At 42.0% G+C, this 288,358-nt stretch overlaps 3 protein-coding genes and 1 pseudogene across 6 annotated transcripts; 3 read left to right on the plus strand and 1 right to left on the minus strand.

The window, feature by feature from the left end:
- Window positions 1-15,712: 15,712 nt before the first annotated feature.
- Window positions 15,713-16,843, minus strand: LOC126061708 (tetratricopeptide repeat protein 12-like; annotated as a pseudogene).
- A 45,168-nt stretch (window positions 16,844-62,011) lies between these two features.
- CAMSAP2 (calmodulin regulated spectrin associated protein family member 2) lies at window positions 62,012-216,683 on the plus strand. 2 transcript variants are annotated; one of them, XM_049858407.1, is made up of 17 exons: window positions 62,012-63,067; window positions 106,385-106,644; window positions 163,329-163,490; window positions 164,932-165,015; window positions 184,126-184,267; window positions 184,708-184,847; window positions 192,045-192,138; window positions 195,548-195,641; window positions 196,611-196,690; window positions 196,978-197,047; window positions 197,384-199,586; window positions 207,055-207,191; window positions 207,674-207,894; window positions 209,133-209,232; window positions 211,203-211,318; window positions 212,929-213,047; window positions 213,704-216,683. In XM_049858407.1, the coding sequence occupies exons 1-17, from the start codon at window positions 62,929-62,931 to the stop codon at window positions 214,007-214,009; spliced, it is 4,467 nt and encodes a 1,488-aa protein (XP_049714364.1). In that variant the 5' UTR covers window positions 62,012-62,928; the 3' UTR covers window positions 214,010-216,683. The 2 variants fall into 2 exon arrangements, with proteins under 2 accessions (XP_049714364.1, XP_049714365.1); XM_049858408.1 differs by having other exon boundaries at window positions 62,013-63,067; window positions 209,160-209,232.
- A 12,001-nt stretch (window positions 216,684-228,684) lies between these two features.
- Window positions 228,685-229,903, plus strand: GPR25 (G protein-coupled receptor 25). The gene has a single exon (XM_049858463.1). It carries the CDS (start codon window positions 228,782-228,784, stop codon window positions 229,901-229,903), a length of 1,122 nt encoding a protein of 373 aa, XP_049714420.1. The 5' UTR covers window positions 228,685-228,781.
- Window positions 229,904-263,655: 33,752 nt separating this feature from the next.
- INAVA (innate immunity activator) lies at window positions 263,656-285,086 on the plus strand. Of its 3 annotated transcripts, XM_049857970.1 has the most exons (10): window positions 263,656-263,899; window positions 270,165-270,313; window positions 271,288-271,412; window positions 272,472-272,588; window positions 273,320-273,542; window positions 279,069-279,122; window positions 279,937-280,147; window positions 280,413-280,586; window positions 281,805-282,477; window positions 284,082-285,086. In XM_049857970.1, exons 1-10 carry the CDS (start codon window positions 263,697-263,699, stop codon window positions 284,172-284,174), a joined length of 2,022 nt encoding a protein of 673 aa, XP_049713927.1. In that variant the 5' UTR covers window positions 263,656-263,696; the 3' UTR covers window positions 284,175-285,086. The 3 variants fall into 3 exon arrangements, with proteins under 3 accessions (XP_049713927.1, XP_049713926.1, XP_049713928.1); XM_049857969.1 differs by lacking the exon at window positions 284,082-285,086 and having other exon boundaries at window positions 281,805-283,168; XM_049857971.1 differs by lacking the exons at window positions 263,656-263,899; window positions 284,082-285,086 and adding an exon at window positions 267,234-267,378 and having other exon boundaries at window positions 281,805-283,168.
- The last annotated feature ends 3,272 nt before the right edge of the window (window positions 285,087-288,358 follow it).

Genomic DNA, 288,358 nt, shown 5'->3' on the forward strand with positions numbered 1-288,358 from the left:
TATACACACACACCCTCAAACACACACACAAATGGATACAACTAAAAGTGGAAATCTGAGCAAAACTGGTGGATAGTACAGACAATAATTCTGGTCGTGATACGGTTCTATAATTTTTCGCAATGTTACCATTGGGGAAATAGAGTAACATGTACACAGGATCTCTCTGTATTATTTCTTACAACTACATGTTAATCTGTCATTATCTCAATTAAAAATTCAATTAAGAATAATAGATAACTTCTGAATTTTTTCAGTATTTCAAAGGGTACTAAAAATGAGAGTAATAAATGACATTTGCTATTGAAGATATGTAGCTTTTCTATTTTTTAAGCCACAGGGCCTATATGAAGAAAAGTAAAAGTCATCTTGAAGGACTTAAAAAAGATCTAAACAAATGGAAAGATTTACCAGGTGCTTGGACAGGAAGACATTATAAAAATGACAAATCTCTCAAAATTAAGATAAAAATTCATTGTAACTGCAATTAGAATTCTAACCATTTGCAGGGGGAGGAATGGGAGCCCTGGGGATGCAGTGGTTAGGAGTATCCACCAGCTGTTCCTCGGAAGCCCTACAGAGCACTTCCACTCTGTCCTATAGGGTCACTATGAATTGGAGTTGACTTGACAGCAACTTTTTTTGGTGGGGGGGATGGTTGGGTGGTAAAGGGATGTTGGACGAAAATATCTTAAAGGTTATATTGAAAAATAACGCCCAAGAATATAAAAAGCATATTAAAAAGAAGAAGAGTGATGGGAAACTTGCCTTACGAGATATCAGAATGCAATCACAAGGCCACTGCACTCAAAACTCCATGGCATTGGTCTGGGACCAGACAACTGGGTCAGTGGAACACATCGGTGTCCAGAAATAGACCCCAGGGCGTGTGTAAGGATATGACAAAAGTGGTGTTTCCATTCAGAGGAAAAGAATTGTTTGTTAGCATGTGGTGCTGGCATGACTGGTTATCAATTCGAAAGAAAATACAAGTCAGCTTTCATGTCATATCATGTAAATCATAAAACAATAAAAATCTTACAGGAATAGCTGGGTGACAACATATTAACTTAGAGTGAGAGAGGCCTTCTCAACTAAGGTGGGAAACGCAGATGATAATTTTTTTAAAAGACATATTTGGCAATTTAAAAATTTTAAAGTTTCAAATGGCAAACTATATCAAATACGAATTCAACAAACAAATGATGGAGTGGAAAAACATTCACAATGTTTATGACAGGAAAAGGGTAATGTCTATTATATACAAAGAACTCTAACAAATTCATAAGGAAAAAAACAAAAACAGTATGAGCAGAGGATGTGCCATTCACAGAAGATCAAATCCAAACGGCCATGAAACATATGTGAAGATGCTCAGACTCACTCGTGGTCAGGCGATGCAAATTAAAAGGATAATCAAATAGCCTTTATATTCACTGGACTGTAAAAAGTTAGAAGGCATGATAACACCTATTTTTGGCTCGGATTGTAGGGAAAGAATTATTCTTATACATTTCTGGTGAAACTATAAAGTATTTTGGAAAGCAATCTGCCAATTATCTGTTAAAATAAAACTACACATATGTTTTCAACTCAGCAATCCTTCTGGGAATCTATTTCCTAGAAATAAAAGTCTATCAGGATATATGTCTGATGATGTTCATGGCAGCATTGCTCATAGTGGAAAAGACTGGAAACAAAGTGGATGTCCACTGAGAGGGGACTGGGTGAATACATTACATTGCATCCATACTGTGAAATCTTATGCAGTCATGAAGAAGAAGGCATTCATATTCTGCCAGGCCACATAGAGGGATTCCCATGAGGTATTATCGCAGGCAGAAGTGAGGACTGTGAGGCTTCAGCTTGCTTACTTTAGGCACAACATCAGGAAAGACCAATCACTACAAAAGGATATCATGTTGGTAAAGTAGAGGGTCAGCGAAAAAGAGAAAAACCCTCAGTGAGATGGATTGACACAATACCCACAACAACGGTCTCAAACACACCAACGATCATGAAGATGGCGCAGCACCAGGCAATGTTTCCTTCTGTTATTTAAAAGGTCAGGAGTCAGAGCCAACTGGACAGCAACTGAAGACAACGATTATTGCATGAGAAAACTAAAATACAAGAGCAGCGTATATAATTCAATCTCATTTGTGTAAAGCAAACAATAATTTTTAAAGCTAAATATGACTACGAGTCTGGAAAAAAATACAGAGACAATATGTATCACATCGTTAACATAGGTTCCCTGGAGGGAAAAAGGGCGGGGGCAGAAGTGGAGGAAAATACAGGAAGAGGGAAGGAGAGGATGCTAATAAAGAAATAAATAATAAAAACGGGAAGACCAAACAAAATGAACTAAGCATATACGGAATGAACTTTGCCATGTAAAATAATGTGTGTGTGTGTGAGGGGGTATAAAGAAATAGGAAAAATATCACTATAGATCTGTATCTACTAACTTGCAGCCATGTCTGTGATGAGCTGTTATATGACAATGTCAGTCCAGACACATGGATGGACTGAGGGCACTTATAAGAAAAGCGGGACACAGACATTATTGAATCTTGGGAAAACCTAGAACTGTACGGCATATGATTGTATTTTGCAATAACAGACAAACGAATCCTGGCATATCTGAATATATACATTTGTATGTGTATTAACAAAATATCAGGAGCCCTGGTGGCATAATGGTTAAATGCTATGCCTGCTAACCAAAAGGTTGGCAGTTCGAATCCACTAGCCTCTTTTTGGAAACCCTGTGGGGCAGTTCTCCCCTGTCCTATAGGGTCACTATGGGCTGAAACCGACTCAACTGCAATGGGTTTAACAAAATATTAATATTGGTTCCCTCAGGGAAACAACAGTGAAGTGATGGTATTCGGGCGGAAATGGGAGGAGAGGAGATAATTAGTGTTGTCTTCACATATGTTCATATTATTTACCTTATTATTAGAAACAGAGGCTGCTAGTGTAATGTTTAAAAAACAGAATAAAGAATTAAAAAAAAAGTAAACCCAAGTTTTTCCACATGCTACCTCACACCACAATCTGCCTGGTGAGCACACAACAAAAAAGGAATATGTTAAATGTCCATTTTGGAGACAGTACACAGGCATTATTGGCTTAAAATGGATTTAGGAACATAATGTAGAGGAGAAATTAAATACCCAAATTTAGGTGCATAAATATTTATTTAGGCTCATTTTGAAAGGACATTAGATAGCAACTGTTAAAAAATAATAATCTCTAATGCAAAGCTGGAGAGAGGTAGACTGACTCAATGTTGCTAGAAATATGAAGCTACCCATGGCACAAAGAGACAAAATTGCAATCATTCGGGCTTTGTGAACACTAGCTATAGTTTCGTTCAGGCTGCCACAGTCCAAGGCGATGAGCCAAAGTCATCATTTAAGATGGTTTTCAGAGGCACCAGAGCCCAAGGCAAATTGCAAAGCAGAAAATTCGCCTTTAATTGTGTTCCCTTTCTTTATGTCTTCCCTTTTCTCAGATTCCTATTGCCCGTGTTAGAGGATATGGAATGGGATTTTCTTGTCTCAAAATTTCAGCTAAAGCCTCAAAGCTGTAGACAATGGGTAACAAATACCCTATATTCTAAAAAGATGTATTAGACACATTCATGCAGGACTTATTTAGAGGTGACCAAACTGACCCTTCAATAATCAGTACCATCATCTGTTTCCAATCTTTATTAGATAGGACAAGAATCATCAATGAGATTCTTGAAAGCGAAGAATTCACGTAAGCATGCTTCCCCTCCTACCTCAAACCACAAGAAGGGGTCGGTCCCAGTGAGCCATTTATAGAGAGAGGCATTATCTATAAGAGGGGAGACTGGTATCTCATTTTCTGCCTGGAAGCGGGTGTCTTGCTACCACAATGGAACACTACAGCACTTTTGGAAGAAAGTTTCCGTGGAGAATTCTCCCCTGGGGAATTCATAGGGTGGGGAGCCTGGCTAGAGTTGCCCGTGAAGGCAGGACAAGGACAAAAGAGAGCAGGAGGTGCAGTCTGCCCTTTCATCCATTTCCAGAGTCAGGATATGTAATGCTTCCTGTGGACCAAGTGGACATTAAGGAGAGTAGCTGGGAAAGAGCTGCCTAGAAAGGATGGAGCTGAGAAAGGCCAGGAAACAGTGCTGTGTTAGTCTGTCCAGTGGGAGTTCCAGAGATCTCACTAATTTGCTCTGTGAAAGAGTCAACATTTGGACACCTGCAGTGTATTAAATAAACATCACCAGATGTAAGAAACAGCCATTGCCTCTTTACCTCTAATCCCTCCTCCACCATCGCCCCCAACTCTAAGGAACCAGTGGTGGGAAGGAGGTAGAGCAAGAACAGATTGAACCCCTCACCCACAGCTCGTTCCCAAATTATGGGTCTGGCCTGAGCTGAGGATAAGAGAGAAGCTCTAAACTAGAAGATGGAATGGAATGTTTACCTAGACTTAGTAAAAAGCCCCAAAATAACCCTGAAAACTATGGATACTGCTCAAAAAGTAACTTAATGGATGGAGAAGAAAAATCCTATTTAGAGTGTGTTTGAAGGAAGTGGTGGTAAATAAGTTTCCTAATCGCACTCAACCAAGTTCAGCCCATTCAACAAGGACGTTATACCCATAAAAGCCAATCTCCTGAGCTGACATTCAAGTCCTCTGTCACCTGGCCCTTACATACCCTTCAAGATTATTTCCTAATTACTTATTCCCTTCATTTCAACCAAACATTCCATGTGACTTTCCACACTCATGACATTTTCTACCCTTTGTTGGAATGTCTTCCCTGCCTCCCTTCTGCTTGTCTAAGTGCCAGTACTCTTTCAAGTCTTTACCTTGGAGCCCATCTCCTCCATCAAGCCTAATTAACCAGCCCAGGTTCTTTGGGATCACTTAGTCCTCTAAATTCCATATTCTGATCTGCAATGAAATAAAATATTATGTCCCCATGAGTACCCTCAGACCACACAATCCAATTTTTATTTGAAAAGTATGATCATCATACACATGACCTTGCTACTTTATGTTGTCATTTGCTTTCATGTTTATACCCAACATCTCATTATAAGCTCATCAACAGTGGTTATATATAGTTATATATAAAATATATGTATTACAAACCCTGTTGCCACTGAGTCAATTCCAACTCATAGTGACCCTGTAGGACAGAGTTTAACTGCTCCTAGGGTTTCCAAGGCTATAATCTTTACAGAAACAGACTGCTGCATCTTTCTCCCTGAAATAACTGGTTGAACCACCAACCTTTCAGTTATCAGCCAAGCGCTTAACCACTGTGCCACCAGGGCTCTTATAAAAATTATTTTAATTTTTTTAATATATATGTAGTATTTATATATTTAATAGCTATAATGTTTGTTTGTTTGTTTCTTGTCTCATTGTATCCCTAGACTTAGCATGGAGTAGATTCTAGGTAATTGTGTGTTGGTGGTGATTATATTGCTGACAATTCAGTGCTTGCCCATCCCCTTTTCCACAGTCCCTTCCCACATCTGGGGGCCCTCTCCAAAGTACTTATTGCCTTTAAGTTATCTTTTGGCTTGCCCAACTCTGAAATATCCCAATGTCAACCAGAAAACAAGGATCAGTCATTTCACAACCACTTCCAGAAGACTAGAATGACTAGACTGTATTTCCAGTAAAAAGATTTCCAAACTGAATATATCAAGAATTTGAACACAGAGAGAGAGCTGGGCAATGAGGACCAAGGCAGCAGGGCAACCCACGGGAGGCAGGGCCAGGGAACGTGTCTCTGGGAACTGGGAATCGAGTGCATGGGTTCACTTCCTGTTTTGCCAATCATCAGTGGCCAGGTTTCTAAAAAGGGTCTGGACCACTTTCTTTACTTTTGAAATGGGAACAACAATATCTTTTCCTCTGCATAATCGGTAAGCATATTAGCAGAATCAATTGTGATGATGTGAACTGTGTAGTTCTGTAAATCTGATTATATATCATTAGCCCTTTGCAAGATCATTTCTGCAGAGATACAGAAATAACTGATCTAAAAGGATACTGACTTCTCAAATAACAACTTTCTCTTATACTCTTGTCAATTGAGAAATCAAGATTTTAGCCCTCTAGGAGTAAAACAGCTGAGCTATGAATCAATTATGATTCATTTCAAAGATTTAAACAGTCTAAAGAAAAGTAAGTCTTAATTCAAAGACTCCTCAGATGTTGAGTATTGCAAATTATGTCCCAATTGAAATATCCCAGTGCAAACCAGAAAACAAGGATCCGTCATCTCACAACCACTTCCAGACGACTAGAACGACTAGACCGTATTTCTGTTTTCTGACTGTTGATTAGTCACAAAGAGTTCACGGTGCCCTTTTTTAGCACAAAGCAGTTTAAGTACAAGATCTACATTTGTTCCTGAAAGAAGCAAATACTCATATTTTATCTGAGAAACCACCACTATGTGGAGAAAGGTGAAAGACGATGTGATTATCTGGCGAGTTTTCACTGCTGTGTTAATCATCTGGATGATTCGATAAAACAAGCCCAGAAAATGCATTGTCTACATTAGCTGTTATCCTGAATCTTCTTATTCCACAGATAAGTCAACCAACTCTTCGTTTTCCCCTTGGTCATTTGGAGCAATATATCTAACATCTGATCTCTCCTCCCTGGGAGTAGAGAATTTTGACCTCAGTTGGGGTCTTGGGGAGACAGTCAGGCATTAAGAGTGGGCAGAATTGTGTAGAGCTCAGGTGAGGAGCAATGTGGGCAAGTCAGTGGCTCAATGACAGTGTCTTGGGAAGCGAGGACAGAGGTCAAGGGAAGATTAACGGCACAAACATTGGCTCCAAACCAGTGTGTCAGGAGGGAGGGAGCTGGTTATGATTACAGAGCCTGGAGTGGCACCTGAGGCAGTGGCAGGCAGAAAGGCATTTTGCCCAGTGCCCACGGCCGAGCATCGTCAGGTGCAGTGAGTCAGACTGGGCACCCCAGGTCCATGAGCAGCAAGGCCAGCTATCACTTCACACATTACCTTCCCAAGCATAACTAAGATTGTCTAGTGAGCTCTAAAGCACCACAGAGATGTCACCTAATAGAATCTGCTCATTCATTCATTTAACAAATGTTGAGTGTCTTATGTGTCAGGGCCTGTTCTATGGTATTGGGATACAACAGTAAACAAAATAGGTGGAGCTTAGATTCTAGTGGAGAAAAACTGTAACCAGCCCAAACCAGCTGCTGTCAAGTTAATTCTGACTCATGGGGACCCTATAAGTGTGCTCCATAGCTTTTTCGATGACCGATTTTTCAGAAATAGATCACTAGGTCTTTCTTCCCAGGTACCATTCTTTTGAGCTCATTAATCATTTGCACCCCCCATCAGGGACATCAATAGGTAAACTTTATAGCATTTAAGAAGGTGTTAAGTACTATAGGAAAAATAAATAAAGCAGGTAGAGATCACCGAGTGTGCCAAGGGTAGGAGAAACTTTCGATTTTAAGTAATGTACCCATTGAAAGAAGACATTTGAACAAAGATTTGAGGAAGGTGAAGGGGTTAGCCGTGTGGATATCTGAGAGAACAGCCAGTGCAAAGCCCCCAAATCAGGGACAGGCCTGGTATGTTGAGGGGACAGCAGGAAGGACAGTTTGGTTGGAGGTGAGTGAGTGAAAAGGAGAGAGTTGGGAGATAAAGTCAGAGAGAGAAAGTGGGGAGAAGGCTTGTGGGTCATACAGGGCCTTAGAGGCCTTCAGAAAGCTTTGGCTTTTGATGTGCACGAAATACATAGTTGTTAGGGATAAGGAGGGATGTGATCGGATTTAAGTATTCAAAGCATTCCTTTGGAAGATCTATTAAGAAGAGACTACAAGAGAGCAAGTGTGAAGCGGAGACCAGTTAGGAGGCTGCTGTAGTAATCTGAGGGAGAGAGACATTCCTAGTACAAAAAAAAACTCCTTGTCATCAAGTCGATTCTGACTCATAGCGCCCCTATAGGACAGAGTAGAACTGCCCCATAGAGCTTCCAAGGAGCACCTGGTGGATTCAAACTGTTGACCTTTCGGTTAGCAGCTGTAGCACTTAACCACTACACCACCAGGGTTTCCTTCTTAGCACAAGTGATGACTAAAGTTTGATCTACTGTCCCTCAGTGAGCAATATATGTGGATAATGTACCTATATTGATTCTTCCTTTTGGTTTGTTTATGTAACGATTACTACATTCAGTGGGAGCTAATATACAAAAAGTCCAAAGAACACAATTGCTTTTCACATGCTTTTGATATATCAGAAGCCCTAATGAGATAACTCATTCTGGATTTTCTTTCACAACGCCACTTCATTTCTTTCAGTTATGGTGATATGTCAATTTTATGAATAAATATAATTTATTGTTTATTTCTTTGTAAATTATTTTATGTAAGTAAATAAATCAGAAAAAAATTTTGTCGTAGCAAATGTTTTGATCTGGGATTTAAAAAAACACAATGGAAAAAAAAAAGATTTATTTTTAAATGTAGCCCCTTTAAGTGAATCCACATCCCCTTCCATGGACGGTTGTACGCTTGTGTTGCGTCCCTGCTCCTGGATCCCATGAAACTATATGATACGGTAGAAGTGCACAGGATGTGGAGTTAGGAGTCCCAGCTTGTCTCGAACTACGTGATCTTGGGCAAGTCACGTCGTCTTATGCCTCAGGCACTCAGCGATATTCACTGACTTGGGCCCTGGTGATGTGCCAGGCTATGGATTCAATGGTGAATTGATGGGGCTTATTATAGAGTTGAATGAGACTCTAAACATACAACAAAATATCCAGATGAATTAAACTCATATTTCTAAATATCTCATCTGTATTTTTTTGTTTGTTTGTTTACATGCTTTTGTTGGGGACTTCCTATTTCTTTCTACTGGCATATTTGCTGACTCATAAGATGTGTTTTTCTCTGAGGTACTACATTCCAAAATTATTCTGAATCCAAAGTACCCGTGTTATGGACAGAGAGTCTGGAGAGAGGTGGTCTTGTGCCTCTTCCTACTTTTATTCCGGCTCTCGTTGTTGCTAGGTCTGCCGTGGCCAGCTGATTGCAGGACCCATCTCATGGCAAGTGGACGGCACAGTCAGGGAAGCTGGGCTCAGTCTTCACATGCAGAAAGAAGACCACTAGAGGCGCTATCGGGTGGTGTGGATGTGGGATGATCTGGACTGGAATTTCAGTCTGCTCTTTTTTTTTTTTTTTTTTTTCTGAGATGTCTGGGCTGGCATGAACAAGACATGCGTCATCTAAGGTGTGCAGCTGTGGACGGCAGGGTGAGGATGGTTTATCCTTTGAAGATAGCGATGACTCAGTTTCTAGCCCAGCAAATGCCAGTGATGAAGAGAATCCTCTGGATATTAGCAGTGACAAAGGGTTTTTAATCCATTGGAGCTAATGATTTTCTTGGTTAGGAGGATGAAAGATTAAAATCTTTTATTAATTCTTAGATGTTTTGTGGTGTATTTTACTATTACAATATGCACCAAAATATCAGTTTCCCTTAAAGCTCATTCAATGTTTCCCCTTTTGCTTGCTATATTCTAATAATCAGTGAACTATTTGCTACATGAATGAACATCACAACATAGGAATCTTCAAGTGCATCATGTTCTTATATGCTTTGTGATCATTTTTACTAAGATATTCGTTAGTCTGCGTGTACTAAAGTCTGTTAATTAGGTGTCTTTGGTTTCAAGCACCAGAAACAGACTTAGGATAATCTCAATAAAAATGAGTTTACTGGAAGATTATCAGGAGTGCACAGAATCAACGAGAAGGCTTAAGACCTAGCTTTGTAACCAGTCAGCTGCAAAGATAGTTACTGAAGGCTAGGAAGAACTCAGAAGAGTGGGCTCACAGCAGGAACTGCCTGGTCTCTTCGTAGTAACTGGAATGGCATGGACTCTGGCTGCTTTCAGCCTTTTAGTGCCTCTTAACAAGATTCACATTTGCTGTTGCGTAGTGCCTGGGGTCTTAAAAGCTTGCAAGTGGCTGCCCAAGGCACGAAAATTGGTTTCTATTCACCTGGAGCAACAGAGAAAGGAGAGTCAGGAATAGGAGAAGGAAAAGGAATGCATGGCTAATTGCCTCCACAAACAACTGCCTCCTTTGCAATGAGACCAGAAGAACTGGGTGGTGCCCCGCTGCCATTAGTAAACATTTTGATCAAAGAACCTATAGAAGAATCCTCATTAAAAAGGGGGCGGGAGGGATAAGAAACAGAATTTCAAATTCTCATGGAATTCAAATTTTCTGGAGCCATTGAGGGTGGAAGAACCCCTAAAGCTACTGCCCTGAAATAATCTTTAACCCTGACACCTTAAACCAAAAATAACCCCTGAAGTCTTTAAACCAAACAATGTTGTTGTTGGGTGCTGTCAAGTCAGTTCCAACTCGTAGCGGACCCCAGGACAGAGTACAACTGCCCCCGTACGGTTTTCAAGGAGCGGCTGGTGGATCTAAGTTTAGATTAATTAGCAAAGAATGTCTGCCTTGAGCATTGCACTTTTTTAAAGAACTGTCTATGTGGGATCAAACTGACAACAGCAACTCGAAAGATTAGATAGGAAGCTTAGGAGGCAGTGAGTTTATGTTAATGGGGGAGGAACAATTTGGAAAAGGAGAGTGAGAATGGTCGCACAGCTTGAAGAATGGAATCAGTGTCACTAAATGGTACCTGTAGAAACTGCTGAACTGGTGTATGTTCTGCTGTGTATATTTTCAACAATAACAACAAAAATAAAATAAATTAGTAAAAAAACCCAAAACAGACAAGACCCTTAGTAGGCACATTGGCAGGCAGCAAATTCACCTTATGCAATAAGTTTTCTTTTAGAACTACACCAAAAAAATATTTACATTCGTATGGGGCAAGGTGATGATGACTATGATAGTCTGGGTCCTCTGAGAAACAGACACCAAGATAGGTATCATGCAAGCACCGTTTTAAGAGAAAGGCATGTTTTCTTCATTCACCTTTGCTCCAGATGGAATAGGACCAATAGATGTAACTTAGATGGCTGCTCGTGAGCTTTTAAGGCCCCAGACACTGCTCAGCAAAGTAGGATGTAGAACATTTTCTTTATGAAATGAGCATTTCCTCATGTGTCTATTATGCCAATTGACCTAGATGTCCCCTGAGACTATGGTCTGAAGCCCTCAGCTTCAGCAATTCAGTCCCTCAAGGTGTTTGGATGTGTCTGGGAAACTTCTGTGACTTTGCCTTGATCAAATTGTGCTAACTTCCCTATATTGTGTGTTGTCTTTCCTTCACCTAAGTTGACACTTATCAACTATCTTGTTAGTGATTTCCCCTTCCCAACACTTCTTAACCTCATAGCCATCAAAGCATGTTTTTTTGTGTGTAAACCTTTTCTTGAGTTTTATATACAATATTTGTCCTTGTGTGACTGACTTATTTCACTCAGCATAATGCCCTATAGATTCATCCATGTTGTGAGATGATTTGCAGATTCATTATCGCTCTTTATTATTACGTAGTATTCCATTGTGTGTATGTATCATAATTTGTTTATCCATTCATCTGTTGACGGGCACTTAGCTTGTTTCCATCTTTTTGCTCTTGTGAACAATGCTGCAATGAACATGGATGTGCATATGTCTATTCATGTGACAACTCTTACTTCTGTAAGATATATTCCTGGGAGTGGAATTGCTGGATCATGTGGTATTTCTATTTCTAGCTTTATAGGGAGATATCTTATTGTTTTCCATAGTGGATGTACTATTTTATATTCCTCTCAGCAGTCCATAAGAGTTCCAATCTCTCCGCAACCTCTTCAACACATATTATTTTGTTTTCTTTTTTTTTTAAATTAGCACCTGTATTGTTGGAGTGAGATGGTATCTTACTGTAGTTTTGATTTGCATTTCTCTAAAGGCTGATGATTTTGAGCATTTCCTCACGTGTCTATTAGCCACCTGAAAGTCTTCTTTGGTGAAGTGTCTGTTCATATACTTTGCCCATTTTTTAATTAGATTGTCTTTTTGTTGTTGAGATGTTGAAATATTTTGTAGATTTTAGAAATTAGACCCTTGTTGGGTATGTCGTAACCAATTTTTTTTTTCCCAGTCTGTAGGTTCTCTTTTTACTTTTTTGGTGAAGTCTTTTGATGAACATTGTGTTTAATTTTTAGGAGCTCCCATTTATCTAGTTTTTTTTTTCCTGGAGTTTGTTATGGTTTGTATTCTATTTATCTCATGTATTAGGGCCCCTAGCATTGTCTCCATTTTTTCTTCTGTGATCTTTATTGTTTTAAATTTTATATTTAGGTCTTAGATCCATTTTGAGTTAGTTTTTGTGTATGGTGTGAGGTATGGATCCTGTTGTATCTTTTTACAGATGGACATCCAGTTACTCCAGAAGTATTTGTTAAAGATACTATCTTTTCCCCATTTAACAAACTTTAACCCTTTGTCAAATATCAGCTTCTCATAGATAGGTGGATTTATGCCTGGGTTCTCAGCTCTGTTCCATTGGTTTATGTGTGTTGTACCGGTTGGGCTTTCCTTTTGATTATGAATAATTATTGAAATTCTACGGCACAGATGTTGTAAAACCTCTATTTGCTAGGGAATTTATGTTTTGTCATCTTCCATATACCAATATTCAACCTTACTAACATATTTCTTTTTAACTATCTGTTTTTATACTTATTTAGAGCTTAGTCAACTATTACCGTATGTGTAAAACTCAAAATTTTAGACTGAATTCTAATATCCTGTGTGTTGTATTTATGTAAATAAAATAATGTTTTGTAAAAATCTCTTTAAAATCACTTATAATACATATATAATGACAAGTAATTCCCCTCTCCCCGCAATTTTTCCTTTGTAAAATTGAAGCATGTCTTACACGTCAGCAAATACAGTGTTTGGGAAGGAAACCCTGCCAGATCTATCAAACTTACATTTAACCTTTTATGAATCTATAGTGATAAGCCAACTAAAAATTAACAGGCCTCTTTCAAGAAGTTTGGTGATTAAAAATAAGAACTCTAAATTTTTAAAATAAATGTGGAGGGAATAAACTATATTCTTGGGGCTTGAGTATAGTTGCTAAATTTCACTATGTGAAATGAAGGAGTGGGTCTTCTAATAAATTCATAGGCTTATGTAGTAATTGTTAGAGGTGTAGAAATATGACACTATGGGGGTGGCAGGCAGCTATTTATGTCCCATTTATTTATGATTTTTGACATTTAAGCCCCATTTCTGAAACACCCAAGCAGCACCATGTGATATTAGCATATTATTAGAATATATTTATATATTCTCCTAATAATATCTCTGATGAAGCCACCTTTGTCCCCTGAAGTCAGTGTCTTCCTGTCTCTTCCTTCCTACTCTCTGTTTATTGCTGATTGGAAAAGGGGTTGATACTTGTGTTGTGCAGCCAATTAGTTTTTCTCTTTTAGAAAGTTGGAATTATGACTGCTTGTCAGTCTCTGTCAGGCATTTATAATGAGAAGTGATTTAAAGTCAAGGCTAGGAGGGAATGTTTGGCCATCAAAATACTACAGCAAAAATTGGTCTGCAGAGAGAAGGAAAAATATGAAGATGCCACACAGAGAAAAGTTGACCCAAGAGGCCCTATTGCCCCAGAGAGTGAAGTAGAATTTTAGTTTATTAATTTATTTTTCTAATGTTTCATGGTACCCCATTCTGAGGGTTTTGTGATATACTTACATGCTTATAATAAACCTCCTTTATATTTTTCAGGATAGCATGAAAAGGTCTCTATTACTCAAAACTAAAACAGATGTAATTAAGAAAACCTGTCATGCCATTGTTTCTATGTATTCAGAAGTCAATTTCATCCAAGAATCATCTGCAAAGATGTGTATTATATATATGATATTTGTAGTTTTTATTGTTAGTGTAGATGTCAAGTTCTCTCGAGATTTTTAGTAGGCAAAGGTATATCTAAGTACAAATATTTTCAATTAACTATCAGAAAATTATTATAATTCCAAGCATCTTATTAAAAACATACAAAATACTTTCTATAAAATATTTAAAGCAATATGCTGTTGATTTGTGTATCAAGTATTCCCTCCTCTGAATATTAAATAACAGTAGTAATTTCAAACTTAGAACTTTGAGAATTTAGGTAAAACAATTACAATTGATATTTAATTTTTAGGAATAAATTAAAATTTGCATTAAGGCAATTCTTCTGCTCTACCTTGCTCTATATTATAGATATTATGCAAAACGAAAACCTCCTTTTGGCTAGCACTAGAGTAATAATGGATAGATTAATACTTCATGTAGTAATTGACTTATTGCATTTTCAAATTTCCAAAGCAAATTTATTAGATTTTTGAGTAAATACTTTATGATGTTATAAATTTAAATACATATAAAAATAATTTTAAATTGTTTACTCATATCTATTTATATTGAAGGAATTTTTGGGTTTTGTTTGCCCATTTGAAAGTGAACTATGCTTCCTGTCTGCAGTGCAATGGATGGCTTTTATATGGCCTTTCCCGCCGTGGTCTTGTAACTTCCACCAGATGATTGGGTGGGACTGTGCAACTGAGGTGCTTGTGGCCCATCAAAGGGATTGGACAGCTTGTTAATAATGCGAATAAGGTGCGTGGCACCTTATGGGAGTGGGACCATGCAAATAAAGTGGATGGAACCCTAACTAGGGGATTGGTCAGTTTTGCCATCCTGCTAGACTTAAAATGAACCACTCCAGAAGCAGAAAGGGGGGACCTTATTACCACCAAGAAAGAAATGCTAGGAGTGGAGTGCGTCTTTTCGACCCAAAATCCCTGTGCCAAGAACCTCCTAAACCCAGAAGACAGACAGAAAGAGCTGTAACACCTGAGATGGCACAAGGCGGCAAGAAGCGGCAGTGGAGAAGCACAGCAGCAGAACCAGGAGACTGGCATGGGATGGTGCAGCGGGCTTCCTGGGCCACAGAGCAAGGGTAACATCAGGTGTACCGATTCATAGAGTGAGAGAGCTGAGCGTCCTCAAGCAGGAGGCTTCCTGGTGGAGTGAGGTGTCCCCAGGCACTTATTGGTAGAGCTAAAGTGCATTGTAACATTTGCCTGGGCAGGGCAGAGGCCAGGCAGAGGGACTGAGGGCCAGAGAGAGGCCTGCCTGCAGGCACAGCTGAGAAGAAGCGGTCCCAATGGCAAAACTGTATCCTGAGTAGCTCTTTTTTTTTCCCGACATGATTTACTTATTGATACTCCACCTTGTTCCAGAAGGGGTTTAAGGACATGTAAAACAAGATAGTGTTACCTCAAACAGGAATGAAAGAGGAAAAATAAAGACAGGAACAGGGTACTCCCAGGACTGAGGCTAAAAGGGCAGAAGCAAATGACATATTTTGAGTGAGGGCTCCAAATCTGGCTATGGAAGTACTGCCATGCATAGTGTCCACAGTCTCCATGAGATGGAAACAAGCCAGCTGCTCAGAGGAAGTGAAACTGTTCATGTACTAAGTTCAGACAGGAGTTTGGCCTGTGAAGAAGTGTTCCTTTCCAAGGCTCTTTCTTTTATTGACCTTCAATAAACTGTGATGGCACCTCACACATCAGAGGTGTGAGAAGGGCAATAGGAAAGTCTTAACTTGTTGGGTGGTGGTCTGAGATAACCCAAGCAAGATCCCGCCAGCAGGGCCTTAATGGGTCAGGTCAGGGTGGCTGAAGATCAGGCTCCATAAGTTCTCAGTCTGGGCGATCTGCATCAGCAGGACCAGGTTCTGCTGCTGGATGGTCATGACTCTGGAGTCCAAGAGGGAGGGGAGCAGCTCACCCATGCATGTCAGGGCATGTCACCAGCAGGTGCTGGTTTTCCTCGTTTCCACTGCACACTGCTTGCCAGAGCCAGAGAACAGGCACGCAGACTGTTTCTTCAACTGCATCGTTTTCTGCTGTGGAAAAGCACCTTCTTATGACCTCATTGTCACTGATGATACTGGATCCAATGTGTGTTCCGAATAAGGTTCGTTCTGTGCACTCCGTCATCATTTCTGTAAGGATCTCAATCCCCCCTGCGTAGAACAAGGGGATCTGATCAGGTTTGGAAAGTGTCTTCAGGAGATTCTTGGTCATCACGGCTGTGTTCTTTCTCTAATTCAGCAATTCATGGGCTTCCTTCTCTTGAAGTTCTGCTTTCTCCTGAAGATCTACTTGATTTAGACAATCTTTTACCTGTATCTGCAGCCTGGGGTCTATTTCTAAGATCTTCTGATAACGTTCTCTGGATGCACTGTAGTTCCTGAGGGCCAGGTTAGCTTTTCCCATGTAGAAGTATGCTTTTGTGCATTTTTCACCATACTTTAGAGCCCAGTCACAGTCCACTAGTGCCGTTGGTAGTCCCCAAGTTTTATATAGGCCTGGGCTCCGTTGGTATACAGCACTTTCACGCCCTTCAGCTTCTTCAAGCCCTCACTGAGCACAGGACAGCTAGTTCATAATCACCTCTGGCGAATGCTTCATTCCCCTTTTCCTTTAGTGCATCTGGCTTGTTCCTTTGCATCCTTCTCTAAAGATACCAAGAAGGCCTCTGAGTTTATCTCATCTGCATTCTTCATAGAAGCTTGTGGAGGACTGATCATGGTCTTGTTCAAGGTGGTCCTGCATTCGTCCTCCTCTTGGTCTTTCTCTGTAAGCAGTAGTCTTTCTTCTGTCTCCTGGACAGCTTTCTGTCGCACAACTGGGTCATCAGAATTCATCCCCTGAATTAAGTTGGTGATTTCATCCACTTTTTAGAGAAATTTCTGCAAGTCTTTCTCTTAATCTTCAGCCATTGTGGACCAGAATCCCTGACGCACCTGAGGTTGGGCAGGAAATGGCGGCTCCTGAGTCGTTCTTGATCCTGAATTGCAACCTGTTACTTCGCTAATAAACCCCATAACTGTGAGTATGGTCTGTGAGTTGTGTGGGGCCACTGCAACAAATTACTGAACCCAGCAGAGAAGTAAAGAGTGCCATGGGAGGGACAGCTGGCGTCAGAATTGGTAAAAAGATTGGAGAGAGGGGGTATGTCTGACCTCCGCCTCATAGGAATCAGCCTTGGGCTGTTCACACTGATAATGAGTCTCTATCTCTCTTCTGAATTTAGAGGAGGTCAGACACCCCTACTACACCATTTTTACAAAGTCCGAATCAACATTTTAATAAAAATTATTATAAGACTTTATAAAGGTTTAACCAGTTCTTAGTTATTAAAAGTATTACTGCTCAAGCAGGTAAAGTGAGGACTGGAAGATGTAATTTCCTTATGTTGACAAAGGTATAACAGGAATAGGGGTTTGATATGGCCATACATAAAAAATAGGGATCATTTGAACATATCCCACGTGATATTTTTGGTAGGTACCATCTAGTCGATTTTGACTCATAGTGACCCCATGTGACAGAGTAAAACTGTCCCCACAAGGTTTTTCTAGACTGTAATCATTATATTTATAGGAACAGATGACCAGTCTTTTTCCTACCAAGTCTTTCTCCCACAGAGCTGCTGGGTGGGTTTGAACCACCAACCTCTCAGCTAGCTGCTAAGCTCTTAACCCTTGCACCGTCAGGGCTCTTAATTCCAGATAACAGTGGTGTAAATGAAAGGGACCAATCAGTTTAAATAGTCTTTCTGATGTTTCAGCTTATTAGAACATAAAATGGTGACTCTAGTACACCTTTTTTCTTTTTCTTTTTTATTGTGCTTTAAGTGAAAGTTTACAGTGCAAGTCAGTTTCTCATACAAAAATTTATGTATACATTCTTATGTGACCGTAGTTGCTCTCTCTATAATGTGATAGCACACGCCTCCTTCCCACTCTCTATTTCCCATGTCCATTCAACCAGCTCCTCTCCTTGCTGCCTTCTCATCTCACCTCTGGACGGGAGCTGCCCATTTAGTCTCATGTTTTATCTACTTCTGCTAAGAAGCACACTCTTTGCAAATATCATTTTATGTCTTATAGTCCAGTCTAATCTTTGTCTGAAGAGTTGGCTTCAGGAATGGTTAGTTCTGGGCTAGCAGAGAGTCCAAGGGCCATGTCTTCTGGGGTCCCTGCAGTCTCAGTCAGACCATTAATTCTGGCCTTTTAACTAGAATTTGAGTTCTGCACCCTACTTTTCTCCTGCTCCATCAGGGACTCTCTGCTGTGATCCCTGCCAGGGCAGTCATTGGTGGTAGCCAGGCACCATCTAGTTCTTCCGGTCTCAGGCTGATGGAGTCTCCAGTTTATGTGGCCCTTTCTGTGTCTTGGGCTCATATCTTCCTTATGTCTTTGCTGTTCTTCATTGTCCTTTGCTGCAGGTGGGTTGGGACCAATTGATGCATCTTAGATGGCCACTTTCTAGCTTTTAAGACCCCAGACTCCACTCACCAAAGTGGGATGCAGAATGTTTTCTTAATAAACTTTGTTATGTCAATTAACCTAGATGTCCCCTGAAACCATGGTCCCCTGACCTCCGGCCCTGCTACTCTGTCCCTCGAAATGTTTGGTTGTAGTCAGGAAACTTTTAGCTTTTGGTTTAGTCCAGATATGCTGACTTCTCCTGTATTGTGTGTTGTCATTCCCTTCACCTAAGATAATTCCTGTCTACTATCTAGTGATTACCCCTCTTCCTCCCTCACTATCCTCAGAGCCATCAAAGAACGTTTACTTCTGTGTTTAAACCTTTTCTTGAATTCTTACACTAGTGGTCTCATACAATATTTGACCTTTTGAGATTGACTTATTTCACTCAGCATAATGCCTTCCGGATTCATCCATGTTATGAGATGTTTCACAGATACCATAATTTGTTTACCCATTCATCCATCGATGGGCATCTAGGTTTTTGCTATTGTAAACAGTGCTGCAAAGAACATGAGTCTGCATATATCTTTTCGTATGAGGGCTGTTATTTTTTCTAGGATATATCCCAAGGGGTAGGATTGCTGATTCCTGTGGTACTTCTATTTCTAGCTTCATAAGAACCAAAAAACTGAATCTGTTGCCATCGAGTAGATTCTGACTCATAGCGACCCTATAGGACAGAGTAGAACTGCACTCTAGGGTTTCCAAGGAGCGCCTGGTGGATTCGAACTGCCGACCTTTTGGTTAGCAGCCGTAGCTCTTAACCACTATGCCACCAGGGTTTCCTCTAGCTTTGTAAGGAAGCATCAAATCGATTTCCAAAGCGGTTCTACCGTTTTACATTCCCATCAGCAGTGAATAAGTGTTTCAGTCTCTCAATAATCTCTCCAACATTTATTATTTTGTGTTTTTTGGATTGCTGCTAGCCTCGTTGGGTGAGATGGTATCTCATTGTAGTTTTGATTTGCATTTCTCTAATGGCTAATGATCGTGAGCATTTCCTCATGTGTCTGTTACCTGCCTGAATGTCTTCTTCAGTGAAGTGCCTGTTAATATCCTTTGCCCGTTTTTTTAATTGGCTTATTTGCCTTTTTGTTGTTGAGGTTTTGTAGTATCTTGTTGATTTTAGAGATTACATGCTGATCAGATTTGTCGTAGCCAAATTTTTTTTCCCAGTCCATAGGTTGTCTTTTTACTCTTTTAAAACGAACTCTTCGCATGAGCATAAGTGTTTGATTTTTAGGAGCTCCCAGTTATCTAGTTTCTCTTCTGGTGTTTGCATATTGTTAGCAATGTTCTGCATACTGTTTATGCCATGTATTAGGGCTCTTAGCATTGTCCCTATTTTTTCTTCCGTGATCTTTATCATTTTAGATTTTATATTTAGGTTTTTCAACCATTTTGAGCTAGTTTTTGTGCATGGTGTGAGCTATGGGTCTTGTTTCATTTTTTTGTGCATGGATATCCAATTATGCCAGCACCATTTGTTAAACAGAGTGTCTTTTCCCCAGTTAACGGACTTTGGGCCTTTGTCAAATATCAACTGCTCATAAGTGGATGAATTTATGTCTGGATTCTCAGTTTTGTTCCGTTGGTCTGTGTATCTGTTGTTGTACCAGTACCAGGCTGTCCTGACTACTATGTCGGTATGATAGGTTCTAAATTCACGTAGTGTGAGGCCTCCCACTTTGTTTTTCTTCTGCAGTAATGCTTTATTTATCCAGGGCCTCGTCCCTTTCCATATGAAGTTGGTGATTTGTTTCCCCATCTCATTAAAAAATGCCATTGGAATTTGGATTGGGATTGCATTATATCTACCGATCGCTTTGGGTAGAATAGAAATTTTCACAATGTTGAGTCTTCCTATTCATGAGCAATGTATGTTTTTCCACTTATGTAGGTTTCTTGCAGTCTTCTAGTTTTCTTTGTATAGGTCTTTTACGTCTCTGGTTAGATTTTCTGTTCTTTCATTTAGTTCTGCTCTAATTTTTACTATTTGCTTTCTTCTGGCACCTGAGGGCTTCTTTTATTGCTCTCTTTCTATTTGTTCAAGCTGTTGGGTTAATGCTTTGATTTGGCCCTTTACTCTTTTTGTATGTGTGCATTTATCACTATAAATTGACCTCTGAGTACTGCTTTTGCTGTGTCCCAAAGGTTCTGGTAGGATGTGTTTTCATTCTCATTTGATTCTATGAGTTTCTTTATTCCATCCTTAATTTCTTCTATAACCCAGTCGTTTTTGAGCAAGGTGTTGTTCAGTTTCCATGCGTTTGATTTATTTTCCTTGCATTGTAATATTTTGATGTTTTGGATTTTGTTAAGGCTTGCTTTATGGCCTAATATGTGGTCTATTCTGGAGAATATTCCACGTGCTTTGGAAAAGGAAGTATACTTGGCTTCTGTTGGGTGGAGTGTTCTGTATATGTCTATGAGGTCAGGTTGGTTGATTGTGGCATTTAGATCTTCAGGCATTTACTGAGCTTCTTTCTGGATGTTCTGTCCTTCACCGAAAGTGGTGTGTTGAAGTCTCCCACTATTATTGTGGAACTGCCCATCTCTCTTTTCAATGCTGTTAAAGAGTTTGTTTCACGTATTTTGGAGCTCTGTCATTGGGTATGTAAATATTTATTATGGTTATGTCCTCCTGTGTATTGATCTTTTAATCATTATTTTAGTGTCCTTCCTTATCCTTTGTGGTAGATTTTACTTTAAAGTCTATTTTGTCAGAGATTAATATTGCCATTTCATTGTTCTTTGCTTGATATATTTTTTTCCATCCTTGAATTTCAGTTTGTAGGCAGCATATAGACAAATCATGACTTTTTAATCCATTCTGCCACTCTCTGTCTCTTTATTTAGTCCATTTACATTCAGTGTAATTATGGATAGGTATGGGTTTAGTGCTGTCATTTTGATGTCTTTTTTTGTGTGTTGTTGACAGTTTCTTCATTCCACTTAATTTTATGGGCTTAGTCATTTTGGTTAGTCATTTTTCTTTAAGTATTTTCTTTTCCTCTTTTTCATTGTCGTTGGTTTTGTATTTGCTGGGTTTTTTTTTTTTTTTTTCTTGTTTTTTATTTGGATGTGTAGGATTGGTTACCTTAATATTTACCCCTGTTTTTCTAAGTTTAAACCAATCTTTTATTTCTTTAATCACCTTGACTTCCTCTCCATATGAAAGATCTATACTACATTTTTCAGCCCCCCTTTTCTGTTTTAATGTTGTCATCTTTTACATAATGACATCTCTGTTTCCCTGTTTTGAGCATTTTAGCTTTATTTTTGTGATTTCCCTATCTGGGTTGATATCTGATTGCTCTGTCCTGTATTCTAGTCTTGGGTTGTTATCTGATGTTATTGATCCTCTAACGGGAGGACTCCCTTTAGTGTTTCTTGTAATTTTAGTTTGGCTTTTGCAAAGTCCCTAAACTCCTGTGTTTTTGGAAACACCCTAATTTTGCCATCATATTTGAGAGACAGTTTTGCTGAACATATAATTCTTGGCTGGCAATTTTTTTCCTTCAAGGCCTTATGTATGTCATCCCATTACCTTCTTGCCTGCATGGTTTCTGCTGATTGGTTCAAGCTTAATCTTATTGACTATGCTTTGTAGGTGAGTTTTCATTTATCCCTATCTGCTCTTAAAATTCTCTCTTTATCTTTGGTTTTGTCAAGTTTGATTATAATATGTCTTGGTGACTTTCTTTTGGGATCTACCTTGTGTGGGGTTTGGTGAGCATCTTGGATAGATATATTCCCATCTTTCATGGTATCAGGGAAGTTTTCTGCCAAAAATCTTCAACAATTCTCTCTGAGTTTTTTGTTATCCCCCCATTCTGGTACTCCAGTCACTCATAGGTTATTCCTCTTGATAGAGTCCCACATAATTCTTAGAGTTTCTTCATTGTTTAAAATTCTTTTATCTGATTGTTCCTCAGATATGTTGCTGTTAAGTGCTTTATCTTCAATCTCACTAATCCTGACTTCCATTCCCTCAGTTCTGCTCCTATGACTTTCTATTGAGTTGTCTAATTCTGAAATTTTATTGTTCATCTTCTGGATTTCTGTTTGCTGTCTCTCTATGGATTCTTGCAGCCTGTTAAATTTGTCATTATGCTCTTCTCTAATCTTCTTAAGTTCCTCTATTGCTTTGTCTGTGTGCTCCTTGGCTTGTTCTGCATTTTGCCTGATCTCCTTCCTGATATCTTTAAGAGTTCTGTATATTAATCTTTTGTATTCTACCTCTAGTAATTCCAGGAAGTTCTTTTCATCTGGAAGATTTCTTAAATCTTTGTTTTGGGAGCTTGCTGAAACTATCATGGTCTGCCTTTTTATGTGAATTGATATTGACTGTTGCCTCCAAGCGATCAATAAGTTAAACTGTGTCCTAGGACACAGTAAACAAACAAAATAAATACAATAACTTATTGATCGCTTGTTTTGTTATGTTTTGATATGCAAATAGGCTGCTCGTGTGAGCTAGTTTGATTATTGGCCTCTTTGAAGCTCTAACGCCCTGTCACCAGGTGGCTAGAGCTGTTACTAGGTATGTGAGCCCAGGAATCTGTTTACTTTTCTTGTATGGATTCAGCTCAGGTGTCCAGGTAGTTGGTCAGCAAGTGTGTCGTGTAGGCTCTCACCTACAGTCCTAGATGGGCACAGGTAATTGGTATAGGCACAGGTATCTGGCTGCAGTAGGGGGTTACACACTGAGCAAGCAGGTGGCTGACTGCTGCCCCTGAGTGTCTGGGATGAAAGCATGTCCCTGTCCCTTAGGGTGTATAGGTGGGTGGGTTTTGCAGCCAGACAATGGGCACCCGTTACTATTTGCTTTAGAGACTGGGAGGCACTACCTATTCTTGGATCCCTGTCGAGGGTGGCTAGGTGGTATAGGTGGAGCCACCAATCCTCAGGCTCCTGACGTGGGTAGGTGAGGATCCTGCTTAATAGGCAGAAAAAAAAGAAAAAAAAGCAGAGTGGTGTCAAATGTCTCAAACATGCCGCTCCATCATATAGGTGATACAGTTGAAGTTAGGCTCCAGGTATATACCCTGTTGTACTGTGCTAATGAGGGCCTACATTGTTGAAATGGCGCTACACAGGTCTATGCGGGTGTGAAACGCATTCAAAGTCCATGGAACCCTTATGCCTGTGCCTAGGCAAAGGAGCTGTTTTTGCCCTGAGTTCCCGGCTTAGGGGAGTCAGCAGATTATTTTTTCATGTTTGTTAATGTGTTCCCTCTCCAAGGCCAAGAAAATGGCTCCGGACGTGTGATGGGTCCTACTTCCAGCCCAGGGTATGTGGCAGTCTCTGAAGCCGGCCCAGGTCCCCATGCAGAGCAGGGAGGGGGCAGATAAATGGGAGAGAGGTTTTTCCCAAAGGGGTGTTTTTTGATTCATATGGTAGGTTAGATGCATGTACTTATCTTTTGCTGGTTGAGCACCATTTTTCACTGGTTCTGGAGGTGTGAGTAGACTCTTTGCTTCTCGGTCTCTTCTGATACGGAAAACATGTCCCCAAAGCCACTGTTTGCCTCACCGCACTGGTGCCAGCCAATCTGGCCTGTACGGTGCCGGTTCCCAATGGGTCAGGTCTGGCAAGTCCTCGCTGCTTCTGAACCATCTCTCCTTCCCCTCCTTGCTAGTTCTGATTCCTCAACTTTGCCTTTGATGTTCCGGGCTCCTAGATTGTCATATATAATCGATTCACTTGTTTTTTCTGGTCTTCATTGTAGGAGGGACCACAGGAATTGTCTGACTACTACACCCTCTCACACCTTCTTTTTGTAAACAAACTTTCTATAAATATAACATGCCTACAAAAAAGCATACAAGTAAAGTGGACAGCTCAATGAATTTTCACAAAGTGAACTGTGGTGAGCTGTGAGCCTGTACCTCTGAGAGCTCTAACAACAAGAAGCATAATTGACCAAGGGCCTCAGTTCCTGTTCGCTAAAATCCATTGCCATGTTCTGACTGAGGCCATGCTTTCTTTGGGCTACTTCCAGTCAATGACTGAGTGTAGGCCTATTCCTAGGAGACACAGGACTCCCCTGGTGGCCAACTTTCACTCCAGGACTCCCCAAGCCATTACAATATCAGTTGCCACGGAGTTGGTTTTGGAGCCCTGGCGGCACAAGGATGGCAGTTTGGATCCACCACCCCCTCCTTGGAAACTCTATGGGGCAGTTCTAACCTGTCCTATAGGTTCACTATGAGTCAGAATCGACTAGATGGCAACAGGTTTGCTTGTTTTAGGTGGAGTTGATTTGGACTCATTGAGCTCCAAAAGGACAGAGTAGAACTGCCCCATAATGTTTCCTTGGCTGTAATCTTTACGAAAAAAAAGCCCTAATGACACAGTGGTTAAAGGTCAGTTGGAACCCACCAGCTGCTCTGTTGGAGGAAAAAGTGGCAGTCTGATTCCTTAAAGATTATAGCCTTGGAAGCCCTGTGAGGCAGTTCTACTCTGTCCTATAAGGGTGCTATGATTCCATATCAACTAGACAGCAATGTGTTTGGATTTTGGCTTTTTAATTTTTATGGGACCAGATAGCCACATCTCACTCCCTCACAGTGACTGCCAACCTTTCAGTTAGCAGCCGAGTGTTTAACCGCTGCACCATGAGTGTTCCTTGGACTCCGGAACAGCCTTGCCGCATCTTCCTTAGCAATCTTCAGAGTAATCTAGGATGTTTCTTCCCAACTTATCTTCCCTCTCTTCTTTCTGGGTTAGACCTGTATCTCAGTCTGATGACTCTCCCAGTCTTCCCAGCTCCCTCCCACTTTTTCTCACTAGTGGCTTCTCTGATAAAATCCCTGCACATTTAGTCTGACTTGGTGTCTACTTCTTAGAGGACTTGGACTAGCACATGTACCCAGCAATGTAACCAACCCCAGATCAAGAAACAGATTATCAGTACTCTGAAAGACTTCCTTGGGCCTCCTCCTAGGCATTACCCCACCACCACCTCTCCACTAAGAGTAAGCACTATATTGACTTTTAACACTATGGATTAGTTTTGTCTGTTTTAGAACTTTATATAAATGGACTATATAGACTACACAATTTTGTACCCACCTTCTTTAATTCAACGTTATGTTTGTGAGATTCATCCATGCTGTTATGCATAGCAAAAATCCATTCATTTTCTTTGATCTAAAGCAGGGGGAAAACTACGGCCAAAGCCAGTCTACTGCTTGTTTTTATAAATTAAGTTTTACTGGAACATAGCCATGCCCATTATTTACATATTGTTCTGTGGCTGCTTTTCAGTATACCAGCAAAGTTTAGTAGTTGTGACAGAGACCATTTGGCCCATAAAGCCTAGAGTATTTACTACCTGGCCCTTTATAAAAAATGTTTGCCAAAACTCCCTCTCTGGTATTCCGTTGTACGAACAGTTATCCATTCTATTATTGATGGACATTTGAGTTGTTTTTGGTTTTTACAAATAGCGTTACTATGAAGATGCTAGTATATACCTTTTAGAAAACTTCTGTACATGTTCCTGATGAATATATACAAAGGAGTAAAACTGCTGAATCATAGGGTATGTGTATATTCAGTCTTAGTAACTACGAACAAATAATTTTCCACAGTTATTACATCAATTTACATTACCACCAACAGTGTGTGAGATTTCTAGTTGCTCCACATTCTACCCAAACTTTATATTATCTATCTTTTTCATTTTAATCACTCTGGTTAAGTGTGGAACAATCACATTGTAGCTTTAAATTGCATTTCTAATCACTAATGACATTGTACAAATTTACATATGTCAACTGTCCATCTGAATATTCTCTTTAGTTCATTTATCTATTGGGTTATCTACCTCTTTCTTATAGATTTATAGCAGTTCTTCACTCATTCCTAGATAGAAGTCCCTTGTCAGGGAAATGTCTTCTCCTACTCTGTGGCCTGCCTCTTCATTTTCTTAATGGTGTCTTTTGACAACAGAAGTTTATTCTTAATTTTAATGTACTTTAACTTGTTATTTTAGTCCTTTATTGTTGGCACATTTTGTGTTCTGTTTAAGAAATCATTGCGCGTCCCAAGATTATGAACTTTTATTGTTTTACTCTTCACATTTACAGCTACGATCCATCTGGAATTGATTTTTGTATGTGACACAAAGAGGAAGTAAAAATTTATACTTTTCCAAATAAATAATCAATTGATCCAGCTCTTCAGGATCACCTTTGTTGAAATCAAGTGACGATATATGTTTGGATCTGTTTTTGAACTCTATTCTGTTCCATTGGTCCATTTGTTTTTTTGTGTCAGTACTACACGGTGTGAATTACCATAGCTTTATAAATCTAGATATTCCATGGTGTGAGCGTGGCATCATTGTTCTTACTCTTTAAGATTGCCTTAATTTGTCCTGGCCCTGTGCGTTTCTAAGATAAATATTGGAATCAATTCATCTATCCTCCTACCCAAAGAAACCTGGAGTTTTGATTGGGTTTGCATTGAATTTACAGATTAATAGATTAATTATAGATAAATGACATTTTTGCAATTTTGAGAATTACAACCCATGAACTTGGTATGTATCAGTTAGCTTATTCTGCGTAACAAACCACCCCAAATATTAGTGGTTTATAACAGTTTAACTATTTAGCTCAAGACTCTGTGGGGGTAGTTGGATGGCTCTTCTGGTCTTGGCCAGCTCAGCTGAACTCTGCTGGACTAACTCACATACCTGTGACACTTGGTCTGGCAGTTAGATAATCAAGGATGGCTTCACACGCATATCTGGCAGTTGGCAGGGTATTAGTTGGGGTGACAGAAAAGAGTGAGACACATGTTTTTCATCAGCCAACAGGCTAGATCAGACCTGTTCACTTACTGGGGCTGTAGGGTTCTCAAGAACAGTAAATTTCTACTTGTATTAAGTTCACTATTGTCTAACTGGACAAAGCAAGTCACAGGGCAAGCCCAGTGTCAGTGTGGGATAGCATTCCAAGGGCATGGAATCTGAGATGTATAAACCAACTGGAGGCTGATACTTCAGCCATCTACCACATGGTATATCTTTCCATCTATGTATGTCTTCTTTAGCATCTCTCATTCATGCTTTTAGTTTTTTAGTAGAGGTCTTATGTATCTTTTGCTAAATTTATTCCTAGGCATTTGATGTTGATGCAAAAGGTATTTCTGAATTTCATTTTCTAATTGTTTGTTGCTGTTATAAAGGAATACAACTAAGATAAATATGCATTTGATTTTTAATTCACTTTTAAATTCTAATAGCTTAACTGTAGATTCGTCTACACTTTCTACATACAAAATAATGTCATCTGCAAACGATGACAGATTTATTTCTTCCTTTCCAATCTTTATACCTTTTTTTTCTTACCTCATTGTATTGGCCAGAACCAACATTAAAATATTGAATAGAAGTAATGATAATGAACATCCTTGTCTGATTTCTGATCTCAGGAGGAAAGCCTTTAACATTTCACCACCATCTGCTGTTGCTTTTTTAATAAAATTCTCTTGATCAAAGGAGTTTTCTTTTAGTCCTAGTTTTCTAACAGCTTCATCTAAATGAATGTTGAATTTTTCTGATAAAGTGTGGTGAATTACACTGATTTCCAGATGTTAAACCAACATTTTATTCCTAGAGCAAACTTCATCGGGTCATGATGTGTTATTTTTTATGTATATTTGTGGATTCAGTTTGCTAAGATTTTTGTTAAGGATTAATGCATCTTTGTTCTTGAAAGAGATTAGCCTAAACTTTTCTTTTGTGGTAATATCCTTGTCAAGTTATTGTATCAAACTTTTGCTGGCCTCATAAAATGAACTAGGATGTGTCTCAATTTCTAATCTGGAGAGTTTGTGTAAAATGGTGTTTTTTTTTCCTTTACATGTTTGGAAGAATTTACTCCATAAACCATCTGGCTTGACTATTTCTTTGTTGAAATTTTTATTATCATTATTATTAAAATTTAAACTTATTTAATAGATATCAAGCTATTCATATTTTCTCCTTGTGTAAGTTTTGTTTAGTTGTGTTTTTCTAGAAATTAAACTGAATTTTCAAATATATTGGCATAAAGATGTTTATCATATCTTCTCTGAATCTTTTTTATGTTTATAGGACCTGTAATGTAATTTTCTTTCTCATTCCTCTTATGGGTAATCTGTGCCTTTTCTCTTTTTTCGTGCTTGGTATAGCCATGAGTTTATCCATTTTATCAGTGTTTTTGAAGAACCAGGTTTGACTTAATTGTTTTTCTCTATTGCGCTTTGGTTTTCTATTTTATTAAATTCTCGTCTTCTTTTTATTATTTCCTAACTGCAGCTTTGTTTGGATTTAATTTGTTGTTCTCTAATTGAAATGAATACTGAAATAATTGATTTGCAGTCTTCTCTCCTAAAATAGAAATTGCAGGTTATTAACTTGCTTTGGCAAAGCTTTATCTACATCCCAAGTTTTGAGATATTATCATTTAGTTCAAAATATTTTCTAAATTTTCATTTGATTTCTTATTTGTCTCATGAATTACTTTAAAATGTACTGTTTGATTTCCAACACCTGATTATCTAGTTATCTCTCTGTCACTGATTTTTAGCTCAATCCCATTGTAATCAGAGAACACACTGTTTAGACTGAACAAACTTGTTGAAACTTGCTCTATGGCTGTGGTGCAATGGATTGCTTTTGTGTGGCCTTTCTCGCTGTGGTCCTGTAAGTCCCACCCAAGTGATTGCTAGTGGGACTGTGAAAATAAGGTAACTGTAGCCCACCAAGTTCAGTTTTGCCATCCTGCTAGGCTTAAAAGAAAGCCAATTCAAGAGCAGGAGAGGCTCTCACCACCACCAATGAAGAGCCAAGAACAGAGTGTGTCCTTTGGATCCCCGTGCTGAGAAGGTCCTGTAACCAGGAGACTGAGAGAGAGAGAGCTATAACACTGAAGATGGTGAGAAGTGCTGGCAGAGAAATGGCGGCAGGAGAGATAAGCGGGAGAAGGAGTGGTGGGATTCCTGACCCACAGAGCAAGAAAGCTGTGTGCCTTGGGGCAGGAGGCTTGCTGGCGGAGTAGGGTGCCTCCAGGTACTTTGTGGTGCTAGGTTTGCCTACCCATGGAGCTAGAGCTGACTGCCTTCAGGCCAAGGCTTACTGGCAGAGTGGGGGTGCCTCAGTGCACTTACCAGCAGAGCTAAAAGAGCTTTGTAACACTTGACTGAGTAGGGCAGAAGCCAAGGGGCCAGAGAGAGGTATGCCTATAGGCAAGGCTGAGAAGAGGCTGTCCTGATGGAAGAACTGTATCCTGAGCATTCCTGAACCTGAAATATAACCTGTTACTTCCCTAATAAAGCACCTAATCATGAGTATTGTCTATGAGTTCTGTGTGGCCACTGCAGTGAATGATCAAACCCAGCAGAGAAGTGGAGACTGCTGTGGGAGGGACAGATGATGTCAGAATTGGTAAAGCTGGTGGAGACAGGAGGCATGTCTGACATCTGCCTCGTAGGGATTAGCCTGGTGTTGTCGATCTTGATTCTCCTTCACCGTTGTGAAGTTAGAGGATGTCAGACGCCACCACCACACCATTTTTACAATGGCCTAGCACATAGTCAACTTTGGTGTGTGTGTATGTATTCCATGTACTTTTGGAAAGAAATTATACACACCCACACCTCACTTATTGACATGGTTAGGTTCCAAAGAACAGGGCGTTATGAAAGAATCAGGATCATGTGAAAATGGAGAATGACTGATGACCGCATCGGATTACAAAATGGAAGATAAGCACATCATTACATAACTGCCAAATTTTGTCATTACATAACTGCCAAACCACTAGGAATCATGGCCCAGACAAGCTGACACATAACTTTAACCATCACAGCCAGTGTTGCTCTCGCCTTGCACCTTGGTATTTGTTACGCCCAGACGTATGTTGTTAATGTGCAAAATAGTACATTTTTCGCTATTGTTGTAAATGCGAAATGTCAGATAACAAAATAGTCGGTAAGTGAGGAGTGGGTGTATTGTCATTGTTGCTTATATTCTCTATACATTAGGAAGTCAAGTTTGTTGATCAGATATTTTTAGGTATTTTATATCCTGACTGATTTTTTTTTTTTTAATCTGCTTGGTCTATGAATTATCGAATGAAATGTCTTAAAAACTAGATACAAAAGATAAGTTTTGGAACAAAAGATAAGTTTTGAGATACTTGGAGAAAAGGCATTTTACAGTTCAGAGTGAGGGACCTCACTCATCATTCTCCTCTAGTAATGTGAGCTGAAGCTCATGGTCTGTGTGCCCAAAGCAGAATACAGACAGAGGAGAGAAGGGCTTTGACTTTGAGCTGAAGCCGAGGCTGCAATTTACTAAACACGTGAGGAGACTTGAATTCTGAGGGAGTAGTGGCACATTCTAGAAAACTAGAAGGAGGGGAAGACATCAGGAAAGGGAAGAGATAAATACAGAGGGGCTGTAGAAAGAAGGGAAAGGAGGGAGTCTCTAACCAGGGACACCTTGACCATCTTAAAAAGTAAAGCTCTGTGCTCTTGCTTACTGAAAGAGGCTGCAGGAAATAGGTCAGGAGCACAATGCCTGTTTTCCTACTCTCTGATCCTGTATGGTGTGGATTTATCGTTAGTGGCTTTGAATAAAGAACTGTTTAGAGAACCAGGGTCCAGTATTTATTTCAGGAAGCAGTTTTCCAAAACAGTATCTGGAACAAGGGAGGGCAATATCTTCTTTTATACTCAGTTACCAGCAGCAAAGATGTATTTACCATGAAGCTAATAAGCTTCAGCTTCAGGGGCACTCACTTGTATGAATGCTTTTATGGCATTGAAGAGGCAATGTATGCATCTGGTCAAAAGTTTTTATAAAATTTGACAATATGACTAAGTAAGTCATTTTTGTATTCTTTTTCAAAGAAGTCCCTGTCCTTACCCCCATAAAATTGTGTAAGCTTCAAAAAAAAAAAAAAAAAAAAAGCTTCAAGCTGCTTAAAATCTGAACCACACCCTCTCCCCAGCTGATTTTAAAAACATCTTCATCATGAACTATGGAACTGTGAGGAAATAACAACTTAGCTAGAAAAACAAAAAAATCAATCCCTAAAAATAGTCCTTTTTTGAGAAAAAGGCTTGCAGATGCATTTCGTTATGACAAAAACAGAACTAAAAATAAAAACAAACAAAAAACCCCTGCTTATCATATGAGGTTCACTGATACCGGTTAATGGCTCCACTATCGAACCGTCTAATCCTTAAAGGAAGCCCTGGTGGCACAGTGGTTAAGAGTTTGCCTGGTAACCAAAAGGTCAGCAGTTTGAATCCACCCGTCTCTCTTGGAAACCCTGTGTGGGCAGTTCTACTCTGTCCTAAAGGGTCACTGTGAGTTGGAATCGACTTGACAGCAACAGTTTCTTTTTTTTTTTTTAAATCCTTAAAGGCACTCTTCCTCACCACATCTCCATCCAATTGTTGATAAGTCTTATCGCTTCTACCCTAGAAATTTCCTCCCTCTTCTCCATCTCTAATACCTGACAACCAAACCAAAAAACCAAACCCACTGCCGTCGAGTCAATTCCGACTCATAGCGACCCTATAGGTCAGAGTAGAACTGCCCCATAGAGTTTCCAAGGAGCGCCTGGTGGATTTGAACTGCCAACCTTTTGGTTAGCAGCTGTAGCTCCTAACCACTATGCCACCTGGGTCTCCTACCTGACAACAGTCAAAGTTAATATAAGCGCTCATTATTATTCCCTGTACCCCCACTACGTTTACCTCAAAATGCATCTTTCTCCTTTCAGAATCAATACCCTTTGTCATAGATTGAATTATGTCCCCCCCAAAATGTGAGTATCAGTTTGGCTGGGCCACGATTCCTGGTATTGTGTGATTGTCCACCATTTTGTCATCTGATGTGATTTTCCTATTTGTTTTAAATCCTGCCTCATGATGTTAATGAGCGGGGATGGGCAGCAGTTCTGTTAATGAGGGAGGACTCAATCTACAAGACTGGGTTGTGTTTTGAGGCAATCTCTTTTGAGATATAAAAGACAGAAGTGAGCAGAGAGACAGGGGGACCTCGTACTACCAAGAAAGCAGTGCTGGGAGGAGAGCACGTCCTTTGGACTGGGGGTTCCTGCGTGGAGGAGCTCCTAGTCCAGGCAAAGATTGATGAGAAGGCCAAAAGAGAGAGAAAGACTTCCCCTGGAGCTGACACCCTGAATTTGCACTTTTAGCCTGCTTTACTGTGAAGAAATAAACTTCTCTTTGTTAAAGCCATCCACTTGTGGTATTTCTGTTATAGCAGCACTATATGACTAAGACACCCTCATACTCCATTCTCTAATATGATCTCTATCTCTAATAAGATATTTTCAGAAGAAATGTCTGATTATATTACTCCCTAGCTTAAATATGTTCAGTTGGCTCCTATTACCCCCAGGTAAGCCTCATTGGCCATTCTTTCAAAGTGAGCTGTGCTTCAGTTCAAACTGGAGTTTTATAAGTCTGGTGCATGTAGAGGACATGAGATGATTTTAATTAGTTGTCACATGGATAAGGAGCTGTGGCAGTGTAGTGGCTAAGCACCTAGCAGCTACCAAAAGGTCAGCGGTTCAAACCCACCAGCCGCTCCATGGGAGAAAGATGTGGCAGTTTGCTTCCGTAAAGATTTATGGCCTTGGAAACTCTATGGGGGCAATTCTACTCTGCCCTACAGGGTTGCTATAAGTTGGAATCGACTGAACAGCAGTAGGTTAAGTTTTTTTTTTTTTTTTTTTGGCCCCAGAGATGAATTATTTCATTTTAACAATCATTTTAATTTGTGTTAGGAAAAAATAAAACGCAATAAAACCATGATTTCATGGATGTCATTGCTTCCAATGAGGTTGAAGTGGGCAGCACCATGGTAACCTGCCTCTAAGAGACCTCATAAATTACAAAGCATGGTGCTCAGGCACCAAGTGTTAAAGCTTTACACTTTCATAGACAGAGAGGCACTTACTACTCCCCACACAAGATATGCACAACAGCTTAGGATAATTACATAATGAGGCTGCTCAATTTGTCATTAACATGAAGAGGTGATTTCTGAGAACTGTTACTACCTAATAATGAAAGACAGGAGTCCTCAGATCTGAGTATTACAAGGAGTCCCAAGAAGGTTAAATAAAAACTCACATACATACACAGTAGTGCAACTATAGCACATCATAGACAAAGAAAACATATTCCAAGCAATCAAAGGAAAAAAAGAAATTACACACAAGGATAACAATTAGACCAAGAGGAAACTTCTCAAAAGCAACAATAAAAACTACAATGCAATGGAATATTTTCAAACTGCTGCAAATAACAGTCAACCTAAAATTCTATGTCCAGTTAACTCTCATTTGAGAGGGTGTAATATTCTTTTTTCAGACAAAAATAAAGAGAATATATCAATCCCTGAACCTCACAGAAAAGCTATTACTAAGGGATGCCCTTCAGGTCAACGAAGACCTAAGATGCAAGCAAGAATTGTGAGCAAAGACATTGGTAAACAAGTGGATATGTCTAAACAAACGTTGATTTATGACAACAGCAAAAGTAAGTATGATAACTAATTTGGGAGAATAAAACAATGTGGAGGTGAAAACCTGGACAGCAATAACATATTAGATGGAAGAAAGCAATCACAGTTGGTGGATTCTAAGGCGCCTGTGCTCGAGAGGCTCATGGAGATACGGATTACCCTCAGAGTTCATCAAGTAAAGGATGTTTATTGAAATTTTAATGATAACCACCAAAGTAAAAGAAGTGGAATGCATATCTCAAAACAGAGGACGGACAACAGGAAGTAATGTAAACTCAGCCAATTCAAAATAAAATATAAAAGGGGAAAAAACAGAGTAAATAGGAAGTGCAAAATAATATGCTAGAAATAAATCTAGCTCTAATTGTAAAAGCAATCAACTTTCCAGTTAAAAGACAGAGATTGTCAGATGAGATTTAAAAAATCCAGCTTGATGCTGTTTATAAGTGTTGGCAAGGGGCCATAGACACACATACCACCAGCTACCCATGATGTAAAATTACTGTTTATTGAGGAAACTTAGAGGCAGAGAACAACACAGGGCACATGATCTTCCCACCTTTACCCACCCACATAACCCACAGAGAACTGTGTTCAGGTGGGACATCACAGGTGGGACTCCCTCTTTATCATTCTGCATATTTCTAGGGAAGTTGGAAGGAGAAACAATGAGCATACAGTCAACCACATAACAATGGGAGCTTCTTGACTGAGGAAATGGATTTATTAGAAAGGAGGAGTTGGCACTGATTTAGGAAATAATACTGGAGTCATTATTCCCCGTCCTTGAGCATAGAGAAGGTGACTCAGCTGGAGCTGGGCTCACAAGGGCTCACAAGGACTCACAAGGACTCCTCAACTGGGCCCTGAGATAAAGACAATAGATAGAATAATCCTGGAAATATCTTCTAGGGAACCTTTCACAGAAGCCAGAACACAGAAGACCTTCCGCTCTTATCTTTTTCTATTAACATTCAGTGAATAGAAATTTGTTGGATCAATGAAGACCCTCCTGACTGTGGGCTACTGAACCCTGCACCAGTGATCAGTTTCTAGCCAATCTGCAAAAAAGTGGAGCTTTCAATGGTTTTGCCGATTTGTAATGTTAATATATACTGATGACACTGTAATATTTCCTTGGACTTGGGCAGACATGGCTGTGGCAGCATTCTTGTCCGTTTTCCCATTCTTGCTTATTCTGTAATACTTCCTTGGACTCAGCAGACATCAGCTCTGGCAACTGCTCGTCGGCTTCTCAACTTTTGTCTTTTCGAATATATGCCAAATAAAACTTTCTTTTCTCTTTGCTAAACTTTGTGATGTTTTTACCCTACAACAGCACAAATAGGATGCTGGTATCAGCCTGTACTTCCATGGAGCTAATTTGGACCTACTAAGCTAGCTTCTTGTTAGGCTACCAAATGTGAGGAGGGAGTGAGTCTCTAGGCCAACCAACCTGTCTCATCAATAAGCAAGAAACTTAAAATATAAGGACAGAAAAAGGTTGAAAACATAAGGATGGAAAGGATGGAAAAGATATACTGGGTAAATTCTAACCAAAAGAAGACTTCACCATTAACAGGAAAAAAAAAAAAAAAAAAAACCCACACAAACAAACAATCAAATCAACAAAAAATATCATTAGGGATAAGGAAGGCAACATCCTAACAATAAAAAGATACAATTTTCTAGAAAGCTACAACAATTCTAAATTTGTATGTACCCAATAACATAGCCTCAGAATACACAAGGCCAAGATTGTCCAAATTACGAGGAGAAATTGACAAATTATAGGGGGAGACTTTAATACTCTTAGTAATTGATACATAGACCAAAATTAAAAGACACAGAAGTTTAAAAAACACAATTAACAAGCTAAATCTAATGTACATACACAGAACCTTGAAACCAGTAATTAGAGAAATTACACTCTTTCTCAAGCACACATGGAATATTTACAAAATATACCACATAGGAAGCCACAATAAAAATCACAGTCAGTATTACAGGATCAACATGCCATACATATGATGCTTTCTCAACACAATGCAATGAAGTTAGACATCATTAACAAAAGGATAACTGCAAAACTCTATACATCTGGAAATTTAAAATACACCTCTACAAATATGACAAAATTTTAACAGTTGTTAACTGTGGAGGTTCGCTGGTTATGTTTCTAAATTTTCATAATAAAAACACACTTTAAAATAATTCTTGGGTTAAAAAGAAGTGGTAAGTAAATTAGACAATTTTTAAAACTGAAAAATATTGAACATATATAAAAACTTGTATAAAGATGTTCATTCTCCCAATTAACCTCTGAACTCATTGCAATTCCAACCAAAATCTCTACAGGGTTTTGACAAGTGATTCCAACATTTATTCAAAGAGGCACTTCTGAAGAGAAAGAATAAGGTAAACGAATTTGCTCTATCATATACCAAAAAACCAAACCGAACCCAGTGCCATCGAGTCAATTCTGACTCCTAGCGACCCTACAGGACAAGGTAGAACTGCCCCATGGAGTTTCTAAGGAGCGCCTGGCGGATTTGAACTGCCGAACCTTTGGTTAGCAGCCGTAGCACCTAACCACTCTGCCACCAGGGTTTCCAGCTCTATCATATAAGCAAGCTTATTATAAAACTATGATAATTAAGATTGTGATGTTGGTGCAGGGATAGGAAAATGGATAATATCACCGAAGAAAGTGCTGCAGTATAGGGCCATTCACACAGGGAGACTTTCCACAACATTACCGACCAGCAGGGGAAGGAATGAGCTCTTCATTAATTGGTGCTAGAAAAATGGATTATCCATATGGAAAAAAAAAATTAGATACGTATCTCACCATTGGAAATCCTGGTGGTATAGTGGTTAAGTGCTAAGGCTGTTAACCAAAACATTGGCAGTTCGAATCCACCAGACACTCCCTGGAAACTCTATGGGGCAGTTCTACTCTGTCCTATAGGGTCGTTATAAGTCAGGATTGAGTCGATGGCAGTGGGTATGGGTTATCTCACCATCACAAAGGAAAAGTCTGTGTAGTATAAAAACAACTCAAAAGCAAAATGGCCAAAAGATATTAATAGGAAAGTTACAGAAAAAGAGACCCAATTAACACGGGGGAAAAGAAAGTCAAGTCACTAGTAATTAGAGAAATGCAAATTACAACCACAATGAGCTACCATTTCAGATCATTGTCAGATTGGAAAAAAATGTAAAAGCCTGAATGATGTCAAGCGCTGGTGTAGTTGTACAACGGGAGAAACACATATGCTGCTGAGGGAGCTTCAACTGGAACAACCACTACTGAGAGCAATTTAGAAATACGTAGTTGAAGACGTACATCTTCATATCCCTCAGCAAGGCTCACATACGTGCCTAAGAAAATACGTACAAGAAAGTTTTTTCTAGCATTGTAGTAGTGAATAATTAGAAACCACCTAAGTATTCACCAACAGGAAAACCGGGAAATAAATTGTGGTATAGTCACATAAAAGAACGCTACACAACAGTCAAAGTGAATGAGCTTGAGCTAAGTGTATCGACATGGTTAAATTTCAAAAACATAGCATTCAATTGCAAGATGGTATGTTATGATTTATACAAAACTTAAAAACACACGTATATTATATGTAATCATAATACAAAAAATGCACAGGAAAAAAAACACCAAATGCAGGAGAGTGAGCACATGTGGAGCAGAGTGGGGGAAGAGTGGGGAAGAGTACAAAGAAAGTTTTTGTTACATTTGTAACATTTTATTTAAAAGACGTTGAGGCAAATACAGCAAAGTACTCAGATTTGACAAAGATCAGTGGTTAGTACTTATGGTATTATTTTCTGTAAGCTTGAAATATTTCAAAATATAAAAATTTAAAATACAGTAAAACCAACCCTGTCTGATTTCTACCTTCAAATTGTTACATCATTCAGTAGTTGCCTCGTTGGAAATATTTTTGTAACATCTTGAACTTGAGTAAGGACATATTGATTTAACAGCAGCATTTTCTACTTATAACACAAATGAAAGAATCATTTAAAATCTAGCGATGTTTTCTGAAATCACTTCACTAGGGTAAAGGAGTGAAGACGGAGCAGTATTTAATGAAAACAGAGGAATAAAGGAGGAAAAGGCTAAACGAGCAGGAGAAAGTGGAGGAACATAGGAATAGAGCAACAGGAGCCAGAGGAAAAGGAAAGTCATTTAAAGGTATATATGCACAAGACCAACAATAAAAGGAGTAAACTGAAAAACAGTAAGAGTGAATAATTCTTTACGTAAATGTAGAAAGTATTTTAAAAGGCAAATTTAAATGCCAAATGTGATTTAATTGAACTTAGGCCACAGAATTTCAAGGTTACTAATGCCTTCTTTCTTTAAAAACGAAAGGTGATCCAACGGAATCTGGAAATTATGGAACATATCATTAATATCACATGCAAATAAAATTATACTGAAGATAATTCAAAAATGGTTACAGCAGTACATCGACAGGGAACTGCCAGAAATTCAAGCCTGATTCAGAAGAGGATATGGAACGAGGGGTATCACTGTTGATGTCAGAGGGCTCTTGGCTGAAACAGAATACCAGAAATGCAAAGGCATTCAATTGAGTGGATTATAACAAGGTATGAATAACATTTCGAAGGTTGGAAATTCCAGAACACTTAATTGTGCTCATATAGAACCTGTTGTTGTTGTTGTTAGGTGCTGTCGAGTCGCTTCCAACTCATAGTGGCCCTATGAACAACAGACTGAAACGCTGCCTGGTCCTGAGCCATCCTTACAAACGTTGTTATGCTTGAGCTCATTGTCGCAGCCACTGTGTCAATCCACCTCGTCGAGGATCTTCCTCTTTTCTGCTGACCCTGTACTCTGCCAAGCATGATGTCCTTCTCCAGGGACTGATCCCTCCTGACAACATGTCCAAAGTATGTAAGACTCAGTCTCCCCATCCTTGCTTCTAAGGAGCATTCTGGTTGTACTTCTTCCAAGACAGATTTGTTGGTTCTTTTGGCAGTCCATGGTATAGTCAATATTCTTTGCCAACACCATGTTCAAAGGTGTCAATTCTTCTTTGGTCTTTCTTATTCATTGTCCAGCTTCCGCATGCATATGATGCAATTGAAAATACCATGGCTTGGGCCAGGGGCACCTTAGTCTTCAAGGTGACGTCTTTGCTCTTCAACACTTTAAAGAGGTCCTTTGCAGTAGATTTACCTAATGCAATGCGTCTTTTGATTTCTTGACTGCTGCTTCCATAGAACCTGTACATACATCAAGAGGCAGTCTTTGAACAGAACAAGGGGATACTATGTGGCTTAAAATCAGAAAAAGTGTGTGTCAGGGCTGGATTCTTTCACCATATCTATTCTATCTGTATGCTGAGCAAATAATCCGAGAAGCTGGACTATATGAAGAAGAACAAAGCAACAGGGTTGGAGGAAGACTAGGTGATGACCTGTGACATGCAGATGACAAAACCTTGCTTGCTGAAAGTGAGGAGGACTTGAAGCACTTACTAATGAAGATCAAAGACTACAGCCGACAGTACGGATTATACCTTAACATAATGAAACAAAAATCCTCACAACTGGACTAATAAGCAAAAACAAGACTGAAGCTGTCAAGGAATTAATTTTACTTGGATCCACAATCAAAACCCATGGAAGCAGCAATCAAGAAATCAAATGCCATATTGCATGAGGCAAATCTGCTCCAAATGGCCTCTTTATAGAGTTAAAAAGCAAAGATGTCACTTTTAGGACTAAGATACACCTGACCCAAACAAGCCATGGTATTTTCAATCTCCTCATATGCATGTGAAAGCTGGACAGTGAATAAGGAAGGCCAAAGAAGAATTGATGCCTTTAAATTATGATGTTGGCGAAGAACATGAATATGTCATGGACTGTCAGAAGGTGCCTGGGTGGCGTAGTGGTTAAGAGCTTGGCTGCTAACCAAAAGGTTGGGGGATCAAATCTACCAGCCACTCCTCGGAAACCCTATGGGGCAGTTTTACTCTGTCCTGTAGGGTCTCTACGAGGCAGAACCAACTCCATGGCACCTAACAACAACAGCAGAAGAATGAACAAATTTGCCTTGGAAGATGTACAGCCATGAATGCTCCTTAGAAATAAGAATAGTGAGACTTGGTCTCATGTACATTGGACATGTTATTAGGAGGGACCAGTCCCTGAAAGACATCACGCTTGGTAAAGTAGAGGATCACGGAAAAAGAGGAAGGCCCTCAAGGAGATGGATTGTCACACTGGCTACAACAATAGGTTTAAACATAGCAAGGACTGTGAGGATGACACAGGCAGTGTTTTGTTCTGTTGTACATGGGGTCACTATGAGCTGGAACCAACTCCACGGCACCTAGCAACAACAATGCCTTCTTCAAGAAGCCCTGATGGCACAGGGGTTACACGTTCTGCTGCTAACCAAAAAGCCAAGGGTTCAAATCTACCCGTCGCTCCATGGGAGAAAGATGTGGCAGTCTTCGCCCATTAAGATTTCAACCTAGGAATCCCTCTGGGGCAGCCCTACTGTGTCTTATAGTATTGCTATGAGTCAGAATCAACTTGAGGGCAACGGGTATGTATATTTCTCTGATTTCAGAATGGTGAAACTGAGTTCCAAGGAGTTAAGTGACTCATCTCGTGGCTTAGTGCAGAGCTGGAAGTAGAACTCATAACTCCTTGGGGGCACCTTGATGCAGTGATTCTTTCACTTCACTGTACTGCCTAACACCATGTGGGTCTCCATCCCCATGATGGTGGCAGGGTGGGAATGGGGAATGAGAGGGAAGCACAAGGGACTCACTCAGGGCAACAAAACTCCAAAAAATGGTGACCACAGAGTGATATAAACAGAGTTAACCTTTTATGACTGTGTAGTCTTCTTGTGTGTTTTTAAACATTTAAAAAGGCTCTTGGGATATGCTTCTTCTGTTTAGATATTTGGATAGGGACAAATGATGTGGGGAATTAAAAATGGAGACTTGAGAATAAAAAATGTTGAGAACTGCTGAACATTTTCTGTAACACATTCCTAGAAGTCCAACAGAGAAAGTATCAAAGAGAAATCTTTTCTAATTAGGTCCTAAAATAAGATGGCAACCACAAAGGAGGAGCTGGCCTATACATAGTTCCATTCTGATTACTATAATAATTTTTTTTTTAAGTGAATTATATCAAATTTAAACAGTAAATCTGGTTTCTAATGGTTACTTGATTTTTCTAGTTAGGGGGTGGTTATGTGCTTTAAGACAAAATATTAAAGAAAACAAACAAAAATTGGCTATGTAATATGTCAAATGTTTTAGTTTTGTTAAACTGTAAAAGCACATGATTACCTAATGAAATATATGTGCCAAAATAATAAAAAAAAAAAATTTTGTTTTTTTTAAAAAAAAATAATATCTGGTCTAAAAGAAGTCCAACCCATAGGAAGATGCCAGGTACATTTTTATATTTTTCTTTCCATGACTTTGAGTTTTCCTGATAAACTTCACTAACAGCACCAGCAAGCTGATGTTTAGCTGGGGACAGACTCTGGCATTAAGTGGTTGACCAGACTCATGAATGTTTCTTTGTTGGGCAGAGGAGTTGTGCGGCAGTAAAGGCACCGTCCTGTCCAACACTTGCCACTTAAGCCTCCATTTGCTGAGATTTATAACTTGGCTGGAACACATTATTCATCACAGAACTTTGTGTCAAAGGATTATTTTTTGTGCAAATCCTGAAAAACACACTCAGAAAAACAAACAACACATTTTATAGACAGCCTGAATTTCTCCTTTCATAAGCTGTGCTCTCACGTTTTATTTTTAAAAAGTCTTGGGAAAGGACGTAATTAGGAAAGTAGATGTTTCAATAAGACCTTTGATTAAAAACCAATCACACTCTTGGCAAACATTTGTTACGTAACGTAGCTGAGTTCCATTTGGAATGGAGAAAGAACTAAGATATTTACATGGGAAAAAAGAGTGTGGTAATTTGTTTTCTTTTAGAGGGTTTTCCCGAAGCAAAGGTACCTGGGACCCTGCTGAATCAGTTTTAAAACACCTTGAAAAAAATCACCTAACATTGTTCTAATTAACTATAATAATTAATATATTAAAAAAAATACATTATACAACAACAAAAAAATGTTTTTAAGTTCCATGAAACTTTAACCATTGAAGTATGGTAGAACTCAGGGATGGACAAGGCCTCTGAGGTCATTGTTATGCTGGGCAAGACTGTCCCCTTCGTTGTTTTCTTCAGCATTTTCTCCAGTCCACTTGGAATGTCTAAAGCAACACAATATAGTCCTTTGAATTACAATTGTTTTTCATAGCATTTCGTCAACTGGAGCAATGCTGAGTGGAACTGATGTTATTTTTTTTTTAATTGGATGCAAGTTCTAATCTTCATTAGAAGATTTAAAACTAAGGTAGTGATACTCCTTTTTAATATCGGTGTTCTGCTTGGAAGGAGTCCCGGTGGTGCAGGGGTTGCTAACCGAAAGGTTAGTGGTTGGAACCCACGAGCTGCTCCTTGGAGAAAGATGGGGCAGTCTGCTTCCCTAAAGATTTACAGCTTTGGAAACCCTATGGTACAGTTCAATTCTGTCCTATAGGGTCACTATAAATTGGAATCAACTCGATGGCAATGGGTTTTTTTTTTTTTTTTTAATTCTGTTTGGGGGTAGGTGTTACACCTATACACAATTTATAATCTAGCATTATTTCAAACTTTCACTGTAATTATTATGCTTCAGAAGACACAGCCCTGCGTAGTTATGCTATAATAAGTTCCTACTATAACACATAATAGAGCCCTGGTGTTGCAGTGGTTAGGAGCTATGGCAGCTAATCAAAAGTTTGGCAGTTTGAATTCACCAGCCATTCCTTGGAAACCCTATGGGACAGTTCTAATCTGTCCTGTAAGTTGCTAGGAGTTGGAATCGACTTAATGGCAATAGGTTTATAACACATAATATTCTGAGGTTTTATTGTTTCATCACATATAATTATTCCATAAACAGATATAGTATGCATTTAGATATTCGAGTACAAGTGTCTAACACACTTTATCGAGGGGAAGAAGTTACCTCAAGACACATGTTATCACTGATGGACCCCACAGGCTATCTGCCAAGAGATCTATTTTAAAAAGTAGAAGACAATTCAAATGCTTTCTTTGTGAGTGAAAGGAATAAATAAACAAATCGATAATCTAATTATTATATAAACTATAAACACACCCTGTCTTTTGTAAATATTATGCATGTCCAAAGTTGAATGAACAATTGTGTAAAGAATTTCACCACATCAAATGCAAACTTCCTGAAACGCTGTTCATCCCATCTTTGTCAGCAAATTTTTTTCTTGGCAAAAGACATTTAGGGCTTTGTAGATCCATTCTTTTCCGTCTATTCATCAATAAAAACCAGGTATCTAATTTGACTATTTAAGATCATGATTTTAGACAGTGTGGTTAATTTTAAATATTCTCAAAAGTTTGACTATAAAATCTCTGTTTCTCAGTCAAGGATTTGAAATCCTGTGGTGCCCACCACAATGGGCACAAAATTATAAAATAGGCTGCTGAAGGATTGGGATGAAGAGTAGGATAGCTACCAGATATACCTGTGCACAGTGAAAGTGAATTTTGGGGAGTGGTGTTTAATCATGGGAGTCCCTGGGTGTTACAAATGGTTTATGCTCTCAGGCGCTAACTGAAAGGCTGGAGGTTAGAGTCTACCCAGAGGCACCTCAGAAGGAAGGCCTGGTGATTTACTTCCAATAAATCAGCCACTGAAAACCCTGAGTGCACTTCTACTCGACACACAAGGGGTCACCGTGAGTCAGAATTGACTAGGGAGCAACTGGTAATTTAATCATAGAAGCTGTTTTCTTTTTACCAGAAATCCAGAATGGTTTATATAACCTATTCCATCCTGTCTAACTTGGAAGAGAAAATCAGAGGGAGAGAATGAGGAAGTTCACGAGGGATAAGAACAGGAAGGCAGAGGGTGAGTTTAGAAGGAGTGAGTGTGGTGAGGAGGATAGAGGAGCAACATAGGCAAGAGCATTTATCGTCATCTCACTGATAGAGAGCAAACGGCTACCCAGGTGACATCTCCAGGAAGGCTCTTCTGACCCCCTTCCTGCTCCAACTCACTGTCACATCTCCTTAATTAGTTATCTATTGATGCAACACAAGTTAACCCAAAACTATCTCATAGTTTCTAAAGGTCAGGAATCGAGCAGCAGATTAGCTAGATAGTTGTGGCTCAGCCTCTCACCAGGCCACGGGTAGGGCTGCAGCCTTCCGAGGCTTAGATGGAGGACTTACTTCCAAGATGACTCATTCACATGGCTTTTGGCAGGTGGCCTCAGTTGTTCACTAAGTGGGCCTCTCCATAGGCTGCTTGGGTGTCCTCACAACATGGTAGCAGGATTCCTCAGGAACAAGCGATCCAAGAAAGAGAGGGAGCAGGAAGCCACAGTGCCTTAATGACCCAGTCTCCAGGAACTAGTTTATAGACACTGTCCTTTATGCTTTTGTCCTATTCTTTAGAATTTAGTCCCTTATTCCAGCCTACGCTCAAGGGGTAGGGAATCAGGCCTCATATTTTTAAAAAGAATTTCAAAGAATTTATGGACATATTTTAAACCACCATGCCACTTACCCTCCCTGGGCTGGCAAAGGAATCCTGCTCTCTCTTCTCCTGTGTGGTATTAATAGTATATTTCATTTATAACATCAACTTTTTTTTTTTTACTCTAGTTCATAATGAAAATTACTGGTAGAAATAATACACACAAAATGAAAAAATTAAGTAGAAGCTGTAATAGATAAAAAGTTGCTGGGATAATCACATCTTTTTAAAACGTGACTCAGGAAAATTGAACTTGGTAAGGATAATGACAAAAAAAAGAAAATTTACAATAGCAGAAATTTCTGCTATTAGAATTTGTTATGGACTAAAAAATTTTACAAAGAAACAAAACTTTGTTACAAATTTACATAGAAAAGAATTAATCTCAATTTAAAAAACTCAATAACCTGTACATAGATCAAGAGGCAGTTGTTCGAACAGAACAAGGAGATACTGCATAGTTTAAAGTCAGGAAAGGTTTCCATCAGGGTTGTATCCTTTCATCATATCTATTCAATCTGTATGCTGAGCAAATAACCCAAGAAGCTGGACTATATGAAGAAGAATGGGCCATCAGGATTGGAGGAAGACTCATTGACAACCTGCGTTATGCAGATGACACAACTTTGCTTGCTGAAAGTGAAGAGGACTTGAAGCTCTTACTGATGAAGATCAAAGACCACAGCCTTCGGTATGGATTGTACCTCAACATAAAGAAAACAAAAATCCTCAGGACTGGACCAATATGCAACATCATGATAAACAGGGAAAAAGCCGAAGTTGTCAAGGATTTCATTTTACTTGGATCCACAATCAACGGCCATGGAAACAGAAGTGGAGAAATCAAAAGATGCATTGCATTGGGCAAATCTGCTGCAAAAGACCTCTTTAAAGTATTGAAAAGCAAAGATGTCACCTTGAAAACTAAGGTGCACCTGACCCAAGCCATGGTGTTTTCAATCACCTGCTATGCATGTGAAACCTGGAGGATGAATAAAGAAGACCGAAAAAGAACTGACACCTTTGAAGTGTGGTGTTGGAGAAGAATACTGAATATACCATGGACTGCCAAAAAGAATAAAAAATCTGTCTTGGAAAAGTACAACCAGAATGCTCCTTAGAAGCAAAGATGATGAGACATTGTCTGATATACCTTGGACATGTTGTCAGGAGGCATCAGTCCTTGGAGAAGGACATCATGCTTGGTAAAGCATAGCGGCACAATGGTTAAGCGCTAGGCTGCTAAACAAAAGGTCAGCGGTTCAAACCAACCAGTGGCTCTGTGGGAGAAAGGGCCTGATGATCTGCTCCTGTGAAGATCTGCAGCCGAGGAAACTCTGTGGGGCAGTTCTGCTCTGTCCTGTAGGGTCACTGTGAGTCAGAATTGCCTGGAAGCCACATAAAACATGCAAAGATGTACGCTCAAAAGTTTTCCTCACGGTATTATTTATAACAGCAAAAATATAGAAATAACAAAAATATTCTGTAATAAGGAGGTTGGTTAAAAGTTTTTTACGTAATGCACCCACACAATGTTATACATTAAACTGGTTTTTTAGATAAATATTTGCGATATTGTCACACGGAAGAAGCAAGTTACGAACGAAGGTACAGTAGGGTGCCATGTAGTACTAAATGAACGGGAGGCCACACAACGGATGTCTCTGTGTGGTGGGATTTAAGTGTTTATTTCTTTCACTTGATTTTCTGTATTTTCTAAATTAAGTAAATGAGAAAAAAAAATAATTTTTAAGGATAAAAAGTACATTCAACTCTAATTAGAAGAATGTGTCTTAATTCTTTTTAGTCTATGACTTAAAAAATGACTTACCACAATCATGGAGGTACAGGAACATTATGCAATTTCTGGAAAAAATCATAATATTCTTCAGCGTATCTGGAACATTGCAGCTTCCTGGGAGGAAGTTATGGGAAAATGCATGAAGGGGATGTGGGAAAAATTGCTGAGTTGGGTGAACATGCTCCAAGCATCTGATCAGGATAATATGATGGAAGAGATGGGTGGAAAGATGATCCATAACGGCAAGAGCGCTCAGTATAGAACTTCATATCGTGGATGTGGAAGAGCTCATGGATCCGGAAGAAGGGGAGCTGACAGATCAGGACTTCATGGATTTTGAAGAGGAAGGAAACGCTGAAGAAGAAAGAAATAATGAGGAAGATGAAGGAGAGAGGTTGTCCAAAAATTTCCCAGTGAAAGAGTAGCTTTTTTCTAAATTAAATTAGGGGCTTTAGCTGCTTGAAAACATGGACCCAAATGCCGATCGACTTGTAATAGTTGATAGAAAGATAGGGCAAGCAGTGAGATGTTACTACAAAATAAGTGAAAAAAAAAAGAAAAAGACCACACACCCAACTCTCAGTAATTTTCTGACTAGAAACACCATCCTCATTCCCAGGGATACTCCAAATGATCTAGAACCTTTCACAGGTGGAGTTATGCTGCAACTGAGAACGTCATCCAACTCTTCTTCAACATCGGAGTAAATTCTTATGCTTTGTGTGTGTGTGTGTGTGTGTGTGTGTGTTTTAATGTATGAAAGTATGTCTGTAAGGAACAACTCAGAAAAAGAGGGTGAGAATGGGTGCACAACTGGAAAAATGTAATCAATGTCACTAAATGGTACATGTAGAAACTGTTGAATTGGTGTATGTTTGGCTATGTAAGTGGGCCCTGGTGATGCAGTGGTTAAACCGCTCAGCTGCTAACCTAATGATCAGTGGTTTGAACACGCCAGCTGCTCTGCGAGAGAAAGATGTGGCAGTCTGCTTCTGTAAAGATTTACACCTTTGAAACCCTAAGGGGCAGTTCTACTCTGTCCTATAGGGTCACTATGAGTCGGAATCAACTCAGTGGCAGTGGGTTTGGCTTTAGAGTTTTTGCTGTGTATATTCTCAGCGACAACAAAAAAATAAATGCTAAAAGGCAATAATAATGGAAGCTAAAAAAAAAAATACATGAGGTACCCTACTTATGTCATAACTGACTTATGACAGAGTCATTGGAACAGAAATTGGGGACTACCTGTATTCATATAGGGTTCCCCAAGTAATTTATGGAGCCCTGGTGGTGCAGTAGTTAACAGTGTTAAAGGTTGGCAGTTCGAATCACCAGCTGCTCCTTGGAAACCCTATGGGACAGTTCCACTCTGTCCTATAGGGTCGCTATGAGTTGAGGGAAAATTTTTTTTCTTAAGTTATTTACACTTTTTGCTCTTTTGCCTGGTGAAAAAATAACATACAGTTGTTTTGTTGTTGTTATTGTTTGTTTTATAGAGCTGTCCAAGGTCTGGATACAGGCCGTACCGATAACCTGACCCCTCTGCCACACATACCTCTGAGCCCATCTCCCACCCCACCCTCTAAAAACTTAACCAGACTAGCTAACTGACCCATGGAAGGTAAACAATAAAATTTATTTCACGTGCAATTAAAAAAGAGGTAAAAAAAATGTTCAGGTATTAGACCTGCCCGATCCATGTCAATATTAAGATGGCCATACAAGATTTGGTGGGGAAATAATGGACTACACTATTTGAACACATCCATGTGGTTTGTGGTATTTCCAGTTAGACTCCCTAATTTGTTATTAGGGACAGATGGTTGTTATTATTCTAACTGCATTCACTAATTTAATATAACAAAAATGAGCGAAAGTACAATGAGAAATAGATTTAAGCAGATTTTACATGCATTAGTAAAAGCACTAGAGTATTTCTGTCATTTTTAGAGAAACTGCTTTTATTCTGGAATTGTGGACTATCTCAGCATATTTTTAACCCATTAGCCCTTTCGCTTTTCTTTCCTTTAGAATTTCAGCTTCCATTCTGAATAACCTACAACTAAAGAGTTTCTCACCCGGCAAAAATAACATTCTCAGTTATCTAAGTTCCATAAAGAATATCACTTTGGCCACCTCAAGCTTTGGCCTTTTCAAGTTCTCAACATCAAGCTGTAATTTTTTTCTTCTAGTTTATCCAGTACCTTTAAGTTAACAACATAAGAAACTAAACAGGAAGTGACATTTCTCGGATCTAGAAAATTAGGGGGAAGACGGGAAACGGATGAGAATGCTAAATCTGGAGGAGGAAGCCACCATATTTTGTTTCTGATCACCAAAATCATATATGCAAAATCCTCCTGGTATCCTGACTAAAAAGATCAAACATCAGAAAGAAGTGGGTTGTTTTTCCAGCTGTCTGTAGGTCCTAACAAAAGGAGCAACACGATCATTTCCTATGACCCACTGATAGTGAAAAATCTGTACAAAAAGTAGTCACAAAAGTTTAATCACAGCTCCTAACTAGTGCTTTAAAAGGTTTGATTTATATTTACAGAGACTAAAGAAGAAAAATTTAGTGCATATGCCATGACTTTTTCAAATACCCACATATTCGAAAATACCAACATATCTGAAACCACGATAACTGTTTCCATAGCAAATATGATACACAAAAACAACAGATTTTCACTTTGTTTTTCTGAACACTATCAGGAGCCAGTTTTGTTTAAGAAGCTAATCAGTACTAAGCCGCTTAGTTAATTAAAAACAGTGGCTTCCCAGACTTTGTGATTTTGCAGCTAAATTTGCCAAATGAATGGATAACTAAATAAATAATCTCGGAATAAGAAATAGTCCTTTAGAAGAAAATTTTAATTTTATGAAGAACTCACTACACTTTTTGTAAGATAAATTCTGATAAAACATAATAGAGTGCTATTTAGGCACCATTAGGAGCCACTCTCGACGGCACTGGGTTTTTTAGTACAGTATTACAGAAAAACTTCCTATTTTTAATTCCCATGTGGGCTAATTAAGTTATATCAACCTGTTTCATAGTTCCAGAATGTGTGTAAATGTGTATATTTTGTTACCTGTTAATTCACTGATTCAAATATTTCTTGTGGCGTGTTATGTGAAAGTATTTGCTTTAGGCACTGCTGGAGATTATGAAATGGAATAAGAGTGTCTCTTCTCTTAAGGAGCACAGAAAGAATTATAATTGAAGACAAAACGTATCATACCAAAAACCCACAGCCACTGAGTTGATTCCAACTCATAGTGACCCTTAGGACAGAGAAGAACGGCCCCATAGGATTCCAAGGAGCAGCTAGTAGAGCCGAACTGCTGACCATTAGTAGCCGAGCTCTTAACCACTGTGCCACCAGAGCTTCAAACATACCATAAAAACCAAAAAACTAAACCCAGTGCCGTTGAGTCGATTCCGACTCATAGCGACCGTATAGGACAGAGCAGAACTGCCCCATAGAGTTTCCAAGGAGTGCCCGGCAGATTCGAACTGCCAACCTCTTGCTTAGCAGCTGTAGCACTTAACCACTATGCCACCAGGGTTTCCAAACATACCATACTACAAGAGGGCACAAATGGATCAGGGAAGCCTCGTGGAAGAGGTGGCGTTTATATTGAGATAAGGATTTTCATAGCTCGTGGTAGGCTCGTTGTGGGCATTATGTTACTGTCGTTAGCTGCTGTCAAGTTGGCTCTGACCCATGGCGACCCGTTATACAACAAAACAAATCATTGTCCAGTCCTGTGCCATTTTCACAATCTTTGGTCTGCTTGAGTCCACTGTTGTGGGCACTGTGTATTTGAGTGCCTTCCAACCTACAGGGCTCATCTTTCAGCACTATATCAGATAATATTCTGTTGTGATCCGTAAGGTTTTCATTGGATAATTTTCAGAAGTAGATCTCCAGGCCTTTGTTCCTAGTCTGTCTTAGTCTGGAAACTCCACTAAAACCTGTCCATCATGAGTAACCCTGCTGGAATTTGAAATACTGGTGGTATAGCTTCCTGCATCATAGGAACAAGCAAGCTATTATAGCAACATGCAAGTGTGACAAACTGACAGGCGGGTGGTGGGAGGGCATTATAGAGGGAGGTTAATAAAGTGAGCCAAGTCAATAAGCCCTGGAAAGAATTAAACATGTTCAAGGTTCTGAGAGTAGTTTGGTTTGATAGGTACAGAAAAGAACTAGGGAAATGTGAATGTAAAGATAGGCTAGTATTGGTAGAGGGTCTTCAAAGTCAGGGCAAATGTTTAGACTATATTTGGTAAGCAATGCATAGCCACAGAGCAGGTGAGAGGGGATGGAAAGATTCCTGAACTTGAAATCAGGAGCCGTGAGTTTGACCGTCAGCTCTGCTCTTCCCCAAGAAACCTGAAGGAATTCCTTTAATCTCTCTAGGCCTCCATTTTCCATCTATAAAATGAGGCTAATATATCTACATCACATGATATTTTATGATTAAGTTAAATGAGATGGAGTATATGAAAGGCCTAGTAAAATATGACACATAGTCTCCAGTTACTAGAGTTTGCTGACTGTGGATATTTGCTGAATCATCAAAATCCAGGTTTAAGAAGATTAGCCTGTTAACCCGTGAGTTCAAAAAGCAAAACTGAGTAGGTAGCGAATGAGGGGAGATGAGGAGTCTGTGGGAAACGGAGAAGAGTGACGGGGACCAAGAGAGATCTGGACTGATGAGATGCAGCAGGATGAGGGGGCTCACGCAAAGAATGGCGTCATTATCAGTATCTGGGAGGCTGGGGCTAGAAGCCACGTGAGAGGGAAGCCTCACGAGTCTGTGTTATGCTGACTTTGAGGTCCTAGGACTATATCTGGCTGGAAATATCCAGAAGACTTTGGAAGTTACTCAGGACAGGAGTTAGGAGCTGAGATATAGAGCAGGGAATTACCTGTATAGTGATGAGAACTGAAGCCATAAGGAGATCATTGTGATGCCAAGGCAGGGAGTGTAGAGGAAGGAGAGAACAAAGGACTGAGTCCTGAGCAGCGACTCTACTAGGTGGAAGAGAAAACAAAGGAGAGTTGGAAGAGCAGCAGAGAAGTGATTTGAAAAGTGAGAGAGAACAGGTGTCTACAAAAGAGTCACTGAACCTGAGAGAGAAGAGCATTTTATTTTTTATTTATTTTGAGAAGACCATTTTAAGAACACAGAGGCTAAAGGAACAAGAACACAAGAGTCATTAGGAGCTCATTAATGACTTTCGTGAGAGCAGGAATCACATTGCTGGGGGGAGAAAAGTGGTTCCTTTGAGAAACTTCTTAATTTATATTTTGAATAAGATGCATATGAATCAAATGGCAAAAGCCCTCAAAGCACATAAAGAGGAAAATAGGTCTCTCGCCTACTCTTCCAGTTTGTTGTGTATTCTCCCAGGAATATCCACGGATATTCTGTGAATATATATATTTTTAAATACCGTAGTAAAACATATTGCTCTGTACCTTTCTTTTTACTTAACCATATAATGCCTTGGAGATCCTTCCATATGATACACGGTGGAGATAATTTATAATTTATTTGGTCAATCTTCTACTGATGGACATTTGGGTTGTTACCATTAAGAAGGTGATAAAAAGAGCAGAATCTTCCTGGCAACCTTTTAGAACTTGTTCACTTATGTGGTGGGACTACTGTATTTACCAATAAACAGCTGCCTGCATCCCCCTCTCTCGAGAGTCCTTCCTTTCTTGATTTGGTCCCTGCCTTCACTGGACTTGCTCTGTAACCTTCCCTAGCCATTTAGCACATTCCATCATAAAGCTTCTGGAAATAAAAAAGTTACTCCTGCTCTAAAAATCTAAATCCTGAATGCTAGGCAGCTGACTGGTTTAACCTTCAGTTATTATCTGGCGAAGTGTATAGACGTCATCCTACCATTGTAGACTGCTGACATTGGAGGTACAGCAGCAGTTGGAAACCTGAGAGTAGCGAAGTGACATGTGCTCCCCTAAATCACGTGGTGGAAATAAAGAACAGTAACAGAAGTCAGGGTCCTCGCTCCCAGACCAGTGCACTTTCTGTTATCTCCCAACACTGCTGTGTGCCGTCAAGTCGATCCCAACTCACAGCAATCCTATACGACAGAGTAGAACTGCCCCAAAGTTTCCTAGGTTGTAATCTTTACAGAAGCAGATTGCCAGGTCTTCTCCTGCAGAGTAGCCGGTGGGTTTGAACCGCCAACTTTTTGGTTAGCAGCTGAGTGCTCAACCGCTATGCAACCAGGGCTCCTTACCTGCCTTCAGTGGTGTCAAAAATGATGGGATTTTTGCCTGTTATTGGAGGCTCAGGGAGGTCGGTTTGAATAGGGAAGAAATAAAGGAAAAATGCTTTAGGGATGTGGGAAAATACAGTGTCATGCCTGGGAACTAGAGGTCCAGGTTTTTATTTTTGGTTCAGGCACTAACTCAGGTGCAACTCTGGGAAGTTGACTGGCCTCCTGTGTTCCAGTTTCTCCAGCTGCACACTTGGCATCACACCACACAGGACTCACTGGAATTGTTGGGAAGGTTGATGAGCTAATCCTTGTAAAACTCTCTTAGCTATTTAGATGAAAGCCATGACTGTCTAGAAATGAGAGTGTCAGATATACGGCCCAGACTCTCCTATCCCACATTGGTTTATTAGAAGCTGCTGTTCTTCAGCCAACTAAACATCTTAATGTCATCAGTTAGCTAAGCATTCTTGTCTTTTTCTTGGTCATTCTTAACCTGGTTGATCCAAAGTTTACTTATTCTAATTCCTTGAGTTTCAAAATAATGTAAGGTCTTCACCACTTAAGTCCTCTGTGCCTTAGTTTCTCCACTGTCAAATGAGGATAATTATAGGGCTATGGTGAGGATTAAACACGTTAATATCTGAAGAATAAGGCCTGGCTCATAGAAAATGGTCTATAAGTGTTAGCTGCTATTAATGCAAATAGTTACCACTGGATGATAGTATATGTATATGTGCTTCATATTTAAAAAAAAAAAAAAATGAGATCTTACCGTATTGCTCAATGGGTTAATGTTTCTTTGCTTCTGCAGAGACATGCTGAATAGTTCTAGAGGTGCAGGAACAAGGTTTCTAGCCTAAGGAAACGGACAGGACAATGAAGGAGAGCTGAGTTGTTTAGGCCCTAGGTGCTCCATGTTTTCTTACTAAAAACTTAGTTCCTCATGTCTTGCTCAACATTACATCCTCAATTTATCAATCAATATTTGTTGATGAATAAATGAATGAATCTATTCAAAAACAGAGCAATGGAGAATGGGCATAAGGAAGGAAGTCTGGCTGGCATTTTGGATCTTCCAGGAGAAGTGCTTTTAAAGCAGAGAGGAGGGCTGTGTACGTGGGAGTAAGTGTAACTGTTGCCGAATGGACTGAGACCCCAGGCCTGGAGGTAAAAAATAGGGCGATAGCTATGAAGCTGGCCAAGCAGGCCCAAAAAATCACTGGTTGTTTTTGATTTTCGTATTTGTTTTGTTTCAAAGGGAGTCAGACATCTTAAGGAGGCAGGGCAGAGCATTTCTTTCTGACAGAGGTATTTTGCAGTTATTCAATTTTTAAAAGGATCATTTTGAAGGTGTCACAAAGAACACCCTATTAGAGTGGCTGTCTCCCTGAAAATGAACCCTTCTTTGTACTCAGGGTGTTTCTCTGTTAATAATAGCCTCCTACTATGACCTTAAGTTGTCCCACAGCCTCCCTAAAAGTAAAAGCTCCTCATTGTGTAGGCATGTTCCCCCCCCCCCATTCTAAACACACTCCTCCCCAACTGGGGCATAGTAATGCCATCTCTACTAAATGCATTACCAGTGACTCAAGGGACAGGTCAGAGCAACCGTCTTTCTTGCTTCCTTCTCCTCCTCGTTATGTTTATTTAGATTGAAATCATTTTCAATGAAATTCAACAAGCATTTACCCAGCTTTTTTTTTTTTTTTTTTTACTGAGAGCAAAGCGCTGTGCTGGGTCACATGCAACATAACCAAGCATGGTTTCTGCTCTACTCACTCGTTATATCTCTTTTATATCTCAAAAAAACATAGACTCAGGATACATCCTATATTAATCTGCCTCATTAACATAACAAAGACAACCCATTGCCAAGTAGGGTTATAACCATAGGCATAGAGGTCAGAAATTACAACACATATTTTGTTGTTGTTGTTCTTGTTAGGTGCTGTTGAGTCGGTTCCAACTCATAGCGACCCTATGCACAACAGAACAAAATACTGCCTGGTCCTGTGCCACCCTTAAAATCATTGTTGTGCTTGAGCCCATTGTTGCTGCCACTGTGTCAATCCACCTCATTGAGGGTCTTCTGCTTTTCCGCTGACCCTGTACTTTGCCAAGCATGATATCATTCTCCAGAGACTGATCCCTCCTGACAACATGTCCAAAGCATGTAAGATGCAGTCTCGCCATCCCTGCTTCTAAGGAGCATTCTGGTGGTACCTTTCCTAAGACAGATTTGTTCGTTCTTCTGGCAGTCCATGGTATATTCTTTGCCAACACCACAATTCAAAGGCGTCAATTCTTCTTCGGTCTTTCTTATTCACTGTCCAGCTTTCACATGCATATGATGCAATTGAAAATACCATGGCTTGGATCAGGTGCACCTTAGTCTTCAAGGTGACATCTTTGCTCTTCAACACTTTAAAGAGGTCCTTTGCAGCAGATTTACCCAATGCAATGCATCTTTCGATTTCCTGACTGCTGCTTCCATGGCTGTTGATTGTGGATCCAAGTAAAATGAAATCCTTGACAACTTCAATCTTTGCTCTTTTATCACGATGTTGCTCATTGGTCCAGTTGTGGGGATTTTTGTTTTCTTTATGTTGAGGTGCAATCCATACTGAAGGCTGTGGTCTTTGATCTTCATTAGCAAGTGCTTCAAGTCCTTTTCACTTTCAGCAAGCAAGTTTGTGTCATCTGTATAACGCGGGTTGTTAATGAGTCTTCCTCCAATCCTGATGCCCAGTTCTTCTTCATGTAGTCCAGCTTCTCGGATTATTTGTTCAGCATACAGATTAAATAGGTATGGTGAAAGAATACAACCCTGACACTGACTTTAAACCAATCAGTAGCCCCTTCTTCTGTCTGAACAACTGCCTCTTGATCTATGTAAAGGCTCCTTATGAGCACAATTAAGTGTTCTGGAATTCCCATTCTTCGCAGTGTTATCCATAGTTTGTTATGATCCACACAGTCGAATGCCTTTGCATAGCCAATAAAACACAGGTAAACATCCTTCTGGTATTCTCTGCTTTCAGCCAGGATCCATCTGACATCAGCAGTGATATCCCTGGTTCCATGTCCTCTTCTGAAACCAGCCTGAATTTCTGGCGGTTCCCTGTTGATATACTGCGGCAGCCATTTTTTAATGATCTTCAGCAAAATTTTGCTTGCATGTGATGTTAATGATATTGTTCGATCATTTCCACATTTGGTCGGATCACCTTTCTTGCGAATAGGCAAAAATATGGATCTTTTCCAGTCAGTTGGCCAGGAAGCTGTCTTCCATGTTTCTTGGTATAGACGAGTGAGCACATCCAACACTGCATCCGTTTGTTGAAACAGCCCAATTGATATTCTGTCAATTCCTGGAACCTTGTTTTTCGTCAATGCCTTCACAGCAGCTTGGACTTCTTCCTTCAGTACCATCGGTACATATTTTGGGGGGGACATAATTCAATCCCTAACATTCCACCCTTTGGCCTCCCAAACTTGATGTCCCTGCCATATGCAAAACACATTCACCCCAAATGTCTTAAATCAACTCCAAGTCCAAAGTCTCATTTTCTGAATCAAATATGGGTGAGACTTTAGGCATATTTCATCCTGGGGCAAAATTCCTCTTCATCTGTGAACCTGTGAAATCTAGAATACAAGTTATCTGTTTCCAAAATACCACGGTGGAACAGGCATGAAGTAGACATTTCCATTACAAAAGGGGGAAACTGGAGGGAAAGAAGGGATAACAGGCACTAAGCAAGTTCAAAACCCAGCAGGACAATTATATTAGTTCTTAAGTCTTGAAAATAATCCTCTGGTCTCTCAGACCATCTGGGCAATGGCCGTGCCCTCTAGACTCTGGGTATTGGCTATGCCCTTTAGATTCTGGGTGGAGGCCCCTTGGCCCTGGGCTTCAGCTCTGCCTTCCAGGCCATCTGGGATGGCAATTCTGCTCCCTTGGCTTTAGGCGGCCCTATTTCCAAGTCCATCTGAATGGCGACCCCACTCCTTAGGCCCCAGCAGGACCTATTCATCTGCCCGTTGGGTGTGGTATCTCTGCCACCTCAGCTCTGGGCGGTAGAACTATCCCCCTGGCACACCTTAATGGCAGCCCCACACTCCAGAGCCAAGCTGATGAAGATCCAACTCTTTGAAACCTAGGAGGCTGTGACCCCACCCTTTGAGATCCAGGAGACTGAGGTCCCACCCTTTGAAACCAAGAAGGCCCTCCTTCCCGTGCTCCTTCCAACAGTTCTGCTGATCTCCAAGCTGCTCCAGAAATGGTCCTTTTCTTTTCTTGAAGGGCAAGAGACGTAGCTCCTCTGGACTGTTTCCTGCCTGTAGAATTCCAAGATGCAGACAGTGTTCTTTCCTTTCATTCTTTCTCTGTCCACTTCAGTCTAAGCTGCTGGGTTTTCTGCTGTGGTAGTTGGTTAGATCCATCAGTCACAGGCTGAGTCTCTTTAACAAAAGATTGTGTAGCCATGTCCTTGGTGAACATTCAAGGACATGTGTTCTCATTTTGTGCAACAGAATTTCCCAATCTTTAAGTTCTGTTTTCATTTTGTACAGTTCATTTTTAAGTCTATCTCTTTCCTCTCACATTTTACTACAAGTGGCAAGGAGAAATCATGTGGCCCCTTTCAGATCTTGCTTAGAAATCTCATCAGCCAGATATCCAAGTTCATCACTTAGAAGTTCTACTTTCCACCCACATTTGAACATAATTCAGACAAGTTCTTTGCCACTGCATAAAAAGCATTGTCCTTCTTCCATTGTCCAGTTACACGTTCTTCATTTTCTTTTAAAGCCTCACCAGAAGCACATCTAATGTCCACCTTTCTAGCAACATTCTATTGCTGTCACCAATTTATATGGTCCAAGAGAATGGACACTTTCTCTGTAGCTCTCCTTACTTCATTCTGAGCTCTCACCAGAATTGCCTTTGACGTCCATAATTCTACAAACAGTCTCTTCAAGGCAATCTAGGCTTTTACTATTAGGCGCCTTAAAACTCTTCCAACCTCTACCCATTACCCAATTCCAAAAGCACTTCCACATTGTAAGTATTTGTTAGAGTAGCACCCTCACTTCTTGGTGACAAATTCTTAGTTATCTAGTGCTTCTATAATAGAAATATGACAAATTGGTCATTTTAACAAACAGAAATCTATTTTCTTACAGTTTAGGAGGCCAAAAGTCCAAATTCAGGGTGCTGGCTCTAAGGGAAGGCTTTCTCTGATGGCTCTGGAAGAAAGTACTTATCTCTTCTGAGCTTCTGCTCCTGGGCAATCTTCATGTGACCTGGCATTTCTTTCCCACCATCTCTGCTCTGCTTACTTGTTTAATCTTTTATATCTCAGAAGAGGTTGACTCCAGATACACCCTACACTAATCTTGCCTCACTAACATAACAATGACAACCTATTCCAAACGGGATCATAGCCATGAGTATAGAGGTTAGGGAAACCCTGGTGGTGTAGTGGTTAAGTGCTACAGCTGCTAACCAAAGGGTTGGAAGTTCGAATCTGCCAGGCACTCCTTGGAAACTCTATGGGGCAGTTCTACTCTAAAATACAGGGTCGCTATGAGTCAGAGTCGACTTGATGGCACTGGGTATAGAGGTTAGTATTTACAACACAAATTTTGGGGGCTATAATTCAATCTATAACATCTTATTTACATGCAAGTCGGCCTCCATAATCTGGCAAGGGAGCAAGCACAGGGAAAGGTGCCTGAGGAGTGGGGCTAGAAGACTTGTGCCTGCATTTGCAGCCAAGCTCAAATATGAACCAATCATGAAAACTTGGCTATACCATTTAATCTCTATGACCCTGAATCTTGCATCTAGAATTAGAAAATAATAATGCCTATTTCACAGAATGGGCGTAAGAATTAAAGCAGTAATCATATAAACATACTTTGTGTACCCATATGGTAATTTTTTATCCTCCAATTGGTCCAGGCCCCAGGGTAGTACAAAATGCTAACATGCTTGGCTGCTAACCAAAAGGTTGGAGGTTTGAGTCCACTCAGAGATACCCTGGAAGAAAGGCCTGGTGATCAACTTCTGAAAATGCAGCCATTTGGAGAACAGTTCTATTCTGACACACATGGGGTCGCCATGAGTTGGAACTGACTCGACGGCAACTGGTTTGGGTGTTTTTATATGGTCTAGCAAAGGGTCTTACCCATGAGAAATACTCTATAAATATTCATCAGACTATTGAAAAGTCACATCATTTTTAAATATATAAACGTACATTTTAAAAAATTTTTTTACAGTAAAACCTAAGAAATACGAAACATGTGTAAGGCAGAAACCTGTCAGAGGAGGAAAACTCAAATATTTTCCACTAAAACGATCAACAGAAAAGTGGTAAGACTGTACCCCGTCAGAGGTAGAAAAGTTACAAGACCCAGAAAAACAAGGCAGAACTGCTGAGTTCTGGCTTTCACAGGTTGCGCTATAATTTATTTTATTTTGTTGGTGTTGTTGAGAATATACATAGCAGGACATACACCAATTCAGCCATTTCTACACGGGCAATTCAGTGACAGTGATTACACTCTTTACGTTGTGTAACCATTTTCACCCCCCCTTTTCCTAATTGCTCCTCCCCCATTAACATAAACTCATTATCCCCTAAATTTCCTATCTAATCTTTCAAGTTGTTGCTGTCAATTTGATCCTATACAGAGAGTTCTTAAAACAGCACAATGCTCAAGGCAGACATTCTTTACTAATTTAGCTAAGCTACTGTTTGCTTTTAAGAGGACTTCAAGGGATATTTTTGTTTTAAGGTTTAAATATTACCTCAGGGCAAAATTTCAGAGTTTCACCTAGACTCCACGGCTCCAGAAAATCTGGATTCTGTAGGGATTTGAAACACTGTTCTTTATTTTCTCCCTTTAGATCAGGATTCTTCTATACAATCTTTGATCAAGATGTTCAGTGATGTTAGCTAAAAAATTGGTTCACAAAATAAAGATTATCAGCTGAGCATACTATGCTCCTCTGAAAGATGATCTATATGTGACCGAACAGTCAACAATTACTTTAAAACAAAGATGGTGATATAAAGCGGCAGGGAAATTAGATCAATGCAAACAGAACAACCAGAACGGAAATAAGGAGAATGTTCAGGTATTGTAAAGAATGTAACCTATGTCACTGAACAGTTTGTGTAGAAATTGTTTAATGTGAACCTAAACTGTTGTGTAAACCTTCATCTAAAACATTATTAAAAGCAGTTCTGTAATGGTAGCTGGGCACCATTCAGTTTTTCTGGTTTCATGACAAAGGAGGTAGTTGTTCCTAGAGGCAATTACCACACATTCCATTTCCTCCTCCTCTTCCTCATTCTTCCTCTGTTGCTTCAGGTGAATAGCGACTAACTGTTCTATGGTACAGTATTCTCTTTATTCTCCTTTTCTTTTCGTATTCCACATAGTTAACAAGGCTTATCTGTAAATCTTACTAGGTTCAAGGAGGAGTGTGTGTATGATTAAACATGATCAAAGGGGCTTGCTCGCTGGGGGACTGCCCTTTTAGATAGTAGTGTCCAAAGGCCCTCCCCTTATGCTTCGTAGGCTTGCTTCTATCTTGCGGGTAGGTAAGAATAGGGAGGCTCTAGTAGTTTTGATGGTGCAATGGTTAAAGTGGTAGGCCACTAACCGAAAGGTCGGCGGTTTGAACCCACCCTGTTGCTCCATGGGAGAAAAGACCCGACAATCTGCTCCTAAAAAGATTCAGCCTATGAAATCCTATGGAGCAGCTCTACTCTGTCCTACAGGGTTGCTTTTAGTGGGACTCGACAGCACATAACAACAAGTAGTTCAAACCACAAGATTTGGAGTGAAATGGTCTGGGTTTACATAAGCTCTGCCACTTACTAGCTGTGTGGTACTGGGAAATTTTTAAATTTTTCTGATTCTTAGTTTTCCCATCTATAAAATGAGGATCATACAGGATTTTACAATGATTAAAACTAGATAATGTATTAAATATGGAGCCCCGGTAGCACAGTAGTTAAGAGCTCGGCTGCTAACCAAAAGGTCAGCAGTTCGAATCCACCAGTTGCTTCTTGGAAACCCTCTGGGGCAGTTCTACTCTGTCCTATAGGGTCGCTGAGTTGGACCCCACGGCAACGGGTTTGATTTTGGTTTGAATGTATTAAAATTAGACGGCGTATGGCTTAAATGAGTCAAATAAGCACAGTGTCAACTACAATACTTTCATCTTCAGTCCCCAAACATTAATTGAGCAACTACTATGGGATGACCACTATAGGTGCTGGAGATAGACTCTGTCATTAGTGAGAAAGACAGACAAATAACTGATGATTGCCATACAGCTTGACAAGTGCTACGACAGAAATAAGAACAGGGTACTCTGGGAGTAGTAGGAGAGGCACCTATTTGACAAGTGTCCCACAGAAGCTGTCAGGGGAGCCTCCTGGAGTAAGGGACTACTGTGAAGAGGCTTGAAGCTCAGTAGAAGCCAGGTCGGCAGAGATCTGAGAAAGCTTGTCTCCTTTGCAAAATGAAGGACGGTTCTGACAAAAACGAAGTTACAAAGGTTTGTAGAGGCCAGATTATGGAGGGTGTCATCTGCTTTGTGAGAGAATTTATGCTTTACTCTGAGGGAACGGGGAGGCATAGATGGACGTGCCTCCTCCCCGAGAAAGTTCAAGTGGAGAGCATCCAGTTAAGTACGAAGCTTGGCACAACTGAATTAATACCAGTTTGGAGCCACACACTCAATGCCACAGCCCCATGTGTGATTTAAATCACTTCCCTTCTCTGTAATCTCGCGGTCACCAAGAGCTAACATCTACCCTTCAGACTTACTGCAAGGACTAGTGGGATTATGTACGTCAGGTTCGCAATAAAGTGTGTGCCAAATAAAAAAAAAAAAAATTTTTTTTTTTTTAAATAAACAGCATTCTATTTTTTTTTTATTCTAATAAATATGAATTCTCTTTGCTTAACCACTGTGTAACTACAACATAAAAGCTGCCGCCAGGCCTCTCTCTGCTGCCTTCCCTCCCTTTCCTCTCTCAGCAGCGTGAGCAGCAGCAGCCCAACCCCACGGACGTGGAGGGTGTCCACTCAAGCCATGACTGCCAAGCGACGATTACAGGGCAGTCGCGCCTCGCGCTGGCCGAGGCTGGGAGGGCGGGGGGATGAGGCTGCGCATGCTCAGTGAGTCGGGCCGCCGGGCTGGGATCACCCGGCGGGAGGGAAGCGGGGCGGGGGCGAGAGGCGGCGGCGGGCCGGGGCCGCGCGAACGCGCATGCTCAGTCTCCGCGGCTGCTCCCTCCATCCAGTGCCGCAGCCGGAAAACCGCAGCGGCGGCGGCGGCGGCGGCGGCCGAGAGGGAGCGACCTAACCCGGCGGCTCAGGGGAAAAAACACAAGGGCACAGCTGATAAGACGGGAACTGAGAGTGTGGGACTGACGGCCTCTCGCAGGCCCCCGCCTTCGCCGTCCGCAGGGAGGGAGACCCGGGAGCAGGCGGAGACGGCGACGGGAGGGGGCCTCGGAGGAGGGCACGGGCCGCCGGCGGCCGCGGAGCCGCAGTGATTTTGACGTTTCCTGCGGCCTCGTCTCCGGCTGCCCAGGCCGGGCCGCGCGCCCTACCCCGCCGTCCTGCTCCGCCCGCTGGGCCCCGGGGGTCTCCCTGCTCCGCCCGCTGGGTCCCCGGGGGTCTCCCTGCTCCGCCCGCTGGGCCCCGGGGGTCTCGCTGCGCCGCCGGGGGGAAGGAGGAGGCGGGGGCTGCAGGCGCAGCGATGGCGGGGACATTTTCCACAACGTGATTGTTGAAAACTCCGGGCCCTTCCAGCCCCCACCCTCCCCCAGCTCGTGTGACTAAACGGAGACAAAGGGGAGGCGGCCTCGCTCACACGCGCGCTCGCGGGGCGGGTGGCTCGGAGGGGCGCCGGCGCGGGGCGGACGCTCGCAGGGACGCGCCGACGGACGGGCGGACGGACGGGAGCGCGGACGCGGCGCCGCCACATTCCGATGTCCCGCGGCGGGCGGCAGGCTCCCCGAGCCGACAGCTGAGCCGCGCCGCCGTCGCCGCCCGGGCGGGCCTCGCCCCGGCCCGATGGTTTGATCCGGCCTCTCGTGCCCCCGTATCTGCTGTCCCCTCCCGAGGCCGCGGCGGCGAGGCCCCAGCATGTGAAGGGAGAGCCCGGACCTCCGAGGAGCCGCCGGGAAAGATGGGGGAGGCTGCAGACCCCAGGGAGGGGCGGAGGACCTTCATTGTTCCAGCCATCAAGCCGTTCGACCACTACGACTTCGCCAGGGCCAAGATCGCCTGCAATTTGGCCTGGTTGGTGGCCAAAGCCTTCGGGACAGGTCAGTGGTGTCTTCCCTTGTCCCCTCCTTTTTAGGATGTACTCATGCCGGGTTTTGTTTCCCGTCAGCGAGATCTCCATGCGCGGCTCGTCCAGGCTCAGGGATGTGATGGGTGACCCCGGGAAGAGGAAAAAGGAAGGAGAAATAAAGAAAGCAGGCCTGGTCTTAAACGAAGGGCCCTTGAATGGTCAGGTGGAATTTGGCCCGACTTCTTTTACTGGAGAGCAGAAGTGTTTTTTCCTTCTGTCAGCAGTGTTGTCATATTTTTACATAGACTGGTTTTAATTTGTGGTGTTTTTCTCATTACGCTGCATTTATTACTCCCTCAGTCACAATTATGATCACATCACCGAGAAATCTTGAGTTGATTTCTTTATTGTTGGGAGACACTGGATTGTATATAGTAAAAAAAAAAAAAAAGTATCATATTGATTTTGACATTTGTGGTGATGGCTGCTCTCTTCAGGCTCCGTGGGATGTAAGGTGGCCTGTGTCGAAGTGCAGTATTAATTTTGGTTGTCGTTCTTTCAGCCTGTATCATTCCTGCAATACCTACACATAACTGGTCTATTGAACCAGTTATTTAAACCAGTACTTAGCTTGCTGACTGTAGATGGTTTTCATTTGATATTATCAGTAATACATATTCCTTTTTCCAAACAACAATATTTTGACTTCATAAATTCAGAGGAAAAACTCCCTACTTTGGATTTCTTTTTTAAAAAGAAGAGTTTTTCGAGGGCATGTGCTGTTGACACAGAAATTGTATAGTACAGTAGCAATTAAACACTCCTAGTCTTTGCAAAATAACAGGAAAAAGGCCTGGTGTTGTAATTCCTTAGCTTTTGTTTTTGGAGCCCATGTTGTGGAATGCTAAATAATTGGTCAGCTACTTTTCATTTGAAGATCCTCCTCCTGTTTGGTAACTTTTAAGAGTAATTTGCAAGGTTTCTCTTCCCTAGTAAATGAGTTTTGGGTGCTTGAAATATTTGTTGGGAAGCTTCTTAGTATTTACGTACTTTTCTCACATGTTAAATACAGGTTTTTTTTTTTTTTGGAGGATGGTGTTTTAGGACTATGAAAATATGTGGGTAAATGGTTTATGCAGCTGAGCATTTTCAGGGCTTGCACATTTTATTTAATAGCAGACGAATCTTAATGTTTGAAAAATTATTTGAATTAGTTTTGGGCAAAACTTGACATTGATGTGATATCATATTTATGACAGCTTTAGTTTTATTTGAGTTCTCATGCCTGATATTGAAGTAGGAAGATGCTACCGGTTTTACAACTGGCATTAGGAATAAATATATAGCTCTCTCTTTGAAATAATTTTAATTTTAAAGACTTGCTTCTAGCCAAATGTCTAGGCCAACACATAGGACAAAGCACAAAGTGTTACTGTTTTTTGAATTTCTGGTACTGCTGATAATAAGCAGTGAAAATAACAGATAAATTTTGGTTTTAACTTAAGTAGCTGTTGAAGCTAATACCCATTTAGAGAGGAAATGAAGGCTATTTAAGGCTATTCAGAAAAGATGGAAATTTATGTAGTGACCTCTGCACAAAAGTAGTGTGTACAGAATGGAAGGTAGGGGGAATAACAAAAATATTTCCTTTTTTCTGAAACAGGGAAGATTCTTTTAGTACAGATGTCCAAATGTTGCCCTAAATTCTTCACAAAGACTACTAACCAGCAAATGTCCTACTTTCTGGCTATGTGTCAGGCAAGTTACTCAGTTCTGGACCACTTGATGAATACACACTGAAGACACTTGAATAGGAAAGGAAGTGAAAGAAATCTAGTATTGATGGAATCTGTGGTGGGCCAGGCATTGTACTGTATGCTTTGCATGAAGTTGTATGTTTGGAACTCACTAGGATCCTTCGATGCAGATTTTGTGTTTCCTGTTTAAAACAAACAAACAAACAAAAACCGGGAAGCCAATGCACAGAGAGGTTAAGTAGTTTTCCTGCTATCACACTGTTAGTAAGTGGCAGAGATGAGTTTTGATTTGGGTTCTTTCTGATTTCAGAGGGTAAGGTATTGGTTGAGGTGGACATGCCGTTATACACCTAACACTTAATGAGTAACTATTTATACCTAAAAAAAAAAAATTTTTTTTTTTTTTTAATAGATAAATACTGTTCTCATCTTGCAGATGAGGGAGCAGGCTCAAAGAGCCAAATTTATCTAAGATTAAACATCTGGCAAGTGCGGGTTTCTGTATGGCAGCTCAGGTTTTTCTGACTCCGACGATTTTGCTTTTCACACTACACTTACTCTGCAAAGTAATTCTTTTTTCCTGAAAGTATGAAAAATATGCAAATAGTACATGTTAAAGTCTTATGTTGATTTTGCTTTTATTTTTCTTTGCGGAGTGGGAAGATCTTAACTTACTTTCATGTGGTTTAGATGATTATTGTTGATACTTAGTGAACATTTGCCTCAGCAGCAGTTGGAATGGATAAAAAGCCCATGTTCAAAGTGGAATGAAAAACAGGTTAGTTTAGAAGACCTTAAGAGAGAGACCTGGAGCCCTAGTGGCACAGTGCTTCAGTGTTCAGCTGCTAACCAAAAGGTCCGCAGTTTGAATCCACCTTGGAAACCCTGTGGGGCAGTTCTTCTCTGTCCTGTGGGGTCACTATGAGTCGGAATTGACTTGACAGCAATGGGTTTGTTTTGTTTTGTTTTGGTTAAGAGAGAGGCTTAGTAGTAGGGAATTAATACATTATTAAGAATGTTTTATTTTTTTTTTTATCATCAGTCCTTCGAATATACATTTATATGGAGTGAATAGAGAAAAATGGTGTGATTCTCATTTCTTTTGATAGAAATATTCATTATTTGCTGTAGATAATGTTAAGTAGCAAAGGTTAATAGACAGTGTATTTCAAAGGTATTACCTGGTAGTTTTCAGCTCGTCATTCAGAAAATTAGCCAATCTTTAGGGTATGGTTTGGAGCCCTGGTGGTACAGTGGTTAAGAGCTCGGCTGCTAACCGAAAGATCAGCAGTTCTAATCCACCAGACTTGGAAACCCTATGGGGCAGTTTCACTCTGTCCTGTGGATTGCAATGAGTCAGAATCGACTCGACGGCAACAGGCTTTAGGGTATGGTTTACTAAAATCACTTCTTTGACAATGACACCTAGGGTCTTCAGGTACTGACTTAGTCTTTTTCCATTAGAAACTTTCTAATGTTGGACATGTTAAAAAGTAGTATGTCAATTTTAGAACCATATGTTTGAAAAGTCATTTAAGGGTAGCTAGAAATTAACTGTGGCCATAAAATGAAGTAATAAAACTGTAAAAAATTAAATAAACCACCAGTACTGTAATAACTAAAAAGCAGATGGAGTATTTATTTAAATTGGAGTCTTACGTCAGGATTTTTGAACTCTTTTCTTCTCTTTTTTAATTTTTCTGGCTTATTTGCCATTTTTAGTTTTTTTTTTTTTTTTAAGTTGTGCTTTAGGTGAAAGTTTATGGCTCAAGTTAATTTCTCATACAAAAATTTATAAACATATTGTAATCCCTGTAATGTGACAACACACTCCCCCTTTCCACTCCAGGTTTCCTTTGTCCATTCAACCAGCTCCTGTTCCTTTCTGCCTTCTCATCCCGTCTCCAGATAAGAGCTGCCCACTTAGTCTCGTGTATCTACTTGAAGAAGCACACTCTTCACAAGTATTTTATATTTGATAGTCTAGTCTTATCTTTGTCTGAGGAGTGGACTTTGGGAATGGGTTTAGTTCTGGGTTAACAGAGCTTCTGGGGGCCGTGGTTCAAGGGTTCCTCCAGTGTCAGACCATTAAGTCTGGTCTTTTTATGTGAATTTGAATTCTGCACCCCACTTTTCTCCTGTTCTGTCAGGGATTCTCTGTTGTGTTCCCTGTCAGGGTGGTCATTAGTGTAGCTGAGCACCATCTAGTTTTCCTGGTCTCAGGCTGATGGAGTCTCTGGTTTATATGGCCCTTTTGTCTCTTGGGCTAATATTTTCCTAGTGTCTTTGGTGTTCTTCATTCTCCTTTGCTCCAAGTGGGTTGGGGCCAATTGATGCATCTTTAATGGCTGCTCACAAGCTTTTAAGACCCCACACACACCACTCACCAAAGTGGGATGCAGAACATTTTCTTAGTAACCTTTGTTACACCAGTTCACCTAGATGTCCCCTGAAACCATGGTCCCCAGACCCCAGCCCCTGCTACTCTGTCCCTCAGAGTGTTTGGTTGTGTTCAGGAAACTTCTCAGCTTTTGCTGAATTATTTTCTTCTCTTTACACTAAAAGTTTTCCAAATCTCTCCAAGTAGCCCAAATTTTAATATTTTACTTTGTGGAAGAATGCCAATATAGTTTTAAATGGAGAATAAATTTATATAGATGAATTTGAAACAGTAAAGAGATACCTTAGTTATTGTAAGTAAATACTTAAAAGAGGAAGAAGTTAAACTATTTGTGCTGTCTCTACTACTGTATTTGAACAGCTTAGCCCATTTAGGCAATAATATTACTGTGTTTTCAACCTTATCAATTATCATTGCTCTTCTCATGCCATTTAGTTTAGCAGTATAAAGTTGTTTGCTATTATAAATACACTTTGTTACATTTTTGTGTCCATCTGTTGTCTATCTTGTTGTCAAAATCCTGCATAAAATTTTACTCTTATGTATATATGAAGATTGCGAGAGCCGTGAGTAGGGTTATGGTTGAAAGAGACTAGTAGCGGAGAAACCAGTTTAGGAAGCAATTTCAAGAGTCCAGGCAAAATGTGATGAAGGCTTGAAGCAGGGTAGAAATAATAATAAAGCTGCTAATATTTATTGAGCAATTACTGTCAGTTGTACATATTATCTCATTTTAATCCTCATGACAGCCTTATGAGGTGGAACTATTATTCTAGTTTTACGCATTTGGAAAGTGAGGCCCAGAGGTACAGGGAGTTGTCCAAAGTCACTTACTCGTGCAGCTAGGATTGGAACCTGGGGAACCTGACTTCACCCTATTTTCTTAACCACTATACTATATGGGGAGCCTTGGTGGCACAGTGGCCAAGAGCTCAGGCTGCTTATCAAAAGGTTGGCAGTTCAAATCCACCAGCTGCTCCTTAGAAACCCAATGGGGCAGTTTTCTGTCCTGTAGGGTCACTATGAGTTGCAATCGACTCGGGGCAACTAGCTTGGTTTTTTCTTTTTATGCTATATGTGTCTTAGTCATTTTGTACTGCTCTAACAGAAATACCACAAGTGGATGGATTTAATAAAGAGAAGTTTATTCTCTCACAGTCCAGTAGGCTAAAAGTCTGAATTCAGGGTGCAGGCTCCAGGGAAAGGCTTTCCCTGTTGGCTCTGGAGGAAGGTCCTTGTCATCAGTCTTCTCTTGGTCTGGGACCATCTCAGTGCAGGAACCTCAGGTTCAAAGGACGTGCTCTGCTCTGGGCACTACTTTCTTAGTGGTATGAGGTCCCACTGTCTTTCTGCTTGCTTCTCTCTTTTATATCTCAGAAGAGATTGGCTTAAGACACTATCTAATATTGCAGATCTCATCAATAATAACTGCCGCTAATCTATCTCATTACATCATAGTAATAGGATTTATAACACATAGGGAAATCACATCAGATGACGAAATGGTAGACAGTCATACAATACTGGGAATCATGACCTAACCAAGTTGACAGATTAAAAATTTTTTTTTCTGTTTATTTATTGTTATTTTTTAATTAATTTTTATTGTGCTTTTTTTTTTTTAAGTGAAAGTTTACAAATCATGTCAGTCTCTCATACAAAAATTTACATATACCTTGCTATACACTCCTAATTGCTCTCCTGCTAATGAGATAGCACAGTTCTTCCCTCCACTCTCTCCTTGTGTCCATTTGGGTAGCTTCTGCACCCTTCTGCCCTCTCATCTCCCCTCCAAACAGGAGATGCCAACATAGTCTCATGTGTCTACTTGATCTAAGAAGCTCGTTCTTCGCCAGTATCATTTTCCATCCCATATTCCAATCTAATCCCTGTCTGAAGAGTTGGCTTTGGGAATGGTTCCCAAATTGACAGATATATTTGAGAGACACAGTTCAATCCATGACAATATGGGTAGAAGTCAAAAGAATAGAAAAGAGGCAAAGGATAGAAAAATGTTGTAGTGGTAGAGTCCCCAGTATTTTGAAATAACTGAATTTGGGGTACTTTTTTTTTTTATGAGTGGTTTGGAAACCCTGGTGGTGTAGTGGTTAACTGCTACGGCTGCTAACCAAAGGGTCAGCAGTTTGAATCCGCCAGGCGCTCCTTGGAAACTCTATGGGGGAGTTCTACTCTGTCCTGTAGGGTCGCTGTGAGTCGGAATCAACTGCATGACACTGGGTTTTTGGTTTTGGATATGAGGGGTTTAGATGAAAAGGGAATGTATAAGAGGATGAGGTTACCTGGAGTTTTAAGGAAGATGAGGTTACCTGAGCTTTTGAGAGTTGATGACTGGGAGGATGTATCACGATCCTGTTGACAGAGATAGAGAAAGAAGTGAGTTGGAAGGGGAAGGCACCTTTGTTTTTGGAAACCTTGAACGTGATGTGTAGGCTACATATCTTGTCTGAGAAATTCAATGAAATAGGTAGCTAGAAAATCAGACCTAGAATATGAGAGAGAGGTTGAGGCTAGAAAGAACAATTTGGGAGTCTTCTGTGTATAGTGGCGTAGTTGTAAATAAAAGCAGATGAAATTGTAGAGGAAGAGAAGAAATCTAAGAAAGAATCTTGGGCAGCGAACACTTAAAATGGGGGTCCAGAGATGTAGAATGCTGAGGAAAAGGAGGAAGAACTAGAGTAATTGGAGAATTAGGAGGAAAATACAAGGTCACTGAAGCCCTGGGAAGAGGAAATTTCAAAAAGGGTGCTCTAATTAGCAGTGTCAAGTGCTTCAGGTTTAAACTGTATCTTTCTTTTAAGGGAGCCTTGGTGGCACAGTGGTTAGGAGCTCGGCTGCTAACAAAAAAGTTGGCAGTTTGAGTCCACCAGGCACTCCCTGGAAACCCTGTGGGGCAGTTCTACTCTGTCCCATAGGGTCGCCATGAGTTGAAATTGACTGGACGGCAATGGGTTTGGTTTGTTTGTTTGTTTCCTTCTAAGAGTTTGTGCTCTAGTAGGGGAGATATGGTAAATGTATAACCACAGTGGAGTTCAAGAAATACATAAGAGAGGGGCGGGGCCAAGATGGCAGACTAGGTATACACTACCTCGGATCCCTCTTGAAACAAAGACTCGGAAAAACAAGTGAATCGATCACAATCATAACAATCTACGAACCCTGAACAACAAACACAGATTTAAAGAGTTGACCTGAATGACAGAGACGGAGAGCAAACAAATACGGGGAAGCAGCGACTGTTTTCGGAGCCTGGAGCCAGCGTCCCAGTCAGGTAACTTTGGTGCCGGGCTTAGGACTGGGCCCAGGAGAGCTGAACACAAAATCTTGTGATGGCGCAAACAAGGGGCGCAGCCCTACACCTCTGAACTGACCCTGGGAGGGGGCCCAGCCAGTCCGCGCGGGTGGCGTGGCGACACGGCTGGTGGGAGAAGTCCCCGGGAGGCAGTGACTGGTTTTGGAGCTGGGAGTGCAGCGTCCCAGCCAGGGAACCTTGGCGCCAGGCTTTGGACTGGGCGCAGGGGAGCTGAACACGGCATCTACTCACGGCACAAACACGGGGCACAGCCCTACTACCCTAAACTAACCCCGGGAGGGGGCCCAGCCGGTCTGCAGGGGCGGCGCGGCGATGCGGCTGGCAGGACGAGAACTCCTTGGGAGGCAGTGACTGGCTTTGGAGCCGGGAGTGCAGCGTCCCAGCAGGGGAACCTTGACGCTGGGCTTTGGATTGGCAGCGGAGGATCTGACCGCGGCTTTAGCGGGCCAGACCCTCGGGGGCAATTTCCACACAGCCAGCACACATAGGCAACAGATAAAATAGTCATCCCAAGCAAGATAAGCAATTTTGGCTATATTCCTGGGTGCTACTCTCCTGTTTTTCTGAACCCCCCTTCCCCTTCCCAGGTGGCTTCATTAACATTGGAATTTCCTGAGCCAGAGGGAGAACGGCTCCGGGTCCGCGGCGGCTTTGCTTTTTCCTTTTTTTTTGGTCTTTCCCTAACCCATTCTTCCGGCCTGAGAGAAGCAACCACAAAGAACCCAGAGACCAAAAATCCTTCCCTAACTGGACTAAAAACACAGAACCAGCTCCAGCCAAGCATATATGATCCAAATCTGGGGCTTTCATCCTTACAGGGAACAAGGTGGCGGTTATAATCCAAAGGCAGTTCTGATAGGGATCTGACTGCATTTTTTTTAAGCGGATTTACTGGAAAAACAAGTTTCCCAGGTCTGATATCTCTGCTTATTCAACAGAGCCCTAACTGACCCACAACAGGGAACTGAGGGCTGAAGCTCCCCCCAGACCACCTAGCCTCTTGCCTTAGGGGTCTAAGGAGGGTGACACCTACCAATCAGTAGAGGTACTTGCATTGGGGGCCTAAGGTACAGCTGCAGTGCCCTCCCACCAAGGTGCTATAGGAATAGAGACACACCTACCTCACTGACACTTGGGGGAAGCCTGTCAGCATCCTGCCCCCCATGGAGTGTGAACCCCAGCTGCTAATAGAATCTGGTGCACACAACTGTCACCACTACTTCTCGAGGTGGATAGGTGTTAGGGTGCAGCACACACTTGATGCCCCAAAATCAGATTCTACTCAAGAATAGTGAATAGACTCAGGCATATATATCTGGCAATAGCCCAAACCAGCTGGTAATAGGTCATAAGTAAGTCAAGGGCTACAACAAACAAAACAGCACAACCTAGTAGCCCATTCACGTATATTGAAAGAAAACAAAACAAGATAAGACTCAGTGAGCAATTATAGAATAAACCACTACTATATCTTAGTGATGGCTCGGAGACAGCAGTCGATATCAAACCACATAAAGAAGCAGACCATGACAGCTTCTACAGCCCCCCAAACAAAAGAATCAAAATCTTTCCCAAATGAAGATACAATCCTGGAATTATCAGATACAGAATATAAAAAACTAATTTACGGAATGCTTCAAGACATCAGGGATGACCTCAGAAATGAAATAAGGCAAACTGCAGAAAAAGCCAAGGAACACACTGATAAAACAGTTGAAGAACTCAAAAAGATTATTCAAGAACATAGTGGAAAAATTAATAAGTTGCAAGAATCCATAGAGAAACAGCATGCAGAAATCCAAAAGATTAACAATAAAATTACAGAATTAGACAATGCAATAGGAAGTCAGAGGAGCAGACTCGAGCAATTAGAATGCAGCCTGGGAAATCTGGAGGACCAGGGAATTAACATCAACATAAAAAAATAAGATAAAAGAATTAAAAAAAAATGAAGAAACCCTAAGAATCATGTGGGACTCTATCAAGAAGGATAACTTGTGTGTGATTGGAGTCCCAGAACAGGGAGGGAGGACAGAAAACACAGAGAAAATAGTTGAACATCTCCTGACAGAAAACTTCCCTGACGTCATGAAAGACGAAAGGATATCTATCCAAGATGCTCATCGAGCCCCATTTAAGATTGATCCAAAAAGAAAAACACCAAGACATATTATCATCAAACTTGCCAAAACCAAAGATAAAGAGAAAATTTTAAAAGCAGCCAGGGAGAAAAGAAAGGTCTCGTTCAAGGGAGAATCAATAAGAATAAATTCAGACTACTCAGCAGAAACCATGCAGGCAAGAAGGCAATGGGATGACATATACAGAGCACTGAAGGAGAAAAACTGCCAGCCAAGGATCATATATCCAGCAAAACTCTCTCTGAAATATGAAGGCGAAATTAAGATATTTACAGATAAACACAAGGTTAGAGAATTTGCAAAAACCAAACCAAAGCTACAAGAAATACTAAAGGAAATTGTTTGGTCAGAAAACCAATAATATCAGATACCAGCACAACACAAAGTCACAAAACAGAACATCCTGATATCAACTCAAATAGGGAAATCACAAAAACAAATTAAGTTTAATTAAAAAAAAAAAAAAGCTCATAACAGGGAATCATTGAAGTCAATACGTAAAAGATCACAATAATAAAAAAGAGGGACTAAATACAGGTGGCATAGAACGGCCATATGGAGAGTGATACAAGGCGATATAGGACAATACAAGTTAGGTTTTTACTTAGAAAAATAGGGGTAAATATTAAGGTAACCACAAAGGGGTATAACAACTCCATAACTAAAAATAAAAGCCAAGAAAAACGTAACGACTCAACAAACATGAAGTCAAATACTATGAAAATGAGGATCTCACAATTTACAAAGAAAAACATCCCAGCAAAAAAAAGTAAGTGGAAAAATGAAATTGTCAACACACATAAAAAGGCATCAAAATGACAACACTAAACACTTATTTATCTATAATTACGCTGAATGTAAATGGACTAAATGCACCAATAAAGAGACAGAGAGTCTCGGACTGGATAAAGAAACACGATCCATCTATATGCTGCCTACAAGAGACACACCTTAGACTTAGAGACACAAACAAACTAAAACTCAAAGGATGGAAAAAAATATATCAAGCAAACAATAAGCAAAAAAGAAGAGGAATAGCAATATTAATTTCTGACAAAATAGACTTTAAACTTAAATCCACCACAAAGGATAAAGAAGGACACTACATAATGATAAAAGGGACAATTGATTAGGAAGACATAACCATATTAAATATTTATGCACCCAATGGCAGGGCTGCAATATACATAAATCAAATTTTAAGAGAATTAAAAAGTGAGATAGACACCTCCACAATTATACTAGGAGACTTCAGCACACCACTTTCGGAGAAGGACAGGACATCCAGTAAGAAGCTCAATAGAGACACGGAAGACCTAATTACAACAATCAACCAACTTGACCTCATTGACTTATACAGAACTCTCCACCCAACTGCTGCAAAGTATACTTTTTTTCCTAGCGCACATGGAACATTCTCTAGAATAGACCACGTATTAGGTCATAAAACAAACCTTTGCAGAGTCCAAAACATCGAAATATTACAAAGCATCTTCTCAGACCACAAGGTAATAAAACTAGAAATCAATAACAGAAAAACTAGGGAAAAGAAATCAAATACTTGGAAAATGAACAATACCCTCCTGAAAAAAGAGTGGGTTATAGACGACATCAAGGAGGGAATAAGGAAATTCATAGAATGCAACGAGAATGAAAATACTTCCTATCAAAACCTCTGGGACACAGCAAAAGCAGTGCTCAGAGGCCAATTTAGATTGATAAATGCACACATACAAAAAGAAGAAAGAGCCAAAATCAGAGAACTGTCCCTACAACTTGAACAAATAGAAAGTGAGCAACAAAAGAATCCATCAGGCACCAGAAGAAAATAATAAAAATTAGAGCTGAACTAAATGAGTTAGAGAACAGAAAAACAATTGAAAGAATTAACAAAGCCAAAAGCTGGTTCTTTGAAAAAATTAACGAAATTGATAAACCATTGGCCAGACTGACTAAAGAAAAACAGGAAAGGAAGCAAATAACCTGAATAAGAAACAAGGAGGGCCACATTACAACAGACCCAACTGAAATTAAAAGAATCATATCAGGTTATTATGAAAAATTGTACTCTAACAAATTTGCAAACCTAGAAGAAATGGATGAATTTCTGGAAAAAACACTACCTACCTAAACTCACACATTCAGAAGTAGAACAACTAAATAGACCCATAACAAAAAAAGAGATTGAAACGGCAATCAAAAAACTCCCAACAAAAAAAGCCCTGGCCCGGACGGCTTCACTGCACAGTTCTACCAAACTTTCAGAGAAGAGTTAACACCACTACTGCTAAAGGTACTTCAAAGCATAGAAAATGACGGAATACTACCCAACTCATTCTATGAAGCCACCATCTCCCTGATACCAAAACCAGGTAAAGACATCATCACAAAAAAAGAAAATTATAGACCTATATCCCTCATGAACATAAATGCAAAAATCCTCAACAAAATTCTAGCCAATAGAATTCAACAACATATCAAAAGAATAATTCACCGTGACCAAGTGGGATTTATACCAGGTATGCAAGGCTGGTTTAATATTAGAAAAACCATTAATGTAATCCATCACATAAATAAAACAAAAGACAAAAACCACACGATCTTATCAATTGATGCAGAAAAGGCATTTGACAAAGTCCAACACCCATTTATGATAAAAACTCTCAGCAAAATAGGAATTGAAGGAAAATTCCTCAACATAATAAAGGGCACCTATGCAAAGCCAACAGCCGACATCACTCTAAATGGAGAGAGCCTGAAAGCATTTCCCTTGAGATCGGGAACCAGACAAGGATGCCCTTTATCACTGCTCTTATTCAACATTGTGCTAGAAGTCCTAGCCAGAGCAATTAGGCTAGACAAAGAAATAAAGGGCATCCGGATTGGCAAAGAGGAAGTAAAATTATCTCTATTTGCAGATGACATGATCTTATACACAGAAAACCCTAAGGAATCCTCCAGAAAACTACTGAAACTAATAGAAGAGTTTGGCAGAGTCTCAGGTTATAAGATAAACATACAAAAATCACTTGGATTCCTCTACATCAACAAAAAGAACATCGAAGAGGAAATCACCAAATCAATACCATTCACAGTAGCCCCCAAGAAGATAAAATACTTAAGAATAAATCTTAACAAGGATGTAAAAGACCTATACAAAGAAAACTACAAAGCTCTACTACAAGAAATTAAAAAGGACATACTTAAGTGGAAAAAGATACATTGCTCATGGATAGGAAGACTTAACATAGTAAAAATGTCTATTCTACCAAAAGCCATCTGTACATACAATGCACTTCCGATCCAAATTCCAATGTCATTTTTTAAGGTGATAGAGAAACAAATCACGAACTTCACATGGAAGGGAAAGAAGCCTCGGATAAGCAAAGCATTACTGAAAAAGAAGAAGAAAGTGGGAGGCCTCACTCTACCTGATTTCAGAAGCTATTATACAGCCACAGTAGTCAAAACAGCCTGGTACTGGTACAACAACAGACACATAGACCAGTGGAACAGAATTGAGAACCCAGATATAAATCCATCCATCTATGAGCTGATATTTGATAAAGGCCCAGTGCCAGTTAATTGGGGAAAAGATAGTCTTTTTAACAAATGGTGCTGGCATACGTGGATATCCATTTGCAAAAAAATGAAACAGGACCCATACCTCACACCATGCACAAAAACTAACTCCAAGTGGATCAAAGACCTAAACATAAAGACTAAAACGATAAAGATCATGGAAGAAAAAATAGGGTCAACCTTAGGAGCCCTAATACAAGGCATAAACAGAATACAAAACATTATGAAAAATGACGAAGAGAAACCAGGTAACTGGGAGCTCCTAAAAATCAAACACCTATGCTCATCTAAAGACTTCACCAAAAGAGTAAAAAGACCATCTACAGACTGGGAAAGAATTTTCAGCTCTGACATCTCCGACCAGCGCCTGATCTCTAAAATCTATATGATTCTGTCAAAACTCAACCACAAAAAGACAAACAACCCAATCAAGAAGTGGGCAAAGGATATGAACACACACTTCACTAAAGAAGATATTCAGGCAGCTAACAGATAACATGAGAAAATGCTCTCGATCATTATCCATTAGAGAAATGCAAATTAAAACTACGATGAGATTCCATCTCACTCCAACAAGGCTGGCATTAATCCAAAACACACAAAATAATAAATGTTGGAGAGGCTGCAGAGAGATTGGAACTCTTATACACTGATGGTGGGAATGTCAAATGGTACAACCACTTTGGAAATGTATCTGGCGTTATCTTAAACAGTTAGAAATAGAACTACCATACAACCCAGAAATCCCACTCCTCGGCATATACCCTAGAGAAATAAGAGCCTTCACACAAGCAGATATATGCACACCCATGTTCACTGCAGCTCTGTTTACAATAGGAAAAAGCTGGAGGCAACCAAGGTGTCCATCAACGGATGAATGGGTAAATAAATTGTGGTATATTCACACAATGGAATACTACACATCGATAAAGAACAGTGATGAATCTGTGAAACATTTCATAACATGGAGGAACCTGGAAGGCATTATGCTGCGCGAAATTAGAGGCAAAAGGACAAATACTGTATAAGACCACTATTATAAGATCTTGAGAAATAGTATAAACTGAGACGAACACATACTTTTGTGGTTACGAGGTGGGGAGGGAGGGAGGGTGGGAGAGGGTTTTTTACTGATTAGTTAGTAGATAACTACTTTAGGTGAAGGGAAGGACAATACTCAATACACAGAAGGTCAGCTCAAATGGACTGGACCAAAAGCAAAGAAGTTTCCGGGATAAACTGAATGCTTCAAAGGTCAGTGAAGCAAGGGTGGGGGTTTGGGGACTATGGCTTAAGGGGACTTCTAAGTCAATTGGCAAAATACTACTATTATGAAAACATTCTGCATCCTACTTTGAAATGTGGCGTCTGGGGTCTTAAATGCTAACAAGCGGCCATCTAAGATGCATCAATTGGTCTCAACCCACCTGGAGCAAAGGAGAATGAAGAACACCAAGGTCACACGACAACTATGAGCCCAAGAGACAGAAAGGGCCACATGAACCAGAGACTTACATCATCCTGAGACCAAAAGAACTAGATGGTGTCCGGCCACAACTGATGACTGCCCTGACAGGGAGCACAACAGAGAACCCCGGAGGGAGCAGGAGATCAGTGGGAGGCAGACCCCAAATTCTCATAAAAAGACCAGACTTAATGGTCTGACTGAGACTAGAGGAATCCTGGCGGTCATGGTCCCCAAACCTTCTGTTGGCCCAGGACAGGAACCACTCCCGAGGACAACTCATCAGACATGGAAGGGACTGGACAGTGGGTTGGAGAGAGATGTTAATGAAGAGTGAGCTACTTGTAGCAGGTGGACACTTGAGACTGTGTTGGCATCTCCTGTCTGGAGGGGAGATGGGAGGGTAGAGAGGGTTAGAAACTGGCAAAATTGTTACGAAAGGAGAGACCGGAAGGGCTGACTCATTAGGGGGAGAGTAAGTGGGAGTATGGAGTGAGGTGTATATAAGCTTATATGTGACAGACTGACTTGATTTGTAAACGTTCACTTAAAGCTCAATAAAAATTATTTAAAAAAAGAAAAAGAAATACATAAGAGCCATATAGCTCACTTCTCATTCCCCCCTTTTTTCACATAGATGTTAGAGGTCTTGATGATAGGTTCTTGAAAGTTTATTTTTTGACACTTAACCTGATATGCAGAGGGAAACCAGGCAAGAAGAGATCACTTTCAGCCACAGCGAAGGAAGGCTTCTGTAATAGAGGTGGTATTTAAGCTAAACCCTGAAGTGAGTCAGGTTGAATGGAAAGTAGGCATTGTAGGTAGAGGCAGTGGTGTGTGTGCAGGAATGGAATTGTGAAATCTAGGTAGTGTTGGTCAAACAACAGAGACCAGTTTCGAGGAGGTTTATGTAATGAGGTAGTGGGAGAGTGAGCTGGAATGGTAAATTGGGGCACAATTGTGTGAAGGACCAAGGTAGGGAGTTTGGCATTTACTTAGTCGATAAATAAATTATCTTAAGCACATTGGATTAAAAAAGAAAACCTACTATTATTAGTTTATTAACACCTACTTTGTGCTGAGTACTATTCTGAGCATTTTATATACATTATTTCTTTCGATTCTGAGAACAACCCTATTAAGTAAAAAAAAAAAAAATTTTTTTTTTTGGTAGATATTGTTTTATTTTCTCTTATAAGACTCTAAAGCAGGGTTTCTCAACCGCAGAAACTATTGGACAGAAATTCTTCGTTGTTGGGGGCTGTCTTGTGCGTTGTAGGATTGCAGCAGGATCCCTGGCCTCTATCTACTAGATGCTGACTAGATTTCCTTCCCTCCAGTTGTGACAAAAATATCTCCCAACCCATAAAACCCATTGCCGTTGAGTTGGTTCCAACTCATAGCGATCTTATAGGACAGAGTAGAACTGCCGCATACGGTTTCCAAGGACTGGCTGGTGGATTTGAACTGCTGACCTTTTGGTTAGCGGCCAAGCTCTTGACTACTGTGCCACCAGTGCTCCAGAAATGTCCCCGTGGGGGCATAATCACCCCTGGTTGAGAACTACTGTTATAAAGATGGTAAGATACATTGTTGATCTAGAAAGGTTTTTTGTATATTGAAAAAAATCCTGATTTCACAATATATTCAAATAGTCTAAGATTTCAGGAACTATGACAGTATACCCTTTTATAAATGAGGAAACAGGTTTAGAATGGTTAGATAACTTGCCCTCGATCATTTAGCTGTTAAGTAGCGGAACCAAAATTAGAGTCCAGCCTTTGTGATACTAACATCTATACTTTAACCTTTATGTTATACTCTTCTGTAGTTCATTCCATTTTATAGTACAGTACTAAAAATGAAGGCATAAAACATAAAAACTTTTCAAATGTAGATCTTACTCTATTTCAAAATCGCAAAGTATGTGTAATTTTTCTTTGACAAGCCTATTTATATTTGATTAGTACAGAAATAAGAAATACACGTAGCATTGATCTGTAATTTCAGGTCCCCCCACCCGCAGTGGATCTACTTTTCTGTGTATACTAGTTTATGGACCCTTTCTATTGGTAAATTACAAATAATTATATTTAAATGAATTAGTATGCATTTATTATTAGTGACAAGTTCGGAGCTTTAACTGTGATAATAATAGTTTTCATTTATCACATTTAACACTTTTTCTCCACCCTAAGCCTTGCATAGTTTTTCCTTTTCTTTTTAAATATTGATGCTTCATCAAGAAAACATCATTTTTAAAAAAAGATCTGTACAGTAGTATTTTTCCAGTTCTTCTTCCACCATTTATTCCCTTCTTTTCTGGGGGTTTTCTTAAAGGGCTCAGTTTCCCTACTTGCTGAATCGTCATGGTAATAAATATTTGTGCATCATTTTGAGTTCTTTGGAAGAAAAAATGTATAAATACAAAGTGTTAAAATGTATCAGCCTCATATTTAGGCTAACTTCAAATATCCTGTTTCCCACTGTAGAATGGAATTGTATTTCTTACACTTATTTTAAATAATTTTTGATAATTAAAAAAATTTTTTTTTTACTGTGCTTTAAGTGAAAGTTTACAAATCAAGTCAGTCTTTCACACAAAAACTTATATACACTTTGCTACATACTCCCAGTTGCTCTTCCCCTAATGGGACAGCCCACTCCCTCCCTCCGCCCTCTATTTTCGTATCCATTTCACCATCTTCTAACCCCCTCTACCCTCTCATCTCCCCTCCAGGGAAGAGATGCCAACATAGTCTCAAGTGACCACCTGATCTGAGAAGCTCACTCCTCACCATCATCTGTCTCCAACCCATTGTCCAGTCCAATCCATGTCTGAAGAGTTGGCTTTGGGAATGGTTCCTGTCCTGGGCCAACAGAAGGTCTGGGGGCAATGACCACGGGGGTCCTTCTAGCCTCAGTCAGACCATTAAGTCTGGTCTTTTTATGAGAATTTAGAGTCTGCATCCCACTGCTCCCCTGCTCCTTCAGGGGTTCTCTGTTGTGTTTTTTGTCAGGGCAGTCATCGGCTGTAGCCGGGCACCATTTAGCTCCTCTGGTCTCAGGCTGATGTAGTCTCTGGTTTATGTGGCCTTTTCTGTGTCATGGGCTTGTAATTACCTGGTGTCCATGGTGTTCTTCATTCTCCTTTGATTGAGGTGAGTTGAGACCATCTGATGTATCTTAGATGGCCGCTTGCTAACGTTTAAGACCCCAGATGCCTCTCTCCAAGGTGGGATGCAGAATGTTTTCTTAATAGATTTTATTATGCCAGTTGACTTAGATGTCCCCTGAAACCACAGTCGCCAAACCCCTGCCCCTGCTATGCTGGCCTTCGAAGCATCCAGTTTATTCCGGAAACTTCCTTGCTTTTGGTTTAGTCCAGTTGTGCTGACCTTGCCTATATTGTTTGTTGTCATTCCTGTCACCTAAAGTAGTTCTTATTACTGTCTAATTAGTGAATCCCCCTCTCCCACTTTCCTTCCTTCCCCCCTCTCGTAACCATCAAAGAATATTTTCTTCTGTGTTGAAACTGTTTCTTGAGTTCTTATAATAGTGGTCTTATACAATATTTGTCCTTTTGCAACTGACTGATTTCACTCAGCATAATGCCTTCCGGATTCCTCCGTGTTATGAAATGTTTCACAGATTCGTCACTGTTCTTTATTGATGCGTAGTATTCCATTGTGTGAATATACCATAATTTATTTATCCATTCATCTGTTGATGGGCACCTTGGTTGCTTCCATCTTTTTGCTATTGTAAACAGTGCTGCAGTGAACATGGGTGTGCATATATCTGTTTGTGTAAAGGCTCTTATTTCTCTAGGATATATTCCAAGGAGTGGGATTGCTGGATCATATGGTAGTTCTATTTTGAGCTTTTTAAGGAAGTGCCAAATCGGTTTCCGGTTGTACCGTTTTACATTCCCACCAGCAGTATGTAAATGTTCAAATCTCTCCACAGCCTCTCCAACATTTATTGTTTTGTGTTGTTTGGATTAATGCCAGCCTCGTTGGAGTGAGATGGAATCTCATTGTAGTTTTGATTTGCATTTCTCTAATGGCTCATGATTGTGAAGCATTTCCTCATAATATCTCTTAGCTACCTGAATGTCTTCTTTAGTAAAGTGTCCATATCTTTTGCCCATTTTTTAATTGGGTTATTTGTCTTTTTGCAGTTGGAGTTCTTGCAGTATCATGTAGATTTTAGAGATCAGGCGCTGATCAGAAATGTCATAGCTAAAAACTTTTTCCCAGTCTGTAGGTAATCCTTTTACTCTTTTGGTGAAGTCTTTGGATGAGCATAGGTGTGTGATTTTCAGGAGCTCCCAGTTATCTAGTTTTTCTTCTGCATTGTTAGTAATGTTTTGTATACTGTCTATGCCATGTATTAGGGCTCCTAACATTGTCCCTATTTTTTTCTTCCATGATCTTTATTATTTTAGATTTTATATTTAGGTCTTTGATCCATTTTGAGCTTGTTTTTGTGCATGGAGTGAGGCATGGGTCTCGTTTCATTTTTTTTGCAGATGGATATCCAGTTATGTCAGCACCATTTGTTAAAAAGACTGTCTTTTCCTTGTGTAGGTGTTTTGGGGCCTTTGTCAAATATCAACTGCGGATATCACATGTGGATGGGTTTATGTCTGGATTCTCAATTCTGTTCCATTGGTCTATGTATCTGTTGTTGTACCAGTACCAGGCTGTTTTGACTACTGTGTTGGTATAATAGGTTCTAAAATCAGGCAAAGTAAGGCCTCCTGCTTTGTTCTTTTTCAGTAATGCTTTACTTATCTGGGGCCTCTTTCCCTTCCATATGAAGTTGGTGATTTGTTTCTCCATTTTATTAAAGAATGTCATTGGAATTTGGATCAGAATTGCATTAAACGTATAGATCGCTTTTGGTAGAATAGACGTTTTTAAAATGTTAAGTCTTCCTGTCCATGAGCAAGGTATGTTTTTCCACTTATGTTTTAGGTCTCTTTTGGTTTCTTGGCAGAAGTGTATTGTAGTTTTCTTTGTATAAGTCTTTTACATCTCTGGTAAGATTTGTTCGTAAGTATTTTATCTTCTTGGGGGCTACTGTAAATGATATTGATTTGGTGATTTCCTCTTCAATGTTCTTTTTGTTGGTGTAGAGGAATCCAACTGATTTTTGTATGTTTATCTTGTATCCTGATACTCTGCTGAACTCTTCTATTAGTTTCAGTAGTTTTCTGGAGGATTCATTGGGGTTTTCTGTGTATAAGATCATGTCATCTGCAAATAGAGATAATTTTACTTCTTCCTTGCCAATCCGGATGCCCTTTATTTCTTTGCTAGCCTAATTGCTCTGGCTAGGACCTCCAGCACAATGTTGAATAAGAGTGGTGATAAAGGGCATCCTTGTCTGGTTCCCGATCTCAAGGGGAATGCTTTCAGCCTCTCTCCATAGGATGATGTTGGCTGTTGGCCAAGCGTATAAACGCCCTTCATTATGTTGAGGAATTTTCCGTCTATTCCTATTTTGCTGAGAGTTTTTATCATCAATGGGTGTTGAACTTTGTCAAATGCCTTTTCTGCATCAATTGATAAAATCATGTGATTCTCGTCTTTTGTTTTATTTATGTGATGGATTACATTAATTGTTTTTCTGATGTTGAACCATCCCTGCATACCTGGTAGGAATCCCACTTGGTCATGGTGAATTATTTTTTTGATATGTTGTTGAATTCTATTGGCTAGAATTTTGTTGAGGATTTTTGCATCTAAGTTCATGAGGGATAAAAACCCATAACCCATTGCTGTTGAGTCAGTTCCAACTCATAGCAAGGGTATAGGTCTGTAATTTTCTTTTTTTGTCGTGTCTTTACCTAGTTGTGGTATCAGGGATACGCTGGCTTCATAGAATGAGTTTTAGGGAGCATTCTATCATTTTCTGTGCTCTGAAATACCTTTAGTAGTAGTGTTGTTAGCTCTTCTCTGAAAGTTTGGTAGTACTCTGCAGTGAAGCCGTCCGGGCCAGGGCCTTTTTTTGTTGGGAGTTTTTTGATTACATTTTCAATCTCTTCTTTTGTTATGGGTCTATTTAGTTGTTCTACCTCTGTTTGTGTTAGTTTAGGTAGGTAGTATGTTTCTAGGAAATCATCCATTTCTTCTAGGTTTTCAAATTTGTTAGAGTACAGTTTTTCATAGTAATCTGGTATGATTCTTGTAATTTCAGTTGGGTCTGTTGTAATATCACCCATCTCATTTCTTATTTGGGTTATTTGTTTCCTGTCCTCTTTTTCTTTTGTCAGTTTGGCCAATGGTTTATCAATTTTGTTGATTTTTTTCAAAGAACCAGCTTTTGGTCTTGTTAATTCTTTCAGTTGTTTTTCTGTTTTCTATTTGATTTAATTCCGCTCTATTTTTTATTATTTGTTTTCTTCTGGTGCCGTGTGTTTCTTTTGTTGCTTTCTTTCTATTTGTTCAAGTTGTAGGGATAATTCTTTGATTTTGGCCCTTTCCTCTTTTTGGATATGTGCATTTATTGATATAAATTGACCTCTGAGCACTGCTTTCTCTGTGTCCCAACGTTTCTGATAGAAAGTGTTTTCATTCTCATTGGCTTCTATGAATTTCTTCATTCCATCCTTAATGTCTTCTATAATCCAGTCTTTTTTGAGCAGGGTATTGTTCAGTTTCCAAGTGTTTGATTTCTTTTCCCTGCTTTTTCTGTTACTGATTTCCACTTTTATGGCCTTATGGTCAGAGAAGATGCTTTGTAATATTTCAGTGTTTTGGATTCTGCTAAGGATTGCTTTATGACATAATATGTGGTCTATTCTAGAGACTGTTCCATGTGCACTAGAAAAGAAAGTATACTTGGTTGCTGTTGGGTGGAGTGTTCTGTATATGTCCACGAGGTCAAGTTGGTTGATTGTGGCATTTAGATCTTCCATGTCTTTATTGAGCTTCTTTCTGGATGTCATGTCTTTCACCGAAGGTGGTGTGTTGAAGTCTTCTACTATAATTGTGAAGCTGTCTATCTCACTTTTCAATGCTGATAGAGTTTGTTTTATGTATCTTGCAGCCCTGTCATTGGGTGCATGAGTATTTAATATGGTTATATCTTCTTGGTATATTGTCCCTTTAATCATTCTATAGTGTCCTTCCTTATCTTTTGTGGTGGATTTAACTTTAAAGTCCATTTTGTCAGAAATTAATATCGCCACTCCTGCTCTTTTTTTATTTTTTTTGCTTGATACATATTTTTTACATCCTTTGAGTTTTAATTTGTTTGTGTCTCTAAATACAGGGTGTCTCTTGTAGGCAGCATATAGATGGATCATGTTTTTTAATCCATTCTGCTACTCTCTGTCTCTTTATTGGTGCATTTAGTCCATTTGCATTCAGCGTAATAATGGATAAGTATGTGCTGTCATTTTGATGTCTTCTTTTGTGTGCTGTTGACCGTTTCTTTTTCCTACTTAATTTTATGTGTTGAGTAGATTATATATTGTTCTTTGCTCATGTTCATTGTTGATCCTTGTTTCTGTTGAGTCTCTATTTTTTTCTTGTATTTTATTTTGATGAGTAAGTCAGTTTGTCTCCTTTGTGGTTACCTTATTATTTACCCCTATTTTTCTAACTTTAAAGCTAACTTGTATTTCTTTGTATCACCAGATCTTCCTGTCCATATTGAAGATCTACGATTAGATTTCTTAGTCCCTCTTTATTGTTTTAATATTGTCTTCTTTTATGCAATAACATTGGTTTTACCCTGTTTTGAGCTTTTTTTTTTAAATCTTGCTTTTTATTTTTTTGATTTCTCTGTCTGGGTTGACTTCTGATTTCTCAGCCCAGTGTTCTAGTCTTGGGCAGACATTATTAATTTTCTAACCAAAGAACTCCCTTTAGTGTTTCTTATAGTTTTGGTTTGGTTTTTATGAATTCCCTAAACTTCTGTTTATCTGGAAATGTCCTAATTTCACCTTCATATTTAAGAGGCAGTTTTGCTGGATATATGATTTTTGGCTGGCCAATTTTTTCCTTCAATTTTTTAATTAAGACATCCCATTGCCTTCTTGCGTGCAGGGTTGCTTCCCAGTAGTCAGAGCTTATTGTCTCTTCTTTGTAGGTGACTTTTCATTTATCCCTAGCAGCTCTTAAAATTGTCTCTTTATCTTTGGTTTTGGCAAGTTTGATCTTAATATGTCTAGGTGACTTTCTTTTAACATCTACCTTATGTGGAATTTGATGAGCATCTTGGATAGATATCATGTTGCACGAAATCGGGGAAGTTTTCTGCCAAAACAAATCTTCAACAATTCTCTCTGTATTTTCTGTTATCCCTCCCTGTTCTGGTACTGCAATCACTTGTAGGTTATCTGTCTTGCTAGAATCCCACATGATTCTTAATGTTTCTTCATTTTTTTAAATTCTTTTACCTGATTTTTCTTCAAATATATTAGTGCCAAGTGATTTATCTTCAAATTGAGAAATTCTGGCTTCTGCTTGTTCAGTTCTGTTCCTCTGACTTCTGTAATTTTATTGTTAATCTTCTGAATTTCTGATTGCTGTCTGTGGATTTTTCCAGCTTATTAAATTTTTCATTATGTTGCTGAATAATCTAATTTCTTCAATTGCTATACCTCTGTGTTCCTTTGCTTATTCTGGGTATTGCCTCATTTCCTTCCTGATGTCTTGAAGGTTTCTGTATATTAATCTTTTGTATTCCGGCTCTGGTAATTCCAGGAGTGCACATTCATTTAGAAGATCTCTGGATTGTTTGTTTTGAGAGCCTGTTGAGGTGATCGTGGTCTGTTTCTTTATGTGACTTGATATTGACTGCTGTCTCTGAGACATCTATGAGTTATTGTATTAGTTTGTGCTTGCTTACTGTGTCATAGCTTCTTGCTTTGTTTTGTTTTGATATGCCCAAATGGGTTGTTTGAGTGAGCTAGCTTGATTATTTTCACCTTTGGACCTCTGACGTCCTGTCTTCAGATGGCTAGAGTTGTTATCAGGTATATCAGCCTAAGAGCCCATTCAGTTTTTTTGTATGAATTCAACTCAGGTGTCCAGGTAGCTGATCATCAAGTGTGTGGTACAGGCTCTGTCCTACAGTCTTAGAGGGGCAGGGGTGATTGGTGTATGTACTGGTGTCTGATTGCAGTAGAGGGTCACACTCTGAACAAGGCAGGGGGCTGAGAACCATCCCCCAAGTGTATCTGAGGAAAGTGCACCCCTGTTCCCTAGAGTGTGCGCTTGGGTGGTTTCTGCAGATGGACCATGGACACGCAATATTTTTGGTTGTAAGGACTGGGAGGTACCAGTTATCCTTGGACCTCCGTTGTGGGCGGCTGGGTCACCTGCGTGGAGCTACCAGTCCTTAGGTCCCTGATGTGGGTAGGTGAGGACCTTGTTTAATAGGCAAAGCAACGTCAATCATCAAATACCCGCCTCTCCACCACACAGCTGAAATGGTTGGAGTCTGCCAACAAGGGCCTATTCTCCTAAAATAGGCCCTCACAGGTCCATATAGAAGGGAAAGGTGCTCAAAGTCTTCACCATTTATGTCTGGACAGGAACCGCTTCTGTCCTGAGCGCCCCTGGTTAGTGGAGCTGGCAAATTGTCTTTTCTTCCAAATGCAAATTTTTTCGTTCTGCAAGGCTGGGAGGTTGGCTCTGGGAACTCAACAGTGCCTATCTTAGGCCCAGGGAATTCAGCTGCTGAAGCCAGCTTGTGGGGGGGGGGTGTGGTGCGGTAAAATATACGCAAGTACTTAGCTTTTGCTGAGAGCACAGTGCTTCTCTCGTTCTGGAGGTGTGAGTACGCTGTGTGGCTGGCTGCTTTTCCCTGAGGAAACTGTGGCCGAACGCTAGTACCAGCCCGCTGCCGCTCCAGGAGTGGTGCTTGAGGGCTCCCCATGATTCAGGTCCAGTAACTCCTCTCCACTTCTGAACCGTCTCTTCCTCTCCCTGCCCCTCTGATCGTTTTCTAAGGTTGCCTTTGATGCTCAGGGCTCCTAGCTTGTCATAAATATACTCGTTTCACTTGTTTTTTCAGGTCTTTGTTGTAAAGAGGGCTTGCTGGAAGCATCTGTGTATTCTGCCATCTTTACTCCGCCTCTTGATAATTCTTTTTATTAAAAATGTTTTTCAGTACCAACCATGAAAGATACAACAGAGGCTAGGATACAGCAGTGGAGACCAAAATCCTCTCTAACCCTCATAGTTGGAGTCAGTCTGTGGTATTATGCCTGAAGGAGCCCTCGTGGTGCAGTGGTTAAGCACTTGGTTGCCAACCAGAAAGTTGGTGGTTTGAACCCACTGGCCACACTATGGGAGAAAGATGTGGCAGTCTGCTTCCATGAGGATAATAGCCTTGGGGCAGTTCTCTGTGCTGTAGGGTGGCTATGAGTCGGGATTCACTCAGTGGCAACTGGTTAATGTTCTTGGAGTACTCTGGATCTTACTTTATTGAAATAAAGAAATGGAAAGTTAAGTGAAATAAGTGTTTGTCTCCTCACTCCGTATTTCACGTCCATGAGTTCCTAGGGATGTCTGTGTCCTTCAAAAGTTATTTGAAAGCTAATATATTCCTCCGGTTTTCAGCCCCATTTCCCACACCACTTTCTGTCTTTCAAATGGGAATGGCATGCAGATTTTAAGCACTTTAGGCTGATGGAATAAAAAAAAAAATAAAGGGCATTTGAAATGTTTGAAACTTTTTAAAAGATTTGTCTTCAGCAAAGGAAAGTATCAAAGTCCATGGTTTTTTTTTTTTTTTTAATGGCATTCTCCTACTCCTCAGATTCTTTTTTTTAACTGTCTTCTCCTTATCTTTTGATGGCGTTTGAATGAAGAGGTTGCTGACCTAGTAAATTTGTTTTCTAATTTATTTGTTGTGTGAAATTTTATATTGTAACAGATTTTGAAACAGCAAAAATATTGTGTTTTTAAAACTGTCGCTACTTTTTTTTTTTTTACATAGATGTTCGTGGTCTTGATTATAGGTTTTGAAAATGTATTTTTTGACACTTAATAGACAGGCACAAACTTCAGAACTCAAAAGGTAAGAAAGGGTCGATCTAGTGAAAAATCTCCTTCCCACCTGGACCACCAGCTACTCAGTTTCTGTTTTAAGCAAGGTAACATCATCAGAAGTCTGTTTTTCAAATGTCTTGGAAACAGGGTAGAAAATATATTGGAAGGGGGCTAAGAATTATGAAGGGCAAAACTAACTGGGAAGTTATGGTCCGGGTGAACTTGAATTTGGATGGAAGCAGTGGATGTGAAGAGAAGTGGATGAATAAAAGATCAGACCTGATTGATAGGCTGCCTGGAAGGAAAGGTGAGGTTGTGGGAAGTGTAAAGATTGATTCTGTTTAATGAGAAAGGGAACAGTGGAAGAGGGCTGGGTTGTATGTATGTGAGAGAGACAGTGGGAGAGAACAGTGTTAAGTTTGAGGAACATCTAAAATGGTGATATGTGCATTATGCTGTTGAAAATTAAAGTGTGGAGTTTAGAAGATCGGAGGGATGAGAGATACAGGTGGTAATTAAAATTAAGAGAATGGATGACTGCCAGTCCCTTTGAGAGAAAGAACGGAGAGATTAGAGGGTCCAAGACATCCTAGAAAAATGCTCACATTTAAGATTTGCTAGAGAAAGGATGCAGTACAGCCAGGATACTCCTTAGAAGCAAGAATGGTAAGACTTTGTCTCACTTACTTTGGACATGTTATCAGAAGGGATCAATTGGTCCGTGAAGAAGGACCTCATTCTTGGTAAAGTAGAGGGTCAGTGAAAAAGAGGAAGACCCTCAACGAGATGGATTGACACAGTGGCTGTAACAATGGGCTCAAGCATAGCAACGATTGTTAAGATGGGGCAGGATGAGATAGTGTTTCGTTCTGTTATACATGGGGTCGCTATGAGTCAGAACCGACTCGACAGCACCTAATAGCACCAACAGAGAAAGGAAAGTCAGCAAAGAAGCCAGAAATAAGAGTAGGCAAAGAGGAAGAAAGAAAACCAGGGGAGTGTGAAGTCTCAGAATCCTGGGGAAGAGAACATTGAGGATGAGGGTGTGTAAGGTGCAGCTGAGAAAGGTTAAGCAAGAGATGATCTCAAAAGGGTTAGTTGGCTTTAGCAACAAGAAAGTCATCAGTGACTTCCTGAGAATATTTTGAGGGGAAGGTGGAGGCAAAACCATGATTGGAGTAGATTAAAAGTGAGTAGGGGATTGTATCGGTTTGGATATCTTTGCTTGTAGTAACAAAAAAATCCGACTCCAATTGGCTAACAGTAAAGAGTACTTATTGGCTTATATAACTGAAAATGTCCTGAGGGATTGGACCTGGTTTATTCAGGGGTCTACCTCCATTTCTCTGTGATTCCCTTAGCCATGCCCTTCTTCATCTGTGGGTTCCATTCTCTGGTAGCAAATGGCTATAGTAGTTCCAGGCCTCACTCACATGCATGTACCATTCAGAGCTCTTCCCTCATCATTGAATGGAAGCTCTGCACTCTTCTCTTTGCTTTTTCTTTCTCTTTAAACAAACAAACAAAGCCATTTGATTATGGAAGATCTCAAACTTACAGTTACAATATACCCTCATGTATTCATCATCCAACCTCTGTAATCATCGATTTATGGCCGATCTTGTTTCATCTGTAAATCCCTCTCACTCTGGATTATTTGAAGCAAATCCCAGACATCATGTCATTCCATCTGTAACTATATCTGTATGTATATCCATAAGTCAAGGACTCCCATTTGAGCATAACCACGGGGCTGCCTTAATCAGCACAGCACTGTCATCACACACTGTTCCATATCATCTGTATTAACATTTTTCTGATTATTTGTTAGAGAAACCAGAGTTATTTGTTCTGTAGAGTTTTCCATTGTCTGGATTCTTATGATATTGTTTAACAGGTTTCTCTTTGTCCCCTGTATTTTTTATAAAGTAGTTAGATCTAGAGGATCTGATTCAGTTTTGATGTGTGTGTATGTATTTTTGTGTGTGTGTGTGTACTTTATAGGTGATGTGTACTTCAACCAGAAGCACTTAATGTCAGGTTTTCTCTCTATCATTATTTCTTCATTCATTAGCTGGAATACTTCTTTAAAAAAGAAATTTCCCTTTATTAAATATTTGGTTACCCTGAGTATTGTGTGGGAAATTACCTTGATGCGAGGATACCCACCAAATGCACTACCGGGGTCACAGAACAGAAAGGCTCACAGACCAAATTAAAATGTTTGAATCACAGGGCTTGTTAAATCAGTTTACAGTGAGAGGCAAGGGGAAGGAGATGGGCCAAGTTAACACACTTAGGAAGAAGGACGACACTCCCTGAATCCTGCGGACTCAGTGTTCATATGCTCATCTCTTTCTTTCTGCCACGTTTTCCTTCTCTGCTGGTGGTGTAGTTACAAGGACCAGAGTTGAGGTTTGAACAAGGGAGCCCAGGTGACACACAGGGCACTGAAACACAGTTGTTCTATCAGAAATAGGGATATAGGGACAAACATGCCTGCCACAGCTGTAGCTTGCCAGTAACCTGCGAAACAGCCATTGGTTTCATTTGTGTTCCTTGGACAGAGGACACATGAACCAAAATGGGTGTCAGCAGTGGGTGGCCAAATTAAAGACTCATGAATATTAAGTTTTCATGTATATTTAGTGCTCATTGCCTCTTACTTGTTTAGTATCATGCGTATTTAGTGTATCATGAATATTTAGTGTATTTTTCAATTGGGGGAAAATTGAACCGAACAGAATGGATCAGTGGCCCAGAGAATCCGAAAGACTGTGGAGTAGGGGGAGGGAGCATTATGGACACAGCAGCCAGAATGTGCAATGGCTATGTAGTAGAAGGGACTATGGTTTCCAGGAAATGAATATGAAGTCGGGGGGAGAGGCAGGTCCATAATGCAACATAAAGTTGGAGATGAGCAGGGACAAGATCATGCCTTTCTTGTAGGCCAGAGGAAAGATTTAGGGCTTTAAACCTTAGAGATGTAAAAAGTCACCAAAAACTCTCTAGGGTTTGGTGGTGGTGATGATGGTGGCAGTATATGTGACATGATTAAATTTGCATATGGGAAAGAAACAAATTCTGGCTACAGTAGAGAATGGTTTGGAGTGGGAATAAGTGTGAATGTGGGAAGATCAAATTAGGAGTAAATGCAGTAGTTCAAATGAAAAGTGCTAATAACTTGGACCAAGGAAATATGAGCTGAGATTGTATGAAAGAGACGGATTTGGGCAGGATTCGATGATGGATTTTATTTGGTAGTTGGGGGAGAAGAAGGAATTAACAGTGGCTCCTGGGTTTTTGGTTTGTGCAGCTAGATGGATGGTGGTCTAGTTCATTGGTAAAGGGAACACCAAAAGAAGAATAAAGTTTGGGGGAAAAGATTGGTTTTGGGCATTTTGAGGTTTTGTAACTTTTTAAAAAATATATAACTTCAAACGAACGAGAATAATACAAAGAACTCCTGAATACCCTCTACCCAGCTTCACCAATTGTTAACATTTTGTCCCATTTGTTTTATCATTCTCTCCCTCCCTCCCATACAATACATATATGCGTAGTATACGTATACATATATATTGCTTTTTCTTAACTATTTAAGAATATGCTAGAGACGTTGTATCCCTTTACCCTTAAATACTTCAGTGGGTAACCTCAGTAAAATTATAAAAACCGGGAAATTTAACCTCAATATATTCAATTTGCCAATTGTCTTAATGTCCATTTTCACTGTTTTTTCCCATTCCAGGATCATACATTGCGTTTAGTTGTCGTATCTCTTAGTCTTCTTTAGTCTGGAATAGTTCTTCAGTCTGTCATTATTTTTGCATGACACTGGCACTTTTGAAGACCAAGCACCCTGAGCACTCTTCTGAGCTGGGGATCAGGCTCCTTCTGCAAGCTGTCGCTACAGCACACCTCTGAAGTGCTGGGCCCGTATTCAGCAGGATGTCCCCCTCCACCTTTGGTCTGAATGACTGGGATGATGATGAGGTCCTGGCGTGGGTCCTGACAGTGTCCCAACAGGAGTACCTGGACGATATGGAGAAAAGCAAAATGTACAGAGACCTGCCCCCAGACAAGAGTCCCAGGGACCGGAGACCATCTCTCAACCCGCTACTACTCCTGCTCTCTGGTGCTGCCCCATCTTCTTTGGCTTTTCTTTCCCCTTGTCCCCTTTATTTCTTTCCTTCTTCCCCTCCCTCCCTTTCACGTCCCCTCTGGCTGACCCAGCCCTGCAGCCTCTCTCATCACTGTCACTACCACCACCACCTGACTCTTCAGCAGCTGGTGTTCCTTGTTACCCCACACGTAACACCATCCTTGCGTTTCACAGGGGCTTTTTTTCTGGCTAGGTGTTCAAGAGGCACCAGAAACAAACCAGTTGGCAGCCAGGCAGCCCCAGAAGAGAGACATTCAGATAGAGGAAAGTCTCCTTACCTGTCTTTCCTCCCAAGATCAGAACAATTTGATGTCTCCCCATATATGATACCAGGGAGGTGGATGGAGGGGAGAAGTGGGAAACCCTCTTCCTTGTACCCCCCAAAATGCCTGCACCTTCAGTGTTGATTTTTTTCTTAATTAAAATATACCTTTATAAAAACAGTAGGTTAGTTATAGAATATCTCCCAATTTGAGTTTTTCCAGTGTTTCTTCATGATTAAATTCAAGTTATGCAGGTCTGGCAGGGAGACTAAAGAAGAGAGATTGTATCCTCAGTACATTGTATCAGGAGACATGTAATGCTTGTGCCAGTATTGGTGATGTTAACTATGATCATTTGGTTAAGGTGGTATCTGCCAGTTATCTCCACTATAATGTTACTATTTTTCTATTTTTAGTTAATAACTAATTTATGAGGAGATAATTTGAAATATCCTGTTGATGAGACTTTTACTCACTGTTTTAGCATCTAATGATGATTCTTGCCGGAATTGATTATACTGTTATTGATTATTGAGTTTATAATGTTATTAATTACTATTTTTGGTTATTGTTATTACTACTATTGATTATTACTATCATTTTTCCCAGTTTATTTGTTGGCATTCTACTGCAAGGAAGAGCTTTCCTTTCTTATTTATTTATTTATATCTGAATAGACTCATTGAGGCTTGTTTTATTCAGTGGGTTGTAGTCTGTTATCATCATTGTTTATTTCGATGCTCAGATTGTCTCAGATTTGTTCAATGGGAGCCCCTTCCAGCTGAATCCTGTGTCATTAGGATTTCTTAACTTTCTAGGACAAACAAGATGTTCTGAGCTCATCTTGTACTTTCCCTGCACATGCTCTGGAAATAGCCGTTTCTTCAAGGAGCCCTTGTTCCTTTTAGTGGGAGAGGTATTAGAAATCAAGACCTAGGTGCTAGGCTTGTTGCTACTGGGCTGTTATTTAGCAAACAGAGCTAGGAAACACACACATATACATACACAACATATGTACATCTATCTGTCTATATACATGTATAGAGAGACAAGAATACAACTGTATCTTAAAACAAGACAAAACAAAACTGTTTTCATACTGATAATTGGCAATTCCAATCCAAAACCACAGGCTTAATTCTTGTCTTTCCCCTTTCCGTGTTTGTAACTCCCCTTGACACTGAGAAGCCTGGCTCCCATTTTGCGCTTGAGGTTTCTTTGGGACATGCAAGTGAAGAGTTGAATAGGCTGGTGGCTTACGAGGATCTGGAGCTCAGAAGAGGTGCTTTGGTCTCACAGGGCAGTTGGGGGGGGGTGGTGGAGGTGGTAGTTTAAGCTCAGGAATGCCGTACAGCACATCGTTTGGTAATGAAGTGGAGGGAAGGAGGGAACCTTCTATGAAGGCAAGGATTTATGTTTAGGTGTACTTTACCTTCTTAGTAAATATTTGAGTGCATGTTATGTTCCAGGCTCTGTTCTAGGTACTAGTGATGCAAGACCAAGAAGTATCCTGCTCTCGTCAAAGTTACATTCTAGTGGGAGGAGGCAGAAATAAATAAGCATGAATACTGTGGGGTAGTAACCCTGGGTTCCCTATTACCAGCTTTACTGTTTCCTCCTACTTTCCAGTCCCCACCCTAGGGCTGGTGTACCCCTTTAGTCCTGTTTTGTTCCACCGGCCTGTTCAGTCTTTGCCTGAAGGATGAACCTCAGGAGCGACCTCATTACTGAACTGAAAGGATGTCCAGGAGCCGTACTCTCCGGGTTTCTCCAGTCTCTGTCAGGCCAGCAAGTCTGGCCTTTCTCTTTGAGTTGGAATTTTGTTCTACATTTTTCTCCAGCTCTGTACCGGACCCTCTATTGTGATCCCTGTCAGAGCAGTCAGTGGTGGTAGCCAGGCACCATGTAGTTGTAGTGGACGCAATCTGGTGGAGGTCATGGAAGATGTGGCCCATTAGATCTTTGGACTAATCTTTCCCTTGTGTCTTTAGTTTTCTTCATTCTTCCTTGCTCCCGAAGGGGTGAGACCAGTGGAGTATCCTAGATGGCCACTCACAGGCAAAGCCTATACTTTTTCAAAGCCCCAATTTTTCCCACTATACGTGCTGCCTCCTAATTAAGTGAATGTAGGTTATCTGAAATAAGATTTGGTTTTGATAAGAAATACCATTGCAGAGCAAAGACTGGCCTAGGAGAAAATTTTGGAGGTTTTTTAAGGTGGTACATGGAGTAAATTATGGTTACCAGAGCAGAATCACTAAGTTAATTGAGGGGGAAGTTAAAATCTGGGTGTTCCTTCAGGACAGAGCTAATGACTAGAATTTTTTAAAAAACAACATTTCCATTCATTTCTCCTTGTTAGGTGCTGTCACATCAGTTCCGATGCATACTGACCTTATGTATAACAAAACATAACAAGACAAAACACTGCCCAGTCTTGTGCCACTGTCGCAGTTTTGGCTGTGTTTGAGCCCATTGTTGCAGCCACTGTGTCAGTCTATCTTGTTAAGGGTCTTCCTCTTTTCCACTCGCCCCTACCAAGTATAGTGTCCTTTTCTGGGGATTGGTCCCTCCTGATAACATGTCTTCGTTATCTAGTGCTGCTGTAACAGAAATACCAGAAGTGGATGGCTTTAACAAAGAGAAATTTATTCTCTCACAGTCTAGGAGGCTAAAAGTCCAAATTCAGGGCGTCAGCTCCAGGGAAAGTCTTTCTCTTTTTGTTCACTCTGAAGGAAGGTCCTTGTCATCAGTCTTCCCTTGGTCTAGGAACTTCTTCACGCAGGGACCCCAGGTTCAAAGGATGTGCGGTCCTGGCTCTACTTCTTGGTGGTATGAGGTCCCCTTGTCTCTCTGCTTGCTTCTGTCTTTTATATTTCAAAAGAGATTGGCTTAGGACACACTCTAATCTTCTCGATTGAATCCTGCCTCATTAATGTAACTACCACTTATCCTGTTTCATTAAACATCATAGAGAGAGGATTTACAACACATAGGAAAATCACATCAGGTGAAAGAATGGTGGACAGTCATGTAATAGTGGGAATCATTGGTACAAATATTTTAGGGGGACACAGTTCAGTCCATGACATTCTACCCTTTGGCCCCCAAAAATTCATGTCCTTGCCACATGTAAAATATATTCATCCCATCATATCATAGCAAAAGTCTTAATTGAACTCCAAGTCCAAAAATCTAGAAATTACTCTTTATCTGTGAAATCTAGAATACAAGTTATCTGCTTCCAGAGAACAATGGTGGGACAGGCACAAGCCAGACATTTCCATTACAAATGGGAGAAATTGGAGGGAAAGAAGGGATAACAGGCACCAAGCAAGTCAACAGAACACATTACATTAGCCCTCAGGGCTTGAAAATAACCTCTTTTCTCTGAGACCATTTAGACAATGGCCCTGCCCTTCAAAGTCTAGGTGTTCGCTACACTCTGTATGGAATTCCCTAAGTCCTGGGTGACAGCTCCACCCTCCAGGCCCACTGGAACAGCACCTCTGCTCCTTTAAATTTGGGTGGCCCATTTCTCCTACACCATCTGAGTGGCAACTCCACCCGTAGAAACTCCAGAGGCCATGGCTACAACCTTTGAAATTGAGGCAGCTCTGCTTCCTAGTTCCTTGGCCTCTTGGCCCCTTGAGCCACCTGTGGCTGCTCAGCTCTGGCAAGCATTCCAAAGCTCTGTATCTCCACCAGTAAGTGTCTGAAGGCACCGCACTCTGCCAGTAAACTTCAGCTGGGAGGTACTCAGCTCTCTTACTCTGTGGGTTGGCAAACTCCAATAAGTGCCTGGAGGCACCCCACTCAACCAGAAAGCCTCCTGTGCAAAGGTACTCAGCTCTCTTGCTCTGTGGGTTAGCCCTAGCACTATCTCATGCTGGTTCTGCTGCTGCCAGTTCTCTGCTGCTGCTGTTTCTCTTCTCACTTCCTTCTGAGTCCTTTCCAGAATTATCTGATGTCCATAATTCCACCAGTAGTCTCTTCAAGGCAACTGCTTCCACATTTGGTATTGTTAGAGCAGCACCCCACTCCTGGTACCAAATTCTGTCTTAGTTATAGTGCACTTGTTATAGTGCTGCTATAACAGAAATATCACCAGTGAATGGCTTTAACAAAGAGAAGTTTATTCTCTTACAACCTAGGAGTCGAAAGTCCAAAATCAGGGCATCAGGTCCAGGGGAAGGCTTTCTCTCTCTGTATCAGCTCTGGAGGAAGGTCTTTGTCACCAGTTTTCTCTTGCTCCAGGAGCTTCCCTGTGCAGGGACCCCAGATCCGAAGGAAATGCACTCCTGGCTCTACTTGGTGGGATGAGGTCCCCTTGTCTCTCTGCTCGCTTCTCTCATTTATATCTCAAAAGAAATTGGCTTAAGACACATCTAATCTTGTATATTGAGTCCAGCCTCATTAACAACTACCGCTATTCCCATCTCATTAACATCACAGAGATAGGATTTACAACACATAGGAAAATCACATCAGATCACAAAATGGCAGACAATCACGTAATAGTGGGAATCATGGTCTAGCCAAATTGATACACATATTTTTGGGCAACACAGTTCAATCCATGAAAATGTCCAAAGTAAGCAAGATGAAGTCTTGCCATCCTCACTTCTAAGGAGCATTCTGTCCGTACTTTGTCCCAGACAGATTTGTTCGTTCTTCTAATAGTCCGTGATATATTCAGTATTGTTCGCCAACATGAAATTCAAACGCATCAATTTTTCTTTGGTATTCCTTATTAATAGTCCAGCTTTTGCATGCATATGAAAAACTTGTACCTGTTGCCATCAAGTTGATTCCGACTCATAGCAACCCTATAGGACAGAGTAGAACTGCCCCATAGAGTTTCCAAGAAGCACCTGGTGGATTTGAACTGCTGACCTCTTGCAGCTGTAGCTCTTAACCACTATGCCACCAGAGTGTCCATGCATATGAGGTGATTGAAAATACCATGGCTTGGGTCAGGTGCACCTTAATCATCAAAGTGACATCTTTGCTTTTTAACATGTTCAGAAGGTCTTTTGGAGCACATTTGATTTCTTGACTGCTGCTTCCACAGGCATTGATTGTGAATCCAAGTAAATTGAAATCCTTGACAACTTTGGTGTTTTCTCTAGTTTTGACAACGCTGCTTATTGGTCCAGCTGTGAGGATTTTTCTTTTCTTTATGTTGAGGTGTAATCCGTACTGAAGGCTGTAGTCTTTGATCTTCATCAGTAAGTGCTTCAAGTTCTCTTCACTTTCAGCAAGCAGGGTTATGTCATCTGCATATTGCAGATTGTTAACGAGTCTTTGTGGTACAGTGAATTACTTAATATGGCCCTTCTAGCCATGTCTGTGTGACTCCCACACAATGATTGGTTGGGACTATGCAAATAAGGTCTATGGAACCTGTGATGGTTAAGATTATGTGTCAGCTTGGCTGGGCCATGATTTTCAGTGATTTGGCAGTTATATGATGATGTAACTTGGCAGTTATGTAATGATGTAGTCCTCTTCCTTTTTGTGATCTGATGTAATTATCATCCATTTTGTGATGTGTTGTGGATCCTAGCTTCTGTGCCTGTGATAATGGTCCCCTTTGGGAGTGAGTTGTCCATTATGTTAATGAGGCAGGGTTAGGGTGGGATGTATTTCTAGAGTGTGTGACTCAACTCACCACCTTTATCACCTTTATTAAAGTCACACCTTTACTTGAGTCACACCTTTTATCTTACAAGAGATTAGAGAGAAGTAAGCGGGGGCAGGGGGAGGAAACACTCTACCACCGAGAAGAACAGCTAGGAGTGGAGCATGTCCTTTGGACCTGGGATCCCTGAGCTGAGAATCCCCTTGACCCAGGAGACAAGAGAGCTGTAACACTGGAGATGGCCAGAGATGGCGAGAAGCAGTGGCAGAGAAATGGCAGCAGAACCAGAGCGGTAGGAGTTGGCATGATGGGTTCTCCGGCCCACGGAGTGGGAAAGTTGAGTGCTGTTGGGCAGGAAGCTTGCTGGCGGAGTGGGATACCCGGGGCACTTAGCAGAGCTAAAGAGATTTTTAACACTCGCCCAAGCAGGGCAGAGACCAGGTTGAGGGACTGAAGGACTGAGGGGCTGAGGGGCAGAGGGCTAGAGGGAGAGCCTGCATGTGGGCATGGCTGAGAAGAGACTGTCCTGATCAAAGAACTGTATCATGAGTCGTTTCTGATTCTGAATTGTAACCTGCTACTTCCTTAATAAACCCCATAATCGTGAGTATTGTTTGTGAGTTCTCTGTGGCCATTGCAGCGAATTACTAAACACGGCAGAGAAATAGAGAGTGCTGTGGGAGAGGTGGTTGGTGTCAGGATTGGTAAAAAGGTTGGAGAGGGGAGATACATCTGACCTCCGTCTCGTAGGAATCAGCCTTGGGCTGTTGATGTTGATACTGATTCTCTCTCTCCCTCGTGAACTTAGACTAGGAGGTCTCACGCAGCCGCCACGTCACTTTTACGGTGTCTTCCTCCAGTCCTCGTGTTGTTCTTCATGTCCAGCTTCTCGAATTATTTGCTCAGCATACAGATTGAATATTGTTGTTGTTAGGTCCGGTCAAGTCGGTTCTGACTCATAGCAACCCTGTTTACAGCAGAACAAAGCACTGCCCAGTCCTGTGCCATCCTCAACAATCATTGCTATGTTTGAGCCCACTGTTGCAGCCACTGTGTCAGTCCATTTCATTGAGGGTCTTCATCTTTTCACTGTCTCTCTAATTTACCGATCATGATGCCCTTCTCCAGGGACTGGTCCCTCCTGACAACATGTCCAGAGTATGTGAGACAAAGTCTTGCCGTCCTTGCTTCTAAGGAGAATTCTGGCTGTACTTCTTCCAAGACAGATTTATTCCTTTTTCTGGCAGTCCATGATGTATTCAGTATTCTTCGCCAGCACTGTAATTCAAAGGCATCAATTCTTCTTCAGTCTTCCTTATTCATTGTCGAGCTTTTGCATGCGTATGAAACAATTATGGAAATACCTTATCTTGGGTCAGATGCACCTTAGTCCTCAGAGTGACATCTTTGTTTTTTAACACTTTAAAGAGGCCTTCTGCAGGAGATTTGCCCAATGCAATGCCTCTTTTGATTTCTCGACTGCTGCTTCCACGGGCATTGATTGTGGATCCAAATAAAATGAAATTGTTGACAACTTCAGTCTTTTCTCCATTTATCATGATGTTGCTTATTGGTCCAGTCGTGACGATTTTTGTTTTCTTTATGTTGAGGTTTGATCCATACTGATGGCTCTAGTCTTTGATCTTCATTAATAAGTGTTTCAAGCCCTCTTTACTTTTCAGCTACTAAGGTTATGTCACCTGCATATCACAGGTTGTTGACGAGTCTTCCTTCAATCCTGATGCCTCTTTCTTCTTCATATGGTCCATCTTTTCGGATTATTTGCTCAGCCTACAGATTGAATAAGTATGGTAAAAGGATACAACCCTGACACACATCTTTCCTCATTTTAAACCGCGCAGTATCCCCTTGTTGTGTTTGAATAACTGTCTCTTCTCCTGTATATAGGTTCCTCGCGAACAGTCAAGTGTTCTGGAATTCCCATTCTTTGCAATGTTATCCATAATTTGTTATCATCCATACAGTTGAATGCCTTTGCATAGTCAATAAAACACAAGTAAACATCTTCCTGCTTTTCTCTGCTTTTAGCCAAGACCCACCTGACATCACCAACGATATCCCTTGTTCCATGTCCTCTTCTGAGTCTGGCTTGATTTTTTGGCAGTTCCCTATCGATGTACTGCTGTAACTGTTTTTTAATTATCTTCAGTGAAATTTTACAGATTAAATAAATATGATGAAGGGGTACAACCTGACACATACCTTTTCCAGTTTTACACCACACGATATTGTTTGCCATATACCAGACACTGAATTAGGCCCTGGAAAATCATATCATAATGACTAAGACAGACATGGTCCTTTCCCTCTTACAATGTAGAGGGTCCCTATTCAGTAAACCCTTGTCCGCAATGGGTTTTTAAGAGAAAACTTTGTCGTTTTTTTCCCCTAACTCTCCATTCCACCCTGTTCGTTGCCACTGTTGACCACTAATCTTCTTTTATTTCATGTGGATGGATTTGCCTATTCTAGATACTTCTCATAAGTGGACATAATTTCATATTAGTGGGATCATACAATATTTGGCCTTTTGTGTCTGACTTATTTCACTGAGAGTAATGTTTTCCAGGTTTATCCACATGGTGGCACACATGAGAACTTCATTTGTCTTTATGGCTGAATAATCCTCCATGTATGTGTATTGCCATGGATATATTCATGGATTGATCTGTTGATGGGCACCTTGACTGTTTGCACCATTTAGCTATTGTGAGTAATGCTACAGGGAACGTTGGTCTACGTGTATCTGTTTGTGTTCCCGCTTCAACTTTTGGGTATATACCTAGGAGTAGAATTGCTGGATCGTGGTTTAACTTTTTTAGGAATTGCCAAAATGTTGTCCACAGTGGCTGCACCACTTTACATTCCCACCAACAATGCGGCAAATATTCTACTCAACCAGCATTTGTTATTTTTCGTTTTTTTGGTAATAGCCATGTTGTTATCTGTAATGTACTGTCTCACGGTGCTTTTAATTGGTACTTCCCTAATGACTAAAAAAACTGCCATTTTGACAGGCAGTTTTCTTTTATTACTGGTAACTGAATTTTTGTTGTTGTCATTGACCGTTTTTATATCTTTCGGCTAATTTTGAGTTCAAAGTCTGTGGCTTATTTTCAATTGGAATTCTGTATTAGCAATTCTATATTAGTAATTGAGAAAATTTTTTTTTAGATTTGGAAAATCAGACAGTGTTTCTATGATTCAGTATGGTAATAGTTCTAATGTGCATTCCCCTTGTGTTCTCCACTTCATTGTTTTAAAGAGGTCTGTATCTCTTGGTGGAATATGAATATACAACTGGCAGCTAACCCAGCTTTACAGAAAATTGCTTTGAGCAATACTGTGTTTACTCTGTCTACCTGTACCTCAAGAATTTCAGGTGAATGTTAATTTCAAGACTTAGATCTAGTCAGGATTAACATGATTAAAGTAGGTTCTGCTTAAGTCCTGGTGCACAGGAAAAACTTGTCTCTTATCCTTTGCAGAACCTACTTTAATCATGTTAGGAGTGGCATTTCACTCACCTGTTCCGTAATATGCCCTGGAGATTAAGGAGACAGTGAAGCCTTTTAACCTTAATTCTGCCTGCTTATTTTCTAATATGTTGTTTCAGTTCATTTGTCTTAAAATACGATACAGCTTCCAAAGGTGTTTTAAAATGATAGTCTTGTACTATTGGCAAAATGGTGAACATTTTTGAAGTCCCCTCTTAAGCATATTTAGTTCTCGAAGACTTGTTTTTGTTTTTAGTGACCAATTTTATAATATTTAACATACGGTTTTGCATTCTTTTGGGGATGGAGAAATCTGCTTGTATTCTTTTTTTTTATTGTACTGTAGATGAAGGTTTACAGAGCAAATTAATTTCTCATTAAACAGTTAATACACATATTGTCTTGTGACGTTGGTTGCCTACTCTATGACATGTCAACACTCTCCCCTTCTTGACCTTGGGTTCCCCATTACCAGCTTTCCTGCCTTCTCATCCTTGCCCCAGGGCTGGTGTGCCCGTTTAGTCTTATTTTGTTTTATGGGCTTGTCCAATCTCTGGCTGAAAGCTGAACCTCAGGAGTGGCTTCAGTACTCAGAAGGGTGTCTGGGGGCCATATCCTTGGAATTTTTCCAGTTTCTGTCAAACTTGTAAGTCTGGCCTTTTTTTGTGAGTTAGAATTTTATTCTACATTTTTCTCCAGCTCTGTCCAGGACCCTCTGTTGTGATCCCTGTCAGAGCAGTGAGTGGCTTTAGCTGGGCACCATCTAGTTGTGCTGGACTCAGTCTGGTAGAGGCTGTGGTAGTTGTGGGCCGTTAGTCCTTTGGACTAATTTTTCTCTTATGTCTTTGGTGTTCTTCATTCTCCGTTGCTCCTGAAGAGGTGAGACCAGTGGAGTAACTTAGATGGCTGCTCACACAAGCTTTTAATACCCTTGACATTACTCACCACAGTCGTATATAGAACATTTTGTTTATAAACTGTATTAGGCCAGTTGAGCTAGATGTCCCCTGAGACTGCTCATCATATTCTTGAAATATTCTTTTGACTTGTTTTAGATCTTTCCGTTTTCTTTGCTTTGGGGTCTTTTTAAAACTTACATTTCTCACAACTTAGATTTGTGGGTACCCTGTAATAAAACGGAAACAGCCCCTCTGCTCCATGTCTTCCACTTTCCACCCTTATGATCTTGGCAGACCATTTTTTGCCTGCTTAGCTGGATGGTTTAGAGCTAGGGCTCTGCCTTTGTCCGTTACGTGCCCTTGGGCAAGATAGCTTTTCTTGAATTTCTTATCGTAAAATGGGGATAAGAGGATTTTAGGATTAAAGGAATGCAGGTTTAGGACAGTATCTGACACATAAAAGTTCCTTAAATATTAGTATATATTTTTATTATTTATCTGTATGTTATCTGATTTGCCAGTTTCACCAAGTTGTTATAAAGATCATGTGTGAGAATGGCTTGTAAAAGCAGTAAATAAATATTAGGTGAAATGTATAGGTGCAATAGAGAAGTTTGTAATCTTGATAATGAACATTTTTCTTTGTGCAGCCAATGCTTAGTTACCAAGTCGCCTATATTAGTAATTTTTTTATTGTATGAAAAATAAAAATCAGTTATGTTTACATGTTATAATGGTTTTCTTAGACTCATGATTTTTCTTTTACAGTTGTACTAAATAGCTTCTATTTAGTTCCCACAATACAAAAATTAGAGTCAGCACTATATTCTGCAGTTTACAAATGAGCTTATGTATCGTGCTGAGGCATGTATATTTTAAGTTTAAGGCTGGCTCGCTACTGGTTAATGCAGTTACGAAGGAAAGAAAGTGCTTTCAATTATTAAATGAGGATAATATTTTTAGGTGTCACCAAAATCCCAAATTGATATATCCACTGACCTCTTTTCAGAGTCCCATATCTCTAGCTATATTTCCACTTGAATATTTTTGCTATTGTTTCAGACACAACATGTTTAAAACAGAGTGTATGATCTTGCTTCCCCTGATTTTCCTTTTTCCATTAATGGTACCACCATTTCTGTAGTAACCCAGGCTTATTCATCTTTGGTTTCCATCTTGACTTCCTCTTTTTGCTTTATTCCTGGGTACTTGTGGATGGAGCCCTGATGACGGAGTGATTAAGAGCTCAGTTGCTACCAAAAGGCTGGCGGTTCAAATCCATCAGCCACTCCTTGGAAACCCTGTGGGGCAGTTCAACTCTGTCCTATGGGGTCTCTGAGTGGAAAGTGACTCGATGGCAACAGTTTTTTGGGGGGGGGGGGAGTAGAGGGGGATGGTTAGCAGTCTTTCATGTCCTTCACTTCCTGTTTTCACTACTGCCTTCTAACTTCATTTTATTTCTATAAAATAATCTTCTGTCTCTAACTTTTGTCACCATCAATATTGAACACCAGGTTAATTGTCCCAAAACATCACTCTTAATGTGTCACTTTCCTGCTTTAAAACTGTCAGCAGCTCCTTGTTAGCTACTATATAAAGGCCTCATGTTTAAAAGGAAACCCTGGTGGCATAGTGGTACCAAAAGGTCACCAGTTTGAATCTACCACGTGCTCCTTAGAAACCCTGTGGGGCAGTTCTACTCTGTCCTATACAGTCATTATGAGTCAGAATTGGCTCGACAGCAACAGGTTGGGATTGGTTTTCATGTTTAAAAGAGATGACTTTTAAGTCCTGTCACCAGCCTCCCATTCCAGCCTTACCTCACACTGCTGTCCTACATGGACCCTTCTGTCCACCCAGATTGTTCAGCATGTGGCCTCTTGAACAAATCTTTTTATTTCCTCTTTCTTGTTTAGAAAGTCTTTTTGTTTCTACCTAAACAGATTCTTCCTATTCTGTTTCTTTAAGATGAAATCATGTCAGCCCATTCACTGTGATGCATCCTCCCCTGAACTCTATGTACTGAATTATTCATTTCTTTCATTTGGCACTTAATCATTTACTGCTTACTGTTATCTCTGATTTCTGAATTGCTTAACTTTATCTGTCTATATGTCTAGTCCTTTTGTAGAATGTTGGCTCCTTGAGGGCAGGAATTATTTCTACTTCCCTGAATTGCAAGAATCATGCCAGTATATAAAATGAACACTCAATAATTATTGTAATAATGTTTGATGGCTATGTTTTTCTAAATAATAAGAGCTTTTTAAAAACTTTAAGGTGAAGATTGCTAAGGAATATGTAAATACTTAATGAATAATCTTTTTCAAAGTGCTAACTTTAATTGGTACTGTGATGTCATCGAGCTTATATTAAAGATGCCTGTTCAGGAAACTGCTAAAATTAGTGATGGGCTGGCTGGCCTTAGGGAACCCTACTTACCAAAAAGAAGACAGGAGAGGGCCTAGCTAAGTCCCAGTCCAGAGTTATCAGGTTCTATGATCACAGCTCCATGTTAACTTCTAATTCAGGTGTCTGTCCTCCTTTTCGGGGGCAAGCCTCATTCTTGTCCTGGCTTTGATGGAAAGCATAGAGCCCAAGTAAGGAGTGAGTACGAAGAGGAAGAGATACAGGGCAGAAAAGGCAAGAAAACGTGTAAAACACTGAAGAGTTTGTTTGTTTTAGTAATCTTGCTGCCATCAGAAGCAAAGGTAGCCTCTAAAGTTGATTTGGGACTAGACATTGGGAGAGCGGGGGTTGGCATTGTTAAGGGAAATGGCTAGCAGAAAAGAAACCTGGAGGGAGAACTTGGTTTCCTCTCCATGCCCCATTTGTAAACTACTCTTTCTGTGTCTCCATTGAGCAAGTATCTCTGAAGAAGAAAGATGGGGCAGTCTGCTTCCGTAAAGATTACAGCCTCGGAAACCCTCTGTGGTAGTCTACTCTGTGCTGTAGGGTCACTGTGAGTTGGAATCGATTCAACAGCACTGGGTATTCCAGATTATCTGCCAGTGTTCATTATGATTCATATAAACCATCTTTTCATTTACAGGATTATTGTTATTTTTAGAAGGAATCTTAAGTTCTACAAAAATAATAATTATTAAATAAATTGTGTTTCTTTTATAAAAATCTTGTAAGAGAATTTTTTTTCCCCTTTATAGAAAATGTACCAGAGGAACTTCGAGAACCATTTTACACAGATCAGTATGACCAGGAACACATCAAACCACCTGTTGTTAATTTGCTTCTATCGGCTGAACTGTACTGTCGAGCTGGGAGTCTTATTCTCAAGAGTGATGCTGCAAAACCCCTTTTGGGCCATGATGCTGTAATCCAGGCTTTAGCACAGAAAGGTCTTTATGTCACTGACCAGGAAAAACTGGTAACTGAACGAGATCTCCACAAGAAACCCATACAGATGGTGAGTCTTTATATCTATCCAAGATTATTCTGTTTGAAGTACATACCTTTGAGGGTAAATTATACTGTAAAACAGAGAGAGATACTTTGAAATTGGATTGTCACCTTAATAAACCTATTATAAAATCTTTAAAACGAAGGAAGAGTTAACAAAACTACTTTGGAATGTTTGTTGCCATCTAATATGTATGAGAAACAGTTACATAACTTCCATCTACTTTAAAGTGTTTTTTATTCAATTTAAAACTCAGTTTTTCCAGCATGGAGGCTAGCTGAAAGAGACGGAAACTGTGTACTTGGCTTTATTCATTAGGAAAGAGATGAGATTTGTGAGTGTTCATTTATATGCTTGGATGACCTCGTGGTAAATTTCTACGTATCAGATATTTTAGCTTATTTAATAACCATTAACTCATTCTTGTGGAAACAGAGAGAGAGAGAGAGAGAGAGAGAAGACTCTAAGCTAGCCTGGGGTAAACTTGCAGGAAGAACTCTCTTGTAGATGGCCTCTGGAGACATAAATCTGAATGTTGAAGTTCACTGTGTGCTGCTTCAGTCCATTGGACTGCTTTAGCTTAAGTTTCGTGAAATACTGGTTATCAACAAGAATGATACCAGAAAGAAGACTTGTTTTATATGTTGATTAAATCATGCTGTCTTATAGACTAGTTGTTTGGTTTGGGAGGGGTATATGTAGAAGGATATATTATGAAATTTAAGAAGGGTGAACAAAAATTAGCTCACCAAGTCTAGTGCTAAATGGCACAGTGGTTAAAAGCTTGGCTGCTAACCAAAAGGTCGGTAGTTCGAATGCACCAGCCGCTCCTTGCAAACCCTGTGGGGCAGTTCTGCTCTGTCCTGTTGGTCGCTATGAGTTGGAACTGCCCTGATGGCACACAACAATAACAACAGCAGTGCTAGGTGAGGAGACAACCTACTTTGCTCCCTGACTGTTTTCTTTCTTTAAAAAACAAACAAGCCCCTATATATCAGGTGATAATAAACCTAATTTAATGCTTTCAAGAAATGGGAATGACTGAGGAATGATTTAATTAATGGAATATAGTTACAGATTTGTAATAGAATTATTCAAGATAACTAGAAATGTTTGTCTTTTACCACATTTTAGATTTTCAGCTTTCACTGGTGAACCTCAAATTCACGTTTGGTTACCTCCTGATTTTTGTATGCCTGCTGTATGTGCATCTCATATACGTGAACGGTTTACCAGCACCAGAGGCGAGCAGAATTCGACTCAGGTCTCCAACCGGTCACATTCTACCCGTCTAGGACCCCTTCACTAGTTGGAAGCTTCTGCTCTGATTACTTCCAACTGCCCTTGTTTCAAGGCCAGGTGGACAGTTACAAAGCACTGTGATGACTTTGTGAATTAGTGTTTGCTTAGCTCTTTCAGGTACAGTTACATACTCATTAGATGACCTAAACAAACAACCAAACCCAGTGCCTGGTGGTGGTAAATAACCTAGCTGTCCTTAAAGTAGGTTATCTATTTAAAAAAAAAAAAAAAAATTTTAGATCCTCTTTAATAAGTGAAACAAGTATAGCATATTTTCTGCAGTTTGTGTGTATAAAGATACAGTATGAAGATACCTCTGGGAATATTAAAAAATAAAGAGTTTGGTAGATTGCTAATTACATCACTCTGAGGTTTCTGTCACACTGTATAGAGAAATTATATTTATGGAATGTAAGTGGTGTGGAATCACCTTGTTCCTCTGGTTGTAACTTCTTTCCCCCTGTGGGCTGTCACACCTTGGGAATACTCCATCATACCTGCTGCGTTGTCTTTCCCCCTATGGGCTGTCACACCTTGGGAATACTCCATCATACCTGCCTCATTGTCTTTCCCCCTGTGGGCTGTCACAGCTTGAGAATACTCCATCATACCTGCCGCGTTGTCTTTCCCCCCGTGGGCTGTCACAGCTTGGGAATACTCCATCATACCTGCCGCATTGTCTTAACCCCTGTGGGCTGTCGCAGCTTGAGAATACTCCATCATACCTGCCGCGTTGTCTTTCCCCCTGTGGGCTGTCACAGCTTGAGAATACTCCATCATACCTGCCGCGTTGTCTTTCCCCCTGTGGGCTGTCACAGCTTGGGAATACTCCATCATACCTGCCGCGTTGTCTTTCCCCCTGTGGGCTGTCACAGCTTGAGAATACTCCATCATACCTGCCGCGTTGTCTTTCCCCTTGTGGGCTGTCACAGCTTGGGAATACTCCATCATACCTGCCGCGTTGTCTTTCCCCCCGTGGGCTGTCACAGCTTGGGAATACTCCATCATACCTGCCGTGTTGTCTTTCCCCCTGTGGGCTGTCACGGCTTGGGAATACTCCATCATACCTGCCGCGTTGTCTTTCCCCCGTGGGCTGTCACAGCTTGGGAATACTCCATCATACCTGCCGCGTTGTCTTTCCCCCCGTGGGCTGTCACAGCTTGGGAATACTCCATCATACCTGCCGCGTTGTCTTTCCCCCTGTGGGCTGTCACAGCTTGGGAATACTCCATCATACCTGCCGCGTTGTCTTCCCCCTGTGGGCTGTCACAGCTTGGGAATAGTCCATCATACCTGCCGCGTTGTCTTTCCCCCTGTGGGTTGTCACAGCTTGGGAATACTCCATCATACCTGCCGCGTTGTCTCTCCCCCTGTGGGCTGTCACAGCTTGGGAATACTCCATCATACCTGCCGCGTTGTCTTAACCCTTTGCAGCAGCGTGTTTACTGACCTGCGTTTTAATTCTGTAGTTTCAGTTTTTGTCACAATTTAAAGTTTTCCAATTGCTGTGAAATTGTGATGGATGATATTGTAATATTATTTTGCTATTTTCCTTCTGTGTGAGAAAATTTCTCAGATTACCAAGTAAAAACTTTGTTCTTTAAGAACCTCTTTTTTTTTTTTTTAAGAGTAATAAATTATGTAGATTATCAGTTTCCTCCTTTGTCTTGCTTTTTGGAAAGTATACTTAAACATAGTATAATTAAAATATTCATTGCACTGATTATTTTACCATTTCCCCTGTCTCTTCCTCTAAATTGTTTTAGTAATTTTGGGGTATTTTATTTCTGTATGCGGCCTCATAGCCTTTTGTGGGGAGAAAGTGTGGTGGTAGCAAAAATACCATCTTAATTAAAAAAAAAATTTTAGTACTCATTGATTTCGATCAAAGTCTCAGACAGTGTAAAATGTCCCAATGAAATATAAGACAATTGTTGTTGGAAAAATGTACACCAAGCTATTAACTTTGGTTTCTCTGGGGGAATGGGATTAAAATGGGGTTGGAGAGATAAACGGAGACATTTGATTTTTTGTTTAATGTATTTCTGCACTTTTAACATTTTCATATAATTATGCTCTTTTTTAAAGAAAAAAATTAAACTCAAATAGAAATGACCACTCTAAAGTAGAGTGCCTTGTGTGTATGCTAAATACTTCTGAGAGTTAAACTGTTAAGAGAATGAGTCCCCTGCTATTAACCTTTGAGCAGACATAGGAAGTTAGAGTAAATACTGAGTTTCCCTAAATGGTTGAATTCATGTATCCCATGAATGGCAATCTGAGGCTTTAAGATGATTTTTCTGGAGTTTGTTTTAATAATCAGTCTTCAAAAAGAAAAGATGTGTGGCAGAGACAGGTTTCACTAAGCAGACCTTATTCTTAATTTTATGGTGGGAATTGTGAGGATTGAGGGAATTTTTTTTTTTTTTTAAATGAGAAGCCTTGTTGGAGAATATGTGCTTTTTATCACAGTGCTTTTAAAGGCAGACTTTAAAGAGTATAGCCTTTAAAATGTTTTGTTCTGTATTCATACCACTGAAAAAGTATTTTCAGACACTATGTTTTAGAGCTAATTATTAATTACAATATTGCATTAAAGTTTATTTCATCATATAAGCATTATCTATAAGATTGCTAGAAGGGATTGTAATTGTGATCTACCTAATGAACACTTGTGTAAACGACAGATGCAAACAGTGTTCCCAGTTACAGTGTTAAAATGCACACAGTGCTGAAAGCTAACATAAATGTATGCTTGAACTAACATTAAATGTATGACCAAGTGGTGACCATGGGAAAAGTTGTGTATGTTAAAATCACACTGGAATGTCTCTCAGTCAAAAGTATGTTCCACCTCAAATCATGTTATCTCTCAAATTCTTTATCAAAATAAATACTGGTATCCAGGATGGAGTGAAAATGGAGGTCCTGAGGCAAATAGAGCCAAATGCTAAAGAAGATGGCTTAAGAGTAGACAGAAAGCTTGGAACTCTCTTTCATAGCAAAATGCAGTTACATGCATATTGCATTCAACATCAGTTTAGCCTGGGGGATTTGATCAGTGTCATACAATCTTAAATTCATAAAATTTTATAGCCAGAAGGAACCTAAGAAATCAAATCCAGTCTTTGTAAAACTTCATGATCATCAAAGTTACCTGGGGAAGTTTGACTACAGATTCCCTGGCCCCTTGGTTAAATCAAAAAACTGAACCCTGTTGCCCAGCAGTTGATTCCGACTCATAGAGACCCTATAGGACTGAGTAGAACTGTCCCGTAGAGTTTCCAAGGAGTGCCTGGTGGATTTGGACTGCTGACATTTTTGGTTATCAGCCATTGCATTTAACCACTACGCCACCAGAGTTAGTACTGATAAATTAGAACCTTCAGGGGAGAGGCCGAGGCACATATTTTGAAGTATTCAGGGTGATGTTGATGATCAAGAATGTTATGGGATATACTGATCTAATCCAGAGTCATTTTATATATGTGATACCTAGGATTTAGAGAGGCTGAGTGATTTACCTGAGGCAGCACTGCTACTTAGTAGCAAAATTCTAATTCAGAATTAGAATCTGAATGAGCTAGGTGTGTGACTTTCTAATTCGCTGTTAAAATCTGAAGCAGATTTATACAATTAAGTATGTGAAATCATGTTTACCCAGCTACTATCCAAACTGTAGACCATGATATGGATCAAACTCTTGATTGTGAATCACCTTTTCCACTGTTTGTATTTATAGGGAATAAGCGTTGACATTTATGAAACTCAGTTATGAATTATTTAAACATATATATGTATGTGGAAACCCTGGTGGCGTAGTGGTTAAGTGCTATGGCTGCTAACCAGAAGGTCGGCAGTTCGAATCCTCTGGGTGCTCCTTGGAAACTCTATGGGGCAGTTCTGCTCTGTCCTACGGGGTCACTATGAGTAGGAATCAACTCAACAATAACAGGTTTGGGTTTGGGGTTTTTTATATGTATGTAAGTGTATGTGGAAACCCCAGTGGCGTAGTGGTTAAGTGCTAGGGCTGCTAACCAAGAGGTTGGCAGTTCAAATCCTCCAGGCGCTCCTTGGAAACTCTATGGGGCAGTTCTGTTCTGTCCTATAGGATCACTATAAGTTGGAATCGACTCGACGGCAGTGGGTTTTGGTAGTGTATATGTGAGATAATGAGATTGATTTTCATATGTGACTTGTAAAATGAGTTATGTAATCAAATCTTGTTTTAGAATCATCATTGTTACATAAGTCCAAAATTTATTTTGAAATGCCTCTTTTTTTTTTTTTTAATGAGTGGAGTCCTGGTGGTACAGTGATTAACAGTTCAGGCTGCTAACCAAAAGTCCAGTAGTTCAGATCCACCAACTGTGCCTTGGAAACCCTGTAGGGCAGTTTTACTCTGTCCTATAGGATTGCTATGAGTCAGAATCAACTCGATGGCAACGGATTTGGTTTGTTTTAATGAGTACCAAAGAGATTGAATGTTCTTTTTACTTGATGGAAATTAAAGGGGGCGGATATGTTACTGGATGAGTAAGGCAGAAAATGTTCTCTCATGAACTGTCAGTTATTATAATGGATGTTTTTGAATATTCAGAAAATACAAGCCAAAAAATCACTACATGTGCTACTAGCATTACACTGCTTTATTATAAAGGAAAGGCCATTGAAGCTGTGATTAAAACTTACAGGAAGATGATGGAGATATTTTTTACCCTCAAGCAGGATATTCCTATATGTAAAGAAGTATTATTTCATTTTATCAGATTTTGTGTCCTGTGAATCCAGGAGACTGCTTGACAACTCCACTTGAATTATGTTGAGCTTAGGATCCAGTGAGGAAGAAGACTGGAACACAACAACTAATTAGATGGCATGAGATAAGTGCTCGAAATATAAGTTTAAGTAATTGGCTTTGGGAACAAGAGGTGCATGTCATAATTTCTGCTTGGTAGGATCAGGGAGGTATCTTAGGATAGAATGATTTCAATAGATGGGAAAAGGGATAGGTTGAAAATGGCAACTGGATTGAAGGAATTGTTTGACCCAAGTCATAGGGCTGTGAAAATATTCTATGTATTACAAGTCCAAGTGTTGACTGTGTAGAGAGAGAAATGGGAAATGAGGCTAGAAAAGAGGCTATGAGTCTAAGTTCGGGATTTTAAAAACTTTCATAGGTTACAGGATCATGGAGTAGGCGTCATTCTATTCTCCCTTTTTTTCCTCTCTGCCTGTATTAAACTAATAAAACATTCCAAAATACTGTCAGATGCTTTGTGGACTGCTATACTGTCATCTTAGTGTATTCCTGTAGTTAATTAATTCTCACATCTTTGTAATTGCTTATATTTGTTTAACCCTAGTACAGTTAAACTCTGACTCACATAGGGTTGGCCCCCTAAGGTTCCTATATAATGTTTGAGCTGCTGTGGTTAGTTCGATCTTGTATAAATAGTTCTTAAAAGAGCATAATGTTCAGGGCAGACATTTTTTACTAGTCAAGCTAAACTACTGTTTGGTTTTAAGAAGACCTCAGGGATTATTTTTTATTTCATTTTAAAGATTATCTAAGGGCAGTAGTTGTCTGGGTTCATCCAACCTTCATGGCCTTAGGAAGCCTGGAGTCCATGAGAATTTGAAATTCTCTTAATGTATTTTCCCCTTTTGATTGGGATTCTTCTGTGGAATCCTTGATCAGAATGTTTAGTAATGGTAGCTGGCCACCATCTAGTTCTTCTGGTCTCATGGCAAAGGAGGGAGTTGTTCATGGAAGCAGTTAGCCGCATTCCATCTCCTCCTCCTCTTCCTGCTACTCCTTCCTCTGTTGTTTCAGGCAAAAAGAGACCATTTGTTACTGTCGTGCCTTGGGCCCAGCTTGCTTTTCAAAGTTAGTTTACTATTTTTCTCCTGTCTTGAAAGTTGTGTTAGTTTTATATATGGTGAGAGTAACTAGTAGTTGAGTTGGAAAACTGTTGATAGATGATGGAGCTGAGTTGTAATAAAGCCTTTCTGGGTGGACGTGAGTTTCTTGATATTTATGAATGTACAAGGCAGTCCTTTAGTTATCCTTATTTTTGCTGGATGCATGAAAAGTGTTGAGAACAGAGAAGCAGATCTCAGAAATACTGAGTTGTTCCTTCTATCTTTTCTTCTTTACCTTTTTAAAAAATACTTAATTTTCATGAAAACGTACAGAGCAAGGCATGCACCCATTCTACAGCCCCTGCAGATCCAGTTCAGTGACATTAGTTACATCCTCCTTTATATCAGCAGTCTTGCTGTTTCTACACAGATTGTTTCACCACCTCTAACTTAGGCTCACTGTTCCCCTAGCTTTCTCATCTATACCTTTCTTTTTATTTTCATTTTTAATACATGATAATCCTGTTTGGTAGCGATTCTTACAGATTTCCATGGCGCCACCATCTGTTGGAGCTCAGTGTAGTTTAGTCATGTAGAGGCTTTAAAAAAAAATCTTTGCTTAAGAAGATTCAAAATTCTACCTTGGAGGTAACCCAAACCCAAACCCAGTGCCGTCGAGTCGATTCCGACTCATAGCGAACCTATAGGACAGAGTAGAACTGCCCCATAGAGTTTCGAAGGAGCGCCTGGTGGATTCGAATTGCCAGCCCTTTGGTTAGCAGCAGTAGCAGTCAACCACTACGCCACCAGGGTTTCTCTTTAGAGGTAAAGGACTATATAAATGTAGCATTACAGTAGTAGGTGAGGAGACAGTTTCTGATCATCTCATGTAATAATGCCTTGCAAATTTACGAGCAGAACTTGTGTGTGAAAAATTTTTACGTCCTCAGAGCTGTTGTTAAATAGGGTTTTCTTCTTCATGCACAGTGCTGGAACTCAGTTCTTTGTTTCCTATTAACATGCACCTAATTTGGATTCCGTTAATTCTAGGTGACATGTTAATATATATGTCAGTTATAAGTTCATGTTATCTTTTGATACCTTATAACCATTTTATCATGTTAGAGTTAGTGTTCCCTTGTAATAATTTGTTTGGAACTCAATTTTACTTTTTCATAGAAATAACCTGATTAATGGGGGTTATTTTACTAGATGATATCACAGAATTTTTTATATTAATTTTATAATAAAGCTGAAATCAGGCCATTTTTTAAGTTATTTAGTTTATTTATGGAACTTATACTATGTATTATGTACTATCTGCTGTGATTGAAAAGGGTTCCTGTCCTTCAGTGTCACACTTTCTAGTGGGGGTTATACAAAAAGAAATAAATGGTAATACTTAAGCTTTTAGAAGTACAGAGGCATCAAACTTTGTCCTGTTCTTATGAGCTCTGAAGGATGTGAAGGAGTTTATGAAATAGACAAACAAAGGGAGTGTTATAAGGGAGTGTATAGGGAAAGTTAAAAGGGAATGTAAGATTATAATTCACTCAGGGCAAAGCAAGTGATTTGGTTGTAGCAAGGAGCCCTGGTGGTGCAGTGGTTAAGTGCTCTGCTGCTAACTGAAAATTTGGCAGTTCCAACCCACCAGCCACTCTGAGGGAGAAAGATGTGGCTGTCTGCTTCCATAAAGACTATAGCCTTGGAAACCCTACGGGGCAGTTCTGCTCTAACCTATAGGGTCATTATGAGTTGGAATCAACTTGAGTGCTGCAGGTTTGGTTGGTTGTAGCTTTAGCATTAGTTTCATCCTGGGGAATGACTAGAAATGAGGTTGGAAAGTTAGATGGGAATAGGCCATGAATGATCTTTTATGCCATGCCAAGTTTGTACTTTATTCTGGAAGTGATAGAGTTTTAAATCAGAAAGGATACTCTCAGATTTGTGTTTTAGAAAGTCACAGTGGTAGCATTGTTTTTTTTTTTTTTTTTTTAGGAGGCTGTAAAATAGCCAAGGGCCTGATTAAGGTAGAGGCCATAGAGATGCAGAAGAGGGGTTCAGTGGGAGAGGCATTTTTGTGGTAGATACAGGAGAAGAAGGAGGGGGAGAATCTAGTACAGGGCAGACAGGCAACAAGATTTTATCCCTTATGTCACCTCTAATTAAATTAAAAAAAAAAATTTTTTTTTTTTTACTACCAGAAGCTGAGTCACATTAGCTCCTTGTTTCATTGTATTCTTCTTGGAGCCTCTGTGACTCGATGTTGGCTTCCGCATCCTCTGTTACTCCTGGTGCTTTCGAGCCCTAATAATGGTAAAAAAGAGTAAAGGGACAGTTTTACAGTTTAAAAATCTTGAGCTGATGTTCCTAAATTTCTTTATTTTCAAGGAGAAAGATAAAGAAGGCTCTCCATGTCTCATCATGGAATGTGGCTAACTGCTTCCATGAACAACTCCCTCCTTTGCCATGAGACCAGAAGAACTAGATGGTGGCCAGCTACCATTACTAAACATTCTGATCAAGGATTCCACAGAAGAATCCCAATCAAAAGGGGAAAATACATTAAGAGAATTTCAAATTCTCATGGACTCCAGGCTTCCTAGAGCCATGAAGGTTGGATGAACCCAGGCAACTACTGCCCTTAGTTTCTCTTTTCTTCTTTGTTCCTGTTGAAAAAGATAGAGTTGTATATTCATGAAAGTTGGTCTTTGGGGGTACAAAGAAACTAAATAAGATTTATAATTTTGGTGGAATATTCTTTTTTTTTTTTTTTTAATGTTATGCTTATATATTTACCATGAAGGCTAGTAGGCATTCATTTATTTTTTAGATGCTTTTTCAGTTCCTACTGTGTACTCTAGGCTAGGCAGTGGCAATAAAGATGATCTCTGATCTCTGCTCTAAAGATGCTCTTAGAGGAGACATGAGGTCAGGGATCACATGGGATGGAAAGAGCTGCCTTGTGGAGATGGGATAAGACTAACAGTGCCGAAAAGTAGGCAAGAAATAAGGGATGAAGACAATTAGATGTACTTAACCCTGGTGGAGTAGTGGTTAAGAGTTATGGCTGCTAACCAAAAGGCTGGCAGTTCAAATCCATCAGGCACTCTTTGGAAACTCTTTAGGGCAGTTCTGCTCTGCCCTATAAGGTCGCTATGAGTCAGAATCGACTTGATGGCAACAGGTTTGGTTTCTGGGTTTTTCGAATGTTATGGAGCCCTGGTGCTGCACTGGTTAAGAGTTCACTTGCTAACCAAAAGATCAACAGTTTGAACCCACCAGCTGCTCCCTGGAAACCCGATGGGGCAGTTCTGCTCTGTCCTATAGGGTCGCTATGAGTCGGAACCGACTTGACGGCAGTGGGTCTGGTGGGTTTTATGTGATATATGTGGTGTTATTTCCATTTTGAGGAGCTCTGGTGGCACAGTGGTTAAGTGCTCAGCTTCAAACAGAAAGGTCAGCAGTTCGAACACACCAGCCACTCTGCGAGAGAAAGATGCGGCAGTCGGCTTCTGTAAAGATTTATAGCCTTAGAAGCCCCACGGGGCGGTTCTGCACTGTCGTGTAGGCTCACTAGGAGCCAGAATCAACTCAGCAGCAATAGTTTCTTTTTTTTTTCTTAATTTCCATTTTATAGCTGGGGAAACTGATATTTAAAAGATGAGTTAATTTGCCCAAGGCTGAACAGGGAGTAAATGATGATGCTAGGATTTAAACTAGTATCTGCTGACACCAAAGCCCATGCTTATCCAGTTTACACCATATGGCCTTCCAAAAAACAAAACAAACAAAACTTCTGCTTCTACTTCTAAGGTGCTTAATAGCGTTATAGGAAGGCCTGATGGTTAGCTCGGCTGCTAACAGGTCAGTGGTTCAAACCCACCAGCCACTCCTGGGGAGAAAGATGTGGTAGTCGGCTTCCTTAAAGATTTATAGCCTTGGAAACTCTATGGGGCAGTTTTATTCTGTCCTGTAGGGTCACTGGAAACCCTGGTGGCGTAGTGGTTAAGTGCTACAGCTGCTAACCAAAGGGTCGGTAGTTTGAATCTGCCAGGTGCTCCTTGGAAACTCTATGAGGCAGTTCTACTCTGTCCTACAGGGTCTCTGTGAGTCGGAATCGACTTGACGGCACTGGGTTTGGTTTTGGTTTTTGGTTTTTGGTTTATAGGGTCACTGGAAACCCTGGTGCTGTAGTAGTTAAGAGTTCAGTTGCTAACCGGAGGTCAGTAGTTCGAGTCCACCAGGTGCTCCTTGGCAACGGTACGGGGCCGTTCTACTCTGTCCTATAGGGTCACTGTGAGTCAGAATTGACTCAACAGCAACAGGTTTGGTTTTGGTTTGGTAGTAATTTATAAAGCATGTACACACTGTTTATAAGATGTATAGATATTTTGCTACCACCAGAGAAGGTAAATAGGGTAGTTATTACCACATCTTTTTGACAAGTAAGGAAATTTTATGGATGTATTTATTTAATGGATACTTATTCACTTCTTATGGAAAGAGGTAAAGGACGTGAATAATCATGATCATTTGGCTAGTATGTGACACAGCAGAGATAGATTCCAGGTCTTCCTGACTTCTGTCCCAGAGCTTGTTCTACAGATAAATCATGCTGCCATCCCTTTTCCTGTCTTTGTGGGTTGTTCCCTAGATGGGTACTGAGGAGACCAGCAGAGATTATCAGTATGAAGCAGGATGCCAAACAGTGAGTGGTGTGCAGCAGTGAAGGGAAATATGGTAGAGGGGAGTGGGGTGGAAATCCCAAGAAGGGAATACCTACTGTCATTCAGTTGACTCTGACTCACAGGGACCGTGTATGACAGAGTAGTACTGCCCCATAGGGTTTCCAAGGCTGTAATCTTTACAGGAGCAGGTTGCCAGGTCATTTCTCCTGTGTAACTGCTAATGGGTTTGAACCACCAACGTTTCGATTAGCAGCTGAGCAGTTAACTGCTGAGCACTTAACCACTGCACCACTAGGGCTTCCTTAAAGCAGAGGAATAGTAGGGAGAAAAGGGAATTGTTTTGGGTACCTGGCTTAAGGATTCTTTTTTTTTTTTTTTAATGCAATCTCATTTAGTGACCACTGAATTTTTTTGACATTCAAAGTTATATACGTAATGAAAATAATTTGAGTGATTACTTGGCAAAATAATTTTTTATTTTTAAAAATATTTTACTTTAGGATTCATTTTCATAACACTGGTTTAGAAAAATATGACTTTTTAGATTTTTAAGAACACATTATATGAAATTAAAAATAATATTTATAATGTTTGATTTAATATTCATACTGAAAATCTTGTTTTTAAGTATAGTCCACATTTTCCTTTCTCTATTAACAATGTATTTTATATTTTTTGTATTGCACCAAGTATTATGCCTTGTACATACCCATCGCCATCAGTCTGGTTCCAACTCCTAGCAGCCCTGTAAGACAGAGTAGAATTGCCTCATGTGGTTTCCAAGGCTGCAATGTTTTTTTTTAATTGATTAATTGAAAGCCCCCCCCCCCTTTTAAAACATCTTATTGTCCTTTAGGTGATGCTTACATAGCAAATTAAGTTTCCAGTCAATGATTCTTAAGCACATTGTCCACGACATTGGCTGCCATCCCCCCGGTGTGTCAGCACTCTCCCCGTTTCCTCCCTGGGCTTCCTGTCTCCATTAGTCTGGTCACCCTGTCCTTCCCTGTCTTCTCATCTTTGGTTTTGGGCAAACGCTGCCCTTTTGGTCTTGTATAGTTGATTTTTCTCAGGAGCACATTCTTCACGGATGTTATTGTTTATTTTATAGCCCCGTGTATTATTTGGCCAAAAGGTGCCTCTGGGAGTGTCTGTAGTTTCAAGTTAGAAAGTTGTCTTACAAGAGATAAGTGGAAACTTCGGTGAAGGGTAAGACAGTACACAGTGCTGGGGAAGCCAGCACAACCTGTACAAGGCAAGGTCATGGTAGCTCCATAGACACACCTAAACTTTCTGAGAGACTGAATTGCTGGGCTGAGGGCTGTGGGGACCATGATCTTGGGGAATATCTAGCTCAACTGGCATAACAGTTTATAAAGAATATGTTCTACATTCTACTTTGATGAGTAGCGTATGGTGTCTTCTTAAAAGCCTGTGAGATTGAACAGGGCCATGGAACAAAACAAGGCTAAGGGGGCGTACCAGCCCTGGAGCGGGAACAGAAAGGCAGGAGGGGACAGGAAAGCTGGTAATAGGGAACCTAAGGTTGAGAAGGGAGAGTGTTGACATGTCGAGGGGTTGCTAACTGTTGTTATAGAACAATGCATGTAGTGACTAATGAAAAACCAGTTTGTTCTGTAAACCTTCATCTAAAGCATAATAAAAAAAAAAAGGAAAAGAAAATTGTCTTAGGGCATTAGTCTCAGGGTTCCTTCAGTCTCTTTCACAATAGCAAGTCTGGTCTTTTTTTTTTTTTTAATATGAATTTTGTTTGACATTTTTTACCCATTCTAACCAGGACCTTCTATTGTGTTCCCAGTCAGAGCAATCAGTAGTGGCACCCGGGCACCATCTAGTTCTTCTGGTCTCAGGTTAGAGGAGGCCGTGATACACGTGAGCCGTTAGTCCCTTTGACTGATCGCTTCCTTGAGTCTTCGTTTTTCTTCATTCTCCTTTGCTCCAGATGGGAAGAGACCAGTAGTTTCTTCTTAGATGGCTGTTTACAGGCTTTTAAGACCCCAGACACTACTCACCAGGCTAGAATGTAGAACATTATGAACTGTGTTTTGACTGTTGACCTAGATGTCCCCTGAGACTGTTGTCCTTAGCCTTCATGTCCAGTAGTTCAGTCCCGATGTCTAAGTAGTTTCTATAATTGTGTCTCCTATAGGCTCTTATTATGTATATGAGGATACATGCAGCATTTACAAATATGTATGTAGTAATATCCGCAACCATACCTGTGTAGGTACACGAGTGTACTCCTGTATGTTCCCCCTCATCTACTTAGCATACATATTAGCCTGTGTATCTACTCCCAAATTATTGATAGTTATTATGGTTGTTGCAGGATTGTATATAACAAAATTTCCCATAGTTACCCTTTATTCCTGCATGCCTCTCAGTGTCTTCCTTTGCCTTGGTCATGTTGTGCTGACTTCCCTTACATTGTGTGTTGTCTTTCCCTTCAGCAACGTTAATACTTGTCTTCTGTCTAGTTAGTGATTCTCCCTCCCTTCCCCTCCCATCCCTGGTAACCATCAAAGAATGTTTCTGTGTGTAAACCTATTCTTTACTTTTTAGAATAGTGGTCTCATACAACATTTGTCCTTTTGTGATTGACCTATTTCAGTCAGCATAGTGTCCTCCAGATTCATCCATATTGTGAGATATTTTGTGGATTCATCATTAATCTCTATCGTTGTGTAGTATTCCATTGTGTGTATGTACCACAGTTTGTTTGTCTGTTCATCTGTTGACGGGCATTTAAGTTGTTTCCATCTGTTTGCTCTTGCAAATAGTACAGCATTGAACATGGGTATGCGTGTATCTATCCCTGTTACAGTTCTTATTTCTCTTGGATATATACCTAGGAGTGGGATTGCTAGGTCATAGGGTAACTCTGTCTCTAGCTTTTTAAGGAGCACCGTATCGTTTTCCATAGAGGCTGTACCATTTTACATTTCCACCAGCAGTATATGAGAGTTCCAGTCTCCCCACAGTCTCACCAGCACTTGCTGTTTTCTGTTTTTTGGATCAGTGCCATTATTGCCAGGGTGAAGTGGTATCTTGTAGTTGGCTTTTTTTTTTTTTTAATAATTTTTATTGTGCTTTAAGTGAAAGTTTACAAATCAAGTCAGTCTCTCACATAAAAACTTATATACACCTTGCTACATACTCCCAATTACTCTCCCCCTAATGAGACAGCCCGCTCCCTCCCTCCACTCTCTCTTTTCGTGTCCATGTTACCAGCTTTTAACCCCCTCTACCTTCTCATCTCCCCTCCAGGCAGGAGGTGCCAACATAGTCTCAAGTGTCCACCTGACCCAAGAAGCTCACTCCTCACCAGCATCCCTTTCCAACCCATTGTCCAGTCCAATCCGTGTCTGAAGAGTTGGCTTTGGGAATGGTTCCTGTCCTGGGCCAACAGAAGGTCTGGGGGCCATGACCACCGGCATTCTTCTAGCCTCAGTCAGACCATTAAGTCTGGTCTTTTTATGAGAATTTGGGGTCTGCATCCCACTGCTCTTCTGCTCCCTCCGGGGTTCTCTGTTGTGTTCCCTGTCAGGGCAGTCATCAGCATCTTGTAGTTTTGATTTGCATCTCTATAATGGCTAATGATCACAAGCATCTCTTCATGTATTTGTAGGCTGCCTGTCTTAGTCATCTGGTGCTGCTATAACAGACGTACCATAAATGAATGGCTTTAACAAAGAGAATTTTATTTTCTTACAGTCTAGTAGGTTAGAAGTCCAAACTCAGGGCATCAGCTCCAGAGGGAGGCTTTCTCTCTGTGTCAGCTCTGGAGGAAGGTGCTTATCCTCAATCTTCCCATGGTCGAGGAGTTTCTCAGGCGCAGGGACCCTGGGTCCAAAGGATGCGCTCTGCTCCTAGTGCTGCTTTCTTGGTGGTATGAGGTCCCCAACTCTGCCTGCTTCCCTTTCCTTTTATCTCTTGAGAGATAAAAGGTGTGCAGGTCACACCGCAGGAAAACTCCCTTTACCTTGGATTGGGGAGGTGACCTGAGTAAGGGTGGTGTTAAAATCCCACCCTAATTCTCTCAACATAAAATTACAATTACAAAAATGGAGGACAACCACACAATACTGGGAATCATGGCCTAACCAAGCTGATACATTTTTGGGGGGACACAGTTCAACCCATGACACTGCCTGAATGTCTTCTTTGGTAAAGTGTCTGTTCATGTCCTTCGTCCATTTTTTAATTGGGTTGCTTGTCTTTTTGTTCTTGGGGTGTTAAGTTTTCTATAAATTTTAGAGATTAGACCCTTGTCAGATATACCAAGGCTGTAATCTTTATGGAAACAGACTGCCACATCTTTCTCCTGAGGTGCAGTTGGTCGGTTCGAACTGCCAACCGTTTGGTTAGTAACCGCTTGCTTAACCACTGCACCACCAGGGCTCCTTTCCTTGTACATGCCAAAAAAACACCAAACCCAGTGCTGTCGAGTCGATTCTGACTCGTAGTGACCCTATAGGACAGAGTAGAACTGCCCCATAGACTTTCCAAGGAGCGCCTGGAGGATTCAAACTGCTGACCCTTTGGTTAGCAGCCATAGCACTTAACCACTACGCCACCAGGGTTTAAAGGCTTAGTAAATGAAGTGTTAATTTCTGGTCATAAACATCAGATGTTATAGACAAATCAGGATAGGTGAGTAGTTCCTGATTTGCCTAGTGACCATATCTGTACTCCTTACCCTGGTCCTGGTCATTGCTGATTGATCTAAGGGTTACAATACCACAGATAAGCTGAGCCAGCTAGATTCTTTCCTGGGAATCTGAAAACCTGAGTGGAGAATTACAGCACCGTGGTGGGAGGTGCTTATAGAAGCAGTGCTCTAGGGAAAAGTCTCTGAGCACCTGGGACTGCTGAATTTCTGTCCTTCCCGAGCTTGGTGGTTCAGCTCTTCCCTAGATTCTGTGAACTACCCTAGTGCCCCCTCAGTAAACCCTCATTTTCTTTCAGTTGGCAGAGTTAATTTAACAGAGCTGGATTCTGTTGCTTGCCGTTAAAAGAGCTGTAGCTAAACATTAAATAAAGAAAAAGTTACCTATTAACCCTTTTTGCCTAGTTGAGGACAGATTTAGCTATAGAAGTATAGTTTTAGAGCTGAAAGATACCCTAGCACTTGGTCTTGTCTGGTGTTTTCCAAATTCTTCTGACTGTGACCCACAGACTGTGACCCACAGTTAGAAATACATTTTGCTACAAGATCACACCTGATTTACCTAGTTACAAATATATTACAGAAACAAAAGTACTTATGCTTGTAACTTAAAAAAAAATGGGTTATGACTGAGTAAATTGACTTCACGCATGACCCAGTAATGGATTGCAAACCTGTATTTTAATACTAATTTAGTTAAACTGCTTTATTTTGTAGAGAAGAGTAGTTAAATGACAGTGTTGGTTCTTGAATACCATACTCATGTTTTCCTTAAAACCCTGTCTTAATATGCAAATTATCAACAGCTTTTATATATTTTAGTGAAAAGAACTATGAGAGTAGAGTTTGTATGTGAACTTGCCTCCTCAAGATTTACTTAACCTAATCTCTATGGGAGGAAACCCTGGTGGTGTAGTGGTTAAGTGCTATGGCTGCTAATCAAAGGGTCGGCAGCTCGAATCCGCCAGGTGCTCCTTGGAAACTCTATAGGGCAGTTCTACTCTGTCCTATAGGGTCGCTATGAGTCGAAATCGACTCGACGGCACTGGGTTTGGTTTGGTTTGGTTTAATCTCTACGGTATGCGGCTGCCAGATTGTTTCCCTGTAATATCACTTTAATATCTGCCTTACTTCCCAATTCCAAAACCCTTGCTGATTTTATTGTATTCAACTTGAAATGTAGTATACATGTCACAGTTTCATACTCCTTCCTTTTAATTTATCTGATTTTTTTAGAGCTAAGATGTAACATATGAGGGAAGAAGTTGCCACACACTTTGTGTATAAAATAGGTAACGGGAAAATTTTATATTCTTTTTGTGTTCTCATCCTTGTAACTTGTTCAAAGTAGCAAAAGCTAAATACTTAGGAAATTGTCTGCTATTATACAGACCTGCCAGCAGTCATTTTTGATGATTATTGGAAATGAATTAAGTTCATATTAGCTAGAATATTTCATTTTATGTAACGAGAAAAATAACTGTCTATGCAGTGTAGATTACTAAATTTGAATAGATGGTATAGTAGAAGGTAATTTATCACCGGTGTCTGGGACCTGGCCTAGACAATAGACCTAGAGTAACCATGTTCTTCTAGACTAAATATCTCAAAAAAGTACAAGGACACATACGTAATCGGACCACAAAGATTGAGGTTTTTTTTTAGCAGGTTTGGTATAGAAATACAGTTTTTTTAATTTGCACAAATGCAGTCCAGTGCTGCGAACAGTGGATGGTCACAGCAGTTGTCTGTTGTTGAACAGATGGGTCCTACCCCCATCCCATGATACTGACCCATTTTTGTAGCTTGGTAGATGATGCTGTCAGTACAGGTCATACAGGTTAGTGAATTGTTTTTCATTAATTTCAGTGATGTGTTTTTAAAAAAGAAAACAGATGATCAGTAACAAAACAAATCCTTTTAAACTGTTATATTTGGATGCTTGTCTGCGTTCAAGTACCTGCAAAGAAATCTTTACAATGCTCAGATTCTTCCAACCCTGTACTGCTTGGTAGTTGAAAAGCCTGTTAGAATGAGCCATGTTATGAAGTGAGCTATGTGATGATGTCTATCTCAGGGGCCTACCTTTTCAGGAAGTTCTTTTGATACACTTGGAGGAATGTAAGAATACTGATGATTATTGTTTTTCTGAAGCTAAAAATTTTAGTTTGTGTTAAACACTTAAACAGATTTTAAAAGATTAGATAGTAGTAAGAACTGTGAAGAAAATAAAAGCTGTATGATGTGGTAGAGTGATCTGTGTGCTAATTTATTAGAGTGGCCAGGGGCAGTCTTTACACAGGAGAATATATTTGAGTAGAGATCTGAAATGAGCTAGTTAGGCAAAGATATACATGAAGAGCACTGGTGCCAGAAGGCAACAAGTACACAGGCTCTGAGTTGGTAGTAGTGGTTAACAGCTCAGCTGCTAACCGAAAGGTCAGCAGTTTGAATCCACCAGCCATTCCTTGGAAACCCTATGGGACAGTTCTACTCTGTCCTATAGGGTTGCTGTGTGTTGGAATTGACTCGAAGGCAACGGGTTTGATTTTTGGTTTTGAGTTGGTAGATAATCCACAAAATAAATAAACGTCTTGTCTTGTTGATAAACCTCCTACTAAGAACTTCCTGGAGGGAACATTTTCAGGAATTTGAAATTTCACAGCCACACTTAGTTACCATATAATTTGTATGGTGTGAGATATTTGACTCATTGACTAAGTATTTGTTGAGAATTACTGTGGCCCAGGTTCTGGCCCAGGCAGTGGGATACAGTGATGGAAAGACAGACCAAGCCCTTGCTTTCATGGAGTTAATATTCTAGTAGCAAAGACAAACCATGAACAACCAAAGAAATTGTAATAATTTCAGACAGGGGTAAATGCTGTGAAGAAAATAAATCAAGAAGAAGAGGCTGCAGGGAGTGGAACATGCTGTTTTCATAGAATGTAGTCAGGGAAGGCCTGTCTGGAGAGTTGGCATTTGAACTGAGACCTAAATACTAGGAAGGAACCAGTGCGTGACAATCTGGGAAAAGAACATTTCAGAAGGGGGAAACAGCGTGCTTAATGGTCCTGACATAGGAGTAAGCCTGGTAGGACGCAGGAACTGAAAGAAGGGCCGCTGGTGCTAGTCCTGAGCAAGGTCGGTGGGGCGGCGGCATGAGTGAGGCTTAACCAGTTGCCTCGGAGTCAGGGCTGACTCATGGCTACCCCACGGGTATCAGAGTGGAACTGTGCTCCACAGGGTTTTCAGTGGCTAATTCTTCAGAAGTAGATTACCAGGCCTTTCTTCTGAGGTATCTTTGGGTGAATTCAAACCTCTAGCCTTGTGGTTAGCAGCCAAAGTCATCAATCATTTGCTCCATCCAGGAACTCCTATGAATGAGGCCAGAGAGAAAGATTGTAACCAAATCAGGTAGAGCCCTGTAGGCCATGATAAGAGGTTTGAATTTTATTCTGAATGTACAAGGAAGTGATTGAAGAATATCTTTGTTATCTAATACTGCCATAACAGAAATACCACAAGTGGATAGCTTTAACAAAGAAAAATTTATTCTCTTACAGTCCAGTTGGCTAGAAGTCCAAATTCAGGGTACCAGCTCCAGGGGAAGGCTTTCTCTCTATTGGCTCTGGAAGAAGGTCTTTGTCATCAATTTTCCCCTGGACTTGAAGCTTCTCAGCACAGAAACCCTGGGTCCAAAGGATGTGCTCACTCCTGGCTCTTGTTTCTTAGTATTATGAGGTCCCCATGTTTCTCAGCTCGCTTCTCTCTTTTATGTCTCAAAAGAGATTGGCTCAAGACACATTCCAGTCTTGTAAATTGAGTCCTGCCTCATTGACGTAACTTCCACTAATCCTATCTCATCAACATCATAGAGATAGAATTTACAACACATAGGAAAATCACATCAGATGACAAAATGGTGGACAATCATACAATACTTGGAATCATGGCCTAGCCAAACTGATACACATATTTTGGGCGGCGGGGGGGTGGGGGGCGGGGGGCACAATTCGATCCGTGATAGGATTTTAAGCAGGGCAATGAGTTGACTTGGTTTACTTTTTTTAAAGGAGCTGTCAGGTTGCTTTGTAGAGAATGGTTGCAGGGAGTGAGAGTTGGAAGGGGAGTGGACAAGGCAGCTGGGGAATCAAGAATTGTATTTTGCACATGTTAAGTTTGAAATGACTTCTAGATACCAAGTAAGTGGTTGGATATGTGAGTCTGAAGTTTAGAATTCTGGTGCTAGAGATTTAAATTTGAGAGTCATCAACATTTAAAGCCCATGGGACTGAATGAAAGCACTTAGGAAGAGAACGTGGCTGGAACATCATTAAACGCCATTTTAGTGTAGTAGGAAAGCTTTCGGTTTCACCAGTGTCAGTATTTTAATAGAATTTGAAAAAAGACTGAGGACATGTATGTGACAACTTCAGTAAGTGCAGAGTGTTCTGCCAATATAAAATCACTGCTCCTTGCATGACGAATCAGGAAGTTAACATGATTAATAATCCAGATAAGCACACTTGAAAGCTTCTCCCTTCTGTCATAGACTTATGCCAGGCTTATTGTTTTGAATAAATTAGTTGTCCTAGGTATTGAAAATGTAATGAGTTTGGGTGCTATGTTTTTTTCAGTCACCTCATATACTTGCAAAAGTGGGCTATTGAAAAAGGAAAATGGATTAGTTGACACATTTGAACTATGGGGTTGGTGAACAATATTGAATATACAGTGGACTGCCAGAAGAACAAACAAATCAATCTTCAAAGAAATACAATCACAATGTTCCTTAGAAGCAAGAGTGGCAAGACTTTGGATCACTTTGGACATGTCATCAGGAAAGAAAAATTGCTAGAGAAGATTGTCAGCAAAAATGGGGGGAAACCCTCCATGCAATGAGTTGATACAGTAGTCCCAACAGTGGACTCAAACATACCAATGATTGTGAAGATGGAGCAGGACCAGGCAACGTTTCCTTCTGTTTACAGAAGGTCATTATAAGTTGGAGCTCACTCACCAGCAACTAACAAGAGCACCATAGTATTTGGTCAGGGCTCTCAGGAACCTTCAAATGCTTCTTTGACTCAGACTGTAGATTGTTCTGTAGAGAAATACTTGAGAGAGAACTATGGACAGAAAAGGCAAAGCAAGACAAAGAAAACATTTTAATGTTAGCCCAGGTTTAAATCCAGCCCCCAACGCAGAATTTTGGTAAACTAGACTGAATGGACCAAGGCCTTTTTATCTTAAGCTAGGCTGGCCTTGTACCAGGTAGTCCTAAAAAAAAAAAATTTTCGTATAACAATCAAACGTGGAACCTACCATTCCAGTGCTGCCAGTGGCCATCCTGTCTGTGTCAGAGGAGAAAGAACCTGAGAGCGAGACAAAGAAGGGTAGGAGTTCACGGAGGGCAGGAGGAGGTGGAGAACTGACCAGTGGTAGGAAAAAGTAGGAGATGTTGGGGGAGAAAAAATAGGAAGGGGAGGGGCAATGAGAGTTGAAGGTATGGAAAGGAAGGGGCCGGGATGGGGAAAAGACAGTTCCCAGGCAGGTGCTGCCTCTAGGCTCTTTATTTGGAAAATGTCTAAAGGAGAAGAACTTGAGTTTCTCAGAGTACTCTTAATATCTTATTTACGGGTTATAAGGAGGAGAGATTTAGAGAAAGATGACCTGCCTTTCTTCTTGAGAGAGCGGGTTCTGGCTCATGAACGCTGCAGCCACAAGGGCAAAAGGCAGATGGGGCCATGACTCATAGCCGACCTTTAACTCCTTTGAATGCACCACCCCTCTTTCCTGGGTATGGAGTAAAGGAAGGGGTGGGGTGCTTAGAAAAGAGAATTTTCTTCCCTTGGTGCCAGCTTTATGATGAAAAGGATTTAGATTTTTTACTTATATGATAAAACTACTTTCAGAAAAACAGTTAACATTAATTGGAAGAGGCATAGTACAGTATCTTGTGTAATAATCTGGATGGAAATAGCATATTACATTTACCTCCAGTATTAGTCTTTTGTTTCTTTCTGATAAATGAAGAGAGAAAAATGGTACTAATACCCTAAAAAGTACCAAACGACTGTATCTCTTCAAGTTTCTTTTTTTAACCCCTAGAAAAAGTCACTTTTTAGAAAAAATGAATTCTATAGATTTCAGCTTATTTTTATATAATGGAACCAATATGCAATTCCTCAAATCAAGTTCATAATAGGAAAAAAAAAAAGTCTACTACTTACTACAGTTGTTCCACCGTGCAAGGCTATACTAGACAATGACCTTTTTATATAGAATCAGCTCCACAAGGACGGCATGTGAGTCATGTTTGCCATCGTATTCCCAGTGTCTCACCCAGAGAAGGTGCTGATGAATGAATGAATAAGAGATGTTAAGGAATATTTAAATTAAATATATTTTGAAAGAGAAGAAAACAGTGGTGGAGATTCACTTATTTTTGTTTTCCCCCCACAGATTTTGAATAGAGTATGCCATAATTATTCATGAAATACCTATTTATTGAACTTCTGGTAGCAGGGGTTCTGGGAAAGGCTTCTGAATTAATGGAGTTTAGAAGAGAATCTAGTTTAGTGATTAGGTTGTTAGCTTTCTACTTTAGCATTTTAATATAATAAGTCTCTGTCTGCTTTTAGGAAGCCCTGGTACTTTAGTGGTTAAGAGCTCCAGCTGCTAACCAGAAGGTTGGCAGTTCAAATCCACCAGGTGCTCCTTGGAAGCCGTATGGGGCAGTTCTGTTCGGTCTTATACTGTTGCTATGAGTCGGAATCGACTCGAAGGTAACGGTTGTGGTTTTGGTTTGGTCTGCTTTCAAATAACCATGGGAAAAGTAGCGTGAACTTTGGGTTTCAGTTAGCTCATGATCACTTGCTGGTCTCCTTCTTACCTCTGTTTTTTGACTCCACCTGTGTTGTTTAAAATTTAACAAGTAATTAATCCTGTTTAATATATATGTAACACCTGAATTTTTAGCAGTTTATTTTCATGAAGCATGCTTGAAATATAAATAGATCTGTTAATACTAAGATTGTATTTTAGAAACTAAATCCAATTAGAATAGATTTCAGGTTGGTGCTCAAATTCTTTCATTATATAGTTGCATTGTACTGATCAAGAAATCTTTCTTTAAATTTTTATTGTGATAAAAATATATATAGCAGGAAAATTTTCCGGGTCAGCCTTTTTTACATGTACAATTCAGTAACATTGTGTTCGTCATGCTGTGCGACCATCACCATATTTCCCCAAATTATTTCATCACCATTAGTAGGAACCCAGTACCTCTAAGCAGAGATTCCCCCCTTCCTCCTGCCCACTAATTCGTTTTTGTGTCTGTACATTTGCCTTTTTCATGTAAGTGGGATCATAAAATATTTGTCCCTTTGTAACTGACTTATTTTATTCAGCTTAATGTTTTTAAGGTTCATCTGTGTCGTAGCATGTATCAGGATTTCATTTCTTCTTATGGCTTAGTAATATTCCATTGTACAAATGTACCACATTTCGTTTATCCATTCATCTGTTGGTGGACATTTAGGTTGTTTCCACCTTTTGGCCATCTTGAATAGTGCTGCAGCGAACATTTGTATACAGGTACCTGTTTGCGTTCCTGCTTTTAATTCTTTGGGGTATATTCCTAGAATTGGGATTGCTGGGTAAGAAATCTTTTAATTATAAAAGTTAATTCAGAGTTTTATTACATTTAGCCAAAGCCTTTTTTTTTTTTTTTTGTGAGGCAATATAAAATCCAAAGAATACCTACTAACCTATGGCTTTTGCTCAGTTGCCTTGCACAGGATGATGAATGAGGCCAATCAGATTCTTTACCTCAGAAGTCTGAACTAGAAAGCATAGAATTTGCTTATTAGTAAACTGGGAGATTAAGCAGATTCATGCAGTAGAATTAGAGGTAGAGGAGACTTGGCAAACCATAGAGTTAGAGGTGGGGAGGGTGCCTAGAAAGGCTTCATAATCATCTTTCCATATTAATGAATATAGAGCCACAGTATCGGTATTGAATGCTGTACAATATTCAGTGGTAAGAAAATGCCATAATCTCTCATTGGATGTTTAGGACCTCAGAGAACTAAAGGATAAGCAAAACAATGACACGATCAGAGTTCCATTTTTAAAAGAAATGATGAGACTATGTAATCCAGACTAAGCAGACCGGGTAAATATTGTGGTTGCCTTTATTGAAACGGGGAAAATAGAAGATGAAGGAATTGGCTTGGAGGAACTGGCTGTGGTAGAATGCATACATAATGAATTCGGCATGCAGTGAGTGTAGGTTTATTCAGGACATCCAGGAAGAGATGCCCAGTAAAGTGTGGGCTGGAGACAGATGTGAGAATCACCTGAGTAGTAATGGTTAGTTGAAGCCATGGAAATCGAGATACCTGGGGGAGGGCATGTTGTAGAGGAAAAGAGAAGGCCAGGGATAGAACTGTTAGGAATACATACTTATGTAATGCACAGATGATGCTGTGAAGAACAGTCGAAAGTGTAGGATAAAGAATGAACAACTCTGAATTGTATCAGAGTCTTCTTGTATATATGTCTTAGTCTTGGTCTGGAAGCTCAGCTGAAACCTGTCCACCATGGGTGATCCTGCTAGCATTTGAATACTAGTGGCATAGCTTGGAAACCCTGGAGGCGTAGTGGTTAAGTGCTGTGGCTGCTAACCAAGAGGTCAGCAGTTCGAATCAGCCAGGCAGGCACTCCTTGGAAACTCTATGGGGCAGTTCTACCCTGTCCTGTAGGGTTGCTGTGAGTCAGAATCGACTCGACAGCAGTGGGTTTGGTTTTTTTTTTTTTTTTTTTGGCATAGCTTCCAGGATCACAGCAATATGCAAGCTGCCACAGTATGACAAACTGACAGATGCATGAAGAGTAGGAAGAAGGATCAAACCAAAAACCAAACCCAGTGCCGTCGAGTCGATTTCGACTCATAGCAACCCTATAGGACAGAGCAGAACTGCCCCCATAGAGTTTCCAAGGAGCGCCTGGTGGATTTGAACTGCCAACCCTTTGGTTAGCAGCTGTAGCATTTAACCACTACGCCACCAGGGTTTCCAGGAAGAAGGATATGGCAGTATATTTCTGAAAAAAAAAAAAAAAAAAATTAGCCAGTGAAAACTCTATGAATAGCAGCAGAACATTGATATAGTGCCAAAAGATGACCCCCTCAGGTTGGAAGGCACTTAAAAGATGACTCAGGAAGAGCTGCCTCCTGAAGTAGAGTCTGCCTTAAGGATGTGAATAGTGTCAAGCTTTCGGGACCTTCATTTGCTGGTATGGAATGACTCAAAATGAGGAGAGACAGTTGCAAACATCAATTAGCAATCAGAACGTGGAATGTATGAAGTATGAATCTAGGAATGTTAGAAAAAGTCAAAAATAAAATGGAACACATAAACATCGATATCCTAGGCATTAGTGAGCTGAAATGGACTCGTGTTGGCCATTTTGAATTGAACAATCATATGATCTACTATGCTGGGAATGACAACTTGAAGAGGGATGTTGTTGCATTCACCGTCAAAAGAACATTGCCCGAAGAGGCAGAAAGGGCCACGTAAACCAGAGACTGCGTCATTCTGAGACCAGGAGAACTAGATGGTATCCGGCTACAACCGATGACTGCTCTGACAGGGAACACAATAGAGAACCCTTGAGGGCGCAGAAGAGCAGTGGGATGCAGACCCCAAATTCTTGCAGAAAGACCAGACTTGATGGTTTGACTGAGACTGTGGGGACCCCGGTGGTCATGGCCTCCAGACCTTCTGTTGGCCCAAGACGGGAACCATTCCTGGGGCTGGCTCTTCAGACAGGGAGTGGACTGGGCAATGGGATAGAAAAAGATGCTGGTGAAGAATGAGCTGCTTGGGTCAAGTACACACTTGAGACTGTGTTGGCATCTCCTGTCCGGAGGGGAGATGGGAGAGCGGAGGGGGTCAGAAGCTGGCAGAATGGACACGAGGAGAGAGAGTGGAGGCAAGGAGTGGGCTGTCTCGTTAGGGGGAGAGCAGTTGGGAGTATAGAGCAAGGTGTGTATAAATTTTTGTATGGGAGACTGACTTGTAAATTTTCACTTAAAGCACAATCAAAATTAAAAAAAAATTAATTACAAGATCTACCCTGAAGTACAGCATTGTCAGTGATGTGATAATATCCATACGCCTACAAGGAAGACCAGTTAATACGACTATTCGAATTTATGCACCAACCACTAAGGCCAAAGATGAAGAAACTGAAGATTTTTACCAACTTCTGCAGTCTGAAACTGATCTAACATACAGTCAGGGTGCATTGATAATTACTGGTGATTGGAATGCAAAAGTTGGAAGCAAAGAAGAAGGATTGGTAGTTGAAAAACATGACCTTGGTGATAGGAACGATGCTGGAGATGTGATCATAGAATTTTGCAAGACCGACAACTTCTTCACTGCAGATACCTTTTGTCAACAACATAAACGGTGGCTATGCACGCGGACCTTACCAGATAGAATACACAGGAATCAAATCGACTACATCTGTGGAAAGAGATGATGGAAAAGCTCAATATCATCAGTCAGAACAAAGCCGGGGGCTGACTGTGGAACAGACCATCAACTGCTTGTATGCAAGATCAAGTTGAAGCTGAAGAAAATTAGAACAGGTCCATGAGAGCTAAAGTAGGACCTTGAGTATATCCCACCTGAATTTAGAGACCATCTTAAGAATAGATTTGACACATTGAACACTAATGACTGAAGACCAGACAAGTTGTAGGATGACACCAAGAGCATCATACATGAAAAAAGCAAGAGGTCATTAAAAAGACAGGAAAGAAAGAAAAGACCAAAATGGATGTCAGAAGAGACTCTGAAACTTGCTCTTGAGTGTTGAGTAGCTAAAGCAAAAGGAAGAGGAGCTGAAGAGAAAATTTCAAAGTGCAGCTTGAGAAGACAGACTATTTTCATGACATGTGCAAAGACTTGGAGCTAGAAAACCAAAATGGAAGAATCCACCCGGAATTTCTCAAGCTGAAAGAACTGAAGAAAAAATTCAAGTCTCAGGCTGCAATACTGAAGGATTTTACAGGGAAAATATTAAACAAGGCAGGAAACATCAAAAGAAAATAGAAGGAATACACAGTTACTATACCAAAAAGAATTGGTCAACATTCAACCATTTCAGGAGGTAGCATATCCTATAATCAGGAACCGATGGTACTGAAGGAAGAGGTCCAAGCTGCACTGAAGGCACTGGTGAAAAACAAGACTCCAGGAATTGGTGAAGTATCAGTTGAGATGTTTCAACAAATGGATTTAGCTCTGGAAGAGCTCGCTTGTCGATGCCAAGAAATTTGGAAGGTAACTATCTGGCCAACTAACTGGAAGAGATCCATATTTATGCCTATTCTGAAGAAAGGTGATCCAGTCAACTGCGGAAATTATCAAACAGTATCATTAATATCACATGCAAGTAAAATTTTGCTGAAGATCATTCAAAAGCGGCTGCAGCAGTACATAGACAGGGAACTGCCAGAAATTCAAGCTGGATTCAGAAGAGGACATGAAACAAGGGATATCATTGCTGATATCAAATGGTTCCTGGCTGAAAGCAGAGAATACCAGAAAGATGTTTACCTGTGTTTTATTGACTATGCAAAGACATTCGACTGTGTGAATCCTAACAAATTACAGATAACATGGCAAAGAATGGGAATTCCAGAACACTTCATCGCGCTTGTGAGGAACCTGTACTTAGACCAAGAGGCAGTTGTTCCAGCAGAACAAGGGGATATACTGCGTGGTTTAAAGTCAGGAAAGGTGTGCGTCAGGGTTGTATTCTTTCACCTTACTTATTCAGTCTGCATGCTGAGCAAATAACCTGAGAAGCTGGACTATACGAAGAAGAATGTGACATAAGGTTTGGAGCAAGACTCAGTGACAACCTGCGATACACAGATGAGACAACGTTGCTTGCTGAAAGTGAAAAGGACTTCAAGCACTTACTGATGAACATCAAAGAATACAGCCTTCAGTATGGATTATACCTCAACAACAGCAACAACAAAATCCTCACAACTAGACCAATAAACAACATCATGATAAATGGAGAAAAAATTGAAGTTGTCAAGGATTTCATTTTACTTGGATCCACAGTCAACACCCATGAGAGGCAGCAGTCAAATCAAATGGCAGGTTGCATTGGGCGAGTCTGCTGCAAAAGACCTCTTTAAAGTGTTAACAAGCGAAGATGTCACTTTGAGGACTAAGGTGTGCCTGACCCAAGCCATGGTGTTTTCAGTGGCCTCATATGCATGGGAAAGCTGGACAATGAATGAGGAAGACTGAAGAAGAATTGACGCCTTTGAGTTGTGGTATTGGAGAAGAAAATTGGAGATGCCATGAACTGCCAAAAGAATGAACAAATCTGTCTGGGAGGAAGTACAGCCAGGATGCCCCTTAGAAGCAAGGATGATGGCAAGACTTTGTCTCACATACTTTGGGCATGTTATGAGGAGGAACCAGTCCCTGGAGAAGAACATCATGCTTCATAAAGTAGAGGGTCAGCAAAAAAGAGGAACCCTCAGTGAGGTGGATTGACAGAGTGGCTGCAACAATGGGTTCACGCGTAGCAACTATCATGGGGATGGCGCAGGACTGGACAGTGTTTCATTGCATTGTGCCTAGGGTCACTGTGATTCGGAACCAACTCAACGACACCTAACAACAACAACTTCTTGTATAATACCTACTTTATATTATTTTTTTTCCATTTTGCTGTAGAACAATCATGCTGTAGTAAGAGTGATCTCAGCATTTTCTTGATTTTTCTAAAGCAGTTCTGAAATAAACTGAAAAGTTCCTTTTTATTTTAAATGATCATGTGCACAGGTTCAGAAATTCTTTGGATATTTTGATATTTTATCAATTGTGTTAATATACATTGAACCACTTCTTTGTAATAAGCCTTCCCTTTCTCTCTGGGTTTTGTCTTTAGCAGTGTTTACACCATACTATTAGTTTCCATGTAAACTAGAAAGATTAGAAGAATATTTCTAGAGAAAGCATGAAAATGCAGGAAAACTTTTTCGTAGTCTTTCTTTTGTTAGGTTGCATTAGTATTGAAAATAATAGCATGATTTGTTTAATTTTTTTGATCTTTGTGATGATTATGGTTATGTGTCAACTTGGCTAGGCAGTGATGCTCAGTGGTTCAGCAGTTAAGATGTAATTACTGTCTGTGATGTGATCTGTTGTGAGCAGCCAATGAATTGAAAGGGGAGTTTCCTTGGGGATGTGGCCTGCATCCAGTATATATGGATGCTCTCTCAAATCTTGCCCTCTCTCAATCCTGCATCTGACTCATCATCTTCTGACCTCCAGTTCTTGGAACACAAGCCAGCAGCCTGACGCATGACATACAGCTTTGGGGCTTGCCAGCCTCTACAACTACATGAGCCATTTCCTTGAAATAAATCTCTCTGTATATATACATTTATATATATACACTTCACTGGTTTTGCTCTAGAGAACCCAGCCTAAGACAATCTACAATTAGAATTTAGGTCTAAATAATGTAGCTATCATCCATTCTACTCTAGTATACCAGGTTCATACATTGAAACTCCTTTCAAGTAAGAATATTTTCCTGCTACTTGGCTAGCAAGGTACCTCCCACATCTATGGCTTTTCACTTTTTCTGATGACTGTAGCTTTCCGGGCACTGGCCAGTGTCTCCCATGAAGCCATGGCTTTAGAAAAGTTTGGTCTCTTAGTTCCACCACTGCAGCATGTAAACCTGGGCATTGCTTACCAGCAAACACTGATCTGAAGGGAAATGGGTGACCAACCTCTGGATACTTGGTAGGCTGAGGGAAAATTATTCATACTTTGTTTTTTGAGTTTCTGCCACAGCTATCTTATAAATCTTATGAAACTTTCCCTGCTATTATTAAACTTCAAATTGTGTAGTTTCTAAAATCCTGGGAATGGGTAGTTACCAAGGGAACAGCATGACCTTCCTTTTTCTCTTTCTCACACAGAGTGCATGGGAAATTAAATCTGACCGGGTGGGAGAGGCAAGTGAGAGGGCAGCTATATTGTGTCATAACCTTTGGTGGTTCAGTTTATTTTGCTGCTGGTAATGCTAGTACTGCCAGGCACATTTTTCATACACTCAGCGGAAGAGAAATTTGCTGACAAACTTCCTTACAGGCAATTTTTTGAGTGTTGTTTGGAGCTTTTATTGGTGCTTATTATTTTTTTTTTTTTTATATGATAAAGCATATTTTTGTGTATTTAATGTAACTTGTTTTAGATTTTGAGATTTGAAGCACAGTCTTTGGCTCAGGATCAAATATGCCTGGAAAACTTTCAAATCTGGAAAGCTGTAAAACACATACTTTGAAGTCACCATATGTGACTGGTTAAAATATACTAGGAATGTCATACTGGTTAGCAAATGAAAGACCATAGCTGTCATTTTACATTCTTGGCATAAGGTAGCAGCAATTATGTCGAGTGGTGGTGGACAAGCCTGAGCTGCCATATATAGACTATCATAAAAATAAATCTTGTCCAGGTCACTATGGTTAGGACATTTGGAAAATACATATGCCCCATGCTTAAATCTTTATTTGTTGGATATAATCATCTACTTTAGTGGATTTTTTATGAAGCCCATGTTTTATGTCTTGATGGTTATTATTTCTTTTTCTGCTCGCATGTCTTCCATAACTTGTTGGCAACTCCACTTAAGTGGACCAGGCATGTGGAAGGTGATGTTTGTGTATTTTAATGCAGATAACATATATCTTTTACATTGGTTTGCCAACTGCTCCCTCCCCCATGAGATACTTTCATAAACTCCATTATGCCAATTTTTTTTACATTTTGCTGTTCAAAAAAAAAAAGTTAGCGTAGTATAGTTACAAAGATACCTTGCAGTGGGTGGGAGCAGTTGGCAAACAAAGGTAGATGGTGTGCATTATTTGTGTAAAATGCGTATATAAATCTCTTCATTTAATTCTTTAAAGCATTAATTGAAGAACATTTGTTTGGGGAAGACATAAATAATTACATGAAGTTTGAAGATTATTTTTAGATTTTGTTATGTAATGAACTATTCTCTAGATTAATCCCATAGGCATAAATTGGCTGTATAATGCTTTAAATAAGAAAAATGCTGTAGGTTTTTCTATCACTTAGAACTTTTTAGTATACTTTACTATACATCTCATTTGACACGTTGTGAAGAAACATTTAACAGAAGATGAGGCTCAATGAAGTTAAGTGATTCCTGAGGTGAGCGCTTTCTTTTTAAAAGCCAGCACTATGCAGGCATAATTTAGGTAAAATATACCAGTTTTAAGTAACTAGTTTGATAAGTTTTGGCAAATATACATGCTCCCATATCACCCCAGTCAAGATACACGTAGACTTGGGCCCCTTTGTAGTCAGTCTCCACTCTCTCACACACCCTACTCCAGGCACCCACTAATCTTTCTGTCTCAGTAGATTAATTTTGTCTGTTCTAGGATTTCATATGAATGAAAACATACAGTGTGGACTGTTTTTTTTTTGTTTGTTTTGTGCTTTAGATGAAGTTTTACAGAGCAAATTAGTTTCTCATTAAATAATTAATACGTGTATTGTTTTGTGACATTGGTTGCCAACCCTGTGACATGTCAGCACTCTCCCCTTCTTGGCCTTGTGTTTGCTGGCTTCTTTTACTTTTTCTTTTTTTTGAGGCTTATTTTCTATATTTGTAGTTTATTCCTTTTTACTGCTCCCTTCTCCCTGGTATTCTGCCCCGTGAGTTTCAACTGCCTCAGCCTCCCCGAACTCTAGATTTTGTCTCTTCAACTCAGGAAGACCACCATGCAGAGGGTTCCCCCTCCCTGTGCAGTGTTCCAGAAAGTTTCTTTAGGCAGAAAGGTGAGGTGATTGTAAGGTCCTCATTTGTTGTCCTTCTCTCAAGATTCACAATCCTGTGTTGCTTGTGATCCGTTATGGAAATAGAAGAGATATAGCACAAGAGATGAGTGCAGGTTGTAATTGAAGAGGGGAACCAAATGTCAGAGGAGAACTACCAAATATAAAACTATTGGCAGAAGACAAAGCAAGGTCAGGGATCACTGTCAAGTACAAGGCACAATGAGATAAAATGATTCAAAACAGGGTAAGGGTGCTGGGAGCTGGCTTCCCTGGGGTTTGAATATCAGTTCCTTCTTTCAACCTCTTCTGCGTTAGGTCCTGGGTAAACTAGACAAGAACATCTATTTGCATGGAGCATGCTTTTTGGCGTAGCAGAGGTAGGAGTGTGCGAAGAGGGGACAAGGTAATAGACATAAAGCAAACATGAGTAACATCGGATAGTGTTAACTACCATGGAGAAAATACCAGCATGATTTGATAGAGAAAACTGAGTATGCAGAAGAAGGACAATCTTTAGAGAAGATCTCTGAGGAGATAATAGTGTGGCTGAAACCAGAATTAATAAAACAAAAACCAAGGTAGGTATGCAAAGATCTGACAGCAAAGCCAGTCAGTCCAAGAAACCAGCAAGTACAAAATTCCTAGGCAAGAAGAGACTTGTCATAAGCTAGGAACAGAAACATCAGCGTGGCTGTACCAAGTTGGACAACCTTGTCTGAGGATGTATCTGAGAGGTAAGCATGGACCAGATTTAGTCCCATCTAATGAATCGTGAAAAGGATTTTATTCCAAGCACAGTGGAATTTTTAAACACAGAGGTTACATGATCTAATTTGTGTTTTAACATCGCTCAGGCTGCTCTGAAAGAAAGTGGGGAGACTCATTAGGCCATTACAGAAGTCCAAGCAAGGATGGTACGAGGGTAGTAGCAATGGTGAATTGGGCATATCATGTTTAGCACTGTTTATTATAAATAGATATTGAACTGAATTATTTTAAAGTTACTCATGGGTACAGGTTAGCTGAACTTTTTTTTTTAGCAGAATGACTGTTTTCCCAGCTCTGGGGTGGTTCATTTCAAACCCAGCAGGGTGGCAACACCTGACCAATCCCTTTGGTGGGCCACAGTTACCATATCTGCATAGTCCTGCCTGATCAGCTGGGTGGGAGTTACAAGACTGTAAAAATGGCATGGGGACGGTGTCTGACCTCCTCCAACCCCATGAGGAGGGGGAAGGAGAACCAAGATCAACAGCACAAGGTTGACTCCCAAGAGGCGGAGGCCAGACAAGCCCTCTCTCTTTGCCATCTTTATCAATTCTGACACCAACCATCCCTCGCACAGTACTCTCTGCTTCTGTGCTGAGTTTGCTAATTCATTGCAGTGGCCACACAGAACTCACAGACAATATTGACAATTATGGGGTTTATTAGGGCAGTAACAGTTACAGTTCAGGCTCAGGAGCATTCAGGATACAGTTCTTCCATCAGGACAGCCTCTCTCCAGCTGTGCTTGCAGGCATGCCTCTTCCTGGCCCTCAGTTCATGCCCAAAGGCACTCAGCTTTCTCTCTCCATGGGCTGGGAAGCCCACCATGCCGTCTAATGATGCTGGGTCTCTCCTGCTGGTCTCTTCTTCCACTGTGGTGGTGGCCTCCTCTCCTCTGCTCTGGAATTGGCTCTCTTTGACGGCAAAACTGACCAGTGCCCTTGGTAGGCCACATTGTCCTGTCATACCGTCACCTGGGTGGGAGTTACAAGACCATGGCTAGAAAGGCCACACACAAAAGTAATGAATCACACTGCAAAGACCATGGCTAGAAAGGCTACACAAAAGTGACGTATGGCACCAGAGGCCACCCCCTGGCTTTTCTAGCCATGGTTCTGTCATACTTGGAGGATAACTTCGCCCTCCCAATCATTTTACCAGTCCAAAACAGCCATTAACAATTAGTCCTGCAGAAGGGCAAAGAGTCCTCAGGGTGTGGTTACTAAAGTACTAGCGGTTCAGGTCTTGGGCAGGTTTCCACCTGATCTGGTCAGGTTCTCCAAAAGTTTGTCTTGGCTTCACCCTTTCTGGTGCCTGATACAATTTAATTCAGAGAAGGTTGTTCCCTTGCTCTGAGCCTCACAAGGTATCAGCATAGCAAAACCTTTAAAGGACTTTAGGTTTGGCCACTGTACTTAAGTCCGGCAGTACCTTCCCCTTAGTTCATCTTTCACACTTGGAGCTTCTGCAGTTACAGTTTTTACAATCACAATTAACCCTGTTGACAATCAACACTCACAACTGAATCATATAATCCTGTCAACATCCCTCCCACCCTCTCTTCTCCAGACCCATCAGATTGCCCCTTATCCCCCTCGTTTTGAGTCTTAAGCACACCTGTGAAAGCATGTAAGCCAGCCACTTTATGTTTTTATCTGCCCCCGTTTTAGATAGCCAGCGTTTAAATTGGCCGTCTGTATCAAACCAGTACTGGAGGAGACAAGCATGGTCTTGATGTTGAAGAATCTTCTGTTCCGGTTAGAACTTTCAGGATCTTCATTCATAAGCAAAGTCCAGTCCAGAGCAAGCCATCAAATTGCAGCAGTCTATACCAGCTTACGGTGTCAAACATCTTTCCCTTCATTAGGTCAAGTTCTGGTCAGCTCATCCCTAGCCATCCAAGCTAGGTCACAATGGGTAGTAGTCTTAGACTTGAGAGTTCCCACAAACCTCCTGGCACTTCAAACAGCACCTTCACATTCTCATCCCTAGCCCCCTTGGGCTAGGTCAGTGGGTTCCACCCATAAACTTCAGGAGTCCAACAATTCATTTTACTTCTGACCAGCCAGCCCTTCCTCTCTTTCTCATCCCTAGTCCCTGTGGGCTGGGTCAATGGCGGTCAATGGAACGTGTTCAAACTCAACCTGTCTCTTCGTTGCTGCACTTCCCCCACTTCCACTCATTGAGCGGACCCGTGTGGTTACCACAAGCAAGCAAACCAGGCTGTCTACTTGCTAGCTCCCGTTAACTTCGAGTCCTGGAAGGGGGCTCCTTCTGAGAGACACTGGCTTTTTCTGCCTCGATGCATCCAACAGCAAACCACTTGCTCAAAATTCAAAAAGCAAAACAGTCACTTTTTTTTCAGTGGTCCTTCCTTAAAATATAAATCTGTTCTCTCAGCAGTTCTGGGTGGTTCTGCATGTCTTTTCAAATGCAAACCTGGGTGGGGGTCAGATTTTCAGCCGAAGCCCCCACTCCATACATAGGGCTACTGGCTTGGAACAAAAAGCCTGTGTTTCTCCTGGGCAAATCCTAGCCCCGCTTTTATCATATCCAATCAAGTATTGGCTGAAGCTGGAGTTACATGCTTTCTGTAATCTGTAATACCCAATATTCATTTCTACCATACATTTAGGTCTGCTTTACAACACTGGGTAAGAGAAACATTCAGTATCCATTGTATATTCCAATGAACACATAATCCTAAACACATGACCCTTTTCAAAACACTGCAGTTGCATCTTCTCTTCTCCATCCCTTACCTATCTTCCCATTCATATGCATATGGCCCTGAGCCTCTGGCTGGGTAGAACCAGAAGACCCTGACCCCCTATCAGTCATCCTGCTTATCTGGCCTGGCTTTTGCCCCAGGCCACTCCAAGTGCAGCATAATGTTTGCTTTTAGCCATTACAGCAACTAAAGTAACCATCGAAGAATCAAAAGTTTCACTCCCCAAGCCCCTGAGTTCTTTCTCTTCAAAGTCCCAAGCTTTCATGAGCCTGGAGCCATTGCAGAGAATCCTACTTCTGACACCAACTAATGAATAATTTCATTTATAAGGATCAACACAAAGCTTGTTCCTATGAGGTGGAGTTAAAGATGTCCCAAATGTCCAGCTTTTCCAAAATGCTGTATCACTCCATCATCGCTAACATCAACTACTCTCTCCCACCTTTGGGTTCCCTGCTTTGCTGCAGCGTCTCACAGAACTCAAGAACCATGTAAAGGAAATGGCCCACCTGGTTGTGGAGGCTGGCAAGTCCCAAATTCATGGGTCAAGTGTATGCTTCTTTCGCCCATGTGGCTACAGGAGCTGATGAACCCAGACCAGCAGTTCAGACCACAGACTGCTGGCTCACAAGGCTGCAGAAGCTGGTGAGTCAGGGCACGTGATAGGCTGCCAGCCCAAGGGGCTGTGGAGGCTCCGAATCCCAGAATCAGCAGATCAGACAGTAGGCTTCTAGGGTGATCAATTGATCACAAACTCGATGCAGGGCCCAGATGCAGAGAGAGCCTCAGCAGGATACAAACACGTATCTTAGATGCAGGCTACACCCTGGGGAAGGGTGGAACTTTAGTAAGGGTGGGGCTTGAGTCATGCCCTCCTGCAAGGCTGAAACCCAAGACACACTAAGATCTACTTCAACGTGTAGAGGTCAGGATCAATAACACGTAAAATGGAGGACAATCACACGATACTGGGAATCATGGTCTAGCCAAATTGGTAAATATTTTTGGGGGGTACAGTTCAATCCATAACAATAAATAAATACTGAACTGTAACTATTTTAAAGTTACTCAGGTATAGGTTAGCTGAATTTTTTTTTAGCAGTACGACTGAAATACTTCAGATCTCTAAAATTGTAAAAGTGCTAATTTATATGGTGTGTGAATTTTAGAATAAAAAAAATTTAGTTCTAGAGGATTTAGGTAGAGTGATGATATACTGTCTTTTAATGGCGGCAGTTGTTTTTAAAAGCGTATCTATAAACAAGGTATCTAATTAAAAAGTGACCTGGTGGAGTAGTGGTTAAGTGCAACAGCTGCTAACCAAAAGGTCGGCAGTTCAAATCCACCAGGCACTCCTTGGAAACCCTATGGGGCAGTTCTGCTCTGTCCTGTAGGGTCGCTATGCGTTGGAACCGACTCGATGGCAATGGCTTTGGTTGGTTGTATTTTTAGGAAACCCTGGTGGCATAGTGGTTAAGTGCTATGGCTGCTAATCAAAAGGCTGGCAGTTCGAATCCACCAGGCGCTCCCTGGAAACTCTATGGGGTAGTTCTACTCTGTCATATAGGGTCACTATGCGTCAGAATCGACCCGACGGGAACAGGTTTGATTTTTTGGTTCGTATTTTTATGCAAGTAACATGCGCCTTCTGTGATGGTTTGGCAGCCACCCCACCCCCCGCTCCGAGGTATTTTCGTAAGAGCACTGTGCTAATTTTTTTTGCAGCAACATGTGGAAGAGGATTGGCATTTGTGAGGGTGCTTCACGGGGAGGGCATGGCTGGCAAACAAACGCAGAAGTTGTGTGTTATTTGCAAACAAACGCAGAAGCTGTGTGTTATTTGAATAAAAATATGTAATAGTAGCCTGCATTAAAATGGGTGCCATTGAAAAGCACATAAGGATAATTCTGCTTTGACACTGAACACAATGTCATGGAAGAACTGGTTTCTGGATCTTCCAGTCGATGTTACGGTATATGTTTCATGCATAGTCATTTGTTCAGCAAATATTTATATATCGAACACCTAATATATGTTAAACATGGAACTGTACTGTAGTGACACAACCATGCTTTCAGAACACATAGAGTCTAGAAGGAGAGACAGGTAAGTAAGCAGTTACTCCATGGTAACTGCTACTGTAAGGTTCTGTGGAACCTGTCAGAGGGGCACCTAAACCTCATCTAGTCTGAGGTGGGGAGTAGTGGTCAGGGGAAACTTTCTAGGTGATGTGATACTTAGTCTAAAACCTAAAGAATGAGTAGGAATTAGCTTAAATTTTTTCTCTCGAGAAAAAGAAATGGTTAACTGCTGGTTACAAAGCATAGAACCATTTTATTTATCATCAGCCAAGTTCTTGTGAAATCATTAAGTAATATTTTTAGGCTTCTGTAATCTGGGGAACACGCGCACATGCGTGCCTGTGTGTTCATAAATGAGGACATGTAATACCACTTGGTAGGAGATTAATAAAAACTGTATGTGGGTATCTGAGAACAGACTGCCTCATATTAACACTTCTTTGTTAGCTTGAAATATCACTGAAGTTGAGAACAGGGACGTGGATTACATTTCCAGCCTTGTTGTTATGTTCCCTTTAAAGATGTATTCTGGGGTAGCTGTCTCCTGTGATTATTATTCTCTTTCCTTAAAGACCCTCTAAGGAGATTTACTTTTCCTGTGAGCTGGTTAGAGGAGTTAAAAATTAATGTTGTTAGGTGCTCTCGAGTCAGTTCTGACTCATAGCAACCCTGTGTACAACAGAACAAAATACTGCCCGGTCCTGCACCATCCTTACAGTCTTGTTAGGCTTGAGCCCATTGTTGCAGCCACTGTGTCAGTCCATCTCATTGAGAGTTCTTCCTCTTTTCACTGACCCTCTACTTTACCAAGCATGATGTCCTTCTACAGGGCCTGGTCACTCCTGACTAACATGTCTTAATTATGTGAGATAAAGTCTCACCATCCTCAGTTCTAATGAGCATTTGGCTGTACTTCTTCCAGAACAGATTTGCTTGTTATTCTGGCAGTCCATGGTATATTCAATATTCTTCACCAACACCATAGTTGAAAGACATCAAGTAAATTACTTTTTATTTTAACTATGCCATAAGGCTTGAGTTTTTTTTTTTTTTTAAAGAGTGTAAACTATAGTTAGAACTTTAACCACTCATAAGAAAGGTAAGTTAAATTGAGAAAATCAGACTACCCAATGACATTAAATATGTAGTTCAGTACAATATACTCAGGAATAAAAAGGAACAAACTATTGATACATGTAACAATTGAATGAATCTCCATAAAATTATGTTGAGTAGAAAAAGCCTATCCCAAAATATTAACATACTATATTACTCCATTTATACAACAATCTTGAAATGACAAAACTACAGAATTGGAGATCAGATTAGTGGTTGCCAGGGGTTAAGGACTGGGGGTAGGGCAGTGTCCAGGAGGGAAGTGGGTGTGGCAATAAAAAAGGCAGCATGATGGAAAAATTCTGTATCTTGACAGTATCCATGTTCAATATTTTGGTTGTGATAATGTACTGTGGTTTTGCAAAATGATACCATTGGGGAAACTGGGTAGAGACATGGGATCTCACTGTGTTATTTTTTTTTTTTTTATAACTGGATGTGAACCTAATTATCTCAAAAAGTTTAATGAAAATAAAAGGTCTATGAAGAATGGATGTTTAAGATTAAAAAGAAATAGTGCCATCTGGGGCAGAACTGGTTCAAGTGCCTTTTGGAAAATGCATCACTGCTAACGAGGCAGTAAGTGTTGTAGTGATTGAGTGCGTTGGCTCTGGAGTAGAACAGAAGGTTGGAAACGCCAACAAATATTCCACAAATATCAGCTGTTTGACTTTGGACTAGTTCTGGAACTCTCCAAGCTTCAACTTTCTCGTCTGTAATAAGGGGTGATAATGTTACCTCAGGCGGTTGTTGTGAGGATTAAATAGAAGAGTGCCTGTGGAGCATCTCAGGTAGTGCCTGACCTGTAATGAGAGGTCAGTAAGTGTAAGCGATTATTGCTTTTTTATTGCCCTGCTTTTCTTCCTAGAATTTTTTAAAAATTGGATATTGGCATTATAAATTAATTCAAATAAACATATTTACTTATTATTAGAAAATGGTTACTAATATATAGTGAAACAAAATAATAACTAAAAGGAAGAAAAATATTTTTCACTTAAGATCCTAACATTTCTTAAGACCAGAATTGTTCTTGAAAGGGTTGCAGTAGAGAAACCTGCCTCTTTTTGATATTATTGATGACAGGGTAGTATCCTACCTTAAAATGCCTGCATCCTATTTCTCTGCATACTTAACAGTGACATGAAAGTGCTTACATTTTCTTTGAAACCCCATTTGGAAGCATTTTATTCTTAAAGCTGCTATTTTTTCTTTTTGGCTCACTGAAACCTACTCAGTTTCTATTTCTGATGTAACAACAGGGCTAGCATGTGTTGCTTAATTAGCTTTACATTAAGGCTGTGCACCTTAAAGTACCCATCTAATGACTGCCTTCCTGTACAGATAAAGCCTGGGCATGCATTCCTTATGAGGTGCGGCTTGGGAAGAAATCCACCAGCAATTAACCTATGAATTAAAAAAGTAGAAACATAACTTACCATTCTGTGGATGTATTAACAGCTCCTTTTTGAGTCTGATACCACTTAATACTTGCTTCATAAACATAATTTCATGGGACAAGAGTATCAATACAAGATCTGTAAATTCATCTTTAGGCCTTAGCTGACTTAGCTATGGCATATATAATGATGTATGTATAAAATGTACTTAGATTTTTACGGAGAAATGAATACGAGCTTTGTTTGCTTCTAAGTTACATTTTCTTCTTAATTTGAAAAATTTTAGACCTGCTATAAGGTTAAATAGTTTAACACTAGCATTTTGCCGTATTTGCTTTATCTTGCCTCCTCCCCCCTCTCCGTCCCTCCCTCTCTCTACATGTGTGCACACAGCGTCGTTGGAATGTGACAGATCTCACTCCTAAGTATTTCAGCATGTGTCTTATGAAAGCAAGGACATTCTCCTGTATGATCACAATACCATTGTCATGCCAAGAAATTTAACACTGTTTAAACAGTATTCTCTAAACACAGTCCATATTTATGTTTCCCCAGTTATTGTACCTAAAATTTTCTTTATAGGTATTGTTTTCTTTTTCAAACCTAGAATAACCAAGGTTCACCTACTTTTTTGTTGTCATGTCTTTTTTTCTCCTTAAACCTAGAGTAGTTGCCTGCCACCTCCACTGCGTCCTCTTCCTCTTCCTCCTTTTTCTTATTGTTATCACTTCAGGACATTGACACTTTTGAAAAGTCTAAGCCAGTTGGATTGTAGAATATACTCTAATTCTGATTGTTGAACTGTTTCCTTGTAATTAGATTCAGATTAAAAAAATTTTTGGCAAGATTACTACATAGGTGACATTGTATACGTCCTATTAAATTTCATCAGGAGACATATAATATCAGTTGGTCCCAATACTACTAAGTTTGACCACTTTTTCCTTTGTAAGGAAGAAGTGATCTGTAGGGTGATCTTTGAGATTCAATGCGTATACTGTTTCCCAGTAACTTTTCACCTTGTGCTTTAGCGTCTTTTGGTGATCTGTGCCTGACTTGGTGGTGGCAAAATGGTGATTTTCTTATTCTGTTATTCCTGGCCTTCTCCTGTAAAAAAAAGCTTTCCCTATTCCTCCCCACGCCGCCTTAATCATTATCACTGTGGAGTCATAGAATTCCTTTTTAATTGTGTTTTTAATTCCTTGTGTTATAATTCATTATCATCATTAGCCTTTTTTTTATGCTCATGTGGGCACACATTTGACCACTGAGAGCCCTTTTCAGGCTAGTTCCTGTATCCTTTTGATATATCCTCATTAGTCTTTGAATATTTTCTTTCTGGCACAACCAGATACTCCAGGCTCACTTTCTGCTTTCCCTGTTTCAGACCCCAAATCATCCATTGTTCATTTTAGTGAGGATTCTTGTTTAAAAACCAAGATCAGGACATAGGTATACTTACTGCTACTTAGATGATTTTGCTTCTAGCCCCTTTCCTCACGACACAGGTAGGGAAAAATATATGTATATGATCATGAGTTCTCACACTACAGGATTCTCTCATATTTGAATCTTAATTAAAATGAGCATCTGCTCCCCGGGCTCCTTCCCGGAAGAGTACATCTTCAGCCTAATGCAGCTCTCAGCCAGGGACAGTTGCATTGCCTCCTGTGCCCACCTTAATACAGGCTACTGGATGAGGTCACTTCCGGCTGCATTACCACAGCGTTTCCACACTGGTTTTTGTGTATTTTTCAATATATACTGTGGTAACCTCCAGCTATGTGGGCTGCCTGCCTGGGTAGTCCATGTTATCTTCTGGTTACAAATTTGCATGGCTTTTGGTTGCCCCACCCCTATTGACATAAGCCATGTCATTTCTAGGCAAAATGCCTTATACTAATATTATTAGCAACTCTGCATTTTACAGATGAGGATATTGAAATACAGAAGAATTAAGGAATTTTCCCAAAATCATATAATTAGTAGGTGGTAGAGTCAGGATCGAACCCAGACGGTTTGCTTGTATAGTCCTTGTTCATAACCTGTGTTGCTAGACCACAGGGTTTACATAGAGAAATAATAGATCAGACCTGAAATGAGTGATTATTTTAAAAGTTCTCTGTTGTTGTTACGTGCCGTTGAGTCGGTTCCTACTCAGAGCGACCCAGTGCACAACAGGACGAAACACTGCCTGGTCCTGCACCGTTCTTAGAATCATTGTTATGCTCGAGCTCATTGTTGTAGCCACTGTGTCAATCGACCTCGTTGAGGGTCTTCCTCTTTTCTGCTGACCCTGTACTTTGTCAACTATGATGGCCTTCTCTAGGAACTGATCCCTCCTGACAACATGTCCCAAGTATGTAAGACTCAGTCTCACCATCCTTGCTTCTAAGGAGCATTCTGGTTGTACTTCTTCCAAAACAGAGTTTGAATATTCTGCAGACATGTTGAATATTATTCAAATAGTTTTGGACTTGTTTGGTAGTATGTCCTGGGAAGCCGTTGTAGGCTTTTGATTGTAGGGTGATATGATTGGACATGTGCTGTAGAAAGGTTGATCTTTTGGTGGCTTACTGCTGGAGGCATGAATCCTGCAAGGATGCTATTCTTGGGCCTCTCTCTAGGGATCTAGTGAATCAAAGTCTCTAAGGTTTGGGGCCAGGGAATTTGTGACAGTCAGCCAGATTTGAGCCACTGCTGTAAATTATTTCCTTTGTTTACCATATTCACTTGGTTACTATTATCCAGTTCTTGTATGTATTTACCCAGCAGAGCTGCATTTTAATGAATTTCTTGCCGTTTGAAGTTAAATATGGTCTAGATGACATTGATGGGACTCCTCACGAGACATATATCTTTTGTTAATCTGGGACTTACATTTTAATACACTACTAGGCTATACTGTTGCTTGTATATATTCATTTTGCAATAAAGCTTAGTATCAGTTTGGTTCAACATTACCTTAAAAGCATTTTTCCATTCGGTAGCGTGATTATCAGATTCTCCAAATGTAAATGACAGAATAAACCCCATCCATGCTTGTGCTACCTTACAGAAACAGACTAAAGAAAACTCTCAACTACTTCTCTGTGTTATATTTGTTCCCCTAAAAATTCAGGCAGAATTAAATGGCTGCTGAATAAGTATTATGCTGATAAAAACCCATCTGTTGTTGAGTAGATTCCAACTCATAGTGACCCTACAGGACAAAATAGAACTGCCCCATACGGTTTCCAAGGAGCGCCTTGTGGATTCAAACTCCCGACCTTTTTGGTTAAAGCTGTAGCTCTTAACCACTACGCCACCAGGTTTCCATTATGCTGTGATAGTCACGTGATGTTTCTATTTTACGTGGAACTCTCTAGTTAGATACGTGAATGAGGCATAGAGAGCAAGTCAAAAAGCATGTGACTATCAGCAGAATAGTCACATGCCTTTTGACTTGCTCTCTATGCCTCATTCACATATCCAACTGGAGTTCCACGTAAAATAGAAACACCAGTTTTATGTAGTCAGGTGTTTAAGGAAATGCCATATTATTCAGATTTTGAATCTCATGAGACATGTTGAATCTCATGGAAGTCACTTTCCTTGCCTGAGCTGCCAAATTCGCTGTCCCACCTGAATATAGCACTCTGTAGCCTGGCCACATTAAATAAAGGTTGGTTACGTCAGTATGTCTGGAGTATCCTCCTGTAGATTACTACCGAAATATTCGTTGGTCAGTGTATATTCCTGATTTTGTTCTTAAGGCCAGTGCTTTTTGCTCCTTGGACCAACTGACTTTTGATAGGCTAGATTTTTGAGCGTAGTGGTTAAAGCAGCGCGCTGCTAACCAAAAGGTTGGCGGTTCGAACCCACCAGCCACTCCGCGGAATAAAGATGTGGCAGTCTGCTTCCATAAAGATGTACAGCCTTGGAAAGCCTATGGGGCAGCTATACTCTGTCCTGCAGGGTCGCTATGAGTCCAAATTGACTCCATGGCAGTGGGTTTCAGCGGGTAAGATTTCCTTAGCGTATGAAAGGATAGACATGATTTCAGACAGATTTTTTTCTGGAAAATTTTTCTTCTCATACCAACTATAGAAATTTGTCCCTAAGATTCTACCTACTTAAATAATTAAGAAGTTATCTGACTAAGAAAGATCCCAGATAATGATCTTTAAAAATAAACCATATGCCTTTTATCTAGACTAGTTGGAGTATTCTCATTGTTAGGTGTTGTTGAGTCAATTTCGACTCATGGTAATCCCATGTGACAGAGTAGAACTGCCCGGGAGGATTTTCTAGGCAGTAATCGTCAGGTCTTTCTCTCTCACAGAGCCACTGGGTGGATTTGAACTGCCAAGTGGATTAACAGCCAAGCTCTTGACCGTTGGAGTATTAGGAAAGTGAAAATACAATTTATGGGAGGAAAATAAAATTAACATTTTTTTTTCTTTTATTATTAGTCTATATATAGATGTTTCCTGCTTAAAAGTATATAGAAATGCAAAGTTAGGGAAATAAACAGATGGTAGTTTATTTTTTTAATAACATCTGTCTTTGCTGTAACAGAAATACCACAAGTGGATGGCTTTAACAAAGAGAAGTTTATTTCTTGACAGTAAAGTAGGCTAGCAGTCCAAATTCAGGGCATCAGCTCCAGGGGAAGGCCTTCTCTCTCTGTCAGCCTTCTCAGCAATCTTCCCCGGAACTAGGAGCTTCTCCGTGCAGGGTCTCGGAGCCCAGAGGACATGCCCTGCTTCTGGCACTGCTTTCTTAGTGGTATGAGAACCCCTCCCCCCCTTCACCTCCTTTTCCTTTTTATCTCTTGAGTGAGAAAAGGTGGTGTAGGCCACACCCTGGGAAACTCCCTTTACATTGGCTCAGGGATGTGACCTTAGTAAAGATGTTACAATCCCACCTTAATCATCTTTAACCACAGGTAGAGATTATGATTTATAACACATAGGAAAATCACAAAGTGGAGGATAACGACACAATACTGGGAATCATGGTCTAACCAAGTTGACACGTATTTTTGGGGGGACACAATTCAGTCCATAACAATGTCTACAGTTACCTCACTGTCTAGAAAAATAATTGCCCTCTCACCTTGACGTACTTATAAAGATACTGTGCAAACACATGGATAGTTGGTAACTGTCTTTTTTATAGCTATAACTGTCAATTTATGAGTTATTTCATTGGAAAAGTGGGAGAAGCATCAAAAATGTTTTTTGTAATAACTTTATTGAGATATAATTAACATACCATAAAATTGACCCATTTAAAGTGTATAATTCAGTGGTTTTTCATATATTCTGAGAGTTGTACAACCATTACCACTATCTAATACCAAAACATTTTCATCACCCCAAAGAAAAACTGTGTACTCATTAAGTAGTCACTCCCCATTCTACCCTGCCCCCAGCCCTTGGCAACCACTAATCTGTTTTCTGTCTTTATGAATTGGCCTTTTCTGGACATTTCATATTAATGGAATTATATGATAAGTGGTCTTTTGTGTCACTTTTACAATAAGTGGCTTCTTTCACTTGGCATAATCTTCCCAAGGTTCATGTGTATTATAGTATGCGTTGGTATTTTATGGCTGAATAATCTTCAGTTGTATGGATATACCTGTATTGTTTATCCATTCACCGGTTTATGGACATTTGGATTGTTTCCACCTTTTGGCTAAATGCTATTTTGAACATTCGTGTACAAGTTTTTGCATGAAAATATGTCTTCATTTCTCTTGGGTATATGTCCTGTTGACCCATATGTCTGTCTTTAATGCCAGTATCACACTGTCTTGGTTACTGTAGATATATAGTTAAGTTTTGAAATTGGGAAGCATGAGTCCTCCAACTATGTTCAAAACTTTGTTTTGGCTATTCTGGACCCCTTGAGTTTCCGTGGAAACCCTGGTGCCATAGTGGTTAGGAGGTACGGCTGCTAACCAAAAGGTCGGCGGTTCAAATCCACCAGGCATTCCTTGGAAACCATATGGGGCAGTTCTGCTCTGCCCCAGAGGGTCGCTAGGAGTTGGAGTCGACTTGATGGCAACCAGGTTTTTTTTTAATTTGAGTTTGCATGTGGATTTTAGGATCAGCTTGTCAGTTTCTACAAGGAAGCCAGCAGGGATTCTAATAGAATTTAAGTAGCAGTTGTCTTGAACCAGTATGTCAATTCGAGGAGTATTGCTGTCTCAACGATATTAAGTCTTCTGCTTCATGAACATGGGATGTCTTGCATTTATTTAGGTCTTCTTTATTTGTGTAGTTTTCAGAGTATGAGCTTTGTACTTCTTTTGATACATTTACTGCTAAGTATTTTATTCTTTCTGATGCTATTGTAAATGGAATTATTTTCCTAATTTTATTTTCGGGCTATTCATTGCACGTGAATAGAAATACAATGATTTTTGTATGTTGATCTTGTATCCTGAAACCTTGCTGAACTCATTTATTAGCTCTAATAGTTTTTAGTGGATTTCTTAGGATTTTCTATATATAAGATCATGTTATCTGTGAATAGAGATATTTTACTTCTTCTTTCCAATCTGCATGCTTTGTCTGATATTTTAATAGTTTTTACTACTTAAATAATCTCATTAATAAGAATAAGCATAAAGCTAGTTCCTGTGAGGCAGAGGTTAAATATATCCCAGATTTCCAACTTCTCCAAGCTGTTGTGCCAGCCCATCATCTCTGACACCAGCCACTGCTTCTCCCTTCAGCACTCTTCTTTCCCCCATTGGGTTCAGTAATTTGTTGCAGTGTCTCACAGAACTCACAAACTGTACATACAGATAAGTGATTATTGGGAGACAACTCAGAATAGATCGCAACTTGAAAGTAACAGGATACAATTCAGGACAAGATGCAGTTCGTCAATCAGAACAGCTTTCAACAGGGACAACTCTCTCAGCCCCTGTCTGCCATGATAGCAGGCCTCTCGGCTGTGTTAGTAGGCCCTTGTCAGCCATGCAGACAAGCCCTTCTTGGCTGTGCATGCCCCCTCTTGGCCATGCATGGCCTCTCTGCCTTCCACCTCCATGCATTTGGCTTCTCTGAAATGAATTGGCCCAACTCCTGGCCAGCGTAGCAGCCTGCTCAGCTCTCTTAGCTGCTTTCCTATCAGCAGCTTTATGGCGCCACCACCTGCTGTGCCACTGGGCCCCTCTTCCAGGCCCTTTGCCACCAGCTGTCTGCTGCTGGGCCCCTTTCTGGGTCTCTTGTGACCTTCAGTGTTACAGTCTTTGACCCATACAACAGCTCTTTTGAAGGTTCTTGCAGGAACCCCAGGCCTAAACCACTCTGCTCCAAGGTCTTCTTGGTCTTGAGGTTCCCTTCTCAACTCTTTACTTAAAAAAAAAAAAAAAAAAGACCGTGGGATTGGCCACTTATATAAGCAAACTCCTTGTCAGTTTCAAGGTGTTGCCCTCCTAGCAGGACCACAAACCAACCAATTCCCTCAGTGGACCGCAAGTCACTCAATCTTGTTGGGTGATTTTACATGATTTTACACACCACTTTTTTGACTAGTAAAGGGACCAGTCCCTGCAAGGTGTGAAAACAGGCCAATCACAGGCAGACTGTAGCCAACCAGTCATTTTTGGCAGAACTACAAACCCAGGGTCAGAAAGGTTGTATGTAAGAGAAACCCGTTGTGCTGCACTACTTTAGCTTGAGCAACATTACTACTATCAGAAAAATATTTCCGTCCAATATGTGATTTTGTAGTAACAGTTTGTACATTATTAATTTTGGGGGCTCTAGTCAGTTCTGCTATAATACGATGTAGGCAGTCCTAAAAATTACTGTACTATGCAAAATAGTGCGTTAAAAACACAAGGCTTATAACAGTGGGGTTAAAGACACAGCACTCAAAAACCTCATCATTGGCACATTTAAAAGAAAAAAAATTCACTTGCCATCGAGTCGACTCTGACTCAGGGTGACCCCATGTGTGTCACAGTAGAACAGGGCTCCACAGGGTTTTCAATGACTGATTTTTCGAACGTAGATCTCCAGGCCTTTCTTCTGATGTGTCTCTGGGTAGACTTGAACCTCCAGCCTTTTGGTTAACAGCCAAACGTGCTCACTGTTCCTACCACCTAGGGACTTCAAAAATAGGAACCTAATGAAAGTGGTAATAACAGTGTCATGGGTTGAATTGTATCCCCCAAGAAATATGTGTCAACTTGGTTAGGCCAGGAGTATCCCAGTATTCTGTGGTTGTCCTCCATTATGTGATTATAGTTTATGTTAAAGAGTATTAGGGTGGGGTTGTAACACCACCCTTACCCAGATCACATCCCCGATCCAATGTAAAGGGATTTCCCTGGGGTATGGCTGGCACCACCTATCATCTTTTTATCAAGAGATGAAAGGGAAGCAAGTAAGAGAATGGGGACCTCATACCACCAAGAATGTAGCACCGGTAGCAGAGCACATCCTTTGGACCTGAGGTTCCTGCACCGAGATGCTCCTAGACCAAGGGAAGACTGATGACAAGGACCTTCTTCAGAGCCAACAGAGAGAGAAAGCATTCCCTTAGAGCTGGCCCCCTGAATTCAGACTTCTAGCCTACTGGACTGGGAGAGAATAAACTCTTTGTTAAAGCCATCCACTTGTGGTATTTTTGTTACAGCAGCAGTAGATGACTAAGACACACGGTTTTACACATGTTAAATAGTTAAGAAATAAATAAAAATACAGTAAGTATGCACTTTACCTTGAAAAAGACCTGAAGTTTGTTTGTGGAAGTAGTCATCAGAATGGTTGTGAGATTTTATGAACTGATGGAATGTCGGGTATTTGAAATTGGCTGGAAAGAAAGAATATGGCTCATAGTACATGGTGGTAGATGTTTGAGCTGTGTGCACATTTTGTGTATTCCTACGTGGCTCGGTACAGCTAGGTGCAGTTTTTTGAGACACCTAGTACGTCTGGCTAATGAAACTGTGCATAAGCAAACTGAAATTCACCTTATGTTCCAATTGTTCCCTGGTATATTGATTACTTTAAACCAGATCTGAATTTTCAAATCAGAACAGAGCTGACTGTGCCTGTCAGATATTTATTTGCTCCCCTGATTGAAAAATGAAAGTCAACTTGATTCAATTTGCAGAAATTGGTTTTATACAAAATTTAAACAGGATAAATTTCATGCAGAAAAACCCCTGTAGTAATAATGGACAAGACTGTTATGGCGTATCTGAAGTTTACTTTAACTTACACCTAGATGATATTTAGATTAATGTATTCATAGGCTGAAAGCTAAAGTCAGATGGCAGTATTAAGATACTGAGTTTAGTTGGTGCTTTTGTTTTTTACTCATTATCTGTTTACCTCATTTTTAGTACTTACTCTCTAGTGCTGGGAACCGCATTCAAGCCTTGAGAGGGAGGACAGTGCTTGACGGGATAGCAGTTAGTCACCCCTCGGCTTAGCTAAACTGATGACAGAAGCAAAGTTTTTACCCCTGCATTCTTATGGTGAAATAATGGTGGTTTAACACTAAGTTAAGTTGAAATTAAACTTAGTTTTCAACCAAGATATTTCCATACATCAGTGTCTTTGGATTAGAGCTTTGGTTTGGAGTTAGTTCTCTGAATTGTCAGAACCAGTTTAGAATTACTAATTTGGTTTCTGTAATTCAGCATATACTTCCTTGGTGGGATGATATTATGTAACAACACAAATGTATTGTGATATACCCAGGGACAGCATGGAGTAACGCGACGTGCACGAGCCAGACCGACCTGGCTTTGCGTCAGTTCTCTCACTGACTCTGTGACCCAATGTCGACTGCTCAACCTGAGTCTCAGTTTCATCATTTCTAGAATGAGGTATACCACCTCAGTAGGTCTATGAGTGCTATTTCACTTTTATCTCTATGCACATTAAAGAAAAGGCAGATGAAACCTGTGATAACACCCGATGATATAAATGCATGGTATGTTAAATAATTTCTGAATTGGAATTAACTTTTGGAGAAAACTCTAGTCTGATGTGTGTGTGCTGCCGGCTCCATTTTCGCATACTTCATGTTGGTGATGACTGCTGTTCTTGTTCTGTACTAAATCCCTGTAGGATTGCTTAGACATAGGTCTTCTGGCCACTTAACCACAATGAGGCTGGAGTCCCGAGTTCACTTTAGGAATTTTTTTTTTTTTTTTTACTTCTCTGTCCAAATCTGGTACAAGAATAGTGAAAACCATGCACTGGCGGAACTTCTGCCTTATTACTTTATGAGGCTGACTTCTTACCTACAACATTTAAAAGCTCTCTTTTCTTTAATAGCTTTAACCTTCAGTTCTAATGCATACGTAAATGTAACTTATTTTTGCCTAGACTATGTTGGTTGGAAATAACAAAAATATAATCCTGGTAACCCAGATATAGAACCTAATGTTGGTTTTTGGTTGCTGCTTAAGCTCTCACTCAATAAAGTTTCTGGACTCCACATCCTCCCAGCCTTTTCCCTCTTGAGTGAAATGCCAGGTAGCTCTTTTCCCTTTTCTGCACTAACTGACCACTCTGTACCGCTGCTCTTACGCGTCACTTTCTGCTCTGCCACCTGGTGGCCGCAGTCTACAACTGTTGCTTTATCACTGCTGCTGTTTCCTGCCACTGCAGTACTTCAGTAGAGCATCGAGATTGAGTCTGCAGGCTGGGTATTTATTAAAAATAATAATAAAATTTATTTATTTATTTATTTATTTTTAGATGGTATAAAAAAGAAAAAAAATTTTTTTTTTCTTTTCTTTTTTATGGACTCTGGAGCCAGACCTCTAGGTTTAAATCCCTGTGTCACCACCACCTGTTCAAGGTTATACAGTTTTCTCTTCTGTAAAATGTGTATAATAACAGTGGTTATATCACGGGGTTGTATTAAATGAAGTTGTTGCCGTTTTGTTGTTGTGTGCTGTCAAGTCGATTCCAAATCATAATGACAGAATAGAAGTGCCGCGTAGAGATTTCTAGGCTGTAATCTTTATGGGAGCAAATCACCAGGTCTTTTCTCCTGTAGTCACTGCTGGGTTCAAACCACCAGCCTTTCAGTTAGCAGCTGAGGGCTTAACCATTGTGCCACCAGAGTTCCCTTTAAATGAGGTTAATGCATGTAAAATGCTGAAAACAGTATATGACAGTATTAGCAGTTATTATTTTTTTTTTTAATGTTTTAGGTAAGAAAAGATATATATTTTATTTGGAGCCATAATTGCCTGATTGATCTTAGCCTTGAATTTATGTCTCAGTGTTGATCTTTTATAGATCCATTATATATTTTCTTTATATATAATTTTTAATTTACCACTGCCTCACATTGTAAAGTTCAAGAGTGAAAGAACCATACTAAAACTTGAGGCCTCTTAGTTTAAACGCAGGTGAGTATCATATGGAAATAACTATAATAATAGTAGTGGAATTTTTTAAGTTATTTTTTAATTTCATTCAATTCAATGAAATGATCTTTGTTCTGAAAATCTGTTAGTAATTATACTTAGTGTTAACTATCCCAATTTTTGAAGTAAACTAGATTTTATAGGTATCTTTTTGTATACTGTAATAAAAGTTTCTAAATAAGTTTAACGCATTCATTCCCTTTATTTTCCTGTTTCATGTTTGTGTGTGTAACATTATTTTAGTATAACGTGCTTTTTTCACTCAATATTGTGCTGTACACATTTTCCTATATTAACTAGTTTAAGAAGTCATAAATTACTCCTTATGATTGGATGTTTATATTGTTTACTTTGTTGTTGTTATGTATAATACTTTGTCATTTTCATTCATACAGCTTTTTTTCAAATTATATCTGTAGAACAAATTGTCAAGAGAGTCTTGATTAAAGGGCACATGAATGCTTTTACGGCTCTTGAAATGTTTTTCCACATTTTTGTCCAAAAGAAGTGTGCTTTTTAATGCTATTTAGATACCAGTTTACCAAGAGTTTTCATCTGTAAAACACTACTAGGAACAAAGATGAAAAAGACAGGATCTCTGCTCTCTAGGGCTAGAGTTGAACAGAGAGGGCACGTACAGATAAGTGACTTGAGTAAAAGGATGTGCTGTGGTGGATTCAATGTGCTACTCAGGATGGAGGAAGAACTGGGATGTCTGGGCTATAGCAGTCTGGAAAGAGCCCCTTTGAAGAGGTAGAATAGGAGAATATGATTTGAATTTGAAGTAATTTATGATGCTTATTTTTTGTGTGTATCATATCTGCTATTTCTAAAACCTCTTCCTTGCCTTTGCGACTGAATGACTTAATTACTGCCAGCTGCGTCAAACACTGGAAGGAGCACAAGCTTGGACAAACTACTTAATCGTCTGAACCTCAGTTTCCTCACATATAAAATGTGAATGATACTTCCTTCAGAGAGTTGTGAGAATTATAGAAAGTATAAATTATTTATTATTCCCAGCCTTATTTCAGGAAATGGAAGAGCTAATATAGGAATAAAGTACTTAATGCAGTATCTGGCACATAAGTTGGACCTAATAAATAGGAGTCAGCATTGGTTTCATGATTGTTATTATTAAGCATTCTGCCTCAGACCAAGTAGCTGCCTTCTTCTCAAATACTACTAAATTTTTAGCGGCTGGACCCATCACTTCCTAATATGGCCAGAATCTACTTCCTCAGCCTCTAGAATAGAGCTAGCTCTTCACTCCCCAGTCTGTACAGTGGCCACTAGGCTAAATTCTTTCCTTCTTTCCCTTCTTCAGCCCCTGCTAGTTGCCAGGCACCGTGTTAGATGTAAGGATCTGAAGACAACTAAAATAATGCCCTTGCCTCCAGGGCCTCACTGCCTAACCAGAGAAACAGGGTTGTGTACAGGCGACGGCCAGCAGTCATGTGAGGCTGTGGTTCTCAGTACCGGCTGCTCGTCAGCATTACCTGGGGGTGTTTTTTAATAACGATGCCCATGCCTTACTTCAGATAAGAAATCAGAATCTAATGCAAGTATGAAGAGTATTCTGTGGGACCAGGAGGGACGGGTCACCGTGAGTGGACAGGGATTGGCCAGGCTTCACGGTGAGGGCAAGACTGAAATCAGCAATGCGACTTCAGCTACATTCTAAGGAGGGGCCACGACAAGCAAGACCATGGAAGCTTGGAAGTTGGTGACAGGTTTAAGGAACAGCAAACAGTCTTGTGTGGCAGTTTTGAAATGAGAATAAATTGGGGGAAGGAAATGGTAGGTTATCAGTCTAAACTGATAGGTTGTTGTCAGCCCTGACTCGTGGGATTAGAACATTGCGATCTACAGGGTTTTCACTGACTAAATTTTCAGAAGTAGATTGCCAGGCCTTTCTTCCTATAACCAAACCAACCAAACCCAGTGCCGCTGAGTCGATTGCAACTCCTAGCGACCCTATAGGACAGGGTAGAACTGCCCCATGGAGTTTCCAGGGAGCGCCTGGCAGATTTGAACTGCCAACCCTTTGGTTAGCAGCCATAGCACTTAACCACTACGCCACCAGAGTTTCCTTTATTCCTATTCCGACCTGCTGATAAAGAGCCTTACGTCTGTTAAGGAGTTTAGATTTTATTGTGGAGAAAATGAGGTAGAACTTTATGAGAGAATAATATAATGAAATACAGTAAAATCTGTGAAAGCTGTAACATGTTTAAAGTAGAAACCTGTGAGAGAAGGAAAATGCAAATATTTTCCACTAAAATGAGCAGTAGAAAAGTTCACCCTGTCAAAGGCAGAAAACTTAGGAGACCTGGAAAAACAGGGCAGTCTCAGTGAGTTCCAGCTCTCACAGGTTTCATTGTATCTGATTTGGAAAAATAACTAGTCGCTAGTTGATACCATCTTTGAAAATAAATTCCAGGTGTATTTAAAGTAATAGAAAAAAATAACAGAGGAGGAAATTTCTGTATTCTTGGGGGTGGAGAATCCCTTTGTAAACTTGAGATAAATGCCAAAGCCGTAAAGGAGAACATCGAGATCGACAGGTTTTGCTAAGTAAATACAGTGAAACCTGTGAGAGCTGGAACTCAATGGAACTGCCTTGTTTTTCCAGGTCTCGCAACTCAACCACTTTTGACAGAGTCAGTCTTACCACTTCTGTATCACTCGTTTTAGTGGAAAATATTTTAGTTTTCCTTCTCTCACACGTTTTCACCTTACACAGGCTCTGGCTTTCACAGGTTTTACTGTATTTAAGATTTCTCTACAGCAAAAGATGCTCTGAAATTGAAAATCCAAAGACAAACTAGGAAAAAGTATTTATTACTGAATGATAAAGGGCTAATGCACCTAATATATAATGAACTCTTACAAATCAATAAAGTTGAACATCCCAAAGGGAAAAATAGGTAAAATATACGTGCAGGAAGTTTTCCGAACAAGAAATGTAAATGATGGTTAAATGTATAAAAAGATGCTCAGCCTTGTTGATAATCAGAGAAGTACAGAGTCAAACAAGAGTGAATATTTTTTCAGACTGATACAGAGGGAAAAAAAAGTAATGACACTTAATGTTGGCAGGGATCCCTGGTGGCGCAGTGGTTAGGAACTTGGCTGCCAACCACAAGGCCAGCGGTTCGAATCTACCAGCCGTTCCTTGGAAACCCTATGGGGCAGTTCTGCTCTGTCCTATAGGATCACTATGAGTCAGAATTGGCTCAAGGTTAATGGGTTCATGTTGGCAAAATCTAGGGAAACAAGCATGGTGATAACATTCTTGGTGGGAGATAAAGTTAGTACAACCTTTTCAGTGAATAGCTTACTGGCTATTTATCAAACCTTACAACCTGGATGTCCTTAGACCCAGTAGTCCCACAACTAAGAGTTAGCCCTAGAGGAATACAATGTTGTAGCATTGCTTGTAATAGCAAAAGAACAAGAAACGATGTAAATGTCTACCTATTGAGGTACATTAAGTTTTTTGTGTGTGAAAATATCAGGGCTTTGAAATGGTTCTTCCTGGTTCAATCATGGCCAAGGAAACAACACTGAAAAGACCCAAATTTTTTAAAATTTGGGTAGAAAAGAACCATAGCTGAACAGGAAAAATTATGGGTTGAAACGCTGCTAGAAACTTAGTTTCCCTCTTGGAAAACAGGAGCACATGCACCATATCTCTTACGCGTTGGATTTTGTGCAGAGTCGGAAACAGGGGTGCCTGGCTCAAAGATGGCAACTAACTGCACTGCTTTGAATGTGTGTTGCTGTCCTCAGTCCTGGCAGTAATCCAGTGGCACATATCAGGCTCCTGAAAGGACTCAGTACACTTCTTCCGAGTCTCCCATTCCAGGGTTTCGGCCTGTAATTTTTCCTGTTCTGGTTATGATTCCAGATCACCTAAATTTTAAAAATTCAGGTCTGTTCCAACTTCACTCATCAGCCATGACTGAACCAGTTTGAACCAGTTCGAAGCCCTGAAAAATATACCAAACTGTAGATGTTGTTGGGAGAATCCTGCTAGGGGAGGGGCACTTTCTACTTCACATACTTAAAATGTTTGGAATTTTTTTAAACTTCCGTGTAACACTTTCGTACTTAAAAAAAAAAAAAAAAAAAGCCAACTGAAAGTCCTTTGCTGGATGAATTGGAAGAGGAAGGAGTTAAAGGCAGGAATATCAGTTGAAGGATTTTTTTTGCCTTGTTGACTTGGTGCCACTTCAACGGAATTGTTGATGGTTTGAAATGCTCCTGCGACAGTCAGAATGAGGAAAAGGGTAGATTCGAGAGACATTTTAGAAGTAGAGCCCATAAAGTTTTACTGTGTGGATATGAAGAATGAGGAAAAAGAATAGTCAAAGATGACTCTGAAGTTTGTAAATTGTATTGTCAACTATATGATTTTGCCATTATAGGAAATAAGAAAAGGAACATCTTTGAGTAGAAGATAATGAGTGTGTTAAACATAGATCCTCTGTAAATATTTGGTGGTAAATTGGTTTGGTTCAGTTAATTCATCTTTAGCATATACCATTTATCCTTTCTCATTAAGGCTGGTCTTCTAAAGTCTAGTTCTACTACTGCTTGTTAATAAATGTTATTAATATTTAAAAATATATAAACAGCAATTTCTAAGTTTAACTTTAAAACTGTGTGTTCCTGTTTTGTATTTTCAGAGTGCACATTTGGCCATGATTGACACCCTAATGATGGCTTATACTGTAGAAATGGTCAGTATAGAGAAAGTAATTGCGTGTGCTCAACAGTATTCAGCTTTTTTTCAAGCCACGGATCTGCCCTACGATATTGAGGATGCTGTCATGTATTGGATAAATAAGGTAGGATTATACTTATTTGGAGCCCTGGTGGGGCAGTGGTTAAGAGCTTGGCTGCTAACTAAAAGGTTGGCAGTTCGAATCCACCAGCTACTCCTTTGGAAACCCTATGGGGCAGTCCTGCTCTGTCCTGTAGGATCGCTATGAGTCAGAATCGACGACAATGAGTTACACTTAAGTAAAATGAGTCTCATAACCAGAAAGAGTAAATCCTAAATTATCCATTGCCATTCCATTATGTTTTCTGTTTTAAATCAAAGTTGAAAGCCAAAGTTGTGGAACTGGTCACTTAAGATTTCCTATTTCTTCTTGACTTTTGATGATGTAAAAAATGCTGTTAAAATGATGAAAATAGATTTCTATATAGTTATCAATAGTTATAATCACAGTTAATAAGTAATGTAGCTCATATCAGATTATTACAAAATTCAGAGCATAGTAGGGAGTGATATAGAGTGAGTGTTCGGTAAGTATTTTTTGGATCCAAGGATGAAATAATTTTCTCCCATTCACAATTAGGGTATTCTTAGGTTTGCTTGACTGTGTTGCACAAGATCGTATTGATGGTGGATTTCTCTTCTTGGAAATTTTATGGAGCTGTGATTAGTTACTTGTGCCCTGAAGATGTTTAAATTGCCAGTGTATCACTCCCTTTGCCAGTTTGAGGAGTTAATTCCACACAACCCTCTTTGTTTTTCAACTGTCACACCAGAGATTTAAACATGATGTATGGGCAAGCACTTCATTTCTCCTTTTTGAACTTCAGTTCTTGCAAGTACTGTCAGTTTTTACCGCCTCTTTTTCTCTCCTTGGTTGTCATCTGATAAAACCATGGTTGAGCTCAGTTCTTCACCTTATCTCTGCCTGCACCTCTGGAGGTAAATGCTGCTGGAGAAATTCACACAAGAAAGCTGACTTGTTTCACTTGAGAGTTCATAAACACAAATTTCAGATGGACATTCGCACTCACTGTCAGTTCAACAGTGTGTGTTTCATAAGTTTGCTTTCCCACAGTTCATGATGACTATTTCATACCTTCTACTACAATATCATTTTAGCAATTCCTTTTTAGCTAATTTATATTACTAGAGCCAATTATTTGTTGTATTGCTCTCTAATCCATTAGTCCTCATGGTCAACTACCTCTAAGTCATGGGTGAGTGCTTTGACCTTTAACTTTTATCCTTGCATTGCACAAATACATTACAACTAAAGTTATCAGTTCCTGACCTATAGTAAGTGTTAAATATTTGTTAAATTAATGAATTAATTTTAGAATACCAAAGTACCTATAAAATTTTTTTGTTGTTGGAAAAATGAAATTTCTCTTGAGTGGTATTGATATTTGACATCGGAGACGTCTGACATAGGCATTTTTGTGAGCGTGTTATTTTATTGTTAAATATTTGAGTATAAATTCAAATTAATATTTTTATATTTTAAGGTAAATGAACATTTGAAAGACATAATGGAACAAGAGCAGAAATTGAAAGACCATCACACAGTTGAAGCTCCAGGAGGTCAAAAGGTATATGTTTCAAAGAAAAAAAAAGTGCCTTTATGAGACTGTAGATACGTTTACATGTATGTATTAGTTTAGGAGATAATGGTAGTTGTGTTTCATTAAGTACCTTTTTGGTGATGTTAACTGTGCCCTAGAAAGCCATACCATAAACACTAAGTAAATTGAAGTACAAAATGAAGGTTAATTGGATGATGGTGTTTATGAAAAATTGTTAATAATTATAGTTTGATTTCTGAAGTTCTTTTGGCAAAGATAATGGTTTTGCCTGTGTTTGGTGAAACAAGAAGAATACAGTTTTAAATGTGTCAGCCTTTATAGTGACTTGCAGTAAGACCAGCGTTTAAAACAGTCTTCTAGGTATTTTAAGTTGTATATACTGTTATTCTGTGAAGAAAAAAAAAATGTTAAAGTGGATTCATTATTGAAAAATTCTTAAACAGGCTTACAGAATTTTCCTCTTTGAAAACTAAATGTGGGTTTGTCATTTACTAAGGAAAATGTATTTTCTATAATATAGTATGGTTTACATCTTTTAACATTCATTATCATCAGAGCTCTTTAAAAATGCATAGCATTAGAATTGAGGTATAATAAATGATAATTATTCAGAGATCTTATTTTTCATTTGGATTATCGCTCTTCATTTTTGCACAGTACTTTTATTCATTTTGTACTAATGCTACTAGTCACCAATCCCTCCTTAAGAAGAGAAGGACAAAAAGGGAAAGAAGGGAAAAGCTCTTTTATGTATTACCAACTCCAGTAGGAAAGCTTTATGGGAGAACTGCCTGAAGCTTTGTCTAAATTTGGTGTTCTGGAATCACAGTGATTTCCCCCCCCCAAAAAAAAAAATTTTTTTTTTTTTTTTAGTTTACTTACCAGCTCCTGAAAGCGCTATCCATGTTTAATCCTTCTTAACTTTGTTGAAGTCCTTTCCATTAAAGGCATATCAGAATGGAAATCTCTTTTCCCATCACACCGGATTACAGATTGTTTCCTTGACTTCAGCCAGCTTGTGTCTCTGCTTCTTCCCGCTCACCTCCCCTGGTCTACCCCTCTCTGTCCCTTCCCTCTCTTTTTCCCATACCGTAGGAGCTGAAGCCTTTGCTTGGAGGTGCATGTAATCCTGCTTCCCAGTCTTGCTTGTGGCTTAAGGTTAAGCCTTTAACCTTATCGTGGAATAAGATTAAGATGGCATCATCCTAAATTATAACACTAATGAAATTTTTCAATAGAAATCTTGTATATTACGTATGTAATTAAATTCTTTAGTATTGCATATGCATCATGAACAAAATGGGAATTTTATATGCTGACATAAGAAAACCATTGCCATCAGGTCAATCCCAACTCATAGTGACCCCGTTGGACAGAGCAGAACTGTCCCATAGGGTTTCCAAGGCCGTAATCTTCATGGAAGCAGACTGCCACATCTTTCTGCCTTGGAGTGCCTGATGGGTTTAGACCACCGACCTTTTGATTAGCAGCCTAGTGCTTAACCACTACACCGCCAGGGCTCCTTACATGCAGACATAGGACTGAATAAATATTATATCTATGGGGGAAAATGCCATTTATATTCCAAACAATCAGATTAAGTGATCTTTAAGAAAACAAACTTCATGGAGTCTAGATACTACTTGCGTTATGATGCTTTGCCTTTTTCACAGCACCTAGCCCCATGCAGTTGCATATTAACCATGCAACCAATGTTTGCTGAATAAGAGAGTGAGGAAATGAATAAATAAATGTGATTTGTTTTTAAATACTTGGATTAGTACATATTTTTAATTCAGCACACATGTTGCATTTACACCTTTATTTTCAAATGAATTTTATCCTTTTTCCATTTTTAGAATCTTTATGAAAATTAAGGTTAATTTCACATAGTCTTACTGCAAGTATTGATGTCGTCATTATGAAAAATACACTCACAGAATAAATTAAGGACAGGAATCTTGCTGTGTTACCTAACAATGGGGTTGTTGGTATTTCATGTACCTGGAAATATAATCAGTCTGTTCTCGATTTGTAATCCTATAAAAGCAAAATTCTTGGTCCTTTTCTCCCTTTAGGAATGAGAGATAGAATGACTTGCTGTTTCTAATTACTATGCATTTGGTAAGAAGATGCCATTTCTTCTACCTTCTTCAGCTAGCTTGCCTAGTGAAGCATATGCCTAACCCTGTAGTCTGTTACTTATCAAGCCTTAGTCAAAACCCATGGCATCAGATGATAACATAGCTTACCTTTGTCCTTGCCCCGTTACCCTCAACTCAGACGTTGAAGAATCAGTGGAAAAATAAAATTTGTTTTATGAAATTTCTTTTTATAACCATCTTCTTGATAAAATGTGTGCATATTCTGAGGGATAGTTATACTTTGTATTAATAGTGTTGGGTCAAGATTAAAAATCCCAAAGGTATTTTTTTAGGATATTAGATTCTCTAATGATGTCTTTCTGATTGGTAGGTTGGTTGATACCCTAAGAGGAAGAAATAAGTGTAGATCAAAATCTGATTTTAAAGATTCTCTTCCTTGAGGAAGAATGCATATGTGTTTGTGTCTGTGGGAGAGTATGTACATCTTAATGTACGTTTAGTAGTATGTTATAGTAATATTTTAGACATTTTAAATGGTACCATGTCCTAGGAAAATGTTTTGTTTAAATATATTTCTTAATGTTATTTTCTCAGTTTATTTATTTGTCTATTTATTTGACTTCCGATCATCCTTTTGACTCTAAAATAGGGTTGCCAGATAAAACACAGGAAGCCCAGTTAAATTTGAATTTCAAATAAATAATTTTGTAGTATAAATAAACCTAGAAGAGCATCTTGTTTTTTTTTTTTGTAATTGGCTGACTATCAACTCTAAAGATCTCTATATAGTTTATAGTCGATAGAACATTAAATGTAGCATTCATTCTCAAAGAGTTTATATAACGTGTGGTGTGGTAAAAAGAGCAGTGGACTTAAAATCAGAATAGTTCTGCCACTAACTAGCTTCATGACCTTTCCAAAGGTTATGACATCTCTGGGCCTCATTTTCTTTCTCTGTAAAAATAAACGGTTGGATTAAACGGCTCCTAAATCTATGAATATAAAGAGTCTCAATGTTTCCCTTCTCCATACATTAGTAAACGTAAGTGACTCAAAACAAAAGTTTAGTGAAAATAGAAAGTAGCTGGTTATAAACTTTCTTGTATGTGTATTCCTAGTAGATGTATGGTAACTGTGGGCGTGAAATAGTTAAGGCCTTCAAGAGGATTTGGGGCTGAACCAGTACCTTAGTAGGTGTTGTGGTATTTAGATAGGGAATAATATGAACAGAGACCCTACAGTCACAAGGAAAAGACACATTCGGGAATTAGTGAGTAAACCAATTGGCCAGGATAGTTTTTGAAAGAGCTGTTAATTCATAAGTTTACAATGCTATCTATATATTGAGTAAAACTTAATATTTATCAGAATACTAAAGATACATGTTTATTCAATGTGACATTTGCCACTTTTTAAAGAGAAATATTTGTGAGGTATTTTACATGGAATGGGAATGGGATGGAGGAATTACCTCTGGAGAAAAGGTAATTACTGAGCTCAAATTGCTTTTCACTTGAAGGTGTGGTATCAAAATAGATTATACTTTCCCTGGTGAAAATATGGGTGAATGGTTATACATTTTTGCTTGATTACTTCAGCCCATGTGAATTTCTTCCACGACCAAAGTTCCTTAGCAATTAAAAACTATAGCTCACTTTTTCCCCCTCAAACTCCATTTCTTTGAACAGTAGTACTTTAAGGTACTATGTGAGAAAAAAGGTTCTGAAGTCAAATACGTTTGGGAAGTGCTGCCTAGTCTGTGCTACTTTAAGAATGTTTACAACCCATTTTAGTACATGAAAAGCCCAGTCAAGAAGCCTGTATAGCTGATTAACTCATTCATTCTCAAACGTGTTTGATCTTTGAACTCTTTTATGAGTAGCATGTACTGACATCTCACAGAATTAGTGTTCTTTGGAGCATACTTTGGAAAACACTGATTTGTAACCTATAACTTTGTACTTGTCTGTTTCCTACATATATAAATACATAGAAGAAATACTTACTGTTCTAACATAGTATGTAATTTTTTGATATATCATTTGGTTTGATTCTTAGATTTACCTTAGTTACCACAAAGGTGAAGTGCCCTCATCACATATGGGCTTAAGCATAACAATGACTGTGAGGATGGTGCAGGACTGGGCAGGGTTTCATTCTGTTGTACGTAGGGTCACTATGAATTGGAATCAACAGCACCTAACAACAACAACATATCGGGGTTACATGATACCAGCATGATTTATTACTGGTGATGTTAACTTTGATCACTTGATTAAGGTGTGTTTGTCAGATTTCCTATTGTAAAGTTACTATTTTTCCCTTTCCATATTCGGTTCTTTGGAAGTGGGCTAAGTCCAACATACATTCAAGGGGAGGCAAATAAAGCTCACTTCCTAAATGGAGTGTCTACATATACTATATGGAATTCTATAAAGGAGATGTGTGTCTTCTTCCCATTTATTTATATATTCAATTGTTTATATCAGTATAGGCTCATGTATATTTATTTTATACTTTGGGTTATAATCAAGTATTACATTATTTGTTGCTCAAATTGTTCCGACTTTGGCACCATTATTCACAATAGCAAAAAGATGGAAACAACCTTAGTGCCCACAAACAGATGAATGGGTAAATAAACTATGGTACATCCACACAGTGGAATACTACACAACGATAAAAAACAATGGTGACTCTGAAACATCTCTCAACATGGATGAATCTGTAAGGTATTATACTAAGTGAAATAAGTCAATCACAAAAGGACAGATACTATATGAGACCACTGTTACAAAAACTCAAGAAAAGGTTTACACGCAGAAAGAAATAATCTTTGATGGTTACGAGGGAGGAGAGTGGTAGAGAGGGATGAACACTAACTAGATAGTCTTGTAGATTCTGACTCATAGCCATCCTGTGGGACAAAGTAGTACTGCCCTATAGGGTTCCCAAGGAGCAGCTGGTGGATTCGAACTACTGACCTTTTGGTTAGCATCCGAGCTCTTAACCACTCTGCCACCAGGGCCCCAGATAGTAGATAAGTGGTAGCTTTGGTGAAGGGTAAGACGGTACACAATACTGGGGAAGTCAGCACGGCTTGACCAAGGCAGAGTTGTAGAAGCTTCATAGACCCATCCAAACTCCCTGAAGGACTGAGTTACTGGGCTGAGGGCTGGGGCCATGGTCTTGAGGCACATCTAACTCAATTGGCATATCATAGTTTATAAAGAAAATGTTCTACAAACGATTGTGGTAAGTAGTATCTGGGGTCTTAAAAGCCTGTGAGCAGCCATCTGGAGGAAAGGAGAATGAAGAAAATCGAAGACATGGAAAAAATTAGTCCAAAGGACTAATGGACTACAACTACCACAGCCTCCACCAGACTGATCCCAGAACAGCTAGGTGGTGCCTGGCTACCATCACTAATTGCTCTGACAGGGATCACAATAGAGTGTCCCAGACAGAGCAGGAGAAAATTGTAGAAAAAAATTCAAACTCTCAAAAAAAGACCAGACTTACTGGCCTGAGAGAGACTGGAGAAACCCCCAAGAGTATGGCTCCTACACACCCTTTTAACTCAATACTGAAGTCACTCCTGAAGTTCCCCCTTCAGCCAGAGATTAGACAGGCCTATAAAACAAACACTAACACATGTGAGGAATGTGTTTCGTAGTTCAACCACATATACAAGACTAAATTGGCACACTCGCCCAAAAGCAAAGACGAGAAGGCAGGAAGGGAAAGGGAAACTGGAAGAATGGAAATGGGGAACCCGAGGTGGAGGAGGAGAGGTTGGCAATCAATTGCCAACACTGCGGGGTTGTCACAAAATAAATTGTGTATTAATTGTTTAATGAGAAACTAATTTGTTCTATAAACTTTCACCTAAAGCACAATTAAAAAAAAAAAATTGTTCCAACTTTGTCCATTGGGAACTCTTTAAGTTTGGCCCTTGTGTCCCTTGGATAATGCCCCCCATTCTTTTGATTTTTGAGCATTTATTTTCTGGCACTGCAGGATACTCCAGGCTCATGTGTTTTTTTCCCTGCCTCAGCCCTACAATCAACTGTATGTTTATTTTGATGCTTATATCGTCCCAAGTTAGGCCAGTGGAAACTCCTTCAGGATGACTTAGGTGCCCTTTTGATATGACCCCATCTAACTATCCGTCTGTCTATCCATCTAAATCTATGGATGGGTCCTTTTTTTTTTTTTCACCCCTTCTTACGTTCTGGTTGAACAAGATGTTTCAGGCTCATGTTGTACCTTCCTTGCCATAGTCCTGGGATCAGCTCTTTGACCAAGAAGTCTTGGTTTCTTTTGGTGAGGAACGATATTTAGAAACTAAGATATGGGTACTAAGTGGCTCATTGCTACTAGGGTATCATTGTTTGTAGGCCCCTTGTCAGTGGACAGAACTCAGAAATAAATAAATTATACACATTCATGAATTCCTACTTAAGCCTCCAATTCCAGTCCAGCCCCACATTCCCTTTTCCATATCTGAATCTCCCTTCTACAATGAGAACAACTCAGGCTCCCAGCAACATCGATATACCTACTTAATTGTTTAATGCTACAGTATGTATAAAATACTTGGAAAATTGCTATACCCACACCAATATGAAAAATGAACCTCCTAAGAAGAGTTTATAAAGTTTATTTGTAATGCTTTTTTTCTGTAGGTTGATAATATATGGTCACAATACTGTGTTCTAAAGTTATTTAGGTTTTGTTGTTTATTTCCCACCTTCATTGTGTTTATATTATTGCTTTGGGTTAGTTGGTTTTGTTTTCATTCTGTTTTGGTGGTCTTTTTTTTTTTTTTTACCCTGCCTTGTTGATTTAAGTTTATTTTTTTGAATATGTAGAACATAATTCCAAAAGTTGAAAGTACACCAAAGGTACGCTGAGAGACGTGTCACTCCCTCCCCATCTTTTCTACTTGTGCCCCACCCTTGACCCTTCATCAAGTAGGTCACCAGTTCCATTGGTTCTGATTTATCCTTCCTGTGTTCCCTTTTGCAGAAGGAAGTAGGTACATGCATTTTCTTTATTTCTCCTCCTTTCTAACACAAAATATAATATATTTACTCTTTTGCACTTTGCGTTGTCTCATTACCAGTATATTCTGGAAATCAGTCCCACACAGCCCCTAGAGAACTTCCTTGTTCCTTTTTACAGCAGCATACTCTACCACTGTGTGTATATACCAGGGTTTTTTCAATCACTTTTCTATGTTTGGGCATTTAAATAGTTTCTGGTTTCTTGCAATTACAAATAATGCTACAAAGAACAGGCTCATGTATGTACTTTTGTATTATTGGAGATGTATTTTCAGGGTAATTCCCTGGAAGTTGGATTACTAGGCTGAAGGGTAAATGCATATGTAGTTTTATTAGATATTGTCAAAATCCCCTCCACAGGGGTTTGTATCATTTTACATTCTAGCAGGAGTTAAATACAACTGGACCTAGAACAACTAAGAGGCTCTTCAGTCTAACAGGTTACGAGATGAAAGTCACAGCTATGATTAACTCCCTGAAGGATCCCAGCTTCTTGGGGTCTCCTGTGACCAAACCAGCCTCCTCCCAGAATGGACTGAGAGCATCTGCAAGAAGTTCAGCAGTTATCCCACCTCTCAGAGTGATTGTAGCTGCCCAGAGGAAGACTGTGCTATCAGGATTGCTCAAAGGAATCCCACCTTCATCACCAGTTGTATCAAACCAGCCCAGGAAGGCTGAGATCACCCACCCCTAAAGCCAAATGTGTGGTGGATAATAAATCTCACTCGACGTGCTATGTCCTGTAGAAACCCCAGTTTCCCTTCCCTGGTCAGTTCATACCCCCAGCTGCTCTATGCAGCTCTTCCCTCTCATACCTGTTCACCTGGGGCTAAATCAGGCCCCTTCCTGAGGCTGAGTTAGCATCAGGCCCCCAGGTGGTCCTTCTGGGTCTGGTCAGTCCCCACTCATTGATCTCAGGTGTGGTCCGGCTCTCAGGAACCAGGACCAAAGACCAAATTGTTCACTGCAAGGGAGTTCCACACTTCACAAATACATAGAACTCCTGAGGAGTATTAATGGCAGATTCTAAAACAACTAACAAAAATTAGGATGAGCCAAACATGTCTTACACAGACAGTGGAAAAGAATACTTGAAATTGGAACTGTTCCCCAAAATCTGTACTGCTCAGGTTAGCACCTGCCATTCATGAGGGACTTAAGACAGATTTTTTCACCTATCATTCATGGCCTTATAGAAACCTTTTTTTCACATAATTACTTGCATCTTAAAACAGGATTTGGGGTTTCAGTCTGACCAGTTCTTCCCTGAAAAGTGGCGGGGGGAGGGTAGCAATTAATGATCACTTCAGAAATATAGTTTCCTTCAGAAGGAACTTGTACTATCTGTTTGAACTTTTTGAAGCCTGAATATATAAGCACCCAAGTACTGGGTTTCTGGGGTTAGTTTAATTTTTTTTTTCTTCTTTTTTATTTTGATTGTAGATTTGCTAGTTTCCTTTATGGTTACCTTATAATTTACCTCTATTTTTCTAAGTTTAAAATCTTTTATTTTGTGATACACACCTTAACTTCCACTCCATATGAAAGTTCTATAACTATTTAGTCCCTCTTTTTGTTTTAATGTTGTCATCTTTTACGTATTGAAGTCTTTGTTTCCCTGTTTGCAGTGTTTCAGCTTTGACTTGTTTTTGTGACTTCCCTATCCAGGTTTATACCTGGTTGTTCTGTCCTGTGTTCTAATCTTGGGTTGTTATCTGATATTACTGGTTCCATAGCCGGAGGACTTCCTGTAATATTTCTTGTAATTTTGGTTTGGTTTTTACAGATTCCCTTAACTTTTGTTTATCTGGCAATGCCCTAATTTCACCTTCATATTTGAGAGACAGTTTTGCTGAATATATAATTCTCGGCTGGTATTTTTCCCTTCAAGGTTTTGTATATGTCACCCCGTTGCCTTCCAGCCTGTGCGTTTCTGCTGAGTAGCCAGAGCTTAGTCTTACTGACTGTCCTTTGTCGGTGACTTTTCATTTATTCCTAGCCACTCTTAAAATTCTCTCTTTATCTTTGGTTTTGGCAAGTTTAATTATAATGTCTTGGTGACTTTCTTTTGGGACCTACCCCGCGTGGGGTTTGATGAGCTTCTTGGATAGATATCTTTTCATCTTTCACAATATTGAGGAAGTTTCCTGCCAACAAGTCTCTGTATTTTCTGTTATCCCCCTGTGTCCTGGTACTCCAGTCACTCGTAGGTTATTCTTCTCGATAGAGTGCCACATAATTCTTAGAGTTTCTTCATTTTTTTTTAATTCTTTTATCTGATTTTTCCTCAGATACGCTGCTGTCAAGTGCTTTATCTTCAGTCTCACTAATTCTGACTTACATTGCCTCAGTTCTGCTCCTGTGACTTTCTATTGAATTGTCTAATTCTGAAATTTTATTGTTAATCTTTTGGATTTCTGTTTGCTGTCGCCCTGTGGATTCTAGCAGCCTATTAAATTTGTCATTCAGATCTTGTATAACTTTCCTAAGTTCCTCTATTGCTTTGTCTGGGTGTTCCCTTGGCTTGGTCTGAGTTTTACCTGATCTCCTTCTTGACCTCTTGAAGAGCTCTGTATGTTAATCTTTTGAATTCTACCTCCATTAATTCCAAGATGTTCTCTTTCTCCAGATTTCCTGGTCCTTTGTTGTGGTTGCTTTCTGGAGCCATCATGACCTGCCTCTTTGTGTGATTTGATACTGTCTGTCATCGCCGACCCATCAATATGTTATTATATTTATTTATTGTATGTTTGCTTACCCTGTCCTAGTTTTTTGTTTTGTTTTATTTTCATATGCCCAAATAGGCTGGTCATGTGAGCTACTCAGGTTATTGGCGTCTTCGAAGCTTTCACGTCCTGTCACCAGGTGATGAGAGCTACTGCTAGGTGTGTGAGCCCAGGAGTACATTTATTTGTGTGGTTGCAACTCAGGTGCCCAGGTCATTGGTCACCAAGTGTGTGGTGCAGACTTTCACCTACAGTCCTAGACGGGCAGGGCTATCTATGTAGGGGTGATTGGAACAGGCACAGGTATCCGGCTGCAGCAGGGGGTTATGTGCTGAGCAAAGTAAGGGGCTGATGGTTGCCCCTGAGTGCCTAGGTAGGTGAGTTCTGCAGCCAGACTTTGGGCACCCAGTGCTGTTGGCCATAAGGGCTGGGAGGCAGCACTTATTCTCAGACCCCTGTCACGGATGGCTAGGCAGAATGGGTAAAACCGCCAGTCCTCAGACCCCCAATGTGGGTGGGTGAGGACCCTGCTTAATGGACAGGGTGGTGTCAAATATCTTGAATCTGCCATTCCCACTTAGCTGTTGCAGATGAAGATAGGCTTCAGGTATATATACCCTGTTGTACTATGCTAATAAGGCTTTCACTGTTGAATGGGCGCACACAGGTCTAGGCAGGGGTGAAAGGCATTCAAAGTCCGTGGGTCCCTTATGCCTGTGCCTAGCAAAGGGGCAGTCCCTGCCCTGAGTTCACAGTTTAGGGGGGGCGTGGTGATTTTTTAAAGCTGAGAGACTTGTTTCGGCTTGGTTAGTCCTGAATATCCAGCTTAGGGGAGTGGCGGTGGGGCGTTGTTTGTTTGTTTGTTCCCAAAAGCTAGGAGACTGGTTTGGGTGCAGTAGGTCCTATTTCTGGCTTAGGGGGCTTGGCAATTGTTGAATACTGCAGGACTGGTGTCAGAGTGGAGCGGGGAAGCGGGTAGGTGAGGGGAAAGGAGGCACTTCTCCACTGCTAAGTTCCCAGAGCGGGAAGGTTATTTTGATTCCATGTGGTAGGTTAGATGCTTGCACTTAACTTCCGCAGATCCAGTGCCACTTCCCCCGGCTCCAGAGGCTTGTGCAAACTCTCCACCATCCAGTCTCTCCCGATGTGGTAAAGTGTGTCCTGAGCGCTACTGCTTGCCTCTGCCCGTGTTCACCAGCCAATCCATCCCACCGGGCGCCATCTAGCTCAAGTCTGTCACTTCTTCGTTGCTTCTGAACTGTCTCTCCGTCCCCTTGCCTCTCAATCCAGCTCCTCAACTTTGTCTTTGATGTTCAGGGCTCCTAGATAGTCACATATAATCAATCCACTTCAAGTCTTTGTTGTAAGAGGGACCACAGGAAGCATGTGACTGTTCTGCCATCTTGGCCCCCCTCCATAGGTTAATTATTTCTTTGTTTTAGTACATTTGCTTTTTAAAGTCATGTTTCCTTTACACACTCGGTCTATATGGTTTTCACCTATTTCCTCTAATAGGATTCCTATTACTATTTTAGGCCAGTCGAGAGGCAGGAAAAAGGTCAAAGCAGCCTGAATTAGTAAAAATACTAGTATAGAATATTTTACAAGAAGTATGTAGTGATTTGAACCCTTAAAGACTCCTTTGCAGATCTCCTGTCAAGAATAGTCCAAGTCATCTAGCTCAATTGGTGTAACATAGTTTATAGAGAAAGTGTTCTACATTCTACTTTGGTGAGTAGCATCTGGAGTCTTAAAAGCTTGTAAGTGGCCATCTAAGATACTCCACTGGTCTCACTCCATCTGGAGCAAGGGAGAATGAAGAAAACCAAAGACACGAGGGAAAGATTAGTCCAAAGGACTGATGGACCACAACTACTGCAGCCTCCACCAGACTGAGTCCAGCACAACTAGATGGTACCCGGCTATCACCATTGACTGCTCTGACAGGGATCACAGTAGAGGGCCCTGGACAGAGCTGGAGAAAAATGTAGAACAAAATTCTAACTAAAAAAAGACCAGACTTACTGATCTGACAGAGAGTGGAGAAAGCCCGAGAGTATCACCCCTGGACACCCTTTTAAAGTGAGTACCAGAGTGACTCCTGAGGTTCACCATTCAGCCAAAGTTTAGACAGGCCCGTAAAACAAAATGAGACTAAATGGGCACACCAGCCCAGGGGCAAGGATGAGAAGGTAGGAGGAGGGGTCAGGAAAGCTAGTTAGGGGAAACCCAAGGTGGAGAAAGGGAGAGTGTTGACACTCATGGGGCAACCAGTGTCACAAACCAATATGTGTGTTGTTTAATGAGAAACTAATCTTTTTTTTTTTTTAATCTGCTTTGTAAACCTTCATCTAAAGCACAATTAAAAAAAAAAAAATAGTCCAAGTGATTTTTTGGTTATCAGTTTGTATGTAGTAGATTCTTCTAGTGTAGAGAGTAAGAAAACCCTTGTTTTTGAAATTTCTGTTATTCATTGGGAACACTGACATTTTTGGTGGCTTTCTGCTCTTGTACTTTCTGTGGCTGCTGTAACTACAGCTACAAAAAAACTTTTGGTTAAATGGGAGATTAAAATGTGTGCAAAAAAGTATTGGGGCTGTTCTTCCTGATATTAAAAAAAAAAAAAATTATTGGAAATATCTATTTCTGGGAAGCTGGCATTTTTCTGATTCTTGAAGTTCTTAAAATTACTTCATTTATCTCATTTTCCAAATAATCTTACTGTCATTGTTAATTTATGTAGGAAAAATTTTCTACATGAAAGTTGATTATGAATCTTCACTCAGACCCTGATTAGTTTGGTTCAGTTCAACAAATACTTTTCAGGGCTGCCAGAAATTGTGCTAGGAACTATAAAGATAAATAATCACAAATTATAGTTCATATTGTCTGAAATTATGCATTTGTTACATTCATTTGTTTTTTAAAGAAGAAAAATTATGTTCTTTGGGATAGCCCTGTTGTTGTTAGGTCCTGTCAAGTTGGTTCCAACTCATAGCAACCCTGTGTACAACAGAACTAAACACTGTCTGCCCCTGTGCCATCCTCACAATTACTGCTGTGTTTGAGCCCATTGTAGCAGCCACTGCGTCAATCTATCTCATTGAGATTCTTGCTCTTGTTCGCTGACCCTCTGCTTTACCAAGCATGATGTCCTTCTCCAGGGACTGGTCCCTCCTGATAACAATACCAACCTGTGATATGCAGATGACATACGTGAGACGAAATCCTCGCTTCTGAGGAGCATTCTGGCTATACTTCCTCCAAGACAGATCTGTTTGTTCCTCTGGCAGTCCACAGTATATTCGGCGTTCTTCACCAGCACCGTACTTCCAAGGCATCAACTCTTCTTCAGTCTTCCTTATTCATTCTCCAGCTTTCACATGCATGTGAAGTGATTGATAATACCATGGCTTGGGTCAGGTGCGCCTTAGTCCTCAAAGTGACATCTTTACTTTTTAACACTTTTGAGTAAGAGGTGTTGTACGGCAGATCTGCACAATGCAATGCATCATTTGATTTTTGACTGCTGCTTCCATGGGTTGTGATTGTAGATCCAAGTAAAATTAAATTCTTGACAACTTCAGTATTTTCGCATTCATCACGATATTGCTGATTGGTCGAGTTGTGAGGATTTTTGTTTTCTTTCTGTTGAGGTGTAATCCATGTTGAAGACTATATAGTCTTTGATCTTCATCAGTAAGTGATTCAAGTCCTTTTCACTTTCAGCAAGGAAAGTGGTGTAATCTGCATATCACAGGTTGTCCTCCAGTCTTGATGGCGCACTCCTCTTCATATAGTCCAGCCTCTCAGATTATTCGCTTAGGATAGAGATTGAGTCATGAAAGGATACAACCCTGACACACACGTTTTTCTGATATTAAACTACTCAGTATCCCCTTGTTCTGTTCAAACGACTGTCTCTTGGTCTATGTACAGGTTCCACATGAGCACTATGGTGGGTAAGATTGTGTGTCAGCTTGGCTGGGCCATGATTCTCAGTGTTTCGGCAGTCATATAATGTTATGATCGCTTCCCTGTTGAGATTCAATATGTGATCACCTCCATGATAGGATCTGCTGTGAGTAGCCAGTCAGTTGAAAGGGAGTTACCTTGGGCGTGTGGGCTGCATCGAATATAAGTGGACATTCCGGCAAGGCTTGGGGCATTTTGCTTGTGCTGGGTCCTACAGCTGGCTCCTGTTCATTTGACCTCTCATTCTTGGGGCTTGAGCTAGCAGCTTGCCTGTGGTCTTGCTTGCTGATGTTGGAACTCATCTATCTTCAAAGCCAGTGAGCAAGAGCCCTTCTCTCCAACCTGCTGATCTTGGGTACCCCAGCCCTTGTGGCTACGTGAATCAGGAGAAGCCTCTCTCCTGACCCATGGACTTGGAACATTTAGGTCTGTACAACTGCGTGAGCCATTTCCTTGATATAAATTTCTATATATTTATACACTTTACTGGTTTTGCTTCCCTAGAGAACCGAGCCTAAGACAAGTGCAGTTAAGAGTTCTGGGATTCCCAGTCTTTGAAGCATTATCCATAACTTATGATCCACACACCAGTTGGATCCACACACCAGGTCTGTTCCACATTCAGCCTCTGTCCTTGTTCTGATTGATGATATTGAGCTTTTCGATCGTCTCTTTCCACGGATGTAGTCAGTTTGATTTCTGTGTATTCCATCTTGCAAGATCCATATGTATAATTGCCATTTATGTTGTTAAAAAATGGTATTTGCAGTGAAGTCATTGGTCTTACAAAATTCTATCATATAATCTCCAGTGTCGTTTCTGTCACCAAGGCCATATTTTCCAACTACTGATGCTTTTTCGTTTCCAGCTTCCGCATTCCAATCACCAGTGATTATCAGTGCATCTTGATTGCATGTTTGATCAATTTCAGACTGCAGAAGTTGGTAAAAATCTTCAATTTCTTCATCTTTGGCATTAGTGGTTTGTGTGTATACTTCAATAATATTCATATTAACTTGTCTTCCTTGTAGGTGTATGGATATTATCCTATCACTGACAGCGTTTTTCCTTTACAATAGATCTTTAAATGTTCTTTTTGATGATGAATATGATGCCATTCCTCTTCAATTTGTCGTTCCTAGCATAGTAGACCATTCAATTGTCTGATTCAGAATGGCCAGTACCAGTCCATTTTAGCTCACTAACGCCTAGAATGTTGATCTCTATGTGTTCCATTTTATTTTTGATGACTTCGAATTTTCCTAGGTTCATACTCTGTATATTCCATGTTCCGATTATTAATGGATGTTTGCGGCCATTTCTTCTTATTTTGAGTTGTGCCACATCAGCAAATGAAGGTCTCAAAAGCTTGACTCCATCACGTCATTAAGGTCGATGCTACTTTGAGGAGGCAGCTCTTCCCCAGTCATATTTTCAGTGTCTTCCAATGTGAGGGGCTCATTTTTTGGCACCATATCCGACAATGTTCTGCTGCTATTCATAAGGTTTTTACTGGCAAGTTTTTTTTAGAAGCAGATTGCCAGGTCTTTCTTCCTAGTCTGTCTTAGTTTGGAAGCTCCGCTGAAACTTGTCCACCATGGGTGACTCTCCCGGTATTTGAAATACTGGTGACATAGCTTCCAGCATCACAGCAACACGCAAGCCACCACAGTATAACAAACGGATAGGCAAGTGGTAGCCATCTAGCAATATCCCTAGGTAGTAAAATTAATAACAATTTTTTGTGCTTCTCTAAGTAGTTCCTTGCTATAAGACTCAACATATTCATGACTAATAAAAATCTTCACTGGTAAGAATTGCCAACTAGAATTTTTTTTTTCCCATTAATTAAAAGAAGTTCTTTATATAATTGAAAGAAGTGATCATCTTGATAAATTTTACTACATTACTGTTTGCTTTATATTTACTTATTGAAACAATCTTTCTTCCTTTCCTCTGTGGGAAAGATATTGCCTTATCAGACTGGGACTACTAATGTCTAAGAAGTACAATGATTGCAAATCTTCTCTACAACTTTTCTACTCTCTTTTGTGATATAGATAGATTTTTTTTAGTAATTGACTCCAAAACTCAGAATATAAAATTCTTTGTGCCAAAATACACATCCTATCCTAGGTGTCCTAAAATGAATTTCTCTGGGGAGAGAAAAGTGGGGTGGAGGAGGTGGTTGTCTTTATCATTAGTAACCTGTATGCCTTTTAACTAAACTAGTAATTAATTGACATTTTAAAAATATTATGAAAACTATAAATCTGGAACTCCATTATCAGAAGCTTTACTACAACTTTTTAATTGAAAATAATTCTGATGAATTTTCCCTTTACCTTTTGCTTTCCCTTTTTTCTGCTGCTTCCTCTGAAGTCTCCTTCCAAATGGTTTTGGAAACTGGTTCCAGTAAGTTTGCCCAGCTCCTTCAATTTGCTGTCCAGAACTGTAATTGTAGAATGATTTCGTTGATGTCTTGCTGGTGTAGTCGTTTTATGTAATTCTGTTAGTCACTGCATAGAGATTGAATTTTAAGGCATTTGATCATAATGCAAAATAGAAAGATCACAGTCTAGCCAAAGTTTGGTTGCAAAGTGACTTTTAAAATAATTTAAAGGGTAAGCATCCTTTTGCTAATCTTGTCAATTTTCACAGACCATCAATAAGTAGATAAAATGATGAATATGTATTCTCATTAATTTATAACCATTTTAGTACAAGTGAATTTGAATTGTGTATATAAATTATTGGTATTTCAAAAGTCATCTTTTTGAGAAAATAATTTCATTTTTAGTCTGAATTGCAGGGGTTAATTTTTGTGGGATAAAGAATGTGCCAGTTCTCTGTATCCTCACCACTGGTGGACCTAAGCTGTATTAAATTCTAATTTGATTTGAAGGGTCGACTTTCAGGATTGAATCTGTGTGGTTAAACCATTTAAAAAGTATTTTACACCCTCTAGAATAAAAGTATAACTTAGAAATACACCATAATGTTGAAATATAGAAAATATGATGCTTCTTTAGAACAGAGAATGTTTCCAAGCATTGAATTTATAATGCACATAGGATGTTCAAGTATATGGCTGTATAACTTTCATGAACTGCAGTTGAATTTTCTGGGAGTTGCATATAACCTCAAGATACAGAGTTGTTCTACCTGATGTATCTTCTAGGATACAATAATAGGGAAATGTTTTCGCAGGCCACTTAACAGTTCTCTGATTGTCTAGTCTAAACCATAGGCATTTACTGGTAAAACCATGTAAAGCTCTCTCTGTGTGTGTATATTCTTCGTACAGAAGTGTTACTTGGCAGAGGCCAATAGAACAAATTACATGATTCGGTCCTTTGTTTCATGATGGTGGGTGCTCAGCTCAGTCCATTTTGGATTGTAGGCTGAAAACAAGCTAGTCCTAGAGAAGATATGGGAGGTTTGGGACTGAGTCCAGCCCAATTTACAGATTTCCAATAGGCATACTTTTTGTTTCTAGATGGCCAAAGAAAAGAGTGTAAAGATCTGGAACAGTGCTTACCAAATATGAGAAAGGTACCTTAAGGCCAGAAAATGCTACTGTTTGATTTCTTTTTTCTCCCTTTCTTCCTCAACCTCTTCCCCCCACCCCCCCCCCCCTTTTAAACTGGTTGATTTTAAAGTAACCCCTACCAGCAAAGCGAGGAAATTTTCTAAGAATTATTTAAAAACCAGTAATCCATCAAAGAATCTGTGTATTACATGTGAGTATTTTTTCTCTGAATATAGGTACTCTGTGAGTTAAGAATATTCCATTAAGCACAAATATCTAGCCTGTGCTGAATAATAGGAAAAAACTTCTCTGAAAACCTTTAAAAAGAAAACATGTTCAAGAGTCTTGTCCCTAGGTAGCCAGTGAGAGAGAAATAGGCATAAGTATCTCCTTCTTCATTAATACATATGCTTTTCTCAGGGATATTATTTAAAAGAAATCTAACTTTATCAGCAAATGTTAAATGTTCTCTTTCAATAAATTTTCATTTTTCTTTTGTTTTTATAAAAGGATGTTATCTTATAATTACATTTTTATTATAAAGCATAGAGATGACTGATTTATATGGCGTTAAAAGAAAAATTAGTTTTGGTTACTTTTTTTTTAAAGGAGGTCTTTTTAAATATGAGTAACATATGTAGTCATAAAGCTTGCCAATAAAATATTTGAGTAAATACTTTCACTAAATCTTCACCATTATTTTCCTTGGCTTCAGGAGAGCTTATATCTAATAAGAGCTAGTGTTTAGTGATTGCTTGCTATGTATATAGCGCTTTATGTCCGTCATCTTATTTAATCCACCAGTGATCCTATGAAGTAGGTACTATTATGCCCATTTTATAGATGAGAAAAACTGAGAAATGAGAGTTTAACTTGCCCAAGATTACAGAGCTAATATGTGGCAGAACGAGGATCTGAACCTAGGCAGTCTGATTAAAAAGTTTGTTGTCTTAATGACTATATTTTACAGCCTGTCTCATTTTTAGAGGACTGTCATAAATTTGTATCCAGCCACACCTAGCAGTCTTAAGAAAACAAAGGTTTTGTCTGTTTTTCTGAGAAAGAGCAAAAATCCTTACACTTACTCTTGTATTGGTTAATGTAAACCTGAATGGGGAGTTTTTCCCAGTTTCAAAGTTATGCTTCATTTACATTATTTCAACATTAGAATGATAAACCAGAGTATCTTGGTGGTATTATCCCAGTTTCTAAAAGTGATGTTTGTTATTATTGCCAAATTTCCTTTAAGGATAGCATCATATTCTGCCCCCCAACTTTGATAAATCTAGTAATTCTTTCTGTTCCCATAGTACTCTTGCTCTTTCTGTAAATACTTTGAGTCTTCTATATATAAACTTTCCATCTAAATTAAGTCTAACAATAAATAGATTTTGTCCTCAAAAGAGCAGAATTGATGATTTGGATACAAAGGGTTCAAAAATCTCTTTTGTGAGACTTTTATATATAAGTATTTAAGCTAAATGACATTTCACGTAAATTAGCAATATAATATATTAATTATGTAGCTTTGAAACTAGAATGTTGTTGCTGTTTGTTTAACTTTGGTAAAGTAATGTCCAGTGTTACTTAGAAAAGAAGGACGTTGGTGAGTAGTTCTCATTTTTCTTTATATTTTATTATCTCTGTCTGAAATTTTTCTTATACATTGTTCAGTACTTATTTATTTGCATCTCTTCTTTATATCGTAGGCTCGTTATAGGAAAGAGCAAACATTGCTCAAGCAACTCCCTTGCATTCCATTGGTGGAAAATTTGTTGAAGGATGGTACAGATGGCTGTGCTTTAGCTGCCCTTATTCATTTTTACTGTCCTGATGTTGTCAGACTAGAGGGTAAGTGTTCCATTGAAATAGTAATGAACTGTAGGTGGATACTTAGAACAATATTTATTAAGTAATGAAGGCCTTTTTAAAAAGAACATTTATATATAATTTTTAAAGAAAATAGGTGGGAAAAGCAGGCTTGGTTTCTATGTTTTCCTATGTAGTAACCATTTTATTTATAAAGTGGTTAAGAGTTCAGCTGCTAACCAAAAAAGATCAGCAGTTCAAATCCACCAGCCACTCCTTGGAAACCCTATGGGGCAGCTCTACTCTGTTCTGCAGGGTCGCTATGAGTCAGAAACGACTCGATGGCAACAGGTTTTTTTGGTATGTGTGTTAAACAGATCGTATACACTTGTGTATTTGTACTAAGTCACTAATTACGAAGTGGATATGAAATACTATCAAATTAACCCAAAGTAATCACCTTGCTTTTTTCCTATTTGAAGATATTTGTTTGAAAGAAACTATGTCTTTGGCTGATAGCCTGTATAATCTGCAGCTAATTCAAGAATTTTGCCAAGAGTACCTGAACCAGTGTTGCCATTTCACCCTTGAAGACATGCTCTATGCAGCTTCATCCATAAAGGTAAATTAGATTACTCCGTTTCCTTTTGCTTTTTTTTTAAAGTTTGTGGGAAAGGAATATGATTAGATATATAAATGGTCTAGCCACCTTAGGTTTACAAATTAACTATAATATCAGTCAAAAGAGTTTTTGAAAATACAGTTTTTTGTTTGATTTTTTCTGCTTATTTTGTGTTTTTAAATACACTACTAGCTACAGATTTCTTTTACAGTACAAAACCAAAATGAAAGTCATAGTACAAAATTGATCCACTGTCCTAACGTTGATAAGGTAGAGGGCGAGCCATTTAATGTTTCTGGACTGTAGATGCTAACAAAAAAGGCTGCTCCTTTATAGGTAATAAAGGCCTCTTTTCCCTGGAGAATTTAAATGTTTTAATTAAGTAGAGAATTAACTTTATTGAAAAGTAAAGTCGTATACTCTTTAATTACTATTATGCGTAAATATGTATTACATAAAGTTATATAAAATAACCTGGTGTCCTTGAATATTTTTATGTGTATTCTAAGTCACTGAGCATGAAACAGAAACATAGTTTGCTTTTCCCACTAGGCCTTATATAATTGTTCTTGTCACTTTTATTATCCTTTGACTATTGGCCATATTTTGCTTTCAGATTTTGTTAAAAGAATAATTAAAATTTCACATGGGTGGTATCATTTCCTTAACTGTATTTCATTTACACTGATGTTAAATGTTAAAGAGAATAATCACAAATAGATTTTGAAAATTAGATTGTGTTATTAATACTATATTTTAACACTTTAAGGATTATTTCGTATCCTTCAGAGGTTATTTTAGTGATGTTAATATTATATTTTATGTGAGGCATTAATATAAAATGAATTCAGTCATCAGAAATGTTTTATAATGCATCATATACGAGTTGTGTAAGATCTTAAACTGCCATATAACTGTAGAATAATTATGGCTATTAAAAACGTTGGGAGCTTTTTTTTTTAATTCCCAAACTAAAAAAGAGTACTTAAAATATTAAGTCATTTGTATGAAGCTCAAGATTTATTTTTTAAAACACTTGAGGAGAGCCACCTGCATATGTAAGCACAGGCAGCGCCACGGGTACAGCTTGTGTTGTGGTAAACCATTGGAAAGTGAATGGTGAAGATCAACTGGGCTCATCTGCTTCTGGAGGGTTTTAGGGTGTGTTTGCGGCTGCGCAGAATCGCCACAGAGCGTTACATGTGCATCATTAGACAGAGCCCTAATTAAGACATTGTCTGAAGGAACCACACGATAAAGGTATGAAAAAGTTATTAAGATAAGAAGAAAGGCAGCATTAAACAAGATTACCAGCAAAATGTGAAATGGCTAGAATTGGAGATAATTATAACTTCTAGAACATTTTAGAACCAATACTAATGTTTGACGGATATTTAGTAAAAGCCTATTATGTGCTAGGCACTGTGCTTTAGCTGGGGGATTTATTCATTTATTCTTTTATCCACAGATATTTATTGAATATCTCTATGTGCCAAACACTGTTCTCAGTTCTAGGGACACCGCAGTGAATAAAACAGACCAAAAACCAAACAGACAAAAAACCCTGTGCTAACAGTACTTACATTCCCAAAAGATCTCGACAGTTAGCAGGGGACACCTATCTATAAGCAAATAATGACGGTACGATGCTGTAATAGACATGTGAACCCAGTATATGTGAGAGCATAAAAGAGGCACCAGTCACTTTCGGCATTCAGTAGGACTGGAATATGGCAGGAAGGAACCCTTCGGGCCCCAGAACTTGAGATAACCCCAACAAAACCTAGAATGGAAAAGAGTGAAGGAAATATTAAAAGTGGGAAGGATTGCCTTTTAAAAAGGTCTGGTCCTTTACTTTAGAATACCATACACTGCCTGTAAGCTTTAAGCATTGCTTGCTGCCATTCTTTAAAGACATATTTATTGAGAACCTAGCAGTGTTCTAGGTGATTGAGGTAAATCAGCGAACAAAGCAGACAGATACCTGTCCTCTTGGGACTTACTTTCTAGTGGGGAAGACAAACACATGTGTCTCAAGCATATTTACTTCTGAGCTGCAGGTTAGAATTTTATGCTTCCAGTGGCTCACAACTACAACAGTCCTTTATGTCTCTTACATACTTGCCTAAAGTTTACCACCTCTGTTTCAAGGTTTTAGGAATAAATGAACTTCTAATGGATTTTTTTTTTCCCCTAAATCGGCCGAGAGGAACACTTTATATTAGTCCTGATCTTATCTCCAATGCCAGCGTTCATGGAATCTGCTATGGTCCCCTTTCACACTAATGCTAGTGCCTTGTGATTGTTCAAATTTCTGTTCTTATGTAACTATCACTTTTTCCTTTGCCTGCCTCTGGATTTCCAGAGGGCGGAAGGTAGAGTCAATGGTAAAGGCATTGCTAATGTAATTTACTACTTTCATTGATGGAAAATAGGATCTACCTCCCACCAAACCATTTGGAAATATTTTCTCATGAACAGTACAGAAAGATTTCTCTTTTCACTGGTAAAAGTTCCTTCTGTTTTCGCTTTTATCAAAATTGAAGTTAGGAAATATTTCCATATATATCTTGCTAATGACTTTTCTGGGACATGCCTGTTAAAAAATTTAAATACTAATAGGGTAGCTATAAGTCAGAATCGACTCAAGGGCAGAGTTTATTTTTTTGTTTTTTGGTGTTTTTTTTTTTTTTTTTTTTGGTGTTCTATCGTCTCAGAGAACATAATCATCTCACTGAATACAATGAGACATAAGATCAATCACATGTCTAGCTCCCAGGAAATAATATATAGCCCCTGATGTTTAGATTGCTCCTTGGAAACTCTATGGGGCAGTTCTACTCTGTCCTATAGGGTCGCTATGAGTCAGAATCGACTCAGTGGCAGTGGGTTTGGTTTTTAATGTTTAGATCAGTTTAGTTTAGGCATGATCCAGATATAAAGAAATTTTCTTTGGTTATTTTCTGTAGTTTTTGCTAAATTATTAGAACCACAGCTTTGACTTCAAGTGACTATCCTAAGACACCAAGTCTTCAAGACATTACCAGGTACCTTGTTGTCACTTTGTCAGCTTGTTAACTTTAATAACAACTGTCTGTGTAGGGAATGAGCATTGTCTTCCCTTCTTGGTGGAAATATAAACTGGCAAGGTCTTTTTAGAGGGCAGTTTGACATTAATTACGTTTAAAGTGTCCGGAAAACATGGGTAAGGATTGTTCATGATGATGAAATGATGGAAACAATTTATCTTAACCCACTGCCGTCGAGTCAATTCCAACTCATACCGACCCTATAGGACAGAGTAGAACTGCCCCATAGAGTTTCCAAGGGGCGCCTGGCGGATTCAAATTGACGACCTCTTGGTTAGCACCCATAGCACTTAACCGCTACGCCACCAGGGTTTCCTAATTTATCTTAATGGGGCATAGTTAAAATGTTTCGTAATTCAGTCCAGCTATTTAAAGGAAGGAGGTAGAGAGATTTTTATAGACACAGAAAGCTCTCCAAGACATTATTAAATCAAGAAAGCAGGTAGCAAACATTATGTATAGCATGATGCAATTTATATACTTTTTATTAAAAATCCCTTTTCTATGTATACGAAAAGTTGTACATGTACATAGAAGCACAGAAAAAGGGTCTATGGGAAGATACACAAAACTGTTAAAAGTGGCTTTTCTGAGTTGGGTATTAGGATTTAAGGGAAAAGGTTAAAGCATCCTTTAATTTTTATAGTCTGTGTTCTTTTATATTGTCTACATTTTTTACAGTGTATAGCTGGATGATCATATTAACTAAAAGAAGGAAGGAAGAAACTTTTAGATAAAATTAATTTGGTATCATTCCTGGAATACGGTGACAGGCTTATTTTTATTTTAATCATCATATTAATTCAGAAAGAAAGAATCTTCATGAGCTATAGTTACACTGAGAAAATAATTTTTTACTTTACCCCCATCTTGTGACGAAATACAGTGCAATTATGTCATTAGGATGATTATCTTACCAAGATCTTTAAAATATTTATTCATTTCCTGTAAGTGGATAATTGTGGAGCACTTAAACAGTATGTTTATCCAAAAGCTACAGGCAGCTTTCATTTAACTGTACTAATAGAGTGCAACCCAGCACCAATACTTCAAAAATAATTTTATACTTTGGCTTTAGAAAGTATACTACGAAGGGAAGTATAAAGAAAAATATAAATCACTAGTAGTCTACCCAGAGGTATTGCCTATGAATGCTTTGATATTTTACCTACTGGCCTTTTTTGTTACGCATATATCCATTCAGTCAGTAAATATTTATTGAGCATCTACTGTGTGCCAGGCACTGTTTTGAACACCGAAGATAAAATCATGAGCATAAATTCTGCCCTTACTGACCTTATAGTCTGGTGAGTAAGACAGGTAACCAGGGAGAATGTGGTGTTAGATGAAGCTAGAGAGAGAAAAAGAGACCCAATCAAGTAGCCTCTTATAAAAACCAAACCAAACCCAGTGCTGTCGAGTCGCTTCCTACTCATAGCGACCATACAGTAAAAACGAAAAAAAAAAAAAAAAAAACCCATTGCTGTTGAGTCGTTTCTGACACAGTGACCCTATAGTAAGTTTCCCCTTTATCCTAAGAGCAATGGAAAGGAGGGTGTGTTACATTTTGAAAAGTTTGTTCTTAATAAGCCAGAGAAACAGTATTCCAAAGAGATGAAAAGAGTTTCAATCAGAGTAGTTATGATGAGGATGGAGAAGAGTCGGTGAATTCCAGAGGGATTTAGGATGCAAAGTCTGTAGGCTTTGTTGATGAATTTGTTATGAGAAGAGAAATTGGAGGTATCAAAGATGATTCATAAGTTTCTGGTGTGCACACGAGGATAATGGTGCCATTCTGTGAGATAGGACTGGAGTAAAACCAGATTTGGAGAGAAAATCACTGGCTCAGTTTTAGATATAATGCCTTTGAGGTACTCTTGAGATATCCCAGAGAAAATGCTCTGTAGGCCACTGCAGATATACGTACAGTCAGTAAGTCAGGAGTCATTTGGTAGCAGATGGACATGGATGGCAGTGTTTCAGAGGGAAGAGGTCACAAGCATTACATGCTACTGAGAGGTCAAGTAAGGCAAAGACTGAAAAATCTCAGTTTGATATAGCGACATATATGTCATTGGTGACTTTAGCAAATGCTGTTTTGGAGGAATGATGCAGCCCTGTGCCAGACTGGAGTGTATCAGTGAGTAGGGAGGGATGAAACAGAGGTTGTTATTTTAGAGAAGTTTGCAAAGGGGTAAAGAGCTGGAGGTGGGGAGGATCCAGAGAATGACGAGTTATTGAATGAATGTTTTATTTTTAATGGGACAGATTTGAACATGTTTAAAAGTCAAGTAGGAAGGATTCAGCTGGGAGGAGAAGGGTAATATATAGGAGAAAGAAATATAATTAAGAACATAAAGTTTCTGAGAAGGGAAATGGGAATGAAACCCATCACACAGCCTTAGGGATTATAAGCATTATCATTTCTTTAAAAAAAAAAAACAAATTTTAATGACTTCTTAAAGTAGTATTTGTAGTAGATGTTTGAATATATTGAATGTTTAAAAACAAATGCTGAAAGTAAAGTAGGAAGCCAACCAAATTCTGTCCTCTATAACACTCCAGACTCATACTCAACTACCTACGTGACACGTCCACTTAAATGTCTAATGAACACCTCAGAGCTGTAACTCATGATTCCTTATACCACCCCCTGGTAGCCTGATTCTCTCAATTTCTCCATCTGAGTCAGTGGCACTGTCAGTTGCTCAAGACAGAAACCTAGAAAAAGAAGTCACCCTTAATTCTGGAACTATCAGGCAAGAGATGAATATATGAAAGCTTAAGTATGGCGGAAACTAAAGCCAAGAGAGTGGATGAACTCTCTAAGGGCGAATGTATGGAGCCTTGAGGATTATTCCTGATTAGCAGGTAGGAAGAACAAAGCAAGCCATTAGAAAGTACCATATTTCTAATGATAATTTTGAAAACTGAAATTTAATATGAAATATGACTTCACTCATCAAATATTAATAAATTTTTTAATAACAATTTTACTAGATATAAAAAACCCAGAATTTAAGACATGATATTATTTTAAATAATTACAAAAGTAGGTTTTGTATGGTACTATTTTTTTAAAAAACTTATCAAATGCCTAAAATTAAAATAATTCATGTTCACAGATTTTATTATGTATGCATTTTAAAATACAGGCATGAAGCAGAAATGTGCTTTTGAGGATCCTCTTAAAACTTTCTTGTAATTTTAAGTCATTTAAAAAATTTTTTGCATTTTCAAATATAAATACTAAAAAGTAAATGACATTGTTGACTTATTCTCACTAATAACTTTTTAAAATTAAGTGTACACATTAAATTGTATAAATAATATCTTTACATTTAAAAATAAAGAATCAGCCATAGTAATCTAGAGTCTTTGTGTTATTTATAGCCTGGGTTACTGTTGCATTTAACACTATATCAAGCACATAAATATAATAATTTCTAACTGTACACCTAATTATGTTTTGGAGAAATTTCTAGGGACCTGGGTAAAGCTTAATAATTTTTTTTAAGTAACAATTCTTCAGAGTGTCAAAGGCTTTTGAAGAGCTTTTTAAATTGTTGGTATTTACTTTGGAAGAAAAGCTTCTTATGTATTATCTCAAAGTACTACCAGTTAGAGGTGTTAATACCTGCCAGATAAATTATATCACCATTCTGGAACTATACAACAAATCAACAAAGAGATTGTTATAATAGTTGCTATAATATTTAATAATTTATAATAATTATTTTACCTACGAGCTCTAATGTTCTACCCCAGGTTTAATAGTCTATAGTTGATATACTATAGTTGATATAAATGAATGACGTTTAAACCTACGTTTTATATGTAACCCAAAAAAAAAAAACCCACTGCCGTCGAGTTGATTCCACCTCGTAGCGCCCCATAGGCCAGAGTAGAACTGCCCCATAGAGTTTCCAAGGAGCGCCTGGCGGATCCGAACTGCCAACCTTTTGGTTAGCAGCCGTAGCGCTTCACCACCACGCCACCAGGGTTTCCTTTATATGTAAAAAAGAATAAAATTCTATTTATCATTAATTTTTGGTCAAGTTTTACCTAATTTAGGTTTTCTTTTAATTTTCTTCACTTTCCTGTGTAGAGTAATTATTTGGTGTTCATGGCAGAGCTCTTCTGGTGGTTCCAAGTTGTGAGGCCATCGTTTGTACAGCCTCGCGTCGTTCGTCCACAAGGAGGTAATCAGTCAAAACAAATGTTTAATATTGTGTTTCAGTGAAGGTTTACACAGCAGTTTAGGTTGCTATGCAACAGTTTCTGCACAAGTTGTTTGGTGATATTGGTTATGTTCTCACAATGTGTGAACATTCTTGCTGTTTCTTTTCTGGTTGTTCTATTTCCATTAATCTAGTTTCCCTGTACCATTACATTCTCATCTTTGTTTTAAAGTAATTGTTGACCATTTGGTCTCTTATAGGTGATTTGATAATAATCTTTTTCATTTTAAGTGTTCCTATAAACAAAATCGAATAACTTCACCTGGTTATTTTAGAGGGAAGACTATCATTGATTCCGATTTCAAGTATTCCTTGATTCTGAATATTTTAATATTTAAAACCACTAAATTCTCTGTGAGAGACAGATAATTATGATGATTAGGAAAGAAAAAAGAAAACGGAGACAGTGGCTCTGAATTGAAGCTTTATGATGTGGGACTTGTAGCTTTGACTATTTGTGATGTGGAGTTTTTAGCTTTTTTACCCACTTTTTTGTCTTTGGATCTTTCACCTTTATCCGTAACTTTTATTCCCTATCAGATTCTGAGTTTTTAACATAATCCCCTCAAATCATGGCTTGGTTTTTAACCTATAAGTTGAATTTGCCATTAAACCATAAAATGTTTTATTTATATATATATATACATACATGCATATATACACGTGTGTGTGTGTATATATATATATATATAAAGTGAGAATAAAAGTAATTAGAAATAAAATCCATTGAGGTCAAATTGACCCCGACTCATGGCAACCTCATGTCTTAAACAGTAGAATTGCTCTATAGGGTTTTCTTTGCTGGGATCTTTACAGAAGTAGATTCCCAGACCTTTCGTCTGTGGAAAAATGAAGGGGTCACTATAAAAAATCTCTAGATATAAAGAACAAATAATCTTCCTGAATTTTCTCTAAAGCAGTGTTCGTATAGCAAAACAAATTTTCCATTGGGCTTCCATTGTAAAACTAGATGCTTATTTTTACGGGAAAAAAAAAATGACCCTGAATTGTAAGGTTCAGCCCCACTAAAGAACTTTCTTCCAGCATCACTATGGGACCAGTTCTTTCTGCCATCAGTGGCTGTCCCAGCCAACACAAAACATACTGCTGTGCATCCCAACTACTTTAGCTGCTCTCTTTAGCTCCAAATTTTGATGTTCTAACCACTGCCCTCACTCCCCACTCTATCCAAAAAAGTAAAGCGTTCAACACATACTTTTGTGGTTATGAGGCGGGGAGGGAGGGAGGGTGGGAGAGGGTTATTTACTGATTAGTTAGTAGATAAGAACTACCTTAGGTGAAGGGAAGGACAATACTCAATACACGGAAGGTCAGTTCAGCTGGACTGGACCAAAAGCAAAGAAGTTTCCGGGATAAACTGAATGCTTCAAAGGTCAGCGGAGCAAGGGCAGGGGTTTGGGGACTATGGCTTAAGGGGACTTCGAAGTCAATTGGCAAAATAATTCTATTATGAAAACATTCTGCATCCCACTTTGAAATGTGGCGTCTGGGGTCTTAAATGCTAACAAGCGGCCATCTAAGATGCATCAATTGGTCTCAACCCACCTGGATCAAAGGAAAATGAAGAATACCAAGGTCACACGATAACTATGAGCCCAAGAGACAGAAAGGGGCACATGAACCAGAGACTTACCTCATCCTGAGACCAAAAGAACTAGATGGTGCCCGGCCACAATTGATGACTGCCCTGACAGGGAGCACAACAGAGAACCCCTGAGGAAGCAGGAGATCAGTGGGATGCAGACCCCAAATTCTCATAAAAAGACCAGACTTAATGGTCTGACTGAGACTAGAGGAATCCTGGTGGTCATGGTCCCCAGACCTTCTGTTGGCCCAGGACAGGAACCATTCCCAAAGACAACTCATCAGACATGGAAGGGACTGGACAATGGGTTGGAAAGAGAAGCTGACGAAGAGTGAGCTACTTAGGTGGACACTTGAGACTGTGTTGGCATCTCCTGTCTGGAGGGGAGATAGGAGGGTAGAGAGGGTTAGAAACTGGCAAAATTGTCACGAAAGGAGATACTGGAAGGAGGGAGCTGGCTGACTCATTAGAGGGCGAGTAAGTGGCAGTATGGAGTAAGGTGTATATAAGCTTGTATGTGACAGACTGACTTGATTTGTAAATGTTCACTTAAAGCTCAATAAAAATTATTTAAAAAAAAAAAAAAGCGTTCAAGAGGGAGGAAAAAAATCTGTAACCAAGGGGGAGACGACATATCATTCTCGTGAATAAAAGGAGCTTACTTCAGGCAGCCTATTGCATCTCAGGCAAAATTCTGTGAAATATGTGCTAATGAGTATGTAATCTGTTCTGTTATTTCTAAGCTGCTTATGGCAGATTCCAACTATTGAGCCATTCTATAACAAGAATACCTACAAAGAAGTTGTAATCCTTCTCTAAGGCAATTAAGGAAAGTCAGATGTCAAAGATAATCGTATGTAATTGAAGTTCTATGAAAGCTTTAGCAAAGTGAAACAATCAGATTTTTGTTTTAAATATCTATTTTATACCTTTTTTTCCCCAATTACTATATTTTTATGCAAATAATGTGCACCTTCTAAAAAATATGGTGGCCTTACAGGGTAACGAGGGCCCAGGAGCAATCTCTTAAGTTGTGCCTTCCCCAATGTGCTTTGAGCGCCCAGGGTTAGTCTCTAAATTGCACCTCCCTCCACCCAAATTTCGGGATGAATAGATACTAGATAAAGATAGCAGGGACAAAAAGGAGAAGCTGAGCACGCCCACTGCCCAGGCACGATTTCCCGCTGCACCCCATCCTGGGTGGCGGGCAGGCTGATGGGGTGCCTGAGCATTGGCAGCAGCCCGAGTGGCAGTTCCAGGCTGGTGAATCATCCCAGCAGACACTGAGAAGCCACAGCAGCAGAGGGCAGTATCAAAACATGGCTGAAACGGGCACAGGCTTTCTGGAGCAGCTCAGGTCCTTCATAGTTGGGTCTTGGACTTACTGCCTGTCCATTTTGTATCGGCCCTTCTGACCATGTCACCTGGTTTGATCTGTACCCCCTAGTGACGCCACTGGTGCCCCTTTGGACTTGCACGGTGGGGCAGGTGCCTCCCCTGTACCCTCGCAACAGTCGCTACACCTCTGTAGCCTTAATAGAATAGTTTTTTCTTTTTAAGCCAGAATACTTCAGGAAGAGTTTAAAGAAAATTTGACCTGTTGAAAGTATTTAAGACGATAACTTCTAATATGCTATGATTTTTCTATAAGTAGTGCAAGATTTTGTGATTAAATTTTAAACATTTATTTATGGTCCAGAAGTCTTGAAATAATGTTGGAAACACGCTAAACATGTAATTTTGAGATTTCATCTTTTATCCTAGCTGAACCTGCAAGAGATACGCCTTCAGTTCCTGTCTTGAATGCTGCCAAAAGGAATGTCCTGGATAGTTCATGTAGTTCTGACTTCAGTTCAAGGTAGATTCCAGAATGACTTCATTTTCACTATTTCCATTCTGTTCACTAATGAAATCAAAATAAATTTTTTTTATTACATTAAATAAGGGTGTTTTATTTCATTTGGAATTTCAACTAAATTGATTTTAATTAGATTACCCTCTTAATGCCTGTTACAACTTAAATGTAATTGAAAATTGTACTGAAATGAATATTTCATAAACAGGCTTTTATGAACCGTAGTAAACTTGGGAGAATATATCCTACGGTCCAAATAAAACCAAAAAAACACTAAACCCGTTGCCGTCGAGTCGATTCCAACTCATAGTGACCCTATAGGACAGAATAGATTTCTTTGTCTGACTACAGTGCTGGGTGTGGGCAGACTTAAAACTTAGAAAAATAAAGAGAAGATAGCTTGATTCAGGCCAAATGTCATTATAATTTGATAGACCATCCAGTCCCCTACATTAATTGGAATAGGGTGGAATTAACAAAGAAATAACAGGAAAGCCTTGTATCTTTAGAGGCACTGAAGTCTTCAGAGTGAAGCTGGCTGTATTACTCTTGTTGTAACATGAGAGATGTGCAGACACGGGTCTGTGAGCAGGGAGGCTACCAGGCTTTATTACACCTGTTTTTTAGAGACACAGATTAGACCAAAATATTTTAAATTGATGTGTCTCATTTAACTTCTTTATATCTGTTTTTCTATTTGTAAAATGAAGATAATACATTGTATCTTAAAAAGACATTTTGATATATGTGAAAATACTTTAAGCTCTTCAGCTAAAAGGCATAATATATATAAAAATGCATATTATGATCACAGCCATTCTTTGGTTTCAACAATATGTAATGTTTACTTAATTTTTTTTTGTTTAGAGTGGAAGATTGGAGGTGATAATATTATTTATAACTTCAGCCATTTTGTATAAAATTTATATTTAAGGGATAAAATATAAATTTTTCATTCATTTTACATTGCAGTGAGGAGGGAGCTACATTGACACAGTCTCTTCATTTGCCTTCTAGACATTTCCGTTCCCAAGCTCATTCTTCAGCCTCAGGTAGTGTATTTTAAGAAGTCTAGGAAAGTGCTTTTTAAATAGTTAACTGGGAAATGATAAACAAAAATATCCCATCTTTTTTCTCAAAAGTAGGTGTTACATACACGCTAAAAAGTTGATTGTTTCTCTGTGCTTGCTTTTCTTAATAAGATAATGTATAATTCCCCAAATGTACTTACTTACATTTTAGTACTATCAACAAATTCTCAAGTATGTGACATGTTAAATTGCTGTAAGTTAAAAATTTTTACAAAATTCCAATGACTTTTTCTTTTTTGTATGTGAAGGAGGAATTAGAAGGTCTTCCTCTATGTCTTATGTTGATGGCTTCATAGGGACATGGCCCAAAGAGAAGAGGTAAGCAAAGGGAGTTGTTTTTGGCATGTTCACTTTATCAAGAAGTGCTGACTTTAGTGCTTCTCAGCCTGCCATGCCTGTCTTTTTTAATGTTGTTAACCAAATTGTCTATTCTAGACTTTTATTTAGTACCTAAATTTGAAACAGGCTGCATAGACACATGATATTTGAGAAGTCCAGTGGGCTAAATTTTAAAAGTTGCCAGATAGCCTTAACTTTCCTTAAGGACAATATGGTGATGAGAGATGGGGGAAATAATCATTGTTGTTCAGTGATATCATAACAAATCATTTCTTCTCTAAGATGATTTAAGGATTTTCTCTTTATTTTTCCCAGATCATCAGTGCACGGAGTTTCATTTGATATTTCTTTTGATAAAGAAAATAGTGTACAGAAATCGACTCCAAACAGAGGAATTACTCGTTCTGTTAGTAATGAAGGACTTAATCTGAACAACAATCGTGTATCTAAACACACTAGGAAAAATTTGTCCTTCAAACCAGTAAATGGAGAAGAGGAAGCTGAAAGCATTGAAGAAGAACTTAATATAGACCGTCACACTGACCTCAGATCTTACGTGCCCCTTAATACAAATGAGCTACATTCGAATGAGAGTATTCATTATAAGTTTCCAAATGGAGCTTTACAAAATAGAGTACTTCTAGATGAGTTTGGCAATCAGATCGAAACACCAAGCATTGAAGAAGCATTACAAATAATTCATGATACTGAAAAATCTCCCTGCACACCTCAGCCGGATCAAATTGCTAATGGCTTCTTTCTTCATAGCCAGGAAATGAGTATCCTAAATTCAGATATCAAGCTAACTCAATCTAGCCCTGATAACATATCTGATACAAAAGGTGCCTTGAGTCCTATAACTGACAATACTGAAGTAGACACTGGAATTCACGTTCCTTCAGAAGATATTCCTGAAACTATGGATGAAGATTCTTCTTTGAGAGATTATACTGTAAGCTTGGACTCTGACATGGATGACGCATCCAGATTTCTGCAGGATTATGATATGAGAAGCAGCAACCCCAGAGAAGCTTTGAGTCCTTGTCCAAGTACAATAAGTACCAAGTCTCAGCCAGGCAGCAGTGCTTCTTCTAGTTCTGGAGTTAAAATGACCAGCTTTGCTGAACAGAAATTCAGGAAACTGAATCACACTGATGGAAAAAGTAGTGGTAGCAGTTCTCAAAAAACTACACCAGAGGGTTCTGAACTTAATATTCCCCATGTGGTTGCTTGGGCACAAATTCCAGGAGAAACAGGCATTCCACAAGGAAGGGACACTACCCAGCTGTTGGCTTCTGAAATGGTGCATCTTAGAATGAAACTAGAAGAAAAAAGGCGTGCTATAGAAGCCCAGAAGAAGAAAATGGAAGCTGCTTTTACTAAACAGAGGCAGAAAATGGGAAGGACAGCGTTCCTTACTGTAGTGAAAAAGAAAGGGGATGGGATTTGCCCTCTGCGTGAGGAAGCAGCTGGTGCAGAAGATGAGAAGGTATATACTGATCAAGCAAAAGAAAAGGAGCCTCAAAAAGCTAATGGACAAAGGAGTAAGTCTCTGGCAGATATCAAAGAAAGCATGGAGAATCCTCAAGCCAAATGGCCGAAGTCTCCAACCACACCTGTTGATCCTGAGAAACAGTGGAACCTGGCAAGCCCCTCAGAAGAAACTTTAAATGAGGGAGAAATTTTAGAATATACAAGATCCATTGAAAAGTTAAATTCTTCTCTGCATTTTCTACAACAAGAAATGCAACGCTTGTCACTTCAGCAGGAAATGTTGATGCAGATGAGAGAGCAGCAGTCTTGGGTGATTTCACCTCCACAGCCCTCTCCACAGAAACAGATCAGAGATTTTAAACCTTCCAGGCAGGCAGGCCTGTCATCGTCCATTGTACCATTCTCCTCAGACTCCCCTCGTCCTCCTCATCCATCTCCACAGTCTTCTAACAGGAAAAGCACATCTTTTTCTGTTAAGAATCAAAGGACTCCGAGGCCAAATGAGTTAAAAATAACACCTCTGAACCGAACCTTGACACCCCCTCGGTCTGTTGATAGTCTTCCTCGGTTAAGGAGGTTTTCACCAAGTCAGGTTCCTATTCAGACTAGGTCATTTGTGTGTTTTGGAGATGATGGAGAACCTCAGCTGAAGGAATCCAAACCTAAAGAGGAAGTTAAAAAGGAGGAATTGGAATCCAAGGGGCCTTTGGAACAGCGTGCACATAATCCAGAAGGAAAGGAGATGAGACCTTTGGAGTCCACAGTGTCTGAAGTACTGTCACAGCCCGTCACAGAGACTGTCTGTCTAACACCAAATGAGGACCAACTGAATCAACCCACAGAACCGCCTCCTAAACCCGTTTTCCCACCACCAGCTCCTAAAAATGTTAATCTAATTGAAGTTTCCCTCTCAGATTTGAAACCCCCTGAAAAGGCCGATGTGTCAGTTGAAAAATATGATGGAGAAAGTGATAAAGAACAATTTGACGATGACCAGAAAGTATGCTGTGGATTCTTTTTTAAGGTAATACTAATCCGCATAGTTTTGGGTATCTTCATCAGATGGGTGTTTTTTGTTTGTTTCGTTGTTGTTGTTTGCGTGGACGTGCTTGCTTCTCTTAGTAGCAATCTATATTGTTGCAAGTCTGCCATTAATTATACATGAAATTTTGGTACCCCCGTTTGTGGACTGTCGTATCATTCAAGCACACTGTGATTCATAGAACAGCCTTCTGACGAAGATTCAAAGCTGTAATAAATCCTTTTATTGTCCAAGTCATTGTACATATTTAGATACACTCCCTGTTTTTAATCCCCTGCCTCTCTTTCTGGCTTTCACAAAAGCCTTTAAAAATTAAGGCTACTCAAATCTCTCCAGAGTGAGTCCACTGCTGATTTGTAAAAAGCTCCTAACTTAGCGTTTTCATCAGTAAATATATTTTAGATTCTTTTTTTTTTTTTTTAATCTTGAACATCTCACATGCTTTGTCTTTTAAAAATCTTTTTAAAACTGACCAGACAGGATCTAAAAAGGTGAAACATTTTTTAAAGCATATATAGTTTGAACCCTTGTCATCAGAATGATTCCTTTAAAAGCCCTGGACCAGGGTCTAGCATATGACCTTTAACTTTAGTATTGTTAGTAGATACATCATATTTTTACAGTACTGTAGCCGGCTAACGCAAATAATGAACAGCATCACCTCTTGATGGCAAAGATCTTATAATTTTATCACAGATACTAGAAAACCTAATATTTTTAAACATCCTCCTAGATTTTTCATCCATATATTTTTCTGTTTTCCAAGTTACCTATAGAAAATGATATTTTTATAATCACAAATATATGTGTGTGTTAGTCATTCTTCTTTTTGTAATTAAAGAACCAAAGTAGATAATCTCTGGTTCTGTATAGCTACAAAATATGGAATGCAGATTGAAAAGACAACACAAAACAGCAGCAATTAATCATTTAAGATTTTAAATTGAAGCACTCAGCAGTCCTACTGGAAAAAGTAACCCAAGAATATTGAAATGATTACACTTGCTAGTTTTACTTCTGATGATTTAATGTTGGAAATTCGTGACTTATTTTAAAATTGACTTCAGGGTCATTGCCCTTCAGGGCCTTTTCAGTTTTAAAAATGTGGATGTAAGTCATGTTTTGTCTCAGTCATGTAAATCTACCATTTTTTAATACAATGCCCTTGTAGACACTAATAGATATTAAAGTTTAGTGTCTAATGTTAGAGGACCTTGCTCCTTGCAGAGAAAGGAAAACGGGGAGAAAAAAACTTGACAGCTTTAGTGTGAAACAGGCAGTGCACCTGTACCTGCATTTCCATCCTTGCCTTCACTGCCCCAGTACTCATCCCTTGGACTGTGGTTAGAGCTCTTCACTGCGTTCCCTGCCTCTGATCACTCCACTCTGTTCTTCATACTGCTACTAGAGGTAATTGTTCCAGGAGCACACCTCCAGTTGAATCTCTTCCTATCCAAAAATCTTACTGAATAAAGCTTAAACTCCTTAGCACAGCATCCACGGACTTCTACAGTCCAAGCCAAGCCTACTGTCCAGCCTCTCCCCCATAACTTCTATTTTGAGCTGTTTTTAAATAATAAATTCAAGCCTCACCTCTTTGCTGAAGCCATTCATCATTCCTTATGAAGAAGTTAAATACTTCCTCCTTTGTGTGTTTAGGAGTCTCTGGGTGATGCAAATGTTTAATGCATTCAGTTGCTGACCAAAAGGTTGTCTCTTTGAGTCTACCAAGAGGCATCTCATAAGGAAGTCCTGGAAATCTACTTCCAAAAACTCAGCCATTGAAAATGCTATGGAGCAGCATTCTACTGTGACACACTTGGGGTTGCCATGAGTCGGAGTGGACTGGAAGGCAACTGGTTTGTGTGTCTGCTGTATTCTCAATATACTGCAGTACCTATGACCCAGATTCTTCAACCATTTATGATTTGCTTTTTCTCTTACACTGTGAGACCCTAGAGATGCTGATTCTTTTTATCACTATATGTACCTGGCAAATTGGAAAGTATCTATAGTTTGTTAGGTATGTGAATATTTCGCTTGATTGGCTGAGTGGTGTCTTTGACTTTCTCCATTCAGAGTTAGTCTCTCTCGGGGCTCTTATACAAAGCACTTTGTTTGACCTCTTCTCCAGGAGATTTGACATCCAAGTAGTGTTTACTGAATTAAGCGTTATAAGGAGTCATTAAGACCACGAACCACCTCTAAAGCTTGTTGCTTTGCTGATTCCTTTTTTAAATAATATTTTATTGTGTTTTTGGTGAAAGTTCACAGAGCAAGCTAGGTTCCCATTTAACCATTACTACACATATTTTTCAGAGACATTGGTTACATTTTTCACAATGTTTTAACATTCTCATTAATTTCCTTCTGGATGTTTTTCTTCCAATAATATGGTGTCCCAGTCCCCTTACCTTTCATCTTTGCTTTGGTCTCATATAGATGATTTTTTTAAGGTGCGCAGTACTCACTGGTAGTATTTATTTTATGAACAAATCTGTTATTTAGCTAAAAGTTTCCCTCAGGGTAGTTTCAAGTCAGGGTTTATGGAGTATCTCAGGGTGACAGTCTCAGGGAGTCTTCTAGTCTCAACTGGCCCAGTAAGTTAGTCTGGACTCTTTAAGAATTTGAATTCTGTTCTACATTTTTCTCCCCTTTTATCAGGATCCATCTATTGTGGCCCTGATGGGAATTAGTGGTAGCCAGGCACCATCTAGTTCTTCTGGTCTCAGGGTAGATGAGGCCATGGTTCATGTAGATCGCTAGTCCTGTAGACTAGTTTCTTCTCTGAGTCTTTGGTTCCTACTTTCTCTTTTGCTGCAGCCATGATGGGACCAATAGTTATGTCTCAGATGGGCGCTCGCAAGCTTTTAGGACCCTAGCTGCTACTTACCAACCTAGGATATAGAATATAAACTTTGTGAACTATAATGTGCCAGTTGACAGAGTTGTCCCATGGGACTGTGGTCCTAAGACTTCTCACCCAGATTTCCAGTCCCACAAAGTGTTGGGTTATATCTAAGAGGTATCCGTAACTCTGTCCCCATCTGCTTTATTATATATGTGAACATACATGCATGCACACAGACATGTATAGGCACATACATATGGCTGCATGTATATAAGCATACATATGTACATATGTAACCACACACATATTTTTTTGGCTGTTGTTACAAAACTATGTGTTTTCTAGCATTTACCAAAAACATCCGGGGTGTGTGTGTGTGTATGTGTACTCAGTGAAATCATTTACATGGTCAAGCTGTGCACACCTCACCCACATTCAGTGTTACCTTTCCCATCACCAAAAATAGCAAGCTTCTACTATCTAAATGAGTTATCCCCCCTCTTCCCACCCACCCCTGCCTGGTAACCACCAATGAATGTTGGTTTCTTTATGTATACATTATTTCTGTCTTTTTATAAAAGTGGGATCATGCAGTATTTTTCCTTTGTGATTGACTTGTTTCAATTAGCATAATGTCCTCCAGATTCATCCACGTTTTAAGATGTTTGAGAACTCATCATTATTCTTTATGATTGCATAGTATTCCATTGTATGTACGTACTACATTTTGCTTCTCCATTCGTCCATTGATGGGTACTTAGGTTGTTTCCATCCTTTTGCTATTGTGAATAGTGCTGCAGTGGACACAGGTGTGCATATGTCTGTTTGTGTCACTTCTATTTGTTCTCTAGGGTATACACCTAGGAGCGGGAGTGCTGGATCATAAGGTAGTTCCAGTTTTTGAAGAAGCGCCACACCATTTTCCATAGTTGTTACACCATTTTCCAATCCCACCATCTGTGGATAAGAGTTCTTATCTCCCCACATCCTCGCCAGCATTTGCTGTTTTATGTTTTTGTGATCAGTGTGCCATTTTAGGAGGCACAAGATGGTGTCTCATTGCAGTTTTGATAGCATCTCCCTAATGGCGAAAGATCATGAACATCTTTTCATGTGTTTCTTGGCTGCTTGAATATCCTCTTTGGTAAACTGTCTATTCATGTCTTTTGCCCGTTTTCTTTTTCAGATATAAATATATATATATGTACATGGAAACCCTGGTGGCATAGTGGCTAAGTGCTATGGCTGCTAACTAGAGAGTCGGCAGTTCGAATCCACCAGGCACTCCTTGGAAGCTCTATGGGACAGTTCTACTCTGTCCTATAGGGTTGCTATGAGTCAGAATCGACTCGATGGCAACAGGTTATATTATTGTACTTTGGAAACCCTGGTGGTGTAGTGGTTAAGTGCTACGGCTGCTAACCAAGAGGTCAGCAGTTCAAATCTGCCAGGCACTCCTTGGAAAGTCTATCGGGCAGCTCTACTCTGCCTTATAGGGTCGCTATGAGTCGGAATCAACTCGACGGCAGTGGGTTTTTGGTACTGTACTTTAAGTGAAAGTTTACACACAAATTAGTTTCTCATTCAAAAATTTATGCATTTGTTTTATGACATTGTTTGCAGTCCCTGCAATGTGTTGGCACCACCTCTGTCCCTTTCCACCCTGGGTTCTCCATGTCCATTTGTCCAGTTTTCTTGTCCCTTCCTGCCTTCTTGTGTTTGCTTTTGGGCAGGTGTTGCCCATTTGGTCTCGTATACTTGATTGAACTAAGGAAAGCATTCCTCACATGTGTTACTGTTTGTTTTATAGGCCTGTCTAATCTTTGGTTGAAAGGTGAATTTCTGGAGTGGCTTCAGTTCTGAGTTAGCAGGGTATCCAGGGGCCATAATCTCAGGGGTTGCTCCACCCAGTCTCTGTCAGGTGTGTGTGTGTGTGTGTGTGTGTGTGTGTGTGTGTGTGTGTGTGTGTGTGTGTGTGTGTGTGTGTGTGTGTGTGTGTGTGTGTGTGTGTGTGTGTGTGTGTGTGTGTGTGTGTGTGTGTGTGTGTGTGTGTGTGTGTGTGTGTGTGTGTGTGTGTGTGTGTGTGTGTGTGTGTGTGTGTGTGTGTGTGTGTGTGTGTGTGTGTGTGTGTGTGTGTGTGTGTGTGTGTGTGTGTGTGTGTGTGTGTGTGTGTGTGTGTGAGTGAATTTATATTTTGTTCTACATTTGTCTCCTGCTGTGTCCAGGATCCTCTATTGTGATCCCTGTCAGCAGTAGGTAATAGTAGCTGAGCACCATCTAGTTCTTCTGGGCTCAGGCTGGTGGAGGCTGTGGTTCATGTGGTCCATTAGTCCTTTGGACTAATATTTTCCGTGTGCCTTTGGTTTTCTTCATTCTTCTTTGCTCCAGACAGGATGGGACCAATAGATGTATCTTAGATGGTTGTTCGCAAGCTTTTAAGACCCCAGACACTACACTCACCAAAGGAGGATGTAGAATATTTTCTTTATGAACTGTATTATGGCAGTCGATCTAGATGCCCCCCGAGACCATGGTCCCCAGCCCGCAGCCTCAACAACTTGGCCCCTCAAGGTGTTTGGCTGTGTCTAGGAAGCTTCTGTGACTTTGCTTTGGTCAAGTTGTGCTGACTTCTCTTATATTGTATGTTGTCTTTCTCTTCACCAAAGTTAACACTTTGAGAGAAGTTTATTTCCTCACAGTAAGGTGGGCTAAAAGTCTAAATTTCAGGGCATCAGCTCCAGGGGAAGGCTTTCTCTCTCTGTTGGCCTTCTCATCAATTTTCCCCCAGACTAGGGGCTTCTCCATGCAGGAACCCCAGGTCCAAAGGACACACACTGCTGCCACAACTGCTTTCTCGGTGGTATGAGATCCCCCCTCCCTGCTCACTTCCCTGTCCTTTTTATCTCTTGAGAGATAAAAGGTGGTGCAGGCCACACCCCAGGGAAACTCCCTTTATATCGGATCAGGGATATGACCTTGGTAAGGGTGTTACAATTCCACCCTAATTCTCTCTAACATAAAACTATAATCACAAAATAGAGGACAACCACATAATGCTGGGAGTCATGGCCTAACCAAGTTAACATATATTTTTGGGGAACACAATTCAATCCATGATACCTCCCCTCCACGTAACCATCAAAGATCGTTTTTTTCTGTGTGTAAAACTTTTCTTGAGTTTTTATAACAGTGGTCTCATACAATATTTGTCCTTTTGTGATTGACTTATTTCCCTCAGCTTAATGCCATGCAGATTCATCTGTGTTGTGAGATATTTCACAGATTCGTCATTGTTCTTTATTGTTGCATAGTATTCCATTGTGTGTATGTACCATAATTTGTTTATCCTGTTGATGGGCACTTAGGTTGTTTCTGTCATTTTGCTGTTGTGAATAATGCTGCAGTGAACATGGTTGTGCATATGTCTATTTGTGCGATGGCTCTTGTTTCTTTAGGATATATTCCTAGGATGGGATTGCTGGGGATCATATGTTATTTCTATTTCTAGCTTTTTAAGGAGGTGCCAAATTGTTTTCCATAGTGGTTGTACTATTTTACATTCCCACCAGCAGTGCATAAAGTGTTCCAGTCTCCCCACAACCTATCCACCATTTGTTTTTATTATTATTATTATCAGTGTCAGTAATGTCAGGGTGTGATGGTCTTTTGTCCATTTTTTAAGTTGGGTTGTTTGTCTTTTTGTTGCTGAAGTTTTCTATGTATTTTAGAGATTAGACCCTTATCAGATGTCGTTCCCGAAGATTTTTTCCCAGTCTGTAGGTTGTCTTTTTATTCTTTTAATAAAGACTTTCGGTAAGCATAAGTATTTCATTTTTATGAGGTCCCAGTTACCTATCTTGCCTGCTGCTGCTCTTGCATTTGTAGTTGTATTTGATAATTAATCATTAAAAAAAAAAAAGCAGGTCCCATAGTTTTGTACTTTGCTGAGTTCTGAAGCATTTTGGAAGCGCTGTGAGAACTGGGGCTGTCCCTAAGAATTCAGGTAGAAACTAGGGCAGACCCAGGTGGCCTACTGATGATGAACCAGCTCTCAGAGGGAAAGTACCATAGAAGAGGAATGTAATTATGCCCATCAAAGGACAAACCTCTTCAAAGGAAAAACCTTCAGGATAGTTCAGAACTTATCAAGCAAGCTTTCAGAGCCTCACCTTTAAAAAAAATCAGCAGTAGTTGCATTTATGTGGTACAACTGGGTGGCTGATTTTTTGGTAATTTTACCTGAGTTTTTGCTGTTGAACATGTATTCTAGATATAATTTATATGCAGTTTTAAAAACTAAGGGAAAACTACTTTTTTTCTTCTCATGGTTGTTCTTTTCAAATTTCTTAGGTTTTTCAAATAGTGGAATGAAATAAATATAAGTGTTTTCTGCTGCTTGACAGAACTGTTGCCACATTAATTCAGTTCTTCCTTAATGATTAGTGGAATATGTCCATATTTGGTCAGGTTGGAATAAGTATGAATAAATAGTTCAGTTTTTCAGTTGTAAGAGTTACCTCTAAATGTGACCCCAATCACTGAAAATGAGAATATTGTTACCTAAAATGTTTTGTTTTTTTTAATGAAATTCACCCTTAGGATGATCAAAAAGCAGAGAATGATATGGCAATGAAACGGGCAGCTTTGTTGGAGAAACGATTAAGAAGAGAAAAAGAAACCCAGCTTCGGAAACAACAGCTGGAAGCAGAAATGGAGCATAAGAAGGAAGAGACAAGGTAAAGGAAATTGTGATGTCGGTTCCAGACCTCGGCACTGACGATACACAGGCGTATTGAGAAAACACGGGTCTGTGCTGCAGGAGGCAGCTTCTCATTAATTGTCTTTAGGAACAGATTTTTTTTAGAGACATTTGAAGTATCTACAGACAAATGAATTAATGCAGATTCTTGGTGCTTTTTGGAAGTTTATTTATTTTCCCAAGGTTATTGCCTAATTGTCTATTTTGATCCTAAGTTTGAGGTACTTCAAAGTAAAGTTCTCCAGAAATATTGAATTTAAAATAATTTCACTGGATTATATATTTTCTTTTTTTAAATGACCTAAATTATCTCAATAAGTACTTTTTAGATGACCTATATTTTTCCCAGGGTGCTGGAATATAATAAGGCTCCCTTCTCACCTCAAATATGTACTCTTTCCAATGTGTGTTTTTGTCTCTGGTGTACAGAATGAGAAATTTAACCATTTGGTTTCTTAGGCGTAAAACTGAGGAAGAACGTCAAAAGAAAGAAGACGAGAGAGCGCGCAGAGAATTTATTAGGCAAGAATATATGAGGCGAAAACAACTGAAACTCATGGAAGATATGGATACAGTAATTAAACCCCGGCCTCAAGTAGCAAAACAAAAAAAACAGCGCCCAAAATCTATTCACAGAGATCATATCGAATCCCCCAAAACACCAATAAAAGGTCCTCCAGGTAACACCACTTATTATGAAGAGTCTGTTCATGAAAAAACACCAGCTTGGTATGTCCTACTAACGTGATTGTGCTTTGATCTGCTAAATTGGATACACAATTTGAGAATATGCATGCTTCTAATTTGGAAAACCAAAATGAGCAAACGACTTAAGTGTATTATGTGTGCATGCATATATTCAGTAGAACAAATGTGAATGCTAAAAATCCAATATAAATACTAACCTATTAGGGAACTCTGCTTTCAGATATAATCTCCCTGAATTACTAACTACCCTTCACACATTTGTACATTTAATGAGAAATTTTGTGTGCATGAAAAATAGACGAAACATGTCAGTATAATAAGGAGTATAAGACCAAAAGTTCAGGAGACCCTCCTTTAGGATAGAAATGGTAAAATCCAAATATTACTTAACCTGGTTGCACAGTGGTTAAGCATTCAGCTGCTAACCAAAAGGCTGGCAGCTCGACTCCACCAGCTCCTCCTTGGAAACCCTGTGGGGCAGTTCTCCTCAGTCCTGTGGGGTCACTATGAGTCAGAATTGACTCAATGGCAATGGGTTTGGTGTGTTTTTTTTGTTGTTGTTGTTACAGTTGAGAGTGTATATGTATCGACGGCACTGAGTATGGGGGTGTGTGTGTATATATATATATAATTCAACATGCATACTTCTCAAAAAAATCTTTGTTTTTTTATTTTTGTTTTAAGACAAAATGCCATGGAAAATTTTAGAGAATTCCTGTAGTTATTCTAAAGCTGAGGAAAAAATAATATAACATTGTTTAAATAGAACTCTGCCTTTTCTAGTTAGTGAAACTTTTTGATACCCGATATTGGCTGAAATTAATACTATTAGTTTTTCACCTATGCATTAAAATATATATCTTATATCTTATAAGATATATATCTTATATTTTTTGTTAATTTCTTTTGCTAATTTTCTTTTTGTACTTTTTTTTCCTTTAGGCTTACAGTTTCATGTCTCATATTAGCACTTTCTTTTTGGGATAAATCCTAATAGCAAGTTAGTTTTATCATTGTTTCTTAAAAATAGGTTCCTGACTAATTGTAAATAAATTTATGTATATATGCATGCAAGCATATTATGTGTTTAGATTAAGAGTAAAGAAAAAAGAAAACCTACAGAAATTCAATTTTTATATGCTGGTGTTATCTAATGAACAGACTCTTTGCTAGTTGCTCCTTTTAAATTTCTAATTTTGTTTTTATTCAGGGTCACGAATTTATCGTGTTTTTTCAGTCTCTAGCCTTTCTTTGGCATCACTGAACACGGGCGATAATGAGAGCATGCATTCAGGCAAGAGGACACCAAGGTAATCCACACCTTATGAACACTTTTCATGGAAAAGAATATGGTACCCGAAATTATACAGAATTCTAAGTAAAAAATCTTTTTTTTAAAATATTTTATAATTGTGAATCATAATAAAAATTTTTTTTTAAGTTTTGCTGACTAGAATTGTTTGAGTTTCTGTTAAAAGAAGTTGTATAAAGAGGAAGACTAGCATAGTTTATTAATCTTTTACTATTTTTATCTTTTAGAATTTTGGAATTATTGTCATCGAGATACTTTTTATAACCTTGAAATATTAACAGTAATTGTGCATCAGTGATTGCCAACATGATTGTGATGAAATCATGGTCTATAGAAATAGAAAGTGCGTCATCTATGTAGCGCTGGCCTGTAGCTTCTTTCTCATGAACATAAAGGGTATTTTTCACTGTTGAATAATTCCGAGTACATGGCCTATAACTTAGGGAAGATCTCTTTTGTACTCTCTTCCTATGTAGATTAGCAGCTAAAAGCCAGCGTTGCATCATCTTACACTAATATCCAAATCAAAAAGAATGTATCTAGTGGCAGTTATCAGCTCAGAGTTCGAATCTTTGTACTCCCATCCTATTGCATTAATTGTCCATTTTCATATGGAAAAGGATTTTATTCGTTCATTCAACAAATATTTTGAAGTATCTACTATGTTCCATGGAGCCCTGGTGGTGCAGTGGTTAAGTGCTTGGCTGCTAACCCACAGGTTGGTGATTCAAACCCACCAGCTGTTTCTTGGAGAAAGATGTGGCAGTCTGCTTCCAAAAAGATTACAGCCTTGGAAACCCTATGGGGCAGTTCTACTCTGTACTACAGGGTTGCTATGAGTAGGAATCAACTTGATGACAGTGGGTTTGGTTTTTAGTTTTACTATGCTCTAGGCACATGGATGTATAGTTATCAATAAGACAAATGAAGTTATCACCATCTTTTTATTTTTAAGCATCTAGGATAATTTTGTTGGTGCTTTCACATATACTCTCCTGGCCCCCAAACGTTCTTTGTTTCAGAAGAAAAATATTCTATTACAAGGGAGGGGAAAAATGGAGAGTGAAAAATACTAACTAGATGATAGATAAGTGGTAACTTTGGTGAAGGGTAAGATAGTATACAGTACTGGGGAAGTCAGCACAACTTGACCAAGGCAAAGTTGTAGAAGCTTCATAGACATATCCAGACTACCTGAAGAACCAAATTACTGGGGTGAGGGCTGGAGACCATGGTCTCAGAGGACATCTAGCTCAATTGGCATAACATAGCTTATAAAGAAAATGTTCTACATCCTACTTTGGTGAGTAGCATCGGGGTCTTAAAAGCTTGTGAGCAGCCATCTAAGATACTCCACTGGTCCCAAACTGTCTGGAGCAAGGGAGAATGAAGAAAACCAAAGACACAAGGAAAAGATTAATCCAAAGGACTCATGGACCCCAACTCCCACAGCCTCCACCAGCCTGAGTCCAGTACAACTAGATGGTGCCTGGCTACCACCACTGACTGCTCTGACAGGGATCACAATAGAGGGTCCCAGACAGAGTGGAGAAAAATGTAGAACAAAATTCAACTCACAAAAAAAGACCAGACTTACTGGTCTGAGAGAGACTGGAGAAACCCCAGCGTATGGCCCCCAGATACTCTTTTAAGAAAAGCCCATAAAACAATAATACATGTAGCTCAGCCATATATATGAGACTAAATGGGCACACCAGCCAAGGGGCAAAAACAAGAAGGCAGGAGGGGACAGGAAAGCTGGATAAATGGAAATGAGGAACCCAGGGTCGGGAAGGGGAGAGTGTTGACAGTCACAGGGTTGGCAACCTGTGTCAAAAAACAATATGTGTATTAGTTGCTTAATGAGAAACTAATTTGCTCTGTAAACCTTCATCTAAAGCACAGTTTAAAAAAGAAGAAACGATGACGATATGAACAAAAGAAAAAAAAATTCTATTTACTATTTAGGTCAGAGTCAGTAGAAGGCTTCTTATCTCCAAGTCGTTGTGGCAGTCGAAATGGAGAAAAAGACTGGGAAAATGCATCAACAACTTCTTCGGTGGCTTCTGGAACAGAGTACACAGGTTAGTGTCTGTCTGTACATATTTAGGGTAACAGTTGAATTTAACACTCTTACTGAGAATAGATATAGGTAGTAAAGAAAGTTTCATTGGCTCACCTCTTGGTAAACACCAGAGAGTCTGAGCCAGAAGAGTGAACACAGGTGGTCACTTTCAGGTAGGCCCGTTTCAGTGACACAGCTCCACTTAGGGAAGTGGTGGCTTGTCTCAGATGACTTGAAATAGTTTTCTCAACAAAATTAGTCACACTACTAACAGCTCATTCCTCTACTTCTCTCCTTCTGTCTTAAAAATGTTAGCCATTTCTGTATTGTAGTTGGAGTCTGAAGAAAGTTTTGGAGAGGTTCTGTCAGCAATGCATAGATCCTAAGTACAGAGAAAAAAAGAATCCACAAAGTCTTGTCCCCAACATTGGGATTTCTGGCGTGTGGAGTTGTGCATCATTGATAAGTATTAAGAGGCTCTAAGAGAGAGAAGAATTCCCCAGATCTAGGAGAGTGCCCAGCCTCACGTGTCCACACCAGGGTCTTTGCTAGCCTCTGTTTGGGTAGGTGTTTTTGACACAAAAGCAAATGAAAGAAGAGCGTGTAGGTAAGGATGCTCCTAGAGAGATGACAGGACATTTTGAGAGGTGAAATGAAAAGGCACAAGAGAAAAAGATGGGGAAAGGGGGATTGCCTCCATCCCCCTGCGAGCCAGCGACAGTGGAGGCCCTATAAAGGCCTGAAGAGGCTGGAACTTGTTAGAGACTGTCCATGTAGCCTTCACTCTGTGGCTTTTCACACTGCCTCCTGGAGTCAGACTGACAGCCATTGAGGCCTGGGATTGGACAGTGTTCCTGCGTTATTCCCTCAGCTCATCCTCATTAGTTCAGTTTAACAATCACTCATTAACCCATCTGCCAAGTGCTGTTTTATATAATGGAGTTGCAGAGTTGCAGTGGTGTGCTAGAACCAAGTAGTACCAGCCCTTGAACCAGTTGTTAAATTTTCAAGAATTTTGCAAGCTGTCCAATCATTGGTACGTTGAAAATAGCCCTCATGGGAGTATTTACACCATAGAAGTTGATAAATGATACAAATCAGGGGCTCCCCCTCATCCCCCCGCAAGAGAACCAGCTTACCAGTACACTACTGAAAGTATGTCAGAGCCCTCACCTCCCAGGACAGGTTTAGTAAGTTTGAAGCAGGAAGAGGACTGTAAATGGCAAAAAGTGCTTCTGTGGTTTCACTGACCAAAGAGTGCCAGCGATGAAAGAAATGATAAAAATAAACAAAAAACCAGAGGTGTAGAGAAGAAAAATATGAGCCCTTTTCTCATCTTTTTAATGGCTTATGTCAGACAGTGTTAATTGTAGCTGTATCTGGCTTCTAAAACTGCTGTCACAGGGCAGCCTCAGAAGGCCATAGAAACATCCTCAAGATTTCCCCGTGTGGATAAAAAGCTCCTCTGATGGAGTGGTATGCAGAGTATGGTTGGAAGTTTCCTAGTACAGAGTTTGGTTTTCTGTTACAGTGTCTCATCCGTGTAGGAACAATTATCTTACTCGAAGATAGTACTATTTCTGAGGTAGGAATGTTGTTTTTGTTACTATTGTTAAATCCTTACTGCAGGACCAAAGCTCTACAAAGAACCCAGTGCAAAATCCAATAAGCACATAATACAAAATGCTTTAGCTCATTGCTGTTTGGCTGGAAAAGTGAACGAAGGGCAGAAGAAAAAAATACTAGAGGTAAGCATGTTTTCATGAGAAATTAAATCTGGCATCATTCTAAAACCGTCAGAGTCTTGTCTTCTCTATCAGTTCAAAGAAAATACTCGTTGTGGAGCCCCTAGAATTTCAACAGCTTCTAAAAGATCTGAACGCAGACGTTTAAATTCTTAGATTTAGTTTACCTTCACACTGGGTTCTGAGAGACTGAAGATTTAATTAAAAGACTGGGAATAAACTTAGGTGATCTAGAAATACTACCTTCTTGTCCATATTCACTCACGTTTCATAAATGTAGATAACAACTTTCTTCTGAAAATGAAGCTCCATTAGCAAAGGAGGTAAGCAGTGCCTAGTTGTTAATGTTAAACATACTTTGGCTAAGATCAAGACTGAGCAGATACTTCATAGCTTTAACAGTTTCCTACAGGATTGTTATATCCATACAGAACCAATAGACCCACTAGCCAATGGTAAGGTGTTTGCATACATTTTTAACTTAAAGCTTGCTCTATTTTTATAATATGCCTCTTATTTTGACTATTAAGAATTTATATTTTAAAGTAAATGTCATGTAAAATTTGACTAAGAAATGTAACACAATTGTGTAAACTTCACTCAGCAAAATGTTTGAAAGTATTTTTTGTTGTCATTTTGTTTTGGTTTTTATTCCAAAGGAAATGGAGAAGTCAGATGCCAACAACTTCTTAATCTTGTTCCGGGATTCAGGCTGCCAGTTCAGGTCTTTGTACACTTACTGCCCAGAAACTGAAGAAATCAGTAAACTGACAGGGATAGGCCCTAAATCTATCACTAAAAAAATGATTGAGGGCCTTTACAAGTATAACTCCGACAGGAAACAGTTTAGCCACATACCTGCTAAAACGTTATCCGCCAGTGTTGATGCAATTACCATTCACAGCCATTTGTGGCAGACCAAGAGACCAGTAACACCCAAAAAACTTCTGCCCACTAAGGCATAGGAGTTGTGAAATACACGCTTCAGAACATTCATGATAAATTTGCACTTCATCTTTCCCGCCTGTAGAAAATCTTTCTAATTGCCAACAAGACTTACATTCATTAAACTGGACATTAAGCTCTGTTGTCATGAACAACTGGAATGTCAACCACAGTATTTTGGAGTGTGGAAGATTCTCACTTAGGTGATAAGTCCAAGTGATGAAGGAAGTGTTTTGATTCACAAACGGAGATTTGTACAGTTAATCAGGTTCATCTGCTTGAAACAAGATATGTTGAAGCACTGAATTTTCATCTGTACTAGTTGGACTTACCGTTGAAATATGGCTAAGATTTCAAATTATGTGTTTTATTTGTTGCCTTTTTTTTTTTTTTTTAAACCTTTTCGTGTACATGCTTGTCTTCAGATGGTTTATTTTGCTATTCTCCTCCCCTGGGGTTTATTCTAAGATACCTTTGTGTTTGTTTAATGTGGAGATCACGAGAGTAGGAAATACACCTTCAGAGGTAACTGGCACCTTTCTTACGATGCTCAGAGAAACACTAGTGTTCAGATTTACAATAATCCTCATGTTTTAACAATGCTAAGGCATTTGCCAAAATTATCCTGCTAAGTATTTACAGTTCTGTATTTATTATTCACTCAAGTATTAACATTTCTCTGCTACATAAAGGAGGTGTTGTAAAGAGCTGCTAGTAGGTTTGCTTTAAACCATGTCAGTTTTAACCAAGAATATGTTCTAAGAAGTTGCTGATTAAATCAGTGCTGTTTTTATACCACTTCTGGCCAACTCAGAATAATTTAGATTGTTCTTTTAACAAAAAAGGCTTTCTATATCTTTTAAAGTAAGTCACTTTATAAGCCGGCAGAAGTGAATGACACTTGAGAGTAGTCTTTCAAACTGAAGATGTAGGACTTCCTGCTACAAGTTCTCAAGAGGTCTTTACATTATATTTATAACTGATAGGAAAATTATATTTAGAATTTTTAAACATGTACAAAGGGCTACATTTTAATTTTAAAATAGCTTCACATTATTTTACTTACTTTGAGTTCTTCTTCTTCTTCTTTTTAATCCTTCTCAAGTGGAACAGCTTAGAAATCTTGAAATCTCCTTTCTGTGATTTTTCTTCCTTCAACAACGTATACCAGAGGGTTAGTTGGGGAAAAACTTCATTCTCAGGAAAAGACTTGAATGATTATGTGACCCTGTTATGTTTCAGTGTTGTGACAACTGTGTAACGTAGGGGGAAAGAGACAGTATTGTATCATAAGCAAGATGCTTAGTTTGTTTTCTTTCATGGGAAGTAGAGACTAAAATATATACGTTTCTCTAAATGAGTGGTTGAGAGAGATAACTAACGTCTCATCTGATGTATTTACTTATTTTAAAAGAAGAGTAGGAATGAGATGTCCCTGAACTGTACTTTTCTATTATTATAAGCCCTTTAGGCATCAGTGCATCTGGGTTATCAATACTTTCTCAAATGCTGTCCATATTTTACTGTAATTTATGTTCTTATATTTATGTATATTTGTTAAAACTGTAAAAAAAATTGCACAGATTTTTTTCCAATACCTGTGCAAGATGTATGTGTAGCTCAAAACTATTTGTGACCTACTGTTTGCATGTAAGAGACCAGGATATGTAACTCTTATATTTTAAGTGTATACATATTATGTATATAATATATAAATATTAAAACGGGAAATGGCACATTTTACCTTTAAGACAACAATTTCTATCACAATTAGAAGGAAATGATTGTCAAATACATGATTAAATTAAAACTAGTTTAAAAAAATAGTAAACAAACCTAATCAAAATGTGTTGAATAGTCAAAAAAAGTAATAAGCATTTTACATGATTAAATTTGTTCTTTCCAATCACTTAAGTTTCCCATATCAAAGCAACCTTCTTTATGATATTACTTGGCTATTAAATAAAGAGAAAAATGGATACAAGACAATGAAGGAACTATTCAAAACTAGGTGGGACCACCATTTATTCTTAAATTACTAATGTGTGTCCAACAGTTGAATTAAATGTCTGTAGTATCTAAAGGTAGAATGTGAATATTGCCACAGAAGTTCATTGCTCTCACTATAAGATTATTAATGCAGAAAAAATATGGATATATTTCTTCAAGTCTGCAGATTTTTTTTGTTACAGCTTTCATTGGAATTATGCTTTAAAAATTATACAAATTAAAATTATGCCATTTCATAAAGTCTGGGGATTTTCATCAACCTTACTGAAACCCACTGGTGCTTTCATCTTTGGAGGTCAAGTTATGATGATGATAATTATGAAACTTGCCAAACACTTGTCATGGTTACCAGTACAAACTGTCAGATTCTGCCACTGACACAGCTTTGGGAAGCTTTTAATTCCTCTCAGTGTTTTCGTTTTTGTTGTAGAATGACTGTTACAGTTTTTATTTGGTTGTTGAAAGCCAACTGCAGCTATTTAATTATGGTTTCGTGGACACTACTGGACCACGTACAGTGTATGGTGTGCTTACTGTCCACTCCAGAGCGTCGCTTACAGGCTTTTGAAGATGCTCTGCTGTAAATTCCTGTCATATTTGCTATTTCCTGGTACAGTGTAGTTTTTCCCCTTTCATTTGAATAAAAGCATGGCACCAAATATCTCCTTTTCTGTGTTTCTTGAATAAAATGTTTTTGTTTTTGGTAAAATTGTTTCAGCTTGGGAGAACTCACAGTTTTCCTGCCTCTTAACCTATTTTTAAATTTAATAGTTTGAACATTCATATTTATAAGAAGCAACTATTAGTAATATTAGATGTCTCAATACCGCCTTAAGGCAGTGTTAAAAAGTGTTACTTTCTATGCTTAGCTAAGACAATCTGCATAATGTGGTGTATAAATGTTTGTGCTCATTTTGTATTAATCTTGACCGTATTAATTCAATATCTTTTGGTGAATTAATGTGCCAGAATTAACATTCTGTGCCTTTGAACTTGAATGGCCAGTGAACCCACTAATCTACAGTAGCCATGGGAAGCCAGTTCTGGACCATTATTCCATTCATTTCACTTTTACTTTGCTGATTTCTGTTCGTTCAGATCACAGAAGTTAGGAGAAAAAAAGATCTTCTAATAACAAAACACTCCCCCTGTCCCCCCCAAAAAAATCCTTACACCTAATTACATACCTGAAGAAACATCTATAGTTGCCAGGCATAGGCATGGAACTCTTCCATGGGATCCTTTGATGGGATACTCAAGCTTCAAAACAGAGCTACACTTCCATAATATTTTCTAGCACTTTAATCTTAAATAAATAAATGACTACACGACCCAGGCAGTTATTACAGAAGTATACACAAACCATGGTACCCTAGAGCTCACACACTTCAGTGTGTGTTACCTGGCCTGGCTACTTGATAGTTCTTAACTCCGGCAGAGGAAAATATTCTGTAGTAAATGAGAACAGACATCTTTATTTTGTAACCTGCCTGCACAGAGAGGTAATAAAGAATAACTTCAAGAGAAGGAAATTTAGCACTAATGTTTTGACCTAGGAATCAGGAATTAGATTATAGAGTATGAAATTCTGTCATCCCTCAGAAGCGTACAGATAGTTAAAAATAGTTCTGTATCTCTTTAAATGGCAGTTCTGCTTTAAAAAAGTAGCAAAAGAAATGGTTTTGTGTACTTTGATGGCGAGTGGTGCACGGGTTGGTATGTCAGAGCTGTTCTTCACATAAGATGCAGAATCTTGTTTTAGTCTTCTGTGGGCCTTCTAGCATCTCAACATTCCAAAGTGCTTAGACAACAAGAATTAGTTAATATCATGTGTTAATATCACTGTGGTATTCATAACAAAAGTAACTTACAACCACACTGACTTGTATTTATGTCAGAAAAATAAGGGCGAGTGTTGACTTCTTTTACTTTCCATTGAAGAGGATAAAAGCAAATGAGTTCACAAAAAAGTTTTAAAACTAATTAGGATTTTTTTTTTAATGTATTAATAAGCAAAACCACTATGGTACCTAAGCTACTGATGTATTTTGTTCTCCTTAACAGACAGCAAGGGTTTTGGTTTTCTTTTTGTTTTTAACCACAATTTATTGTTTTAGGTGGTTGAATCTGTGCCTTGCGTCAGTAACCAACAACAGTTGCTGTCAAGTCAACCCCGACTCATGCATGTCACTGTAGAACTCTGCTCCGTAGGGTTTTCAGTGATTTTTATGAAGGAGGTTGACTGGCATTTCTTCCTAGGCGCCTGTGTAGTGACACCTTTGGTATCAGAAGCATCCCTGGGCTAAAGGCCAAGTGTAGGTGACAGTGCCTATAGTTTACAATTCAGTTGGCAGTGACTCCTGGCCCACCCAGTTATCCATACTTCTGCGTTTGCGTGTTTATGTAAGAAAGGAAATGTGGGTCTCAACCCCAAAACAGATAGAAACTATCCACTTAAATACTGCCTTACAATGTAAAACATTCTTTGATGTGCTTCCTGGTTTAACCCTTGCCACCACCTGTGAAGAGGTGAGCATTAACCTCTGCACTTCACAGATGAGGGGGAGGGGGCTTTACAGGTTGAGTGACTGTCCCAGGTGCACAGAGCTAATATGTGGCAGAATCACAACTGGAATCAAAGCCTTCTGATTTCAGATCCCCTTCACTGAGCCACAGGAAGCAATCTTTCCCACTTCGGTGTAGGTGTCGTGGGAAAAAATACGTAAAGGCTCACAGTTGTACTAACTAGTAATGTCTTCACCATTGACAGAAAACCGAGAACTCACAGTTACAGTAGATATTGGCCTCTTGCTGGTACTCCAACCAGCATCAACACAGTAACAACAGAGCTACAATCAGACTGGCCCCATACTCTTGTATATCTAGATTCATAAAGACAGAAGAAAGGAGGAATCACAAAAGTGGTAGAAATTAACGCTGATAATACATTGATTAGATTTATTCAGCAGTTTTCTTAGATGCAGTGGGCTGGGTCACAAAAATAAGTTCTCTTCCCTCAGCGGACTAACAGCCTTGCGAGGGATGAAGCTAGACCTTCACAGACCACGGACATGCTACGTGCTATAACAGAGAGATGGACGAAAAGTAGAGGGCAGGTAAGCCCTTGTTAACAGTGAGAGGTTCATGTTCGTTATGCAAGTTCATGTGCTAGGTCGTATTGTTTAAACTGACTTCATAAAGAACACACGATCTTACACTGCAGTAGAATACCATGTCCTAGTTTTCTTCAGACTCCTGAATTTTGAATTACGGAGACATCAAGTCTGGTGATACGACCTTAAGGGCAACCTACTTCACAATCGCAAGCGTTCCTCAGAGCTGTGGTTGGCTGCCGTGACCCCGAGCACAGTGGATGAACTGCCCCCGCTGCCGGGCTCTGCCCTCCCCGTGACTGGCTGCAGATTGGACTTCTCTGATCCATGGGACTGGAAGTAGATCTCCAGGCCTTTCTTCCTAATCTGGCATTGTCTGGAAGCTCTGCTAAAACTTGCTCAGCATCATAGCAAGTTGGCCAAGAATCGAACCCAGGTCTTCCACATGGAGACCGAGAATTCTACCACTGAGCCACCACTGCCCCGTCACAGAGCTGTTAACTGCATCCTCAACTTTCTTAGCCAGAGGCATCTGTGTTGCACTGCTTTTGCTACTCTGTTACCTCCGATTGAGAGCCCTGGTGGCACAGTGGTTAAGTGTTTAGCTGCCACCCAAAAGGTCAGCAGTTCGAATCTACCAGCTACTCCTTGGAAACTCTATGGGGCAGTTATACTCTGCCCTATAGGGTCACTGTGAGTCAGAATCGACTCGATGGCAGTGGGTTAGGTTATCTTTTCTTGTCTCCTATTAGCTGTGAAGGTCTCATCAGTGGGCTGGCTGAACACTAGGAGTACTACAGATAAATCTGTGTACCTTAGGAAGTGAGTTTTTTGCCTAGATTTTTTTATCCTTATAATCAGTGCCTAAACACAATAGGTACTTCAATAAATATTTGTCAAATGAGTAAGTGAAAAGACTGTCCAATTCTTGTCCAAGATTCAAAACCAAACCCAAAACTTGGTCAGATTTCTGCAGGCACCTCCAAGTGGTCTAATTCCAATTCTCCCTCCAAACTGTTGGGCCAGTTGTTATTCAGTTTTCCTAAAGCACTGATTTCATCATGTCATTCCCTCTAGTCAAAAACTCAGTGGTGTCTTAGAGTATAAAACTCACACTCCTGAGATCAGCATTTAAAGCTTTCGAAGGTTTGCCCCAACTTTTCACCAAAGTCAGAACACCTGGTTAGGAAATACCCAATTAAAAAAAAAACAAACCTGTTGCCGTCGAGTCAATTCTGACTCATAGCGACCCTATAGGACTGAGTGGAACTGCCCCATAGAGTTTCCAAGGAGCGGCTGGTGGATTCAAACTGCCGACCTTTTGATTCGCAGCCATAGCACTTCACCACTACACCACCAGGGTTTCTGAAATACCCAGTAGGTACCCCAGAACTCAGAAAATGTTGGCATTTCAAGGTAACTCATCAATGTAGTCATGAAAAAATCAAGCCATAGGCAGTTTCTTACACTCATTTTACAGTTCATCATTGTCTTTACTCTGAGCTGTAGAGAGCATGGGAGTGGGGTGCAGAGGGGTAATCTCTTCAGTGCTTGGGGCCACTAAAGCTCTTGCTCCTGTTTTTCATGCTGTTCCTATACACGGACCTCTTCTTCAGGAAGGCTGATTTGCTCCGGCTTTGGTATAAGGCAGGACATCACAAAACGGTCTGCCTTATGTCAGAGTTATTTGTACATTATAGCTCATCTTCTCCAATTTTTTTTTTTTTCTCCAATAATGTGTAAGCTTGAGAGGAAGAAGCATGTCAGATTCATCTTTGTGTCTATTAACTGTACCTTGCCCCACGGCAGGAACGACTGTTCAGAGTCAATTTGAATGGAAGGTGACCTTAGGGATTAAGGTGTCGCTGACCTGTGGGGAACCCCCACCAATGCAGAGGGAGTAATGACAAATTCCTGCTGCACACAACTAGAGGTCAACACGAACTTTCTGTGAAATCACTGAAAAGTAATGGCGAGTCCTGGTTTAAAAGTGTCTGTGGGCAGAATAGTTACTACAGAGAGAAAAATGTTACTTCCTTTCCAAACAAATTCTGGGGCCATTTTTATATCAAGGGACTTCCCTATTGCTTGTCTTTTGAAGTTTCTGGTGGGTTTGTTTTTTACCTTTTAAAAGAAAACTAGAGCTGTGGCAACCTACAGTGGAGGAGGGATAGGAGTCATATTCCTTGAAAGCTACGCCCCTCCACCCCACCCTCCCTGCCCATCCCTGGCGCCCTCCCCCAGGCCTCCTAAGGGGCAATAGTGCTGCCTGGTGTAGATCTGGCCTAGAGACAATTACACAGCTGCAGGCTACAAGGCTTTCACATTGAGTCATCCCCTCAGTGGTGTGGGCTGGAGCCCGAACGCTGAGTCTGACTCAGATGGGGTCCTTTCCCAGACACCCCATATTTAGTACCTGAAAGCTTCTGAAATAATTGAACATCTGAAACTTTCTGCATGGCCTCTGGCACCCAGGGTGGGGCCCCTCCCTGGTGTGTACCAGCCGGCCCCTGAGGTGGTCAGGCTGCAAGGCTGGGGTCATGGCTGCTGCCACCACCTTCTTCCCCTTCCTCTACCACCCTCTCCCTCCCCCGAACACCAGGAGATTCTCCTCAACATCTCAGGGGTGTGTGGCCTGTGGGACACCCCACCCTGGTAGCCAGTCAGTAATACTGAATAAAAGGGAGGATTCCCATCCCCAGTTCCATATTTATCAGGAGAGGACGTGGAAACACAATCCGTGCACCTCTTCTTCAGGAAGGCTGATCTGCTCCGGTTTTGATACAAGGCAGGAGATCACAGAACAGTCTGCCTTATGTCAGAGTTATTTGTACATTATAGCTCATCTTCTCCAATAATGTGTAAGGAGACATGGTTTGGCAGGGTTTTCCTCCTGCTCAGGACTCATTACTGTTAACCTCCCTGTCGGCCACAACCGAATTGACATAATGCGGTCTGCCTATGCCTCAGCCCTGTCAGCAGTTTCTCTACAACGTTCATTCTGTCACACCGTGGAATTCACCATGAGGCACAGTGAACTGTGGTGGTCAGGCCTTGAAGACCCCCATGTGGGGATTATCTCTTGGTAAATTTCCAATGCCATTCCCAGAACATTTACTGTGTCTTTGAGGGGAGAAGCAGCAGTGCAAGCAGCTCTGAGACTAGTAGCAAAACAATCGAACACAAGAGAGATCCATCATGATGCTACTAAGCCAGGAACAGGGTGGAGTGGAGTGCCCGGGGCATGTCAGGGAGAGCCTGTGGGGAAGGAAGAACAGGTACTGAACCCTGCTGTGACCCGGCCTGAGGATGTGACTCCCACAAGGGGTATCTAATTTGATCCTCTCAACACCCCTATTAATAAATATCATCATGCCTGTTTTAAGATGGAGAAACTGGAGCCCAGGATCAGGAAGCTATCAAGGAGTAAAGAAAACCAAAACCCAAACCCAGTGCCGTCAAGTCGATTCCAACTCACAGCAACCCTGTATGACAGAGTGGAGCTGTCCCATAGAGTTTCCAAGGAGCACCCGGTGGGTTCAAACTGCCGACCCTTTGGTTAGCAGCTGTAGCACTTAACCACTACGCCACCAGGGTTTCCTGCAAGGAGTAAAGAGGATCTTTAAACCAGGCGTTTGCCACTGATAATCCGATCTGCCCTGTTTATTCACTGACCAGAACCAGACACGCTGACATAAGAAATTTATATAATAAATTAGACATCACAACACAAAGGTTAAGAGCAAGGTTTTAAAATATTTTAGATTTGATAATTGATGTTAGAAAACCTGGATAGAAATCTGGAAAAAAAAAATTACACAGTATGTAGATTTAAAAAGACAAGATAGAAAAATCATTTTTTAAGAATAGATTTGAATGTTTTTAGATCATCAAAGAAAGTAACATTCTAAACTTTGAAATTGCTAAAAGCAACAAATTTGACTACAGTATATAAAAATATAAAACTAATGACAATGAAAATAGCTAAGAAAAAAGTCTGGAAAAATATGTGAATCAAACGTGACAATGATTTGTCCTAAATAAATACAAAACCAAAAAAACCAAACTTGTTGCCGTCAAGTCCATTCCAACTCACAGCGACCCTGTAGGACAGAGCTGAACTGCCCCCTAGGGTTTCCAAGGCTGTGATCTTTACAGAAGCAGGCTGCCACATCTTTCCCCCATGGAGTACTGGTGGGTTCCAACTGCTGACCTTGCAGTTAGCAGCCAAGCACTTAACCACTGTGCCACCAGGGCTCCATCCTAAATAAATGTACAAATTAATAAGAAATATAATAGATGAATGTGTGAAAGACATTGATTAGGCACTTCACATAACAAAGTAAATATGGAAAAATTTTCAATCTTTTATGTAACTAAAGAAATACAAATTAGAATGAAGTATCATTTTACCTCATTATTGCCGTAGAAAAAATATATATTTACTGATAAATGTCTCTAACAAGATTTCTTCAACCCAATACCCTCATGCAATGCCAGTGACTCTCTAAAGCAAAAAGCAATGTAAGCATTTGTCTCAAAAGCCACGAAAATTTTCATAGCCTTTGACCAACACAAGGGCATTGATACTATAAAAACAGCATGAAAGAAGAAAAAAAGTCATAAGTGCAGTTATTCATGGCAAATTTCTGTAACAGCAAAAACTCTGGAAACAACCTCACAGTCCAAAATTAAGAGATTAGAATATTAAGCAACACAGAAAAATGCGGATTCATGTGGCATTGAGAAAAGCAACAGAAAATTGTGTATACTCAACTACAACTATGACTGAAACAGTTGTATAAAAAAAACACATACATATGTGGAGAGTATCTTAAATGGGATGTGGAAAAATAGAAAAATTTGAGAGTAACGGGGTTACAAGTAAATTCTTTTAAAAATGTCACTGGCTGTTAAGAAACCAAAATGGCCATATGGTGGTACCAGGGCCGGGACGGCTTTTCTTATGTTTTCTATAATGTGATTACGTGGGGTGTTTTTTTCTTTGTTTTATTGTGGTCAAAACAGTTGCCAATTCAAAGATTTTTACATGTACAATTCAGTGACATTGAATATGTTGATAATATTGTGCCAACCATCACCACTGTCCTTTCCCAAATTACTCCACCACTGGCTGATCGTGTGGCTTTTAATGGTGGAAAGGGGAAATACAACGTTCCAGAATTTTTCTGAAACGGTTAAATGTTTCGTACAAAAAAATCTAGACTGGGGAAAAAACATTTAAGAGCTGAAATATAGCCCATAAAATAAAACAAACAAACAAAAAAAACCCGTTGAGTCGATTCAGACTCATAGTGACCCTGAAGGACAGAGTAGAACTGCCCCGTTGGGTTTCCAAGGAGCACCTGGTGGATTCGAAGTGGTGACTTTTTTTTGGTTAGCAGCCATAGCTCTTAACCACTACGCCACCAGTATTTCCAATATAGCCCATAAAGGGGCAGAAATCAAATGAACCTACTCCTGGAAGCAATTTAGTTCAGCGCTGGATAGGTATTTAAGTATCTCCTGTCGCCAGGCTTGGAAACCCTGGTGGCAAGTTCGACTATGAGTGGGAATTAACTGGATGGCAACAGGTTTGGTTTGGTTTTGTTCCCAGGCTTATGCCGATCACTGTGATAAGTGAGAGAACTCTGCCTCACCCCAGGAGGTTGTACTCCCACCACCGGGAAGGCAAGGCTGGCCCACGTAACCCAATTGGAAAGGAGCACAATCTGTAATCAAACGTCCAGCAGTACAGAGCAGGAGGGCCTTTAGGGACAGGGATCTGAGGTGGCTTCACGGGGGTGGCCTCTGAGCTGGCTCGTGAAGTATGTAGACAGGCAGGAGCAAGAGGGACAGCCACTCCAGCTCTGCCACCCGTGTCAGACAGTGGCCTGGATTCTCAGCCTGTTAGGAGGCAGGTTTCTATTAGCTGACTTATTTCTAATGCTGTGGGGAGGGAAAATGAGGGCAGTATCATGGAGTTGGCCTTGATCACTGAAACCAGGCTGGGCCCCTCGAAGGCCAGGCCCAGGGTAGTGTCCCTGGCTCTGGCCTTTGCTGCTTCCTCCCATCCCATGGGCCAGCAGAGAGAATCGCTGTGTGCTCAGGACCACAGACTTTCCTTGGGTACGAGGCCACGGCCCCAGGAAACAAGAACCTCCGTGTTTTGTAATAAACAACCTACTTCAACTTCCCCTCAATCCCCTACCTACACCCTCCTCTTGGACCGCTCACCCATTCTTCTTTTCACCTGGCAGTTTCTTTGTTTTTCATATCTACCTTTTGAGATCAGTCTTGCTCGCCAGGCCCCAGACTGCGGTACACCCGAGGGAGAATGAAGTCCGGCACCACTAAGCCTGTCCTCGACTGTCCCCATGCTCTGTGAAGCAGGCCCTGTCCCTGCTGGCCTCGAGGGAAGGTGGCTGCAGCCCCCCAAGGCCTCTCCGGATGTGGGCACAGGTCACCAGCAACCATGTGATCAGACATTAGAGAAGTGACTGAGTCTCCAGCCCCCAAGGTGGAAACCCAAGCACCAAGGCTGTGATGCCCATGCAGGGACCAGTCTAGAAACCATTCACTGCCTGGCCTCTTTTCTTGCCTGCCTTTCCCCCAGCTTGTAATCAACCCAGGAGAAAAATTCTTGACAGGAACGGCCTAGACATGGGCATGCCTAACCTTCCTTGACCTCTAGAACCACTTGCCACCTCCCTGCTGGGGATCAATTGCCCCATATCAGAGGAACCTCGAGCTGGGGTGACTTTATGTCTCAGTTTGCCCAGAACAGCCCTGGTTTGTGGCTGATGGCCCAGGTTAATTAGCATAGTGCCTCTTTCACTCTCAAAAGTGTCCTGGTTTGGACCGTACATGATTTCGTGACCCTGTCTCAAATCAGCATGTCAAAGCAGAATATATCATCTTCCTCTGACACACACACACACACACACATTCCTCTGTGTTCCCCACCTCAATTAATGCAGCAGCATTGATACAGCATCCTGGTGGCACAGTGGTTAAAGCGCTCGGCTACGAACCAGAAGATTGGAGGTTCAAATCCACCAGCCCCTCCTCGGGAGAAAGATGTGGCAGTCTGCTTCCATAAAGATTTACAGCCTTGGAAACCCTATGGGGCGCTTCTACTCTGCCCTTTCAGGTGGCTATGAGTTGGAGTTGACATGGTGGCAGGGGGTTTATCCATACAGTTACCAGGCTGACAAATCCCAGGCCTTTCTTTGACTCAGAGTCCCTGGGTGGTGCAGTTAATGAATTCAGCTGCTGAAGGTTGAAGTTTTGAGTCCACCCAGAACCACCTCGGAAGAAAGGCCTGGTGATCTACCTCCCAAAAATCAGCCACTGAAAAACCTGTGGAGCACCGCTCTCCTCTGACACACATGGAGTCACCACGAGTCAGAGTCGACTCAAGGGCAGCTGGTAATCTTCGACTCTTCTCTGCATCTGGCTGGTTGCGGAACCCCGTGATGACCCAGTTATCTCTGGAATAGGTCCTTTCCTTTCTGTCCATATTGCCAGCATTCTATTTCAAACTCTTCCCACTCCCGACACGAACAATTACAATGGTCTGCTCTAGGGTCTCCCTGGCTTGAGCCTCTCCCCTCTCCAATCCACAGCTCTGCCAGTAATCTTTTCAAAACACAGACTTAAGTTGTGCTGCTATTCAAAACTGCCCAGTGGCTCCCCACACCCTACAGAATGAAATCCAAACCCCTTTGTCATCTGGCCCCAAACTACCTTTCCTGCTTCATCTCTTGCCACCCTCCTCCCATCCTGGGCTCTGGCCACACTGGGCAGACGGCTTCTTGTTCCATGAAGTTCATGTTTCTACACGTCTCCGTATGCTTGTCCTTTTCACTTCCTCCTTCTAGTCTGACCCTTTCTCCTGTTTTCTGCTGCTCATAAAAATAATTGCCCTTCGACTCCTTCCTGGAATCGACCTCAAGTATCATCTAGAAGGAGCCCTGGGGTGCAGTGGTTAAGAGCTATGGCTGCTAACCAAAAGGTCGGCAGTTCAAATCCACCAACCACGCCTTGGAAATCCTATGGGGCAGTTCTACTCTGTCCTATAGGGTCACTATGAGTCGGAATCAACTCATTGTCAACGGGTTTGGTTTTTGGTATCATCTAGGAAGCTTTTTCTAATTCACTGCTGCCATCAGAAGTAACTGCTCCCTTCTCTAAGCTCTAAGATGACATTGTTTTAAACATTTATTACAGTTTGATTCTGGAATGTTGGCTGTTGATATACCACGTATGTATCTATCTCTCCTGGCTAATGATGAAACTCTCCGGTCAAGAATTGTACCTCTTGCAATGCCCAAAAGAGTGCCTGCCCTGCCACATGCAGGAGCTCACTGCTAACTAAACTGAATCAGACAAAATTGACCATCCTCGATTTTTCAACACCAGGTTGCCCAATGGGCCAGTCACTCATTCTTGGTAACAATGTGGTAAGACTCTGGAAGTTCTAACACAGTGTTTCATGGGAGGAAAGTCTGTGAAGAATTCACACGTAACTGGAGTCACCCAGAATCCCAGCTGCACCCTACCTTCAGAGAGCAAAACCTTTCCCTCACCCATCCTCTCCTCCACAGGGGGCCAGCCTCCCCTCTGCAAGGCCAGACACCATTGCCACCCTTCTACGTGAATCCCTCCCTGTCTCCCTCAGTCTATGGTGGATCTCTTAGAGCCTCCCCTAAACTCCTGAATCCTAACACTGGGCAACTAATCTGCTGCTTAATGAGGCACCATCTCATGTAATCTTTTGAACTGAGCTTTTCTGTACTGTACTGAGTCTTTTTGTGCTGTGTTAACAGGTAGGTTGCTGCAGGATAGGGGAGGGAGAGAAGAGCAATGAACTAGCAGTCAGTTGGCCGGATTTAAATCTCAGGCTCTGCTTTTTTCCAGCTGGATAAGCTGGCCATACCCCTTCCACCCTGGTTTAAAACCCTTGCATGTGCCTCCGTGAGGACCTGATATGGTCAGAAAAGCCACTTCTAGGGTTAAGACATTTGGTCACAGCAGCTCAAGGGACTAACAATGGCAGGAGAGCCACCCCAATGCCATGCTCACCAGATAGCAGAACCCCCTCCTTCCTAGAGAGGTGAAGAGAAGGCAGCCCTGGCCCTCTCCCCCTTATAAAACCCTCATCCTGGGTTCTGTCTCCTCACCTCTAAAGCTAGAGAAAACAACAGGGGGCCAGCCGAGGGGGACACTGAGAACAGACTGGGGCTCTGGAGCACCCACCACCTCTTGTAACCTGACATCAGACCCCTGAGATAGTAGGGCAAGTACCCTCACTTCATAAGCAAAGAAACTGAGCAACTAGTAGAGGAAGCAATGGGCCACGCTCCCAATAACAGGTCTCCCAGCCCTGGGGACTCTTCCTCTCAGGGCCCAGCTATGAAGCCACCTCTGCCCTGTCCCTGCCCTTCCGCTTAGGCCAGCCCAAATCGCAGGCCACCATCTCTACCACAGGAGCCTGCCCCGCCCACCCCACACCCTCCCCCTCAACCTTCCTGCCCACCCATTCGCCTCAATTTGGGGTGGCAGGAAGGGAGGTGCTGGGCACAGGCCGTGAAGGGCAAACCCCCCTCTCCCACGGAGCTGCTGCCACCTGCGCCAAGGCTGTGTCCCCTACAGGCCCCTTGACCTATGCCGGCCATGCACCCCACCGAGCCCTGGAGCCCCAGCCCATGGGCAGGGTCCGAGGACTACTCCGGATCGGGCGCCCTGGAGGAGCTGGAGGAGCTGAAGCTGTGCCCGTCCTGGGACCTGCCCTACAGCTACGCCTACATCCCCGTGCTCTACCTGGTGGCCTTCGCCGTGGGCCTGCTGGGCAACGCCTTCGTGGTGTGGCTGCTGGCCGGGCGGCGGGGCCCGCGGCGGCTCGTGGACACCTTCGTGCTGCACCTGGCCGCCGCCGACCTGGGCTTTGTGCTCACGCTGCCGCTGTGGGCTGTGGCGGCGGCGCTGGGCGGCCGCTGGCCCTTCGGTGAGAGCCTCTGCAAGCTCAGCAGCTTCGCGCTGGCCGGCACGCGCTGCGCAGGCGCGCTGCTGCTGGCGGGCATGAGCGTGGACCGCTACCTGGCCGTGGTGAAGCTGCTCGACGCGCGCCCGCTGCGCACCCCGCGCTGCGCTCTGGCCACCTGCTGCGCTGTCTGGGCCGTGGCGCTCCTGGCCGGCCTGCCGGCCCTGGCCTACCGCGGGCTGCAGCCACTCCCCGGGGGCCAGGGCAGCCAGTGCGGGGAGGAGGCCTCTGATGCCTTCCAGGGCCTCAGCCTGCTGCTGCTGCTGCTCACCTTCATGCTGCCCCTGGGTGTCACCCTTTTCTGCTACTGCCGCATCTCACGCCGCCTGCGCAGGCCGCCGCACCTGGGCCGGGCCCGGAGGAATTCGCTACGCATCATCTTCGCCATTGAGAGCACGTTCGTGGGCTCCTGGCTGCCCTTCAGCGCCCTGCGGGCCATCTTTTACCTGGCGCGCCTGGGGGCGCTGCCGCTGCCCTGCTCCCTGGTGCTGGCGCTGCGCTGGGGCCTCACCATCGCCACCTGCCTGGCCTTCGTCAACAGCTGCGCCAACCCGGTCATCTACCTCCTCCTGGACCGCTCGTTCCGCGCCCGGGCGCGTCGCGGGGCCTGCGGGACCATCGGCCGCCTGGCGCGCAGGGTCAGCTCGGCCTCTTCGCTCTCCGGGGACGACAGCTCCTTGTTTCGGAGCGGGGCCTGCAGCTGGGGCTCGTTCCAGCCGGTGCAGTCAGTCTCGGGCCCCCTATAGCTGCCCCAGGCCCGTGGAGGGGGCGGAAGGAGGGAGGAAAAGGGGAAGAGAGCCACAGGGAGGCGGGCTGGGCTCCGCAGACATGCCTGTTCTTGTGGCAGCAGAAAGCCCCAGCCCGCGCTGTCCCACCAGGACCTACTCCATCAGTTTTTCCAGAACCTCGGAGCTATTTGAACTCCTCCAAGCCGGGATGCTGAGACCAGCTGTTCTCCCCGCCTGAAGGGCATCTCAGCTAATTTTCTCCAGTCCAAGAAAAGTTCCTTTGAGATGAAGCAGACAGCAACCTGGAGACCCACAGATTCACCAAGTAGAGGAAAGAAAAGCGGTCTCATTTCCTGCCCCAAGGAGAATAGCACTGGCCCAGAAAAAACCGAGATGCCCAGAGGCCACTCCTGTCTCCAGCTATGCTTTCTCTGGACCCCTACAATAGCCTTTGCCTTCCGAGAACCACCTTCTCCACTTTAGGCCCCCTCGCTCTCCAAAAAATTTCTATGCAACATGGGAATCAACAGCCCCTTTTTTTTTTTTTTTTTTTTTTTGCTCATTCGCCGTTTAGCTGCTTTTGCTATATTATTAAGTCACCATCAATTCAGACTTTTATTTTCAAAGGTCACCAAAGCCACTGGGACCAGCTTAAGTGTGAGCTCCCCAGCTTATTTCTCCAAACGGATTCCCCTGCAGTGATACGCCTGCCCTGGGTTTGTATCTGGTGACCTTTCTCCCTACTGTGGCTGCATCCCGGAAGCCAAAGAACTCACCGTGGAAGTTGTCCGGCCCTTCCTTCTGGACAGAGGGCTCCAAAATCTCTCCCCAGGTGCTCAGATTCTCTATCGCTCAGCCGGGGATCCCAGAATCTTCTCTGTGAGTTCACCCTCCTCAATAAACACTTTTGCTTGGCTAGCCTAGCCCGACTGGTGTGTCTTTACTTGAGCAGTTAGAGTGAAATGAATGTGGGCGATGGATCACACACTGGGTCAGACAAAACTCAAACCTGTAGTTGAGGTTGACCTCAGGATGATCAGGATTTGGTGTTCGCCGGCGGGCCTGAGGGTTAGCTACACCAGTGTAGGCGTCATAACCCCTGAGGAGGGCAGCACATAATTTATTCTTATTATTTTAAAGGAAATTTCGTATTTTGAAGGTAATAGAGGAAAAAAATTTGAATGTGTCTGCCAACCAGGTATCACTTCAAAGAGAGATAAGCCACTATGATTTTCAAATATATATTGGGCCATTTTTCCTACTTTTTTTGAGATCTTCCTGTACCAAAACCAAAACCAAACCAAACCCACTGCCGTCGAGTCAATTCCAACTCGTAGTAACCCTATTGGACAGAGTAGAACTGCCCCACAGAGTTTCCAAGGAGCACCTGGTGGATTCGAGCTGCCGACCTTTTGGTTAGAAGCCATAGCACTTAACTGCTATGCCACCAGGGTTTCCTCTTCCTGTACAAATGTTTGGAATTATTCATATTCTAATTCTGACTCTCTGCCTAATCCTTTGAGGGATTGGAAAGGCAATGTTTATACTTTTGTTTTAAGAGGATTTGGCCTAAGGAAATTTCAGTCAGTGCAGGGAAAGGAACTCAATAATTCTCTTGCCCATGGAAATCTCTCCCAGCCAGTTCACCTCGAGGCCAGGTATGAATTTGCAGGTTCTGGGGGCAGTGTCCACTCAGATCAGTACTCCAGCTGGAGTCAGCTCTAGATTGGGTCTTCTGATCATTTAGGTTGTGTGTCAACTTGGCTGGGCCATGATTCTCAGGGGTTTGGCAGTTATGAAGTAGCTTGGCAGTCGTATGATGTGATCACCTCCATGATGAGATCTGATATAATGTGATCACCTTCGTGATAGGATCTGCTGTGAGTAGCCAGTCAGTTGAATGGGAGTTTCCTTAGGGATCTGGCCTGCATCCAATATAGGTGGACTTTCTAGCAGGACTCATGGGCTTTTACTTGCTCTGGATCCTGAAGGTGGCTTGTCTGACCTCTGGTTCTTGGGACTTGAGCTAGTAGCTTACCTGTCATCTTGCCTGCGGATGTTGGGATTCATCGGTCTCCAAAGCCTGTGAGCTTCAGCCCTGTTCTTTGACATGCTGATCTTGGGTTCGCCAGCCCTTGCAGCTACATGAGTAAGGAGAAGCTTCCAGCCTGACCCCCAGACTTGAGGCTTTCCAGCCTCTACAACCACGTGAGCCATTTCCTTGATATAAATCTGTCTCTATATATATACATTTACATGCTTCGCTGGTTTTGCTTCTCTAGAGAGCCTAGCCTAAGACAAGTCACAAAAATGATAACACATTTTCTGTGGTTAAACTCTATCCCCTCCCCAGCCTGGGTTGGGGAGTCATCTGCGGGCCCCATACACCTTCCTGGGCCTACCTGTATCATTGTGCCTACTTATCAGACAGGCCTGCCAACACCTTTTGACAAATGTGGTGTGAGCACCAGGTCCACCAGGGCAAGATTACAGTTCCCATTTTAGGAACATCTAGGAAGCCTGAAGAGCCTTGGTGCCGCAGTGGTTAAGAGATCAGCTGCTAACCAAAGGGTTGACAGTTTGAACCCACCAGCCACTCCTTGGAAAGCCTATGGGGCAGTTCTAATCTGTCCTAAAGAGTCGCTGTGACTCAATATCGACTTAGTGGTAATGGGTTTGGTTTGGTTTTAGGGAGTTGCTAGGAATCCCTGGGTAGTACAAATGGATAGGCGCTCAGCTACTAGCCAAAAGGTCGGCCATTCAAACCCACCCAGAGGCACCTTGGAAGAAGGGCCTGGCAATCTGCTTCAGAAGGGTCACAGCCTTAAAAACCTACCGGGCACAGTTCAACTCTGAAACACATGGGGTCGCCATGAGTTGGAATCCACTTAATAACTAAGACAGAATTTGGTACCAGGAGTATGGGTGCTCCTCTAACAGATACCTAAAATGTAGATGCTGTTTTGAAACTGAATGGGTAGAGGCTAGAAGAATTTTAAAGTACCTAATAGTTAAAACCTAGATTGCCTTGAAGAGACTGTTGGTGGAATTATGGACACCAAAGACAATTCTGGTGAGGACACAGAATGAAGTGAGGAGAGCTGTGGCACTGGAGCATAGACAGCTAGAGGCAGCAGCAGAGGAACAGCAGCAGCAGAACCAGGAGATCAGCGTGGAACAGTATGAGAGCTGACCACAGAATGAGAGAGCCGAGGGCATTTGCATAGGAGGCTTCCTGGCAGAGTGGGGTGCCTCTGGTCACTTATCAATGGAAGTAGGCTTGCTGACCCACGGAGCAAGAGAGCAGAGTGTCTTCTGGCTGAGATTTACTGGTGGAGTTGTATACCTCCAGGCAATTATCAATAGAGCTTAAGAGCTTTGGAACACTTGTCTGAGCTGGGCAGATGCCAGGCTAACCCAAGAGACCCGAAGGGCCAAGAGGCCAAGGAACCAGGAAGTAAAAGCTGAAGAGACAAGGAACATAGGAAGCAGAGCTGCCTCAGTCTCAAAGGGTGTGGCCACGACCACTGGAATCTCAAAAGGTGGAGCCATGGCCTCTAGGACTTCAAAGGGTGGGACCACAGCCTCTTAGGTTTCAAAGAGTCAGATCTTCACCACCTCAGTTCCAGAGTGTGGGGCTGCTGTTCACAAGTGCCAGTGGGATGGGGCCAGATCTGCTGCCCAAAGCAGAGGAGGCAGGGCTGCCATGCCCAAGGGGCAGAAGAACAGGGCCTGCCGGGGCTGAGGGTGTAGGGTTGCCACTCAGGTGGACTAGGAGAATGGAGACCCCCTACCACCAAGAAATAAGAAGCAGGAGCAGAGTACGTCCTTTAGACCTAGGGTCCCTGTGCTGAGAAGCTCCTAGACCAGGGGAGGATGGATGACAAGGACCTTCCTCCAGAACCGACAGAGAGAGAGAAAGCCCACCCCTAGAGCTGGTGCCCTGAATTCAGACTTCTAGCCTTCTAGACTGTGAGAGAATAAATTTCTGCAGGTTAAAGCCATCCACTTATGGTATTTGTGTTATATAGCAGCATTAGGTACCTAAGACAGGTCTGAAACCTGGGCATTCTTTCTCAGCCTGTTTAACCCTTCATCCAGTGCCTCTGCGTGCTTTTTTAGCATTTGGGGCTATTGGGTTAGAGCAGGTTGAACATCACACCCCACCCACCCGGACCCCATTTATTCACTGCCCCCCAGGAAGTCAGGTTGTCAAGAAGTGCACCCATGCAGGCCCCTCCCACACTCCAAGAGAGTCTAGCAGTTCGTATTTCAGGTACTTTAATGTTTGAGAGCTCAGGTATATCATGTCCAGGGTCCTTCCTATCCTTGCCATTGCTCTCCGAGCAACTATTCCATTTCAAGTAGCTGAAGCTCTAGAGGTTCTAACATTTTGTGAGATCCAACACAAAATGAATCTCATCTGAGTTGGTCCGTGGTGAAACCCCAGCCTACAGAAGAGGCACTTTTCTAGGCTGTTGAGACTTTGTCCCCATTTCCACCCACGCCGATGTGCTAATTGAGCTCCCTGAAGACAGACAGGAAGAAGGCTTCTCCTTGCCGTGGTGGGCTTTCCTTTCCCCTCCTGTGGTAATTATCGAAGCTCAGCATTTCCCTCCCGCTGCAGAACTGCGCCTGATGTGGTGAGGAAGTTTCCTTCCTTTGTTTGGGGAGGTCCCTGGTCTGGTCTACCATGTGTCCCTTGGACATTTTCTCTTATACGTACTCAGACAAAAATGAAGGAGGACCAAGGAGTTCTCATTTCTAACTCAGGAAGATGAGGCACAGATTCAGCAAGGAAGTAGTTAAATGAGCACGCTGCATGTTGCTGGTGGGAATATTCTTTTAGCACGTTGTCAGTCTATATGGGGAGCTTTAAAAATATTCATATCGCATCCCTCCAAAATGTTCATACCTTTTGACCCTGCAATTTCCCTTCTGCCCCTCTCTTCCAACGTGGTAATACTAAACAAGAAAGGTTTGGTGCACTGCTTAAACCTGAAAGGAAACAACCCAGTGTCCAACAACTGTAAAACATCATCAATATTATAGAATATCATGCAAATCTTAAAATGATGTTTAAAGAGGGTTTCCCCCCCCACCACCACCCCGCTGCCATCAAGTTGATTCTGACTCATAGCGACCCTATAGGACAGAGCAGAATTTCCCCACAGGACTCCCAAGAAACAGCTGGTGAATTTGAACTGCAGACCTTTTGGTTAGCAGCTGAGTTCTTAACCACTGTGCCACTTAGAAAATGTTAATTACAGGTGAAAGGAAAAAGGGAAAAAAAGGTAACAAAATTGCTTATGCTAAACACATCTGCACATTTCAAGTATAAAAAAGCCTGGAGGACATAAAATAAGTGCTGGCACTGGGTTTGTGGAAGGAAAACGTTACACGATGTCTCTTTAGTCCTTTGGATAAAAATGATCTTTTGCTCTTTTCTTCTCTATAGCCTAAGTGCTAAGTGTGGTAACAGGCATCTTTTTTCTTGGTGCTAACTAGAGAGATGCCACCTGTTTTGCCTTCTACAATCAGAATATGAGTTCCAGGAGCATGAGAGTTCTGTCTGCTACAATCAGTTCTGTATCCCCAGTGCCTGGAACAGTGCCTGGCATGGAGTAGGCCCTCACTACCTACCCGTTGAATGAATGATCATCAGGATTATGTCATAATACGAAGTAATATGACATAGTGGGAAGAGTAAAAGGAAAGACATTGCATTTTATTTATCATAATAACAACTATGTTTTATAAAAGGGCACAAAAAGAAGACAGACTAGAAGGAAATAAACCTAATGTTAATAGGGATAGTAAGACAATTATGGATCCTTCCCTACTTTCTCCCCTCCCATTTCTTTATTTTTGAAATTGTCTATATAGTTTCACTTTTTTTCTTTCTAAAGGGCAGGTCGTTAACAAATAAGGAGCCTGCAGTGGCTAAGCACTTGGCTGCTGACTGAAAGGTTGGTGGCCTGAGCCACCTAGCAACTCCTTGAGAAAAAGACCTGCTGATCTGCTTCCATAAAGGTTACAGCCAAAATAACCCTATGGTGCAGTTCTAGTCTGTCGCATGGGGTCACTCTTAGTCAGAATTGACTCAAAGGCACCCAGCAACAACAGTTAACAAATAGCTGTGAAGCTGCCGAAACACTAGAGCTGAAATCAAACCTGGATACTGGCTCTGGCTCAGTCACAACTCGTTTCCTGACCTTGGGCAGCTCTCTTAGCCTCCTTGAGCCTCGCTTTCTTCATCTGAAGAATGGAAATGAGAGCATCTGCTCTGGCTGCCATGTAGATCAAAGGAAATCATATTCTCGAAAATGTTTTGTAAGCTGTGGTGTTTCAGACAAGTGCACCCTCGAGATTAGTTCGTCCAAGCCTGGCTATTCCTGCCTTCTCCCCTTGGACGGAGCTGGTCTGAGTTTCTAAAAGGCTGGGATCCATCGAGGCAAAGGCTGGTCCCATCCACCAGCTCTGTGTGATTCTGATTTGCTTCTTGTGACTAATTCTGGGCTTTCTCCTCACCTCCCTCGACCCCATGGGTTCTTTCTCAGGGCACAGTGTGGGAACCCAGGGCCCCGGTGGTGATGAGTGATCTGGGGAGTTCAGGAGAATGGCACCTGGTGGTATGACTCAGCCCTCACATCCCTTGTGAAGGTGCCTCACTGTTACAGCACCTCTGGTCTCTGCCTGCTCAGTGATGGCCATGTGGCCTGGAGGAAGCTTCTCACCCCCTTCTCTGAGCCTCAGTCAAATGGGGCAAATGATGGAAAGACCCACAGCCAGAAGACCAGTGGAATGGTTGGAAAGGGAGAGAGAAGGATGAAGGAAAAATGTGAAAATACTCTTCCTTTTCCTTATCACCAAAATCAAAAAGTATTTCCTCAAAATATATATAAAACTTTGACAACTTAACAACAAAAAGACAAATAATCATAAAATGGGCCAAGGACTTGAGTAAACATTTCACCAAAGAGGACATTCAAATGGTCACCAAACACATGAAGAGATGTTCGGTGTCATTAGCCATTACCCGTTAAAACCTGTTGCCGTCGAGTCGAGAGAGATGCAAGTCAAAACCACAATGAGATACCATTTCACTTCCACTAGGATGGCTGAGATAAAAAAAAAAAAAATGAAAATAACAAGTGTTGGCAAGGCTGTGTGGAAATTAAAAACATAACCCATGGTTGGTAGGAATGCAAAATGGTACAGCTGTTGTGGAAAATAGTGTGGCAGTTCTTCAAAAAACTAAAAATAGAACTACCATATGATCCGGCAATTCCACTCTTAGGTATATACCCAAAAGACTTGAAAGCAGAGACTCAGAGACTTGTACACCAATGCTCATTGCAGCACTATTCACAATAGCCAAAACGTGGAAACAACCTAAATGCCCATCAAGAGATGAAAGGATAAACAAAACGTGGTACACACATGCAATGAAATACTACTCAGCCAGTAGGACAAATGAAGTCTTGATACAGGCTACAATATGGACATAGCTGGAAGACATTATACTGAGCAAAATAAATCAACCACAAATAGACAAATATTGTATGATCTCCCTTATGTAAGAAGACAAGAAAAGGCAAATGTATAGAGATGTTGTTGTTAGGTGCCATCGAGTCGTTTCTGACTCATAGCAACCCTATTTTTTTGGTTCTGGGCCATCCTCACAATCATTGCTGAGTTTGAGCCCATTGTTGCAGCCACTGTGTCAATCATCTCACTGAGGGTCTTCCTCTTTTTCTCTGACTCTCTAATTTGCCAAGCATGATGCCCTTCTCCAGGGACTGGTCCGTTCTGATAACATGTCCAAAGTACTTGAGACAAAGTCTTGTCCTTGTTTCTAAGAAGTATCCTGGCTATGCTTCTTCCCAGACAAATTTGATCCATCTTCTGGCAGTCCATGGTACATTCAATATTCTTTGCCAACACCGTAATTCAAAGGCATCAATTCTTCTTTGGTCTTCCTTATTCATTGTTCAGTTTTCATATGCTCGTGAGGCTATTGAAAATACCATGACTTGGGTCAGATGCACCTTAGTTCTCAAAGTGACATCTTTGCTTTTTAATATTTTAAAGAGGTTTTCTGAAGCAGATTTGCCCAGGGCAATGCATCATTTGATTTCTTGACTGCTGCTTCCATGGGTGTCGATTGTGGATCCAAATAAAATGAAACCCTTAACAACTTCAATATTTTCTCCATTTATCATGATGTTGTTTATTGGTCCAGTTTTGAAGATTTTTTTTGTTTGTTTGTTTTTATGTTGAGTTGTAGTCCATACCGAAGGCTGTAGTCTTTGATCTTCTTCAGTAAGTGCTTCAAGTCCTCTTCACTCTCAGCAAGCAAGGTTGTGTCATCTGAATATCACAAGTTGTTAATGAGTATCCCTCCAATCCTGGTATTGCACTTTTCATGTAGTCTAGCTCCTCAGATTATTTGCTCAGTGTAGAGATTCAATAAGTATGGTGAAAGGTTACAGCCCTGATGCACACCTTTCCTGACTTTAAACCACACAGTATCCCCTTGTTCTTCTCAACTGACCGCCTTTTGGTCTATGCACAGGTTCTGCATGAGCACAATTAAGTGTTCTGGAATTCCCATTCTTCACAATGTTACCCATAATTTGTTATGATCCACACAGTTGAATCCATTTGCATAGTCAATAAACACAGGCGAACATCTTTCTGGTATTCTCAGCTTTCAGACAAGATTCATCTGACATCAGCAATGATATCCCTCATTCCATGTCCTCTTCTGAATCTGGCTTGAATTCAATACTGACAGTAAGAAGGAAGAAGCCCAAGCTTCACTGAAGAGATTGGTGAAAAATAAGACACCAGAAACTGATGGAATACCAATTGAGATGTTTTGACAAACGAATGCAATGCTGGAAGGAGGCACTCATTTATGCCAAGAAATTTGGAAGACTGCTACCTGGCTTACTGACTGAAAGAGATCCACGTTTGTGCCCATTCCAAAGAAAGGTGAACCAATGGAATGCAGAAATTATTGAACAATATCATTAATATCACACACAAGTAAAATTTTGCTGATATATATATTATCTTACTTATTATCAAAACAATTCTATGGGATACATAACTGTCCTTGTCCTACAGATTTAAATATTGAATCTCAGAGAGTTTGTGTAACTTGCCCAAAGTATCTCATACAAATGACTTATATTAACAACCCCATTTTACAGATGGGGAAACAAAAGGTCCAAGAGCTTTGTTGACTTGCCAGGATCACACATACACGGGCCGGAACTAAAACCCACACCTCCGAGTCCACAGCTCACCTGATCTTCCATCTTCCACGAGTCTACTAGCACCTGGTTGATCACTAATTAGTATTAAAGCAAAGGAGGCCTTGGGGCCAAGGTCGCCATTACTGGCCCTGCATGGAAGTTGCCCTGCTTTTGTTCTCAAAAGCTCAGGGTCCCACTTGCCTAGGAGATGGACAACCTGAGCACTCAGATTGAGACGATAATCAGGGCTCTTCCCAGGGGTGCTGAGGCCAGGTGTGGGGAGAAACAGTGCTAAGATTCCAGGGGAACCTGGATTGTCAGAGCCTATGAGTAGGAGATCTGGGGAAGGAGTTGGTGGGCTTCAATGGGCAGTAAAGCCCCCAGCACAGGCCAGAGATGGCTGCCAGTGTCTGTGTGTAGGCTGTGGGTGGAGACTGTGGTTTGCCCAGGGAGATGTGCTAGACAAGGGGTGATTAATTTAGCTCAACCCGGCTGTGAAAACGACTGTCTTCTTGATGCACATGCTAACTATCTCTAATCCTACTAACCACTCAAAACCTGAAGCAAGCAGGTCGGGCCTTGGAGCCATCCCCTCCCCCCATGCTGGATCCTATGAAAACAAAGTCACATGAGAGACAGGGTCAGAAGCTCACTCAGTTCTTTCTCTCTTTTTAAACAGTCTTGGCTTTAAATATACCCTTTTGTCCCACATTTTCACAGGTCTCATTTTCTAAGACTAGTATTACCATAAAGAGAGAACACGCAATATTAGAGAGCGAGATAACTCAAAATCCTCCACCTGATTGCAATAATTTTCATTTTTGCACACTCTCCGTCCCATCCTTCTCTATCCTGATCACATTTTGCATTGCTGTAGTCATGACGTACTTGGTTTTTTGTTTTTGCCATTATAAACAGTTTTCTTTGCCATTAGACGGATTTTGTAATTGCTGTTTTTGATGGCTGCATACAGTTTAATTCAGTGGATAAACCAGAATGTAACCATTTCTCTGTTATTGGACATTGAAGTTGCTTGGGAGCTTTTGCTTTTATAAATATGCTACAATGAACATCTTTTCCATCTAGTTCAGGACCAGTCTTGAGGGTCTCTTTCAAGCTGAGCAAACCCCTCGCCTCCTGTGCCCTCCTTTAGGCTCTTACTCTTTGCCGCCCTGTGCCCTGTGCGATCATCACCTCTTATGCTCTATCTCCTTCAAAACATTAAAGCCAGTTGCTGTCGAGTCGACTCCGGCCCCCGGCAATCCCACACGTGTCAGAGCAGAACTGTGCTCCACAGTGCTTTCAGGGGCTGATTTTTGGAAATAAGTGGCCAGGCTTTTCTTCCAAGGTGCCTCTGGGTGAACCCGAATCCCCAACCTTTTTGTTAGCAGCTGTGCACGTTAACCATCTGAATCACCCAAACACTCCTCCAAAACACTGAAACCTCTTTGGTAGCCAGGGACTTGTGGAAAATAGACTTTGAAAGGCAGCGCGCCACACTAATGGAATGTAAGCACTTGTTAGTAATCAGGTATGGCTGTTCTTGACCCCGATGCACTGGCTGTGAACGGCAGGACAGCACAGGAGTGAAGTGCACCACCTCAGGTATGCGCTACCCGTGTTCAAGTGGAGGCCCTGCTTCTCAGAGCTCCCGCCTGAAAAACGGGGAGGATACTTCTTATCTCATAAGGTTATGTGAGAGGATTAAATGTGTTAATACATGTCACACGTTTAGAACTTTCTGCTGCATATTAAAGATTACGATTGCTATAATTGTTGGGAATAAGATAAACAATTAGAAATATTTGTTAAATGGAATTGAACTCTACCATGCTTTTGGGTTTCTCTTCTCAAATTCATTGATTAAACAAAATTTCATTTTTACCCTTACTTTTTTTTAGCCTTGGAGTGACAGAAATTTAAAAAACACCTTGCTTTCCTATAGAGCAACCATTCATAATTTGAGTGATGTTCAAGTATTCCTGTTTTCAGTCTCTACCCCGCAGAAAAAAGAGGTGTGAGCTGTGGGCTTCACAGTATGAAAGGAAGATATAAAACCCCACGGACCTTTAATCTGGGGCAAAATGTAGTTTTTCTTTTCTGATTTCTTTTTTCTGAAACTAAAAATCATACATAAAGAATGCTGTGCTGTGAATTAGTCATTTTTGTATATTGTTGATTTGTGGAGAATTAGTTGGTCGGCATGTCCCTTCAGTGAAAGGCTGTGAGCAGACGAGAAGACATTTTCCGTTTGGGCTGGGAATTTCCTGAAGAGCTCAGAGCGTTCCCTGAAATGAATGAGCCTGAGTAATGGTGCAGTGGTTAATCGTTTGGTTGCTAACCAAAAGGTCAAGAATTCAAATCTACCAGCCGCTCCTTGGAAACACTATGGGGTAGTATCTTAGTCATCTAGTGCTGCTGTAACAGAAATACCACAAGTGATGGCTTTAATGAAGGGAAATTTGTTTCTTCACAGTAAAATAGGCTAAAAGTCCAAATTCAGGACGTCAGCTCCAGGGGACGCCTTTCTCTCTCTGTCAGCCCTCTCATCAATCTTCTTCCGGAATAGCAGCTTTCTCTTGCAGGGACCCCAGGTGCAAAGGATGCACTCTTCTCCCAGCACTGTTTTCTTTTTGGTATGAGGTCCCAGAAAGGGGCTGTAGTACTGCCATTGTCCACTTTTGAGTGGTGCCTGCATATCTTGTAGAACCATTTGTAAACCAGGCACGAGTTTTCTCTCCTTCAGTCAACTGGTCATAAGGAACTTCCCACGAGGTCATAGGTGCAGACTAGAAGAAGGAAGGTAATGTGACAGGAGTGGAGACCATGGGAATTTGGGCCACTTCCTCATGGAACTTACTTGTGCCTTCACGTCCTGCTCAGGCCCGATCTCATTTATACCACTTCCATTTAATGATGGAGTGCTGCCATGCACGTCCAACTTCATGACTCTGTGTGTCAGACAACACCCAGTTCATGATGGGAAGCTCAGGCCACATGTCGACTTGGTGTCCCATGGTTAAGCATTCAGTCTCTACTAAGGCCCAGTAACAAGCCAAGACCTGTTTCTCAAAAGAAGAGTAGTTATCTGCAGAGGATGGCAGGGCTTTGCTCCAAAATCCTAAGGGCCTACGCTGTGATTCACCAATAGGGACCTGCCAAAGACTTCAAACAGCATCTCTATCTGCCATGGACACCTCAAGCACCATTGGATCAGCTGGATCATATGACCCAAGTGGCAGAGTGGTCTGCACAGCAGCCTGAACCTGTTGTAGAGCCTTCTCTTGTTCTGGAGCCTACTCTAAACTAATAGTTTTTTGAGTCACTTGATGAATAGGCTGGAATAGCACACCCAAATGAGGAATACGTTCCCTCCAAAATCCAAAGAGGCCCACTAGGAGCTGTGCTTCCTTTTAGTTGTGGGAGCAGCCAGGTCAATAACTTATCCTTCACTTTAGAAGGAATATCTCAACATACCCCATACCACTGGATCCCTAGACATTTCACTGAGGTGGAAGGCACCTGAATTTTTGTGGGATTAATTTCCCACCCTCTTTTTAGCATACAAATGTTTTACCAATAAGTCTGGAGTCATTGACACTTCTTCCTTACTAGGTCCAATCAGCATAATGTCATCAATGTAATGGACCAGTGTGACATCTTGTGGAAGGGAAAGGCAGACTAAATTATGACATAGGGCTGGAGAGTTGATGTAGCTCTGAGGTAGGCAACTGAAGGTGTATTGCTGGCCTTGCCAGCTGAAGGCAAACCGCTTCTCGTGGTCCTTTGAAACAGGTATGGGAAAAAAGCATTCGCCAGATCAATAGCTGCAGACCAGGCACCAGGAGATGTATTAACTTGCTCAAAACAATGCAACTATATCTGGAACAGCAGCTGCAATCAGAGTCACCACCTGGTTAAGTTTTTGATAATCTGCTGTCGTTCTCCAAGATCCATCTGTTTTTTGCGCAGGCCAAATAGGAGAGTTGAATGGAGGTGTGCTGGGAATCACCACCCCTGCAGCCTTCAAGTCCTTGATGGTGGTAGTAATCTCCGCAATCCCTCCAGGAATGCAGTATTGCTTTTAGTTTACTATTTTCCTAGGTAGGAGCAGTTCTAATGGCTTCCATTTGGCTTTTCCTACCATAACAGCCCTTATTCCATTTGTCAGGGATCCAATAGAGGGGTTCTGCCAGTTGCTGAGTGTATCTATTCCAATTATGCATTCTGTAACTAGGGCAATCACTACAGGATGGGTTCAGGGACCCAGTGGACATACTGTGAGAGGGACATGAGCCAAGACTCCATAATAACTTGACCTCCAGTGCCCCTACTCTGACTGGTGGGCTACAGTGACATTTTGGGTCTCCTGGAATTAATGTCAGTACAGAGCCAATATCCAGTAATCCCCAAAAAGTCTGATTATGTCACTTTCCCCAGTGAACAGTTACTCTCGTAAAAGACCATAGATCCCTTTGGGGAAGGCTGGGAGAGATTAACAGTAAAAATTTTTGGCAGTGTATTGGAGTCCTTCCTAAAGGGGACCCGGCCTTCCCTTCATTCAAGGGGTCGTGGGTCTTTAAACTCGCTCAAGTCTGGGAATTGATTGAAGGAATGCGACTCTCTCTTCTGGCAGTTCGAGTTAGACTGCTGTTCACCTGACCTAGAATTCATCTGTTTGTACAGATCAAGTAAATATTTAGTAGGTTTCCCATCTATTTCACTCCTAGGGACACCATGACTAAGTAGCCAAAGCCTTAAGTCCATACGAGTCAGACTATTCTGATTACTGCTTTGACTCCACTGTCCTTTACTGTAGCCACACCCACCTTGTCTTTGTTGATCCAGTGCAGCCACTTGGCCCTTACTACCTTGGGGTCCAATCAGCCCTACTGTAGTTAGGTGTCTTAATTCAGCTAGGGCAGTTCCCGCTGTCAAATCTGATTTACATAAAATAGCAATCACAGCAGATTTCAAGGATGCTGGAGCTCCCTTCAGAAACCCTGCTGGTGTAGTGGTTAAGTACTACAGCTGCTAACCAAGAGGTCAGCAGTTTGAATCCGCCAGGCGCTCCTTGGAAACTCTGTGGAGCAGTTCTACTCTGTCCTATAGGGTTGCTATGAGTCGGCATCTACTCCATGGCAGCGGGTTTGGTTTGGTTTGGTGGAGCTCCCTTCACAAATTTTTTCCTCACAGTCGTGGGAAAAGGTGTGTCCTCGGGGCATGCCATGTGTGGGTCTGTGGGTCTAACCTGATAAATCCACTCTAGCATGCCATTTTCCCTAAGCCTTTGGATACCTTCTTCTACAGTACACCAAGGCAGGTCTCGTACTTCAACTTGGTTTAGTATAGGCCACCGTGTAATCCATGCTTCAGCAACCCAGCCAAACAAACTATTAGATCCTTTCCTAACTTCTCGAGCTGAAATATTGAATGAAGAATCTGTGCTTAGTGGACCCATATCAATAAATTCAGACTGATCCATCTTTCTGTTCCTTGAACCAGTATCCCACACCCTTAATAGCCATTCCCACACATATTCCCCAGGTTTCTCTTTGTACCTTTTAGAAAAATCAAGCAGTTCTTTTGGAGTGTAGCATACCTCCTCCTGGGTCACACTTTGTGCCTCACCTTTTGGGGCTGCTGGGACTTAAGTCTAGTTATAGGTATAGAAGCCAGAATCTGTAGTGTGGAATTGTTTTGAAGACATTCAGCATTGTGTTGTAAAGCATCTGCCTCAGGCTTTGCCCCAGGTAAAGACTTCGGCAAGGGCTCTTTAGAGGCAGCTGGGCTAGGGCTAATCTCATTAGATGGGAGTGGAGGGGCTAATGGTTTTTCTGGGCAGGGTGGTGTAGCCAACAAACATGAAGTAATCTCTTCAAATGAGAGTGGTTCTGTTGGCAGGAGTGATTCAATGGAATTTAGGGTCTCAGTGTTTGCAGCTTCCTGATTATCTGCCCATATGCCCCCATTCCAAGTTTCAGGATCCCATTTCTTCCCAATCAATGCCCTCACTTTAACAACAGACACCTCTCTAGGTTGGCAATTGAGCTGGCATTGTAATTCAGCCACTCTTACAAGAGTTGGGCTTTCTATCAAAGCACAAGTGGAAGCTTTGAGGTCTTTTATGCGGCACTTGAGTTTTGACTCTGAAGCCCTGAGCACATCACTTTCTTTCATCACTTTGTCTAGTGAACCAACCAGCTTCCTTATACTTCTCATTCTGACAAAACTCTAGAAAGATATAACATATGTGTTCACCCAGAGCCTCACCTTTCACCAGTGCTTGATCTACTGGTGGAGATATTTTGCATATTTTTATCACCACCTCGCGCCATGGATTAGCAATGCCCTCTTTACTGTTGGAAGCAGATTCATCAATATCTTTAAGACAAACCAGATTTAAGAACCAATTTAGAAAATTTGTCCTTACAATGTTGTTTCTCTAGAACTACTCTTGGTACTAAATATCTTAGGGTGGGTTCTCTAGAGAAGCAAAACCAATAAAGTGTATAAATACAGAGAGAGATTTATATCAAGGAAACAGCTCATGTGATTGTATGGGTTGGAATGTCCCAAGTCCTTAGATCAGGGCTAAAGCCTTTCCCAGTTCACAGAGCCACAAAAGATGGTGAACCCAAGATGAGCAGGTTGGAGAGCAGGGCTTCTGCTCACAGGCTGGGAAGTCCAAGGAATTCCCAAGGTCTGCAGGCAAGACTGCAAGGTTTCTCCTGACTAACATAGCTTCAGGGGCTGGCGAACCCAAGATAGGCAGGTCAGGGAGCAGAACTCTTGCTTGCAGGCCATGAAGATGGATGAATCTCGAGATGGACAGGTAAGCTGCTAGCTCAAGTCCCAAGAACCAAAGGTCAGACAAGAGACAGCTGCTGGATCCAGAACAAACCAACAACCTTTGCAAGGTGAGCAGGAAGGAAGTAGATGGTGGAAGGCTGAGAAATGAAAGCTGAGGGGGCAGTGAGCCACCACAGGCCCCACCGCCACTGGTACCACTCAGCAGATTCCATCATGGGGGTGGTCACATATCAGATTTCAACAGGGAAGTGATCACAACATTATACAACCGCCACAACACTGAGAATCATGGCCCAGCCAAGTTGGCACACAATCTTCACCACAGGAAGTTCTACTCTGTCCTACAGGGTCACTATGGGTTGGAATCAACTCAATGGCAACAGGTTTGGATTTTTTTTTTTTTTTTAAGGCATCAGCCTCAAAAACAGTTCTGCTGAGCTGCTGTGTCCAAAGCTGGACAGTTGAAGCCGCTGCAGATAAGGTCTGAGCACTGGATGGGGGTTGGATGAGGACACCCCCCGGTCCCTGCCACCCCAAAGATCCCACCATCCCATAATGCTGGGTGCAGCCTGTCCTCCAGCACCTTAGCCAGCTTATTGCTTTTTACCAGTAAAAATTATTTAAGATCTGTTACCATCCTGTTGATTTCGACTGGTGGTGCCTGTAATAGTTGGTGTTATGTGTTAACTTGGCTAGGCCATAATTCCGGGTACTATGTAATTACCCCCCTTTTTGTGTGTTGTAAATCTTAACCTGTATATGTTAACGAGGCAGGATTAGTGTGGGGTGTATCTTGACTTACACACTTACAAGAGGATGTGACACGAGTCACACCCTTAGTCAAGTATCTGATATAAGGGGCGTTTCCTGGAGGGTGTGGTCTGCGTCCAGCGTATACGCATGCTCCGGCAAAGCTCTCTCTCATTCCGGATCCTGCGTCCAGTTCATCGCTGTCTGACCTCTGGGCCTTGGGACTTGAGCCAGCAGCCAGCCTGCCATCTGATCTGCCAGCTTTGGGATTCGCCAGCTTCTTCACCCCTGTGAGCCAAAAGCCTGCCGTCTGACCCAGTGGCATCACTAGGGTTGGTGTCACCCAGTGCAGTAACTCATGGTGTCACCCCCACACCCACCTCCACCCCACCCACCCCCAGGCCTGGGCTGGGCAGGGCCGGCTGTGAATCCCCCCCTCCAGTGAATGGACTGCCCTGGTCCCACCCTGCCCCCAAGGCAGGGCTTGTTCTGCAGCCCTGCACCTTCTACCCCCTCCCCATGGCTCCCCACAGCTTTTACCCTCTCCCATTGTCAAGGTGGAGGCCCTCCTCTTCGCCCAATAGTGGGCTCAGTGGCCCGAATGCCTGTAGCCTGACTAGTGAGTGACGGTGGGAGGGAGTGATGGTGGTTGTTACAAGTTACTGCACTGGGTGACACCAACCCTAGTGACTGGTGAGTGAAGGGAGGTGACAAGTTACCACACTTGGTGATGGGTGACACCAACCCTAGTCATGCCACTGCCTTGTGGCCCCTCCCCGGCAGCACCAGCTCACCTGTCACTGCCCTGGGGTCATTTTGGTGTCACCCCCTCTGACAGCATAAGGGGGTGCAGTCTGCAGCACCCCCCCACCTCCTTATTAATGCCACTGGTTTGACCTGCTGACTTTGGAATTCACCAGCTTCCATAGCCCTGTGGGCCAGCAGCCTGCCATCTGACCTGCCTGTGTTGGGTTCATCAGCCCCTGCAGTCACATGAGTCATATGAAGCCTCCAGCCTCACGCCTGACCCATGGATTTGGGACTTTCCAGCCTCCACAACCACATGAGCCATCTTCTTGAGCTAAATCTCTCTCTCTATCTATATATACGCATACAAACAGAGAGAGAGACTGAGAGATATGCTTCACTCATTTTGCTTTTCTAGAGAACCCAGCCTAAGATGTGGTTCCAGGAGTGGCTCTACTCTACAGAAACAAAATTGTAAGGATGAGCTTTCTAAACTGATTCTCAACTTTGGCTAGTCTTAAAGGTGCCAATGACTCTACCTCCAGTAGTAAAGAGGACACTGCTAATCCATGGTGTGAGGTGGCAATAGAAATACACAAAATATCACCACCAATAGATCAAATATTTGTGAGAAACAAGGCTCTGGGTGATTGCATATTGGATACTTTTCTACAAATTTTCTCAGAAATAAGAAGTATAAGGAAGCTGATTGGTTGGTCCTACTTTCTCTAGACAAAATGGTGAAAGAAAGCAATGAGCTCAGGGCTTCAGAGTCACAGTTCAAGGTCCTCATAAAAGACCTGAAAGCAGCCACTTGTGCCTTGAAAGAAAGCCTTATTTCTGCAGGAACAGAGCCGATATTGCTGAAAACCGAACCCAGAGTCTTACTGTTAAGAGAGGCTGAATTACGACACCAATGGATTCCCACCCTAGAATGGTGTCTGAAGTTAAAGTGAGGGCATTGATTGGGAAGAAGCAGAATCCCGAAGCTTGGGATCCAAGTTCCCAAAACGTAAAGTATGAAGTACGACCCAGGAGGAGGTATGCACACTCCAAAAGAACTGCTTGACTTTTCCAATATATACAAAGAGAAACCTGGGGAATATGTGTGGGAATGGCTATTATGGGTATTGAATAATGGTGCAAGGAACATAGAGATGAATTAGTCTGAGTTTATTGATATGGGCCTACAAAGCACAGATCCTTCATTCAATGTTTCAGCTTGAGAGGTTAAAAAAGAATCTAATAGTTTATTTGGTTGGTTCACTGAAGCATGGATTAAGCAGTGGCCTACACTAAATGACGTTGAAGTGCCAGACCTGCCCTGATACACTGTAGAAGAAGGTATCCAAACGCTTAGGGAAATAATTGGCATGTTACAGTGGATTTAGCAGGTTGGTTGGAGCCACAGACACACCCATGGAGTCCCCAGAGGACAAACTTTTACCGTAATGGTGAGGTACAAATTTGTAAAGGGAGTGCCAGCATCCTTGAAGACTGCTGTGATTGCTATTTTATGTAAATCAGATTTGACAGTGGGAACTGCCGTAACTGAATTAAGACACCTAACTACAATGGGGCTGACTGAACCCCATGATGGTAGGGGCCAAGTGGCAGTGCTTAATCAGCAAAGACAAGTTGGGCATGTTTACTGACAGCAGAGTCAAAGCAGTAATCAGAATAGCCTGACTTGTACAGACTTACAGCATTGCTTACTTAGGAAGAGCAAAGAAAAATCGATGCCTTTGAATTATGGTGTTGGTGAAGACTATTGAACATACCATGAACTGCCAGAAGAATGAAAAATCTTGGAAGAAGTACAGGCGAAGTTCTCCTTGGCAAGACTTTTTCTTATGTACTTTGGATGTGCTATCAAGAGGGACCAGTCCCTGGAGAAGGACATCATTCTTGGTAGAGTAGAGGGCCAGCAAAAAAGAGGAAAGCTGTCAGTGAGATAGATTGACACAGTGGCTGCGACAATGGGTTGTGAGGATGGTGCGGGATCAGGCAGTGTTTCATTCTGTTGTACATAGGGTCACTATGAGTCAGATGGCACTTAACAACAACAACAACAACTACTACTTAGTCATGGTGTTCCTAGGAGGGAAATCTACTAAATATCTACATGATCTGGACAAGCAGAAGAATTCTAGGTCAAGTGAATGTCAGTCTAACTTGAATAGCCAGAATAGAGAGCCACAGCTCATCAATCAATTCCCAGACTTGAGCCAGTTGACAGATCCACGACCCTTTGAATGAAAGGGAGGCCAGGTCCCCTTGAGGAAGTCCCCAGCCTTCCCCAAAGGGATCTGTGGCCTTTTATGAGAGTGGCTGTTCATTGAGGAAAAGGAAATAATCAGACTCTTTAGGGATTACTTGAATGTGGATCTGAAATGACACTAATTCCAGAAGACCAAAAACATCACTGTGGCCCACCAGAGTGGTGGCATAGGGAGGTCAGCTTATGGATGGAGTCTTAGCTCAGGTCCATTTTACAGTGGGTCCAGTGGGTCACCAAACGCATTCTGTAGTGATTTCCCAGTTCCAGAATGTATAATTGTAATAGACGTACTCGGCAACAGGCAGGATCCCCACATTGGTTCCTGAAATGTGGAATAAGGGGTATTATGGTAGGAAAAGCCAAGTAGAAGCCATTAGAATTGCCTCTACCTAGGAAAATAGTAAACCAAAAGCAATACTGTATTCCTGGAGGAATTTTGAAGATTAGTGCCACCATCAAGGACGTGAAGGATGCAGGGGTGGTGATTCCCACCACATCCCCATTCAACTCACATATGTGGCCTGTGCAAAAAACAGATAGATCTTGGAGAATGACAGTGGATTGTTGTAAACTTACCCCAGGCAGTGACTCCAATTGCAGCTGCTTTTCCAGATGTAGTTTCATTGCTTGAGCAAGTTAATACATCTCCTGGTACCTAGTATGCAGCTATTGAGTTGGCTAATGCGTTCTTCTCCACACTCATTTTGAAGGAACACCAGAAGTAGTTTGCCTTCAGCTGGCAAGGCCAGCAATACACATTTACTGTCCTACCTCAAGGGTATATCAACTCTACAATCACTGCAGCCAAGTTGACCTTACCAAGCGGAAGTCCATGTTGCTGAGCCATGCATAATCTCCATCCTTGCCACCATGGCAACTTTGTTCATGAGCCCATTGGGCAATGACAGGAGTGGCTGGGGAAAGAGGATGACTGATTTACAGAGAACATGTCATCCTATCCACTTGATTGCTAAAGTCCTGCTCTACTGAGGCTGCCCTTCGGTGAGCATTCACATGAGACACAAATATCTTCACTTCTTTGGCCCATTCAGAGAGGTCTATCCATATACTTCTTTCCATACCTCCTTGTCACCAACTTTCCCATCGTGGTCCTTCCAAGTCCCTGACCATCCAGCCAAACCATTGGCCACAGCCCATGAATCGGTATACAATCACACACCTGGCCATTTCTCCTTCCAAGCAAAGTGAACAACCAGGTGCACTGCTCAAAGTTCTGCCCAGTGGGAGGATTTCCTTTCACCACTGTGCTTCAGGGAGGTCCCAGAAATGGGCACAAGTGTTGTTTTATTTTACGTATGTGTGTGTGTATAACCCAAAACCCTTGCTGTTGAGTTGATTCCAACTCATAGTGACCCTACAGGACAGAGCAGAGCTGCCCCATAGGGTTTCCAAGGAGCAGCTGGTGGATTCAAACTGCTGACCTTTTGGTGAGCAGGTGGGCTTTTAACCACTGCACCACCAGGGCTCCGTGTGTGTGTGTGTGTATGAATATGCATATATAGCGAATATTTTTGTTTTCTTCCCTCCCTTATGTCATCACTTAAAAAATATAACACGTAAACAGGGCTAGTGAATTTTCAGTAGCACATGTTTAGTTGTATCACGTTAGGCACAAGTATGACTTTATAATTTTTTTTGGTTTTAGAGATTATGTCTGGTTTAAGGAGATGTGTACAGATGCCAAGTCGACAAGGGGTGGAAGGTGATGGTTAATGTTATGTGTCAACTTGGCTAGGCCATGATTCCCAGTATTATGTAATCATCCCCCATTTTGTGATCTGATGTGATTATCCTTTTTGTGACATTATGTAATTACCCTCCATTTTATGTGTTGTAAATCCTAGCTTGTATATGTTAATGGAAGGAACCCTGGTGGTACTGTGATTAAAGCTCTCGGCTGTTAACCAAAAGATTAGCTGTTCTAACCCACCAGTTGCCCCACAGGAGAAAGATGAGGCAGTCTGCCTCTGTAAAGATTACAGCCTTGGAAACATTTTGGCAGTTCTATTCTGTCCTTTGGAGTCGCTATGAGTTGGTATTGACTCCATGGCAACAAGTTTGGGGTTTTTTTTGTATATGTTAATGCCGTCACACTCTTACTAGAGGATGTGACTCATGTCACACCCTTACTCAGGTCACACCTTTAGTCAAGTCACACCATTTCTCAAGTATCTGATGTAAGGGGAGTTTCCTTGATGGTGTGGCCTGCATCCAGTATATATGGATGGTCTGGCAAAGCTCTCTCAAGGCTGAAAGCATTCCCCTTGAGAACAGGAACCAGACAAGGATGCCCTTTATCACCACTCTTATTCAACATTGTGCTGTAAGTTCTAGCTAGAGAAATAAGGCAAGAAAAAGAAATACACGGCATCCATATTGGTAAGAAAGAGGTAAAAATATCCCTGTTTGCAGATAATTTATACATAGAAAATCCCAAAGAATCCACAAGAAACCTACTCAAACTAATAGAAGAATTCAACAAAGTAGCAGTATACAAAAGTAGCATACAAAAATCAGTTGGAGTCCTCTATGCCAACAAAGAGAACTTAGCAAAGGAAATCAGAGAATTAGTACCGTTTACAATAGCCCTCAAAAGTTAAAATACTTTGGAATAAATCTAAACAGGGACATAAAAGACCTATACAGAAAAAAAACAAACAAACTACAAAACACTACTGCAAGAAACCAAAAAAGACCTATATAAATGGAAAAACGTACCATGCTCATGGATAGGAAAACTCAACATTGTGAAAATGTCAAAGTGATCTACAGATACTATGCAATCCTGATCCAAATTCCAACAGCATTCTTTATTGAGATGGAGAAACTAATCACCAACTTTATATGGAAAGGGAAGAGGCCCTGGATAAGTTAAGCATTATTGAAGAAGAAAAACAAAACAAATCACACTACCTGATTTTAGAAGCTACTATACTGCCACAATAGTCAAAATAGCCTGGTACTGGTACAACAACAGATACACAGACAAATGGAACAGAATTCAGAACCCAGATGTAAATCCACCCACATATGGGCAGTTGATATTTGATAAGGGGCCAAAGTCCATTAAATGGGGAAAAGACAGTCTCTAACAAATGGTGCTGGCATAGCAGAATGTCCATCTGTAAAAGTATGAAACAAGATCCATTGTTCACACCATACACAAAAACTAACTCAAAATGGATCTAAGACCTAAATATAAAACCTAAAGGGATAAAGATCATGGAAGAAAAAATAGGGACAATGCTAGGATCCCTAACACACGGCATAAATACAATACAAACCATAACTAACAATGCACAAACACCAGAAGATAAACTTGGTAACTGGGAGCTCCTAAATATTAGACACTTATGCTCATGAAAAGATTTCACCTAAAGAGCAAAAAGAGAACCTACAGAATGAGAAAGAATATTTGGCTGCAACATATCGGACAAGGGTCTAACCTCTAAAATCTATACAACACTTCAACACCTCAACAACAAAAATACAAATAATCCAATTAAAAAGTGGGCAAAGGATATGAACAGACACTTTCCCAAAGAAGACATTCAGGCAGCTAGCAGACACATGAAGAAATGCTCGTGATCATTAACCATTAGAGAAATGCAAATCAAAACAATGAGATACCATCTCACCCAGACAATACTGACACTAAAAAGAAAATAATAATGTTGGAGAAGTTGCTGGGAGATTGGAACTCTTATGCACCGCTGGTGGGAATGTAAAATGATACAACCACTATGGAAAACAACATGGTGCCTTCTCATAAAGCTAGAAATAGAAATACTATACAATCCGGCAACCCCACTCCCACGTTCATTGCAGCACTATTCTCAATAGCAAAAAGATGGAAAACAACCTAAATGCCCATCCACAGATGAATGGATAAAAAAATTCTGGTACACAAACTAATGGATTACTAGCCAACGATAAAGAACAATAATGAATCCACAAAACATCTCACAACCTAGATGAATCTGGAGGGCTTTATGCAAGCCCAAGGACAAGTATTGCATGAAGCCATGATTATAAAAACTCAAGAAAAAGTTTACATGCAGGAAAAAAACAAAACAATATTTGATGGCTCGGGGGGAGGGGTGGGGTGGGGAGAGGAAATCACTACCTAGATAGCAGACAAGTGTCAACTTTGGTGAAGGGAATTACAACACACAACATAGAGGAAGTCAGCACAGCATATCTAAGGCAAAGTCATGGAAGTTCTGGATGTGTCTAACATTCCTTGAGGAACCAAGTTGGTGGGGCTGAGGGCTGGGAACCATGTTCTAGGGGGACACCTAGGTCATTTGGCATAGCATGGCTCATAAAGAAAATGTTCTACATCCTGCTTTGGTGAGCAACGTCTGGGGCCTTAAAAGCTTTTGAGCTGCTGTCTAAAATATATCTATTGGTCCCTTCCTGTGTGGAGCAAAGGAAAGTGAAGAAAACGAAATATACAAGAAAAATATTAGCCCAAAGGACTAAAGGACCACATGAGCGAAGCCTCCACCAGCCTGAGCCCAAAAGAACTAGATGGTGTCCAGCTACCACCACTGTCTTCTCTAACAGGGATCAAAATAGACAGTCCCGAGCAGAGCAGGAGAAAAATATAAAACAAAATTCAAATTCACACACACACACACAAAAAGACCAAACTTACTGGCCTGAGAGAGACTGGAGGAACCCCCAAGACTATTGCCCCTGGGCACCCTACTAACTCAGAACTGAAGCCACTCCCAAAGCCCACTTTTCAAAGATTAGACAGGCCTAGAAAACAAACAGTAACACGTGTGAGGAATGTGCTTCTTAATTCAGTCAAAATTTTTAAACGGGCAACTCCTGCCCAAAAGCAAGACAAGAAGGCAGGAAGGGACAGGAAAATTGGACTAATGGACACAGGGAACCCAGGGTGGAAAAGGGGAGAGTGCTGACACAATACAGGGATTGCAACCAATGTCACAAAACAATTTGTGTATAAATTTTCCAATGGGAAACTAACTCTCACTGTAAATTATCACCTGAAGGACAATAAAATTATTATTTTTTTAAAGTTTCCTCTTACTCTGGACTCTATCTAGCTCATCACCATCTCACCTCCAGTTCTTGGGATCTGAGCCAGCAGCATGCCTTCTGAACTGCTGACTTTGGGATTTGCCAGCTTTTGTAGTCCTGGAAGCCAGCAGCCTGCCACCCGACCTGCCAATCTTGGGTCTGTCAGCACCTGCAACCATGTAAGTTAGGAGACGCCTCCAGCCTAACACTTGACTCATGGATTTGGGACTTGCCAGCCTCCACAACCGTGTAAGACATTTCTTTGAGATAAATCTCTCTCTCTCTCTGGTGGCTCAGTGGTTAAGAGCTCAGCTGCTAACCAAAATGTCGACAGTTTGAATCCACCAGCTGCTCCTTGGAAGCCCTATAGGGGAATTCTACTCTGTCCTGTTGGGTCACTATGAATCAGAATCGACTCGAAGGCAACCAGTTTTGTTTATTTATCTTTTTCTACGTATAGGCTTCGTTGGTTTTGCTTCTCTGGAGAACTCAGCCTAAGACAGCGACCCTGTAGGACAGAGCAGAACTGCCCCCACAGGGTTTCCAAGGATGTAATCTTTATGGAAGCAGACCACCACATCTTTCTTCCTTGGAGCAGCTGGAAGGTTTGAACCGCCAACGTTTTGGTTAGCAGCTTAACCATTGCATCACTAGGGCTCCTTATTTTTGATAGAAATCACCCTTTTACAACTTAAAATGAAATAATTTGGGTAAAAACTATCAATGGGTACTAATGATGGAAGCAAAAGGCTGAGTGGCAGTTTGGTTATTGCAGGATACCAAGCTATCACCCTATAGACACTTTCCCAGTGATGGGGGGGAACCCAATATGACAATGGAGGGACCAGGCTGTCACCACCTGAACCCAGTGATCAATTTTAGCATCACTCCCAGAGGAATGGCTGGAAATGATGTGCTTCCGGATGAGGAGTGGGATGGAGCAACCAGCACCACCTGTGAGCTCTTCTTGCCCAAAGTGATAAACCTGAATCTATTAAAGCCTTTGGCACTAACTTCGAGGCTACAAGAAATATGAGGGCTAGGAACAAGTTAATGACGGCATGAAGACGCAAGCAGATAAAACAGAACATAGGACATTTCAGAAGACAACTGACCTGATTTCTTCAACAAGCCAGTGGCATGATTTAACAAAAAAGGGGGCCAGGGGGTGGGGAGACTATACAAGATTAAGAGAGACACATGCAAGGTGTAGATGTTATTTAATCTAGATACAAACAAACCAACTTTGAAAGACATTACTGGGACAATTGGGGAGCTTTGAGGTGATATCAAAGAGTTATTGTGCTAAAAGTAATGTGATCATATAAGGAAAATATGCCCAATGTTTTTCAGAGATACATTCTGAAATATTTATTACATCACCATGTCTGGGGTTTTCTTTAAAATAGTTCACTAAAGAAGAAATAAACGAAGGCAGATGTTGTTGTTAAGTGCCGTCAAGTCAATTCTTACTCATAGCGACTCCACATGACAGAGTAGAACTGCCCCGTGGGGTTTTCTTGGCTGTATTCTTTAAAGAAGCAATCACCAGGTCCTTTTCCCACAGAACCACTGGGTGGGTTCAAACCGCCAACCTTTTAGTTAGCAGTCGAGGGGTAACCTTTTGTGCCATGTAAAGAATTGCTAAGTCAAGGTAATAGGTAAGTGGGAGTTCATTATCCTATTATCTGTACTTATATTTATGCTCTAGGAGACCTGATGGCGCAGTGGTTAAAGTGCTGGACTGCTAACCAAAATGTCAACAGTTCAAAACCACCAGCAGCTCCGTGGGAGTAAGATGTGGCGGTCTGCTTCCGTAGAGATTTACAGCCTCGAAAATCCTAGGGGATCTCTATGAGTCGGAATTGACTTGACGGCCCAGTCCCAGTGCCATTGGACGGCAGTGGGTTTTATATTTATGCTTGGAAATTTTTGTAATTAAAAGGTTTAAGATACTTACTTTAATTACAGAAATTGTACATACAGAAGGAATACATTTTCACAGCACTAGGTTCACAGCAAAATGATTAAAGTCAAGCTCTCTTTGTCCACCAGCCCCAATTCCAGCCCCCTCCCCAGAAGTAACCTCTGTCCCCATTTTGGTGTATATTAATTGTTTTTGAACTTCCTAACCATTTCTACTGGAATCCCAGGTCCAAACAGTGGGTGAGTATATAAAAATCACCTACTTCTCAGTATCCAAGGCAATAGTGAATTATTTGAAGTTTCTTAAACAAACCCAGGAGCTTCTTCCCTCTCTGATTTCAGCCTAGCGGGCCTTTGGCCCTTGTTGCCACCCAGCCAACTTGTGCTTCAACGTCCTAATCAGCCATCAGATCTTTTAAGGCATCTTGCAGCCATTTCATAGAACTGGCCCCTCCCACTGGACCCTCTGTCACCACCCCACCCTACCCTACACATCAATCAGAGCCCCTACAACGCTTTAGTGCTCACGTTTATGAATGAAAATGCATTGATCTAAATGTACCAAAGGCAGAGAGGTAGGGGTAGGGGTGGGGGTGAGGGTGGGGGTGGGCGTGGGTGGGGCTTAGAGAAGGTCCTGTACAGCTGGCTTTATGGATGGTCCCAATGGGTTTAAACAGCACCTGACCTCAATGAAAACCATGCTCCCTGTAAAACACACCTCTTTTTCTTCCTTTCTCATCATTCTGAGCATTTTAAGAAAAGTCAAAGATGTGAGGTACTAATTTGTTTCTATTTAACCCATGCGAAGGCTATAGGCCCCGGCCCGATCATGAAAGGGGGTTCGCCTTTTGAAGCCTCACCTAGCTATACCACAGGAAATAGAATCTAGTCAATGGCAAAAAAAAATTGGACCCGTAAAGATGTAAACATCATACAAAAGTTTCATTATTTTTTTTCCTGGGGGTTGAGTATGAGGAAGAAGAAACACTTTTAAGACTAGGAATCTGGAAAAAAAATCTTAAAAAAAAAAATTGTTGTTGTTAGTTGGATATTTACTCTGTGCTAAAGCACAATGCCGAACAGTATTTCAGCTGCATGAATTCCTTATCCTCACTACCACCATGAGTGGGTCCTATTCCCATTTTATAGATGATGAAACTGAGGCTATCTGTCTGACTCCACAATACATATACTTAACTTTTCCCTGAATTATGAAACTGAGCTGCTTAACAAACTGTGTTGTGAGGAAAGGTCCCAAGGAGGTTAGGTGCTATTTTAGAGGGTACCTCAGCCTGGAGGAGCTCTGGTACTATAGTGGTTAAAGAGTTCAGCGGCTAACCAAAAGGTTGGCAGTTTGAATCCATCAGCCCTTCCTTAGAAACCCTATGGGGCAGTCCTACTCTGTCCTGTAGGTTCGCTATGAGTCGGAATTGACTTGATGGCAATGAATTTGCCTTGGGCTCAGCCTGGAGGCCTTTGAGAAGTACAGGTGTTATTCCAGCTGATCCTGGTCTGAGCAGCTAAGCCACACCCCCAGCCCTCTCCTGCCAGCTGCTTCTGTCCAGCTTCCTAAGGTGGAGCCTCCACAGGTGCCTGAGGACCAGGGTTTATGTGGAGGGGCCTGGAATTCTCAGCCACATATTCCATCACCAGAGAGGAAACAAGGTGGGGACCAGGCTGACAAAATGTCTTTACTGAGTCCCATTTGACTTCTAGTGGGTGCTGAGAACTATTTTGCTTTGCTGGTGGAATGAGGGCTGGAGGAGTGGAGAGCCTGGAGCAGAGCTGTCCTCAGGACCTGGGTGTCCCATCTGCCTGGACACAGGTCTCTGCCTTATTTGATGCCCCACAGAAATGTCTGTCTCCCCTGTCTGGTGGGGGGGGGGGGGTTAGCTTTTGTCTTCGTAGCTGAATTGTTTTTAACATAAATCACTATTCATCTTTAAAATTCCAGTTTCAAATTCTATTTGGGTCTCCAGAGAAAAAAGACATCATGGCCAGAGAGACAGGGCCTAAAAAAAAAAAAAAAAAAAGGACACCCAAAGCTGGCAATCCCAGAGGGGATGGAAGGTGGGTAAGGGGCTTGGGGCTTGCAGTGAGGGAGAGGCCAGATTTTGACATCAGGAGGGGAAGGGCTCAAGTCCTTCATCAACAGGGCCACAGGAAGCAAGGGAAGAGACCTGCGCTAGATTCCAGGCCAACCTACTCCGCACCTCCCTCGTTTTCCCTCTCAGGGGTTTTTCCTCCTGGGCACTCAGAAGATCGTTGGCCCACAGGGAAAAGCAGTCTGCTAGCAACTGACGCCCCCTGCTGGTCCCTCCGGGGAGAACAAGCTACAATTGGTGCAAGTAGACCGAGGGGAGGAAAGCATCTCCATGTGTGACAGGCAGCGCTCAGGGCACAGCCCTGTGGCCCCTGAAATCTTATAATTTCATGCGACCAAGATAGATGCCCTGAGGAGGAAGGGGGAGAAGGGAAGGCAGAAAGCCAAGGAAAAATGAAAGAGAAGCATGAGAGGAAGATCTAACACTCTGGAAGAGGACCTCATAGAATTTAGAAACAAGAATTGCTTGCCAAAAGGATGCTGGGTGTGTCTTGGGGAGTGGGTTCCTTTCTCATCTTATCTTACCCAGGGGACTGAGCCACAGTGTGGGGGTCTTCCGTTGCCTTCCATGTGCTCCAAGCAGCAATTCAGACCCAGTGTCCATGATCCCAGTTTCTTGGGCTCCCTCCCATGGAGGCTGCTTAGTGTCTTCCCACCCACCCCTCCCACCCTTCCACCCTCCCACCCTTCCACCCTCCCACCCCACCTCATCCCCACCCTTGGCCCCTTAAGTCGAGTGTATGCATCTCGCATCACTGCTCACCTGCTGGAAGCCCATCCTGCGCCCAGCCAAGAGGGTTCTGGTTGACAGAGACAGAGACATAGGCCGACCAGGCAGTGGCCCCTCCAGCACCTGCCCCCAGCTGTGAGCTGCAGGATGCGGTCAGGGGAGGAAGTAGGGTCGCAGGCCGAGTCATTTCTCGCCTAGCCGAGGGCACCGACAGGGCACTGTCTGCGCCACAGAGCATCACCCCCCTCTGCTCATCCGGTCCAGGGAGTGAGGGGGAAGGGAAGGGAGAGTGGGGAGAGTGAGTTCTGCCTTCAGCTGGACCTGAGGGCCTGCGGATATGGCACTCGGCAGGGCCAGGACAGAGCCTAACAGGCAGGAGAGGTCTGGGGTGAGCCCCCTTCTACAGCCATGTGGGAGGTGCCGGTACAGACACACAGCTACCCAGCTACCACAAAGCTCCAGGAGCTCCAGAGGGCTGGTCCCCTTCTTCTCCATGATGCAGAACTCATAAAATTCTTCCCATACCCCTCTGCCACTTCCAGGAAAAGGAGAAACCCTGCTTCTCAGCCAAAGTGAGAGGAGGAGAGAACCAACCCTGCGGGGTGGGAAGGGGTGCAGTGGCCTCTCCCAGCAACTTGCACCTTCTTCTTCCCAACCATGAGCTGAGCCAGGAAGTTCCCAGGGAGGGCTCTGGCTTCTATTCCAAGACCCCTGCTTCTCAAGTCCCAGCTTCCTAGAGGCCCCCGGTTCCCTGCCCGAAGTTCCAGGCTCTGAGCTCCTTCAAGAGGCTGTGAGATGTGGAGCAAGACATAAACTGCAGCTGGAGGGATGTAGACACATGTTGTTTGACTCCTTTGAATTAAAAAAAAAAAATCAAATATACAACTCAGGTGATTTCCACATAAAAATTTGGATTTCCAGCTTTTGTTTTTAAAACAGAAACTTTTTCTTGTGACAGCATTTGTAGTGACTGACCCCCTTAAGACAGAGCCTGAGTTTTCTAATTTGCCTGAGGTCCCCATCCTGCCCCTTTGTGCTCACCCTCTCCCCTTGTCTGTATACACCAAGGCCAAGTATGAGTTGAAATGTTGCAAACTAAATAGCACACTGCTGGAATACCAATTTACCTGACATACTTACTTCTTTACCTTACCTCTCTGGTCTTCTTAAATACTTGAAGTTTTTCACAGGCTGCAGAATCAGAAAGAATTGTCTTCAAATCCCAGATCAGTCACTTACTAGCTGTGTGGCTCTAAACTGGTTATTTAGCTTCTCTGTGTCTCAGTTTTCTCATCTGTAAATGAAGGTAACAGTATTGCTACAAATCTCAGCCCACAAAGTCAGATTTACAAGACATAGGAGTCACTTTACGTCCTTTATATCAACTTGATTTTGTCATGGGTCCTCAGGCTGCTGGGCGGAGCCAGAAACTCTGTTTCCTCCTGCAGAATCCTGATGGCTTAGGGATAGTCCAGGAAGCAGGGTGTGTGTCGACAACCTCCTTGCCCAGGGACCTCTTATAGTCTGGGGCTCCTGCCTCCTGGACACATTTCAGATGCAGGAATCTGTCAAGGCTGGAAGCCTGGGGCCCAGGGACTCAACTCTCATCCCCGCCTTGCCACCTTCCTGCTGTGGAGTGGTGCTTGGGGTCCCTCCTGCTCAGGGCACTGACCGTTGTCTTTCTCCTTCCCAGGTTAGCCCAGGTCATCTCCTCTCTGCCTCCTGGCCTTCATAGGCCACACCCGTGCCCTTGCCCAGCAGGATACGTGGCATCCTCTCGGTGGGCTCTGGACTGGCACCTTCAGGAAGCTTCTGCCGCCCACCCAGAGCGAGGGTATCCACGGGGGGAGGGCTGGGAGGCATGGAGGAAGGGATGTTGTTGTCGTTAGTTGCTGTTCAGTCGCTTCTGACTCATAGCAACCCCATGTGTGTAGAGTAGAACTGCTCCATAGATTTTCAAGGCTGTGACCTTTTAGAAGCAGATCACCAGGCCTGTCTTCTGAGGGGCCTCTGGGTAGGTTTGAACTGCCAACCTTTTGACTAGTAGTTGAGTACTTAATAATTTTTGCCACCCAGGGACTCCATGGGAGAAAAAATACAGATCAATATTTTAATCAATTACTCCATCACACGAGTCATAATAATGATACCGTTTAAGGCACTTTGTCTTCTGTTCCATCCCTTAAATGTCCCCAAAGTTCTCCTCTTGTTCCTTCTCCCATTTTACACATTCTTCCTGAGTGATCTCATCCAAGCCCAGGGCTGCAACTCTCTGATGACTCCCAAGCCCTTTCTCCAACCATCTAGGTGCGTTAAAGCCCCCACCAGACTGCTCGCTGGATATTCCCATTAATGCCCTAAAGTGAACACATCTTAAGCTGAACTCCCAAACCAGAAGCCTGGAGGTTGTCTGAAATCTCCCCTCTTCCTCATCACCCTTCTCTTAAGCAATCACTTACAGAGTCAGGCCAGGTCTACCTCCTGAACAGCGTTTGACTCATCTCCCCCCAAACCCCCACTACCCCACTGCCACAACATCAGTTCAGGCCCTGACAATCCTGACCTGGATTACTGCCAGCTCCCTGGTTTCCCTGTCTCCAAACCCTCCCCACCCAGTCACTCATACATACAACACCAGAGTGACCGTCTAAAGGTGAATCTGCCCAGGTTATCTCTCCGATCAGCATTCTTGAGTAGCTAGGCTTCCATTGCAAAATAAAATCTTAAGCCCTTAGCTAGCCAACAAGGCTCAGGTAGCGCCTTAGCACCAATTAGAAAAAGGCACTCACTCTAGGTAGACAAAGGTCCCTGGGTGGCACAAATGGCTTGTGCTGTCTACTAACCTAAAGGCTGGTGGTTCAAACCCACCCAGGGGGCCCAGGAAGAAAGGCCTGGTGATCTGCTTGGGTGAACCAAGAAAGCCCTATGGAGCAGTTCTACTCTATAACACATGAGGTCGCCATGAGCTAGAATTCACTTGCTGGCAGCCGTTATTTTTTTGCCCCCTTGGTGGACACAGCTCAGGCCAAAGAACACAGCTTGGTGGGTGGAGCATGGGGGAGCTTTCGGTTCTGTCGCCCCTCTCCCTTGGTCTGATGCACAACCTGGACAACCACACAGAGCCTCCCTGCTTTCTGATGAGCCCCTGTCCGCCTGTTGAGCCTCATTTGTCTCAGCTCCTCCACCCGCTTCCCTCCTCATCCTCACCCTAAGTTCCCCACCGCTCCTAGAACCTGCCTGTTCTTTTGCCACCGTGTTGTTGTACATCGGTCACCGCGGCCTTAAGTTCCTTCTCATACCTCCCAGATAGCTCTGGCACTGCCTCCTCCTGGCCTTGGCGGTCCCTCAGCCTGGGTCAGCTTTGCCTCTTCCTGTTCTGGCTGCTAGCCTTCGTGTCACCGATACTGTTGCTACTTGATTACTTGCCTAGATTGGGGCATCCTCCAGGGACGGGGCTTGGCCCTAGTAAGTGCTCGGTGTTTATTGAACAAATGAAAATAGGGACGTGTGAGTGACTGAATGACTGAATGAATGAATGGACGGACGGAGATACGCTGGCTCGCAGGAAGCAGTAGGAGGCGCTCACCAGGAGTGGGCTGTCTCTCCTTCCGACAGCCCGCCAGCCCCCAGGAAGAGGAACAGCCTGCGGCCAGACGAGGGGGAGGCGATCCCTGCGCCACCAGCCCGCCCGGCTCGGCAGCCCACTGCGGCGCACGGCCAGGGAAGGGTCGTGGAAGGGAGGGGCGCTGCGGGGGAGGGGCGCTGCGGGGGAGGGGCGCGGCGCCCTCAGGCCCGGCTCCTTTCGTTCTTTCACCGTGGGGGTCTCCCGGAATGAAAACTGCCCCCGGCCAGGCCGGAGCGCGCGGATGAAAGGGGCACTCGGACCGCGAGAGGAGCCTCCTCCCGCCCGGGCTGCGGAAACTGGCAGCGCAGGGGGTGTCTGGCCACCCCGGCGCTCGAAAGCGGGAGAAGGGGGACAACCGCTCCCTCAAGTCGGTCTCCCCACGGCGTACTCACCCTGCTAACACCTTACTAACTCAATATCCAGTCCCGTCGGGACTCTTGGGTCGGAATCTCGAATCCTTTCTTCTATCTTTCCCCTCTTTCCTCTGGTTCTTGGTATGCCCCAGGGGACAGATGTCTTGGGATCTTTAACATTTGGGATGCTGCAAATGCCGAAGTTAAATGAAATACCTCCGGGGAGGGAAGATCGGGGGGATACTCGGGGAGAGGGAAGATGGCCTGGACGAACAGGTCTTGAAGCTGCGAAGCAGGAGCGGGGGCCGCTGGGTCTCTTGGGCGGCGCCAGAGCTCCATGGGACAGGTAAGGGGAAAACTTAGGGGGACCCAGCGCCGGTGAACTAGGGAGATCAAGCCCCTGAACCCACGGTCTTCACCCGTAGTGGAGAGGACCCTACAGGAAATGGGGTGATCTTACCCAAGTGGTAGGAATTTTGAGTGCCTATGAAAAACGCAGACTTCCAACGCTTTACCCTTTCTCCTTCAACTTTTCCCATGCCTGTGGATCCCCTGGCCAGGTTCCGGGAAGCCAGAGCGCAGCCAAACAAAAGGAGCAAAGTCTCAGGCCGGCCTGGACGTGGAGGGCGCGTGGGGGAGGGGAGCAGGGTGGACAGGACAAAGGGGCTTTTTAAAGAAAGCCTGGTGGTCTGATTTCAGGGCGCATTCCAGGCTAGCGTGGAGTTTTTCTGACCCAGCCAACTCCACCATCGCTTGGAGGCAAACACCTTTCCCTGTGGCCAGGGAGGAGAGCCCAGAAAGAGAACAGTTAGAAACTGACCTACCACCTCCCGGACCACCTTCACCACCCGCGCCTGGAGGGTCCCCGGACATTTCCCTTAACGCCCTCCCTCCCTCCCTCCGCCCCCCCGCCCTCCGCTGTTGGATCCAGCAGTGTGACCATTGATTCGCTAATTCATTAAGTAAAATTTTGGCAGTGCCAGAGACAGTTCTTTGCTGGATGCTATTGGGATGTCGCTGTGAGTCGGAATGGACTCAAAGGCAAAGGGTTTGCATTTTTTGTTTGTTTGTTTTTTATTGGGGATATGGCACATTGGTTAAGAGTTCATCTGCTGACCAAAAATCCGGCAGTTCAAATCCACCAGCCGCTCCTTGAAAAACCGTATGGAGCTATTCTACTCAGTCCTATAGGGTCGCTGAATTGGAATCAACTGGACGGCAACGGGTTTGGATTTTTGGTATTCCTGTCTAGTGTGTCAGAAGACTTAAAGAAAGAACTTGAAAAAAAAAAAAATTAGACTACAGAACGGTGGAAGAGTTTCCTTATCCAGGACTTTTCCTAGAAAATGAAAACCCTAAAGAGATGCAGCTTTTCCTCTTCCTGGGGGAGGCTCTGGATCAGATTCCAAGTACTGTAAGGTTTGCAAGGAAACACCACTTCTTCACCAACTGGTGGTCTTGGTGATGATGCTGTGATGTTTGGGGCTGGGGCATTAGTCCCCTGACCCTTAGACCGGCTGGGGGTATGGCTTTGAGCCCCAAGTCCCCAGGTGAGCTTTGGAGTGCCCACCTCCCTGGTACTGTGAGTTGGATGACTTGGCCAGATCCAATGGAGCCTCTCTGGGGTCCTTGGTGGGAGGTCTGGTTTGCCAGTCCCATTCCAAATCTCAGATTCAGATTCTGCTGTGTTGAGAGATGCTGGGTGTGAATTTGGAGGGGCAAAGGGTCATTGAGAATCCCAGAGGATCAATGCAAACAGTAAGGTTGACCATCTGTAGTTCTCTCCTCTGCACGGAGCCAGGGATTACCTGTGGGCAGGGGTTCTTAACTCAGCCCACGGGCACCAAGGCACCTGTGGATAGAAATCAGAGGGTTTGCAAATACATATGGAAAAAAACTACATCTTTGTTTTTCTTTTTAACAGAAATTTAGCGTTGCACAACGAACCACAGAAGCACTGGCAGTATGTGACTTTACCACTAATAGAATTCACAGATATTTTCATATCACATTGCAGTCTTTGCAGATACTCCAAATTTCGTTTGAACTTATTGCTTCTATAACATTACAGTTGTTAGTAGACCCACTGTTAGATCCTGTTTAATGTCAATAAAGAGACATACATCACTCTTTTCTATTTTTAGAACTGTATTTCAACATAATTGCCTCTTTCAGTGGTTCCCTGAATTTTATTTTATATATTTAAAAATAGGTTATGCACTAATTCCAGAAACTTCCACACACCTCCCCCTCCTCCCCCCAGGAGCTGGGGAGTGGACAAGGTGGAGGAAGGGCCATTTATGCCCAGAAAGACCCCCCCACCCCGCGTGACACTGAAAGAATGTGCCGCACCTCTGGGGGGTGGGGAGGGACTGTCATGTTGTGGAGGGCTGGGGGAAGGGAAGGGCTGCTGGCTGAGACCCTGAGCACTGCTCTCTGCCACAGGAGGGGCCCTAACAGTGGCCAGCCTGGAGAACTCCAGCTAGCATTGTTTGGAAAGAGGGTGTGTGCAGGAATGCGAAGGTGTGCTGTGGGAAGGGGGAGCTGCCAAAGGGAAGGGGACAGACTGGGGCTCTTCCATGATGCTTGAAGGGGGCAGACTTCATTATCTTTGCACTGGGGGGGTGTGGGGACGGAAATATGCCAGAGCTATGTTGAGATTCCGGCATCCCAGGGAGGCTCAGCCTCTTAGGTTGAGACCTTGGCAGGTGGGGTTCATGGTGGGGAGAATCAGGAGGTGGCAGGAACAGAGGTTGTGGGATGAAACCTTGAGGGACAGGGTGCCTCCAATTCCAGCCTGCTGGATTTGGGCAGTCTCAGACTTGCTTTCCCCACTGTGAAGTAGGCTGGATTCCAGTTTTCAGTTTGTTTAAGAGTCAAAGGGGTGGGAGACCTGAGGGCTTTTTTTTTTTTTCTGGAGAAACATGTTCCATTTTGGGCTGTGGTCCCACATGTTTGGGGACTTAGAACCTGGGGTCACAGTGGCCCTCCTGTGGAGAAGGGGACAGGCCTGGGCTTATGGTTAGTGCCCCACAGACCTTGTCAACAATAAAATGGGGAAGCGATGGTTTTGATGTTCCTGGGAGAAAATGTCTGGGATAAAAAGAGAAAAGAACAGCCTGGCCCTCTGGTCCTCAGGGCCTCCCCATGTAGAGTCCCATGGTTGCTGCCTTGCCTGAGGTTTTCTAATCCCGATTTGGGAGCTGCAATCTCAGCTCTCAGTTTCCATTTCAGTGTATGGGGGAGAGCAATGACCCATTCCTGCCAGTTTATCAGTTCCCTGGTGGTATTCCCCATAGGCGATAAACCTTTTGCCCTGCTTTGGGGGAGGACTGGCATACCTCAATTTCTGGAAAGGGAAGCTGAGGTACAAGGAGGGCAGTGACTGAAGCAGAGCAAAGGGCCCTTGGGCACCTCACAGATAAGCACATTGCAACTGTGGGGGCACGACCCCTGCTGCCTTCTGGGGTTCCTCCATGGGAATCCCTCTTCTCCCTTCTCTGCCCCCGGAAGTACGGAGGCCCTGAGCCGCCTGCCACAGCCACTGAGGGATTAGTTCAAGGAAGGAGTTGCTCACCTGCTCCTCCCCTCTGACTCAAGTTATAACAAGTAACCTGTTTCCCCTGGCCCGGCAGCCTGGGAGGGGCGGGTGGGCGGCGCAGGGACGAGAGGAACAGCCATCGGGCGGGCTTGTGGAGAGCACCAGAGAGCACAAGGTGGCCAGCGTGTGGCCTGGGAGACCCTGAGGCGACATGCGAGCCCCTTTGGGCCCCTGACTCGAGAGCAGGGGTGTTTCCAGACTCCTGAACAAAAGCCCAGAAGCAGGTGAGGGCGGGGCAGAGTAGAGCCGTCTTTGGGGCTGAGGGGTGGGCTGGCCTGGGAGTGGGGGGAGCCTGTTCATGTCCCGGGCACAGGGGTGATGGGGGTTGGCTGGTGGCCCAGACTGCGGGCCCTGTCCCTGTGGTCCCTCAGGAGACGGGGCAAGCAGGGATGAGTTAGAACAGAGGGTCCAGAACCTGGCTTTGGGGGCACATCTTTGATAGGGGAGGATCTCCTGAGAGAAGGTATCCTGGTATATCCCTTCCTTCCTCTATGCCCTTTTCTGAGGGGCACTGTTCATGCAGGTGGGCTGCTTCATAGGGCCCAGTTCTGGGGCCATGAACAGGAGCTCTGGGGACGCCCGAGGGCAGGGAGACCCAGCAGGGATTCCTGTGCTGAGGAGGTGGTGGGGTGTTACTGAACTGCCTTTATCTAAAGGCAATGCCTTAAACACTTGAGACTCTGGGGACTCACCCCCTCATGGTTCTGGCCCTCGGACTCTGAGGCAGGTCTCCAATAACTCTGGAGGGCAACTTTGGCAGAGGCAAATGAGTGGCCCTTTGAGTTTCTTGCCCAGCCTGACATTGTCTAAGAGGTTGAGATTCAGGCCGGGGACTGGAAAGGGCCTCAGTGTTCATATGAGGAAAGGAGGCCCAGAGAAGCAAGGTGACTTCCTCAAGGTAGCACAGGTAGGAGCAGAACTCAAGTCTCAGTTTCCAGATTTTGGGGCCTGTGCTCTTTCCCCTGCTTGGAGCAGCATGGATCCAGCATCACACTGGGACCACTGCAAATGCTGGTGCCTCCCCCTCAATCCTGGAATTTGAGGGCCTGGCCCACCAGGGGAGGGGGGCGGTGGAGGAGGAAAGAAGAGGGGGCTAAAGGGGCTATTTGCTCAGCCCCACCCCCTCTATCCCTATAAGGTCCCACTCTTCTCTCTAACAGTCAAGGAGCCCCTGAGAAGCAGGGCTTAAATTGTCACAACTTCCCAAGCCACCCTTTGGAGGTTAATAATTAATTAGTGAGCATGACTAATTAATGGTCGTCCTCTTCCTCATCAACTCCACCCCTTGCCCATCTTGCTAGCTGAGACTGCCTTGCTTCCTAGCCCCAGCTGCTTGGCCCTGGCTTCTAGGGAGGATCAGAAGATGTCCACTCTTTAGACTGGGGCTCAGCAGGTGGGAGGAGGGTGAGCTGGCTTCCCCTCTGTCAGGTTCTTATCTGGGGGGCGGAGCGGGGGAGATGAGGGCTTGGGAGGGGTGACTGGTGCAGAGGTAACTCTCGCCCCAGGTACTTTGGGTTTCCCAGAGCATATGGCCAATCTCTCTCTTTGGTGTGTTTGCAAAGACTCCACATAAACTTTTTTTTTTTTTTTTTTAAATCCTACCATTCATTCTCTAGACCTCCTTGCAGACCTGAATCCCCAAAGTGCAAGGTACATATTGCTTTCTGGGTTATGTTTGAAATGTTGTTGCCCATGGTACTTTGATAGGCTGTGCAATTTACATAGGTCCTCGATTGTTCCTGCCCTTTCCATCTCCACAGACAGGTACTACTGGGGACTTGGCTGACTGCAGCCCCTCTCCCTGTTTGCCTTGCTTTGGGATCAGCTTTTCTAAGGTCTACTTTTCTTCCCTGTTGGCTGAAGGCGGGGGGGGGGGGAAGCCCCTTCCCCTCCCCCCCACTTCGGCCTGTGCCCTGAGGAAGCAGGATAAGCTCCAGACAGAAACTCGAAGGACTTTTGGACTCTTGCTCAATGGGGCTGACTCAGTGAGGAGGTGGCTGGGCTCTCCTTCCAGGCTGCCTGCCTGGGCTCCGCCTACCCCTCCCATCCCTGCTGTAGCCAGCAGCTGCCAGGCCCTGGCCAACTGGGACCCTGACCAGGGTTGTGGGTTCGGTGAGGAGAGAGGGGACAGGTAGCAGGCATTGTTTTGGTGTCTGGTCAGGTCGACACACAACTAGGATTGTTGCACCCACACCACACAAGTGCTTTTGAGCCCCATCCTTGGCTGCTTCTGTTCTGGTGATACCCTGCCTCCACTCCCGACAGCACTGACAGACACACCCCCAGGTTCCACCTGGCCGTGTGGTGTAGGGGATTCAGGCCGACTCGCCCTAGAGTGGTCTGTTAGATGTAGCTGGTGGGACGGGAGCTGTGTCAGGGCCTTCAGGACAGCTCTCTGGGATTGCACGGACAGTATCTGGCTTTGAGTGAATCACCTGGTCCAGAGAGCAAGGCATTCAGGCTGTGGGGGCCCCAGACCAGGGCCTTGGCTGACTTCCCCACACCCAGCCACTTCTTGAAGGGCCCTCACTTACTGGGACACAGGATGTGCCTCATGCTGGGGTGGGGGGAGCTCTTCGGCTGGGGACACTGAGTCCCACTTGCCCTGCCTCATGCAGGTACCTTCCTCCTCCTTTCCTGTCCTCCTTGCTTCATCCTCCCATCCATTTTTCCAGCCTCTTCCTTCCCATCCTCTCGCTTTGCTCTTCCTTGGTCTTCTCATCAGACTTGGGGCTCTTGTGGCTACCTCTGTCAACCCTTTGGGCGTCAGAGCCTCTCTCCTGGAAGCAGGGCCAGCGGGGAACTGGGGTAGGCTGGGCCCCACCAAGAGCAAGGTTTGGTGGTGAGGAGCCCTCTCCTGTCAGCTGCCTGCAGCGCTGATAACCCACACCCTAGATATTCCCAGAAGTGCCGCCGCTCCCCCTGCCCTCAAGCATCTAACTTCTAATCTCTGTTTGGAATCAGAGGGTTAATGCAGAGCTTTTTTTTTGTTTTTATTGTTCTCTAAAAGCTGGGGAAACTCCAGACTGCCTACAAGACCTGGTCCCAGCTGGGAGCGGCATCACCCTTCCCCACTCTGTACCTCCTCCTCCCAGAAGCCCACCATGGAGAGTAAGGATGAGGTCAGCGACACCGACAGCGGCATCATCCTGCAGTCTGGTGAGTGGCTGGGGAATCCCGCCGGCCGCCCCCGCCCTGACGCCATGAGTCCCAGGCTGGCCGGGCTGAGACTCACTAGGATGGGGTGAGGAGGGGCGTGTGGCAGGGGGAGGGAAGCTTTTGCTGGGGTAGGGGGCAGGGGAGGCTGGGAGGGCCAGAACCTACAGGAAGTGTGGAGTTTTCTTGTCTGAGGGCTCTGGCCTGGAGCTGGTATCTGGGACACGAATCTGCAGTGTTCTACCTAAGGCCAGATGATTAGCACACCTGTCGCCTTCCAGTGGAATCTGGCTCACAGCACTGAAAAATCTTATCTGGCCAGTGTAAAGGTCCTGTCTCTCTGGTTGGCCTAAGCTAGTGGTCCTGTTCTGACCTACTATTGACTGGACAAGAGAGAAGAGGAGTGTGTGTGTGTGTGTGTGTGTGTGTGTGTGTGTGTGTTGAGAGAGAAAATGAGAGAGATGGAGACAGACAGAGAATGAAAAAGACACAGAAAGAAACAGAGAGAGAGCGAGTGACAGAGAGAATGAGAGACAGAATAAGAGAGAGAATGACAGAGAGACAGAGAGAGTATGAGTGACAGAGAGAGAGCGAGAGACAGAGAGAGAATGAGAGACAGAATGAGATAGACACAGAATGAGAGAGAGAGAGAGAGAAGCAGGTGGAGTTGGTAGCAGTGGATGAGAGCTAGAGGTAGAAGGGCAGAGAGGAGCCCTGACCATGCACCCTCTCCCCCGACTGCAGGTTGCCTGGTAGGGCAGCCCATCCTCTGAATTGTAACGTCGCCACCTTTGGGCAGCCAGGAGACTTGGTGTTTTATGGTTATGACACAGGCCATGGCTACTAACCCCTTACCTGTGGGTAGACATGAGGGTGGGTGTGTGTGTGCTCCTCTAGGGGGTGATCAAGATGTACCTCAGAGAGGATTCCCTGCCTCAGCTCTCCTGAGGGTATGGTGCCCGCTGTGCTCTTCCCAGGCCCCGACAGCCCAGTCTCCCCAATGAAGGAGCTGACCCAGGCAGTGCGCAAGCAGCAGCGGGCCCTGGAGGAGCGGCTGGAGGCCTGCCTGGAGGAGCTGAGGAGACTCTGCCTGAGGGAGGCGGTGAGAACCTCGGCTGCCCCCATCCGGCACACACAAAGTTGGGGCCACTCCTTGGTGTTAATCTGGAGCCACGTTTTGGGATGTTAGGACTGAGGCCTTCCTTGTTCCTGAGGGAATTCTGGAAATGAGACTGGGGTCGGGTGCACAGAGGCCCTCTGCTTGCAGCACCTTGACCTGGGCCCTGGACAGGATTCAGGAGAGGAAAAGAGTTAGCCCGGTCGGAGGCCTGGGCACAGGGAGGGAAGGACAGAGGGGCCACAGATTGTAATCAGGGCCAGTATAGCTCTCTGTTGAAGGAGCCCTGGTGGTGCAATGGTAAAGCGCTCAGCCGCTAACTGAAAAGTTCTCATTTTGAGCCCACCCAGTGGCTTTGCGGGAGAAAGATTGGCAATCTGCTCCAGTAAAGATTATAGCCAATTAGACAGGCCCATAAAGCAAACAATAATACACATAGCTCAACCATGTATACGAGACTAAATGGGCACACCAGCTCAGGGGCAAGGACAAGAAGGCAAGAGGGGACAGGAAAGCTGGACGAATGGAAACGGGGAACCCAGGGTCGAGAAGGGGAGAGTGTTGACATGTCATGGGGTTGGCAACCAATGTCACAAAACAATATATATATTAACTGTTGAATGAGAAACTAATTTGCTATGTAAACCTTCATCTAAAGCACACACACACACAAAAAATTGTAACTAGTGAAAAAAAAAAAAAGATTACAACCAAGAAAACCCTATGGGGCAGTTCTGTTCTGTCACGTGGGGTTGGCATGAGTCGGAATTGACCTGACGCCACCCGACAACAATAGCTCACTTCCGGAGGTGAATGGGAAGAGCCCTGAAGGGAAGGGGAGGCCCTGAGAACGAGAGTGAGGCAGCCATGAGTGATGGAAGCAGGGCGGGGGTGGGCAGGGGTGCAAGTGGCTCGGTTGTATACCAGGGGCTCTCGGAAGACAAGGCTCTTTATAATGCTGGGGTCAGTGAGCCAGGCTACTCTTGGTTGTCTGAGGGCAGGGCCAGTGGAGAGGGGCCTGGCTTGACCTTGCTTTCACCCCAGGAGTTGACGGGCACATTACCAACAGAGTATCCGCTCAAACCAGGGGAAAAGGCCCCCAAGGTCCGCCGCAGGATTGGAGCTGCTTACAAACTGGACGAACGGGCCTTGCACAGGGAGGTGAGAACTTCCAGAAGCCGTTGATGTTCCTCGCTTCCCAAAGGTTTATCATTGGGCCAGTGGCTCCCGGTTTGTGCCTTAAGGCACAGTACCTTAGCCCAGAACCCTGGCAGTTGCCACCCTGCCCCGTCACACCTAATAGGGGTGCTTGGCCCGTGTCCCATGAAGAGGGACAGGCACGGGGCACCCACTAATGGCCATGAGGAAGGTGGGCCACTCCAGGAATGGAGAGAGTTGGACTCTGGAGGGAGGACACTGGGTTTGGTCCCCAGTAGGCAGGAGATCAGTTAAGATCTCCAGTCACCAGCCCTGAAAGGCCTTTAGCCTGTTCTGACAGGTTACTCAGGCCCCTAAGGCTGTCCTCTCCTCTTTCTCAGCATAGAAGCAAGGCAGTAGGGGTGGCTCAGGCCGTGTGAACGGTGCAGTTTCCCATGGGCTGCCACTTGGCTCACCTGGCCAGCCCTATGGGATCAGGAGGGAAAGTGGCACACTTTGGTTCCTGCCCTGCCTGGCTCCTGGGGCAGGCTGGTGCGTGGTCCCCGGGCCAGCTTTTCACAAGTTTGCCCTGGAGCACTTCCTACCACTCTACCCTTTGCCTTTTGTCCGTAGACACTGCTGTGTCCTTCCCCTCTGTCCTTGAGCAATGGGTCAGGGCTGTTCTCCGTGTCCCCTGGTTCCCCTCTCCCTGAGCTCCCTGCCTCTCCCAGGCCTCACTCCTGCCCCTCCCTCAGGACCCCCTGAGCAGCCTGGAGCGGGAGCTGGCCTTGCAGCTGCAGATCGCGGAGGCGGCCCGGCGGCTGTGCCAGGAGGAGAACATCAGCAGGCAGGCCCGGCGGCAGAGGAAGCACGCCATGCTGCAGGAGGAGAGGAAGCTTAGGGAGCTGGAGCGCTGCGTTGGGGAGCAACGGCGAAACAGCGGGCCCCCTCCCCCCGCTGTCCTCCCCCTGGGCCGAGGTGAGCCAGCCTCCTTCCAGATTCTCCATCCTGGGCCATGCCAGCCTTATGTGAGCTTCTATGGGGTGGTGGACAGCTGCTTAGTACTGCTTGCCATGCCCAACACTGTGTTAATATTCTCAATCGGCTCCAGCTGGGTTAACCTGCTTCCTGGGCCTACCTCTAACCACCTGCCGTTGAGTTGACCCTGACTCCTGGTGACCCTATGTGGGTCAGAGTAGAAGCGTGCTCCGTAGGGTTTTCAATGGCCAATTTTTCAAAAGCAGATCACCAGGCCTTTCTTCCGAGGTGCCTCTTGGTTGACTTGAACCTTCAACCTTTTGGTTAGCAGCTAAGTGCTTAACGGTTTACACCACTCAGGGATTCCTGGGTCTACCTGTATCCCATCCTTATCCTCCGCAACCCCAACGAGCCTTAGCATAGGCTGCCTCCATCCTGGGAGACCCTCTCCCCCAAATCCTTAGAAAAGATCTTCCTTCCACATCCTCCTCAAATACACTGCCTTCAAGAGGACTCGTAGGCAAAAGCTACTCCCCAGCTTGCCCTGAGCTTAACCCACAGAGTTCATTCCCTTGCCCTGCAGGCCCACAGGGAGGTAGATGGTGTGTTTGGGTCTGGGAAGTGTGAGGTCTATGTGAGTCTGGGGCTCTGAGTTGATGGACTTTCCCCGTCTGAGAGAGGCAGCACAGGGGCTGACCACTGCTCTACACAATTACGCTGCATTGTTTCAGGGGGGCCATAGCCATTCATTGGGGTGTTTAGCTTGAAATCCAGCACCACCAGTACCACACCCCACAATCCCTAAATACCTAGCACCATCCTGGTCATGAGTGGGATCCTTCATTCTGTTCTCTCTGCCCTTGTTGTGCCTGTAGTCTGGTCCCTAAGCCTGTTGGTCTGGAGACCGATGGCTGTGGGGGACCCAGTGAGCTGTCAGTTCCCAGGGCCAGCTGGGTTGTATCAGTGCATCCAGCCCAGATTACCTCCCAACAGGTAGTTCTTGCCCTTAGGTTTGACTGTTTTCCTTTCTATAGACCTAAACACAGCTTGTGTGCTCAGGATTGGCAGCCCAACTGCATCACGCCCATGGCTCAGCCCCTCCCCCAGGCTCTCACACTGGGTCCCAGGCCTCCCCAGCTGGATCTGCTGGCCTGGGATGCCGGCTGGACCTGCTGGCCTTGGATGCCGTTACAGATAAGGGAACTGGAGTTGAGAACAGGCCAGTGAGCCTGGGGCAGCACTGTGTTCAGAAGCCTGGCCCTCGGCTTGGAGAACTGTCCTGTTTCTCCCACACTCTCACGCTCCCATCCCTGCATGTCTGGCTGGCTTTTTGCCAGGGCTGCTGTCCTCTCTGGTTGAGAACTTAGTGTAGGATGCCTGAAGGCCCTTTCTGGTTGTCCTGCCCCACGGCCTACTCTCGGGCAGGTGGCTATCTCAGTACAGGTCTCCTACTCCCACCCATCACCTCTAATTTAGGGTAAGGAGGGTGTGGTAGACACTTCGCAGGTCACCTTCAGCAGCCAGGAGTAGAGGACGAGGGCAGGAGGGCTGGGAGGAGGTACCTCCATGTGACAGCTCACTCCCTGAACATAGAACATAGTGGAGCTGACTCCGGCTCAGGTGGCCAGCCTTCTTCCTGGTTCCAAAGGCTCTAGCCTGGACTGGCTGCAGGACCACACTCCCTGGATTCCCCATCATTACTGCACCCCAGCAGGGCCCCTGGGACTTGACCTTCCCTTGCAAAGCAGCTGTTGTCTTGGGCATGGCAGTCCCTAAGAGCTAACTTGCTCTGTGCTTAAGGGAGCAGTCAGGGTAGTGACTGTCACCAGATATGCCCCTGTCCCAGTTGTCTCGGCCCCTTCTATTGTCCCCTCCAGCCTCATACTGTCCAGTAACCTTCTCTGCCCATGGGTGCCGGTAGTTCCTGGGAGCATCTGCCCATGACTGGGGGGAGCAGAGGTGGGGGGGTCACTCTGTTGCCGCCACTGCAACTGATGACGCCTCTTGATGAGAATGGGGAGCAGGCCGGGACACGCCTGGGGCTGAGATGTGCTTGGCTTTGGCTTTGGCTTAACCCTATGTGGCAGGCTGGAGGCTGAGGTTTTGAAACCTGTCCTGGGGGAACTCAGCCCAGATGAGGGTGGGGTGTGGAGAAAGCCCTGGCGTAGCTGGCTGACTTTTGCCTTCCAGATCAGGAATGAAGACCCTGCCCTCTCTAAATTCAAGCCCTGTTCTTGGCATGGGCCTGAAGCGCTGGGTTCTAGCTTCCTGCTGTGGGAGCTCAGGAGGAGGCTGTTCAGGGCAAGTAATTCCTGTTGGGTGGCTCCTCTGCCCAGCTGTGCTCTCCAGAAAGGATGAAGTGAGGTAAAAAGTGATGAAGTGAGGAGAAGTAATAATTAGTTAGTAGCCAAAAGGTATTTTGAATTCAAAAGAAACACACACACACACACACACTCTCTCTGTCTCTCTCTCTCTCTCTGTCTCTCTCTGTCTCTGTCTCTCTCTCTGTCTCTGTCTCTCTCTGTCTCTGTCTGTCTCTCTCTCTGTCTCTCTCTCTCTGTCCCTCTGTCTCTCTGTCCCTCTCTCTCTGTCTCTCTCTCTGTCCCTCTCTGTCTGTCTCTCTCTGTCTCTCTCTCTGTCTCTCTCTGTCTCTCTCTCTGTCTCTCTCTGTCTCTCTCTCTCTGTCTCTCTCTCTGTCTCTCTCTCTGTCTGTCTCTCTGTCTCTCTCTCTCTCTGTCTCTCTCTGTCTCTGTCTCTCTCTGTCTCTCTGTCTCTCTCTGTCTCTGTCTCTCTCTGTCTCTCTGTCTCTCTCTCTCTGTCTCTCTCTGTCTCTCTCTCTGTCTCTCTCTGTCTCTCTGTCTCTCTCTGTCTCTCTCTCTGTCTCTCTCTCTGTCTCTCTCTCTGTCTCTCTCTCTGTCTCTCTCTGTCTCTCTCTGTCTCTCTCTGTCTCTCTGTCTCTCTCTCTCAATTTGGGAACGTAATTGCGGCAGTTAAGAGTAATTAGCCCGTCTGCAGGAACAGAGCACACACAGCGCACACAGGTGCTGTGCTGCTTTTCATTCACTGCCGTAAGGCTGATGAGCGAGCCCCCAGCACACCCTCTGGCATGTAATAGGTGCTCAGTAAGCATCTGTTGATTGACAGGGCCAGCCTTTAGCGATGCTAATAGAATTTCTGTGACGATCACAGTGTTCTGTATCCATGCTGTCCAATATGGCAGCCACTAGCCCCATGTGGCTATTGAGCACTTGAAATGTGCCTCGTGTAACTGACAGACTGAATTTAAAATTTTTAATTAACCACATGCAGCTAGTGGCTCTTAAGCTGGATAGCACAGCTTAGAGAATGATGTCTGTAGTTACCCCTCAGCCTCAGGCGCCCTGGTACTGCTGTGTGGGAGAGCCGTCTGGGCCAAAGGCCATAGGAGGTTGAGCTAGGGCTGGGTGTGGCCTTGTGACCAGCTCCTGAGTCCTCTTGGCCACCCCTGGAAGACAGACAGCAAGCAGCCCTCAGGAACCACTTGTGTTTGGCTGGCTGACAGGCGTGCCCCACCCACCCCCAACCTCTGCAAAGGAGGGTTTCTCCAGACTCCTTTCTTTGCATTATTCCCTTTTTGGCCTATAAAACTCTAATCTGTTTGTTTTTAGAAAGATTAGAGATGATGGCAATGATGCCTTCCTTCCCAGATAATATATTCAACACACATGCTCTAAGTCTGGTCCTATCACTGGGCCATGATAGGAATAGTTGCACAATTTCTACAGCTTGACATCCAAAAAGAATAAAAATCTCTGTTCTCTGGGTTTTATAAGAGAAAAGAAGCAGGGAACTAGGATCCAATAAGATGGTGTCTCCTCAAATGAACTCCAAAGTAAAGGGTAGTTGTGACCCAAGCAAGCAAAGCATGGGCTGGCTGGTCCCTTGGAGTCAGGCCCAGCTCCGTGCACAGTGAGTATGTCTCAGAAGCTTGAGAACAGCTCTGGGTAAAATCTTTATTTCATTTAAGCTGTGGAGCAGAGGTTGGCAAACTTTTCTGTAAAGGGGCAGATAGTAAATAATTTAGGCTTCTTGTTGCAATTACTCAGCTCTGTCATCATAGTGTGAAAGCAGCTAGACATTATATAAACAAATACGCACAGCTGCGTTCCAACAAAACTTTATTTATTAAAAACAGCTGGTAAACTGAATTGGGCCCATAGGCTATCGTTTGCCAACCCCTGTGGTAGAGGATTCCGAGATAGCTGGAATTGCTTACTTTCAGAATTTCCTGGGTAATGACCTATGCATTAATTAGATGCCAGCCAACAAGTGAACCTGTGAAAGGTAGTGATCAAGAGTACAGGCTCTGTAGTCACACTGTCTGGACGTGAATTCTGACTCAACCACTTTTTGACTGATTGGCCCAGGCCAAGTTACTCAACTCCTCTGAGCCTCAATTTCCTGAACTGTTACATGGAGATGATAATACCAAACAAAACCAAAGCACTTCCGTCCATTTGATTCCGACTCATGGCGACCCCATCTGTGTCAGAATAGAACTGTGCTCTACGGGTTTTCAATGGTTGTGATTGTTCAGAAGCAGATGGCCAGGACTTTCTTCCGAGTTGCCTCTGGGTGGATTTGAACAGCCAAAGTTTCAGTTATTAGCTGAGTGCTTAACCATTTACACCACCCGGGGGCCTCCAATCTGTATGAAGTACTTACAAAGGTAACCGACGCACTAGACATAAAATAGGAGATATTAATTTCCCTCATCTTTGTTCTCAAACACAGTTGAAAATGCTTTGCGAATTCTATCAGATCACCTCAGGCTCATTCTCAAAACCTGAAAGCCATGGCAAAAATACGTTCCCTCTGATTTCCTGCGTAATAGCTGCTGCTGTTGTGCCACGCAGAAAGGCCACTCGGTTTCCTTCAAGTGATTTGCAGTACCAGTTGAAAAGCTCCCTTAGGATTGGCCCTCCAGATCCTAACTTAAATCATCCCAAAAACCTCAAAAACTGGACTTTTGCCTTTCCCTTCCACTGCCAGGAAGCCCTGCCAGAGGAAGCCCTGGCTTCTTTTGACAAATGGGGAAACTGAGGCCCAGGGTAGAGAAATGGCTTTTTCAAGGTTGTATAACTAGGGTTGTAGCCAGAATTAAAATCCAGGTTTCTTATCTCCTAGCCCCCGATTTTTAATTTTTTTTCTACTTCCAACTAATATATTCATACGCAATATAGTATTATTTAGCACACAGTGGGCATTTCCTCTGAGCCCTGGTGGTGCAGTTAAGAACTTGGCTGCTAACCAAAAGGTCGGCAGTTAGAATCCACCAGCTGTTCCTTGGAAACCATATGGGGCAGGTCTCCTCTATCCTATAGGGTCGCTATGAGTCGGAATTGACTTGATGGCAACTGGGGCACTTCCTTATTAGGAGATGCTGTCCTGGGGGAGGAGAGATCAGGCCAGGGGTACTGCTGGTTACCCAAGTCTATGCGGTGGGTTTCCTCACCTACTTCTCTTCTCTCCCCTTTGGCTTCCCAGAGTTCAGTGCCTCCGATGACAGTTCCCTGTCAGATGGGCTGCTACTGGAGGAGGGTGAGTGGAGCTGTTTGGGGATGATGGTCATGGCTGGGCACCTCCTGCAAGGTCTTGAGAATTCACATGGGGAGTGAAGGTTTAGCAGAGAGCTGGAGAAGGCGGTTTGGGTCAGGGTTGGTGTCTCAGCTTGGACCTGATTTCTGTGTGCACATTCTCAGTTGGGAGTGGGGATATGCTGACCCCTTTCCCATTCTAGAGGCTAAATAATTTTGATGGCAGGGAAAGGTGGACTCTGGCAGCGCCTATTGGCCCCACGCGTCCTGCCTGCCCCCTGGAGCCTCCTCTCTGGGGCTTTATTCCACTATGTACCTGTGATCTGGCCACACTGACTGCCCTCCAGAGTCTGGCTTTTTGAAGAGAGGGTAGCACTGGGGAGGAAACCCAAGTCCAGAGATTAAGAACAGGTTTGCAAATCCTGAAATGGACCAAGAGGGTGGCAGAGTTTGCCTGTGGGAGTGCCCAGGCCAATAAGGAAATAGGACAGATGGGCACGGCAAGAACAAGAAAAATGCATAAGCAGAAGGCTAGCTGCAGACATGGGCACCAGGGGCAGAGGTTAGGGTGGAGTCAGGCAGGCCAAGAAGCGTCAGTCAGGGAAGGCTTCTTGAAGGAGGCAGGTGTAAATAGTGCCATGAGGGAGGAAGCCCTTTTGAAGGAGATAACATTTTTGAGCATCAGGGGCCTGAAGCCCTGGCCTGTAGCAGTGGGATAAGTCAGCCAGGGGAGAGAGGGCAAGGCCCGAGCTGCAGAGGTTCTTGCTGGCCCGGTTCCCCCAGCTGCTGTCCTCACCAGGTTTCTCTTACCTCTGCAGAGGAAGCCCAAGTGCCAAAACCTCCCGCAGAGTCTCCAGCCCCACCTTCCCGGCCTCTCCCACCCCACAGCCTCGAGGGGCTGCAGCTGGCAGGACCTGAGATGGGGGGCCTGGAGCGAGCCCCCATCCAAAACAGCCCCTGGAAGGAAACCAGCCTGGACCACCCGTATGAGAAGCCCAGGAAGTCTTCTGAGCCCAGTAGCGAGTCTAGGTCAGGGCGGGGAAGAAGGGAGGGCTGGGAGCAGGTGGGAGCTGTGCTGGGGTGGCCTCGGGCTGAGCAGATGGAAGAGGGGAAGGCGTGGGAGACCACCCCTCTCCTTTGCTGTATGATGGTGGGTGTGTGAAGTTAGCAGCTCCCAAAAGTGCTGACAATTTGCACCACTAACTTTGGGACCCCCTTTCACCGTGTCCCAGTTCCTCCCAATACCCTGAAGGGAGGCATTCCTGCCACTGACCCAGCCCCAATCTCTCTGCAGCAGCCCGGCCACCACCCCGCAGGATGGGCCCAGCATGTCCAGCCTGTGGCTGCCGGAGCCGGCCTCCTTCTGTGTGGTTCCCATCCGCAGTGTTCCCGGCCAGAGGCAGGGCCGCACAAGTGCCCCAGCCACCCCCGAGATGCAGGGGAGGAGGGGCCAATCGCAGTCTCTAAGGTAAGAGACAGCCCCCTCCCAGAGATGTGGAGGCAGGGGGAGGACCCACTATCCAGAGCTTACAGTGGAGGTTGGTGGCTTCTAGGAGTAGGAAGGACTCCCCATGGGTGACACGTGGCTACTGCCCTGGTTTTCCCTTAGAGCCTCTTCTTGGAGCACCTCTCCATAGGTGTAAGGCCAAAGGCAAGTTATTTGTGGAGCAAGTCATTTTCTTCCAAAGACTCCAGTTTGGGGTTTGGGGTTTTGTTTTGCATAACTTGATTCAAGTTTTCCACCCTTGCACGCTCTCTTGTGGTGGCAGACATTTCTCTGATTGTTTTATTGGTCACGGAGAATGGCTGATTCACTTTTTCAACTGATGTATTGATTTAAGCACCATGTCACCTTCAACTTGGTAATAATTGACTGAGTCATGCTGGGCAGTGTTAACTGCACCACACGGAGGCCCTGGGCGCTAGTGAGGCATTGCCAGGGTCTTCTGTCGGCTTAAATTCACTTGTCAGGCAGCACTGGACTGAGCAAGGGCTTTTCTATCTTACATACTAGGCCCACGTTGATAGCACAAACAGTGCCTTTGTGCAGATTAGAAAAGGGCGCCCCCTTTGGGCAAACACAACCCGTGGCAGGAGAATTAGCAGAGTGAGGCTAGATTTCAGCCCTTGTGGATGGTCAATCTGCATGCAGCTGCCCTGGGTACCACATACAGCTTTTATGCACTCAAGTTAAATACCTGATCATATCTACCTGAACAGTATGCCTCAAATGGCTAGAAAGGCAGGACGTGCATTTAGCCTACTTTATACAGACAACAGTTGTGTGGTGAAACAGTGATACCATTTTGACGCCGTGATACCAGTACCAGTTGAGCTGACCCTGACTCATAGCAACGCCATGCGTGTCAAAGGAGAACTGTGCTCCCTAGAGTTTCCAATGGCTGATTTTTTGGAAGTAGATCACCAGGCCTTTCTTCCAAGGTGCCTCAGGGTAAACTTGAACCTCCGATCTTTCAGTTAGCACCACCCAGAGGCTCCATGCTGTGCTGGAACGTGCTGAAGCCTCACATCAGACCAAAAAAATGTTTGCTTTGGGGAGGTTTGCCTGAAGGCCCTCGCATGTGTGAGATACCCTGGTCTCCTCTTGCCTCACCTGTTTAACGCCATTCCTTCCAAGCGTTGAGCGTTGGCTCCCAGACTCAGTGTGTCTCCCTTTCTCCCTCAGGGTGGACTCCTTCCGGCTGGGGCTTGAGGGCCGAGGCCGCAGCGCCTTTCCCCGCCGCCGCCCCACTCACTACACAGTGACCGTGCCAGATTCCTGCTTCCCCTCCAGCAAGCCCCCGCTGCCACCCCCTGCCTACCACTCCTGCTCAGAAGACAGCGGCTCCGACGTCTCCAGCATCTCCCACCCCACCTCGCCGGGCAGCAGCAGCCCCGACATTTCCTTTCTGCGGCCCCTCTCCCCACCCGAGCCCCATTGCCACCGTGGGGCTTGGGGCCCGGCTGGTGGGAGAGAGCTGGCCACTCACTACCCTCAGCTGTTGTTGCCCCCGGGGTACTTCCCGGCGGGGCGGTATGTGATGGTGGCCGAGAGCCACCAGCCACCGGGCAAGTGGGAGCTGTGCCCCGTGGGCTATGAGGCGGAGGGGGCGCCCCTGCGCTATCACCGGCTGCTGGCTGCCCACAGCCGCCTCGTGCGCACGCCCTCCCTGAAGGACAGCCCCGCGGGCCGGGGCCTCAGCAAGATGGCCGTCTCCGAGGAGCTCAGGTGCTGGCACGAGCGCGCACGCCTGCGGAGCGCTCGCCCCCACTCGCTGGACAGGCAAGGGGCGTTCCGCGTCAGGAGCCTGCCCCCAGGGAGAGAGGGCTTCCCTCGGGCCCCGGGACCGCGGCCCCAGGTACCGCTGCCCCGGGGGGATGCCTGGGTCGGGGAGGACTCCCTCTCCGGGCCAGCTGGGGAGGGCTGTGACTCTAGCAGGCCCAGGAGTGGAGAGGCATTAATGCCTGCAGCCTGGTAGCCGGGTAATCCCTAGCTAGGAAGCGCAGGTGAAAAATCATTTCCTCTTGCCTTTGGAAGGCTCCCTTGACTCCCCGGGGCGCCCCCTAATTTTGCCTGCCGCCCTAGCCTGGAGCACGTCCTAGTGTACACTGGTGAGGATGATCCTTGCAGATAGCTGAGATTTTTTTTTTTCCCCTAATGGTTCCACAGGTAATCTACAAAGCTGAAAAGCCTCTGTTCATAATCAAAAACCCAGTCCAAATTTGGTGTCTGAAATTACCCCCAGGTTTCCTGATTTTGGAGGGCTCAGGGTAAATAAAGGAAGAGTGTGGAAATGAGTTCGCAGAAGACAGAAGCTGGGAATGCCTGGTGGCCAGTTTCCTCCATGATTCTCCACCCCCGCCCTGAGAAGCAGGGTGACATAATGGTTGAGAGCACAGACCCTCAAACCCCGGTTCTAATGCGTACATACTACATGACTGGTCAAGTTACTTAACCCCTCTGAGCCTGTTTACCCTTCTGTAAAATGGGCTTAGTGAAATAGCTACCTCATAGGGCTGTGGAGAGTTTTCAGTGAGTAAACATATGTAAAGTGCTTAGAGCAGTACCAGTACTACTAACCTAACCCAACCCGTTGCCATGGAGTCAGTTCCGACTCATAGCAACCCTATAGGACAGAGTAGAACTGCCCCGTAGGGTTTCCAAGGAGCACCTGGTAGATTCGAATTGCTGACCTTTTGGTTAGCAGGTGAACTCTTAACCAGTATGCCACCAGGGTTTCCATAGTAGGTACTAGATAAGTGATATCCTCATCATCCAGGGCCCCAGAAACCAGGCGCCAGGCTGGTGGGTTGGAGACAGGATAGAGCACCCTGACGTGAAGCAGGGTAACCACACTGGTTTCTATGTGCCCATTTCTTCATTCAGGAAGTGGGGTTAACACACATGAATCCTTTCTTTATTCTTTCTCCCTGGTACGGAGGGCTCTGCAGGGGACATGCTCCAGAAGTTACCAACAGGCTGCTTCTCTGAGACCCAATATTCCCAGCAGGCCTAGCCAGCTGCACGTCCCTCCCCCACCCACCGGGTCCTGGAGCTGCAGCTGGCATCCTGGGCCTGGCAGCAGCCCTGGCCCCAGTCCCAGGCCACACCCTCCAGCTGACATGCTTTTCCTTCATTCGAGCTTGGACTTGCCCTTGCCCTTGGCCCAGGCCCAGCCCTTACCAACCTGCCAGACAGGGAGGGTGACGAGGTGAGCCCAGAAAAGCGGGAGAAGGAGGTCAGGGTGCCTATCACCCCAAAGGAACCTAGAGTGAAAAATGGATAAAGGGTGATCCACAGGGGACGGTGAACCTTGGGGTTGGGGGGTTTGGTCTGAGTACCAGAACTGGTGCCAGTACTGATCAGCATCCTGAAGGGACAGGATCCTGTAGTTGCGCTTGTTGTCTGGACCTCTCTACCTGACTCGTTCACCCACCTCTCCCCTCTTCCTGGCCCTGGCAGGTGCCCACAGTGTGTGTGCTGCGGAGGTCGCCCGAGGGAGCCCCTGTGCAAGTCTTTGTACCTGAAAATGGAGAGATCATCAGCCAGGTGTGACAAGGCCACGTGTCACCCAGTGCTCTGAGTGCCTGGACCCCACTGCTGGAAAAGACCGTTTGAGAGCAGGGTTGTGCTGAGACCCAGTCTATGCTGGAGCTTCTCCCTTGAGCTCCCCACCCCCATCGCAGGCCGATGACCAGGAGCTGAAGCTTTTTTTTTTTTTCAAAAACAGTTTTGGTTCAAAACCCTGGCCTGAGGATTTATATGTGTTTTGTCCTAAGATCACTGTAAAATGATTGTGCTTTATCTTCCCAGAGACTGGTAGGCCTGCTAGACTTGAGGCCTTGCCTGTCTGACTAGCGGCATTTGTCTCCTTATGCAAGACAAGCGGCAGGGGTTGCGTGAAGTGCCCAGGGCCACATCGGAGTCCCTCAAACCCTCTATGCAATGGTTCGAAGATCTTCCTTGGAGAACAGCCCCTGGCCCTCCTGTCCCACCGTGGCTGGAGGCTGGATGTGGCACACACTCATGCACAGGACTGCGCATTCCTAGGGCCTGGGTACCATAGCCTTTTACGGTACCTCCCCCTTTATGACGTGCTCTGTGATGCACACACCAGGTGGTACGTTATAAAGGTCAGTACATCCTGGTGGAACATTGTCTTCCTGGACTCTGATATTTTCTCGACCCCACAAACCTTCTTTAGGGGCCTCAATCACTGTGGCCTCTCTCTGCCCTGTTAGCTCCCAGCATCTACGCAGACCCTGAGTCCTGAGTTTGAGGCTTCACCGGATTGTAGCACCCAACGGCTGGCCTGGGGACTGGCCTGTGGTGTAAGTTGGTGGAGAGCAACCCCCACTCTGACCACTGTCTCAGGGCATCACGTGGACTTGCAATCTCACTACACCCCAGCATCTTTTCATCATAGTCCTAGAAACTGACAAACCAAAAACCTCACCAATACTTTGAAAAGACATCACTTGTGGCACTGTCTCAGAGGGAGGGGCTGGTTTTCTACTCCCCACCCAGTTATGATTCTGCTCTGAGTTTGTGGATTTCTCCTGAAAGAGGGAATAGCCTTACTTATGCAAACAGAAATACTCCTGATAAGGAGCCCTGGTGGTGCAGTGGTTAAAGTGCTTGACTGCTAATGGAAAGATCCATGATTTGAAACCAGCAGCGGCTCAGCGGGAGAGAGATGTGGTAGCCCATAGAGATTTACAGCCATGGAAACCCTATGAGTCGGAATCAACTCCATGGCACTGGGTCGGGTATTTTTTGTTTAGGAGTGCTGGTGAGACTCTGGTTTTTCTTAGAGAGCATTAATTAATTGTCCCAGCTGTCCAGGGGCAAGCCTGGAAACTGCCTGTGCTGAGACCATCCGATAAAAAAAAAAAAAAACCAAACCCGTTGCCATGGAGTCGATTCTGATTCATAGAGTCCCTGGGTTCTCTTGAACTAGGTCCTTCTTTGCTGCCAGGTCAGATTCCCAAGTAGGGACCCTGCTTCAATAAGAAAGCAACTGCTCTGAGGCTAGGAGAGGGTAGGGATTGCTGAGTGCTGACTACCTGTGCAGAACCCTCCCCTGGGCTTCCTGGGCAGAGACCATGACTTAAGGCATTAAGGAGTTTGATGCCTGACTCAAACAAGGCATAGTTCTCCCAACCGGAGGGAAGGTGGGATTGCCCAAGGGCGCAGAGGGTGGCTGGGCAGAAGAAGGGAGAGAGGAGTCCCAGGGGAAAAGCACCTGGCATTTCTCACCATGGCCCTACCACATCCCGCACCTCCTCCATCCTTTTTGGGTCGACTCTGCTACCCATTATGTTCTCCTGCCCTACTCCGGGTGCTGTTCTCTTCCAGTTAGTCTCTAAGCCTCTTTCCCCAGTGTATAGCCCTTCTCTCTCCTGGTGCCCAGAGCTCCTTGCCTGAGCCACTAGATGTCTGAGGACCACCCTCCCCAGCTGAGGGTCCTTTATGTTAACTTACTGGTCCTATCTGACACCCAGTGCCGTTGCACAGTGGCTGTGTACTCAGCTGCAGGGCCGACCTGTGTGGGTTTTAGTGCCAGATTCTTCAGTGAAGTCTGTTCTTCGTGGCTGGCTGAGCTGATGATGGTGGGGTTTATGTGCCAAGTTTCCTGAGCGGAGGCTCTGCCCAGCCCCTTAGGTGCACGCCCAAGGTGCGAAAGTTACCTGGCCTCTTCAGCTGGTCTGGCCAGCTCCCTGTGGAGTGAGGGGACGGGTGGGGTGGTGGAGGGAGGACCTCAGGTTCTCTGCTTCCCTGGCAGGATGGAAGCAAGCTCCGTCCCTGTCAAAAGCTCCTATGGTCTCCTCCAGGCTTGAGGAGCTGGGCCCAGGGGTCACTTCCTCAACAGGGACTTTTTTTTTTTTTTCCAATTTAAAAGTGCAAGTGGGGTTTTTGTGTGTGTGTGTGTGTGTGTGTGTGTGTGTGTGTGTGTGTGAAAATATACAGAGCAAAAGCATACACCAATTCTACAATTTCTACGTGTACAATTCAGTTACACTGATAACATTCTTCAAGTTGTGCAACCATTCTCACTATCCTTTTCCAGATTATTCTACCACCATTAAGATAGACTCACTGGCAGCCTCGGAGGTCTGGCTTCTGCAGGGCCAGGCTCGGCAGTGGTTAGAGATGGGGTGTGGCTCAGAGTCTCCAGCCCCATGAGGCTGTGTCTGGAGGTCTTGAGTGCCCAGTGAGAATGGAGGCTCCCCTTAGAAACAGCCCCTCCCCCAAAGCTGGAACACTGGGAACTTTCTTCCAGCGGGGAGGAGAGGCTCTCTGCAAGGCCCCGCCCCCTTTCTCTGGGGAAGATTGTCTTTAGCCTGTCCCACCACCAGGGGTCCTCAGGCTGTGGGAGCTCCAACTCAGATCACTACTGAGCCTGATCTACAGGGGCCGCTCCAGGGCCAGGGTGGGGCACAGCGCCCCCTTGGGCCACAGTGCCCAGGAGAAGCGTGTGCCCTGGATCTGTGAGGTGACAAGCGTGTCAGGTAGAGGGGCCCTGCCCGCCTATCCCTCTCTACAGCAAAGGAAGGGGCAGGGTGTGGAGGGCTTGGGCAGACGGCCATGGGTAGGGATGACTCCAGCCCTACCCTGGGGGCTGGGACCTGGGAACTGTGGAAATCTGTGGGCGTCAGGGGGCCTGGCTCACTTAAGCCTGGAGGTGCTCCTTTCTGGGGGGAAGTGGGCTGCAAGGGGAGGTGGCTCCAGGGGTCTCTGGAGAGGTTGTGAACACCCTGATCTCAGATTCTGAACATCTTTGACTTACCTATGAATTGTGGGGAATGAGATGCTTGGTTTTGTATTTTAGACCTTTGGGATGAGTTAGGCCCAGGCAAGCCTTGACCAAGGGTCCACATGTCCCCGGGGAATGATCCGTCTGAGGAGGCAACTCCCCAGCAACAGGACAGACCAAGACCAACTAAAAGGGACCTTCTTCATGGAGATGGGGCTGGGTGCAGGTGCACAGCGTGGCTCTTCTAAGAGGGGTGTGCAGTGGGGTGTGCCCATTTGGGGAGGTGGAGCTCACGGCAAAGAGAGAGCCAGGTTAGGCAGTCGTTTCTCCCTGGTCCACAGACAGGTTTCCCTGGGCCGTGTCTGGGACGGGCAGGCATTTGGGGGCTCTTAGCCCCGTACTGTACAGGGTAGAAGTGGGACTATGAATCGGGAAACGAGGGCAGAAGCCTCTGGAAGGAGGGGGCTTTAGGATTTTAGTGGCAAGATCCCCAGAGGCGGAGGGATGGATACGGACCTGGAAAAGTCATCTTTGAGTCTGAGATCCACCCTCACAGGGACAGTCCTGAACGGAAGACTCTCAGGCCAGCAAGGTGAACAGGGCCCTTCAGAGGGTCCAGTGTACAAAACGGGAAATTGGAAGGAAATGGAAGCTGACAGTGGGACCCTGCACACCCGGTCCTGCTCAGCCATTTTCTTGCAAATGGCTAGGGTCTGCCTCCAGCAGCTTCACCCCTTGGGCAAGCGGAGACACTGCCTTCCCAGGAAGGAGCCTCACTCGCAGGCCTGGCTCTTTTCTTCTAGAAAGCTGCCGGTTGCTGCCCCAAGCGCGCAGATGAATCTGTATCCCAATCAGCAAAAACGGAGTGGAGAAGCCTTCAGGCAATCCATTTCCCATGTCTCTTGGAAGCCAAACTTAATGGGTGAGCAGTTGGCCCCGGATCACGCTGTCACTCAACTTAGTGCCATGGCTCGGAGATGGT

The sequence above is a fragment of the Elephas maximus genome, chromosome 18 (assembly GCF_024166365.1).
Source record: "Elephas maximus indicus isolate mEleMax1 chromosome 18, mEleMax1 primary haplotype, whole genome shotgun sequence".
Taxonomy (NCBI): Eukaryota; Metazoa; Chordata; class Mammalia; order Proboscidea; family Elephantidae; genus Elephas; species Elephas maximus.

What these genes read in the sequence shown, in the direction of transcription:
- CAMSAP2 (XM_049858407.1), top strand. Translation starts at nt 62,929, where the DNA reads ATGGGGGAGGCTGCAGACCCCAGGGAGGGGCGGAGGACCTTCATTGTT. An exon ending in TCATGTATTGGATAAATAAG is followed by an intron (nt 163,491 to 164,931) that starts GTAGGATTATAC and finishes TTATATTTTAAG; the next exon opens with GTAAATGAACATTTGAAAGA. An exon ending in AGCTCATTCTTCAGCCTCAG is followed by an intron (nt 196,691 to 196,977) that starts GTAGTGTATTTT and finishes TTGTATGTGAAG; the next exon opens with GAGGAATTAGAAGGTCTTCC.
- GPR25 (XM_049858463.1), top strand. Translation starts at nt 228,782, where the DNA reads ATGCCGGCCATGCACCCCACCGAGCCCTGGAGCCCCAGCCCATGGGCA.
- INAVA (XM_049857969.1), top strand. Translation starts at nt 263,697, where the DNA reads ATGCCCCAGGGGACAGATGTCTTGGGATCTTTAACATTTGGGATGCTG. An exon ending in GCCAGAGCTCCATGGGACAG is followed by an intron (nt 263,900 to 270,164) that starts GTAAGGGGAAAA and finishes GTTCTCTAAAAG; the next exon opens with CTGGGGAAACTCCAGACTGC. An exon ending in GGCCAATCGCAGTCTCTAAG is followed by an intron (nt 280,587 to 281,804) that starts GTAAGAGACAGC and finishes TTTCTCCCTCAG; the next exon opens with GGTGGACTCCTTCCGGCTGG.